This window comes from Emys orbicularis, chromosome 5 (genome assembly GCF_028017835.1).
Source record: "Emys orbicularis isolate rEmyOrb1 chromosome 5, rEmyOrb1.hap1, whole genome shotgun sequence".
NCBI classification, from domain to species: domain Eukaryota; kingdom Metazoa; phylum Chordata; order Testudines; family Emydidae; genus Emys; species Emys orbicularis.
In genome coordinates, this window is record NC_088687.1 from 126,580,337 (window position 1) to 126,825,203 (window position 244,867).

General features: G+C 42.6%; 1 protein-coding gene across 2 annotated transcripts; it reads left to right on the top strand.

The window, feature by feature from the left end:
* The first annotated feature begins 4,676 nt into the window (after positions 1-4,676).
* On the top strand, positions 4,677-124,752 carry ZFYVE28 (zinc finger FYVE-type containing 28). Of its 2 annotated transcripts, none has more exons than XM_065405217.1 (13): positions 4,677-4,734; positions 33,486-33,623; positions 36,949-37,151; positions 38,470-38,559; positions 40,053-40,142; positions 47,198-47,299; positions 63,616-64,977; positions 82,987-83,091; positions 99,466-99,605; positions 100,322-100,438; positions 102,516-102,620; positions 122,694-122,797; positions 124,621-124,752. In XM_065405217.1, the coding sequence occupies exons 2-13, from the start codon at positions 33,516-33,518 to the stop codon at positions 124,750-124,752; spliced, it is 2,658 nt and encodes an 885-aa protein (XP_065261289.1). In that variant the 5' UTR covers positions 4,677-4,734; positions 33,486-33,515. The 2 variants fall into 2 exon arrangements, with proteins under 2 accessions (XP_065261289.1, XP_065261288.1); XM_065405216.1 differs by having other exon boundaries at positions 4,702-4,734; positions 99,451-99,605.
* The last annotated feature ends 120,115 nt before the right edge of the window (positions 124,753-244,867 follow it).

Consider the following 244,867-nt stretch of genomic DNA (forward strand, 5'->3'; position numbering starts at 1 on the left):
GTACAGGGCAAGTGATGATAAAACCCCTTCCTGGTCTGGGCTGAACCCCAGAGTGTCGCAGCGCATGCATAAGGGAGCAGAGCAAAGGTTATACATGCAACCTTTAAACTGGCGCTTCCTGATGTGAATGCTTTCTGCCTCTGTCCTTTCCAAGATCTGATTGAATGAGTCATCCATATGAACCTTCCAAGATTATTCTATATGTAGAGTCAAAAATTCCTGTCCTTTGTGAAAGTGTTCAAACTTTAGAAAACAAACACATCAAACACATTGGGCAGGTACTAGACATGATGGAGAATTTTAGAAAGGTGAACATTTGGCAAACAATTTTTAAAAGTCCTATGGATTATTCCAGTTGTATACTACTTGCCCTTACCCACTCAACACAGATTTTTTTAAGGATAATCTGGTTTGATTTTGGATAGCACGTTGACATATCACGGTAATATAACTGTTGTATTTGAAAGAAATTTGACCTTGCCTCATTTATTTGAATATCCCAAACATTTCAAAATTACACATTTTGCTTCCTTTGGAATGGTTCTTAAAAAGGCATGGTCAGATTTTTAATTTTTGGCTTTTGCCCTCCTTTGGTCTGCATAATATTTTGTTAAAAGTTTGAAATAAGATTGCTTTTCATACCTTTTGTCCTTTTCCCCCTCCGGCAAACAAGTATCCATTACATACCCTACACATAAGCATATGCTTGGACCCCCACACTGCCCACATGTGCAGATGTTTGCAAACTGTTCAGTATTTGAGAAGGATGAATACCTAAGCTTCATGTTAAGTGAGTGCAGTTTTGACTTGAACAGTGCTCCTTGTGCAGGGATTTCTCCATGTTTATGAGCTTACAAGATCAGAGTCTTAGTAACTTCTTTCAGGATAGTATGGGGAATTGACTTACCACTTTTCTTCTTTACTGAGCTATGTAAGTATAATTTTCTTCTCAGCTTCAGAATTGCAGTTTTATAAATAAATACATATTTCAGATTAAAAGGCTATTCCTCTCTCAACCTGATACTCTTCACACTCCTCTGTACAGGGCCATCCACATTGTTACTGCTATCTAAGTAACAAGGATGATGATTTAAGTATCATAAGGTTATGAATTCTAAACGTCTTTTTTAAAATCGAAAGAAATAACATCTTAAAGTTTGGGGCTTAAGAAATGTGTCACTCATTTAAGTCTTATTAATCTTCTTGGTATGTATCAAGTTGTTCTAAGTCTCCTTTGATTCAAAATGTAGTCTGAAAGAATAAACTCCATTTTAATACTGTCCAAAATCAACATTTTACCAAAAATCATTTAACAATCGGTCTCACATTAAATCTTACCTCTTTGGCATGCAAATGCTTCTAAACCAGATTTCTCATTTGGCATCAAAAGGGTTGATTTAAACATTTGCAATACTATTTCATACCAATCCAGGAAAAAGTAATAAGTAAATTCAGACTGAATCATTTGAACCATATTTTGCATAGTTTGAAAAAGAAAATTAGCACTAAGACTTTGATACTATCTTTCTCTTTACTGCTGCTAATCAAGTATAAATTGAATTCAGAAAGTTGTGGTTATTCACTTCACATGACCCCTGCTGGGAGATTTAGAGTTTCATGCAGCTTCATCTTGCTACAGACCACATATGATTGACATAATTAATCAAAGATTATACCACTAATCGGCAACAGAACACAACACAGCAGAGAGAACTCAATTAAAGCTCCTTATCCTCCAATTTGAAAGATCAGTCATGTGAGAGCTCAAAACTCAGCTTCCTATTTTTGCTTAAGACCATAATTATTTAACTTCTATATTTGCTTCTGCAGGGTAGTTTAGCTAAATTCATTTAAAAATCATGCCTTCCTTGGTGTATCTGGATTTAACACTTTGATTCCTGCATCTGATTATTTTCAAAGAAATATCAAAATCTGTTTAAAACTAATATTCAACAGGCTGAAGTTGAAGCTTCAGGACAAAGACGTGTCTCACTAAAACTTGGCCTCTGGGACTTAGGGCTGGTCTACACTGGGGGGGGGATCGATCCAAGATACGCAACTGAAGTCGAAGTATCTTGGATCGAATTACCTGGGGTCCAGACGGCGCGGGATCGACGGCCGCGACTCCCCCGTCGACTGCGCTACCGCCGCTCGCTCTGGTGGAGTTCCAGAGTCGACGGTGAGTGCGTTCGGGGATCGATATATTGCGTCTTAACGAGACGCGATATATCGATCCTGGATAAATCGATTGCTACCCGCCGATACGGCGGGTAGTGAAGACGTACCCTTAACTACCAGTCCTTATAGGACTGAAAAAGGAAAACTGTGGTGACCTTAGAAACTAAGGGTCAAATTCACCCTTACAAAGCAATCAGGCTTTGTGCTGGGAACGGTGTGGCATTTCAGCTGCTTTTCTACCCTGGGTTTGGGGGCAGCTGCCCATCCATGGAGTTTTGGGACCACGGAATCTGCCCTTCAGTACCTGGCATTTTTTACTAAAACTGCCAGCAAGAGGGTGAGCAATAATAATTCTTACAGAATGCACCCAGAATTTTACCAGAAAGACAGGTCCCTGGCCTGTGGAGTTTACAGTCGGAGTAGATGGGATATGGCAGAGAGAAGTAGTGGGTAGAGGACAAGAGGAAAGTGTAACAAAAATAAGGATGAATTTGCTTTGGAGGTTCTGCTTGTCCTTTTTTGCAGGGAGGCAGTACTGTGGGGTGAACGAGAGAGAAGGGAACAGTAACAAAGAGATTGTGGGGATGGAAGAGAGGAACAGGGAGATAGATGGAAGATGAAGGAATGGAAAGGGTGAGAGCATGAAGGAGAAAACAATGGAGAGGAGCTTGTTGTGGAGGTTGGCAGTAGGAGTGGTTTGGTACCTGGAGATAGGTGGAAGAAAGTTTTGATCAGGCAGCCAGCTGGCAACAGTAGAGCATCCAGAGTTTTAGTGGCAAAAGTCTGATGGTTTGAGGAGCCTGGTGTGGGTTACAGGTCTGTGGGTGGTGGTGGAATGTGGACCCCAAGGCGCTGGAGTTCTGTTGTTGAGATCTGGGCTGCGGTTTGGAAACTTATTGAGCAAATATAGTGATTTTTAGCAAAACAAGTTGTAGCAGGCAGCAACTTAATTAGACATATTTTCCCCTCTGACCGAACTCATTGTGCTTTAAGTTTAAATTCTATATCTCTTAATTATTTCCCTAAGCTTCATTCTCCTCCCTAATACAAGCATAGGGAAAACTACTGTAAATGTTTGACAACTTATACTTGGTTACCGTATTTCAGATCTTCAGTAGTAGGTGACAACAAAGGGACTAAAAGGAGGAGAATAAATCCAGAAATGCTCTAAATTGGTAAAGTTTATAGGTATTTTTCTATTTATCTCACAGTAACTGTGTGACTTTCTGCTGAAAAGCGGAAAAAATATTTTCTCCAAACGTTTAAGGTACAGTATGTTCTTGTTCAGCTCCCTTACAAAAGGCTGCATTGACTTGTTTCAAGCTTCACATTGTTTGAAATCTTACTTTAAAAGGCTTTTCAGCTCATAATGATACAAGAGACAGCTTTAAACTCATTAAGCTTATGCACAAATGAGTTGCTTAAGGACACGGGTCAGTGGGCCAGTTATCAGGATAGCTTTTTGTTATTGCCCCTTTAGATTAGTGATTGAGAAGCATTAAGACAAATAATATTGACTAAAGTGATTTTAGCATAGTTTACAGAGCTAAAGTCACTACATCTTAACTTGGTAGGCCATCATGAGTGCAATAAACAACTACAGTAGTGTTACTTGTTTGTCTTATCAAATATAGTGGATGCACGTTGATCTTTGCTAAAGGATATTTATGTTAAATAATTCTTGTGGGTTATATAGCTGTAAACATTTTTGTATGTTGTGCTGTGAGGACTTCAGCATTTTGTTTTTTTTTATAGGATGTGCATTTTGCTAATATTAAAATTGGGAAATTAATAAGGTCTTTTTAAAAGGATAATAATAAAATGCTCATAGGGGTGTGTGCATGTGTGACCCCAGCACAGTTATAGCATAGGAAATGTGGGCTGTAGACTCATGGAAACATTGAAGAGGGGAAAGTCAGAAGAGTCAGTTGCATAATTCTTTATTAGAAGGTTAGGATTGCTTCACTAACTTCTGTCCTTTTTGTCTTGGAAAACAATTTTTGCTTGTTTTGACTACAGCTGAAATGTGTCATATTTTGATTTGGTTTAACAAACAAAACTTGTGATTCAGCTGTTTACTATGCCAAAATAACTATGTGCCAGTATCACTGAGCATGCCAATACTACTCTGGAGATAGTGCTTGTTGTAATAAGTCTCTTTGTCATGCAATAATAATTAGGTTTTTTTTTAATTATCTGTGCTGGAGGGTCAAAATTTAAAAACTACCCATAATTATATATCTAACAAGAACCACCCACCCCCATCAGACGCTGACAGCTTTTGGTCAGGTTCTGGTCTAAAACAGTTCATAAACTAGTTTCCCTTTAAATGTAAATAATTAACCAAAGGGTCTTTCCTGTAAAGACAAATAAGGGATAGTTAAGTGTAATATTGTATGTATCTCTTCATTGCAGAGGACTGACCCGCAGCTCCTTGCCCAGTTCTACTATGCAGATGAAGAACTAAATCAAGTAGCAGCTGAACTGGACTGTTTGGATGGAAGAAAAGACCCACAAAGATGCACATTGCTAGTCAACCAGTTCCGCTCTTGTCAGGTAACCAGAATGGCACAGTCTCAGATATGTTTTATCTTGTTTTGTTTACACGGATTTATTGCCTAGTTTTATTGCCTAGTTTTCGGAATTTTAACTAAATCCTTAAGAAACATGCCTTTGATAAATGGAATTCCTACTTAAACTAAAGTTGTTTCACATTTGCTCTCAAAGAATTGTGCATAAACAAAATCTACAAACAGCTGTTCATGAATTAAAGATTTGTAAATAAGTATACAATAAAGTTTAGATACTTTTCGCATATGAAATATTGTATACCATGGTCAGAGTTTACCAGTGGTTACCAAAATTTGGAATTTGAGATATTGCAGGATTTCAGACACTACCATATAGTAACTTCTTTTCTAAATGTTGAAGTTTTTAATGGTATTCACTGTTTAAAATTACCTAAACTTCAAATTACATGACAGGAGTAGCTTCCCATCAGTCACTTATGTAGATGGGGGGAAATGATTGGCTTTTCAATTAGATCTTAAGTTTTGGAGAAAATATGATCTGTTTAATGCAAAGAGCCTTGAAGATAAGAAGGGACAACTAAGGTTTCCTTACTTCTACTGCACAAAGCAAGGCATTTCAGCTGTAAGTAGTATTCAGAACCAGAGTCTTTCTATGGGTTTACTAACATATCTGCTTTGTATATAACATCTGTTTTTATTTAAAAAGTGAATCAGGATATTACTTACTGAAACTATGGTCTTTTTTTGTAAGTGAGATCCTGTGGCAAAAAGCTGAGAGACCGCAAAGATCAATTAGATTAGGTGTCTCAAACTCCCGGCCGGCGGGCCATCTGCAGCCCGTGAACCACCCCAATGTGGCCTGCGGGGCTCCAGCAGTTTTGGGGTTGAGTCTCTCCCTTGGCCCCACCTGCTGCTCCCGGGCGCTCCTCCTCCAGGGGCCCCGGCAGTGCAGCGAAGCTGAGCGGTGTCTGCCTGCTCACTCCAATGGCTGCCAGCCCATCCCTGCGGCCCTGGGGCAGGGCGGGGTTGTGCCTCCATTCGCTGCCCTTGCCCCAAGCACCCCTGCAGCCAATGGGATGCTGCAGGGGCGGTTCCTGGGGGCAACAGCTCATGGAGGTCTCCCGGCCCGCCCCGCCTTGGAGCCCCAGGTAAGCGCCGACCCCCCCAACCTCCTCCCAGAGCCTGCATCCCAACCCCCTCCCCACATACCCCCTCGCGCCCCCAAACTCTCTCCCAGAGCCTGCAACCCCTTCCCCCACACACCCTCCTGCCCCCAAACTCCCTCCCAGAGCCTGTACCCCTCCTGCACTCCTACCCCCTGCCCCAGCCCAGAGCCTGCACCCAGCACCCAAACTCCCTCCCAGAGCCTGCACCCCAATCCCCTATCCCAGACCACCTCCCCCACCCAAACTCCCTCCCAGAGCCTTAGGCAGGTGGAGGGTGGAGTTTTTGGGAGGGTGAAGTTTTGGGGGGCAGGTTCTGGGCGGCATGAGTGATATTATTGGCCCACTGGGAGGATTGGCACTGGCCCTAAGGTAAATTGAGTTTGAGACCCCTGAATTAGATCATTGTAGTAGGGTCCTTGGTGGGGTGGGTGGCCTGGTTGTTAGCATCCGCTAAGCTAGGGTTACCATATATAACAAATAAAAAAAGAGGACCCGCCATGGGGCCCTGGCCCCGCCCATTTCCCACCCCCTTCCCCGCCCCAACTCCGCCCCTTCCCCGCCCCAACCCCACCCTAACTCCGCCCCCTCCTCCCTCCCACTCCCAGCCACGCGAAAAGGGCTGCCCAAGCGCTACCGGCTTCACGGTTTGCCGGGCAGCCCCCAGACCCTGCGCCCCCGGCCGGCGCTTCCCCAGCGCAGCGGAGCCCGGGAGGGGAAGCGCCCAGCCGGGGGCGCAGGGTCTGGAGGCTGCCCGGCATACCGTGAAGCCGGTAGCGCTCGGGCTTCGGGCAGCCCCCATGCCTCCGGACCCTGCGCCCCCGGCCGGGCACTTCCCCTCCCGGGCTCCGGCGGCGCAGGGTCCGGAGGCATGGGGGCTGCCCGAAGCCCGTAGCGCTCGGCTCTTAAACAGAGCCGAAGAGTCAGGGGAGGAGCAGAGCCGCCTCGGCCGGAGGCTCTGCTCCTCCCCTGACTCTTCGGCTCTGTTTAAGAGCCGAGCTGCCCGAGCGCTACCGGCTTCGGGCAGCCCCCATGCCTCCGGACCCTGCGCCGCCGGAGCCCGGGAGGGGAAGTGCCCGGCCGGCGGCTGGGGTCCGGAGGCAAGGGGGCTGCCTGAAGCCCATAGCGCTCGGGCGGCTCAGCTCTTAAACAGAGCCGAAGAGTCAGGGGAGGAGCTGAGCAGCTGCGGGAGGGGAAGTGCCCGGCCGGCATTTTTCCCAGACATGTTCGGCTGTTTGGCAATTCCCCCCAGACGGGGGTTTGATTGCCGAAAAGCCGGACATGTCCGGGAAAAACCGGACGTATGGTAACCCTAGCTAAGCTGGGGGAGGATAGTGGTAGGGGAGCCCGGGCCTGTCCACTCCAATAAGTTCCGACCCAGGGCCCTAGCAGAGTCAGCAGCATTGAACCCTAGGGTGGTTGTGGATCCTCTGTTACACCCTCACTGGGTTGCTTCATGCCATTACTCTGTCCACTTCTGGTCTCAGATAAGAAGAAAGAAAAAAAATTAAAAGGAAACCAAATCATCAGTCCCAGACCAACCCAGTCCCAGAGTTCTCCATGCTCAGTGGCAAGAACTTCCCTTTCTAAGCATACACTTTTTGGCAAGGTCAAGTGAGGTGAATGAAAGTCCTCAGTGGAATGTGAGAACAAATAGAATGGATAGGAATAAAACTTCATTTACACCTCTGCCAAATTAAAAAGAAGAGGAATGCTAAAGAGAATGTATTGACTAGCTTTTTTGCTGGAATTGCTTACTGTTCCTACGATCAATAAGACCACTAAGACTTGCAAAAAAGAGTTGCTAACTTGGTGAAAAATACCATCCATTAATCAGGTTAAAATGACATTGAAGAGCAATGTACCATCAGGATACCAAGCACACATATTAAGTGAGCTGAATCTAGGGACATAGGGAAAAAAGAGTAATGTACTGTGTGCTCTCCTTTCTGGCATCTCTTTAAAAGAAGGCCTGCAAAAGTTTTTGAGAGAATGTTTCCATAGAAGCAGCTCATGTTCAAATTACCATAATTACCTCAGGAGGGATTTCACCAAAGTTTTATATTTATCACCTTAGTTTGCTTTTGCAGTTTCTCAAAGTTTGCTATTATGCTATCAGCAGTGAACAGTGGTGGATTGTGGAGTATGGCTGCAGGGAGACACCAAGTCTAGTATAAGGCAATATTGCAGGGTGGCTGTAGACTTCATTATTCTTATTTTTAAAAGAAACCTTTAAATGTGCACAACATTGAAAAAGGACAACTAACTTTAAGGCAGGCCCAATTCCTGAAGAGTGGAAGTAGTCACCAAATCAGTGCATTACCACAGTAGAGCAGTAAGTCAAAAGAGCAATTCTTAGGACCCGATCACACACAAAAAAGTTGCCATCCCTACTAATTAGATGCATGTAGTCAAGGATGCCACATTTTGTCTTAACTTATCTTTACAGTTGTTACATTTAACAGAAGTGACAGTCACCTAGTCATACAGGAAATGTCATACTGGGGTAGAACCCTGGTCAGTTCCGTTGACTATATCCTCTAATGACATCCCATGCTGTGACACTAATACTTTCCTGGTGACTTTTATGCTTAGGTTCAGTTGTCAAACAAAATTGCTGCTACCAGAGCAGTCGATCATAAGAGCAGAAAGACTTGAAAATGCTTACACTTTCTATGCATGGCTTGATGCAAGATGCCAGAATCTTTGCAGAAATTGCCACTTTAATGATGTGCTACAGGAAAGATCACACCGTAGTTCAATGGCATATGAAATAATTATATTTCTTAATTAGAACTATTTTAAACTTATTTTTATAGCCTCCAAAGTGTTCTAGGTGTTTTACAAAAACAGGTCTCTTCTTGAAGAGCCTTCTGTCTAAAAAGACAAAGTTGCAAGAGAAAGATTTATGCTTCTTTTTAATGGTTTATAAGAAATTAGAGGACTGTTGCTTGAGGAACTGTGGAAAGATTTTTTTTTTTTTTGAGCAGGTACTTGGGAATAAGGATGGGAGGACTTTCCAGCATCTGAGAAGACATGAAGGTGCTTGTGAAAGAAAGGGGAACCAAGGTCCAATTTCTGTATCAAAAATATTTTACTGCAAGTATATATGTATGAAAATATCTCAGCATAAACTTAGCATTTATAGCAAGGAAGTGTGTGATTTTTATTAATGATACTGAACATTTTAAAAACATACTATTTTAATTTCCTCAGGAGATACTTTTCAACAGGACCTTGGAAACAGCAGAGCTTAGTTTACCAGATTCCCAGGCTTTGTATGATGCGCTTTTCTGTTAATGTCTAGTACCTGAATTTCCATCATTTCTGCTTTCCGTAGCCCACTACCGGGTTATCCCCACAATCTCATTTAGAAAAGTTGACTGAGACATGATTTCAGCATGCGCTTGATTTGCCTTTTTTTTTGTACTTTGTTTCTAGCACTGGTATCCTTTGTCTTTTTAGCTAGTCTCAGAATTAATTAATGAGATTGATCTCTCCTCCTTGTTCTTGGGCTGTTTGTCTTTAACAAATTAGATTGACAGTGCCTGCTTAATTAGCAAGTGTCATTCTTAAACTTAATACCATCTTTTCTTAAATAGAAAGAAAATATCATTTCTGACTGATGGCAGATTCATAATAGACCAACAGATTTTACTAACCTTTATTCTTTTGAGGAAAAGACTGTATTTTATTTTAGAAGATCCTTCAGAGGTTTAAACTTAATAAAGATCTTTGTCTAGACTTCTCAGTTTTGGATCTAAGGTTTTTAAAAGAGCTCCTAGTTATTGGAAGTGTGGTGATAGTTATTTATACGGCTACAACAACTTTAGTGTGCATAATGCTTTATAGACAAACAATACAGGTCCTGTCCTGAGGAACTAAACATTTTAGATTAGACATATGTATTTTATATAACTAATATCTTCCATCTTCCCCACCCAAAGGAGGATTTCTAGTCTTGGATGAGGCATACTGATGGAATGAAGGAGTTACAATGGCACACTCATGATGTTAGATATTCGTGTGGATCAATAGAAAATTTCAGGGCTGTCAACATAGTTTATGATTTTATTCGGGTTTTTTTTAAACAAAATGTTTAATTTTTTTTAAAAAGCTGTATTTTATTCAAAAGCTATTTGAGTAATGATCAAATGTTTTTAAAGTAAAATTAAGTTTTTAAAACTTTTAAAGCTGCTATATCTTGGATTCCAAACACTGAAAGTTGCTTAGATACCATGGTGCTGAGATAGAGTAAGGTGACAATTTTTAAAGCTTCAATTTTCATTTACTTATTAATGCAGTATAACAATTTGCTTCAATTATAGTGACTTACTGTAAAAATGACATTCTTGTTTTTGCTTTGGTATTTGCATATCAATGGTATTACATTATTATAGCGCACACACCTGTTAATATCATATCTTGCATTTGCTGTTTATAATCTATATCTAACAAAGCCATAACACATCTTTGTGCTACTCTATTTTATACTTCACGATAAACCCTAAACTGTTTTATGTCGATAGAGGTGATTGGGAGTCGTCATATACACTCCCTTAGATTATGAGGTACACAGGCCAAGATGGTGGTGGTAGTAGTAGCTCTTATGTAGCACTTTTCATCAGTAGAGCTCAGAACACTTTACAAAGGAGGTTGATATCATTATCCCCATTTTACAGATGAGGAAACTGAGGCACAGAGAGGTGAAGTGACTTGTCAAAAGTCACCAGCAGGCCAGTAGCAGAACCAGTCTTTGAACTCAAGTCATCTGAGTTCCAGTCTAGTGGTAATACATTAATTTATAAAACTAGAACGGTGGCAATGCCTGTTAAGTATATTCTGTTAGCTAAACAAGATACATTTAACTGAAACTTGCAAATTTTGAATCTTAATATATATAACATTTAGCCCACTTTAGACATTTTTTTCTGCAATACCTCATGGAGTAATTTGTAAAAAGCAACAGAGGGTCTTGTGGCACCTTTAAGACTAACAGATGTATTGGAGCATAAGCTTTTGTGGGTGAATGCCCACTTCTTCAGATGCAAGACAGTAATTGTATTTCTCAAGTAATTTGTGAGTAATTTGTATTTCTCAAGTAGATATACAATTTTATAAATTTTTATCTCACTCAGAAACTTCTAGACATGATAGAACCTATTTTGGGCTGGAGTTTCATATTTTACAGCACTGTGACCTTGCCTACAGAATACACATTTTTGACTAATCATCTGCATTAATGATTTCCCCCTACATGGACTGGCTTTGGCCCCAATTAGTTTAAGTTCTGTACACTATATTCTTACTTGAGTTAATAAGATTTAAAAATTATAATTCCTGAGCCACTTTATTGGAATTGATGATGTCTTAGCAAAGAAGTTCAGTGATGATACTTGACCAGGCCAAGTTTAAAAGCAACTTTTTTCTTGTTAATGGAGATGCAGTTTCAGTCTTCTAATACTGTGTAGAAATGCTTTATATTAAGAGGTTTCTGAATGGTAGCACTTGCTTCTTGTTTTAATATGATGAGAATAATTTCTCTGCATGATATAGCGAGTTCTCAGAACAATGTATGAGTCAGTTCCAAGCATGGTTTAATGAAAATTATTCCCAGCACTTCAGGTCACAAGTTTCTCAGCAATGTGGTAATTTGACCCACTAAAGCAGGGGTGGGCAAACTATGTCCCGTGGGCCACATCCGGCCCACCAGCCATTTTAATCCAGTCCTCGATTGCCCCAACCCCTTGCCCCAGCCCTGATCCCCCTCCCGGCCTCTGAACCCCTTGGTCCCAGCCCGGAGCACCCTCCTACACCCCAAACCCCTCATCTCCAGCCCCACCACAGAGCCTGCACCCCTAGCTGGAGCCCTCACCCCCACCCTCCCAATGCCCTGCCCCAGCCCGGAGCTCCCTCCCCCCTGAACTCCTCATTTCTGGCCCCACCCTGGAGCCTGCACTCCCAGCCAGAGCCCTCACCCCCTCCTGTACCCCAACCCCAATTTCGTGATCTTTCATGGCCTGCCATACAATTTCCATACCCACATGTGGCCCTCGGATCAAAAAGTTTGCCCACCCCTGCACAAAAGTAAATTAGGAAGGGATCTGTTCTCATCAAGGTGTAACTTCACTGTCCTTTATTACATAATTGTAGTCAGTCCTTGTATGGCATATTGGGGACCCATGTAAAGTATAGCGTGACACTGGACACTATGAAGTGATGTCATGTGATTTTAGTAAGCGATAATTTATTTATTATCTACCAACAGTAAACACTGTGCAATATAAGACAAAAAATGAGACAACTCATGCCTTGAAGAGCTTACAGAGTAAAACACAGAAACATTTACTGTCAATGGATTTTGGCTCCTAAGTGCCCAAATCCTTTTGAAAATGAGATTTAGGCTTCTGAATCAGTTAGACATTGCAACACTGAGTGCAGCAACACTGAAATACCTTTAAAATTCTGGGCTTTAGCTACCAGAGTTGTGATTTTGAGAAAAATACCAAATATCATGAGTTGAGTACCCTGTGAATCTCTGCAGGGCCCATTGGGGGGTGAGAGGGAGAATATGCACCTGCATCCTGCCCAATTTCTGTCTGTCTGCCAAATACACTCTCCTAGAACATAACAGTCATACTGGGTCAGACCAAAGGTCCAACTATCCCAGTATCCTGTCTTCCAACAGTCGCCAATGCCAGATGCCCCAGCGGGAATGAACAGAACAGGTAATCATCAAGTGATCCGTCCTATGTAGCCCATTCCCAGCTTCTGGCAAACAGAAGCTAGGGAATCCCACTCAAAGGGTTTTCCATATTTGCTCACCCTATGTCCTCAAGATGTATTTAGGATTTAGGAAACGTCTACCCCCAGGTTAGGGATCCTACTCCTACTTGGGATCTCAGCCTGGTAGTTAGGTACCTCCATGGGACCTCTCTTTGAACCTTTAGCAACCTGCTTCTTGCTTCACTTATCTACGAAGTCAGCTTTTCTAGTAGCTATCACGTCAGATCACAGGGTTGGGGAGATGAGGGTCTTGATGGTAGACCCACTATTTACGGTATTTTTCAAGGCAAGCTCACTTTATGGCCACATCCTATACTTGTATCTAAAGTGCTGTCAGATTTGTATTTTAAGCAGCCCATTCATCTACCAGTATTTTTCCCCAAATCATATAAATCTCAGCACAAGACCTCCTTTCATACCTTAGATGTAAGACAGGCATTGGACTTTTATCTAGATAGGGCCAAGCAATTTTGGAAGTCACCTAGATTGTTTGTCCCCATTGAAGAAATGTCCAAGGGTCTGTAATCTCTACAGAGAGAGATTTTTGAGGTGTATCATTGCTTGATACAATGTAGCTGGTGCTCTGCCTCCCGAAGTTTAATAGCACTCTCAGCCAGATCACAGGGAACTTCCACTGCTTTACTCAAGAACATTCCAGTGTCTGAGACCTGCAGAGTTGCTTCATGGGCTTCAGTGCATACTTTTTCTAAACACTATGCCTTGGTCCATTTGTCACATTGGATGCAGCACTTGGTTCTGCTGTACTGTCTTCAGTCTTGGACTCAATTCCAAAGCTCCCTCCTGCTGATGGAGATACTGCTCGGGAATCCCCTGAAATGGAACGCCCATAGGGACACTCCTTGAAGAAGAGGTTACTCACCTTGTGCAGTAACTGTGGTTCTTTGAGATGTGTGTTCCTATGGGTGCTCCACTACCTACCCTTCTTCCCCTCTGCTTTGGACTGTTTGTTGGATGTTTGGATAGAGAAGTAAATGAGGGCAGTTTGCCTGCACTGTTCTGAATCCCTTCGGTGTGTGGCACGAGGTTGTATAACGCACATGTATGGGCCAAATGGACACTGCTAGCATAGGCACTGACTCCGTGGGTGCTCTGGGGCTGGAGCACCCACAGGGAAAAATTGGTGGGTGCTCTGCACCCACTGGCAGCTCCCAGCTCACCTCGGCCTCCTCCCCTGAGTGCGCCGCCGCATCCTGCTTCTCCCCCCTTCCTCCCTCCCAGCTGTTTCGCGTGGCAAGTGCTGGGAGGGAGGGGGGAGGAGGAGGAATGTGGCTCACTCGGGGAAGAGGCGGGGCAGGGATTTGGGAAGGGGTCTAATAGGGGCAGGGGCAGAGGTGGGGGCGGGGTGCGAGCACCAACTGGCACCAATGAAAGTTGGCGCCTGTGATTGCTGGTGGAAAATCTCCAGTCAAGGGTTCGAGAGGCACACGTGTACTGGAAGTGGAGCACCCATAGGGGGCACATCTCAAAAAAATAAAGTTATTGCACAAGGTAAATAACTTTTTCTTATATTTTGGGTAATGTGCGTCAGATTATTGCCTGGATTTGTGGAGCATGAGCAAATGAGATAAAGGCAGACCAATTTAAAAAAGAAATCCACTAGAACAGTCATCTCTGAGCTGCTCTTCCTAATGTATTAAAGACCCTGTCCAAAGGTGTCACCTCCTGTCTTTCAAGTTTATATGGGAACATGCACAAAATAAGAGCACTTTGATTAAAATATTAACATTTACACTGAATTTAATCTGTATTTCATTCATGCGTATTGGACAGTGTTTAAAAAAAGTCATTACTGAGCGTCCTTTTGAGATACATGTGCATGTGAAGAGCTGTGAAAACACGAATAGTACAATGATATTGTCAGAATGGATCGGCAGTGAATTATGGGGGAAATGCTGAATATACTCATTACTTAACATTTTTGATAAAGGTGCTCTGGGAACAAGTATTGTAGTCATTGTGAACATCAAGGCAATTTAAAGGAGCTGTGATATTTCCATGTTTGATTGCATCTGTCCACTGAAGATCATTTGCACACAGAATTATGCACACAGACATCTTTTAACACAAGACAAATTAGCCTAACACTATAAGAAGGTCCCAGCTGGCATCTGAAACATAACTATTGGTTAAAAGTTGACTAGATTATATTCTATATTTCATTTTCATTAGACTGTATAAAGGTTAGACATTGTGAATTTTGAACCAAGAGTATTTTTAGCTAATATAAATGGCTTAATCTTCCTAGGCTGCTTACTTTGTAACCCTTTAGAAATTATACTAGTTATGTCAGCGGAGGTCAGTGAAGGAGGTAGTAGGGCGTATAATAGATGTCAAGAGTAATTACTGAGAAATGACATAGAAATTGGCTTAAAATAATATAAATTTTTGCCTTAGTGATCCTAGATGTTGGGAACTGACGGGAGTAGCAGACATATAGATACACATTTTCCAGGGAACGAGAAGAAATAGTGATGAAAAGCAAGATTCCTTTAGCCCATTCAATCACGTTAGAAAATATGAAGGTTGGTTATAACTGTGGCAGGATCCATTCCAATGTTCCGAATTCTGCTATCCTTTAGCAGGTAGACTTGAAAACTAATGGCAAACAACAGATGGAACTGATGGGCTGAAGAGATGCTCTCATAAAACCCATATATAAGAAGTGACTTGATGAAACTATGACAGGGAGAGTTGGAAAAATTACTGAAATGGATGTGGGAGGAACACGGTAAGCCTTTTAAAAATAAAATGATCTGCTAAATATTTATAGGGAGAATGCATAAAAAGAGGAGGAAGCACTGAGGATTGTTCTAATCCAGAAAAGAATAAGGTAATCAGACTGAAGAGAAAAGCACCATTATTTTGAAAGGCTAAGATGTGATGCCAAGACTAGAGCAAGGAGTAGCCTTGAATTATGGAATATGTGTAGTGGAGGATGGAATATCCTTTTGTGCTGTGGGGACCTACCTTTGACAGTGGACAGGAGGACATTTCCTTATGAGTAATATATTTTGCTCTCTCAAAATATTTTGTGTTAAAGTAGATTATAAATCCTGTTCTATTGCAATTACTGCTAGTGATGATTGCTTATATAACTATCACACAGGAAAACCCCAAAAGTGTGTGACTCTAATGTAAATGAACACTGCTTGTGCGTTGTTGCTTTGATATTTTTTAATTACATATAAAACCAATAGTAAAGGGGTATAAAATTCCTTTTAAAAATAAAATGCACAAACTTTTTCATGTAAATCTTGTAGCAGATTGAAGCACTATGGATTTCAGCAGCCAAATGAAAATCAGCAACTGAAATCTAAATGTGAAAATTCTCATACTGTATAGTCTGACTGCAGGCTTACCATTAGCTGGGTCCCTTTATCATGGACTGAATGACTAAAGTTAGGTTAGGTTATAGAATTTAATTTTAATTGTTTACCCCATTTCCCACAACCATATCTGTTCCCACGAAAATAAGAGCTAGAAACAAGTATTGTCAGAGCATTTGTCAGCCAATTTTAAATTGCTATTGTTAAAACTGTTTCTGAAGTTTCATATAATCCATGAAAAAAATCACAATCATGGGGCTGGGGATTGGATTGACATTTTAAACAAAACTGGCTTATGCATACATAACTTACCAGTTTTCTATGGAGCTCTTCTCTATTTTTCTGAGATATGATTAATGTGACACTTATTAGTCCACAGTGAACAATGTAGAACTAGTTAATATGAAATATTCCTTTTACTTATTATCTAAGAGCAGAGCCTTTAGCACATCTGGACACAGGGCCGGCTCTGGCTTTTTTGCCGCCCCAGGCAAAAAAGCCTCCGGCCGCCCCCCCCCCCCACGGGGGGGGGGGGGGGGGGCGGAGCCCGGCGGGGGGGCGGCAAGCCCCGGCGGGGGCTCCGCTCTCCCGCCGGGGGGAGGGCGGCCGGAGCCCCGGGGCGAGGGTGGCGAGCCCCGGCGGGGGCTCCGCTCTCCCCCCAGCGGCCGGAGGGGAGGGCGGCCGGAGCCCTGGGAGGAGGGCAGCGAGCCCCGGCGGGGGCTCGGCTCTCCCCCCCCCCCCCCGGCGGCCAGAGCGCCGGGGGCAGGGCGGCGAGCCCCGGCGGGGGCTCGGCTCTCCCCCCGGCGGCCGGGGGGAGGGCGCCGGAGGGGAGGGCGGCCGGAGCCCTGGGAGGAGGGCGGCGAGCCCCGGCGGGGGCTCGGCTCTCCCCCCCCCGCGGCCAAAGCGCCGGGGGCAGGGCGGCAAGCCCGGCTGTGGCCCTGCTCTCCCCGGCGGCCCGAGCGCCGCGCCGCCCCCCTCCAGGTGCCGCCCCAAGCACCAGCTTGGTTGCCTGGTGCCTGGAGCCGGCCCTGTCTGGACATTATGTCCCTCTGAATCAAAAGGAATTAATTAGCCATTCTGTTCACTGGAACATCCTTTTTGATTCTACAAAGGAAGCAGGGCCGGCTCTAGGTTTTTTGCCGCCCCAAGCAAAAAAAATTTTGGCTGCCCCCCACCCCAGCCCTGGGCTCCTCCCTCCCGCACCCCTGTGCCACCCCAGCCCTGGGCTGTCCCCCACACCTGCACCCTCTCCCTCCCGCACCCCTCTGCCACCCCAGCCCTGGGCTCTCCCCCACACCTGCACCCTCCCCCACCCGCACCCCCTACTGCCCCAACCCTGGGATCTCCCCCCCCCCCCCGCACCTCCTGTGTTTCAGTTACGACAGACAACACCATGGCGATGTTTTATATCCACAAACGGGGGTGCACGCTCCTCTCTGCTCTGCCAGGAAGCCCTCACGCTGTGGGACTTATGTGTAGAGCATTCGATACACCTGCAGGCTTCATACCTCCCCGGGGTGCAGAACGAGTTGGCGGACTACCTCAGCAGGTTGTTCCAAGGCCATGAGTGGTCCCTACATCCGGACGTCGCCATCTTCCAACGGTGGGACTTTCCCCCAGGTAGACCTCTTTGCCAGGCGATTCAACAGGAAGTGTCAGCAGTTCTGCCGGGGTCAGCAACATGTCCGTGCTAAAATTTTTGAGGTCCGTAGTAATTTTTCAAAAATTGAATGACTGAATGACATAACCCCCACCGCAATGTCTGTCACTAAGTACGGTAATTTTGTCAAGTGTCCGTCACGCAACATGGTGGTGCTAACCCCTGAGTTCTGCTCCTTCCGGAACCATAGTCCGGGCTCCATAGTGGATGCGCTCCTATTACCATGGGGAAATCATCTCCTATACGTGTTCCCGCCCATCCCTCTCATTCACAAGGTGCTCCTCATGGTACAGAGGGAAGAAGCTTCGGTGATATTGATAGCTCCAGCCTGGCCCTGCCAACACTGGTACACATCCCTCCTCGAGTTGTCCGTGGAAGCCCTGGTCACCTTGCCACTCTTCCCAGACTTAGTAATTCAGGATCACGGTCACCTCCAGCACCCAAACCTCGAGTCATTGCACCTCACGGCATGGAAGCAACATGGCTGAACCCAATGGAGCTTACCTGCTCAGACCAGGTTAGAGAAGTTGTCGTTGGCTGTAAAAAATCCTCCACTAGGGCTACCTGCCTGGCCAAGTGGAAGAGATTTTCAATCTGAATGGTGCAGCGTCATTCTTTCCTGACGCTCGCCGCTATACCACTTATATTGGACTACCTCCTCCATCTCAAACAGCAGGGCCAGTCCATGTCGTCAATAAGGGTTCACCTGGCTGCCATTTGAGCGTTCCATCCAGGTGCAGAGGGACGGTAGGTCTTTGCTAACCTTTGCCTTTGGTTAGTTGCTTTCTCAAAGGTCTTGACAGGCTATATCCACACATCAGGCAGCCGATCCCACCTTGGGACCTTAACTTGTTCCTTTCCAAACTGATGGGTCCGCCCTTTGAACCACTGGCGATGTGCTCCCTGCTCGCTCTCTCTCATAAAAGGTGGCATTTCTGGTTGTGATAACCTCGGCCAGGAGGGTGTCTGAGCTCAAGGACCTAACATCAGAGCCTCCTTACATTGTGTTCTATAAGGACAAGGTTCAGCTCAGGCCTCACCCGTCTTTCCTCCCGAAGGTTGTCTCCCAATTTCACAGCAACTAGGACATTTTTCTCCTAGTGTTGTATCCTAAACTGCACTCGAGTGGCAGGGAGCAGAGGCTTCCCTCACTGGATGTCTGCAGAGCGCTAGCCTTTTACATCGAGAGAACAAAGCTGTTCTAAAAATCCATCCAACTATTCGTGGCATTGGCGGACAGAATGAAAGGTCTTCCGGTCTCTTCTCAGCGGATTTCGACATGGATCACGTACTGCATACGTGAGTGTTATAACGTGGCAGGGATGGCTGCCCCTCCGATTACTGCGCACTGCACCAGGCCTCCTCAACGGTGTTCCTGGTACAGATTCCTACCCAGGAAATTTGCAGAGCGGCGACGTGATCCTCCATACACACTTTCACCACGCACTATGCAATTACCCAGCAGGCCAGAGATGATGCAGCCTTTGGTAGAGTGGTGCTCTAATCAGTGGACAACTCAGACTCCACCTCCTGAACTTGGGCTTGGGAGTCACCTGATTGGAATTGACATGAACAACCACTCGAAGAAGAAAAAATGGTTACTCACCTTCTCGTAACTGTTGTTCTTCGAGATGTGGTGTTCATGTCCATTCCAATACCCTACCCCTCTGTCGGAGTAGCCGGCAAAAGGGAACTGAGTGGGAGTTGGGTCAGCAGAGCCCTATATTGGGTGCCATGAAGGCGCGACTCCAGGGGGCCCCCAGGCCGACCCTATGGATACTGCTAAGGGGGGAAATCTTCTGGCGTGCATGTGGCGGGCGCACACCTGATTGAAATGGACATGAACAACACATCTCGAAGAACAACAGTTACTAGAAGGTGAGTAACCGTTTTCTCTAAGTCACTGTTGCAATCCCTCTGGTCCTGGGTGGGTCTCCAGCACAAAGTAGATTAGACACAAGGCTGCTCTTATACCCGCCAGAATAGACCCTTTCACCTGCTGGAATCAAGTGAAGTGCACTGTGCCGCACTCCCCCACATGGCCCCTACGCTAAGGGTGAAGGGAGCACGTGGTGTGAAGCTGGCTTTTCTAGCTCACCCCCATCCCAGAATTCCTTTACTCCTGGAGAATCTTCAGTGCTCTTTTAGAGCAGCTTTAAGATCCCTTTTCCCCACTCCGACAGCACAGAGACCTTAAATGGGCCAAGCATGAGGCCCATTATGTGCATTTTATAAGACACATCAATGGTGTAATTCAAAGACAATGTCACTTATCCAGTGCTTAATTTGTAATGAAAGAGATGCCAGGGCCCAAGCAATTAGGTGCTGGGGCTCAAATTTTTTTACATTCAAAACTGCTGCAGCATGCCCAGAGGTGCTGAGGCTATGAACTGCAAAGCCTAGAGGTGCCAGGACTCAGCCCTGGCACAAATTAAGAACTGTGCTTATCCCAGCTATGGCCATGACACTGTGTGTAGAATGGAATAGTGACGAAACAAGGGTACTTAGTCTAATACTGGTAAACTTTGTTTATGCAAGACAAATGCACTATACCTGATCTTTATAGAAAAAAGACTCAGATAGGCATGCCCTGCTTCCAGGAAACAAAACATATTTGTCTTCTTAATGTATCTGTCAGATAATAATAGGTTTCAAGAGTTCCATCTATATATATACTAAGTGATAGAGCTATACCTTAGTAACAGAATAAGGTTTGGGACAGGCGGTTTCTAATGAAAACCCAGTTTTTCTATGAAATCTATATATAACCCTAGGGAGAGAATGAAGGGACCCATTTCAGTAAAGACACTCCTATTTTCCAGGAGAAGTTAATGTTGGTTAATGTCTTTCTCAGTCTAGGTGAGTGAATATAAATCTTTTCTATAGTACAAGAACAAGACACTGTCAACCAGCTGAGGTCCAGAAATGTACTTGTCCTTAGAGAAAGGATAATCCCATACAGCATTGCTACAGAATGTCTCTTAAAGAAAAAAAGTATTCTCCCAAACGACGTTAATGCAAGAGTTGCATCCTAGGAGAGAGCTACAATCTCCCTTTAATTTTTTTTTTTTTTTTTTTTTTTTTAGGCCATAGTTTGCCCACCCCTACTATAGGAGGTAGGGGGAAAGTGAAATTGATATTCCATGATTAGGTCTTAATTTCTCTATCTCTTAGAGAAAGATGAGAACAGGATGATTACCTATATTATATGACTCAAATGCAATGCATATGAAAGTTGGAACTATGATTAAATCTAACATAATGAAACCGGAATTAGAGTCTAGAGGGCAGTACATGTTCCTCCAACTACAGCAAGATGTGTCTCATCTTGCTCCGGCAACCAGTTCAATTGAAGTGATGCTCTAAGATAAATAAAATTTTTATTTGAAAATGACATTTCCCAACCCCCACTCTTAAGTGACATCTTTGACTTGGCACACCCAACTCTGGCAATTGATTAAATGCATTAATTATACAAATCTCAAAGAGCTTTGAATATGCACACTGTTAGAGATTATTACTTCTATTATCAAAAAGCAGTCATTTCTGTCATCTATAGCACCCATAATATCAAGCCCACAATTCTACACACCAGTTGAGGAACAGTGATCCTCTACATTTCAACTAAACACAGATCAACTGCAGCAGTCAGTGTTATGAAATCTCATTTAAATTGGTGGGTGTGGCAACCATCCTTCATTCAGGATAAATGTAAGTTGTAGTTAAACTACATTTTGGGCTATGATAGCTGAAATAATAGACGCCACCACCCAAAATAAAGGCCACATGCAAGGCTAGTCATAAACTGAACTATGTGGGCAATGGGGTTTTGTTGGAAATTGTTTGTTGGAAATATGTATGTGTGAGAGAAGAAGCAGCAGCCAGAGCAGGGCCGGCTCTAGGCACCAGGCACCCAAGCACATGCTTGGGGCGGCACCTGGTAAGGGGCGGCGGGGGGGGGGCGCTCCGGCGGCGCGGCGCTCGGCGGGGGGGCGGGCTCCAGCGGCGGGCGCGGCGCTGGGGGGGTGTCTCGGCGGGGGGCGGGCTCCGGCGGCGCGGCGCTCGGCGGGGGGCGCGGCGCTTGGGGGGGGGGGTGTTCCGGCGGCGCTCGGTGGGGGCGCGGCGCTCGGGGGGGGGGGTGTGTGTTCCGGCGGCGCTCGGCGGGGGGGCGGCACGGGGCGCGCCGCTCGGGGGGGGGGGTCTGGTGGCGCTCGGCAGGGGGGCGGGCTCCGGCGGCGCTCGGCGGGGGGGCTCGGGGGCGGCGCTTTTTTTTGCTGCTTGGGGTAGCAAAAAAGTTAGAGCCGGCCCTGAGCCAGAGAACAGGCAGAGAGAAACAACCACAAAGCCGAGAGCAAGAGAAGGATCGGAAATCTGATCCCAATAGAAAGTGAAAAGAGGGGAGAGACACTGCTGGCTAAAAAAAACCCTGGAACTATGAACAAAGAAAATGCCTTCTGTTTGATTCCAATGGTGTTCTAGGAAACCCAACTTTGTATATGTTCTATGTAAATAAACAGGATTTCATTAAAGAAATACCTGGCTCTATCATCAATTTCTCCTCCTACTGGAAAAAGCCCACAAGACTGGCTAACTGCCTGGGCCAAAAGGGGTAATGGAATTAACATTTACTATGAATTTAGGTCTTATGTATTTGCTGTGTGTTTTGGTAGTGCCCAAATTATGCAAGGCACCTTCCAGAGAGAAGTAAGACACAATCCCAACTTACAGGAGTTTTCAGTCTAACATAAGCCATTCAGACAGACAATAAGACAGAAATTAGTATGTGATAAATATTGGGCTAGGAGGACTGTATCATTCAGGTGGCTTCCTTTTAGGTAGCACAGCAGAAGTGGGTCTTTAGGTGGCACTTAAATGTGGAGAGAGTTAGAGAGCCTTGTGGATGGCCTTAATAAGGACATAGTGCATCTAAGGGGTGACGTGAAGAAAGCGCAGTTTAATGCAGGAAATTGACAAATGGACAGATTGAGCCTGAAATGTTGGTGTAACCATACGTTCTAGACAGAGTACAAGTTAGTTGAACTTAACTACCCTCCATCTTCTAACCTTCAGAAGGCAAATGCAACACCTCATCTCACCAAATTTATGGTTCATCCAAGCCATGTAAATAGTGACTGTTATCTCCATGCTCCATGCTGTTACACTCTTGAGTGTTTGCCAAGACTTATATTACCCTTTTTTTGCCAATATTTTACATTGCAAGCTAACTTGCTGTCCATTATAGGCCTCAGACTACTTGCCTTTCTCTCCCATCCAAAAAGTTCAAGTTTGTCACCTTCAGGATGCATTTGACCCCAACTCATGGAGGGAATGAGAAACCTGAGGTGGTTTCCAAGAGTGTCTGGAAACTGCTGTCCATTGCACTGGGAGAAAGACACTAGATGATCTTAAATGGAACCAGTCTCATCTTAGCATGCAAATGAATAAAAAGATAACAAATAAAACCCTGAAGCTCTACTGTAGAGACATGGATCAAGTGAAAGATTTACTACTTTAATTCCAACTAATTGATTTTCGTTGCTTAAATGAGAGTGAAACCACAACACCACCATGTGTCTGCACCCATTCACTTATTGCTTACAAAGCAGAATGCTGTAATTAACTAAATTGAATGTTTCTTGCAGCTCTATTAAAGAAAAGACTAATTTGCTTACAATGCATTGGATAGTCTGTCTAAATCAGTTGGCCTTCTTCCAGTTTCAGGGTGGCTGAGATTTGAGATCATTGTGAAGCAAGTGTTCCAAATTTCCTAATTTGGTTATTCTGATTCCGGCATCATAAGGTTACACAACCCAGAAGAGACAAGAAAAGAAATCAGCTAGAAAAATGCTTCATACATAGTGTATCTGTGATAGGCTTCCAATGACTCATGCTTATTTAAAATAACTATAAAAACAGTACTAAATCAAAATATTGTTTGAATAATTTCTAATGGAGGAAGCTACATAAAGGTCAGGAAACTGCATACCACAGTAAATAATATGTCATAATATATTTGCCACATAGAATTCTTCCTTCAGGAGAGAGCCACATGAAATGGTAAAATCAGCATCCGATACCCTGCACCAATGAGACTGGAAGGGTGATACACAAGTGTTTCAGAGGATGCTCTCCCTTTTCAGTTGGCTTTTTTACAGAATGACTCTGTGATGGGAGGCCAGGCTTGTCAGTGGTATTGCCTAGTGGTTAGTTTCCCCCCTCTCAATTTCCCCCTCTCTGTCTGTGGTGCCTCCCATTGGCAACTTTCCCCGCTATTTGGTGGGTTGCAACTCAGCTCTCCAGCCATGTCACCACTTTAGCTCAGCCCCCCTTTCAGGAGAGCAGTGTCCAGTGAACTGTAGAGGGCCCCATGTCCTTAAGACAGGGAAGGACCCTGAGTTTATCTCCTGGGCCCTGTAAGGGGCTTATACTTGCCACGAGGCTTTCAGCATCTTTACAGTCTTTTCACTCCTGGGAGGGGTAGAAATTAGGTTTTTGTCCCTATATGGCAAGGGTCTATGGTAGGGAGCCCAGGCCCTCTCCCACTCCCTTGGGCTCTGACCTAGGGCCCTATGAGAAGCAAGAAATGTCAGGCATCAGGGTGTGCCTCAAGACTGTCTCCCTAGGCTGCTTCCTGCCATTTGCCCCTCTCCACAGTCTCAAAGTCCAACTTAAGATAGTAAAGTGTAAAAAAAAAAAAAAAAAAAAAGCCGGGGGAGGGGTAACTGAACCTTCAGCTTGGCTGGGATCAGCTGGTAGTCCCTTCCTCCTCTAATCGAGGCCCAGAACTGCTTCTTAATCCTTTCAGGTCTAGTATGGGGTTTATACACCCTATCACAGGCTCACTAACACTTATACCAAATACAAGTGCTATAGTACATGATAGCACCTGGTAAAAGGAAAGTGTAAAGAGCTTGCCTGGTTCTGGCTCAGTCCAGAATCTGAAACTTTCTATTAATGTATGAATTTGTTTCCTGTGTCAGAGAGCGGGTTGAAATTCACTACGTGTTAATTTTGTTGATTTATCTTCAATGAGAAACTATGTTAGTTTTAATTGTCTAAATTACTGATGCAGCACAAATAACAAATCACCGGATCTTATGTCAATTCGGGTGGTGAGGCCAATAGATTTGTACTATGACAGAAGCTAGGGGTGTGCAAAGAGAGAGAAGTGTTTCAATAATTATCTCATGCTCTTAGGGTAGCAGCTTCTAGAGATGCTATATACAGAAATGTCTGACAGTGGGGAAAAAATGTAAATTCAACCTATGTTTGTTGTTTGCAGCCTAAGCTGCTGATCATTTTCTAAAAATGTTTATATTAGTTATTGGAATAATTTAATACCTTTAAAAATAATGACATTTGAGTTAAGATAAATGTATTGAATGTACTCAGTCTACAGATGCTTGTAATAATTAACTGTTGAAATTAGTTAGGTTTCTATACAATCAAGATAAAATCTAGCACTTTGTAAATGCAATGAAAATGGGAAGACCAACAAAACCCAGTGGTGGGTCCAGTATGTCACTCTCACGTCACATAAAACTTCCTTTGACATCAATGGGAATCTTGCTTAAGAAAAGACTGCCAAATAAGAACAGAATTAGGGCTGTTGATTACTCACAGTTAACTCACGCGATTAACTAAAAAAAAATCATGATTAAAAAAATTAATTGCGATTAATCACATGTATTAAATATTTTTGGATGTTTTTCTACATTTTCAAATATATTGATTTCAATTACAACACAGAATGCAAGATGTACACTCCTCACTTTATATTATTATTTTTTATTACAAATATTTGCATTGTAAAAATGATAAAAGAAATAGTATTTTTCAATTCACCTCATACAAGTACTGTAGTGTAATCTCTTTATCGTGAAAGGTTTCAGAGTAGCAGCCGTGTTAGTCTGTATATCACTTGATTATAACTACAAAAGTTTTTTTTCTCCTGCTGATAATTGCTCATCTTAATTAATTAGCCTCTTAGAGTTGGTAGGGCAACTCCCAGCTTTTCATGTTCTCTGTATGTGTATATATATCTCCTTACTATATGTTCCATTCTATCCATCCGATGAAGTGGGCTGTAGCCCATGAAAGTTTATGCTCAAATAAATTCGTTAGTCTCTAAGGTGCCACAAGTACTCCTGTTCTTTTATCGTGAAAGTATAACTTACAAATGTAGATTTTGTTGTTGTTGTATAACTACACTCAAAAACAAAACAATACAAAACTTTAGCGCCTTCATGTCCACTCGGTCCTACTTCTCGTTTAGCCAATCGCTAAGACAAACAAGTTTGTTTACATTTATGGGAGATAATGCTGCCCACTTCTTATTTACGTCACCAGAAAGTGAGAACCGGCATTTGCATGGCCTGTTTTGTAGCTGGCATTGCAAGATATTGCAAGGTATTTTTATGCCCCTTCATGCTTCGGCCACCATTCCAGAGGACATGCTTCCATGCTGATATCGCTCGTTTAAAAAAAAAATGCGTTAATTAAATTTGTGACTGAACTCCTTGGGGGAGAATTGTATGTCTCCGTCTCTATTTTGCCCGGATTCTGCCATATCTATCCCAAAATCTGTCATCTATCTGCCGCCCCGACCAGGAAAACCAAGAGGTCTGCTGCTTGCCAGGAGCTAGGATTCACAATGTGATGGAGACTCCGCCGAGACTCATCATGCCCTCAGATCGCTACCCCTTCCTGATTCTCCACGTGGGCACCAATGATACTGCCAAGAATGACCTTGAGCGGATCATTGTAGACTATGTGGCTCTGGGAAGAAGGATAAAGGAGTTTGAGACGCAAGTGGTGTTCTCGTCTATCCTCCCTGTGTAAGGAAAAGGCCTGGGTAGAGACTGTTGAATCGTGGAAGTCAACGAATGGCTACGCAGGTGGTGTTGGAGAGAAGGCTTTGTATTCTTTGACCATGGGATGGTGTTCCAAGAAGGAGGAGTGCTAGGCACAGACGGGCTCCACCTAACGAAGAGAGGGAAGAGCATGTTCGCAAGCAGGCTGGCTAACCTAGTGAGGAGGGCTTTAAACTAGGTTCATCGGGGGAAGGAGACCAAAGCCCTGAGGTAAGTGGGGAAATGGGATACCGGGAGGAAGCACAAGCAGGAGAGCGCAAGAGGGGAGGACTCCTGTCTCATACTGAGGAAGTGGGAAGATCAGTGAGTTATCTTAAGTGCCTATACACAAATGCAAGAAGTCTGGGAAACAAGCAGGGAGAACTGGAAGTCCTGGCACAGTCAAGGAACTATGATGTGATTGGAATAACAGACTTGGTGGGATAACTCACATGACTGGAGTACTGTCATGGATGGATATAAACTGTTCAGGAAGGACAGGCAGGGCAGAAAAGGTCGGGGAGTTGCATTGTATGTAAGAGAGCAGTATGACTGCTCAGAGCTCTGGTATAAAACTGCAGAAAAACCTGAGAGTCTCTGGATTAAGTTTAGAAGTGTGAGCAACAAGGGTGATGTCGTGGTGGGAGTCTGCTATAGACCACCAGACCAGGGGGATGAGATGGACGAGGCTTTCTTCCGGCAACTAACAAGTTACTAGATCACAGACCCTGGTTCTCATGGGAGACTTCAATCACCCTGATATCTGCTGGGAGAGCAATACAGCGGTGCACAGACAATCCAGGAAGTTTTTGGAAAGTGTAGGGGACAATTTCCTGGTGCAAGTGCTGGAGGAATCAACTAGGGGCAGAGCTCTTATTGACCTGCTGCTTACAAACCGGGAAGAATTAGTAGGGGAAGCAAAAGTGGATGGGAACCTGGGAGACAGTGACCATGAGATGGTCGAGTTCAGGATCCTGACACAAGGAAGAAAGGAGAGCAGCAGAATACAGACCCTGGACTTCAGAAAAGCAGACTTTGACTCCCTCAGGGAACTGATGGGCAGGATCCCCTGGGAGAATAATATGAGGGGGAAAGGAGTCCAGGAGAGCTAGCTGTATTTTAAAGAATCCTTATTGAGGTTGCAGGAACAAACCATCCCGATGTATAGAAAGAATAGTAAATATGGCAGGCAACCAGCTTGGCTTAACAGTGAAATCCTTGCTGATCTTAAACACAAAAAAGAAGCTTACAAGCAGTGGAAGATTGGACAAATGACCAGGGAGGAGTATAAAAATATTGCTCAGGCATGCAGGAGTGAAATCAGGAAGGCCAAATCACAGTTGGAGTTGCAGCTAGCAAGGGATGTTAAGAGTAACCAGAAGGGTTTCTTCAGGTATGTTAGCAACAAGAAGAAAGTCAAGGAAAGTGTGGGCCCCTTACTGAATGAGGGAGGCAATCTAGTGACAGAGGATGTGGAAAAAGCTAATGTACTCAATGCTTTTTTTGCCTCTGTCTTCACGAACAAGGTCAGCTCCCAGACTACTTCACTGGGCAGCACAGCATGGGGAGGAGGTGACCAGCCCTCTGTGGAGAAAGATGTAGTTCAGGACTATTTAGAAAAGCTGGATGAGCACAAGTCCATGGGGCCGGTTGCACTGCATCCGAGGGGGCTAAAGGAGTTGGCGGATGTGATTGCAGATCCATTGGCCATTATCTTTGAAAACTCATGGCGATCCGGGGAGGTCCCAGATGACTGGAAAAAGGCTAATGTAGTGCCAATCTTTAAAAAAGGGAAGGAGGAGGATCCGGGGAACTACAGGCCAATCAGCCTCACCTCAGTCCCTGGAAAAATCATGGAGCAGGTCCTCAAGGAATCAGTTCTGAAGCACTTGGAGAGGAAAGTGATCAGGAACAGTCAACATGGATTCACCAAGGGCAAGTCATGCCTGACTAACCTAATTGCCTTCTATGATGAGATAACTGGCTCTGTGGACGAGGGGAAAGCACTGGATGTGTTATTCCTTGACTTTAGCAAAGCTTTTGATACAGTCTCCCACAGTATTCTTGCCAGCAAGTTAAAGTAGTATGGGCTGGATGAATGGACTATAAGGTGGATAGAAAGCTGGCTATATCATCGGGCTCAATGGATAGTGATCAATGGCTCCATGTCTAGTTGGCAGCCGGTATCAAGCGGAGTGCCCCAAGGGTCGGTCCTGGGGCCGGTTTTGTTCAATATTTTCATTAATGATCTGGAGGATGGCGTGGACTGCACCCTCAGCAAGTTTGCAGATGACACTAAACTGGGAGGAATGGTAGATACGCTGGAGGGTAGGGATAGGATACAGAGGGACCTAGACAAATTAGAGGATTGGGCCAAAAGAAATCTGATGACGTTCAACAAGGACAAGTGCAGAGTCCTGCACTTAGGACGGAAGAATCCCATGCACTGCTACAGACTAGGGACCGAGTGGCTAGGCAGCAGTTCTGCAGAAAAGGACCTAGGGTTACAGTGGACGAGAAGCTGGATATGAGTCGACAGTGTGCCCTTGTTGCCAAGAAGGCTAACGGCATTTGGGGCTGTATAAGTAGGGGCTTTGCCAGCAGATCGAGGGACGTGATCATTCCCCTCGATTCGACATTGGTGAGGCCTCATCTGGAGTACTGTCCAGTTTTGGGCCCCACACTACAAGAAGGATGTGGGAAAAATTGGAAAGAGTCCAGTGGAGGGCAACAAAAATGATTAGGTGGCTGGAGCACATGACTTATGAGGAGAGGCTGAGGGAACTGGGATTGTTTAGTCTGCAGAAGCGAAGAATGAGGGGGGATTTGATAGCTGCTTTCAACTACCTGAAAGGGGGTTCCAAAGAGGATGGATCTAGACTGTTCTCAGTGGTACCAGATGACAGAACAAGGAATAATGGTCTCAAGTTGCAGTGGGGGAGGTTTAGTTTGGATATTAGGAAAAACTTTTTCACTAGGAGGGTGGTAAAGCACTGGAATGGGTTACCTAGGGAGGTGGTGGAATCTCCTTCCTTAGAAGTTTTTAAAGTCAGGCTTGACAAAGCCCTGGCTGGGATGATTTAGTTGGGGATTGGTCCTGCTTTGAGCAGGGGGTTGGACTAGATGACCTCCTGAGGTCCCTTCCAACCCTGAAATTCTATGATTCATATATTTCATGTTATAGTAGTCTCTGATGGTGACTCAGCACATGTTCATTTTAAGAACACTTTCGCTGCAGATTTGACAAAATGCACAGAATGTACCAATGTGACATTTCTAAAGATAGCTACAGCACTCGACCCAAGGTTTAAGAGTCTGAAGTGACTTCCAAACTCTGAGAGGGATGAGGTGTGGAACATGCTTTCAGAAGTGTTAAAAGACCAACACTCAGATGTGGAAACCACAGAAGCCAAACCACCAAAAAGGAAAATCAACCTTCTGCTGGTGGCATCTGACTCAGATGATGAAAATGAACATTGTCAGTCCATTCTGCTTTGGATTGTTATCAAGCAAAACCCGTCATTAGCATGGACGCATGTCCTCTGGAATAGTGGTTGAAGCTTGAAGGAACATATGAATCTTTAGCGCATCTGGCATGTAAATATTTTGCTATGCCAGCTACAATAGTGCCATGAGAACACCTGTTCTCACTTTCAGATGACATTGTGAACAAGAAACAGGCAGCATTATCTTCTGCAAAAGTAAACAAACTTGTTTGTCTGAGCGATTGGCTGAACAAGAAATAGGACTGAGTGGACTTGTAGACTCTAAAGTTTTACATGGTTTTATTTTTGAATGCAGGTTTTTTTGTACATAATTCTACATTTGTAAGTTCAACTTTCATAATAAAGAGACTGTATTACACCAGTGATTCTTAACCTTTACTGCAGCCTGCAGCCCTTTGGTTCTCAAAATATGTTCTCGCACCCCTTAAACCTAAAAAATATGTTCTCGCACCTCTTAAACCTAGATATGTTTTTGTATATTACAGTAATAGTTAAAAATGTATACTGTTAATAAATACATAGGTTTGATGAAACAAAGTAGTTGTACTTATGTGCCTGTGCTTAAGTTGTGTTTTCGATGATTTACCTTCTAAAAAAATCTGGCATGTCTCGCACCCCCAGAAAGGGAATCTCGCACCCCCAGGGGGGGGGTGCACCCCAGGTTTAGAACTATTGTATTAGACAATAGAAAAATGCAATTTCTTCTGTTTTTTTACAGTGGAAATATTTGTAATAAAATAAATATAAAGTGAGCACTGTACACTTGTATTCTGTGTTATAATTGAAATCAATATGTTTGAAAATGTAGAAAACATCTAAAAAATTTAAATAAATGGTATTCTATTATTAACAGTGTGATTAATTGCAATTAATTAATTGCTTGATAGCCCTAAAGAGAAACTTTCTTTAACTTGCTGTAAAATAAAAATAAAATTCTATTGGAAAACTTGGACATGCTTTAAAGCACAGTATATATTATCATTGTATAGTGAAAGTGAATGGAAAATTATGACATTAGTACACATTGAAGTTAGTGAGAAAATAAATTTAAAGTAGAATATCATTGCCTGTCCTAAATTAGCATAGTATTATACAAACTTTTATGTTACCAAATTTGAAATTTTGTAATTCATTTCTGTCTGAGCCCCCTGCTATAATAATTCTCTGTATTGCCTGCAGCTTTTACAGAATTCAGTTATTAAGATTACATTTTCCCACCCTCTCTCTCCAGTGTTAAAAGATCTTCAGAGGCTTATATTAATTCTTTGATACCAGAAGTCAGGAGTTTTTAACCTGATGTGCTAACTCAAATTGCACCGGTGATAATACGGGAGCTTCAGGCAATTCACCTCATCCCAAAGTGCAATAGTGCATTGATTTTAAGTCTCTAGTTTGCTTCATGACTTTGTACCTTTTAATATTCCTGGGTATATAATGTGCTCAGACATTCTACTCTCTGTGATTTTGGGTGAGGACAACGTTCAGGAGTTTCTCTTCTTATTATGGCTACTTGCAAAATATTTTGCTGCACTAATTAGATCCCCTGAGTCAATAGTGGTTTATGAATCATAGTTCAAAAGCAAGTTTTTTGAGTTAGTTTTTGATCATTCGGAGTATTTGATTTACTGCCCCACTCTCCTAGAACATACAACTGAATATTACTCTATCACATATATGTTTCAAATGTAGTGATGTACATCTTTGTTAGTATGCAGCAAGACATCCTTGCTTCATTTACAATGGCCTCATATGTTTTTAATCATTGTGGGGTATTTGAAATTTAAAATATCTGCAGTATCTCAGATACCAGTGCGTGCGTAGTAAGTGTTGGTAAATGTTGACTCTTTAAATGGAGACTGCTGTATCTATTGGTTATGTGCTGAGGTGACAATGCTCCATGCAGGGCCGGCTCTAGGCACCAGCAAACCAAGCACGTGCTTGGGGCGGCACAATTGCAGGGACGGCATTCCGGGGGCGGCAGTTGTGCTCTCGGAGGGGGGGGGGTTGTTTTGTTTTTGTTTTGTTTTTGCTTGGGGTGGCAAAAAACCTAGAGTCGGCCCTGGCTCCATGGTAACAACAATTATAGCAGCCTGCATTAGAATTGTAGGAAATGTGAATCTGCGTTTGAGTCAGGGAGATGTTCATCCCCAAGGGAGGGTACAGAGGAGAGTTTTCTTTAAACATCTTGTTTGCTTTTTCTTTTGTAAAAAAAAAAAAAAAAACATAAAGAAAAGCAAAAGAGAAACAAATTGTAGACTTAAAAGCATTCTGCCTTCTAAACATATTTCTCTAAGTGACAGATTCTATTTATTTGTTTGAAAAACATTTTAGGTATGAAGAAAAGGACTACATTAAATAGAGAAGATACGAGACACAAACAAAACATCTTTAATAAGGGCACTCTTGGCCTTTTTCATTCCAAATCTACCTTTTTTACATTGAAACAGTTCCATACAACACTCCCGAAGGCTTTGTAAACTGTTTTCAGATAAATGAATACAGAATATGGGCCAGATTATTTACTGCATATCAGGGAGCTAGTTATGGCTCCCCGATTCTCTTGCCTCAGCCCACGTTAGAGCAGCCTCTAGCCTTCTCTAACATGCACTGGCTGCCTACGGTCCTCAAGGGGACTGCAAGGGAGGGAGGAATAGCAGCCAGGTACTCCAGCTCTGTGCCTTCTGGACACTTGGGAGTGCAAACCACCTGCTTTAGACTGCCAGAGCAATCCCCTCTCATTCCCTTCCAAGAAAGCCCAGCTCTTATATTCTGATTACCTTTAGAGTACTCTGAGAGGCATATTTTAGGAGAATTGAAGCATATATTGTTAGGGGTGATGGTCAAAGTTAAAAGTGGGGAATCTGATTTATTTGTGCTTCCTGTTATTTAGTGGAATTATATATAATGGGGTTGCTGTTTCTTTTTTGATTTAGAAATACAATAAGAATTTGTCAGAGGTGCCTAGAGCATTTATTTAGGGGTGTCTTGTGGTTTTATAAATCTAAAGTGTAAATAAATGAATACATCTAGGATCTAGTGAATTTTTTTTAAGAACGATACGTTTCCCGTAGTCCCCCTGCCAATTTTTGTGGCTTTACAATCAGATTTTTCTTTTAATTTGTTCTCTCCTTTTTTATTTGTAAAAGACCCCACATAAACAAAAGGAAGCTCACTTTACAAACTGACTTGTTACATGGGGACGCAGTGCAACTGACTATATACAAAGTGCTGCTAAATGCCTGCAGTAAGCAACCTGAAAAAATAGTGGATGTGTTCTCTCTCTCCCTCCAATCCATTTTATTCATGTTAACATGTAAAATGTCAAATATGTGATTTTTAGGTAATGTCCTCTTAGTTCTATAAATGTTGGAGAAAATATCATGGGACTTGTTTGGTTTCAGTTACTTTCTTAAAAATATATCTTATGACTGCATGCATCCTATCCATCCGTTTTCGTTCCAGGATAATGTTTTAAACATCGTAAATCAAATCATGGATGAATGCATTCCACATGAACGGGCCAACCGGGACTTCTGTGTTAAATTTCCAGAAGAAATACGCCATGACAACCTTGCAGGGCAGCTTTGGTTTGGAGCAGAGGTAGGTCACTGTTGTTTCTGTTATTTTGTTTTAAAGGAAGATTGGCTTATTGCATGCTGCTTGTAAAGTATATTTGAGGACTTGTATTTGAAATGTGTGGGCATAATTTCTCACAAAAAAGCATATAAACTTGTAGATCAGTATTCAAACATTTACTTTGAAAATTAATCTAATCAGTTGTTAATGTATAGTCTAAAAGTATTGTTTTATTGTGGGTTTGATATCTGTTGTGCTTGTGAAATATTTATTTTAATAACTGTTAATATCAATTTGTCTTAATTTAAATAATGCATAGATACCCTTAATGTATTAGTATTTGATACATATTTCCTGTATATTGGGTCAATTTATATTGGGAGTTGTATTTGCCATGAAGGACTATCCCATGTAGGGTGTGGAAATTCTACAGATATCCACAGGTTTTCATGTCAGAGTAGTATCCTTTATCATGAGCCAAATTTATCTCATTCCTGGAACTAAAAGTATTCTTTTAGGGCTTTCTATTCTATCTCCTTCATTTGGATTGTATTAATGGCACTAATGATTGAATTATTAGAGATGCATACAAAATAAAAGAGCACCTAGCCAAGATTCTAAACGCCCTTGCCATGAATTTTGAACAAAAATTAGATTGCCTGCAGAACAATAAACTCCCTTCTCTGACTCATCTGCTTTCTCTCAAAGGCCCACCTCTACAGAAGCCTGCGTACATAGGTGTCTTGCAGTATGCTCTGACATTTAATAGGCTTGGGCTATTCTGGACTGTAGGAAAGTCTCAGGGTCCAGTGCTCAGAGTCAATAGATATATATCAATGTACATGTCCATTACTGATGTCGGGGATGTGGAGCATGTGTAGACAAACTATCCACCCCTGAAGGCTCCCTCATGGCAGTACCCAGCATTGCAACACTTCTGCCTCCTCTCTGGGCCTTTTGCAAAACCAACTACAGTTTCTTGACATTATCCTAATGAATCCCACAATCCCACTGTAAATTACCACTATAATTACAGCCAGAAACTATTGCTGGGTTTTTTGCATCTGGGGTAGAAAATGCTTGAGAAAGCACTGAAATAGACAATACATTTGGAGAGAAAAGGAGTTGAACCACATTCTAAATGTTTTTCTTTGCATGTGTTACATAACTGATTGGTATTTTTGGCCCTCCTGAATCAGGCTTTCACTGGCTCTGTGCTGAACGGAGTTGCTGGTTTCAGAAAGTGTTCTATACCATGATAAGGTTCTGATGATTCACTTAATTGTAAACAGAACTAGGATCCATGATCTTCCATAAATGTACATAGTACAGGAGACTGAATGTATTTGTATAAACCACAGTGAGATTAGCATGTACATTGTATTCTTGTCAGCATCCTCATTTTGAATCTTATTCAAACTGAGAATTGTAGCCATCAACATCTCAGACTTGACTTGACTCTGCTTTACTGTAATTATTGCTTTGGACTACCTAGAGAACAAGAACAAGAGATCTTGGGAGTGCCCTTGTATCACAAATCAGTACATCAAACTGCTGAGCAAAGTCTAGGATTACAGGTCCTCCTACAGAGCTGGAAAAATGCCTTCCATCTGCTGCTATTTGGCAGTCAAGAAAGAGACCCAAGAACAGGGATTGAAAAAAGAGAGAAAAATAAAAGCCTCAAGAATAAAATACCCTTTGTTTTTTTAATTTTCAAAATATATTTCTATTAAATGCAGCAAGTATGATTTACTTCAACCAGGACCGGCTCCAGGGTTTTTGCTGCCCCAAGTGGCGGGGGGGGGGGGGGGGAGAAACGTGATCGCACTTGCGATCGGCGGCACTCCAGTGGCAGCTCCACCGCGCCGCTTTCTTCTTCGGCGGGAATTCGGCGGCAGGTGCTTCCCTCTGAGAGGGACCAGCCTCCGAATTGCCGCCGAACAGCCCGATGTGCCGTCTCTTCCCCTTGGCCGCCCCAAGCACCTGCTTGCTGGGCTGATGCCTGGAGCCGGCCCGGACTTCAACATACATAGTTTTCCAAATCAAGGGACCTGTCCAGCCATGGAAAATATTCTATATCTTCTGTTATATTATATAGTAAGGCTTTTGCAATCAAAAAAACGAACAGAATGTTGGGAATCATTAAGAAAGAGATAGATAATAAGACAGAAAATGTCATATTGCCTCTATATAAATCCTTGGTACGCCCACATCTTGAATACTGTGTGCAGATGTGGTTGCCCCATGTCAAAAAAGATATATTGGAATTGGAAAAGGTTCAGAAAAGGGCAACAAAAATAACTAGGGGGATGGAATGGCTGCCTTATGAGGAGAGATTAATAAGACTTGGACTTTTCAGCTTGTAAAAGAGAGGACTGGGGGGGGGGGGGATATGATAGAGGTCTATAAAATCATGACTGGTGTGGTGAAAGTAAATAAGGAAGTGTTATTTACTCCTTCTCATAACACAAGAACTAGGGGCCACCAAATGAAATTAATAGGCAGCAGGTTTAAAACAAACAAAAGGAAGTGTTTCTTCACCCAATGCACAGTCAATCTGTGGAACTCCTTTCCGGAGGATGTTGTGAAGGCCAAGACTATAACAGGGTTCAAAAAAGAACTAGATAAGTTCATGGAGGATAGGTCCATCAATGGCTATTAGCCAGGATGGACAGGGATAGTGTCCCTAGTCTCTGTTTGTCAGAAGCTGGGAATGGATGACGGGATGGATCGCTTGGTGATTACCTGTTCTGTTCATTCCCTCTGGGGCATCTGGCATTGGCCACTGTCGGTAGACAGTATACTGGGCTAGATGGACCTTAGGTCTGACCCAGTATGGCTGTTCTTATGTTCTTAAGGCTTCTTAAAAGATACAAAGTATGCCTATAAGATCTCTGTGAGCTGGTGAGCATGCACTGGCCAGTGTATGAAATAAAAGTCCCAACAGTAGCAGAAATTCAGTTCCTTTCTCCAGGGATGGGCTTATTTTTTAAACCAAACAGTCCAACGCAAATCAAAACCAGAACATTAGCTCTTGTTGCCTGGCCCCTTCTGAAGCCTTTTCCTCTTAAGGCTTCTGCCCCTGCCCACATGGACAACCCCCTTGTAGGTCCTTCCCCTTGATCCTGGGTCTCTTGCAGGAGCCTTCCTGCTACCTTTAGTTCTCCCAAACTGAGCTGGCCTTTTATCTGAGGACCACAAGACCTGTAGGGACCTGGCCTCAAACCATCACTTGAGAGTCACAGGTGAGGCTAAGACCACTTCCCTTGTAGGGCTATCCTGCGCTATAACATTTTCTTGGATAAAGTACAACTTTTTAATCCATTTTTTAAAAATGTTATTTCTACAGTGCTTGGCTGCTGGTTCCATTATTATGAATCGTGAAATTGAGAGCATGGCTATGAGACCATTGGCCAAGGATCTGACCCGCAGCCTGGAGGAAGTTAGGAACATTATTCGCGACCAGGCCTTAAGGGATTTGAATCTTTACACAGAAAAAATGAAAGAGTCGCTTAAACATTTTGATGTCCTTTTTGCTGAATTTGAGTTAAGGTAACAGATTCAAAAATATATGTATCCTGAACATTGTCTATTACAGCTACACTTTCTTGTAGAAGAATCTTTCTTTTTCTCCCTTGTCACAGATTTTGAATTTCTTTAGCAGTTTATACCTATTTTTATAACACTGTCACATCCTTTCCCCTTCTATTCAGGTTTAAAAAAATCAATAGCCACTTAGCAATCAGAATTTGCAATCTTCAAGTACAGTGTAATCTCTACATTAGCATACTGGTATGATATTTGGGAGAGATTTTCAAAGGCACAAATGGAAGCTGTAAATCTTCCCTATTAATAATGTTGTCAGGAGAAAGACAAATAAGAGGGCACATGATAAACGTGTATACAATAATGAATAGAGAGAGCAGAGCAGTAGCTTCTGTTCTCCCTGTCTCATAACTCAAGAGAGAGGAGATATTTGATTAAATTAAAAGGTGGCAAATTCAAGACAGACAAAAGGAAATACTTTTCACACAAGGCACAGCTAAACACTGGAATCCATTGACAAAAACAAAGCAAGAATCAAAAAGGGATTGGAGATTTACATCCAAAACAAGAATATCCAGTATAATAGTGAATGCTGACATAAATTTAGGAAGAGATATTAAACCTCATGTTTCAGAGTTAAAGTCAATCTCTAGCTTTATCAGAGACAGGATACTGGACTAGATGGACCATGAGTCTGATCCAGTGTGCAGTTCCTATGTCCAGTAGAGGACCAGTGACTTGTGCACAAATATTGCGTGCAAGTACTGCTTATCGGCACATAAACACTTATTTTTCAGTAATTGTACATAATTTCACACATACTCTAGACTTTATTGTGCCAACGTTAGAGCCCCTTAAATTCCACAGCCTGTTGATCAGCTATGCTTTGTTAATGTAATTTCATTTGGAATAGCATTAGATAAAATTCTTAATTTTATTCAATTACTGTGCTTTCAGAAAATGCAGAGTAAACTATTCTTCAATCTAGAGAAAGCAAAAAAAAATTGGATGAAGATTTTATTGTTGAATATTTGTAATAGTACTTATGAAATTACTGCAGAAGTCTATGCTTCAGTAATAAATAAAGCAATTGAAATTCTTTTCATTTCCACTAAAATTGTAAAGTTCTCTTAATGAAAATTGTCAAAATTTATTGAAAACCATCAGAGTTCATTATTAAGATAATTTGACCTGCATTTCTTTTCCATTACGTTATATCTGATTGTGAAGGGGTTGAGAAAAGTAATTAAAATATACTCCTTTTTAAAATCTTTGAAGGGATTGAAAAGTAATTAAAATATACCTCTTTTTAAAATCTTTGTAGTTATGTATCAGCCATGGTACCTGTAAAGTCTCCAAAAGAGTATTATGTACAGCAAGAGGTAATCGTGCTTTTTTGTGAAACAGTAGAGAGGTAAGCACTTTTCAGAAATATGAATTACACTTTCCTTTGCTGTATTTACCTGTGATCTGGCATATTATGCAAATTTCATACCTGTAATCTTTAGGAAGCAACATTTCATTTTCCTGGTGATTGTTCAAGTAAAAAATCAAAAAACATTAGCTATTTGCAGAAATGTTTTGGCCTAACATCAAAAAAATCACTGTATTATAGTTGGAGTGCATGATATATACAGTTAAGGCTGACTAAGCATTTCCATTCTAGAGGCCATTTTATCTTGTACCTTTTGAGTTGAATTTTCTGGATCAGAGGCATATAGGGTTTTTTTGTTTGATTCTGGGGTTTGGTGTGATGTGGTAGGGAAAGGAGATTTGTGCAAAAAATGTTTAGGGTATTTTTTTATTTTGTTTTGAGAATGAGGGCACATACTTCTCCCATTATTAGAAAAAAATCTTGTGACTTTTATTTGGACAGCTCTAAAGACTCAGTGGTGTGGAGTACAAAGTTGAAATTTGTCAAAACATAGTCCTGGGGGAGGAGAGTGTCCATGAAAACTGGTTTTGTTTTTGACTGCATTGGGAAGTCTTAAATTGTACTTTTTTTTTTTTTTTAATGACAATAGATTCAGCCTCCCAGTATTCTAAAACCAAGAGGTGTACTTTGTGCATGTATATACATGGGGTTATGGATTATACCAAAACAATTTTGTGAATCCTGTGTCATTCAATAACAATGATTTTACCTCCCTCAATGTGGTATTTTAATATGCATGCAAACACACTTGCACTTCTGGCATTCTTTTGCTGTGTAGTCAAATTGTCTCGATCAAAGAAAAATGGAGACAATGGCTGCCTGGTGGAAACATGGGCTTGGGAGAAGGAAAGGATGAGAGACATGGGAATTCTGAGCAGGGACTTACTCAGAGGTCTGTTTGAATGTGGCTATGTTTCGCCCCTGGGGTGGTCTTCCACATCTTCTTTCTTTGGTGGTGGTGGGGGCAGGTCACAAGGAACCAGGTGTATCCTGTGTCCCCTAGTCCACAAGGGGACAGCATCTCCTCAGGTATGGCTCATCACCAACAACTCCTCAGGAATGGCTTGTCCATCCTTCTACAGCTAAGGCTCAACAGAGAGACTGAGATGGACTCTCTCCAACACTGCCTTTGACAGTAAATCATGGCACCACATCTGTCACCAGGGGAAGTTCATTAAATATATACAGGGCTTCTTCCTACTCTTTGCAAATTTTGCACCTGGGAGTTGGGAGTGCAGATCACTGAGCCATTTGGTTTCTGTTAGGTGGAGTGGGATTGATAATAGTCAAAAGAGACAGAGTTAATGTAGAGTGAGCTTTAAATATGAATTTTCTTCCTCTGTTTGCCTGGTTTATATCACAACGTTAATTTTTTCATAGTTTTTCCTGTTTAATTATTCAAATTTATTTATGAACAGCTAATAAGCTGAGAACATTCTGAAAAATGATTTACAAGTATTTTAATTACCTAGAGCTTTAAAGCTTGGATACCTCACTCAAGATATGATTGATGACTATGAACCAGCATTAATGTTTACCATCCCAAGATTAGCCATTGTGTGGTAAGTATTTATAACCTTTACATTGATTTGATCTATGAATAATATTTTATTGAAAGTTTTGGTAAAGTCACATAGCAAAGTGTTTATTTGTTCACACCTGCTTGCAGCTGATTTTTATGAGCACATTCTTTCAAAGAAAGAACAAAAAAAGGCAGTAAGATCACAAAGGAATTAACAAGGAGTGGCATTAATAAAGCAACAAGTGCCAAAAGGAGAAAAGTCAGAGCAGCTAATTATGCAGACTAGGAACTGAGAGCAGCTGGTCAGACATCCCCCAGAAGGAAATGCAGAAGTGAAGGGGTTTAGAACATCACATCTTCCAAACCAGACTAGGTACTGTAAACTCATCTTTTATAAATAAATTCTTTAGATGCAAATATTTTACCTCACTGCATAAGTAACAGCTTTATCATATGGATCCATGAAAAACTGATTTTCAGTAGTAATCATTTAGTTTCCTTAGTGATACATACTAGAACCAAAGGGACCTGCCATGGAATCTATCATAGTACAGTGTAACAAAAAGTGAGTGAGGTACAGACCTGTTTCTAGAATGTGTTTACTGTATGCAACTGGATGGAATCAGAAAAATGGCATGTTACCTCTTGGCCCTTAATTTTTCTGCTCAGACTGCTGGGTGGAGCAAGCTTTTCCACTTAAATCAGTTTACCACAGTAGCACATATGAAATAAACAAGATGAATGCTCCCTAATGGATATTCTTTATTTAATAAGACAGCAATTTCTCTGGAGTAAAGGAAGCAAGGCTACAATTACTGCATTTTAATAAAGGTTATGTTTTTTTAAAGTTTGCATCGGGGTATTAATATAACTAGAATAGTTAGAAAATTAGAAACCTCACACCCTGCATGTGTAAATTTCTCCTCTGGAAATCACTCTGGCTCATTGCTCCTGTTAAGCAGAGTAATGTGCCTATAAATGTCACAACTAACTAAATAAATAAATTAATCTTAGCATCAAAAGTCAGCAAGACTATAAGAAAGTGACTGCTCATCATATAAAACACCATTCAGAGTCTGCAGTAGCAGGAGGAAAACTCATACAAAAAAAAATAAATCTAGTCTGGCTGGAAAACCAAAGACTCTCTGAGAAATGGCCTTTGCCAATCCCAGATTAAAAATCAGTCTGGCTGCTCCCAGAACAGACAGTGAGATGAAAACAGGCATCACCACCAGCTGATATTCCTGGAAAAATTGTATCAGCCAGATACAAAGTTTCCTTGAATACTGGTAGGCCTAAAGTCTGGACTGTAGAGAGAGAAGTCTTAAAATCTAAGGAAGATGCATCTACAAGGTGCCATGCTTGTTAGCATACTGTATTTCTTTAGTGAATAAAAATCTTGTTCTTTCTAGCAACTGTTGCTAGTTAGGGTGAGATGCAGTTGGATATCTGGACTGGCAGAGAGATCAAAATCTCTGGGGATCAATTCACCCAGCTATGCAGCATTGTGTAGGGTAGGTGATGTAGCATGAAATGCAGCTACTATACAATAAATTCTTCCGCTGAATGCCTGTAAACTTAGGGCTTGTCTATGCAGCCTGACAAAGGATGCCAGAGAGGTGTGATTTGTAAAGCACACTAATGGGCTGCACTCTAACTGCCCTATGTAGACCCTGCTAGTATGCTCTAAAAGATACCCAAAAGGCATGTTAACATAGTCCTGAACGAGGTATATTTTAGAGTGCACCAGCAGGATCTATACAGAGGAGTTAAAGCCCCGCATGTTAGAGTGCTTTACAAATCACAACCCTCTAGTGCGCTTTGCTAGTGTCATGTAGACAAGTTCTTAGGGTAGAATGACCATTTTTGCACACATGGAGGATTGGGGAGACCAGCCAATTAAGCGAATTGCATTTTCAGTACTTTAGTTTAATCTTCACTCTGGATCCTGAGGTTTCATTATTGGTTAGAGTCTTACACAAATTTTAAAATGTTGGTATGTTTTTACTATTAAATTATTTAACTTGAAAATACTCTTGTACTGGATTATTTTAGTCATAAACCATTTTGAACCCTTAATCCTCTGTTTGATAACAAAGCATTAGTTTAAGATATACTTATCAGGATCACTTTCTGTTAAGCTTGCTTACCTGGCATTGATATGCCGTACATATTATACAGTATATGTTGCATAATGTCATACCAGATGTCTGTGAACTTGTAACCTAAGAGCTGGTTCGCAATGTTAAGATATAGATTTTTGTTTCTTTAAATAGTTTTGTTTTCATTTCCTTTTCTTTTTCATTAGCCACTAAGCTTCCTTTCAAAAATAATCAGTGAGATAAGAACAAGTAACAGAATTAACCTATAGCAGGGAAAATTTTGGTTAAAATAGAGAAAAATTAGCTACAAGAACAGCTGAGCAATAGAACAAGTTACCTGTAAAGGTTGTAGAATTACCATCATTGGAGATTTGAAGCATAGATTAGCTAGTGCTCTGTCAATGCTGGTTTGGGAATAATTAGGTCAACTTGGCCATAATATAGGAGTGTGGGAGAAAAGCAATGGACTAAATCAGGGATTCTCAAACTTCATTGCACTGCGACCCCCTTCTGACAATAAAAATTACTACATGACCCCAGGACGGGGGACCGAAGCCTGAGCCTACCCAAGCCCCACTGACCTCGGGGTGGGTGGGGGAGGTTGAAGCCCAAGGGCTTCAGCCCCAGGCAGGGGACCTATAACTTGAGTTCCAGTGTGCAGGGCTGAAACCCTCAGGCTTCAGCCTTGGGTGGTGGGGCTCGGGCTTCGGCTTAGGCCCTGGGCCCCAGCAAGTCTAAGCCAGCCCTGGCGAACCCATTAAAATGGGATCATGACCCACCGTTTGAGAACTGCTAGACTAAATCATTTATTAAAGGACCCTTAGAATTCTACTAGTTATAACAATGAGAGAGAGAGAACTGGAGACATTGGTTCCACCATACTGAATATTACATTATCACTTGGTCCATTTAAAAATATTCAGGATTCTCCAGTTCTCTGCAGTCCAGTTTCTCTCACAATTCTGATTACATACTACTAGACAAGTTTACATGTAATGCTTTTTTCCCTGCCATTTCAAGGAGGGTAGGGATGGGTGCATAGGTGTGTCTGTCTTTCTCTCTGTCTATATCTGTTTATATTTGTTGTTGGTTGTCAGTGCAGTAAAACTCTCAAAGGTTTGTCTTCCCATCAATGCACTAGGATTTAAAGGTGTAACTTCCTCACTTAAAGCACCCATGGCACCTTCTCTAGCCTGCTGTAAACTTTATCCTAAAATGTTATTACACGTGGTTCCTCTAAATCCCCTCAAAAGTTCCTATTTTTCCCTGCCACAAGGTGGGGTAGCATGTGAAGTCCCATACCATCTGGTGCCAGAGGAGTGCCTATTGACTATAACTTGGATAACTACTCTTCTTCAGACTCATCGATAATGAACCACTTTTCCAGACATTCTACTACATGGTGTTCATGTTTTAGAACAGTGGTTCTTAACCTGGGGTGCACGCACTCCCGTGGGGTGCGAGATGCCCTTTCTGGAGGTGCAAGACATGCCAGATTTTTTTATAAGGTAAATCATCGAAAACAGAAATTAAGCACAGGCACATAAGTACAATTACTTTGTTTCATCAAACCTATGTATTTATTAACATTATACATTTTTTAACAATTACTGCGTTAAATTTTAACTGCAAAATTAAAATAAATATATAATTCTATCTCTTTCATTCTATAGTTATGATATATCTAGGTTTAAAGAACTGACCGATTTTTGATAAGGGGTGTGAGAACATATTTTTGAGAACCAAAGGGGTGCAGGCTGCAGTAAAGGTTAAGAACCACTGTTTTAGAAGATGAACAATAATTGCTGCCATTCAGTTTGTAAAGACATATGGGACTATCCTTATGCTGAATGGCATGAACTTGCGTGGCAGTTCTAATATTTATCTTTTTACTTATAAATGTCTGTCCATTTTAAGTCCTCTAGGAACATGTACAGTAGTAATAAACTAACTGAAAAATAACATACTGACCAATGCCAATCAACACAAACTGCATTTAATGCTGGATGACTCAGAGGAATGTTTTTAAATTATTTAATAAGAGATAGCAATATTCTGTTAATGATCCTAATAATCGACAATTTAAAAAAACGTACTGAGGAACTTGTCGAGGAACAAACCCATTCGAGGGGAGCAGACTAAATGAATTCAGCTTATTCCACCTCAGTCTACTAGAATTAAAGGCTATGAAAAATGAAATGTGTATCTCATTCCAGTATTTAAAGGCATGTGAGTAATAATAAAGTGAGACAGTCCAAAGGCCTCATGTTAGTAGAATTGGGCCAAATATCTCATCTTTGTTTCACAATATTTTCTCTCTTAAATTGTGAAAACTTTTACAAAACTTCTGGAAAGTATTTTCAAGCAGAAGTGTCTTTGTATGTTTACTGAGATATTGCAAAAATGTGCCTGATAACTTGATCCTATAAGGTGCAGAGCACTTTGGCCCTGATCCAGCAAATCACTGAAGCAGCCCCACTGAACAGGGCCAGAGTACTCAACTCTTTGCAGGACTGAGCTCTGAGGGTGCGTCTACACTGCAGGATTCTTTCGGTGGCATGTGTGTACACGGATGGCATGCTGGAGCCATTCTCCACTGAAAAGGCCCCACTGTGGAAGCCATTCTCCATTGCAGGAAAAGACTCTGGTACCAGGGAAATGCTCCAGCAGTAGAGGACAGTGGGGAAAGGCTGCCAGCTTCCTGCTGCTGGAGCTCTCCTCTGCCACAGGGAAAGAAAGACTCCAGTGATGGGGAAAGGCTCTGGCGAGGGTGGAGCAGCAGGGAAAAGTTTGAGCCTTTCCCCTGCTGCCTACCCCCTGTCAGAGCCTTTCCTTGTCGGGTGGCAGTGGAGAGAAACTGAAGCCTTTCCCCACTATCAGTGACTTTCACTGACATGTGTAGCCACACAACGCAGTATGCTTTTTTTCACCGAAAGTGGTGTGTAGTGCAGAAGTAGCCTGAGAGTGGCTCTGTCCAAAAAAAAAAGTATTTCACCTGAAATGAGTTTCACAAAAGCATACGAGCAAAACAATATAAAATGGTTCACCCTTTCCCAAGTGGCAAAAATTCATATTTGATTGCTTTCAGAATGAAACATTCCCATGAAGTTTTGTCTTGTTGATTATATCACCAATGGGTTGCATGAAATCTAAGATCTCCCTCTCATCTAATTTCTATAGTTCTTCACTCCCTGAAGAAATTCAGACAGAACCATATCTGAAAGGTGCTAATTTTGTAACATAATTACTGGCCCAAGGAACATGGGTTTGCAGCAGTTAAAAATTTAGCCTGAGCAGACTCTAGTTTCTATCCAGAGAAAAGGTAATGCTTATTTTTCTAGACAAGACTTTAGTACCTGAGTCAGCAGCAATTAATTCATTGATGGCAGTCTGTCTCCTGAAATAAAGAAACTAAAGAATTAAAATTGGGTCTGCGGTAACTGGAGAATTGAGGTCTTCAGCCAGAAAGGATTTGTGAAAGGTGACTTTCAAATAGAATGAAAAAAATCCATTATATTAAGAGTTATGTGTTGTTTGCCCCCAATAAACAAGCTTGGCTTTTGGCATATTGACATAAGAACTCAGATGGCTAGTTCCAGTGCTGAGGAGAGGATACAGAATGGACCTTGCTGGTAACATGACAGTAAAAAAAAGATTCTCACTAATACATGGAGGCCCAAACTAAAGTTGCAGAGTGACAGACCGATCCTTTTTTTTAAGGAAAACTTTTGGGCATGTTTTAAATAAATTATTTCATTATTTTGTACCATCTTTGGTTGTAAACACAAGAAACATAGCAACATTTTCTCAGAAAGCAAAGAAATAGCACTCAAGTGATTCCCCCATATATTGATTTTGTGCTCCAGTGGGATTTCATAGTATTGGTGATGATATCAGCCTATGATACATGCTGGAGTGTTTCAGAAGATCTTGAGCTGGCCATTCATGGCAGAACTGGATGGTAATGAACCAAAAATGGGGCAAAAAGTGAGTTTGTTGTTGTTATTGTGCTGAATGCCTCTATTAGTCTGTCTGAGAGATTCAGACCCCCTCGGAATTAATCAGCACCATTCTGAAGCTTAGGTGTCTTTTAAGAAGGCTGCCTTCAAAGTAATGAATATTTGCAAACTAAGTATATCAACACTGCAAAAAACAAACAAAACAAAAACCCTGTGGCAGCAAGTCTCAGAGCTCAGGTGGACTGAGTTGAGCTCACACTGTGGGGCTAAATATAGTGAAGATGTTCCCGTTCAGGGCTCTGAGACCCGCCCCCAATACTACAAACCCTTATGCATGTGAGTAGTTTCACTGAAATCAATGAGACTACTCATGCTTAAAGTGATGCACATAAGTGTTTGCAGGATCAGGACTAAAGCTTCCTTTCTTTGGAAGCTTTCCTACAAGCAGTTAATTTCATTTGTAGCCTGGTAGTATGGAAATGTTACATCCTATAAAGCATCATGTTTCTTTCCTAGCACAGATGTTTTTTCTACCATTCTGTATTTTAATTTGACTGAGAGAGGGAATGTTCAAGCACTGGCATTCAAAAGGGCCAAACCACCTGTCTAGAACCTATTTAGAATAGAAAGAAGAAGAAAGCTGGAATGTATCTTGGGACAGTAGAGTCCAAAATATTCTGATAATTCACTTATTTAGATATTAATTTCTTCTATACACTCATTTTCAGTTTTTCCAAGTCAGTTAAATAAATGAAGTAAACAATGGATTCTTTCTGTAATATGGTTTCATTGCTTTTCCCCCACATATAAAGGAACCAAATTCTTTGTAGTTTTTAAATATCTGTAACTTCTTACAAATAAAAGAAAAATAAGGTATCTGAGAGAGAACAAATAATTACATAAAATTGTGCATAATTATGCAACCAGCATCTTGAATATAATTTCAAATATTTGTTTATTGATGGTTTTCTGATTCTATACTCTGTCCAAGTGTCATAAAAAAGATTTATTTTGTGTGTGTGTCTTAAATACAGTGGGCTTGTAGTTTATTCTGAAGGACCATTGAACTTGGACCGCAAGCCAGAAGATATGTCTGAGCTTTTCAGACCCTTCCATACTTTGCTAAGGAAAATAAGGCAAGTAATAAAAGATTTCTGTTTCTTGAAATTACATCTTTCCTAGGGTGAAAAATGAGAGGACTAAAAATTACACACGAAAAGGAAAATGTTTCAAAAACTATTTCTGTGCTTTCTCTGTTACAATAATTTACCTCTTTTTTTCCTGTGTACCTTTTGTATACCCAGCAGTCAGTTGAGCTGATTTTCTTTACTCTGGTATTTTCTAACTTCTTTCAGTTCTATTTTACCCCTTTTTTAATCATTTTATTATGTTTGTTTTTCTTTATTTTTGATAGTTATGATAGGTGGTGGATGGCTGCAATATTGAAGCTAGACATTTATAGTTTTCGTTAACTGTTATGTTTCTGTTTAATTACATTTATTTTACATTTTTTGTTTAACTCAGTATGATATGATGCAATACACAGGTAGTGATTTATTAGATTAGTTCCATCTGTAATTTCTATTAGATTAGTGGTTATCAGACTTTTCCATATTGTGGACCACTTCTTAAATAATAGATCATTTCCTGCACACCTCCTTTCCCAACCTCCAAATCCCAATATCTCTTGGAAACTATAGTGTTTGGTTTAATTAAAAGTAATGACAGGATAACATCAGGGAGAAGGAATAGAGCTAACTTCACTTTAATGAGATGGTTGGTTACCTCCCTCCATTTTTGTCTAAACAGTTTTTCTGGGTGTAGGAGCTTAGGGTCAGATTTTTAAAGGTATTTTTGGCACCTGGTGGGATTTTCAAAAGCACCTTGGTGCCTAAAACTCCTTGTTTTCAATAGGTGTTAGGCAATTAGATGCTTTTGAAAATCCCATTAAATACCCTTAAAAATCTGGCCCTTACGGGCTAAATTTTCAAGTGACTCTATTTTGGGTGCCTCAGTTTTGGTGCCCAATTTGAGACTTTTTTAAAGGGGCCTGATATTCAGAGTTGCTGTGCTCCCACCTCAAAAAATCAGGACCCTTTAAAGTGTCTCGGCTTAAATACTCAGGCTCTTAATCACTAGAAACTTCTTAAAATGTAAGCCTCTGTTTTAATAGTACTGAATGTCCTCACACTGCACGCGGGTTCCACTGCTCTAAATTTTTCTAGATCATTTTGCAATATGGTTCTGTTCCCCTATGTGTTTGCCATCCATTGAATTTTATGTTTAGCCAAAATTTGATCACAACTGAGGTTACAATACATCACAAACACAGAGAAATGAAGCTACACAAAGGGACTGTGCAGAGTGCTGAAAGATGTTTGGTTTTGTGTTTATTTTTATCAAAAAAGCTTCTAGAAATCCTAAGAGAATCCAGGACTAGGCTACAACTAGCAGAAAATAGCCCTGCTTAACGATGAACAGATGCTTCCCTGTTATGGAAGCCGCTCCACCTAGTTCATGGACCGCAGTTTGAGAATCTCTCTAATAGGTCATCTATTCCTTTATCCTGCATATGCAGGATTGTTCAATACAGAATGGGCCAGATTGTAAACCAGTGTGAAGTGGCTAAGCTTCATTGACTTCACCTGAGCTATCCTGATTTGCACAAGCTAAGAATCTAGACATGTATTTTTAGTGTTTTGTCTAATCTAGTTTTAAATGTCCTAAGCGATGGAGCTTGCACCATTTCCCTGGTATGTGTTCCATAGCCTGGATCTATTCAATGTGAGAGAGACTAGGTAATATCTCCTCCTCCAATTTACCTCCTCCTGCTTGTTTACAGCTTTGAAAACCTTTCATTTTGTTACTGCTTTTCCCTGAACACCCTCTAGCTTGTCTAGATTTTTCTTTAACATGCATTATTATGACAAGGAAGAAAAAATATGTTGGACTAGGTTTTTCTGTAGCCAGAAGCAGTATGTGATTGTAAATTGCAATACTGACACTAAAATCAATCAGGTTATTATAGGTTATCTTGAACTGTACGGACATTGATCTGTATAAATAAAATTACAATTTTAATCTTTTCTTAATCTGTGAGACTTAATTACCATAAGTACTCGTCCACTTTTCTCTCTGTTTACAGTTAATGATACTTTATTAGTTTGAGAGATTTAGATGGGAGAAATATTCAAACACACAAATTGATTTCTAACACCCATGGAAAGTCAATGGGAGTTAAGCACATAACTCCCATATGTGTCTTATGCAAAATCTCCCCTGATATCTCTGTCTAGAAGACATATACTATAGATATGCAAGTACATGCACAATATTGATCTTTTGGGTAGTTATCCTGTATCTCACTGCTGAAATGGATACACATTACTATTACTACTTTGTAGTGATATTGATTTAAGAAAGCTGGGCATAAAGAAACAAATTATTGAGATGCAGAATTGATAAGGTGAAAATCTTTACCTAGAATAAAATCCTGAAAATACATTCTTTTGAATTTAGTGCTTACTATGATGAGAAATCCCACTGAATTTTGAAGTCCAATTAAAGTTGCATTAAAACAAAAAGTTCTATTTACTTCCAGTACACAACCATAACAAAAATTCCTAATCTAAGTTGCTCACATCCCCTTAGATTAATATGGAGATAATGTTTAAAATCTATTTTACTTGTCACTATTTGTATATTTTGTCTACTATTCACATTTTACAATATAGACAATAAAATCAGTTAAATCAGTTTTTGCTTTTGCTTAGTCCATTTCGTTTTCAACTTTTCAAATCTTAATTGTTGGGTTGCAGTCATATCAGGATAATGTATACTTGTTCAATAACAACTATTTCTAATGCAATCTTTTTTAAAAATGGAAAACCTTTAGCTCAATCTTTAGTTTTGAAAAAGTCAGTTCTAACAAAATCTGAGCTTTGCGTCAAATTGGAGATTACAATATACTCCTTCTTAGGAAAGAGTCCAGATTTAAATGATCTGGAGTCAGTTTGCAAAATATTTTCAGTGAAGCAATATTTATTAGTGAATACAAAGAAAATCAAAGCAAATCATACATAAACTATGTGAAATTATGTATAAACTTTGATGTGGTTAACAGTCTAGCTAGATAAGTCCAATCGGGCAATTATTGCCCCATCAGCAACGTCCCTGATGAGCTCTACCATCACCACTGTTCGTTTAAAACAATGACAGAGCCATCTCCACAGGGTTCAGGATTTGCAGGGTCCTCAGCACTTTGGTAGTAGGAAGGGAAGGTGCTCCATCTCCTCCCCCTTCCCTATGAGTAACTGCCTTGGGGTTGTTTCATGGGCTTTCTTTGCCTTGTGACTGGTGAATTTAAACTCACTGGGTTGCAATTACTGGACGGGGGGAGGTTTGGGGGGGACATATAAAGGAGATCAAGGGGGGAGGTCGGATGGGACACTTGTATTTCCATCCAGCAGTTAGACGTTAACTCACCCTCCAGCTACACTTTGGCTTTGTCACCAGTGAATGAGGGCAATAAAATGAGCTTCGGTGTGTTCTACTATTAAAATGCTCACATGCTGTATTGCAATACCATGCTTACTGTAAGACTATAAAAAACAACATATTGCAGCACATTATTGAATCCTATCAAATTTCAGTATAAAGTTCAATATTCTTTACCGATCAGCCAATTAGGTATTCATTCTTAATATAAAACAAAACACAAGACTTCTTGAAATGCTTACGGTATGATTATAACACATCTGTCATGTTGAGGATCATTAAAGGAAATAACAGACACTGGGTTTACACTGCTCCCATTAGCTATTGTGAAATTACAGTATAGCTATTGGATTAGTAAAGTGTCTATTGGCTAGATAAATCCATTATATTCTCCTGGGTGTCCTATTGCTGTGTTGCCTGATTTTCAAAGGTGCAAAGCATCTTTGGAATCAGTGGGAATTGTAGATATCGAGTATCTCTGAAAATTAGGCTAGCAGTATTATCCTACTCTGCGTGCTATTTGCAAAAAGAATTGTACTTTTTTCAAGTTCTGGTGCTCTAGGCCAGGAAACAAAATGTTTTAAATTTTTAATTGAGACACATACAAGATGCATATATTATAATTATATTAATATTAACTTGGATACATACAGTTACTCTGCAGAAAAGTAGAGATATAATACACACACTGTCATTACTGAATAATTTCAGCCAGATCTAAAATTCTGCAGATAACTTTCTTTAATCTTTTATCAAAGCTCTGTGTCCACCTAGGGCTTGATCCTGAGTCCATTGAAATCAACAACAAGGCTCCCGTTGACTTCAGTGGTTCAGGATCAAGCCACTAATAATCATATCAGTACATCATAAATACTATAACACCTCTGAATCCATTTCATACCATTTACTGTGAATGAAAATGTAATACATTGTATTCCCATCTCAGAATGTTGGGGTGATTTCTGCCATATGCAGCCTAGTTGTGCAGAGTGGAGAGGGTAAGGGTGCATATCAGGTCTGTTTCTGGAGGGTGGGGTTTAGGGTGAGATCAGTTAATTGGAAGCTTAGTACTATATAGTACTAAGCAATCTGCACTCACACCCACGTCTTGCTCCTATGGGAACAGCTACACACAGGGAGGATTGACCCTCAGAGAGTCAATCAAAATTAGCATTGCTTCCCTTCTTGAAGGGATGGTAACTTTAAACTCTGGACAGGTCTCCATAGAAGCCAACAGATGTATGAAATCAATTCATCTCCTAGCTGCCTTGTCCTCATCCTCTCTTCAGCTGACTCTGCCCTTCTTGTGGGCTGGGCAGCCAGCCAGCTCCAGACCACTGAGGGAGCAAGTTCTTCAGCCTGGGTTCTGCCAGCTGTGCGAAATGCTCTGTTGTTTTTGCAATAGGTAGAGTAACTACAGCTCATAACCACCACAGTACACAGAATCTTGCTTATTTTTTGCTTGTCTGCAGTATACAGTAGAAGACAAATTCTTTATTTTTCCAAATATAATTTGCCCTCATGTAATAATGTGTCTATTAGAATGAAGGCAGATGAACCCCCAAAGTGACTTTTATAGCCAATCTTTTTTCAAGTCCATCATAAAAAGGAAATATAGTGAAATTGTCAGAGTTGGCCTTCAGGTGCTCTACTTACTCATTTCTTGTGAATGATAAAACAAGCCAAAAGAGAGAGAGAGAGATCCAACCTTATTTTTTTCATAGTGATATCAGACTTGGCATACTGGATCAGACCTGAGGCCCATCTAGTCCAGTATACTGCCAGACGCTGGCCAGTACCAGAAGCTTCAGAGGAAGACATAAGAACTGTGCAGTAGGCGGATGTAGGATAATCATCCCCCTGTAGTAGGTCTCGTCCTGATCTCTAATTGTTAGTAATTTAGCTTAAGCCCTGAATCATGAGGTTTAATACCCCCTCCCCTCCAGAAGTTGTTTATAATTATAAACAACTCTGGACATTCTTGATACATATGCAATTCCTTTTGGAATCTTGTTAAGTTATTGGCTTCAGTGATTTCATGTGGCAGTGGATCCCAAAGCCTAAATAAATATTGTGTGGAAAAAGTATTTCCATTACTCAATTGCCTGTACCTTATAAGAAAAAGAAGCTTCATTTAGTCTCTGAAAAGTATCTCTGAAATCCTGGTAATTTTTCATCAACAGAGCAAAGGAAAAACAGAAATAACCGAATAGTTCCCTTTCACAGTGAAAGCAATTTCAGTTTATAATAAAACTTTTGTTGATATGTTTAGAATTGGTGACACAGAACAATTTGTTTAACAGGTTTACTTTTGGTTTAAGACATGAATTGTTTCCATTCTAATTATTGAAGTAATGGCAACTGAAGATTACCCAATTTTATCTGACAGGTTTTGTATAACAACTCTTTTATCTTCTTAGTGAGGATAATTACTGCTCTATAGTGTAAAGAATTTTCCTAAGAAACAATATCCAACGATTGTTAGTTAACTGCGAATTTTAAATTTAATGCAAAAAATACACCACCTTTTCGCTAAAATTCCATTAAGAACCTCTTGACTTGCATGCAAAAAGTTTATAATTTATATTTAGACACCGTATTATTCAGGTGTATAGGTATATGTTGGTGTGTTTGTTCATATGTATGTATGTATGTATATGTGTGTATGTAGAATTTAAAAAATAGATATTAATTATTTTTATTATAGTAGAACTTAGAGGCCAGGGCCCCATTGTGCTAGGTATTGTACAGATATCTAACAAAGAGGCCATGCCTGCCCCAAAACTTTAAAATTTAACTGTAAGGCTATCAACAGGTAGATAAAACAAACAAATGGGGGAACACAGAGAATCAATGAAATTATACATAGAAAACAGTGAGTCTAATAATTTAAAGTGCTTTAATTGATATAATTTTGGAACTAAAGTGATCATACTTTATAAGTCAATATTTAACAGACTGTGGTATCTGAGATAGTGCAGACTGGGCCTAATTCAAACTGACTGAATTCAATGGGTGTCTTTCAGTTGACTTCAGTTGCTTTGGCTCATGCCCTGTTTCTTTATACCTGGAATAAGAAATAACTGGAATATCTCAGATTCTGTAGTGTGACCACTGTTGGTAAATGCAGAGTTCTTTATAGCGACAATGTAGATATGCATGTGATTTTAAAGTAGCTTTGACAACATCAGGTAAGTTTCCAGCGGGACATAGTTGAGATACAGTAACTCCTCGCTTAACATTGTAGATATGTTCCTGAAAAATGCAACTTTAAGCGAAACGATGTTAAGCGAATCCAATTTCCCCATAAGAATTGATGTAAATGGGGGGGGTTAGGTTCCAGGGAATTTTTTTTTCACCAGACAAAAAACTATATATTATATAGATATACACACAGTATACGTTTTAAACAAACAATTTAATACTGTTCACAGCTGATTGATGATTGTGAAGCTTGGTTGAGGTGGTGAAGTTAGAGGGTGGAAGAGGGAGGGATATTTCCCAGGGAATGCCTTGCTGCTAAATGATGAACTAGCACTCAGCTGAGCCCTCAAGGATTAACACATTGTTGTTAAGGTAGCCTCTCATCAAGGCAGCACAAACAGGAGGGAGCGGAGACAGCATAGCAGACAGAGACAGACACACACCTTGTGTGTGGGAGAGAGCGAGAGATGCACATTTGCCCCTTTAAATAAACTGACGCACTCTTAAGTGCATTGTCTTTTTAAGTGAATCAGGAAGTTGAGACAGCAGCTGCTGCCCCAAGCTCTCTCTGTCTCTCTCTGTCCGTGTCCCCTCCCTGCTCTATATGGAGAAGAGGTAAGCGAGGTACAGGAGCAGGAGGGAGGGGGACACCCTGACATTAGTTCCCGTTTTCCCCACCTGCACAGCAAGCAGGAGTCTCTGGGAGCAGCTCCAAGGCAGGGGGCAGGAGCAGCACATGGCAGTGGGGGGGAGGGACAGCTGAACTGCTGATTGATAGCCTGCTGGACGGCTGCAGCACAGGGAACTTAGGGGAGCGGGGGGCTGCCTGTCCACCCTGGTTCCAAGCCCCCACCAGCTAGCTGCAACGTGCTGCTCTTCCTGCAAGCAGTGGACAAAGCAGGCAGCTGCTAAACGACGTTAGAAGGGAGCATTGCACAACTTTAAACGAGCATGTTCCCTAATTGATCAGTAACGAAACAACGTTAACCGGGATGACTTTAAGTGAGGAGTTACTGTACTCAGCTGATGTAAATAACCCCATTGAAGTCAATAGAGCTGCATCAGTTTACATCAGTAGAGAATTTGACTTGGTAAGAGCAAAATATGATCATGAGAACAAAGTAGATTCTTAGTCCGTGGAAAAATTTGGATAGTTGTTAAGTAGAGAGAGCCCTGAACAAAAACTCACCTCAGGACACTGCCAAACTGGGGGCTGAGGTTCAAATCCAGATCAAAACATTGTACGTGAGGACTATAAATTAATTAATAACTATAATAAGTGGCTAGAGGGTGGAACCTTTTTGAACTCTGCTACTACAGTACTTGCCTGGGACAACAGTTAAATCATATTTAACTTTTTTTACTAGAGTTTTTAGAGAATGATCTTTTATTTTAATATATTAATGTATTGTGTAAAGATTCAAATCCCTTGAGGCCCAGTTGCAATTAATGTTTCTAACTTCCTCTGGGTCAGATTCTTATTTATATGATGTAGACCAGAATCTAACCACTTCACTTTGTATGTGTGCATGTGTTTGCTCTATAAATACAATTATACCCTGATCCTGCTTCATTGACTTCAGTGAGATTCTTTATGAACGCAATCCTATGGAGCTCATAGCAAGATTGGGGATTCAGATTGTAAGCTTTGTGGCAAGATCATATCTTTAAAAAGGGGAACAAACAGCACTTAGGCTGATTGGTCTATAATTCCCCAACTTCAATACCTAGAAAGATACTAGTACATATTATTAAAAAGTCATTTTGTAAGCACCTGGAGGATAATAGGGTTATAAGGAATAGCCAGCATGGATTTGTCAAGACCAAAGCATGCCAAACCAACATAATTTCCTTCTTTAACAGGGTTACTGCCCTAGTAGATATGAGGGAAGCAGTAGATATGATATATTTTGATTGTAGTAAGGCTTTTGATATAGTCCCACATGACATTCACATAAGCAAAGTAGGGAAATTTGGTCTAGATGAAATTATTATAAGATGGGTAAAAACTGGCTGAAAGACCATAGTCAAAGAGTAGTTAGTAGTTCGCTGTCAGACTGGGAGAGTATATCTACTGGGGTCCCGCAAGGGTCAGTCCTGTGGTGGGACTTTAAGACAGTCCTTACCATATTTTAAGACTGTTATCAAGAAGATAGTGATCTGTTGTTCTCCATGTCCACTGAAGGTACGATGAGAAGTAATGGGCTTAATCTGCAGAAAGGGAGATATAGATTAGAGATTAGTTAAAATTTTAGAGACTAGCAAATTTATTTGAGCATAAGCTTTCGTGGCCTACAGCCCACTTCATCGGATGCATAGACTGGAACATATAGTGAGGAGAGATATATACATATAGAGAACATGAAAAGGTGGAAGTTTCCCTATCAACTCTAAGAGGCTAATTAATTAAGATGAGCTATTGTCAGCAGGAGAAAAAAACTTTTGTAGTGATAATCAAGATAGCCCATTTAAGACAGTTTGACAAGAAGGTGTTAGGATACTTAACATGGGGAAATAGATTCTATTTGTTTCTACTATATGTTCTACTACATGTTCCATTCCATTCTAGATTCTATTTCCCCTATTTCCCTTGGGGTGCTCGTGCTCCAACCCTGCGGACATCAGCTCTTGCCACCTCGTATTCGGTGGTGGAGTGCTGCGCACCAGTTTGGAGTCGATCCCGTCACACACCAAACTGGTGGATACGCAGTTACATGCTGCCATGCTTATCATCTCCGGCACCCGCGTCCGACTGCACTCCCATGGCTCCCAGTTCTGAGCAATATTGCTCCTCCTCCTATCAGATGAGAGGTTGCCACTGGCAAGTTACTGGAGACAGTATGCGCCAACTCAAGCCTGCTGCTGCACAATGACCTTTTTAAACCACCAACTGCATGTTTGCCATCACTTTCCCCATTATGGTCTCATCCGCCACGCTAGGATGTTAGGGCACAAACACTCTGGCGAGAGGAATGGATATCTGTTATAATCCCCAACCAGTCCCTCGTCACCGACCCCACAATTTGCCCGCCTGGTTTTGACCTGCCCCGTCGTCAAAGGTCCCTGTTGAACAGGTTCCAGACTGGGCAAGGTCTCTGTGCAGCCAACCAGTATAGCTGGGGCCTTCGTGACAGCCCTTTGTGCAGCTGCGGCACAGCACAGGCGATGACGCACACTGTTGAATGCCTGCTGAGTAGGTTCAGCAGTGGCCTAGAAGAACTGCATCACGCCACTGAAGCTGCCATCGCTTGGCTAGACGACTATGCACACGCTAAATAAATATATCTTTGGAATAACCTGTGAGCACACTGTCACAGATCCTAGTGAGAGCCCCTTCCTGGCCATCCACTAGGATTGTGAGGGAAATCCACGCCTCTGCTCTGGATCACTGGTGTGTTTGAAGCTCCTGGAGTACAGTCATGGCACCAACCTCAAGGTCCCCAGGCACACTCGCAGTGCACAGACCTTCTATCTGGCACCCTCCGTCCCTGAGTGTAGGAATCTCCTGTCCTGCTGCCTAGTCCCTCTGAGCTCAGTGCTGAACCTTCATACTCGCCAGTATTTAAACACTGCACTATCCCAGAACTCCGCCCCAAAGATGTGAAGCTTTGGTTTAGAGTTTAACTCTCTCAAGGGCCTGCAGGAGTTGTGATGCAGTCTACACACACACACTTTGTACCATCTAATGTCTTGGTGCTCCTTATATTTAATCATCTAAAGCATAGGGGAGTACAGATCATACAAAACAATAAAACATCCTGAACACAATAACCCTCACTAACTCCCCTTCCCTTGGGAGTCCTTGGGGGACCATGTGTTCAGGTAGGGGGGCAGGGTCCTCTGTTCCCTGGCCTAGACTGCCCCTGCAGCAGTTTTCCTCCTCTTACTCTGGTGCAAAATGGCTCTACCCCTCTCCCCAGTTCTCCCTATAAGTCCATTTATGGATGACTCCTGCTGGGGTCATCTGCTTTTGTTCTGCCTTTTAGTATTTTTCCATTACTCCCAAACCTCTCTCCCTTCAGACAAGAGGAGGAAGTCTCCCAAGTAGAGCATACCCATTGTCCCGAATTGTCTGTCTTTGAGTAGTGCAGATCACTCACCACTATCTCTGGCCTGGTGGAAAGATCATAAAACTGTAGGTCTGGAAGGGACCTCAAGAAGTCTTCTAATCCAGTCCCCTGCACTCAAGGTAGGACTGGACTAAGTACAGTATTATCTAGACCATCCCTGACAGGTGTTTGTCTAACCTGCTCTTAAAAATCTCCACTGACAGAGATCCACAACCTCCCTACGCAATTTATTCCAGTCCTTAACCACCCTGACAGGAAGTTTTTCCTAATGTAAAACCTAAACTGCCATTGCTGCAATTTAAGCCCATTGCTTCTTCTCCTATCCTCAGAGTTTGAGAAAAAATTTTCTCCCTCCTCCCTGTAGCGACCTTTTATGTACTTGAAAACTTTTATCTTGTCCCCCCTCGGTCTTTTCTTCTCCAGACTAAACAAATCTTGTTTTTTCAATCTTCCCTCATAGGTCATGTTTTCTAGACCTTTCATCATTTTTGTAGCTCCTCTCTGGATTTTGTCCAATTTGTCCACATCTTTCCTTTCAGAACGGAGTAGAGCGGAAGAATTACTTCTCGTGTCTTGCTTACAACACTCCTGCTAATACATCCCAGAATGATGATTGCTTTTTTTTCAACAGTTGTTACACTGTTGACTCATATTTAGTTTGTGATCCACAATGACCCCCAGATCCCTTTCCACAGTCCTCCTTCCTAGGCAGTCATTTCCCGTTCTGTATGTGTGCAATTGATTGTTCCTTCCTAAGTGGAGTACTTTGCATTTGTCCTTATTGAATTTCATCCTGTTTACTCAGACCATTTCTCCAGTTTGTCCAGATCATTTTAAATTTTAATCGTGTCCTCCAAAGCACTTTCAACCCCTCCCAGTTTGGTATTGTCTGTAAACTTAATAAGTGTACTCTCTATGCCATTATCTAAATCATTGATGAAGATATTGAACAGATCCGGACCCAGAATTTATCCCTGCATGACCCCACTCAATATGCCCTTGCAGCTTAACTGTGAACCACTGATAACTACTCTCTGGAAACGGTTTTCCAACCAGTTATGTACCCACCTTATTAGTAGCTCCATCTAGGCTATATTTCCCTAGTTTGTTTGAGAAGTGTAACAGGGTCGACGACTCACCTATGCGGTGCCTCCTGCTGGTTGTCCTGGGAATTAGCTCGTCTAGCACTCGGAGCGCCTCTTGGTGGCCAGTGTCTCGCCTGCCTCAGGCCCCGTGTCCGTCCTGGACCCCGGTGCCCCTTACCCTGGGGTTCTGCCCCCCGGCAGTCCCCACGCTCTGGGTCTCCCCTCCCAGGGGAACACCCACCCCTCTACACCCACCTTGCCTCAGGGGCTACTGCCAGTCATCATCTAGCCCCCTCTCACTGGGGCAAACTGCAGTCTGTAATAGCCACTCATTATTGGCAAGGGGGTCAGACCGACTGCCTCTGCCTATTCCTGAGCTGCACCTCCCAGCCCCAATACCTGTGTAGGCCTTTATCAAGGCCTCAACCTGGGGAGTTGCCAAGCTGGAGCTCCCCGGCTCCTCTTGCCCTTCCACAACACTGCTCTACTTCAGGTACCCTATTCCCAGGCAGCTAGGCCCTTCTCCCTCCAAGGCTGGAGAGAGACTGACCCAGCTCCTCCCTGAGCCCTTGTAACAGGGCCAGGTGTGGCCTGATTGGGGGTTGGCCCCAGTTGTGGCTGCTTCCCCAATCAGCCTAGCCTTTTTCCACCGGAGCGGGGTAACTGCCCCGCTGCAAGAAGGTCATGTGAGACCGTATCAAAAGCCTTACTAAAGTCAAGATATACTACATCTCCCACTTCCCCCCCAGTCACAAGGCTTGTTACCGTCAAAGAAAGCAATTAGGTTGGTTTGACATGATTTGTTCTTGACAAATCCATGCTATTACTTATCACTTTATTATTTTCTAGGTGTCTGCAAATTGATTGCTTAATTATTTGCTCTATTATCTTTCTGGGTACTGAAGTTAAGCTGACTGGTCTGTAATTCCCCAGGTTGCCCTTATTCACCTTTTTATAGATTGGAACTATGTTTGCCCTCTGCTGCTGCTTGATTGTGTACTTCCGGTTCCAAATGAGGTGTGTGGTTCACTGGTCAGTTCGTAAGTCTGGTGTTCATAACTCTGAGGTTCTACTATAATTTTTAACTTGTCCTTTCCCTATTTTAGCCTCTGATCCTATGTCATTTTCACTGGTATTCATAGTCAGATGTCAACAACCCTGCTAATTCATGGTGGATAGAAACACACACACACGCTTTCCATGATGCAGTAATTTCATCATACAATTTCATAAAATCATTCACAATTCAGAAGTGGTACAGACAGAACCCCCAATTCATCACTGACACTAACGCCATATGCATCAATCTTTGTATAATATTTAGCTATCAGACGGACTTGTAAACTTACAGATTTTTGAAATTTTATAATACATCGTGGTAACAAGACTGATTTTCAACTACGGAGGATAATTAGCCCTAGAGCGATTGCATGGTACCTTGTCTAACAAATTTACAACTGAACAAATTGCCAAACAAACATTAAACTTCAAGATTCACATGGAATGATTTATGCAGAACAAGAATAAGCATTATGGAATAAAAACAAATCTGCCAGAGAAAATGGGGAAGTGGGTGTAAGGTGGAGGACACAATCCACATAGTGTGATTATGGCTATAAAAGTGAATACAAAAATGGCACCTGGTGACTGCACGTGGCTGTATCCAAGTGTTTATTCTGAGTCATAGCTGCTTAGGTTTACTGATTTTAAAAAATCTGTATTTTATTACTGTTAACACTGTACAGTCAGCAGAGCTGCGGAAGAGCATATGCTGTCTTTTATTCTGCCTCAATTATTATCATCTAAGCTGTCAGCTACATTTTGATTCTACAGTTTTTGTTGTGTGATATCTCGTGATGTATGAGTCAGATATAACATGACTTATTTTCAGATAATATGTTGATGTTGCAGTGGTGGCAGTCCTAAAAATCTTGTTTAACCTTTAATGTAGTAAATTTGATATGGAAGTCATTGATTAAAAATAAATATGGATCCAGGAGATGTTTATTTTTTGCCTTCAGTGACTTTTTGGACTACAATCACTCTCTTTATGGAGTTTTGATATGTGGATTGTCACAACCCCAGGTTTCCTACAACCCAGGGCACCCTACCCTCCCTTGTTAAAAGGACTAGGTTTGTGGAGCAGTCCCTCCCTTCAAAGGCCATTGTAGAAATTCCAATTCACCACAGCTTCAATACCGACTGAATTACAGAACTTGTAATATATTGTTTACAATTAACTCTGGTACTGATCACCTGGCAGTGCCCTCTGTCCTTTTCAAGCCCCATTTCAGTTTCTTTTTCATAAGCCACAGAGTCAGATGTTCTTCCAATGTGGTATCACTGCCACCTTCTCATAAGCCTGGATCTTTATCATTCCTGATGGACCAGTCTGTGGAATCTGGAGAGACCTTTCTTGGCAATTTTACCCAGCCCAGACAAAATGGCCTCCACCTGGCAAGTCGCCTTTCCACGGTGGTCCTCCCGCTGCTCCAATCAACCCAATAGGCCCTCACAGAGTCCCGAAGTTTCAAGCCACTATCTTACTTCCACCCACATATTTTACGTCCCACATACCTCATACTTAAAATAAGATAAATGCAACATACACTGTTGTCTACATGGATATAATGCACATAATCGTAATAGCACTTTGCACTTACATAATACCTGCCATCCAATGATCTCTAAGCATATTAGGAGTGGCTCACTCCCTTTCCTGTGCTCTAGCCACAAGATTGTGCTGCCCCGAAAAATCACATGTACACATTTATACCACAAGGAAATCTTTTGTTTTTTTCAAGGCTAATGCAACGGGCATTTTGTATTAAAGTATCAATCCCAAAGATGACTTCTTTTTTTAAGATGGTGTTTCCATTTCAGCATCAGGATATTATTAGTAAGAATGTAAATCAGGTTTTAAGATGTGAAGTTGAGAGCTGTTATCTTGTAATTAAAGTACAAAATTGTCAAGGTAATGTTAAGTCTTTGAGCATCCAAAAAGGCTATGAGCTCCACAGTGCTTTCAGGGCTTAATACAAAGTCAAGTGAAGTCAATGGAAAGATTCCCATTTACTTCAGTGGACTTTGAATCAAGCCTGATGGTGGATCAGTTAGATCACGCTAGCCTTGTTTCCTTAAAGGTCTGCTATCCTGTACTCCCAAATGGGGTATTTGACCCCTGAAAGTAATTATCACTTAGTAGTAGAAAGAAGGAAAAAATCGAGGGTCTGATGAGTAATATATTGAAAAGGAAATTGCCCTATTGACAGATTATCAGTTTGTCATTGCTGTCCTGCCAAGTATCAGACAAGGATAGTGTATGATTCCATTCCAGTTATGCCTCAGGATTCTTCAAATGACACAGCTTTGTGTTTACAAAATAAGTGTGGCTCTTAACTTTTCTTCATTTATCATTTGGATATGGAAAATGTTAAATGTAAGTAAAAACATGATTTATAAGTGGATATGGAAGTAACTCTGCAATGGTGTCCCAATATTGGGTGACAGATCTGAAGAAGACCTCTGTGTAAGATTGAAAGCTTGTCTCTTTCACCAGCAGAAGCTGGTTCAATAGGAGATATTTCTAAGTAAAATATATTAACTTATTCACTTTGTCTTCCTAAGTTTAGTCATATCTGCAACTGCTCTTTTTTCAGCTCAGTTCATCAGAATGTTGTATATTTTTTCTAAGGAAGCTTTTCCTTTAATGTAGATTAATAATGTGCTCAGTAACAATATTATTTGCAGAACTAAAAAGAGTAATGTCAGTAAATATTTTTCACCTCATGAACTCTTAAATATTATTTCAGCTGATTAAACAATGTCAAGGAATAAATGAAAGTATCACAATGCAAAGAAACACTAAGAGGAGGTGGAAAGAAAAGATGGGAAACTCCAATCTTTTGTCCTCTGTCAATTTCTCCACTATTAACTATTTATGCATTAGTAATGGGAACCAGAAGGAAAATGCTCATAGTAACCTACCTAGAAATATATTATTGTATAAAGTCTAAGAACAGATTAGGTCTTCTTCAAAACAGGTTTTGTAATTTAAACTATATTCTCAATTACAGTCTGAGATTTCCAATAAGTCAGCACTGCAAAGGGGACATTGATTAATGTTTTTAATACGTTCTTTGTATCTGCCCACGTAATAGCTTGGGAAATTTTAACTATACTCTTGAGTGCAATAACCTTCACTGACTAGTTCTCAGGAAGGTGTCAGTGTCCTAACCAAATTACAGTATGTGTGGTTTTAATTCAAGCTAGTAATATATTTAAAATGTGAAACATTATTTTTGAACCCCGGATGACTAAATGTTTGTTTTTACAAAAAGAGACAATATTTTATTCTCTGTTTCCCAGCATAGTCCTGGGTTCAAGTGTAGGAGAACACACATACTCTGAATTAGAATTTACAATGCACTTAGAATTCTCCAGCTCCAAGTGCTAGCTAATACTTTTCTGTGTCTATTTCCAAATTCTGCATGTGGATTTCTTTCCAGACAGAGAAAGCGACTCATAAGATCTGTAATGCAGTCACCCTTTATGAGTACAAACTGCAACATAATGTCTCCATTTTTCGCTTTGTAGGGATCTGCTTCAGACCTTAACTGATGATGAGCTGCACACACTGGAACGTAACCTCTGCATATCCCAGGATGTGGATTTTCCTGTCAGAACAGATCCTGAAGTGCCCACTGTCAGTACAACTGCCTTAGCTGCAACTTTGCCTGCTGAGGAGCTTTCAGCAAAAGCTGAAAACACAGAGGCTGAGCTAGCCTGCTCTATGCAGTATGATGAACAGGAATTGGAACAGCTGAATAGGATGGTCCACAGGGTTGGAGATGAGATGTCTTCCCTGCTTTCCCCACCAAGTGTCTGCCAGTCTCCAGCACATAGACCTGGCATAAGAAATGGCTCCAGCACAGAGACCTCACCTAACAGGCAACATCTTGACAACTTAATTGACGAAGATGAGAGAGTGTTTTTTATGGATGATCTGGATGGAGCAGGAGAAGCTCTTGCTGGGTTGGATTCAGCCAATGACACATTTGCATGGGTGAATAACCCTTGCCACAATTCAAAGCAGAGTGTGCAGCACAGGGACCCTCTAGTGTATGACAATGGTCATCAAACAGAAGAGACTTTACTTTTAAGAGAGGCAGAAAGCGATTTAAGCAATAATAACAATATTGAAGATGGCAAACAGATGACTTGTATCTCAATTCAAAATTCGTGCAGTTGTTTAGAAGGTCCTGATTCACAGTTATACCTCAATGGCTGGGATACATATGCTGATGCAGAGACAGCAGAAATGATAGCCCATAGGACGGGTGGAATGAAGATATCTGCTACTGTAATATTTAATCCCAAATCTCCCTCTACTTCAGAATCCCCAGTAACAACACCAGAAGTTGCTATCAGTTGTGTTCCTGGGTCTTCTGATTCTTTAGCTGATGAAGAGGAGAGTGAATCCCATAAACTCAGCATAGCTGCCACAAATTGTCTAATTAATTCCTGTGTGTGTTGTGGCAGCTGTGAAGACAGTAGGGAGGATAATATTGACCGTTTAAAGACCAGACATTCCCCAGGAAAAGTTATAAATGCTTCTTACAGTTTAGTAAAATCTAAAGAAAAGGACCATATAGATAAACTGGATAGTGCAGTCTCTGCACAGGAGGCATTAAAAACTGAAACGTCTCCTGCTTTGCTAGCAGAAAGAGATTCTGGCAGAGAAGAACAGAAACTGTCTAACTCCTCTAAGTGCCTGGCACATTCCTCAGGTTCACAGCTGGGAGCAGAAAATGGATCACAAGTAGAGGTGGAAATCTCAAATCAGCAAAAGAAATGGGAGAAAAGAAGGCAGCCAAGTCAAAAGCAATCAGAGAACAATGAAGAAAGTAGTAGTGAAAGAATAGCAAAGGATGACATTAAATCAAGATCTAGTTCAAGGTAAGAACATCTTGCAATGATTTTATTGTCTCAGGACTTGCATACAAAATACCTAATTGTAACATAGTGATTTATACTATGCTTTCCTTAGCAATGAGGGCGCACATAATGTTAGCTCATTTTTAAAATAATAAAATGTTAAAGGACAAGGAATTGTTGACTATAAAGGAAACATTTTTTTACTACTTTTAAAAATACTTTTTACTGTACTATCAGATTTATTTTTTGTGCCAACTATGGAAGGCATTTTCAGCAACTGTTTGAAACTCTTTTTAATCTCAGGTCTTTATATTGTCCCCTGAGCTATGAAATAAATTCATTAAATAGCATCTGAGCTGTTTAGCTTAACAAAGAATTGTCCTGTAAGAATGCAATCTATTTTAATTTTATTTAAAGTTTAACATAATTCTGTTTTGTGATATGTTTGAAATTACATTTAACACAGTGGTTCTCAAACTTTTGTAGTGGTGACCCTTTCACACAGCAAGCCTCGGAGGGTGACCCCCCTCATAAATTAAAAACACTTTAAAAATATTTAACACTATTATAAATGCTGGAGGTGAAGCGGGGTTTTGTGTGGAGGCTGACAGCTCGCGACCGTCCACGTAATAATCTCGCGACCCCTGAGGGGTCACGACCCCCAGTTTGAGAACCCCTGATTCAAGATGATACATTATTATACACAGTGTATGATCCTTTCTACATTGTTACATAACATAGTAGCACTACTATGGCAAAACTGGTTGTAATAACTTGTATGATGGGTCGAAATACAGATTTTGATATTTTAGTCTCATCTTTTGATATTTAACTTACTAATAGAGCTGGTCAAAAAATACAAAGTAGTTTCTCAAAAAATTCAAATTTGTTTTCATTTAAAAGTGAACAAAACAGAACCCTTTTTATTTTTTCAATATTTTTTGTTCTTTCAAAATGTTATTAAGAAGATTATCAAAACCTTTAGAAATGGCTATTTACAATTTTTGTTTGCTGAAAACCAGGTGTTTTGGTAAATTATATTTGTTTGCCCAAACACTCAGTTTTTGATAAATAAAAAAATAAACTGTTTTCAGTTAGTTTTTTTTAACTCCAAAAGTCATGAATATTTTATGTGGAAAATGGAAAAAATGTTAAATGTCACCAGTTTCCTTCCCCCCCCTCCCCTCGGAAAAGATATTTTGTTTCTGCGGGGGCGGGAGATGAGGGGAGACCCTTTTTCAACAAAAAGAGTCTCTTTTGAAAAGTTCTAACCAATTACTTTTTAATCATTACGGCATTTGACATCTATAGCTTTTTTTCATCTTCAGAGCATTTAAGAACACTAGCTAATTAATCCCCAAGGTAAGCAAACGTTATTATCGTCATTTTGCAAATGGTAATGGGAAACCAAAGTGGAGCAGTTAAATGATTTAGTTAAGGCTACTTAGTGAATACATATCACTAAGATTGGAACTCGGCATCTTCCAGATCCCAGTCCAGTTCTCAGACCAATAAAGAACACAGCTCATTCCATCAATGACAATTTTATGTATAAAACTTGTACAAGGAAATGAGAATTTCCTGTATATTTTTTATTATAGGGAGGGACCTTGCAGACTCCCAACACTTGTGCAGGCTTGCAGACACCAGTCTGGAACTGTTGGGTTAGTTGTTCACATAATGTGAGTGCAAGGCAGAAGTGCTACTTTCAATTGTACTAAGAATTCCGAGTCCGTCTTGCTGCTGATTTCTAAAATTCTCGCTGTGACTCACTCAGAAGAGGTTGCAGGAGTACATTTCTATGCTATTGTGTCTGGAAAGAGATATTTGCTAGAGTAAATCAAAACACAGCTCAGTGGTGCAGAATGAGGTTCAAAGTGCACAATGAGCTACTAGTTATTGGGAATGTTTCCTAGCATGACATTTTATTCTAACTTGCACTGTAGTAGAAGCTTTCAGAAGCTCTTGAAGAAAAGGAATCTGAATCTTCCAAACCTGAAGGACATGAATAATTGTATTAGCTATATGCATCTTTACTAATGTGCCCTCCTACACAGTCTAGGATTAGCACCTGTGTTTTCATGAAGCTGATGGCAGTAGTACTGTCCCATGTTAAAGCACTGCAGTCATGCAGAACATTGGTGAATGCATAGTGTGGAGAAGTGCAAACATAAGTTCAACAGACACTAGAAGTTAACCCCATATCATTTTAGGGGAGTAAAATGTCCTCCACGCATCCTGTCTTTTTTTTTAATTCTGAGTTCTGGCTTCAGATGCCCCTTTGTTCTAACGTAACTATAACTATTACTATTTTCTAATGGTTCTCCTGTTTTAATGTCCCTTTCTATTTCTGAGTGCTCTGGAAGCTTCATCTAATGAAGATTTACAGACTGTAAACTCTTGGGACAGGGACTGTCTTTTTGTTGTGTACAGTGCCTAGGGTAACACAGTGGTGTTCCGATCCCTGACTGGGACCTCTAGGCACTACCTCACAGTACAAAAGTTACGGAAATAAAAGTATTAAATAAGAATGATACCCATAGAAATACCAATATTAAACGTAATAATACTAATAGTGAAAACAGAAAAAATGGAACTTAGTGTCCTCTGTGCCAAAATATTTTGATATAATATAATAGGTGCTGTCACCTGCTATTCATGCAATGTGAGCAACTAACCCAACAGTTCCAGTCAAGTATCTCTGATACAAATAAACATAATTAACTGGTAAATAGTCTTATTGTTCTAATTGCTAGCACTGTTTCTGTGGCCTGTACTATCAGAGCCAGACTTGGGAAATGTAATCACTACATGTGTCCATATTTTGTTGCTTTCTGACACTTGTAAATCACTTTTCTACATTTTAAAACATTTACTGTGCATTTCAGCTACTTCAAACTAGCAGTGTGTGCTGCTGTACATACATGCTAATAATCCCTCTTACAAACAAATCACATTCCTTGCTTGTAATATCCTTTCCAGATAGAGTTTAACATTATCCATTTTATTATTTTGAAATGTGTATGCTTTTTAGGCTTGTAAATATTTTCTTGGATTTTATGACCACTTTTAGAACCATGCAACAGAAATATTCAGTGAATTTCATGGTAGGAAATGACTCATGGCCTGAATCCTTTTTACAAACTCACTAATTTTATCCTTTTGGATAGTCAAATGAAGGAATACAATCCTTGGGAATATAATCTTGTTTAAAAATATTTGATATCACCTTTAATTCTAGTGTCTAGACAGTACTGCTGCACACTGCTGAAATACCTGTTACAAAGCCACAAATGAAGAATTTGACTACTTTTTGGGTGAGATGTGCATAAAAGATATTAAGTGGCATCTGGACATTTCTGCAAAAAAAAACAAAATACTGTATCTGCAAGGAGCATTGATTGAAGTCATATGCTAATAGAGAAGGAATGAGAAAAAACATGATACTTTACACAGGTCTACACTTTGTGCAGGCATATGAAGAAGAGCAACAACTGTCAAAGGTCCATGGCAAACCAGAGAGTACACAGAGCAAATGCTATCCAGGACTAGCTTACTAACATTAATTGATTAAATTTAGCTATCTCAACCTTTTGATTATAAGACCATAAGAAAGTGTACTTACTCATTGCATACCATTGTTATTGATAGCAAACAACTACTCCATCTTCACATATGCACACACTTTTGTTAGGAGTAGACATAGTTTAGGAATACCCAAACATATGAGATTCTCATTCATTTAGATTACCACATAAATAGTCCAATAGTTGGTTCAGTAAGATATTACCTCACCCACCTTATATCTCTAATATCCTGGGACTAACACGGCTACACCACTGCATACATAAATACTCACAGATATATAAATATCTACCATTGGGTTTGGTTCTTGGCTATGTGCGTCATTTGTCGTGCCAGTTGAGGTACAAGAAGGAACAGCATCAGTCTCCTCTTACTCTTTGTTCCCCGGGTAACTAATCACTGATATTTAATGGTTCTTTTAAAAGAGGAATGTCATCTTGGACCTCTCTATAACTGCTTCCTCCGATGTGCTTGTGAATGTTACCTTAACAGTGAGCGAAGTGTTTAAGACACTGGATTATTTTCAGAATGATAAATTTTTTAGCTAGAACAGTAAGCAGTGTAATAAGCATGGGAGAACCACAGCAAATGTTAATTCATCAGATTGACAAGTATATTTACTTCTCAGTCATTGAAAATCAACTAAAAGAAAAGAGAAGTTTCTATGCCCTGGCTCAATCAAACAGCTATCAGATGTGCACATAAATGAATGGTAGCATGAGCATCTTCATTTAGTGAGGTCTATGGTAATAGTAAAGAATATAACATCATTTATATATATGCTTTCTCTGATCCAACCAGGATTATTGTATTTAGCGTGTCCAGGTAACATAGGACCTTACCACACACATTTATTTTGCAAATACCCAGCTAAGCCAGCTGCTCTGAACTTCTTGATCCAGCAGAGTTGATTGGTAAGTCATCATTCAATCACATTTGATATACCATTAAAAATTCTTCTGTTGTACATAATCAGATTTGTCTTTTTGACATGTGTCTACTTTGTTTTTTGTAGGTAACAGCAGATAGTCCTTAACTTCCAGTCTGACATATATTTCTCTCTTTTTCCCTATTTCCCTGTAAGTATGTTGAAGAAATGAAACATGCACAACATTAAATGATTCACAGGCAGCAGCATTAGTATTATGCAGATATAACTGTAGTGCTTGTAAAGATCTGGTGAACCTGTGATTTGATGCAAAGAAAGCAAATATGAAGTACAAGCTGTTGTGTCACACAAAGTAGAAACCCCTGAAGGAAGAAATAGCAGAATAGCTACAGAATACAGAATAGCAGATCAACAGTAAGTCAAAAGACTAGAATAGAATTATGCAACAAAGAAATGTGTTAGGGAAAGAAAGGCATGAGAGTCACTGAAGAAGGAGTGTTTAGATCTGTATTTCATGTTTTTCAAACTGTGAATAAGTTAGAATAAGTAAAATGCTGAGTCTGACTATCACATTACTCTCCCCTTTATGAAGAGGTATACATGGTGGAAGACATTCTTTAGTTTTGGAGTTTGAAGAATCATTGAAAAGCTGGATTATTCTTCCACATGTCAAATAAGGCTTTGGTAATTTGTTCCATTTTCTTATGCATTGCTAGCTTTTTTGCATTTCATATGCCTGGCTTCACTGTGCCATTCTGTTATCTTTTTATTGACTTTGCAACCAGGGCCAGCTCTGGCTTTTTGGCTGCCCCAAGCAAAAAAAAACAACAAAAAAAACGGGGCGGCCAGAACAGCAAAGCAAAAAAAAAAAAAAAAAACCTGTGGCACGGCCGGAGCGCGAGTGCAGGGGGACCGGCTAGCGGGGGGGGGGAGGGGAAGGGAGCGGGCGGGAGAGAGAGAGAGAAGGGGGGCGGCCAGGGCTACAGCGGGGTGCTGCCACGCGGCCCCTCCCGCCCTGCTGCCTGCCGGGTGGGCTCCGCTCCGGTCGGCGGGGAGGGAAGGGGGAGGACTGCCCTGCCGGACTTGCTGCAGGGCGCTCCCGTCCTCCGCGCCGCCGCCCCCTACAGGACGGCCGGAGCAGAACCACAAAAAAAAAAAAGCGTCCGTGCCGCCCTAGGATTGGGCGGAATGCCGCCTCATTCAATCTGCCGCCCCAAGCACCAGCTTGCTCAGCTGGTGCCTGGAGCCGGCCCTGTTGGCAACATCTAAATTAGAATTCTTAAGTATTTTCTCTCTACTTTTTCTTCCAGGTTGATTCTGTCTAACTTAAAATACAGAATTTTCACCAGAATCCCTTAATTTTATTAATTTATTGCAAGTATTTAGAGTGTGTGCGCTAATAAGACTTCTCATGTATAGCTGTTTTTCATAGTATACATAAGAACTGAACTGTGCTTAGTTGTGAGAAAAACGTTGCTATTATTTCCTCTCACTTTCTATGAGCTGTAATAGTGTATCTTTCATTAGCTGTTGTAGTTGGATGTTCATGCTGTTCAAATTTGGTTAGCAGAAGTTTAATGAGCAGAGAGATTTTTCCCAAGTAGAAAGGATGATGCATCTGGGCAAATTGCCTGTGCAAAGCATATTTCTGTGCTGTCCCTAATTACTGACTGCAACCCTACATTAAGATTCTTAATTTAACCTTCCCCAGCCTGGCACTCAAGTTGTTCCACTTCTTGTTGCTGTAATTTCTTAGCCTTACAACTGTGCAGTTATGAATTTTTAAAGCTCCATTCCCCAATATATTGTTCAGAACTCTTCATAAAAAGATGAACAGCTGTTTCACCTACAATGCTAGCTTTCTAGTTTGGTATTTTTATTCTTACATGTAATACGTTACAACATTTAGTCATATGTAAACTGTGAAGTAAATGGAGGTTTTCAGTAAAACAGCCTTAGTCTTGTATTTAATTGTTGGCTCTTGACAAAAATGTGAATATGCTATAGTCATTTGTACCTGTATAAATGAATAGAAATCAAGGATTCTGATAAATTTGGTTTTAAAATATAACTTCTACTGGCTGTTGGATTTAAGGAAATTGTGCCTTGTGTTCATATGATAGCAAGATGCCTTTCCCATGAGTGAAATGCAGCTGGGTGTTGATAAACTGTGTATTTAAATGAAAACTTGTCTCTATAATCAGTTTGTAATTATTCTAATCCTTAACCCAGCCATCTAAGAGTAGGGAAACTGTCTCCTGTCAATACAGTTATTAGGGAAAGAGTGGTTGATTGGGAAAATAACAGCAACTGTCCACATGGGTGAGCTTTTCTTTAGTGATTCCCTAGCCTTCTGTTGAACACCCCATTGAAATTTCTCTGTTCCTCTTAGAATCATTTGTTTGTATTATAGAATCCTGCATCTATATGGTAGGTCAAGTTCAGACTTTGGGCTTGTCTCCACTTACCGGGGATCGACACACAGTGATCGATCCATCAGGGGTCGATTTAGCGGATCTCATGAAGACCCACTAAATTGACCACCGATTGCTCTCCTGTTGACTCTGGTACTCCACCGGAATGAGAGGCATAAGATAAGTTGACAGGAGACCCAGCTCAGTGTAGACACCGCAATAAGTTGACCTAAGGTACGTCAACTCTACTACGTTATTCACGGAGCTGGAGTTGCGTAACTTAGGTCGATGTAGCCCCGTAGTGTAGACCTGCCCTTTGCATAAGTAAGTACAACCAAGACTGAATTTGGCCCTGAGTCTTTTCTGCAAGATGTTTCACAGCACTAGGTTCAAATTAGATATTACAATGTTTGACTTTACACGTTGAACATCATGATTCTGCACCGTAACTAAGAATGTTACTTCAGTTATCATCCAGCCTTGGGATGAAATGAAAATGTCAGTGTATTGTACCAGCAAGCCATTTATCAGCAAAAGCATCCTCTACTAAATCTCAATTTTCACTATAATAAAAAAATCTGGTTAAAAAAACCTAAGCTTTAAAAGCCATTCATCTAATTAAGTTTAATATAGTTGACACAAGAGATTTAAAAGTTAGCTTGTTGGTGATGTACACTTAGAATGTAAAAGTAGCTGACATTTCATAGATAATCTATGAATGAAATTAATAATATTTTATGAAATAATAAGAAATTATTAAATGAAACCTAAGATACTGGATGCACATCCCAGGGAATGGAGTGGAAACTGGCCAAAAATTGTTAAAACTAATGAAAACAAGCATCAAACACACAATTGTTTTGTTGCAGAAAATAGCCAGACCCTCAAAAATTGTTCACAGGTTCAAAACTGCATCTGAACCAATACTGGTTGACATGTCTACTTGTATCACATCATAGGAAAGCACTAATAAGGGTGACATCACCATTGTCCGACCTTTGGGCTGTATCTATTTAATATTACTTTGGGATGTATCTATTTATTTATTACTTTGTCTCACTGATAATTACTGTTCACTTGCTGGAAAATCACAGACACAGCACATAGTAAGCAATCCTTATTAGCCAGAATCAAGTATTCGGGTTTTTGTTTTTTTAAGATTGCCTTTTGGGTCACAAACGTGTTGCCAAAAGACAGATATGTCCTGGCTGACTAAATTGGATTCTTTTTTTTTAAAATGAAAAACATTCTAATAAAAGAGGTAGGAGGAACAGGATAGGATAGAAAATTAATACACTTCAACGGAATAAAATAAATTTTAGATGTACATCCCAGGAGTTGTTGAGGACACAGCTATGGAAGATGTGGTATCATTGGGCTCCTTCTCCTTGTTTAGTCTGGTCAGAACAATTTTCAGGATGTGGAAAACAGAATCGTGATGGTAAATCTATCAATCTAAGATACCTATATGGGCCCCATCACCATAGTATCTGAGTGCTTCACAGTCTTTTCATGTGTTCATCCTTGTGCCTCCCCTGTCATGTAGGGAAGTACTTTTATCCCCATTTTGCAGATGGGGAACTGAAGCACAAAGTATTGTCCTGGGTGGTCACACAGGAAGTCTGCTAGAGCAGGGAACTGAACTCTGGTTTCACAAGTCCTAGGCTAGTGTCCTAACCACTGGATGAGATTTGATCTCAGGTCCAAGGTGGCAACCGACATGAGAGTTATAATAGCTAATGTTCCCTGTATGTATAGGCTCACTGCCTTGCATTTTTATTATCCCCATGCATAAGCTAGTTCTCAAGTGCTCTCCAGAAATGTAATGCCCAAGGAGAGGTGGAAATTGTGTTCCATCAAAACAAATATCTACTGGTCCCATATAGACATATTTCCTTCCATCTTAACTTTGTGTTGCTAAAACAATTCTGTAACCTTATTAGAAACTTTGAAAACCCTCATTGGTTCTTTCATTTTAAATGCACTGGTCATTTTGGCTCTGATCCATAATTTCATAAACAATTTTATCTAACGTGTTCATAGGTTGAGATGAAGTTTTATCCACCTTTCACCCACTATTTTGGGTTTAGCAAGGAGTCCCACAAACCTATCAAGGCCCAAATTGGTGTGGCATGTCTTTTCATTACCAAGAAAAAAATGCAGTTTAAAAAAAAGCACAATTCATATAAGGCGTGGATGGGTGATGGGAAGGATTAATGTTTTGTGTTTCCAATACTGATTACGCTAACACCTATTGTGAAATATGCCTGTCCATGCATGCATCATCAGCATATAACTCTGCTAATGAACACATGCAGCTAGCGAGCACTGGTTGACTACAGGAAACATGAGGCAGGAAATGCAGGTCAATTGACCTCAGGATCCCACAGTATCCCTGGAACTCCTGCATAGGTCTCTAAGGGTGCGCTAATGAGAACAGAAGAGAACTGTATAAAGGGGAATCTTGATTTCATGCACATTAAGTGGGTTTTATCAAACATAAGGTTACAGTGTTAATATAACAGAAATTGCAGTGAGCAAACGAAGTGTCCAAAAAAGTGAATAAAGATGTTTTCTCTATCAGTTAGTTATTGTAACATCAGGAAATTGTTTGTAAAGGCACCCATAATTATTGCAGTTCCGTTGCACTGGGCCCTGTACAAACACAGTTTCTTGTCATGAAGAGCTTACAATCTAAATAATCAATCAAAAAGAAATACTACAATTTCTGGTAGACATTTTCACTTTATATTGGTACAGAGAAGCGAGACACTTTTAAAAATGTGTATATGTTATTTTTAAGTTAAGCCCGCCTTTGATATATTACACTCTCTTTAACTTTAATGGAACCTTTCATACAATGTATATCCTCAAACACTTTACAGAAATAAAAAATGAGATAACAGACAATATCTGAGTTTAAGTATGGAAAACAGTAGAGGGAAGGCATTGTCTAATGTTTATAGTCATAAAAAGAGTAACAAAAATTAGTATATAAAGAAGGGAGATAGGAGATAGGGAGATACTAAAGTTAGTGGATCAGGTTTGAACTGAGATGGAGCATTAGTAAGGCAGGAAGACAGAAGGGCTGTTCCAGATGGCAGGAGCTGGAAAGGGAAAGATATTCCTGTACTGACTAGTTTCTGAGGAGGAGGGTGTAAGATGAGGAGAGGAAATGGAGAGGAGAGTAGTAAAAGATGATACAAAGTAGGCTGAAACAAATCCATGGAGATCATTTTTTTAAAAGGGGCAGGGATCAAATCCTCAGCTGGTATAAATTGGTATCACTCCATTTATATCAATGGATCTAGATGATTCAAAGATTCACAGGTTGTATAACCAGAAAGAACCACTGTGATCAGCTAGTCTGGCTGGATGGTAATTCTCAGCTTCTGAATGAGAAACAAATGGAGATGTTTGTGGCTGGCAGTGATCAGGCAGTGCTTCTTGATATTTATGAGAAGACCATGAGGCTGCAACTTTCTCTTCAGATACAGGAGTCTTGAAAAGCTAGGATTTGGGGAAGTCCTAGGAGAGGGAGTTGCTATAATTAAGATGTGAGAGGATGACAGCATGGATGAGAAGTTAAGATGAACATGTCAACAATACAACTTCAAGTCCAGCAGAGAAGTCATTACTGGTGTCAAAAGGTATGTAAATGAGGTGAAGAACTGTTTTGCCTGCCTTTAGAATTTTATGATCAGGCCATTCGTGAAACAATTCCATATGGAAGTGCAGATCGAGAAATGCATTTAACAGGTAAGTGTAATGCTGTTTTTATTTGTTGTTTTCCTCAGGGTTAATCCATTCCTTTCACCATCCAAGGGAATGGAAAAGATAAAGGAGGAAATACCAGTCCCTTCAACAAAGAAAGAAAAGATGAGGGATGGGAAAACAAGGTTAAAGAGACAGGGCGGGGATACGTAAGAGGACACTGTTAAAAATTTAATTTAAGTATTTTATGTATTTTTGTTAATGTGAAAAAATGCGTTTAATCTGTTGTTGAATGCTTTATGGCTTGTATGACTTCCCAACATTTATTTATTTATTTCATTCTCGGTGCTCTGTGTGGTTTTTGTACTTTTGGAGTGATTTTATGTTCATATGACTGCATGTAAAGAAATACCTTACCAGTATATTGGTTATTATGTGAAATGTGAACTGTATTGTATGTAGGACTGAGACCACAAGTCTTCTTTTTGGGGGACCATGTGTAGAGAGCTTTTCAGATGTTGATTCTTCATCTGTTGTATAATTATAGAAAATGAAGTTGTTTGAAGTGTTCATATGTAAATCAGGTAAAAAAATAAATGCTTTCCAATAATCATGTGGGATGATGTGTTTTATGTATCTAGACTATCACCCCAAAACTTTGGGTGCCAGGCCCTAGAATCACCTACCTATCACCCCCCTTAATCTCTCTTCCTAAGGTATGGGTCTCCAGGATAACTAAGGAAACACTTGGAGAACATGGATATGGCCTTCTAATAAATGGTAGACACAGACAGTATTCTTTCCCCCAAAAAGTATCCTTTTGTTAATGTAACTAATAATCCCTAATCTAAAAACCTAACTAAAATACAAATCTCTTATTGCAAGTTAAAGAATATTCAAAACGCAATTGCATACAGTTCAAATTATTCTAAATGGTTGAGCTCTGTTACAGATATCTGGTCTTCAGTGGATCGCTGACATGGGTTCTTAAATTGTACTTTACGTTTTACAGAGGTAAAATTACCACACACACACACACACACACACACACACACACACACACACACACACACACACACACACACACACACACACACACACACACTCGCTCTCTAATACTATACTATGATTAAAAACTTGCAGGCTTCCTCTGTCCTGTCGGCTTGCTGTAGCTGCCTCTCTCGATCAGCTCTCTTGCCAGTTCGTCCACTCTCCACCTCTCACCTGCTTAACTTCTTTCCTTGCTTTCCCAACTCCTTGTTCACTCCTCTCTCAACCATTTTAACCATCTGCCTTTTATACTGTTCTGTCAGCTATCAGATCTTTACTGCACACGCTCACTGTCTTATCAGGTCGTTTCTGCTCATGCTCCCTGCCAAACATTATCAGCTTGAACGCATGCCAACGTTACCTTATTCTGGGACGCATGTTCCAAATACTCACTGCCGTTGTTTACCCCAGAGCTCTGACTTGCCGACCTTATCATGTGACCTGTAGCTTCTAATGGTGGAGTGACTTTTGTTTATTCAGGGATACAAAATGGAGTCTGAGGAATTTCTCTGGTATGAAGATGGTCTGACATAAATGTACATTACACATTGACAGATTAGTCAGCCAAGAGTTTGCACCTGTTTAGCCATATAGCAGATAATTGTTAAGTCTGAGACAGATACGGTACCCAAAAGTCTCAGAAATTTTTTATTTGTATAGATACGGAAGAATAAAAGCAAGACTAACTCTGTCTAACCTATGAAGTCTATTGTTGAATTTAAGTAGCTTAAATTCTAAAGCACACTGCAGAAGCATATGCATTAATTAGAATTACTAGCAGGCATAGATTTAAATGATGGAAGAGACCCCAGGGGCCAAATTTTGGCAGTCATTGGCCGTTGGCACCTGACAGAAAAACCTTTGACAAGCAACGGGAGTGTGGAGCGGAATTCAGACCCTTTTTTTCTGATTCCTCTTAAACCAGTGATTTTCAACCTGTGGTCCACAGACCCATGGGGGTCTGCAGACTAATGTCTGAGGGTAAGTCTACACTACCAAGCTACATCGGCGCACCAGGTGAAGACACACTATGCCAATGGGAGAGCGCTCTCCCGTCAGCATAATTACTCCACCTTCACGAGAGGCAGAAGCTATGTCGGTGGAGAGCATCTCCCACCAGCATAGTGTGATGTGGACACTGTTTTAAGTCAATGTAACTTATGTCGCTCAGGGCACTGTCGTTTTCATATCCCTAAGCGACGTAAGTCATATTGACTTCAGCGGTAGTGTAGACCAGCTATAAGATTTTCAAAGGTGTCTGCACCTCATTTGAAATTTTTTAGGGGACTGCAAATGAAAAAAGGTTGACAACCACTGTCTTAAAGCCATGGACAGTCAGTCCTGCAAATCCCCAGTAGCCGGAGTCTTAGAATGTTTTATAAAGTCTATAGGCTTTATGCCTGCATATGCCCCTGGACTCAGTAATGGTCCGTACTACAGCCACATTTATGGATTATTTCTGCCTTTGCTAAAAAGATAGGATCATTTCTATCTCTGGATACTTTGTGTGCTGGGTCTGCTGCTGGCCAGAAAACAGAATCACCTTAGAGTCTAAGTTACATGGGTACAAAATGCCATGATTTTATGCAAGGAAAGCATTGTAAATAGGAGGGGGAAATTATACTTGTAAAATACCTACATTTATTGCACCATACTAATATATACATTGTTCAGACAATCTAAGAGACTGTCCTCTCTATTCTAACACACTTGTCTCTTCTTTCTCCCATCACCACAGAGAGGATAAGTGCAACTTTTAAGTAAAAATACACCACTCTGCACTGGACTTTGGTCAAGGTGTAGCTCACGACACATTTGAACTTGGATTTCAAATATGGGCAAAAAGGTGTCCCATATTTTCACCCAATAAAAGAAAACTGGTGAAGTAATATTGTCTTCAGCGCATAGAAATCTGTCGGGGTGGGTGCGGGGGTGGGAGGAGGATCTGAGAAATAATCATAGCATAGTGTGGTCATTCTGGTGCTTTTCATGCTACAAGGGCCACTACTTTCATATCTGCTAATATTACTGTATAATCTCAGGTGATGGGTCAGCTCGTTTACTTTGACTCCACATACCAGAAGTGAGGGACATTTAAGTGGCCAGCAGAAGATCACTAAAAGCTAGCAATTGCTTCATGCAAAATGTGTCTTGATTGTGAGCTACCGTTTTTTAGTTGTTTTGTGTTTTTAATGATTTCCCAGTAATACTTTGAGATTAATCACCAGGCTTGTTTACCACTCATTTCTAGATATATAACTTGCAAACAATTTATGTTCACTCTTTATAGTCTTGTTTTCCAACTTGTAACACACACACGAAACAAAAGAACATAACACTAATAACTGATTCAGTGTGCCAACTCTAGCAATTTTTATCATGAGTCTCATGATATTTGTTGTTTTTTCATAAAGCTTTAGCTCATTGAGTCCTGTGATTACACAAGACTTTCAACTTGCTTTTTTAAAAAAAGATAGTTTCTAGCCCCTTTAGTAGTGGAGAAAAGTTGGAAAACATGAATCCTAAGGGCTCAAAACCCAGAAGGCAAATATGAATAATAGGGCTGTCAAATTATTAAAAAAATTAATTGTGATTATTTGCATGATTAAAAAAATTAATCTTAATTGTGCAATTAATCACGCTGTTAAAACAATAACAGAATACCATTTCCTTAAATATTTTTGGATGCTTTCTACATTTTCAAATATATTGATTTCAATTACAACACAGGATACAAAGTGTAAAGTGCTCACTTTATATTTATTTTTGATTACAAATATTTGCACTGTAAAAAACAAAAGAAATATTTTTGAATTCACCTAATAAAAGTACTGTAGTGCAAGCTCTTTATTGTGAAAGTTGAACTTACAAATGTAGAACTATTTACAAAAAAAAAAAAACTGCATTCAAAAATAAAATAATGTAAAACTTTAGAGCCTTCAAGTCCACTCACTCCTACTTCAGCCAATCTCTCAGACAAACAAGTTTGGTTACAATTTGCAGGAGATAATTCTGCCTGCTTCTTGTTTACAATGTCACCTGAAAGTGAGAACAGGCGTTTGCATGGCACTGTTATAGGCAGCGTCGCAAGATATTTCCATGCCAGATGCACTAAATATTCATATGTTCCTTCATGCTTCAACCATCATTCCAGAAGACATGCATCCATGCTGATAACAGGTTCTGCTTGATAACCATCCAAAGCAGCGCGGATCGACGCATGTTCATTTTCATCATCTGAGTCAGAAGCCACCAGCAGAAGGTTAATTTTCTTTTTTGGTGGTTCAGGTTCTGAAGTTTCCGCATTGGAGTGTTGCTCTTTTAAGACTTCTGAAAGCATGCTCCACACCTCGTCCCCCTAAGATTTAGGAAGGCACTTCAGATTCTTAAAACCTTGGGTCAAGTGTTGTAGCTATCTTTAGAAATCTCTCATTGGTACCTTCTTTGCGTTTCACAAATGTGCTGTGAAAGTATTCTTAAAACAAACGTGCTGGGTCATCATCTGAGACTGCTATAACATGAAATATATGGCAGAATGAGGGTAAAACAGATCAGGAGACATACAATTCTCCCCCAAGGGGTTCAGTCACAAATTTAATTAACGCATTATTTTTTTAACGAGCATCATCAGCATGGCAGCATGTCCTCTGGAATGGTGGCCAAAGTAGGAAGGGGCATACGAAGGTTTAGCATATCTGGCAGGTAAATACCTTGCAGTGACGGCTACAAAAGTGCCATGCAAATGCCTGTTCTCACTTTCTGGTGACATTGTGAATAAGAAGCAGGCAGCAGTATCTCCCGTAAATGTAAACAAACTTGTTTGTCTTAGCAATTGGCTGAACAAGAAGTAGGACTGAGGGGTTTGTAGGCTCTAAAGTTTGACATTGTTTTGTTTTAGAGTGCAGTTATGTAACAAAAAAAATCTACGTTTGTAAGTTACACTTTCACGATAAAGTACTACAGTACTTGTATGAGGTGAACTGAAAAATTCTATTTCTTTAATCATTTTTACAGTGGAAATATTTGTAATCAAAATAGTAATATTAAGTGAGCACTGTACACTTTGTATTCTGTGTTGTAATAGAAATTAATATATTTGAAAATATAGAAAAACATCCAAAAATATTTAATAAATTCCAATTGGTATTCTATTGTTTAACAGTGCGATTAATCCTGATTAACTTTTGAGTTAATCGTGTGTTAACTGCGATTAGTTGACAGCCCTAATAAATAATCTAGAATGCATTGTTTTTTTAAAATCTCCTGGCTCTTTAGTCAGTTTTAAGATTTTTGAGGTCTGACTCCTGATGTTTACAATGTGTGAAATACTAAATTTAGCAAAAATCGATACAATATTTCTGTATTGCAGGGAACTGAGAAATAATCACTGGGTTTCTTCATGCAGGATTTAACAGAAAAGTAAATAAGGAAAGCAGGACTTGGTCCCTTCTTAAAGAAAGTATTACCAGCTGGAGGAAGTTTCAGGGGCAAAATGGAAACAGAAAAATTATAAAAGAAGCAACTGCTAATAGTTTTCTGTATTCTATAATAGTGTTACTGCTACTGAAGATATTTGAGTTTGAGCAGTAGCTTTCATCTTGACAAGGCAGTTTCTCCTGCGTGATCATACTGTGGACTCATAATCTTGTATTTTTTTTACATCATTTTGCTGTCATAGAACTGGTTATGATGCCATATATTAGCAGTATGACCACATTTCAGGATTAGGAAGGTGAAGATGAGCTGTGAGAGCAAATCTTTGTTTAAATGCAAATGTCTCTTCAGAGTGAGCAGAATTGGCAAGGGAAATTACTTAAAACAAATGAAAGGTAAATGGATTTTTGTTGAAGTCTGATAAATTATTTTCCCAGTGTGCCCGTCCTTCTTTCAACTAAAATATAATATACTCGGGGATTTATTTTTAAATTGGTAATCAGAAATAAGGAACATGAAGGGGTACATTTTGAAAGCGATGTGTGGGAGGTATGCAAACAAATCTTATTGTTTCTTAATGGGATTAGATCATGTACCTTTTATATACTGCTTTGAAAAATTCCCCTTAAGTGTTCTTCTGGACACTTGCCTGCAAAACTAGCTGTGTTTTAAATATGACAGGAGTAGAGAATCTGGATTACAACTGGCTTGAATGCATGCCCCATACATACATGCCAGTCAAAATGCATGAGAATTTCACTTATTGTCAGGTAGAGGGGGAAAAAAACAATTAATTCAAATTAACCAATTACATTTCTTCAAACTAAATATATTTCTGAGACAGACATATCTCTCTCTACTTTGGATGTCGAAAGATTTTCATTGTCAGAACCCTTTAGTTCAAAGGGCTTTAAAGAATTTTTTTGTAATGTCTAGAACCAATACTACTGTGATACATTTGCTCAGGAGTACATTTTTCTTTATCTACTGTAAATTAATTTCCTTCAGTACGTGGAACTTCCAATAGCAGAGCGACAATTTGTCACTGAGATATAGACACTGTTCTGCTGCACCTTATTAATTTGCAAATGAGTACTACCTGAAATTATTTTTAATTCTAATTTTGAAATTGGCTACAATTCAAATACAGTGTCCCTTTAAAGATCATATAATATTTACAAGCTGTTTCATTGTCGAGTGTATTCCGTTACTTTAAATAGTTCATGTTTTGCTCATTAGCCAGTAGATTTATAAAGTAGCCATGGTTTGTCATGTGGCCATTCTTTCAAGCTTTGCATAGGAACATCAATCAGGTTTTAGATTAAATTTTGAGCTACATGGCAGTTTTGAGGGCCAGGCAGTCCTGTGCTGACTGAGCGAATAATGGATTTGTTAAATCATATAGTATAACAACAGGACAGGAAGCGAGAAGCAACTCTTCATTTATCACATTGACTTTCCCTTCCCATTCTCCTCCTTCCTTCCAACAGCTTGGAAACTGTTAGCTGAAACTTGTCTTGGCATTTTAAAAGTTCTTTGGGCTTAATTTTTTGGTTATATTGGTATGCAACATACAATGGTTTTCGGGATGCCTAGTCATGGAGCATCTTCATTCTAAAATGTAGGCCAATATTTACAACATGTAGACACATTTGCACTCACGCTTTAAAATAACTTTTGTTTTTTCCCCAGTTTTCTTAACTGCATATTATAAATTAAATTGATGATTTTCACAGAGAGCATGCCCATTGGTCCTGCCAGTTGAGCTGCGCTTTTTGTACTAATCTAAAATATGTTCAAATATATACCTGGGCTCCCAGAGAGTAAATGAGTGTTACTGTCGCTGTACTTTTCTTTTTTTTGTATGATCATTTGCGATCCATTGCTCTATTCTCATTTTTGTTCTTTTCAGCTGTTCGTTTTGTTTCCATATGCTTTTTTCAGTTCTCAGGATGGCTTACGTGATTCCCCCCTCAGCTCCATCTCCAGCAGTGACTATGACAGTGTTTCTGTCACTACATGTAGTCTCTCCAGCATATACGCTCTGAGGTAATAATAATCTCACTTCACAGTCACATTTGACTAATTGTATTGAGTGATGGTTGATGAAAAATTTTCATTGAATTAACACTAAAGTGACAGCAGCACTTCAGATAATTCTTTCTTTCAGCACACAGGCACGTTTATTTGTGAAGCTCATTTTGTATGCTAATAAAGTCATTGTGAGAGACTTACTGTTTGTGGAGCATTGTCATGAGGTACACAACAATGAATTGTACAACATTTGGGATCATCATCTGATCTCATTTTTGATTATGTTCAAAGAGGTACTTTTTAGGTACATTCCTAAAGAGGTACTTAAGATAACTAGCTTTTAAAATACATTTTAGACAGAGAGTTTTATACATCTGATACAATAGGACTTCATTGCAGAAAGAGATTATTATTGAAAAACAGTGAATGACTATACATTACTAGGTCTTGTCTCTCCAGATGGCATGGTTCTGCCATCTGTTTTCTGCTTCCCTGGGATCTAATAGTAGTAAAATCAGAGGAATGTCACAACTAAGAATAGTTTCTTTAGTTTTGCTATTATTTTGTGGCCCAAAAATATGTTAAGAATGCTGGCCTGTGTTCTCATCAGCTAAGCGTATGTGAGGGAGACGAATCTTTGTAATTGATTTTGCTAAGAGAATTAGTAAGGATTATGAGTAAGGCTAACAGCTCTCCTGTGTACAGTACTATAAAATCCCTCCTGGCCAGAGACTCCAAAATCCTTTTACCTGTAAAGGGTTAAGAAGCTTGGGTAACCTGGCTGACACCTGACCCAAAGGACCAATAAGGGGACAAGATACTTTCAAATCTTGTGGGGGGGAAAGGCTTTTGTTTGTGCTCTTTGTGTTTGGTTGTGGTTCGCTCTTGGGACTGAGAGGGACCAGACATCAATCCAGGTTCTCCACATCTTTCTAAACAAGTCTCTCCTATTTCAAACTTGTAAGTAAATAGCCAGGCAAGGCGTCTTAGTTTTACTTTGTTTTCTCAACTTGTAAATGTACCTTTTACTAGAGTGTTTATCTTTGTTTGCTGTACTTTGAACCTGAGACTAGAGGGGAGTCCTCTGAGCTCTTTAAGTTTGATTACCCTGTAAAGTTATTTTCCATACTGATTTTACAGAGATGATTTTTACCTTTTTCTTTAATTAAAAGCCTTCTTTTTAAGAACCTGATTGATTTTTCCTTGTTTTAGATCCAAGGGGGTTGGATCTGTATTCACCAGGAGTTGGTGGGAGAAAGGAGGGGGATGGTTAATTTCTTCTTGTCTTAAGATCCAAGGGGTTTGGATCTGTATTCACCAGGGAATTGGTGAAAGGTTTCTCAAGGCTTCCCAGGGAAGGGAATTAGCTTTGGGAATGGTGGCAGCAGACCAGATCTAAGCTGGTAGTTAAGCTTAGAAGTCTTCATGCAGGCCCCCACAGTTGTACCCTAAAGTTCAAAGTGGGGATACAGCCTTGACAGGCTATATTTTAGTCACAGGTATTTTTAGTATGTCATGCACAAGTCTCAGGCAGTAAACAAAAATTCATGGCCCGTGACCTCTCCATGACTTGTATTATATACCCCTGACTAAATCTTGTGGGGATATGGCCCAGGGAGTGCCGCAGGTGCTCGTGTGGGAGGTGCCGTGGGTGCTCGGGGCTGGGAGGGTTGCCATGGGTCCTTGAGGGGGGGGCGGTCTGGGACCCCTGCTGGTGCTGGGGGGGTGCAGGCAGCGGTGGGGGGTGCAGGCAGCGGTGGGCGTCCCGGGACCACTGCTGGGGTGGGGGTGTGTGGCTGGTAAGCTCCCTGCCTGGCTCCCTGGAAGCGGCAACATGTCCCTCCCTCAGCCCCAGGGCCGGCACCAGCCGAGCAAGCTGGTGCTTGGGGTGGCAGCTTGTAGGAGGCAGCATTCCGCCCAATCCTAGGGCGGCATGGCCGCTTTTTTGTTGTTGTTGTTCCGCTCCGGCCTCCCTGCAGCCTGTGTCCTTCCCTCCCAGCCGACCGGAGCAGCGCGGAGCCCTCCTGGCAGGGGGCACGGCAGGAGAGGCCGCGTGGCAGCGCCCCGCTGAAGCACTGGCCGCCCCCCTTCTCTCTCTCCCCCCGCTAGCTGGGGCACATCTGCAGGGCAGGGAGTCCCCCTGCCCCCTGGCCGCGCCGCAGGTTTTTTTTTTTTTTTTTTTTTTGGCTTCGCTGTTCTGGCCATTTTTGCTTGGGGCGGCCAGAAAGCCAGAGCCGGCCCTGCTCAGCCGCTAGCTCCACGCACTGGACCCGCTCCAAGAGCCGGCTCCGCTGCTGCCATTTGGCCAGAGCTGCAGGGGCGATGCCTGTGGGCGGCGGTAGCGCATGGAACTAGGAGCTGAGGAGGGAGGGACATGTTGCCGGTTTCCGGGGACCCCCCCCCCCCAAGGTAAGTGCCGCCCAGAGTCCTCACACCATCCCACGCCCCAATCCCCGGCCCTGATCCCCCTCCCATACCCAAACTCCTGCTGCTGCTGGAAGAGGGGGGGAGGGAGCAGTGGCCCACAACTACCCCAGCAGCGGCCGGTGTGGCTGGCCAAGGGGTTGCTCGAACTGCTCAGGCGGCCCCCAGGCCAGCCGCACTGACCGCTGCAGAAGTCATGGAGGTCCCAGAAAGTCAGAGAATCCATGACCTCCATAACAAACTCGCAGCCTTAATTATGAGGGAATACATTTTAGGGCAACAAAAAGTTATTAAAACAGAAATAAAGGTTCTTTTGCTTTTTCAGTATTTTCATAGAAATGACGTTGCCTCTTTTAACAGTACATTCGGAGAGATACTGAAATTTTAGTCAAGATGTTTCTGGTGTTTCTAGATCTGTGATAATTCTCTGCTTTTCTTCTTTTGTTCTTCTTCTTTGCCTCTTTATCTTTCAGCTGTTTATATGTATTCAATGCTTCTTGACCTTAGTGTAGGATCAGGAATTCAAGAATTTATGAGAAGTTTGGGGAAGCAGGAATGGGGGAAAAGATGGTCTTTCTCTAAAAATATCAGAAGAAAAGTACCATATCAAAATAATAATTTGTTTGAGTGCCTCCATCATAAGATTGCAGTTAGAGTGAATTCTGTACTTCCAAATGCCAAATAATAGCATTCTAGGGAGACATCTAGTTTTCCTGATGGGTTATGCTATTCCTGCTCTCTATCTTCCCACCTTTTCTGTTTGCATGTTGCACTAATTTTTATCAGCAATCATAAAAAAAGTTGTTTTCCTCTTATCTTATTGAATTTTTGGTCTTGTAAGTTGATCCCACACATGTCTGTCTGAAATGTCAATTGCACAAAACCTTTCTTGAGTGTTTTTAATCTTTGATTTTTTTCTAGGTAAACACATTACTCCTAAATTATTCTAAGCATCCTATCCTTCTTTTGCCTTAGTTTTCATTTTTTAGGGCTTGTATACATGGGGATACTCAGGAAAATTAATCCAAGTTAACTAAAAGGTGTGAATTAAAAGTATCATAGAATCATAGAATATCAGGGTTGGAAGGGACCTCAAGAGGTCATCTAGTCCAACCCCCTGCTCAAAGCAGGACCAATTCCCAACTAAATCATCCCAGCCAGGGCTTTGTCAAGCCAGGCCTTAAAAACCTCCAAGGAAGGAGACTCCACCACCTCCCTAGGTAACGCATTCCAGTGCTTCACCACCCTCCTAGTGAAATAGTGTTTCCTAATATCCAACCTGGACCTCCCCCACTGCAACTTGAGACCATTGCTCCTTGTTCTGTCATCTGCCACCACTGAGAACAGCCGAGCTCCATCCTCTTTGGAACCCCCCTTCAGGTAGTTGAAGGCTGCTATCAAATCCCCCCTCATTCTTCTCTTCTGGAGACTAAACAATCCCAGTTCCCTCAGCCTCTCCTCATAAGTCATGTGCTCCAGACCCCTAATCATTTTTGTTGCCCTCCGCTGGACTCTTTCCAATTTTTCCACATCCTTCTTGTAGTGTGGGGCCCAAAATTGGACACAGTATTCCAGATGAGGCCTCACCAATGTCGAATAAAGGGGAACGATCACGTTCCTCGATCTGCTGGCAATGCCCCTACTTATACAGCCCAAAATGCCGTTAGCCTTCTTGGCAACAAGAGCACACTGTTGACTCATATCCAGCTTCTCGTCCACTGTGACCCCTAGGTCCTTTTCTGCAGAACTGCTACCTAGCCATTCGGTCCCTAGTCTGTAGCAGTGCATGGGATTCTTCCGTCCTAAGTGCAGGACTCTGCACTTATCCTTGTTGAACCTCATCAGGTTTTTTTTGGCCCAATCCTCTAATTTGTCTAGGTCCCTCTGTATCCGATCCCTACCCTCTAGTGTATCTACCATGCCTCCTAGTTTAGTGTCATCTGCAAACTTGCTGAGAGTGCAGTCCACACCATCCTCCAGATCATTAATAAAGATATTAAACAAAACCGGCCCCAGGACCGACCCTTGGGGCACTCCGCTTGAAACCGGCTGCCAACTAGACATGGAGCCATTGATCACTACCCATTGAGCCCGACGATCTAGCCAGCTTTCTATCCACCTTACAGTCCATTCATCCAGCCCATATTTCTTTAACTTGGCGGCAAGAATACTGTGGGAGACTGTATCAAAAGCTTTGCTAAAGTCAAGGAATAACACATCCACTGCTTTCCCCTCATCCACAGAGCCAGTTATCTCATCATAGAAGGCAATTAGGTTAGTCAGGCACGACTTCCCTTTGGTGAATCCATGCTGACTGTTCCTGATCACTTTCCTCTCCTCTAAGTGTTTCATAATTGATTCCTTGAGGACCTGTTCCATGATTTTTCCAGGGACTGAGGTGAGGCTGACTGGCCTGTAGGTCCCCGGATCCTCCTTCTTCCCTTTTTTAAAGATGGGCACTACATTAGCCTTTTTCCAGTCATCCGGGACCTCCCCCGATCGCCATGAGTTTTCAAAAATAATGGCTAATGGCTCTGCAATCTCATCCGCCAACTCCTTTAGCACCCTCGGATGCAGCGCATCTGGCCCCATGGACTTGTGCACGTCCAGTTTTTCTAAATAGTCCCGAACCACTTCTTTCTCCACATAGGGCTGGTCACCTTCTCCCCATATTGTGCTGCCCAGTGCAGCAGTCTGGGAGCTGACCTTGTTCGTGAAGACAGAGGCAAAAAAAGCATTGAGTACATTAGCTTTTTCCACATCCTCGGTCACTAGGTTGCCTCCCTCATTCAGTAAGGGGCCCACACTTTCCTTGACTTTCTTCTTGTTGCTAACATACCTGAAGAAACCTTTCTTGTTACTCTTAACATCTCTTGCTAGCTGCAACTCCAAGTGTGATTTGGCCTTCCTGATTTCATTCCTGCATGCCTGAGCAATAGTTTTATACTCCTCCCTGGTCATTTGTCCAATCTTCCACTTCTTGTAAGCTTCTTTTTTGCGTTTAAGATCAGCAAGGATTTCACTGTTTAGCCAAGCTGGTCGCCTGCCATATTTACTATTCTTTCTACACATTGGGATGGTTTGTTCCTGCAACCGCAATAAGGATTCTTTAAAATACAGCCAGCTCTCCTGGACCCCTTTGCCCTTCATGTTATTCTCCCAGGGGATCCTGCCCATCTGTTCCCTGAGGGAGTCAAAGTCTGCTTTTCTGAAGTCCAGGGTCCGTATTCTGCTGCTCTCCTTTCTTCCTTGTGTCAGGATCCTGAACTCGACCATCTCATGGTCACTGCCTCCCAGGTTCCCATCCACTTTTGCTTCCCCTACTAATTCTTCCCTGTTTGTGAGCAGCAGGTCAAGAAAAGCTCTGCCCCTAGTTGGTTCCTCCAGCACTTGCACCAGGAAATTGTCCCCTACACTTTCCAAAAACTTCCTGGATTGTCTGTGCACCGCTGTATTGCTCTCCCAGCAGATATCAGGGTGATTAAAGTCTCCCATGAGAACCAGGGCCTGTGATCTAGCAACTTCTGCTAGTTGCCAGAAGAAAGCCTCATCCACCTCATCCCCCTGGTCTGGTGGTCTATAGCAGACTCCAACCACGACATCACCCTTGTTGCTCACACTTCTCAACTTTATCCAGAGACTCTCAGGTTTTTCTGCAGTTTCATACCGGAGCTCTGAGCAGTCATACTCCTCTCTTACATACAACGCAACTCCCCCACCTTTTCTGCCCTGCCTGTCCTTCCTGAACAGTTTATATCCATCCATGACAGTACTCCAGTCATGTGAGTTATCCCACCAAGTCTCTGTTATTCCAATGGCATCATAGTTCCCTGATTGTGCCAGGACTTCCAGTTCTCCCTGCTTGTTTCCCAGGCTTCTTGCATTTGTGTATAGGCACTTAAGATAACTCATCGATCGTCCCTCTTTCTCAGCATGAGACAGGAGTCCTCCCCTCTTGCGCTCTCCTGCTTGTGCTTCCTCCCAGGATCCCATTTCCCCACTTACCTCAGGGGAGTAAATTAATTAAACTGCATTAAACCCCTGAGTGGACTCTCTCATTCAGAATTAAAGTGGCCTTAATTCAGGTTAGTTTAATTCAAAGTGCATAGCACAAGGGACAGACATACCAGTCCAGTACATTTTCCAGAATATATACAAATGTTACCCAAGGAATTTGGGTTTATAGTAAAGTGAATTAAACTAAACTGAATTGAGGCCACTTTAATTCTGAACGAAAGCATCTATACAGGGGTTTAATTCAGTTTAACTAATCCACTTTAAATGTACACCTTTAGTTAATACAGATTAATTTTTCTGAGTGTCCCCATATAGACAAGACTTTAGTTTTTTGGTGAGGGGAATTAAATGTAAAGTGGTCTTATTGTATCTGTCCTTTCTATTTCTTTGATTAACGTGTTTATCTTTGCCTGGTAAAACCATTCTTTGTGTCTTTCTATTTTTGAAGTATTCCCACTTACCAATATTCTTTGAATAAAGAACATTTTATCTGCCGAATGTGGTTGCCCTCTGCTAAACACGCTGTGTAACACTGGAATAAGTCCACTCCAGGCACAGTGATTGCTGAAAGGACAATACAGGATACCTCAAGTGTTCACCAGAGATTACAGGAGCCTTGAGGACAAGTAATTCTCTATCAGCTAGAGCAGCTTATCTCTTGCACCATATTTGCCTGCCCTTGTAAATTAATATTTTGTGTGCCACTGTACTAATATTTCTTGTAGTTAAGATAACTTGTGTCTACAGCTTTTTCACTTCTTTGTGTTCTGTGTTGTTTCTTCTGAAAATTAAGTCAGATTTATAAGGCTTGCACTGTTGTGTGCGAGTCCACAACATATCACTGAGAATCATTGCTAAATCCCTGGATGCTATTTTAAAAATTAAACATTTCCCTGCTCTCTATCTGATCAATGTTACCAGGAGTCAAGGCTTCATATTGAAACCCCCCATTCAGCAAAGTTCTTAAGCACATGCTTAACTTTAACCATGTCACTATCCTGATTAAAAGCATTGAGAATACTTGTGTGCCTTAAATTAAACTATGTGCTTAAGTGCTTTCCTGGATTGGAGCCCTAGTTTCCTAGATCCTTTTAAATACATGTACAGTATTTCTTTCCAGCACCTGAGAACTTTCCTGTTTGTCATAAGCTTTTCACTCTCTCTAAAAGTGTTTCCCTTACCACCTTAACCATCATCTAAGGAGTGCCATCTCGCCCTGGTATCTTACCTTTTTTTCATCAATATCTTTCTCCAGAATTTTATCATGTTTTAATGTAATCTCAAGCTCCTTGGGCATCATTTTTATATATTCTGGAACATGTGCTGGACAGGTAACTCTGTCCCTTATAAGCAATCATACAAGGCATTTACTAATGCTTTTTGCAGTGTTTTCAGTCATTAAACTCTATCTGCTGTCTTGTAAAGGTCCCCAACTTGAAAAATCTCCTTTCTTAACTTCTGCAATGTTTGTTTCATTCTCTCAACTAGCTTTTTACAGTCTCTTACCTTTGTTCTGTTACATTATTTCACTCTTTCTGAGTTGTACCCCTCATGCATCTTTGTTATTTTTTGGCACTTTTATTGAGTCTTTTTTCCTTCTTTACTCTTAAATGTGTTTGTGGCCTAAATTTTTATCTTTTTGCTGTTTTCTCTAATAACCTGCAATAAGAATGTAAATAGGAATCAAAATACATTATTTACTATTGTGGAAGGGAATGAATATCACCTGTTAGCACAACCCTGGGTTTAGCAGGCCAATGCTCAAACCACTGAGCTATCTCCCTCCCTCCCTCCTCCCCGTTACTAAATAATTAATGTAAAATGATGAAACCAGCCAAATACCTAGAAAAGGTAAAATTGTATATTTTCAATAGTTTGAGTAAATTCCTGACTGTCAATGTGGATGCATGTGCTGAACAAACATGTATTTGAGGGAATGTGGAACTAGGAGGCACAAGGTCATCCTTGGTCAGTATAGGAAGAGGGAGAGGTGAGATGATGTTTGTCTTGTTCATGAAAGGAAGGTGAATAGGTGGAGGATTCATGATTGGCAAGGTGGCTCATATGAAGTGGGTGGATGGCTATTCTGTTAATATGTAAACTGTGGGATGATATAGTGGGAGTAGTGGCTTCTACTGGAAATGCAGGAGGCTATAATATGTGGAGATTAAAGATGTTTCGGGCATATCCATGGGTGATCAGGGACATGGGGATGGATCAGTTACTTAATTAAGCTCAACTGAATTTCCTCACTTTCAAATGTTTAATTTTTTAACTATATTGTTCCAATCAGGTGTGTGTGTGTGTGTGTTTGTTTGTTTAAGGTATATGTATTGGCAGTACAACCTTAACTCTATCTTAATGTAGGCTTTTGTTTGGGAATACCACATTTTGGTCACTGGGTAACTGTAGATTATTTTTTTCACCTTTCCCTGCTCTCATTTCTGAAAAGACTGTTTAGAATTTATAAAGGCTGCTGCTAACTACTCTGCATGTAAAGCTTTAGATTCTAGGGTCAGGAAAGTAAAGATCTCAACTAGTGTAGCTGAGGGAGGAGGAAGGGATTTGTGTGTAAAGAGAAAATCAGAATATGCAACAGTTCTGTTTTTCATCCTAAATTGTTAACATTCCTGCCGGAAGGTGTTTGATTATAGATTGTCTGTGCATGTTTTAAGCTCTGTGAGGCTGGGTATTTGGTATGGAACTCTTATTCACAAGCTGTTGGTTTAATAGTTATATATAATACATAATAGTAAAATACAGTAGTTCCCAAACTTTTTACTAAGGTGACCCACCAACTGCATATTTGGTCTTGTTTGGAAACCCACCATTGCATATATGCACCCTCCCCCGCAGCACAGCAACCCTAATCCTGACCCGGTACAGAGGGTAGTTCTCGGGGTGTGGGTGAGGGTTGGGTTTGGAGAGTGAGCCCACCCCCCACTCACCCCACAGCAGTGGCTCCAGTCAACCCTGATAGGCAAAACCTGCGTGGCACTGTGACCCTGTGCACCAGGCTGTAACACCCAGAGCAGGGAGCCAGTCCCACGAGCAGGATGAGTGCAAGGTGGGCTTGCTTTCTAAATCCCTTCATCCCTCCCCAAGGGCCAGGAGAAGGGTATGTTTGCTTAGGGCCCTGTGACCCATCTAGAACCTTTTCTCAGCCCACTGTTTGGGAAGAACTGCTATAATACACTGTATTATATAATGGTTTCTACTTTATTACCATATCTTCTGACCACTCCCTGTGGAGTGGTACAGACAAAAGAGTTCAGAGTTCATCAGCTCTGCCAGCTTTTGCTTATGATCTTAGACCACAAGACATTTGTGACTGTAACAGATGTTTCTGGTTTTTCACCAGCAGGAATCTCTTGATGTGTTTCATGACTCCCCTGGGTTTTAATGCCGGTTTTCACAAACTTGTAGTGGAGCCCCAGGAGAGACAAATAAAACCTCCAAAGGGCTCTGCGTTTTCTAATCTACTGTATGTCACCTAGAAAATTCCACAATTTGTTTGCAGGCAGGTTAAATTTTTCGCATGTCTAACGTGTCTTCAGTGCCCTGAGTGAGTGAGATAGAATTGTTGCCAAAGGAGATGCTGAGATGTGTTATATGAGCTTATAACTATTTTAGCAAAGTTATAACATGAGGGTAAAACTTCAGCTTGTAGGATTTTTGTTCTTTTATTTTTTAATGTTAGATTTCCTATTGAAGAGATACGGGGCTTAAAATGCCCAGTATGGTAGAAATAGAATATACAAGAATCTTAAACAAGGGCAAAGGTTTGGGTTTTTTTTGTTTTTTTTTTTTTGTTTTTTTTACAAACCCAGCACTAAGGCAATGAGCATTTATTCATGGCTACAACAAAAGCAATAGAAAACAGGAACTTGGGTGCCAACCCTGGGTTCCCCTCCCAGCATGATCTCTTCAAGGGGACCAGTACCCCAGGAATTGCCTGTGAGCTCTGCAGAAAAAAATCCCCTCTCAGTCAGATCAGTCCCAGGAAAACTTCTCATTGAACTTCTCCTTTATCTTCTTCGCGGGCATGCATCTGTTCATTACATCATAGGTGTGTGTGCATCCTGGTGCCAGAGAGTTTGCCCTAGAAGTACTAGTAGGGGTGGCCCAGCCCACTTCCCCACTCCTTGTCCTTTGAAGCGGGGGTATAAAGGGCAGAACTGCCCCACGTTCAGCTCCTTCTCACTGCCCGTGGTTGGAGCATTTGTATTTCCTGCGTACAGTAAACTTATCTACTCATCTATACCTAGTGGTACTCTTTTTCACCGTTTGACACTAAAAAAATCTTAATTTTGTTTATTTTTTATTTTATTCCAAATTGTAATTCTTAGTCATTTTTTTCCAGTCACGAGGGCCTCACCTTTGATTTTTTCAGTTCACCCTTTAATAATTTAGTAATTTAGAACATAAGAATGGCTATACTGGGTCAGACTGATGGTCCGTATAGCCCAGGATCCCTCTCTTCGAACAGTGGCCAGCGCCAGATGCTTCAGAGGGAATGAAAAGAACAGGGCAATTATTGAGTGATCCATCCCCCGTCAACCACTCCCAGCTTCTGGCAGTGAATTTGACTCTATTTATCATTTTTAAGATATAAAAACATTGTTGAGTGCCAATTGGCATTTCCTGTGCTATTAATAGCACATAAATTATTAGATTCAAGAAAATGATTTTTATAGTGCAAATTGCTTTTTTTCAAAAAAACTTAAAATAGCATGTTTGGGGATTTTAAGATTATACATAATTAAATTGCTACAATAATTGCAACCTTTGCAGAGTTCTTGGCAATGGGAAGACGTCATGTAAAATCACTAATTAAGTTTAAAAGAGAGAGAATTTCTTCCCACTCTCAGAACTGCATGAAAAATGGAGAGATGGCTTCTTTTTGTAATTAAAAATTTAGGGCACTTTTAAATACATTAATCAGCTTTTTGCGGTGTTGACTCCTATGACTAGATACATTAGGGCTCTGGGAAACTTTGCAACTGACTTCAGCAGGTTGTTGTTTTCTGTTTATTTAATTTTTTTAGGAGAACTGATTTTTGGGAGTAGGGGGATGTGAAAACTTTATGCTAATGAATTTCTCTAGCCCCTATAGTTCCTTCAAGTGGGAAAAAGTATTCTACATTTCTGCATCTCAGTCTCTATTTCTGTCTGTCTCACACAGTTATGACTGGATAGCTTCTTTTGGAGTCAACTATTATATTACTATTTATTATGCTGGCCCATGTAGCTCCATGTGTTAATATGACATGCAATCTTCTCCTTAAGAGTGCATTGTCTCCTTAGTGCTCTCCGATCCTTCCAGTATGAGAGTGAGGGTTCAAAATCCAAATCAAAACCCGTACATTCACATCCCCAACAGACTCCTGGGCTGATACTCTCAACACAGTACTATACACTATTACCTCTTCCTCCCCCCCCCCCCCCCCCAGATGCTTTCAATAATTGGATTTTTAAATTCTTCACGTTAAGGATTGTTTTATTGCAGTTTAGATTTATTCCATTCTGCAGTATCTTTTCCCAAAGTGACTGTATATTTCTGAGAGCCTTGGGTGCATATTTGACCGAGTGAGAAATTGTTGGAAGATAGTGTTGTCACAATGGAAACAGAAAACTCTGAAAGTAAATTCAGATGGTTTGTTTTACATTCCCAGCTAATTTTTTTCCAAATAGCCAATATCTTTATTTTGCCAATTTTTTCATATTTTCATTTGAATTTCAGAAAAATTTTGAACAAAATACTAAATATGGTACCCAGCAAGTCTCTATTGACATAAAAACTCTGGTAGAAACCAACACTGATATCTTGTAATTTTTTAGAACGTTATTTCTTCACCCATTGTCTTTCTATAGGTCAGGAATTGTCATTTAAATATTTGTACAATGCCTCACACATTGGCGCCCTGACCTGGTTGAGGCCATTAGGTGCTAATGCAATATAAACGTTATATGAGAATAATAACTTATAGAAGAGACGTTATATAAAAAGACAATGGGTGGGATTTCCAGAAAGCACCAAATGAATTTCAATGGGACTTGTAATCCTATATTACGTAGGCACTTTTGAAAATCCCATTCAAAGTCAAAAATATAATGGACCCTTATGACAAAAAAATTAGTTTAGGTATAAAAAGAAAATTATTAGAAGAGACAAACTTAGATCTCTAAGGTGGGAGAAAAGAATGCACGATAGAATATATAATTTGACAAATGGTATGTAGGTGTGTAATTAGGACTGTGTCATAATGCATATGCATGAGGGAGCCAAATATATACAACCTTAAATTCAGAATTTCCTGATATTTCAGTTTTTAACCGTGGAACTTCAGGGATTGTTAACATAGGGCCAGTGCCTCAGCTAATGTAAATTGGCATAACTCCATGGAAGTGAAAGGAGCTACATTGATTTATACCAGCTGAAAATCTGACCCGAAGTCTTTTTCTGTGGAATATTGATCAGAACTAAAGAACTGACTGATATCACTTTCCAATTTCCAGTATGACATACAGCAATGTTAATATTATTCCTTGAAGCTGAAGATGTATGTAATTATGGAAAACATTTTTTCAAATTTTTCTACAGTGTGCTTTATCTCATTTCAGCGTCTCTGAAATGTTACTTTGTGTGTGTGTGTGTGAATTCAGACAGAATAACTTAACTGCAACATGTATCATCTCTTGGTTTTGCAGTGAGACAAATTTCTGCTTCAAAATAAGCTAAACTTCACATCAAAATAGTACCTTTTTAAGGAACAAATTTTTGAAAGCTAAAGTAATTTTGAATTTACAACAAAAGTGGAAATTTTCACATTTCAGATTTTGCTGTGAAATGTCACATTGCTTCTTAGGACCAATACTCATACAGCTTCATAGCGTTTCCCAGAACAACCAATAGAAGTGTCCAGATTACAAGTAATTTAAGACTATTCATATGGTAAGAATAATCACTACTACTTCTCAGCATATGCACAACATGCCTCAGGTGGCACATGACCAGAATTCATCCCTGACTTTGGTCTGCTGGTTGGACCATTAGCTTGCCTGGCCCCGGCCGGTTACTAACAGGGAGTGCGACGTGAATGCCAATCCATGCCTCCCAGAATAATCACTCAGTTCTATATAATATTTTTCTGGATGATATTTGTATTATTGCTGTGGAGCCTCCAAGGCCTTAGCCTTATTGATTTTATGTCTAAGAGCAACCTGTCTTGCTGGAATTAAAGCCCATTTGATTTAGATTTATTAAACTAACACTGACAATGTGCTGAAATCTCTACATGAAATGTAGAGTCATAATTAAAGACCTTGCCTGAAACCAGAACATCAGAGAGGAACTTTCTTACTTTTCAGAACTGAGGAAGTTATTGAACTATACATAGCAGGATATCAACTGCCCCCTGCTGTGAATAATCAACTGCTTCTCTTAATCTCCTTTTAAGAGACCTAATTGTTCTTGTGTAATATAAATGTAAAGCTTCTATAACTCTGCTGAAATCCAGCATCGCAATGGGAGGTTGTGTTTAGCTGGTTATCCACCATCATCCCCAAATCTTTTCCCCAGGATAGAATACCCCGGCCTGTAAATATGGCCTACATTCTTTGTTCCTAGACGCGTATGTGTTAAAATACATATTGTTTGCTTGCACCCAGTTTACCAAGCAATCCAGATCACTCTGTATCAGTGATTTGTCCTCTTCATTTACCACTCCACCAATTTTTATGTCGTCTGCAAACTTTGTCAGTAATGATTTTGTTTTCTTCTAGGTCATTGATAAAACATTAAATAGCATAGGGCAAAGAACTTATTTCTGTAGGGACCCCATGGGAAACGCACTTGCTCAATGATTGTCCATTTATAATTACTTTTGGAGACCTATCAGTCAACCAGCTTGTAATCCATTTAGTGTGTGCCATGTGAATTTTATATTGTTCTAATTTTTTTAATCAAAATAGATTCAGGGTTTGTGTGATATACATTTAACAAGAGAAACTCATTGTCCTTTCTGTTTTTCTCTTGATATTTATTAAATTATTTTCTTTTGAAAATTTATTAACAGAGGTACTAGGTTTCCCCTCAACTGAGACTCTGAATAAATGAGGAAATACCTCTCTAATTACTTCAGAACATAGTATTTATTTGCTATCAGTACAAATAACAACCTCTTGTTCAGTGCAGGCACTTGTAAGCATCCCAAGATTTGTTAAGGTGAAATTAAGTTTGAACATAAAAACTTCTTACAAAACCATTGTAATTACAAACGTTAAACAGGAAGGTTAAGGTTAAGATTAAACTTGCAAGAAACCCAAATATTTGAAAGTATGGAAAATCACAGTTAAAGTACCTAAACTACCTTAATTCTGCATTCTCAGTGATCCCAACCACCCATCTTTTCATCTGTGTTCCTTTTATAGTTAACCAGTAAGGTGTGTCATTTTCAGATCAAAGACTTTTAGTACGGCTTTCAGAATTTCACAGCCTAATGTCTACGGTATTACATTTTTGAGCACTCACTGTGCTTGTACAGCTCATAAGGGGAATATCAAAACTGTACCCCACAAATAATTGGTTTGAAATCATCTCAATAAACACATTAGCTCTTTATCTGACACTTAAATAAGTGGTTTGGGGCCATACAGTAGTGGGGACTGATCCTGCAAGATGCTGAACATATCAGTCAGTAGCTTATTGGATTGGCCCCTAATATGAAGTAGGAAATAATTGCCTTCAGCATGCTATTTAATAACTTGTAAAGTGAACTTTTTTTTTCAATGCCATGTGTATAATGGGAAAAAAGGCTGGAATTAGCAAAACTACTGTGTGATTATGAGTAAAGCATTCTAGATTTTCCTAGTCACTGATGAGAAGAATCTCTTTGGTATGGATGGGGAAATTAGTCTGAGTTTCTAACTTTCTCAGGGGAATAGAGTAGAGGGATGCATATTTCCTTTGCCTTGACTAGATGAGTTCAATTTTAATTGCAGCTCACTCTATTCAAAAGTTTTGATCAAAGGGGAAACAAGGGTTGGAGAGTCTAACTCTGGAGACCACCACCTTTTAAAATAGTTTTTTAAATAGCGTGTTTGATTAACTTCAGTTTTGGTGGAGAAAATAACCTATTTCCACTGGGAAGCCTCCCTGAGGATTGGTTTACATTTTGAGCTCTGTCTCCATAACAAGAAAAGACTAGGGAGTAACTTTTTTTTTAAATGAAGGTTTAAGTCTCCTAAGGTAATTTGGTGGGCTATTATAAGCTCATTGGCGCTGATGAGCCATTCTGAGATAACAATTTAACATCTCAATAACTTCTAAAATTAGGGTGTAATGGACTAATCTACATCCTGTGTGCTAGACTTTACTAAAGAAACTATGATTGATTGCTTTCCCTGTTCCCCGCCTGAAAAGTGGTAATTTAAACCTGGAATGATTTTTGGATTCTGGTGAACCTCTCTGTTTTAGGGTCTCAATTCAGGAGCCCCTATTCCAAATAACTTGAAAATTGATAGAAAAATTCTAACTTGGCCCCAGATCTAACCTTCCCATTTTGAGGCTAATATTCTTCTATGGATTTTAGGGGGGAGGTAGTGCCTAGAACTGGGCTTACACTGGAAACGGAACTGAATTGTGGATTGGTTACTGCCACTTCATAGTAACAAAGGAGAGTCCAATAAAATACTGGCAAATGGCTTTCTGGTTAAATGTTCTTTCATAAATATGCCATAGAATGAAAATCTGCCCTCATAGTAATTAAATAGGCTTGGTCCAGAAGGGTCAACCAGAATTTACAGCTATTTGTTCTGTTTTATGGTAAGAGCATTGTTTGAGCAGGAAATCCTTTAATAGGCCAGTAGTTCTCTGAAAGACAAAGTGATGATTTAAGTTACCTTTCTTCCTTACATTTTTGTCCCCTACAGCAGTTTAATGACCAGCTCCTGTTCATCTGATGACATTGATCAGGAGGAAATCCAGCTTGCCTTGCAGGCAGCTAAAATTGCTACCAGAGAAAAGATCAGATCCCGATTTCACGGCAGCAATGACCTTATTCACCGACTCTTTGTCTGCATCTCCGGTATGAGAGCTCCCTTTGTTACGAATGTGAATTTTATTCATCTTTCTCTCTTTGTGTCTCTGTTATGAAATGAGGGTGTGCACGAAAATATAGGATGTAACACTGACTAGATACGATGTGGACGCAGGATTGTAATTTAGGGCCTTACCCTGCAAACAGCTCTTGCAAGGGCAGGTGTCTGCCTGTACAGAGCAGCTTGCAGGACTGGTGTTTGGGGACTTCTGAAACCTGCAGTTAAGGAGGAGTTTGGTTATGCAGGTGATTCATCCTCACAGAGTTCCCTCTTCCCAGTGCTGTCCCAAGACTCCAATGGAAGAAATTCCTGAAGGGAATGAAGGCATCTGGAAGTAGTAGTCTTTGTATCATAACTTTTATCTTGTAACTTATCATAACTTTTTCTAGCTCTGTAACAATGTAATTCGTATTTAAAGAATCTCAGAATGTTATTATGACAAAAGCACACTACAGATATTGCATATCAGATTACAAGTACTATAGGGACAAAAAAGTCTTGACTGTTATTGCAGTTTAATCTAATTTCTTTTAAAAAATAAATTTTTCAGCTATGATCTTAATTTTATAACCAATATGAACTATAAGTGTTCCCTGTTCTTTTTAAACATGAAATTATTAACGGCAGCATTGTACATATTTAGAGGATGATTTTTTTCTGAGGTGTTCAAATAATGGCTTTGCTTATTTCCACCGCCTGCTAGGTGTGGCTGACCAGCTGCAGACAAACTATGCCAGTGATTTGCGAAGCATCTTAAAGACCTTATTTGAAGTGATGGCAACCAAACCCGAAACAGAGGACAAGGAAAAGCAAAAGAAAGGTGAACATAATAAAGTACATTTTCTCTATTGCACCTTTCAGTTGTGCATAAGTCTTTAAAATATTTGGCAGGAGATTTGTCTTTTGTTCCTGTGAAATAACTCTCAGCTCTTCTACAGAGCTATTATACAGTCATTTAACCGCTCTACTCTGCTCTGGTTAGGCCTCAGCTGGAGTATTGTGTCCAGTTCTGGGCACCACATTTCAAGAAAGATGTGGAGAAATGGGAAAGGGTCCAGAGAAGAGCAACAAGAATGATTAAAGGTCTTGAGAACATGACCTATGAAGGAAGGCTGAAAGAATTGGGTTTGTTTAGTTTGGATAAAAGAAGACTGAGAGGGGACATGATAGCAGTTTTCAGGTATCGAAAAGGGTGTCATAAGGAGGAGGGAGAAAACTTGTTCACCTTAGCCTCTAAGGATAGAACAAGAAGCAATGGGCTTAAACTGCAGCAAGGGAGGTCTAGGTTGGACATTAGGAAAAAGTTCCTAACTGTCAGGGTGGTTAAATACTGGAATAAATTGCCTAGGGAGGTTGTGGAATCTCCATCTCTGGAGATATTTAAGAGTAGGTTAGATAAATGTCTATCAGGGATGGTCTAGACAGTATTTGGTCCTGCCATGTGGGCAGGGGACTGGACTCGATGACCTCTCGAGGTCCCTTCCAGTCCTAAAATCTATGAATCTATAAAACCCTTGGTAAAATGAGATCATATAAATGGTACGTAAATGGGTTGTATTCAGTGGAACTATACATACATGTTAGTATGTCTTGCAGCAAAAGTCAAAAGACATCGTCTCTAGGGTGCTTCTGCCCATTTGCTTACTAATACAAGGAAAGGAATGGTATTTCTTTTCTGTGTGGTTGTAATAAGATATGTACAGGGCTTGCACTTGATTGCCCCTGGTGTTTTATGACTTTTTGTTTCTCCATGTCCTATGTGAAATAATGCATCTTCTAGTCATATAGGCTGGCAAAGCAGTGCAGATATTTTAACTTAAAAATTAAGATAATGATGTGTAAAAACTGTCTCAAGCTGTCAAATGATGAAACAATGTGTAAAAAAAAAAAAAGAATTCTGGCCTCACTTGTAAAAATGGCATGTAAATCAAGGAATTCCAAGTAGATCTGCAAAGTGGGAAAATACCCAGTTATGAAATACTATTGAATTAAGCAGACAAAAGTGGTCAGAACTGGAGCAGGAGCCAGCAAGAGATTCAGATGTTATCAGGCTTTCCTCAGTTACCACTTTGATTCTTTCTTATCTAGGGAATGAACAAAGTCTGCTGAATGTTTGCCTTTTTTTTTTTTAAATAATAATTACCCAATTAAGGCAATTTTTTCTTCCCTTTTAAAATAGCCAAGTTGTCCCAATAAGATATGCTTAAATAAGTCCCTTGTTACAGATTGTTAACTAGACCTATTGAGTGTCTGAAACCAGGCAGGGCTCTTGGGTTTTCCCTTTGATTTCTCTCTCATTATCAGAGAGTCTCCAATTTTCCCTTCTCCTTATTTTGTTCAAAAAAATGTTTTTAAGGACTTCTTATTGAGGGGCTTACCTCTAAATCCACACGTCATGAATTAAAGATATTTCTGATAAGTGTAGTTTACCAAGACCAGATTGATTTTTTTGGGGGGTGATCAACACCCCACAGATAACATAGTTATTCAGTTAGGTATGTCTGTATTGTATCTGTGGGTGTGAATGGTAGCTCCAGTAGACATTCTCATGCTAGCTGTACTCTAGATAGCTCACCAAAAATAGCTGTGAAGATGCAGAGCTGCAGGCTTCAGCGTGGGCTGCGTAAGCTCGTCTGACCACCCCTGGGTACATACTTGCTTGTGCAGCTGGTGCTGACGCCCACACCATGACATCCTCACTTCTGTATTTAGGGAGCTAGCATGGATAGGTTTACATGAGCTACAAATCACACAGCCTGCTGCAACGTTAGATGTACCCTGTGTGTGGCTGGGACCTCCCAATATCTTTGTTGCGGTGTTGGTAGAAGACGACAAAAGAGATATGCTATCACAATCTCATATATGATGTTACGTTCATTTTGTTTCATGTTGTTCAGTTAATCAGGGTTTAAGGAATGCAGCACTGGAAGATTGTGCTTTATGCCAGGAAACCATATCGTCTTCAGAACTTGCAGCGAAGGCCAGAGATGGGGACTTTGAAGGTATTTTAACATTTCTGAGAATTAAAATAAGGGCTGTTGGGGGGTAAAGTGGGAAACTGAGTCACAAGTTCACCCAATCTAGGCTTTATCAATTTTCACCTTTATTTATACTATTTCAGACAGAAATATTGTCACTTATAGTGTCTGAACATACGTTTATGCCAGACAAATGATAACAGAAAAGAGGAAATTGGTAAAGGGCCCAAGTTACCATATTCTGGAGCACCAGGAAGGCCTTACACCTTCCATGATGGTTGCCACCTCCTTTGATCTCTTGGTCTGATCCTTCAGTCTGTTCCTTTGGTTTCTGATCCGGTGTTTCTCTGAATGGGGTCTTGTTGACTTGGGATCATTTATGCATTACCACATTGCAGATTACTTAACCTTTTTCCAGTCATCTTGGTAATCACAATCGGCTACTGCAATCACATTAACCCTTTGCGTTTTAGGTAACTTAAACCTTACCTAAAATTACATATGTGCAAGCTTTGATTACCCAACTTCTGCATTTATTTATTTTTTTGTTTATGCAGTTTCTATGTCACGTTGTTTTGTGTCATCCTGCCTCTGGGTTTTCCCAGTAAAAGACTTATTGTTGTTACAGGTTTGTGTGTTTTTACCTTAAAACTTTCAAATTCAATATGTGTATATCATCCTATCCTACCCCTTAATCTATTCAAGAGTAATTATGGAAAACACAATGACCCTTTTCTGTCAACATTTCTTATCATCTTTAAATATGGGTTTTCAAAGATCTTTTTCACTCAAAGTCCAGTTTTGCTTGTGCATCATTATAAAAACCCCACTTCATTAGAATTTTTCCTGTGAATGCATTTTGAGGACTGTCTCAACTTTAGGGTCTTGATATTTAGTTGCTTTTAATGGTACCCCAACAACCCTGACTTAGGTACTAAAGTTGTTGATTAGGACTAAAAGAAAACGGATTAAAAGTGTGGCTCTTCTATGAAAAGTGACTAAAAATGGCATCATGGGATTCCAGGGGGTCATGACTCCAGTTGGAATATGCTCAGCTTACCATCTATATCCTTTTTTTTTTATAACTGACAGCCCTGCAAAACTCCACCTGAGATTTGAAAATCATATATGTACAGTATGTATATCTGTGTCAGTATAGAGATATACTGTATATAGTGAATACATAATTATATGGTATGTAAGCTTATATGGCATGTGTGTCAGTTTACTGCATTACTAATAAGAGAAAACCCACAAATTGATTTATATAGGTCATTCCAAATTAACACCATACCTCACCATTATGCATTTTTATAAAATCCACATAATTTTTCAGAGGTGTTCTAGAAATGTCTGAGAATTTTTTTAAAAATGTTATTGATACTCTTTTTGTATCCCTCATTATATAAAGACAGTATAAGCCTTAGCATCAGAAATCAAGCTGTACTTCTTAGGAGGGAGAGAAATTATAAATAATGTATCTTAGATCATTTTTAGAGGTTTCTAAAATAACTTGTATTTTGAAGTCATAAGAACATAAGAACGGCCAGATCAAAGGTCCATCTAGCCCAGTATCCTGTCTACCGACTGTGGCCAATGCCAGGTGCCCCAGAGGGAGTGAACCTAACAGGTAATGATCAAGTGATCTCTCTCCTGCCATCCATCTCCACCCTCTGACAAACAGAGGCTAGGGACACCATTCCTTACCCATCGTGGCTAATAGCCATTAATGGACTTAACCTCCATGAATTTATCCAGTTCCCTTTTAAATGCTGTTATAGTCCTAGCCTTCACAACCTCCTCAGGCAAGGAGTTCCACAGGTTGACTGTGCGCTGTGTGAAGAAGAACTTCCTTTTATTTGTTTTACACCTGCTGCCTATTAATTTCATTTGGTGACCCCTAGTTCTTGAATTATGGGAATAAGTAAATAACTTTTCCTTATCTACTTTCTCCACATCACTCATAATTTTATATACCTCTGTCATATCCCACCTTAGTCTCCTCTTTTCCAAGCTGAAAAGTCCTAGCCTCTTTAATCTCTCCTCATATGGGACCCTTTCCAAACCCCTAATCATTTTAGTTGCCCTTCTCTGAAACTTTTCTAGTGCCAGTATATCTTTTTTGAGATGAGACCACATCTGTACGCAGTATTCAAGATGTGGGTGTACCATCGATTTATATAAGGGCAATAATATATTCTCCGTCTTATTCTCTATCCCCTTTTTAATGAGTCCTAACATCCTGTTTGCTTTTTTGACTGCCTCTACACTGCGTGGACATCTTCAGAGAACTATCCACGATGACTCCAAGATCTTTTTCCTGATTTGTTGTAGCTAAATTAGCCCCCATAATATTGTATGTATAGTTGGGGTTATTTTTTCCAATGTGCATTACTTTACATTTATCCACATTAAATTTCATTTGCCATTTTGTTGCCCAATCGCTTAGTTTTGTGAGATCTTTTTGAAGTTCTTCACAGTCTGCTTTGGTCTTAACTATCTTGAGCAGTTTAGTATCATCTGCAAACTTTGCCACCTCACTGTTTACCCCTTTCTCCAGATCATTTATGAATAAGTTGAATAGGACTGGCCCTGGGACTGACCCTTGGGGAACACCACTAGTTACCCCTCTCCATTCTGAGAATTTACCATTTATTCCTACCCTTTGTTCCCTGTCTTTTAACCAGTTCTCAATCCATGAAAGGACCTTCCCTTTTATCCCATGACAACCTAATTTACATAAGAGCTTTTGGTGAGTGACCTTGTCAAAGGCTTTCTGGAAATCTAAGTACACTATGTCCACCGGATCCCCCTTGTCCACATGTTTGTTGACCCCTTCAAAGAACTCTAATAGATTAGTAAGACACGATTTCCCTTTACAGAAACCATGTTGACTTTTGCCCAACAATTTATGTTCTTCTATGTGTCTGACAATTTTATTCTTTACTATTGTTTCGACTAATTTGCCCATTACTGACGTTAGACTTCCCGGTCTGTAATTGCTGGGATCACCTCTAGAGCCCTTTTTAAATATTGGCGTTACATTTGCTATCTTCCAGTCGTTGGGTACGGAAGCTGATTTAAAGGACAGGTTACAAACCCTAGTTAATAGTTCTGCAATTTCACACTTGAGTTCTTTCAGAACTCTTGGGTGAATGCCATCTGGTCCAGGTGACTTGTTAATGTTAAGTTTATCAATTAATTCCAAAACCTCCTCTAGTGACACTTCAATCTGTGACAGTTCCTCAGATTTGTCACCTACAAAAGCCAGCTCAGGTTTGGGAATCTCCCTAACATCCTCAGCCGTGAAGACTGAAGCAAAGAATTCATTTAGTTTCTCCGCAATGACTTTATCATCTTTAAGCGCTCCTTTTCTATCTCGATCATCGAGGGGCCCCACTGGTTGTTTAGCAGGCTTCCTGCTTCTGATGTACTTAAAAAACATTTTGTTATTACCTTTTGAGTTTTTGGCTAGCCGTTCTTCAAACTCTTTGGCTTTTCTTATTACATTTTTACACTTGATTTGGCAATGTTTATGCTCCTTTCTATTTACCTCGCTAGGATTTGACTTCCACTTTTTAAAGGAAGTCTTTTTATCTCTCACTGCTTCTTTTACATGGTTGTTAAGCCACGGTGGCTCTTTTTTAGTTCTTTTATTGTGTTTCTTAATTTGGGGTATACATTTAAGTTGGGCCTCTATTATGGTGTCTTTAAAAAGTGCCCATGCAGCTTGCAGGGATTTCACTTTAGTCACTGTACCTTTTAATTTCTGTTTAACCCCCTCATTTTTGCATAGTTCCCCTTTTTGAAATTAAATGCCACAGTGTTGGGCTGTTGAGATGTTCTTCCCACCACAGGGATGTTAAATGTTATTATATTATGGTCACTATTTCCAAGCGGTCCTGTTATAGTTACCTCTTGGACCAGCTCCTGCCCTCCACTCAGGACTAAATCTAGAGTTGCCTCTCCCCTTGTGGGTTCCTGTACCAGCTGCTCCAAGAAGCAGTCATTTAAAGTATCGAGAAATTTTGTCTCTGCATTTCATCCTGAGGTGACATGTTCCCAGTCAATATGGGGATAATTGAAATCCCCCACTATTATTGAGTTTTTAATTTTGATATCCTCTCTAATTTCCCTTAGCATTTCATCATCACTATCACTGTCCTGGTCAGGTGGTCGATAATAGATCCCTAATGTTATATTCTTATTAGAACATGGAATTACTATCCATAGAGATTCTATGGAACATGTGGATTCACTTAAGATTTTTACTTCATTTGATTCTACATTTTCTTTCACATATAGTGCCACTCCTCCCTCCCCCCCTCCCCCCCCCCCCCCCCCGCCACACGACCTGTTCTGTCCTTCCGATATATTTTGTACACCGGAATGATTGTGTCCCATTGATTGTCCTCAGTCCACCAGGTTTCTGTGATACCTATTATATCAATATCCTCCTTTATCACGAGGCACTCTAGTTCACCCATCTTATTATTTAGACTTCTAGCATTTGTGTACAAGCACTTTAAAAACTTGTCACTGTTTATTTATCTGCCCTTTTCTGATGTGTCCAATTCTTTATGTGAATGTTTCTTATCTGATCTGGCCCTTACATTATTCTCTTCCATCCTCTGTTCCCGACTAGAACCTAGAGAATCTCTATCAATAGACTCTCTTCTAAGAGAAGTCTCTGTCCCATCCACATGCTCCTCTGCAGCAGTCGGCTTTCCCCCATCTCCTAGTTTAAAAACTGCTCTACAACCTTTTTAATGTTTAGTGCCAGCAGTCTGGTTCCACTTCGGTTTAGGTGGAGCCCATCCTTCCAGTATAGGCTCCCCCATCCCAAAAGTTTCCCCAATCCTAATGAATTTAAACCCCTCCTCTCTACACCATCGTCTCATCCACACATTGAGACTCTGAAGCTCTGCCTGCCTACCTGGCCCTGCGCGTGGAACTGGGAGCATTTCTGAGAATGCCACCACAGAGGTCCTGGATTTCAGTCTCTTCCCTAGCAGCCTAAATTTGGCCTCCAGGACATCTCTCCTACCCTTCCCTATGTCATTGGTACCTACATGTACCACGACCACCGGCTCCTACCCAGCACTACACATAAGTCTATCCAGATGCCTCGAGAGATCCGCAACCTTCGCACCAGGCAGGCAAGTCACCATACGGTTCTCCTGGTCATCACAAACCCAGCTATCTATGTTTCTAATAATCGAATCTCCCATTACTAACACCTGCCTTTTCCTAGTGACTGGAGTTCCCTGCCCCGGAGAGGTAACCTCAGTGCGAGAGGATACCCTAACACTATCTGGAAGGAGGGTCCCAACTACGGGAAGGTTTCCCTCTGCTCCCGTTGACTGCTCTGCTTCCCTGGGCTTTTCATCCTCCTCAACAGTGCTGGGGTTGTCTGACCAGAGGTGGGACAATTCTACAGTGTCCTGGAAAGCCTCATCAACATACTTCTCTGCCTCCCTTAGCTCCTCCAGTTCCGCCACCCTGGCCTCCAAAGCCCATACGCGGTCTCTGAGGGCCAGGAGCTCCTTGCACCGAATGCACACATACGCCACCCGCCCACAGGGCAGGTAATCATACATGCTGCACTCAGCGCAATAAACTGGATAGCCCCCACTCTGCTGCTGGGCTTCTGCCTGCATGGTCTCCTAGTTAATGAAAGGGTGTTGTTTAAATCAGGAAGTTTTGACTGTAGTTTAGTTTATAGTTTTAAAGAAAACAGCACGGGGTCCTTGCCCCCTTCCAAACTCCCTTGCGAAACTGCCTGTTAGCAGCCCCTGGTCACAAAGCTCCCTGGTCACTTGCACACTGCTTTATAAAGCCCTGGCCTGCTTGATAGCCCCGCCCACTGACTAAGGCTCAACCAATTAACAGAGGCTTCCTTTGAAGCTCACAGCTTCCAACTGCCAGCCACAGCACATGGTCCTTCAACCAACCAACCAAACAAACAAACAGGCGAACAAACAGAAGCTCAGCACACAGCGAGTAAACCCCAAACACAAACAAACACACACTACAGACAGTCTGATCTTTTAGGGCTAAATGCAAGTGCTGCATCCCACTGGGAGTCTGGCAACCTCTTATTCTCAGTGATATTCAACTGATAGGAAGTTCTCAGTTTTCAAAAGTGTCATCTAGTGATTTTTGGTCCCCAACTTCAGACGCCTTGAAAGGTCAACGCCCTTAGAAAACCAAGCTCTTTTAAGATCTCTCAAGTTGAACTAAAACTGAAGCTTCCACTTCTGAAAATGTAGGCCCCTATTTCTATGCTGTTAGAAATGGGAGTTAATCACAAAATTCAGATCAGGATTCAAGCATCCAAGAAGTTCCTATCTCCAATTTTGGTTTAGGTATATAGATGCAGGTATGGAACCAACCACATAGTTTGAGTCTGCATCTGAACTTCCTTAAAATTCAGTGGTGGCTGAATCTGAATTTGATTGGTTCTGAGGTGTATATGCTTAGCTTTACATGGAACACCACATATAGAAGAACACATTTTTAAATATTCTATACCAGTGGTTCCCAAACTTCTTCCGCCACTTGTGCAGGGAAAGCCCCTGGCAGGCCGGGCCCGTTTGTGTACCTGCCGCCTCCGCAGGTTTGGCCGATCGCGGCTCCCAGTGGCTGCGGTTCGCTGCTCCAGTCTATCCTGTGATATGGATGATAGAAATATGCTAGAGACTAGAATGATATCACTAATCTCCTCCTCATTTGTGCTTTAATCAGGATTTGAACAACTAGCATTTTAGGAGTCTGATCCAGCTTCCAGAGGAGTTAATGTAAAAATAACACTGATGTGTGATAGGGCCAGATCCTTTGCTAGTGTAAATCAGTGCAGCTCCATTGACTTCGTTGACTGCATCTGCCTCAGTCACTCTGTCTGAGTCGCTACAGATTTTCCCAGTTCATCTAAAGCAATGGGACTATATCACAAAATAGGAAGTGAAGGAAAGTATATCTTTTGCCACTGCTGGAAAAAGAGGAAATTAAATTGTATGGACAAAATGAGTGGGAAAGCCATTGAGTCTCATTTAACTAAATATGGGCTTGTTGGGGTCTAAAATTCATCCTTTCTAGTCAAGAATAAAGAAAAAATGGTTTAAGCAAAGAAAATAAACTTCATTTTTCTCACCATTTTAGATGGACTTGTCCGGGTTCTACAGTGATGGGGGCCATATAAGTAGACGGCCATTGGTAAAGTAGAGCTCTAGGCAAGTGTAACCCACACACCTCCTGGGTGTCGTGTTCTGTCCCATCTAGTAGCACTGAGACCACTTAGAGAGACATATATTGAGGGGAGATATATACACATACAGAGAGCATGAAAAGGTGGGAGTTGTCTTACCAACTCTGAGAGGCCAATTAAGTAAGAGGAAAAAAAACTTTTGAAGTGATAATCAAGATAGCCCAGTACAGACAGTTTGATAAGAAGTGTGAGAATACTTACATGGGGAGATAGATTCAATGTTTGTAATGGCTCAGCCATTCCCAGTCTCTATTTAAGCCTAAGTTGATTGCCACCCGCAGATCTGTCATTGAATGACCAGACAGGTTAAAGTGTTCACCTACTGGTTTTTGAATGTTATGATTCCTGATGTCAGATTTGTGTCCATTAATTCTTTTGCGTAGAGACTGTCCGGTTTGGCCAATGCCCCTCTGCCATGTACAATGACAGACCTGCGGGTGGCAATTTTGCAACAAAAAAGCTTCAAAAACAGACTCCAACGAGAAACTGCTGAGCTTGAATTGATATGCAAATTAGATACAATCAATTTAGGCTTAAATAAAGACTGGGAATGGCTGAGCCATTACAAACATTGAATCTATCTCCCCATGTAAGTACTCTCACACTTCTTATCAAACTGTCTGTACTGGGCTATCTTGATTATCACTTCAAAAGTTTTTTTCCTCTTACTTAATTGGCCTCTCAGAGTTGGTAAGACAACTCCCACCTTTTCATGCTCTCTGTATGTGTATATATATATCCTCAATATATGTTCCATTCTATGCATCCGAAGAAGTGAGCTGTAACCCACGAAAGCTTATGCTCAAATAAATTTGTTAGCCTCTAAGGTGCCACAAGTACTCCTGTTCTTTTTGCGGATACAGACTAACACGGCTGCTACTCTGAAACCTGTCACTTAGAGAGAGAGAGACATTAATGAGTCTGCTCTACAGCTTTACCTAAGGGCTATATGGCTTTTAGCTCGTGCAGGAGAGGCTCATGCATTTAGTTCCAGAGGTCCCAGGTTTGATCCTGCCCGCTGACGACCGGGGTCTGTCGGTGGTACACAAGCCCATCAAGAGTTAGATAAAGAAAGGTAGTTCCCAAAGTCAAAGCTCAACACTTTCTGATAATCAGTAATTTTTGGGAGGGACTTGCTCCTAATTTGTTCACATACTGGACTTTCCCCAGTGTTATCTTTGGTAATGAGACTGCTTATGCCAAGACAGTCATTCTAGCCTTGCATTCTCTGGCTTCCAGAATGACACACACAAAACAACCAGACTGAAAACATTGGTCCTGCCAGCCTTAAACTGGGACATTTAAGTGGCACCACAAAAGTTCCCCACTGCCCAGATTATGGGAAGAGCAGTGCCAGCATTAGTTCAGGGTGTAAAGATTGAAGAATTTTTTGACTGTTCAGGAGTAGAGGCATAGGGGCAAGTAACGGACTACTGGTAAAAAGTTTCAGGACTTTCAAATACTCTCTAGGCTTAGAAAGTCTTAGCTCAATTTGCATGTGGAGTTAAAACTGCCTGGCTTCTACACAAGAACTGTACACACAACCCCCCGCCCCAAGAAATTCAGGCCCACATCTCTACAGAAACAGGAGGTTATGCAAGTCAGTGAGGTGCTCAAAGTTGTCATTGTTGACATGAATTATGCAGATTTTCTTCTCATATATGCCAGATGTTATCGAATTGTTAAATGTTTCTGCTCTTCCACAAACATCCAACAGATGGCACCACAAACTGCAGTATAGTGTAGAGTCTAGACTCTCACATGTCTGCCTCCTCCCATGAATTCATCCTGAAGGCCATTGTTGGGATTGCACCAGTCAATGATACTCTTGTGTGTGTAGCATTTCTACACTTCCAATCGCTTCTCTTTTTTTTTTTAATTCATGTTTCCACATAAAGTGAACAAACTTACAGAAAATGAGCATATCTATAACCCCTGACTCTGGCTCTCACCAAAGAGCACAAATACCTTTCACACTGAAAAAGTTCACCAGACTACCTAACAGGGAAGAAATCTCCAAATATTTCTAATTAATTCCCATATACAATCACAGACAGTACTCCCTTGCAAATGGTGCCCAAATATACAAGATTACTTTCAATCAGTAAAGATGAATAAATAGATCTAAAATTCCACTAGTGGCTCTAGTCCCTGATGATGATAATGAACCGCTCTCAATTTTATCAGATTTCTCATTCTGATTCTGTTTAAAATCCACCAGCTGGTATGGATCATAAAACAAATATGAATTTTTATTACGAACCACCTGACATTGGTAAGGGTAGGTGACTTAGAAACCTAGTGACTTTGTGAAGGTGAAATGCAATAAACTCTGGATTATTTCGTGTCCCACTACAAAAATCTTTGCAAACGCACAGCTAAGATTGAGATATATTTGTCTTCTAGAAAAAAGTATCCTAGCACATTAGGAAAATGTTATACAGCATTAAGAAAACTTATACATGAGATTAAAGGTAGCGAAAATCTCAGTTTCAGTTTTAGCATGAACCTTAACTCTGCATAGACAATCACTAGCCTCGCGAATGAACTTGCACAGAAAATGATAAGACAAAAACACCATATCATCCGTGAGTGAACACTTTTCATAAAGCACTCAATGCATATTTGACCTCTCAGTTCTTGTCCTCAAACGAAACCTGCACATCACCTTCAAAAGACGGGGAACTTAAATTCATTACTCTGCTAGACACTAAAACAGGGGGATTCAACAGAGACACTGGTTTTATGACTCATTACAACAATTTGTAACACTCCTCACTGCCTGCTAACCCTTAATTGCCCACTTCATTTTATAGCATTTGTGAGCCCCTTACGCTTAACAATCTGTCCCAATTTGTATTTAGCTCAGACACTGGTTACCATCCCCAGACCTGAAGAAAAGCTCTGTGAAGCTTGGAAGCTTGTACCTGCCACCACCAGAAGTTGGTCCAATAAAAGATACTACCTCACATACCTTGCCATACTCTTCACTAGAATTTTTTATAACAAGCTCTTTTAGTGCTTGTCTGTACTAGGAATTTTTTAATCTGTAATTCCCAATAAATGCAGGTCTCCTGACAGCATCACTGGAAGCTGTAGTGTAAGTACTTGAGACTGGCTTGGGTATTGTTAGTACTGTGATGTCTAACCTTAGGCAACTTACCAAGTTTTGTCTGTACTACTGTTTCCGCTGGTGCTACCACCGCTGGAGCCTTACCCATTGGGAATTATGGATCTGAACAATTCTCGGGTAGGCAAGGTCCTGGAGATATGGTCAGACAAAGAGAAAGTTAGATTCATCTCTGTCGTAAAAATAAGCATGAGATTTCAAACCAAAAGACTTTCTGGAGGAAAGATGGATGTGTCATGCAGCTATTTGTGCTGTTTAAAGATAGATTTGTCATAGCCCTTCAGATACAACTTCTATTCCAGACATAACATGGTTGCTGTGAATTTCCAGGGTAATCATGTGAAAGCATCTGTTTGTACTGTGTAACAGTACACTAATTTTTCCCTTCTGATCCCACTCCCGTTCCTATAACACCACCTTGCTCACCATCACCTAGTCATAACTCCAGGCTTAGTGTAGGTGTCATGAATGCCAGCATAAATAGCTGTTTGTGCCATGTGTTTGCATCTGTTTGTGACACATAACATAATTTCTCCTCTCTCCCCCTATTTTGCCTAGTCATAACTCCATGCTGCTCTCTAACATGCAGAGTTAACCATATCCAGTATCCCTCAGCCCAGGTCTTAAACCCTAATTCCCATAGCCATGGGAAGCCGCACACTAGAGTATTTGCGGAATATAGTATCTAATAATTGTTAAACCAGAATTCGTTGTCAGCCTGATGTGAACAACCAATGTTCCTGTTGTTCTGTAAATGACTATAGCTGCTCTGGTCTTTAGAATGATGACCAACAGCATTTTGTAAATGAAATCAGTTAAATTGTTGCAAAACTCTTCCTTAGTCAGCAGCTCTACCTGAGTCATGAGACAGTGCTCCACACATTACCTGTTAAGACTCCCAGTTTCCCTGGGAGAATCCTGATTTCAGGTACCTCCTCGTGGCTTCCAGAGTGGCTGCTTGAATCTCTGGTTTTCCAGGTAGTAAGCTGAACTACCCAGCATAAAGGGCCTGAAATCTTCCCTCTGACAAGATCAAGAACTTCCTCCACAAAGCTGCTGCTCAGCAGTACAGAGAGCCCAACAGCAGGGGGAGCAGCACACTGCCATCCACAGCAGGAGGAAGACAGGAAACCCTCTGCAGCAGGTTGGGAAGAGAGCTGCATTCTAGATCCCAGCACCAAGATATACTCCTTGGAGGGTGGGGGGAAGAGAGGACGAGTAACCCCCTCGCCTCTCCAGAACTTAGGGGGAAAGTTTCTACTGCTTCTGGGGAGCCAGAGAAAGGGAGGAGACAAGACCGAGGAAACTTGAGGGGGAAAAGGGGGAAGCCAGACAAAGAGAGAGAGGGAGAGAGGTGGTGAACTCAAGGGGGGGATTGCTGGATCTGGTCCTGGGGTTTATGCAAATGAGGCAACATGTAATCATCAAATATAAAAATTAGTGCAGATTCTCTGGGGAGAGGATGAGAGAATAAACAACGTGATTGATGTTTAGTCACGTTGTTTAATGCACTGCGGCAGACGTTTTCAACCTATTTTCATTTGCGGACTCCTACAAAATTTCGAATGGAGGTGCAGACCCCTTTGGAAATCTTAGACATAGTCTGCAGACCCCAGGAGTCCATGCACCACAGGTCGAAAACCACTGTTCTATGGTACAAAAACCTTTCACGGACCCCTTAGACACAGATCTGCAGATCCCAGCAGTCCCCAGCTTGAAAACCACTCCACTACAGGAAAAAGCAACAGAGGGTCCTGTGGCACCTTTAAGACTAACAGAAGTATTGGAGCATAAGCTTTCGTGGGTAAAAACCTCACTTCTTCAGATGCAAGAAGAAGTGAGGTTTTTACCCATGAAAGCTTATGCTCCAATACTTCTGTTAGTCTTAAAGGTGCCACAGGACCCTCTGTTGCTTTTTACAGATTCAGACTAACACGGCTACCCCTCTGATACTTGACTCCACTACAGGAAGTTGCTCAGATACTACAGTGATGAGCGCTGCACAAAAGCCTACATAGAGTAGAATGGTGTATTTCATTATTTGTATAAAGCCTCCACATTTCCGGACTCGCAGCTTTTAATAGGTCTGGTTTCATGTTATGCAACAATAACTTGGTCTGACTTAAGTCCAGGGAACCTGCAAGGAGAATCACATCTTATCCAGTTGGAGTCTTCATCTTTTGTATCCCTATTTTATAGGTCTGATCTGTATTGTCTGCTTGTTATTTAGATTGTAGGTTTTTTGGGGCTTTTTCTGTTTGTACAGAAACTTAGTCCTGCAGTTGCTATGAAGCTCTGCTGCCGTGTGGCACCACAATAACACAACTTTCCCACGGTTTCTAAATACCAACATATTGATTGAGTTTTTTGCTCTGCAAAAAGATTAGAACTTTACTGTGCCCCAGAAATGCATTGAGAGAAAGTTCCTTAGACAGATAGAAATCAGAATTTCAATATCAATGTGATTCCAGATTTTGAAGCACGGGGCAAGAGAAAGATGGTTTCAATCCAAACATGTGCTACCAAAATAATAGTCTGTACTGACTGAACTCTTTGAGGGTGTGTCTACAATGCAAGAGAGGTGTGATTGTAGTATGGGTAGGCAAACCTGTGCTAGCTTTAATCTAGCTAACACGGGTAACAGTAGCAGTGTAGACGTGGTGACATAGTCTTCAGAACAGGCTAGTAACCAGACTACAAGACCTCCAGGGACTCCGGATACATATGCGGATTGCTAGCCCATGCTGAAGCCCATGCCATCATGTCTACATTACTGTTGTTATCTACGCTAGCAAGATTAAGGCTAGCATGGGTATGCCTACTCATGCTACAATCACACCTTCACTTACTGTGTAAAGGGAAGGAATATCTGGGTCTAATTGCCTTGGATGACTTTTCAGGCTCCAAAGATTGGAGGGATTATATAAAAATTGCGCAAGAGAACTTCTCTTAGAGAAGTTGTGTTATGGACAAAAGGGCCGATTTTAAGGTAGGAGTTGAAGGGAGGGGAAAAGGTGATGGTACTTTCCAAACTTGGCAAGCATTACTGATGTCCCCAGAGTTCTCTAGTTGTCATCCCTACAGCACAAGTATTTACCATGTTCAGTAATTCTGCTTCCACAAGGAGAGTGAGAGCAAGATGATCTGGCTTTTGTGCACTTGTGAGGGTAATGCACTGTGACGTTTGCAGTGGCATACGTTTCATATGCCACGGTAGAAACAGAACTTTTAAAGTTAGTTTGGGATAGGGTGACCAGACAGCAAATGTGAAAAATCGGGATGGGGGTGGGAGGTATAGGAACCTATATAAGAAAAAGACCCAAAAATCAGGACTGTCCCTATAAAATCAGGACATCTGGTCACCCTAGTTTCAGGGCTGGTGCTTCCACTCGGCGACCCTAGGCGGTTGCCTAGGGCGGCAGGATTTGGGGGGCAGCATTTTGCCGCCCTCGGCGGAAATTCGGCGGCGGGGGGTCCTTCTGCTCCGGGTCTTCGGCGGAAATTCGGTGGCGGGTCCTTCACTCACTCCGGGACCCACCGCCGAAGTGCCCCGAAGACGCGGAGCAGAAGGACCCCCCGCCGCCGAATGCTCAGAGGAGGAGCGCTGCTGCCTAGGGCAGCAAAAACCCTGGCGCCGCTCCTGCCTAGTTTGGGAGAAGATAACGAGGGTTATATATGGGTTGCTCGCTCTCTCGCTCTCTCTCTTCTCAGTTGTGCTTGGTGAAATCTGACACACACAGGTCCAGCAGAGAGTTTCAGTAGGAGCTCTGTGTTAATGGTTGTCTCTGAATATCCAGACCAGTACACAAGGTTCAATGTGGACCTCCTTTTCTGGACAGTTCAGCCACAGTGTGTGTCTTGCCATGTGCTTAGTACTTAGTGCTAAAGAGATACCCTGGTAATTGTACTGGGACGAAATCCACTAGAGCTAGCCTTGTTGGAGCCCTAACAATCTCCCAATTTTCCTCACTTTAAAGCCCCTCTCTCCCAGTTTCCTGCATCACAGCCCACTCTTCCCAGCTGAGTGGACTCAGCCTTTCTGGAACAGGTCGGCGTTATTCCTTGGCCAGAGCAGTCATTGCTGTGATACGAGGCACTTCTTCCCTCCAGGGACTAGATGTTTTGTTTCCGCAACATTCTCATAAGTGAGAGACCAGGACGGGAAACTGAACCCAGCCTCCTGTTTGTCAGAACACAGGATGAGCATAAGTCCCTTTGACAAGCTAGAGGCAGGCTGCCCTTAAGTAAACTGGCATTTGTCCTCAGACTTTGAGTCTTTGTTATGTAGCTTTTCTATGCATACAGGGGCCGATCTGTTCACTTTCTCCAACAGCTGGGCCTGAAGCAGAACACAACATCCAAATCCCCAAAGTCAGGGGGAGTCTGGAGCCAGGTCCAAACGGAGTAACGCAGGAACCTCTCTACTAGTGCTGTGTGCCAGGGAGATGTAATCCTTGTTTTAACACCATAAAAAGCTGCGCAGCAGATTTGCTGCATATAGAAATGAATTGGACACCACATGCCTTTTTGTTCCAGTGTCTCCAGCTCCTGCGGCTTTATCACAAAACGTGTAGTATTTGATGTTTTTTCTTAAACATCCAGATCCTGGATTCATGTAAGGTTCCTATCTCTCATTCACAGTCTATTTTCCCTCATGCTGTGTTAACAAGTTTGATTCTTTTTTTAACTCTTTCTCCTCTATCTCTAAAATCACTTTTCTTATTCATTTTCAGTATTTTATTCTTTCTTCTGCTTTTTTCTTAACACTTTATTTAATGTTCTCTCCCTCTTATTTTAGCCTCCTCCCCCTCCGCCGATGCTTATTTCTCCCCCCCCCCCCTTGATGTCACTGCTGTGGCTTCTCTGCCTGTCATCTATTATCCTGCAGATTTTCTTTGGCTCCTGTGCACAATAGAGCAATGGGCCCAGTTGGCCCTGAGAGCAAGGTTCTCTCTCTATTCTGTTTGCAGATCTCTAAAGCACTGGTAGACAGTGCCTCGGAGATTAAGGATATTGTACGTTTCAATTTCCTGCTGCATGCAGAGCTAATGGAGCAGTGCAGCTCAGGAGAAGAAGCATAAAACAAAAGCCTGTTGGTGCTGGTGCATCGTTCACCCTGCTTCCAGCAGTGTCTTCAGAGTAATGCTTGGAATTTAATTTAAAAAGCTTGCTGTACTTCCCATCATATTATATTTTTATCCTCTCATGAGACCTCTCTTAAACAATCTTTCAAAAATCTCTTCTAGAGAGCTCAATGTTTAGTACATACAATAACTCCCAAAAGCCAGCTCCCAAGGCTGTGTGAGACAGGGGCTGAAGATCCTTGGAGAAGGATCCTGTTGTAAATTGTATTGTCCTTGGTGCCTGCCTGGTTTAAAATATGGCTAAATCGTTAAAGGCTCAATGCAAAGTGTTGAGCACTTTGTCTGCAATCCAGCAAAGCACTTAAGCACATGCTTACCTTTAAGAAAGCGCCTACTGGTCTCAAAGTTAAGCCTATGCTTTTGCCCCTCATAGGAAGATTTTTCAGCCACAAATTCATCTACAGGAATGAACACAGGATTGGAAACCATGAGTCTCAAATTTTAATCTGGTTCCACCACTGTGGTTCTGAGCAAATAATTTATCTCTTGTTCATTTTTAATATCTGCAAACTGACTGATTTACAAACCTTACAGGGAAAATGTGACTGAGGATTAATTAGTTATGTTTGCACAGCATTTGAAATGTTCTATATGCGCGAAGCGTTATTTCAGGGATATGCTGCAGTGCACCTGGTATTGGATTGATGCATGTGGGGTGGGAAGTAAAAGTCAGAATCAATAGGGCAGAGTGCTAAACTCACGGCTGCACTTGAGCTGTTTTAGCATTTGCTGGGTCACTGGTTAGGAAAGGGAGTACCCTTTAGGCTAGCTCACAATATACTGTACTGTGATAAGAAGAATGATGAGTAAGCCAACGATAAGATTCATAAAGTCACTTTGGGGGAAGAATTACTATATTTAATTTTGAAAAGTAATATATAGAGTGATAATATATGTACACTCCTCCTATATCTTGAGTACCAGTGAGGCATATAATTTTCCAAGTAATATTGTCATTATACATGTCAAGGAGGACACAAAGGTAAACACCACCTAATTTGCAGTGAAGTTAATCTGGCAGTAAAATTCTTGTGTAGCATAAACTCTGGGTTATAGGATATTGGTATGCTTATGAAATCAGGGCATATTTATTCCAGTACTTCTTTATTGGAGGTATTTATTCCATTTATTCTCTTTTAGGAACTTGCTTTTTGGCAATTTAGTAACTTTTTTTCTTTCCCAAGTTTTTTAGGCCTACTACTTAAATGATTCTACCTTCACACTTGCATTTTATATTTAGATATTCCCCCTAAAAGCATGGCCTTCGTCCAATCAATCCTCCACATTTTGAATAATTAAAAATGAAACATTCCTTTCTCTACTATTTTAGTTCCCAAAATATACCTAGTTGTGCATTTCAAAGTATGGGAACTCAGAAAAGTAGAAAGCCTTTTGAATTTTGAAGCTGTGCTCATAGTTTTTTCTTATTTTGTTAACCTGCTTTTTAAAATATTTTATTTGTTGAATTGTGCGTACGGTTTATTTTAACAACAAGGAGTCGGGTCGCACCTTAAAGCCTAACAGATTTATTTGGGCATAAGCTTTCGTGGGTAAAAACCTCACTTCTTTGGATGCATAGAGTGAAAGTTACAGGTGCAGGCATTATATACTGACACATGGAGAGCAGGGAGTTACTTCGCAAGTGGAGAACCAGTGTTGACAGGGCCAATTCAATCAGGGTGGATGTAGTCCACTCCCAATAATAGATGAGGAGGTGTCAATTCCAGGAGAGGAAAAGCTGCTTCTGTAATGAGCCAGCCACTCCCAGTCCCTATTCAAGCCCAGATTAATGGTGTTGAATTTGCAAATGAATTTTAGTTCTGCTGTTTCTCTTTGAAGTCTGTTTCTGAAGTTTTTTTGTTCAATGATAGTGACTTTTAAATCTGTAATAGAATGACCAGGGAGATTGAAGTGTTCACTTACTGGCTTATGTATGTTACCATTCCTGATGTCCGATTTGTGTCCATTTATTCTTTTGCGGAGGGACTGTCTTGTTTGGCCAATGTACATGGCAGAGGGGCATTACTGGCACATGATGGCATATATAACATTAGTGGATGTGCAGGTGAATGAGCCCTTGATGGTGTGGCTGATGTGGTTGGGTCCTCTGATGGTGTCGCCAGAGTAGATATGGGGACAGAGTAGGCAACGAGGTTTGCTACAGGGATTGGTTCCTGGGTTGGTGTTTCTGTGGTGTGGTGTGTAGTTGCTGGTGAGTATTTGCTTCAGGTTGGGGGGTTGTCTGTAAGCGAGGACTGGCCTGCCTCCCAAGGTCTGTGAGAGTGAGGGATCATTTTCCAGGATAGGTTGTAGATCGTGGATAATGCGCTGGAGAGGTTTTAGCTGGGGGCTGTATGTGATGGCCAGTGGTGTTCTGTTATTGTCCTTGTTGGGCCTGTTCTGTAGTAGGTGATTTCTGGGTACCCGTCTTGCTCTGTCAATCTGTTTCCTCACTTCCCCAGGTGGGTATTGTAGTTTTACGAATGCTTGATAAAGAACTTGTAGGTGTTTGTCTCTGTCTGAGGGGTTGGAGCAAATTCAGTTGTATCTTAGGGCTTGGCTGTAGACAATGGATCGTGTGATGTGTCTTGGATGGAAGCTGGAGGCATGTAGGTATGTATAGTTTATTTTAACAATCATTGCTTTAATTTTGTAAATTTTACATGAAATTAAAATAATATTTCACAGAAGATTACGTTGGGATTTGACATTTTCATTCATTTAATTAAGTCTCCCGCCATTGTTCTTCCTTGCTGACCCTACCTGCAACTCACTTGCCATTTGACCTGTGTATGAAATGTATCATATGTTTATCTCTGTTTGATACTGTGTTCCTTGAGGAAGGGACCTTGTCTCTTTTCTGCTGATAAAGCAGCAGACATATGCCCTGCACACTCTAATAACTGAGAGAATCTAGACTCTGGGAATTTGTGTAAATATTTCCAGGAGTTTACCTTTCATTATGTCCAGAGATTCCATCCTGGGCAGCACTTAACTTGCCCTTGATTAGATTTTTATTAACTTAATTAAGCAATGGGCCACATCACTTTGACCCCCATAATTTCAGGCTCTCCAGGGTTATGTCAGCTTGCCACTAGCAGAAGCAGCTGAGCAGAAGTGAGCCTAATATGTTCTGCTTTTCAAGGGGCAGCTCACTTCACTGCTTTGCTTTTGTGGAAGATTACGGAAGTCACTGAAAGAAAAACAAGGGCCATATTGTTAAGGAATACTTTAAAATTCTTTCTCTGTTAACATTGGTTGTACCCTTAATGGTGCTCACTGTTTGAGCTGAGGTATTTGGGTTAGGGATCAAAGCTGTTACCTTTAGCATAGACGGTGGGTATAATAGGCCAGCCGCCAGGGGAAGCTAAGCCTCCCCTGGCGCAGCCGCCGCTGCCAGATACTGGGTTGCGGGTTTTGGCGGGTTGCACGGTGGGGAAGTTTTTGCTTATTAATATGTGCCATGCAGGTTCCGGGGGTGGCTGAGGAGGTGGTGTTTGCTACTCAGCTTCCCTGGACTCCAGAGAGATTACTGATGAACCCGGGAAGCTGAGTAGCAAATACTGCCTACTCAACCACCCCGGAACCTGCATGGCTCATATATAAATCTCAGGTTATTCAGGAAGAGCTACTTTTGCTTTCCCCGGGCGGCTTGGGGTCTCGGGAGGGGAGGTGTGGTGTGACTGGGGGATCGCCCAGGACTCCTCCCACAGTGTGGGGGCAGAAAGGGGGCTTGGGGTTCCGGCCGGCCCAGGGTTCCTCTGGCAGTGGGGAGGGGGAAGGGGCTCAGAGCTCCAGTCGGGGGGGGGGGAGAAAGCGGGGCTGTGGGCAGAAGGGTGGGGCTGGGGGGCTAGCTTCCACAAAGGGGAGTCCACCTGCCTCCCAAGATCTTTAGAAAGGTAAAGACTCTATTTAAACTCAATGTTTCGATTGACTGGAGCTTCTGATACTGTGGTCTTTGTGCAGGCAAACTTCCACTAAGAGCAATGAGTGTGTTTCTGAGGGCTTAAGCAAGGAAAGAAGGATCAGGCCCTTAGTTGATTATCTGGAGAGATATGGGGTGTGAGGGTGTGTGGGGGGGTTAACCAAATTGAGGAGAAAGTGGGTTGCCTTGTCTGTAATGAAGTCTGACGGGCGAGTGAATACAAAGCTGTACTCTAGGCTTCTTCTGTTACATTGCCAAAAAAATACTTATGGTTCCATCCCTGTATTTAACATTCCTGCCTTTTACGCTTTCCCTATCATGTTCAGTTTCACAGGATACTCTTTATTTCCTATGTTAAAGGGCTGTGCAGTGGTTCCATATTCTGTTAAATGACTACCCTGCTCTACCCCAGAGGTGGCTGTATTTTAGTGGAGGGAGAAATGATCCCTCTATTAGCCTTTTCTCAGCCTAAATGGATGTTTGCAAAGCACTTTGAGATACTAGTCAGAAAGCTGCTATTGTTATATACATTTAATATCTTATTCCTCCTGTTCCCTGAAGGCCCCCAAGTAGCACTTGGTTATTTTTGTTCTAGTATGATATATGCTCCGTGTTGTTGTGTTTTTGATAGATCCTCCTGATTGGGTACCAGATGAAGTCTGCAGCTACTGCACTGCGTGCAAAGCTCCTTTCACAGTAATTCGCAGGAAACACCATTGTAGGAGCTGTGGGAAGGTAATGACTCAGTAAAAACAACTGATATGCTGTCTGCTGAAAAGAAGAGCAAATTCATGCAAACCACAGGAATTCACACTGCAGAGGCAACCATGCACTCTGCATCATAAAAAACTTGAGCCCAAGATTTTTTTAAGGGACTTGTGATTTTGGTTGCCTACATTTGTGGATGCCCAATTTGACACATTAAAAGGGCATGATTTTCCGAAAGTCAGGAGCACTCATTCTTTCAAAATCAGGCCCTTTTAAGGTGTCTCAGGTTGGGCACTCAGACTCAATACTAGCTTTTTAAAATCCTGCCTTGAAGCTTTAACAATTTCCAGCAGCCTGCAGTGTGGGAATGGCAAATGTTCCAGCTTTGAGCACTCTGTGTCACTGTGTCCTTGCTTTTGCATGTGTTTACGTGGCATACACATTGTGTACAAAGTGTATGAGCTGCTCAGCAAGTGAGTGGAGAGTGTGTGGGGGAAGGTTAAGCTCTAGTCACACTGAGGTCCTGTGAACTGAACAGTAATGAGTCTCCAGTCCCTTCTGCACTTTCTCTCTTACTTGTAAGTGCACAGGATAAAAAAGAGATGCGATATAGAATGGGTGTTTCCAAGGAGACATGCGATTAGTCCTTTCTTACAATGTTACACTTCAGTTGCAATTTTAATAATGCTTCAAGAGTCCAATCCACCCGAGTCTCACTTATGGAAGGAGTCTCTTTGACTTTGATAGCACTGTTCATGTGAGTAAGGAATACACACATAAGAGATGCTATGCAGGGTCAAGATGCAGTTTATTGTAGTCACGGCCTGATGAGGGCTTTTAGCTAAAATACACTAGAAGGTGTTTGCCATAGAGTTGCCATCTCAGACCGCTTCTTCATTGCATGGAGTGGCCCTGCAAGCTCCCCACCCTCAGTTTCCCCTTCTCAGGAGTCTTCAAGAATACATGTAGGTTAATAACACCCATGTCATTGTCCATATTAATAAACTATCCATCTGAAATCCCACAATGGACTTCAAAGATCCTGGCTCCAGCACCTTCTGTGATGCTTGGCTCTTGATCAGTCTCAATCGTCCTTCAGACTGGAAGACTCTCGGGTGTACCCCCGGCGCCCTCCACTAGAGTTCAAAAGCAGGAATAACACAAACCGTGTCCACCCACCTGGGCTTCATAAAAGTCTCACATCCCTCCTGGGTCTTTTCTGGCTCCCTCCCCCATTACGGGATAGTGGCCTCAGGGGTGCACCCCTGGGCCTTCCTCTTGCTCCAAAGTCTGCTCCTCACACTACCCAGGCCTCTTGGCTTCTGTCCTGTCTCCCTCTTCCCGGAGAGCGCCTGCAGAGCTTTCAGTTCTCCACTGCTTTTCGCTCAGGCAATGAGAGCTCTGTGTCTGCTCTCTCTGTCCCCTTTCCGGCTGACTCTCAGTTCAGGCCTGACTCCCCCAGACTCCCTCCCCCAGGAGGACCCAGGTACCTTCTCTTAAGCCCAACTGGGGGGTCAGCTGACTAGTCACAGGTGCACTGGCCTCTTCCCTCTTAAAGGGCCTATGACAGTGTTAAGTATCAGAGGGGTAGCCATGTTAGTCTGGATCTGTAAAAAGCAACCGAGAGTCCTGTGGCACCTTTAAGACTAACAGATGTATTGGAGCCTAAGCTTTCGTGGGTGAATACCCACTTCGTCAGACGCATGACAGTGTTGTTTCCCAGTTCCAACACCTCACAGAGGAGGGTCATGCACACAATTTTCTGTCCCTTCTTCTTTAAGAAAACAGCTTTAGTCATGTCAAATGCAAAACAAATGTAAAGTGGAATCAATCTCTCTTGTATTTTTCAGATCTTCTGCTCTCGTTGTTCCTCCCACTCTGCTCCATTACCTCGCTATGGTCAGATGAAGCCTGTCCGGGTTTGCACTCACTGCTACATGTTCCATGTCACTCCTTTCTACAGTGACAAGGCTGGTATCTGACATCATAAACTAGTGATGTACCTATTGGAGTCTTATATGGACTGATATTACATTTGATCTAAGCCAAGAATTAACTTGAAAGAAGGACCTTGTGTGGGCACGTAGGCTTTGACATCCATTACTATAAATTTTGTACAGGCAGTTTTTATTGCATTTTATTAAGCTGCTAAAGGGAAGCATGAAGCGTCTGTAGCTGTTAAGCTACAGTACAGTCTTCCATAAATTTCTAACGTTAATGTTACAATGCCATATGCAGAATAAAATGCACTGCGTGGAAAGAAATAGGGCTCAGAGAAATGAACAAACGCTGCTGCTTATTTTACATATTAAGAACAGAGTAGGTGGTTGACTCTAACTTACTCTCACAGCAAATCATTTCCAAAGCTAGGACACTTCTGCATTCACTAGTGTTCTGGGATGTTCCTGACTGTGAAGGTCAGCTCTTTTCTGCCGATTGCTATTTAGCTTTTCCATTACTTGATATAAGCTACCTAAGCTAACATTAATTGAGGCAAAACATTTCAAACTTACATTCAGTATTCATGTAGGCAAAATTCTCTTTGAACCAAATAGGAAGAACTGAAGTTTCCAGAGCAGTACATTTCTATTGCCTTTCATTTATTCATCACAGCAATAACTCAGTGTCTTCTAAAAATTAATTCTTACATATTTTAATTTAATTCTATATAATTTGTGATGTTTGAAGTTGTTTACATGCAGCATAGTTCAAACCAATTCCTGGTAATAAAAATATAACATGTGAGAGACTTTGGTTTGCAATATCAGTAATAAAATACTAACTAAAAAACAGCTCCAGAGGAAATAGTCAACAAATTAATGAATTACTGTTAAAAAAACAACAACATATTTTTGGAAAAGTTAAGCACTATAAGTGTCACATGTTACAGAACTTATCCCATGCTGTGTTTTTTAAATTTTTAAAATGATTTTCTAAAGGCAAACATTAAACAATACTGTATATTTTTATTCAAAAGGTCTGAAATATTGGCCTAGCATCTGAAGTTTCTTGTCGTCCATAGTTGGCTGAGTAATTTTATAAAATATTTCATACTCTTACTTTTAGATCACCCTGCTACCACCTCAGAAGACATTTACATTTATTTTAAACACCATGGCTAGATTTTGGTTCTCCTTGGATTGGAAAAAAAATTCACATAGATTCATGCAATGATCTTGCACAAAGAGCTGTGTGAGTACTAGATTTTCAAAGGTGTTTGGACATGCTTTGAGTTAGCCACATGAAAAGAACAATGCAGCATGCTGTGGTTAGGGAGGAAATTCTAGCAAGAGCTTTTTGCGGTATCCTGTTTGGTGACTTGCAGTATTACACAGTGTTTCAAGACGACGGAGAGAAGATAAAAAAGTTGTTTGCGCTATTTTGCTCAAGAAGGGTCCTCATTTAAAATGATAAAGCAAAAACTGGTCAGTGTTTGTGTTTGTGTGTGTGTGTGTGTGTGTGTGTGTGTGTGTGTGTGTGTGTGTGTGTGTACATTCCCTTTGCTTTGTGATTTTTTTTATCCAATGCAAATGAGCCATATAAGGGTATACAGCTTGTTGAAATTGCTGCCATATAAATCAGATTAAACAGCTTCACTAGTTTATGTGAAATGCACAAGCCTTATGAAGCTAGCTGTGGGTAAATTCAGCTGTGGTATGTTCTCCTCACTTTATTTATATGTATGTTTTTTGCAAAGTCTCTTTCACATAATCCTCAAATTGGAGTGTCACCATTCACCAGAGTTTAGCTGGCTCAGGGTGGGTAGCTTAGATGTGAGGTGGGTCGTATGGTACAAGCAGTGATACTGATTCAGGCTTAAATCTCAGGCTTCACATTGCAATGATTATTGCAGTTTTATTTTTCGAGAAACAACAAATCTAATGCTTCTTTTATAGGATGAAAAAAATAAAATGCAACAAACTTCAATTGTGAAATAAATATGCACAAAAGTTGCTTCTGTGAAAAAAATCTCATTTAATGGACTGAATATTATTTATTCAAGCTTGTTTTTATTTTGTAAATGCTGTAATTCAGAATCATTTCCATAAATATGATATTTAAGGATCTCAGACACTATAGTTTCTTATGTAAATACAAACTCCTATTTCTCTTACTGAAAAGCACAATGACTATATCAATACTAAAATGCATTTGCCTCAAGGAAGACTTTCGTCTTGTAATCTCTTCAGATAATTAAAATGTCAAGACTTTCTACTTCCATGTGCTGGATTGCTGTTTCATTTATTGGAAGGTTTACACACAATGACAGTTGACATCCTGTCAAAGAAATCAGTCTCAATCCATTCACACTGTACCCAGTTTATAGGTTTCACAGGAGAAACAAAAGGTTTACACTTTTAGGGAGAAATTTTCCTCTGTGCAGAGGGAAAGCGAAAGGCCTATTTAACATTCAGGGTTTAAATGAGGCATAGGCCCTTGAGCTGGTGTTCTACAGAGGGGTGAATTTCATCCTTTGAGAATGTGTTGTACGTTATGTTCTTATATGCAATGACTGCTTCACAAATTGGATATACTGGGTCAGCCTGTGTCAGATTAAAGAAGAATCCATTCTGTGAATGACTAAAATCTTCAGTAAGAATAATCTTCCTTGGATTTACCTGAAGTGTTCTTTATACATATGCCTGATACAGTGAACAGCACAACATGTCAGTTATGAAAGTTGTGGGAGTGCAATACATCCTGTGAAACAGGTTTAAAAATCATCTGAAAAACTATCTTTGGATGGCCCTTTTACTCGATAAAAGCATGTTGTGGCCATGTAAACCACAGCTCCTCAGGACTATAATAGTAGTAAAAATTGAACGGAGATGCTAACAGTAACAACTGGGCAAGGTCACAGTTTCAGTGGGGTTAGTGTACAGAATATTTAGGGCCAAATAATGTTCCTACTGACTTTAGTGGAAGTTATATATAACTGAGGGCAGAATTCGGTCCTAAAAGAGCATGTCCGTGGCATGCACAATGGTTCACAGTATGTCTAGGGCAGGAAACAAGGCAGTCTTGAGTTTTTTCCCACAACCATGATTCTATTCCTTCTTGTTTGCCAGCTCCTTTCGAAGGGGTCACGGGAGAGACTGGAAGTGAACAAAAGCAACATTACCTTTGATGGCCGTATTTCACGTGGTCATGGACCTCTCCTAACAAGCATAATACATCTGTAACAAGGCTGGTTTCTGAGGAAGCCAAAGAAAAATTATAAAATAATCGTCTCTCCATGTTTATATTAATGAGTCATTGCTTCCTGATCGCTCTCATACAGTTGGTAAAGTGTGATGGGGTTTCAAGGGCTCCTTCTTGTCATGAAAGAAACAGGAATAAAAACTATACTTTGACTTCCGAGAGCTTCTGTTAGCCAAGAACCTCAAAACACTTTAAAAACATTAAGCAGGCCTCACTACAGCCCCATGAAGAGGCGGAGATCAAATGGATGGGCAAAGAAGATGACTTTGTCTGCATGTTGTCTAAATAGAAGGGGGGCAGAGAGAGAGAGAGAAGAATATTGTAGGAGAATATAACAATGGCCTGAGTGGGAGATTTTGCTGGGGGGAAGAGTCAAATACAATTCCACCACGATCTTTCCTTTGAGCTGGAGGGAAACAGCAGCACTCTCAGTATCTTGTCCCCAGCTGAACTCGCTGTCAGATTAAACAAACTGGAAGATGCTGCGTCTGCATCCTCGGTTACCTTGGCAATCCTCTGATATCTCTTCACCACGTGCCAGGGCTGCAGCTCTCCATTCCATTGCAGGCAGAGAGACTTTTATGCTTTCTGCTGCATTAAAATTATTGCTTAAACATCTTTATTTGTAATTACAAAGGGTTATGCTCCAGGGTCAGATATGTATTTGAAGATAGGAATGAATGCTGTACCTTGCTGGTAATGTTTTGCTGAAATATGTTGTGTATGATGAGCAATCTCCTCCCTGGGGAATTCTTTGAGCACTGAGTCTTCCAGTCTCTTCCATTTTCACTCATTTATTTGCCCTTCCCACCATACACTTCTCTCAGTTTCTTCTGCATAGAAACTGGGCAGAATAGGATGCAACCTCCACTGGAGCTCATTAATACTACAGTTCATACAACTAGAGGCAATGTTACAAAGTGATTCAAGGAGCTTCCTTTCCTATTGCTTCTGTTCGGTGCACCTGCCAAGCCCAGAGGTACTGGATGATTTTGAATCTTCCCATGCATGTTAGTGCATGATGCAAATTCTAGACCATCCGTCTGGCCTGCTAGCATTGTCACCACTTAAAAAAAACCCATATACCAACAATTGCCACACCAAGGTGTCTAAAATGCAGCACTATTTCCTTATTCTTAGAACAAGAGAGAAGGCAAGGCCAGTATCTCAGATCCCGTGTGTTAACTGTTACTAAATACTTTATCACTGAGAACATTCTATTTTACATTAACTATTATTAACACTGTGATAGGAGTTTCTCTTGCCTTTTAAAAAGGATACAAAAGATAAGAGGTTTGTTGTTTGGCTGTTTTTAACCACAGGTCTGTTCTCATCAGGGCTAAAATGTGAAGATAATATTACCTTTAATAATCAGTATTATCGGAATCTGCACGCAGTTGCTTCTGTACAGGAAGCAGCCTATTCTCCGATAAGTAGGTCTGAACAATTTCAGCCATTAATTTCACCACTTGTTTTTATGAACCATGAGGGATCTGGGTCCAAAGCACAAGCTTCCTCACTGACTTCAGAACCTAAGTGAGTAAAAATAACCGACATTCTGTCAGAGGACACCTCTAGTCACGGATCTGTCTCCACAATGGCAGCCAACCCATTGTGGATCTGATCAGGTTGATTGCAAAATACATGGAAAAGTCCTCGCAGTATGAAAGGTCTCACTGTTTCCAAGTGGAGGTCACCAGGACTCATCTGTCAGCCACTTTAAACAATTCTGCAAGAGATGGCAATTATTGTTCATATATCCCCATGGATACCAGAGACACAGTTTTAGTAGACAGACTCTGCCCTTTACAGCTTACACTGTCAAGGCCTATGCCTGAAAGCTGTTGAGTGGCTGCCATTTAATGGAAGTGGAAGACATTCAATATGCTGCTGGAGAAGGTACTCAGCATGTTACAGGATTGGAGTTAGAGAAGGAACAGTGAGAAATGTCTGACAAAAATGGGGAATATGGACTGATGAGCTGCACTATAACATGGAAAGAGTCTGTGCACATTTTGGCAACTCAGTATTAGGCCTGGATGTGCTGACACAATTTTTTGAGGGCCTAAAGTCAGGGAAGAGGGTGTGAGTGATGTTCACTATTGCATGGCCAGACGCAGCAACCTTGAATAGCTGGGCCAAAAAAGTTCTAGTGTGTATGGGAAAGGCAGACAAGACCAGGCTTCTTGTTCAACTTTCTGTTAATCACCCCAATCCCAGAAAGTGAAGTCCACACAACAGTAACACTGCTGACAAGCATTCATAGAGGATTTTAACACTTGAGTGTAGGTTAAACCTAACTGTTATTCCAGAAAGTGTTATTTGTCTAGTCGCATAATAATACATGGTTCTTTACAGGACAATAAAAGACATGGTCATTGCTCCAAAGGGCTTATACTTAAGTTCAAGGAAACACAACACAAATAACACGTGTCCTAGGGAAAGACTAGAAAAGGATGGAAGACATGAACAGGCAGAGGAAAGGAAGTACTGTCCTGAGGGCTATGATTATTAGACTGTGGGTAAAGTTTTCAAAAGCACCTAAGTCTCATTTTCAGAAGAGACTTAGGAGTCAGTTGGATTTGAGCACTTTTAGGAACCTAAGTCCTTTTGACTTTCAATGAGACTTAGATTCCTGAGTCTCATTTGAAAAGGAACTTGAGTCTTGTAAGTCACTTGTGTGCATTTGAAATTTTTACACTGTACATTTGGAGCAGGGACCATGGGCCAGCCACATACTCAGCTGGTTATCTTAAAGCAGCCCCACTGAAGTCAATAGCTTCCAATGAAGTTCTTTAAAGTCAAATGAGCTGTTCTGATTCACACCACCTGAGGATTTACCCCATTATGTCTTTTCTTGTGTTGTCGTCTGAAGCAAACTATTGGGCACTCAAATAATCAGTTTGCCTGTAGAGGGCATATAGTGCATGAAGGTTGTTCAGGAGGGCTGGCCAGAGAAAATGAATTACGTTTTTACATTTTTTTCAAGATTTTGACATTTGTTTTTCTTCCTCATCGGAGCAAAACCAAGATCTTGTAAATGTTGTCATGAAAAAAACAGAGAGAGCACCCCATTCCTGAACTGCCAATAGGTGAGTGCCCTAACCACTAGGCTATTTGGGTGGGGGTTGGTTTGTGTGTGCCTGTCTGTCTGTCTGTTTTCTCCTCTTGCCCCGCCTCCCCGAAATTCCATCCTGGCCCTGAGACTGATAACGTTCCCACTAAAAGTTTTCATGTAGATGAATTGGCATTTTCCGATCATCCGCCCTTCCCCAATTGTTACAAAATTCTATTGGTAAGCAAGTTTCTTGTTAGTTATCCTGGAAGAGCCTTTTTGAAATACATAAATAATTTAAATCACTTTCTTTGGCTCATCTGTGAAAAACTAACGGGTAGTATGAGGATATGCAAAGTTTTCTTCACTTGTACAAGTTCATAAATACATTTAAAAGAAAACAGCTTTGGGATTTCTCTAGTCTCACAACTTTGGTAGATGAAAGAGGAAAAAATAGAGAAACTAAACAGTTCAAATGTCCACACTGTCAATCACTGAAATGTTTGATTTCATCTTGGGATTTTTGGTTCTTGTAGCTGCTGCAAAGAATAACATTGATTTCTGATCTTCTCAGGAAATGCTCTTTTTATCAGGGAACAGAAATGAAAAGTTTCAGTTCAGGTTTATAAACCATGTCTTTTTAAGAGTAAAAGCCTTATATAATTTTAAATATTAGTGCATAGTGTTTCTAGAGAGAGCCTGCTGCATTCACCATACAAACCATTCAAACAAGGAAATTTACGTAATTTTTTCCAAGTATTTGATATCACTTGGGAAACCCACTACATAGCCAGTCTTCTGAACTATTTCACAGCTCCTTACTCCAGGGGTATTTGAAGTCACGTTCTTCAAACAAAGCTGGCATCTAGTCTTAAAGCCAGGTCCTCCACTCCAGCAACATTGGACAAGCTAGCTGCATCAGTGTTACTACAAGATTGCTTTCTTGCTCATGATTGTTCACTGCATTCTCAAAAGCCACCATATTTTCTCAAACTTTGATCAGCATTGAGCTTCAGCTCTTTAAAAAAAAAAAAAATACAGGAGACACAATAGACTCAGGCCAGGTCTACACTACCGCGGTAGTTCGACAGCTGGCAATCGAAGTTCCGGGTTCGATTTATCGCGTCTGGTCTGGACGCGATAAATCGATCCCGGAAGCGCTCGCCGTCGACGGGGAGCCTGCCTGCCGCGTGTGGACCGCGTCTGAACCGCAGTAAGTTCGAACTAAGGTATGTCGACTTCAGCTACGTTATTCACGTAGCTGAAGTTGCGTACCTTAGTTCGAATTTGGGGGTTAGTGTAGACCAGGCCTTAGAATGTCTAAATGTGGATATGCCCCCTCATTTCTTCCTCTGACCATCTCTAAAACAACTTATCTATTTGGGCTGAAGGGAAGGCCATTGCAAATAGCGCCTGTCTGAAAACTTTAGGTTGTATAAGTTTTACCTCTTAGATCCCTGTTTATATTCAGAGACTCTGCTCCCACATGAAGTGTTTGTCTTACACTGGAATGCTAGTTTGAGGAAATACAAAGGAAGGAAACAGGCTTCAGAGTGAGATCCTAAGTCTGAGGGAAAAAAGGAAACAGGGAGGATATAGTGTGTGGACTGAGCAGTGTGGGTGGCCACTTAGGGTATGAGTGTGGACTGAGCAGTCAAGCCTGGGGAGAAGGCTTGAGTTGAGCTTTTTCCATCTTATTATTGTCTTTGTTAATAAAGTCAAATCCCAGGAAAGGGTTGAGTTTGGATCATTTGTTCTATGTGGACTGTGTTTTAGAGCAGATTAGGAAAGACACCTGCTCAGATAGACCAAGGTATGTTGATCATGTACTTCTTCTCAGCAATATTAACAAAAACACAAGTCCTAAGGAGTTTTTTCTTCCTTTGCCTATCTGCTCAGTTTTGTTGCAACGAGAAATAGAAAAATTGAAAACTTTCTATTTTAAAAAATCTTAATTGATATTCGAGAGACAGGGTGAGTCAGTTAATATCTTTTATTGGACCAACTTCCATTGGTGAGAGAGACCAGCTTTCAAGCTTACATAGAGCTCTTCCTCAGGTCAGTTTTAATTGATCTTGTCAAAAATAACTCAAATAGCCACAATATGATAATATACAACAAATACAGAATATTAAACAATGTTTGAAATAACTGGAAAAATCATTAACCCTCAATCAATTCTGAATACACTTGCTCCTACTGTAAATATCTCAGAGAGCAGGGTATCTGAGTGACAGTACAGAGTAATAAAATGGTGATTGTCTGGCATTTGAGACACAAGGTGGGTGAGGTAATGTCTTTTATTGGACCAACTTTTGTTGGTGAGAGAGACAAGCTTTTGAGCTACACAGAGCTCTTCTTCAGGTCAGCAGAAGTTGGTCCAATAAAAGATATCCCCTTATACACCTTGGCTCTTTAATATCCTGGGACCAACGCAGCTACCACACCACTGCATCAATGGAAGATTGTGTGGCATGTCATTCCTGGAAGTTTTCAAGTGCTCTCTCAAGGCATGGCTGATGCCAAAATGTGCTATTTACCACTGGAAACCAGTACTTGCCAAATCACGTCTTCATAGCTACCCTGTATACTGCGGGATTCAGCATCTGATGGTTCCTTACTCTGTGACCTCATTTACTTTCCTTGTAGTTTCATGTGGAATGTTTCAAAAATTGTTCAAGCTCCTGACATAAAGTTCACGATACAGCCTCATGGAGAAAAAAGTGATGAACTGGCGTATTGCTAAAGTAAAAGTTCTCAAGAATAGGACTTTCTTGCCAAGAATATTGTATTATGTTTTAAAGATATTTTTTAAAGAGCATATGGTGTTCCCAGGAGTTAAGCATTGTTTTGTTTTATCGCCAGGTTCTACTTGCTTTTTTGGGGCTTTGTATTTGCTAGAATAGTGCACTGAGGGATAAAGATGAAAAGAAAACTGCCTCGCTAGAGTTTTATACTGCATTCCTCCTTATGTTGTCTTAGTGTCTTTTGTGAGCACCCATTTTGATCAGACTTGCACTGTAAAAGTTTGTTAGAATTGATTTTTTGTATTTTCCTTTGCATTTGTAGTTTTAACAGATAGCATAAAAACAGCTAACTTCTGCTGGGGAGTAAGCAGACAGATAGAGAAACAAAGGGATGCTAGAAGAACACTCACAAGACATAGTGTGGGTGGGAAAGCATCCTCCCCACACTTATGTGCACCTAACAGTGTGAGAAATGATATGCACATCTGCCACAGTGGGCTATACACGTGGACCCAGGGCTTCAGGAGAAAAATATGGCTGACTCAAGTTTTTTATATATATATATTGCTTTAAATGGGCTAATTTTACAAAGCTGAAAACAATTAGGAGCCAAATCAGCTGGGAGAAAAAATTTAAACAGAAAAATGTGAATGATAAGTGGGAAGTGTTTAAGAACATTTTACTAGATGCCCAAAAAGCCACACTCAAGAAAGAAGGCTATTCTGGTTAAAAATCAGCCTGGCTTACAGGGGAAGTATAATAATCAATAAAAAGCAATATATAACAAATGGAAAAAAGCAGGAAGTAGATAGTAATAGATATAAATTAGAAGCTAGAAAATGTAGAACATTGATAAGGGAAGCAAAAGGACACAAGGAAACATGTATGGCCAGCTGAGTTAAGGACAATAAGGGGGTTTTAATATATATTAGGAACAATAGGAATCCTAATAATGGTATTGTTTCATTGCTAGATAGAAATGGTAGAACTGTCAATAATAATGCAGAAAAGGCAGAAGTGTTCAATAAATATCTGTTCTATATTTAGAATAAGTTTATCTGTAATAGGGTAGGCTAACTTGCACGTGACCTCTTGTGGCCTCAGGGTGGCCCCGCAGGCAGACTGCCTCAGTATCCCCCTTCAAGGGGCTCCTTAAATAACTTGCAGACCTTTTTGTTCATTCATACCCCTTCTCAGGTTCAGATTTATTTAAATTAACAAACATTCAAAATAAAGTTCTTAAACCTATCTGCTTCTTTTTCTGGTCACTCCCATGCCTTTCCTGCCTCTGCCTCACTCCCCAAGTCCCAGGTTTCTCCACTGGAGTCTACTCACTCCCAGCAGTCTCTGTATTCCACTCTGGTCTCCCTGAACATCCCTCTTCTCCACCCCATTCCCAGGCTTCCTGCTTTCCTTTATAAGAGAATCAGATGGTCCCTGTTCAAGTCTGAACTTAGTAACTGGGTTTGGCTGGCCCGCCCCAGGCCTCTAGCCCTCAAGGGGCAAGCCACCCTGTTACCATATCATGTGATGATGAAACATTTTCCATTCCAAAAGTAACTAAGGAGGATGTAATACAGCAGCTACTAAAATGTTAGATATTTTTTTAAATCAGCAGGTGCAGAGAACGTGCATACAAGACTTTTAAAAGAGCTGTACAAGGAGCTCTCTGACTGATTAAAGTTGATTTTCACCAAGTCTTAGAACACGGACAAAGTCACAGAGGACTGGAAGAAAGTTGTCATGAATTCAGAGTCTGGGCTATGGCTTGGCCTGTAAACCGTCCCCTGGGAGTAACCCCTTTCGTATGCTGGACCCCAAGGATCCACACTGTTATACAAGGGCAGGCCTGTGGTTCCAGCAACGCTGCTTCTCTCCATGGCTTTGTGTAGCAAGTACAACTGAAGTCATACTCTTGAGAGAGACTTTACCTTCTTAGGGAGCAGTGCATTTCAGTAAGTATTTGCAGTGACACTGGGCAGCCTTTTCAGAGCAAGATAACATTTATATCACCTGCAATACAGCATCTGGGAGTGTTTAAGTTAGAATGCGACAGATAGTCTAGCGTTCAGATTGGTGGAAGCCCAAGATCCATATTCTGCTCAGATTCCAGTTCTCTCTCTTTGTCCCTCTTCTCAAAGTCTTGCAGCCAACTCTGACTCATTCATAGATTTTTAAGGCCAGAGGGGACCATTATGATCATCCAATCTGACTTCCTGCATAATACAGGCCATATATTTCACCCAGTGATTCCTTCATCAAGCATTACAGTTTGAAAGTGCTATGCACACAGTCTTACAGGAACTAATTGCCCCCAATATAGGTAAATTATCTCCATGCTATAGCTGAGGAAATGGGGAGAGAGAGGTTAAATGACTTGCTGAAGGTTACACAATTGTTGACACACACAGGCTTGAAAGTCAGGAATTGCTAGCTCCCAGCACCTAGCCCTGTATCTTAGGGCACAAGGTATTTCTGACATCTGAAAAGATTAAATTCTTAGTGGACTGAGAGTCTTGGAGCTGCCATAGCTAAGCCCTGGCTGGGATGATTTAGTTGGGGATTGGTCCTGCTTTGAACAGAGGGTTGGACTAGATGACCTCCTGAGGTCCCTTCCAACCCTGATATTCTATGATTCTATAGTCCCCAGACTACAATATTTTTATCTGCTTTGGGCCGCCCTTTGAAGGTTAGCCTGGTGTCTTTTCTAGTTATCCCTGTTTGTCACCCATCAGACTGTCTTCCTTCCAGGTCAGGAAGAATATTGCTCTAGGCCACGCTGCCTTCAGCCTCCGATGTGCGCTAAAGACCTGTCTAGAAGGAGGGACATGTTGCAATAATTGGGTCTTGACGGGCCTACTCCAAAGGTGAGCCTATACGAAAAGATTGAGTTACTCAAATGTTTTAAAAAAATGGGAAGTGTATTCCATTGATCCCGATGTCTGTTATTTAGCTTGATTTGAAAACTGTCCATGCTAAATATGTTTTCCTGTTACAGCCAGGCCTTATCATAAAAATGGTATGCCCTTCCAATTGGTTTGTTACAACTTTCAAATCCAGCTGGACACCATAGACATAGGCCTCAATTTGCAAGTGTCCACTAATTTGAGCGTCTCAATTTCAGGCTATCCAGCATCAGACAGCAGGAGCCCAGTTTTCAGAGGTGCTGGGCAATAAGTTGATTTCCGTGGGAGCTGTGGGTGCTCAGCATGTCAGAAATGTAGATGTCTGTCAAGCATGAGAGTCAGGAATTGAGACACCCAAAAATTAATGAGCAGTGTTGAAAATGTAGGCCCGAGTGGTCTGGGCCAAGGGGGTAGGAGGATCACCAATGGTGTCATTTCAGGGGATATCTGGATATTTGTTGCTTCCTAGTAATTACAGCCCAGAAGAAAATAGGTCTGCTTCTCTGCATACAGTACAGTGAGGTGAATGAGAAGGATTTGCCTGGATCATGAATTGTGTGTGATCCATTATCATATAAGATACAGCAGGGAGCGGTTCATTTGTTTTGCTTACTCAGTAACTAGCTGGTTAATTACAGTCAGTAAGAGGTGCCTCATTGTCTTCCTGCTAATAGTATACATATTTCTACTACAGCTTGTGTATTGTTGTTGTAACAGTCGAGTTTTGGGCAGGCTGTATTCCACAGAGTCTCTCAGTCCTCCTCGCTTTAGTTTTCGGTGCTTTTTCTGATCTGTGTGTTTTCCCCTTATTTCAGTAACTTTTCCACTAAAACAACGGGGCTGTTTTAAAGCTCCTTAGTGTGGCGTGGTTTTTATCTCCAGAGCTATTCGCTCAGTCTGTCTGGGGCTCCCAGAATGCCTGACCCATCTACACTTGGATGACTCTGTGCCTGCCATTCTGGGCTATTTTTTCCTAGCCATAACATAAGGTGCCGCCGTGGGTGTTGGATGTTTCATACTATGATCAGTGGCCTCACGGTTGAAGACTCATGGATTTTTCACTCTCTGCTGCTCCACTGGCTGATGTGGTCATTCAACTACCAATTTTCTCTAGCTCTCAAAGGCTTTTTCCATGATGATTACCCCACGGCCTCCTCCAGTTACTATGGTCTGATTGGTTGAGCCTTCAGGCCTGTCATGGTTTGAGACACTCCACATGCCACATGTCTGCCACAGTCTGGCTGCAACTAGCTGCAGGAAAATAGGAAGGCAGCCAGAAGCGGGGAGAGAATAAATACAGCATTCCAGCCCTTACACTGGGGCTCAAGATTTCTGGGCTTCTGAAGACACAGGTGAGACTGCAGCCCCAAAAGCCTTCTCAGATGTTCAGCCCTTCGTGTCTATGGTGTTAACTAGAAGGGGACAAATACACTCACACCACAAAAGTATTTGTGCACTGAGGCACAAAACCTCCCCACTTGGCAATAGTGTAATTATTCAAAACATCAGCCCCCAATGCTGATTTTGCTGATGAGGGGTGACTGATCCCTTCAGAGGGTGTAGGAGTGGTGAATTGTAGGGGTAGCTGTCATGCTAGGTTTAGCTTTTTTGCACTGGCCGCTGAAATCCAAGGGTGTATGCAGTGATGAGCTGCCAAAATCTTAACAACCAGTTCCCTATAAAAAGTTCTGATTTAAGGGATGTGCCACAGTATGTATTTTTTTGTACCAATAGGGTTACCATATGTCTGTATTTTCCCGGGAGGAATTTTAAAAAATTTAAAAATTCCTCCCGGACGGCGATTTATGAACCAAAAAGCCTGACATGTCCGGGAAAATACGGATGTATGTTAACCCTACCTAAAGTTCTTTTTTTAAAAGATGGGCCTGAACTAGAAATGAGCTCCGTTTCACATGTGTGGGTCCCCGCCACTCCCTGGGGGTGTGCTAGGGTGACCAGATGTCCTGATTTTATAGGGACAGTCCCGATTTTGGGGTCTTCTTCTTATATAGGCTCCTATTACCCCCCACCCCCGTCCCGATTTTTCACACTTGCTGTCTGGTCACCCTAGGGTGTGCATATGTGTGGGTCCCAACTGCCCCCCTCATTAAAGCAGGTGTGCAGGGTTGCTGCCCTGGGAACTGCAGGGCACCAGTGGACGTGGGGCCAGCTGCAGACAGGGGCATGGGGCAGGGCTAGCTGGACGCAGGGGGTGCGGAGGGTACGGGGTTGGCTGGAGGCAAGGGGATGCGGGGTTGGCTGGAGGCAGGGCAGGGGCTGACTGGAGGTAGGGGCTGGCTGCAAGCAGGGCAGGGGGGTGCGGGGCTGGCTGGAGACAGGGGAGTGTGGGGCTGGCTGGCTTCAGGCAGGGGGGTGCAGCAGGGGTTGGCTGGAGGCAGGGCAGGGGGTGCGGGGCTGGTGCAGGCAGGGCAGGGAGTGCGGGGCTGGTGCAGGCAGGGTAGGGGGTGCGGTGCTCTGGCTCGGCTTTTTTTTTTTTTTTTTGCTTCGGTGGTGCTCCGGGTTCATGTAATCTGGTCACCCTAGGGCAGGGCAGGGGGTGCGGCCGGGGCTGGTTGCGGGCAGGGGGTGCGGGGCTGGCTGGAGACGGGCTGGCTGCGGGCAGGGTGGGGGTACTCACGGGGAGAGCGTCTCGGAGCAGCCCGAGCAGCAGGACGCAGCCCAGGCCCAGCAGAGCAGCCAGGGACCCACCAGGCAGCAACAGGAGCCCCAGGGCCAGGGGTCGGGGGAGCAGCAGCAGCAACAGGGCTCGTGCCCAGGGCCAGGTGGCGGCCTACACGGCTCCCGCAGCGCAGCACCCCCAGCGGCCGGAGGAGGAATTACATCACTTCCCGGCCGGAGCCCATCAAAGCCGCAGCGCCCCCTCCTCGCAGGAAAGTGGGTTAACAATTGGTTCTAAAACTGCTTCAAAATTTAACAACCGGTTCATGTGAACCGGTGCAAACCGGCTCCAGCTCACCACTGGGTATATGTTGTGAGGAGGCTGAGTAGAGGGCAGCAGAGGAAAAGCTCAGATCTTTCCATTTCTGGCTGACAGGTGAGCTACCACTCTCCACCCCAGGGGTGGCTGCACATCAGTGATGCTGGGTGTACTGTATATATACAGGCCTGATCAACAAACACCTGCTGCCAGCATAGTGCTTACCACTGCAAGTAACCCCAGGGAGACTATTTACAGCAGTAAGTACTAGGGCTCCAATCCTGCAAGCTGAGCCACGGGTTGGGGGCTCTGCTCCTGCACAGAGCTCTGTTGGCTTTACCGGGGCTCCACTTGGGACTAAGGTTACGTCTACACTGGAATGAAAGACCTGCGGCTGACCTGGTTCAGCTGACTCGGGTTCGCAGGGCTTGGACTGTGGGGCTAAAAAGTGCTGTGTAGATGTTTGGGCTTGAGCTGGAGCCCAGGGTCAGGGTCCCTCCCCCCTTGTGGGGGGCTTAGAGCTCATGCTCCAGCTCGAACCCAAACATGTGCGTAGCAATTTCACAGCCCCGCAGCCCCAGCCCCACGAGCCTGAGGCAGCTGCCTCGGGCCAGCCATGGGTGTTTAACTGCAGCGTAAACATACCCTAAGTGGCCACCCACAAGGATCAGCCTGTAGGATCAGGGCGTCTCTTCAGTAGTAGGGGTTTGCAGGAGTAGCCAGACTGCTGCCTCATCCTACTGCCTTTAATGGGATCTGTACCAGGTTATCTGTCCACAAGTGCAGAACGGGTTCGTAAAGCACTTGTATTCCTTCGGGTTTTCAGAATGGTCGAGGTTGCAAAATGATTGCAGATATTCTACAATAGAAATAAGGATGTGCTACTATTAAGTGGACAGAGTCCACTCGACGTACGAGCCGCCCTGTGCTGGACTTGCCTTATATACTTGCCCGACTTATGTTCTCAGTATCCCCTCGCACCATAATATTGGACCCTTTGGATATTTCAAAGCTGTGCTACCATTGTCCCAGTGCAACAATCCAAAAGAAGAAAAATGTCACCTTTGAAACTATGCTAAATGTATTCCCCAGCTCTCTTTTCCCTGAATCGTGAAATCCCTGCTGTGCTAGACAGGATGGCCTCACGCCGTCACTTTGGGGCCTGAGGGCAGCTCTCTTCTCAATTTATGCACCAGTCCCTTGTGCCTTACCCTATTCCTGACACCCTCCTGACCCTGATAATTGGCACCCTGCCTTCCCTGGGCACAGACAACTATGGTTCCATGTGTAATGCTAGAGGCAGTGTGGGTAGGGGAAGATGTTTTCCCATCCTGAGAGGACTTTGGAAGGGAGTTTGTTTGGGAAACATCACTCTGCACAGCCCCCTACTTCAGCTGCTACAGTTGGTTGTATACAGTGTAATCCTGCTCTTGCTGTGTACTGCAGGACAAGGCAAAGAGATTCAGATGCTCTCACTGCTACCCCTGGGGGCACTCTGAGGCTCTTCCTGCCCTCCCCAGCCTCAGCTCTCCCAGCTTGTCGAGTTCTTTGTTTGATATTTAGCTATTCTACACTAAAATGGCTCAGACCATGTTTCAGGGCTAGGTGCAAGGCCCCCATGACAGCAGATAAGTGTGGAGCCCTAATATGGCCGCCTGGTTACTCTTAAATTTGTGCTAGAAGCCTTGGGATTGCAGTGCTTGGCATGAGAACTCTGCCATCTCTGAGGCTGCCAGTCCACAGTGACGCTACTGTATTCCCCACTCTGCTTGGCTTCCATGCAGTCTTGTGTTACTGCTCACACGAGAGTTTTGATAACATTTTAAATGCTGAGTGAATTGCATGGGGACTCAGAGAAGCATCACAGAGCTGCAAAGCTGTCTATTAGAGAGACTACTCGCATGGTAGGGTGACCAGATAGTAAGTGTGAAAAATCAGGACGGGTGGGGGGTAACTGGCACCTATATAAGAAAAAGCCCCAAATATTGGGACTGTCCCTATAAAATCAGGACATCTGGTCACCCTATCGCATGGTCAGGGTTGGAGTAGCAGCTATGATTTCATATTCTGAATTCACTAGGAGAAAATACAGCAGAAACACTTATTATATCAGCACTTGCCAACCACCTTCAAGCCCTGCCTGTTCCAGGGCATGTCGCCTTTCTCTATGGTTTGTGAAGCCTGCGTGTTGAAATGGCTGGTGCTTCCCTATAAATAGCATTTGTGGGTTTTAAAAACCTATCACCAAAGGTGCTTTCAGTTCCAGTTGAGAGAGCTACAAGTCTGGTCTGACACCTTGTGGCAAGATCAAGGGACTGCCTGAACTCCTGGGACAGACTGTTGGACTCACATTTGAAAGACTTTGAGAGCGTTGTGTTTTTACAATGTTATGTTTGTTTCCTCTTTTAATGTGCTTGGTATGGAACAAATGGTGAGTCAAAAACAGCAGGCAACAAACAAACTGTTCAGGAGCTGCTTGAGAGCGAGTAGCATCAAAGGCCATTGAAACCAAGCTAGCACTGGCACAGTGAATGCCTTGAATGCGATGTAGGCATGTTAGCACATTGCAGAATCCAATAATCCCTTAACATGAGACCCACTCAGTTGTGAATCAAAATATAATGGACGTAAACCTAGTTTAGTTGCCTGATCAGTAAAGACATTTAGGTGAAAAGTTTCTACAGAGAATTTCATTTCATTAGATTTATGTAGGGCTATCAAGCGATTAAAAAAATTAATCGTGATTAATTGCACAATTAAAAAAATTAATCATGTGATTAATTGCGCTGTTAATAATAGAAAACTATGTATTAAAATATTTTTGGATCTTTTCTACATTTTCAAATATTTTTATTTCAATTACAACACAGAATACAAAGTGGACAGTGCTCACTTTATATTTATTTTTATTACAAATATTTGCATTGTAAAAAACAATAGAAATAGTATTTTTAAATTCACCTAATATAAATACTGTAGTGCAAGCTCTTTATCGTGAAAGTTGAACTTACAAATGTAGAATTATGTACAAAAAATAACTGCATTCAAAAATAAAACAGTGTAAAACATTAGAGCCTACAAGTCCACTCAGTCCTACTTCGTGTACAGCCAATAGCTCAGATAAACAAGTTTGTTTACATTTGCAGGACATGATGCTGCCCACTTCTTGTTTACAATGTGAGCTGAAAGTGAGAACGGGTGTCCGTATGGCCTGTTATAGCCAGCGTCACAAGATATTTATGTGCCAGATGTGCTAAACATTCATATGTCCCTTCATGCTTCAACCACCATTCCAGAGAACATGCGTCCATGCTGATGACGGGTTCTGCTAGATAACAATCCAAAGCAGTGTGGACCAACGCATGTTCATTTTCATCATCTGAGTCAGATGCCACCAGCAGAAGGTTGATTTTCCTTTTTGTGGTTCGGGTTCTGTAGTTTCCGCATCAGTGTGTTGCACTTTTAAGACTTCTGAAAGCATGCTCCACACCTCGTCCCTTTCAGATTTTGGAAGGCACTTCAGACGCTTAAACCTTGGGTCGAGTGCTGTAGGTTTCTTTAGAAATTTCACATTGGTACCTTCTTTGCATTTTGTCAAATCTGCAGTGAAAGTGTTCTTAAAATGAACATGTGCTGGGTCATCATCTGAGACTGCTATAACATGAAATATATGGCAGAATGTGGGTAAAACAGCAGGAAACATATGATTCTCCCCCAAGGAGTTCAGTCACAAATTTAATTAATGCATTATTTTTTTAACGAGCGTTGTCAGCATGGAAGCATGTCCTCTGAAGGGGCATATGAATGTTTATCATATTTGGCATGTAAATACCTTGCAATGCCGGCTACAAAAGTGCCATGCGAATGCCTGGTCTCACATTCAGATGACATTGTAAACAAGAAGCGGACAGGATTATCTCTCGTAAATGTAAACAAACTTATTTATCTTAGCGATTGGCTGAAAAAGACGTAGGACTGAGTGGACTTGTAGGCTCTAAAGTTTTACATTGTTTTGTTTTTGAATGCAGTTATGTAACAAAAATATCTACATTTGTCAGTTGCATTTTCATGATAAAGAGATTGCACTACATTACTTGCATAAGGTGAATTGAAAAATACTATTTCTTTTATCATTTTTACAGTGCAAATATTTGTAATAAAAAATAATATAAAGTGAGCACTGTCCACTTTGTATACTGTGTTTTAATTGAAATAAATATATTTGAAAATGTAGGAAAACATCCAAAAATATTTAATACATTTCAATTGGTATTCTATTGTTTAACAGTACAATGAAAACTGTGATTAATCACGATTAATTTTTTTAATCGTGATTAATTTTTTTTGAGTTAATTGCGTAAGTTAACTGCGATGAATTGACAGCCCTAGATTTATTCCTATTTGAGAATCCGCTGGCTTGCAGTTGAACAGACAGTAACATTTTCAAAAGTGCCTAGCTGACTTAAGATCCTGAATCCTACTGGAAGCGAAGTTACCTAGGTGTTTTTGTAAATTTTACCCACACTTATTTTTATTATGTGAAATGTTGTGTCTTATGCAAGGTAGTGGATTGGTGCCCCCAGATCATGAGGGCCAATTTATCCACAGGACCAGTAGACCTCAGATGCTGCCCAGCCAATATGCCTCAATCCATAACTGGAGAGACCCACTGTCAGTTAGTTTATTCCTCATGACCTTTGAATCTTTGGCTTCCTGAAGACTGACGACAAAAGTTGCAATGAGCATGTATGCCATTGAGCAGCATCAGAGGGTAGCTGTCAGTTACTACTGATCTGGTTCTACATGTATCTTTCTATAAAATTCTGAATCAGATACATACAGGAGCAAATTAAATACAAATCTCTTTAGAGGAAGTGGAGGGAGGGAGCAGGCCTGTGGACTTCCCAGAAATGTCACTCCAAGGAGGTTACATATAACTAGGGGGATGTTGCATAGAACATCCCCATTTGGGGTTGAAAAAGGTTTTCCCTCAGAGTTTCAGACTTCTCTTGACCTTAGAGCATTGAGGACAAACTATAAGGAAGAGGTCCGCTCTGCACTGCTTAGACATTCATTTAGGGAGGATGGCTTAACAATGATAGTCTCTGTAGTTGCCTGGTGGATCACAGGAAGGTAAAAACCCCACATAGGTCACCTGGACATCTGTTAAAAACAGTGAGGTGGACTGCTGGGGTTGAGTGAAATCCCTTCACTGTTCAGCATCAGACCCCCTCTTCTCTGTGTCCTGAGCAGGTTGCAAACAGCCCACAGACCTGCAGCTTTCCCAATGCCCAATAAGGGCCCAATTCTGCAGCCACTGAGACCTGGAAGTAACCAATGAGAGTTTCATATGTGGAGCAGCTGCAAAACTGGACCATAAATCAATAAAACACAAATAGAAGCCATTCAACTGATAGTAACTCGTGGTAAATTCGATTGAAATAGGGGATTCTGATTATGGCTGAAATAAGGTCTTCCTGGGGAGTCTGTTTGAAATGGAAATTTGCCCACTCACAAGGATGCGTGGTTTTACGGGACATTTTCTTGTGCTCCCTCAGTTGTTTGTGATATCCACCTGTTGTCTCTCATCTCAGGCTTAGATCGTAAGTGCTTCAGGTCAGAGACTGACTTTGTTTGGGGTGTAGCACAGTGTAGCCTTGGGGTCTCCAACTGCTACCACAATACAAATAATACTTAATTTTCTATTGCAACAACAGAAAGAAATTCTTCACCTCTAGCAAGGTGAGTGTGACCGTGTAGAAAGCCCTGCCTGTTTACCAAGAAGCAGGGAACCAGCTCCAGCTGTACAAAGTGGAGGCTTCAGGCAGACCTGGGGAAGGAAAGACCCAGTCAGGCGCTCAGAAGGAATGGAAATCTACAAGATAAAAAATAAATCGCAACATTTCAAGTTTGGAGTGAATTTGGCAAGCTGGTCAGAGAAACTGGGAGGTGTGATGAAGCAGAGAAACTGTCTGCCAGCACAACAGGGGTTAAGGTGAGCCTTTGGGCCCAGCTAGCCCCACCCCATTATGCCTACAGCCAATACCAAGCCTGGAGGGGAGAGAAAAGGAGAGAGCTGGGACAGTTCAGAGCTGACTGGCGAAGAGGCAGGTGCTAGCTACCACCCTACCACCCTAGGAAGGATCACTAACCTGCCAGCCAAAGCAGCCACCAGGGAGCACATTCTGTCTCCCAGCCAAGGGAGACTGTGAAGGAGACCTAGGAGCCTCCAGCAACTGAGGTAACTGGGTGACTGCAGCCCAGAGACATTGTGGGGTTTGGTTTCACCAAACTCCCGGCTGCCCCGCCCAAAGGAACTTGGACCTGCAGCAGGGCACTGCCCAAGATCCATGAGAGGGCTCCATGGGAGACAAGCCACACCAGCGAACTGGACTATAGGGGCCACATGCCAAACTGAAGGGACGCTGGTAAGAAGTAGCCCAGGGCAATGGATTTAGATTCCTCCACTGGCTGAAAGACTGAGGCACCTTGAGCAGGGAAACAAGGACCGGAAGTCAGGCACGCCAACCAAGAGGCCAGGCCGCAAGGCCTTCCAAGCACCCTGTTACAGAAAGGTAGATTTTTTTCATCCATTGACAGAGTCCTGTGGCACCTTATAGACTAACAGACGTATTAGAGCATAAGCTTTTGTGGGTGAATACCCACTTCGTCAGACGCATCCATTGAAAATTCATCCATTGAAATTTCAAAGAAAATTCAGGTGCGATCCACAGTTGTTCTCTCTTCTAGCTATAAGGGAGAACTGGCATTTTATTCAAGAGATCCTCCAATCAGATCTGTACAGGCAAATCCCTCACTGGAATGCAGTTCAGCTTAGGCACCTGTGTGGATCGCATTGCAGGACTGGGGTTCACAGCCCCAATCCCATGCTGAGCTTCTTCAAAGTCAGTGGGGGTCCATGTGGACACAGTGCTCAGTGCAGGATTGAGGCCTTATTCTGGTTACTGCTGATCCATGTTGGCTTTTTAATGGCAATCGCTGTACTGCAGTTGGCATAGATGCACCATTGGGAAAAAAAACACAACCACTGTATGTTCTCCACCATGTGCACATCACAAACTCCACAAGGCACAACATGTGGGACTGAGAAGCCAACCATGAGTACTGGCTGAGCAGCTGAAATTGAAAGGTGGAAGCAAGGTGCTTGGCCAGTTTTCTTCTCCCACATATCAGTGATACACCATTAACTTGAATTAAGTTTTCCCTGTAGCTTCACAAACTTATAGCACTCTTTTCTTTTAGAGGATAATTCTCCTTGCCAAGAAGGTTTTAATAACTCACCATGAAATTTACAGCATTTAAATTTATACCACACATGGGAAGTGAAGCCTGTAACAGTTTAATTTAACACTGAGTTATCCGTTCCACACTGTGCAGACATACAGTTCACATTAAAAATGGAATCCGCTAGGTGGCGGCAGTCATCGGCCAGAATAAGAAGTCCTGCCATGATGTTGATGACCTCTCTAATCATATGGAAAGCTGGGCTAGCCATCTATGTTTCTTCAATGTGCCAATCGTCTAATAAGCTGGTGCTAAAAATGGCTTCTAGCACTTGCTTCTCCCACTCTCTGCTTCACCAGAAGGTAGTATGGGACACCATCTAAAACACAGCTGGGAGCTAGGTATCCCTGAGAGGGAGCTGGACTGAGTATAATGCTGGTGACCTGTTCCATCTGTCACATGTGCCTCTGCAGAAAAATCCTCTCCCACAGCCCAGTCACATGCCTCTCACTGTCCTCCTTCCATCCAACATGGGCAGACAAATTTCAATGGTGAGTATGTAATGCTCTTTCTTAGGAAATCAGATTGCTAAGGGACCTCTGAGAACCTTGATGCCACCCCAAGGAAAGGTGCTGGGAGAATATTGTCACTAAGTTAATGCCGTGGCTGTCGGGGAATCATAGATCTATGCAACAACATGGCACTGGACTTCTGGAGATGTCCAAATAATGTACTGAAGATACCAAAGGACTTGAAGGCTAATGGTCTCTAAGGCTGATTGAAGTTTTCCCCTGCAGGGGCCTGGGGAAAAGAGTCCTAAACCAATGCTACAGGCAGGAGTCTCTGTCACTTGTTAGTTATTTGCCATGTTGTAGTCGCGTTAATCCCAGGATATGGAAGAGACAGGGTGGCTGATGTCGTTTATTGAACCAACTTCTGTTGGTGAAAGAGACAAGGTTTTGAATGACACAGAGCTCTTCTTCAGGTCTGGGAAAGGTAGTCAGTGTGTCACAGCTAAATACAAGGTGGAACAAATTTTTAAGCATAAGGAATGCATGTTGCAAAGAGACCATTCAAGATGAAGTGGGCAAATAACTTTATAGTCATAGGGCAAAGGGGGCGTAGTGGGTTACAGAGCGCTGTAATAAGTCATAAATCCAATATCTTTAAGAATATGGTTTTTAGTGTCTAGCAAAGTTACGAATTTAAGCTCCCAGGCTCATCTTCTGAAGGTGTTGTGCAGATTTTCTTTGAGGACAAGGACTGAGAGACCAGCTATGGACTGATTATTCTGCATAAAGTTGGTTGGTTGGTTAGTTAGTTGGGCAAGTACCTCAAACTCTGATCTTCAGATGGACATCATGTTAATTGAATAAAATGATTTCCTGAAGGTTGCTTTATTTTGTCTGCATGGCCTCAGTGGGATGTCCATGCCACTCAGGAAGGATGGAAGCTGAGCTGTGTCATAGAACTCATACACTGTGTTGTCTTTCCTTGGCAAAACTAATACAGTTTGTTATCCTATGAAGTGGTCTATTCATGTGGAGGAAGCTGATACTGCTGGAACTGGGGAATGAAACTGCATCTAAGAAGACTCCCAGAGCTTCCATCATCTTGACCACCAGTGGCCCCCTTCCAGCAGCTTGATCATTTAGTTGGTGCTTCTGGAACACTGGCTCCTCTTATAGTAACAACAGGGAATTGATGGTAAACAGCCCCCTCCTGGACCCCCCACCCAACTGTAAGCATGCTTTTTGGTTGTGTATCTCACTATATTAATTCCCGGCTGTTGCAGTGGCATTGGTGCACTTTGTTCCCTCCTACTCTTTGCCTGTGGCACACACAAGTTATTCTCCTGAGGGCTGTAATACTTTGGTCTGTTTCTGATTGGTGTTTGGTGGCCTGTGATATGCAAAGGGGTAGGGATGGGGTGTCAGGCTGGATGATCTGATGGTCCATTTTGTCCTTAAACTCTACAACACTCTTAAGTTGGTGCTGCACTGCTCTGAAAATAAGTTCTGTGTGCCTTGCATCTAGGACACACGAATAACCCTCTAACGTTTAAAGGGTCATCATCAGACCTGTACGTACTTTGCACTCACCTGAACAGCTCCTCTGAAAACATGCAGGCCAATCTACTTCATATGCATACACTTGTACATGCACGTATCTAGGTTGGGGAACAAATCTTTGGTCCCAATGCTCCCAGAATAAGGGGCAGCACTGCATCACATCCAATACTACAAAAGGATATAAAGAAAGGATTCAGCTGGTGTACAGTGTAATTTCACCTCTGAAGAGTCTAGTTCAAATTCTACTTTGGGTCACAGGAGTTTAGTGATGCAAATACATTACAAGGGAGCGGGATAACAATGTGGCTTTGATCAAAGGTAAGTTCTCTTTATCAGTTAAGGTATTACTAACTGAGATCTATGCCAATGTCAATCTATGCCAATGTCATACAAAATGTTTAGGATTAAGAGGACAAGCATCTCCTTATACCATAAATATGAGAGGATCAGAGATGGGATCTCCCCTGGGAGAATAACATGAAGGGCAAAGGGGTCCAGGAGAGCTGGCTGTATTTTAAAGAATCCTTATTGCGGTTGCAGGAACAAACCATCCCGATGTGTAGAAAGAATAGTAAATATGGCAGGCGACCAGCTTGGCTAAACAGTGAAATCCTTGCTGATCTTAAACGCAAAAAAGAAGCTTACAAGAAGTGGAACATTGGACAAATGACCAGGGAGGAGTATAAAAATATTGCTCAGGCATGCAGGAGTGAAATCAGGAAGGCCAAATCACACTTGGAGTTGCAGCTAGCAAGAGATGTTAAGAGTAACAAGAAAGGTTTCTTCAGGTATGTTAGCAACAAGAAGAAAGTCAAGGAAAGTGTGGGCCCCTTACTGAATGAGGGAGGCAACCTAGTGACCGAAGATGTGGAAAAAGCTAATGTACTCAATGATTTTTTTGCCTCTGTCTTCACGAACAAGGTCAGCTCCCAGACTACTGCACTGAGCAGCACAGTATGGGGAGAAGGTGACCAGCCCTCTCTGGAGAAAGAAGTGGTTCGGGACTATTTAGAAAAACTGGACGTACAAGTCCATGGGGCCAGATGCGCTGCATCCGAGGGTGCTAAAGGAGTTGGCGGATGAGATTGCAGAGCCATTAGCCATTATCTTTGAAAACTCATGGCGATCGGGGGAGGTCCCGGATGACTGGAAAAAGGCTAATGTAGTGCCCATCTTTTAAAAAGGGAAGAAGGAGGATCTGGGGAACTACAGGCCAGTCAGCCTCATCTCGGTCCCTGGAAAAATCATGGAGCAGGTCCTCAAGGAATCAATTATGAAACACTTAGAGGAGAGGAAAGTGATCAGGAACAGTCAGCATGGATTCACCAAGGGCAAGTCATGCCTGACTAACCTAATTGCCTTCTATGATGTGATAACTGGCTCTGTGGATGAGGGGAAAGCAGTGGATGTGTTATTCCTTGACTTTAGCAAAGCTTTTGATACGGTCTCCCACAGTATTCTTGCCAGCAAGTTAAAGTAGTATGGGCTGGATGAATGGACTATAGGTGGATAGAAAGCTGGCTAGATCATCAGGCTCAACAGGTAGTGATCAATGGCTCCATGTCTAGTTGGCAGCCGGTATCAAGCGGAGTGCCCCAAGGGTCGGTCCTGGGGCCGGTTTTATTCAATATCTTCATTAATGATCTGGAGGATGGCGTGGACTGTACCCTCAGCAAGTTTGCAGATGACACTAAACTGGGAGGAGTGGTAGATATGCTGAAGGGTAGGGATAGCATACAAAGGGACCTAGACAAATTAGAGGATTGGGCCAAAAGAAATCTGATGAGGTTCAACAAGGACAAGTGCAGAGTCCTGCACTTAGGACGGAAGAATCCCATGCACTCCTACAGACTAGGGACCGAATGGCTGGGTAGCAGTTCTGCAGAAAAGGACCTAGGGGTTACAGTGGACGAGAAGCTGGATATGAGTCAACAGTGTGCTCTTGTTGCCAAGAAGGCTAACGGCATTTTGGGCTGTATAAGTAGGGGCATTGCCAGCAGATCGAGGAACGTGATCGTTCCCCTTTATTCGACATTGGTGAGGCCTCATCTGGAATACTGTGTCCAGTTTTGGGCCCCACACTACAAGAAGGATGTGGAAAAATTGGAAAGAGTCCAGCGGAGGGCAACAAAAATGATTAGGGGTCTGGAGCACATGACTTATGAGGAGAGGCTGAGGGAACTGGGATTGTTTAGTCTCCAGAAGAGAAGAATGAGGGGGGATTTGATAGCTGCTTTCAACTACCTGAGGGGGGGTTCCAAAGAGGATGGAGCTCGGCTGTTCTCAGTGGTGGCGGAAGACAGAACAAGGAGCAATGGTCTCAAGTTGCAGTGGGGGAGGTCTAGGTTGGATATTAGGAAAAACTTTTTCACTAGGAGGGTGGTGAAGCACTGGAATGGGTTACCTAGGGAGGTGGTGGAGTCTCCTTCTTTGGAGGTTTTTAAGGCCCGGCTTGACAAAGCCCTGGCTGGGATGATTTAGTTGGGAATTGGTCCTGCTTTGAGCAGGGGGTTGGACTAGATGACCTCCTGAGGTCCCTTCCAACCCTGATATTCTATGATTCTATGATACTATGGCAAGGCTATAGTAGTTTGGGATTTAGGGTCACAGTTGAAGTAATCTGAGGAATTCACATTGTGTCCAGATTCTTAAAGGTATTTAGGTGCCTAACTCCCATTGATTTTAACAGAAGTTAAGTCCCTAAATATCTGTGAGTACTTGGGGCATTGTGTCTAGTTAAGATGAATACTGTCAGCACCACACTTATACCAGCACCAAACAGCCATATGACTTCTTAAAAACAGTTCACAGGGTAGCACTAATCAAGAGCAGTCCTGGTCATTCTGCTAACATAATGAGACTGTTCAGCTGTCAACTCCAGAATTTAAGCTTTGCATGTTGGAAATAGCTGGGTTTTATGATTTTTGTCAAGATGGCCAGATGGATCATCTGAATCCAATCTACATCTTTGATGGCTGATTTATAAAATAAAGCTGAGAGGGCATGTGACTGACCATGCTGTTTCCAACCATTTTAACTTGAAGAACCAAGAGAAATTGCACAACATTGTCTGTGTTCAATGCACTATAGGCCGTGTATACAGTCTGTCTGCTGCACTTTATGCTCCCTATATTGTGGATAATCCTGTGGGGAGGGAGGTGGGTGTGGAAAGCTCTACCTTACATGAGGCGTTGTCTTTTTCTTGGACTTGTGCATTTACACAAGATCCTTGCATAACTTGTTTTGGTAGGATTCTTTTTTGCAGGAAATATGTGGTTTAAAGGCCAAATGCTCTTTATACATGTTAGATGTGACCTAGGGAAGCAGAGAATTCATTTAATTTCAAGTTCACTGCCTGATGATTTCCCAACATGGCTGTTAGTGCTGGAGCTGCAGTCTGAAACTTTTGGTGTGAATTTAAAATTAAAAAGTGACCCTCCTGCAATTTGCCGGGTTATGCAGAGCTTCCTGAATTAATGCCCTTGGGCTGAGCTTTTCAAAGTGACTAATGCTGTTGAATGCCTCCGTTTCTGTATGTCCAGCTTCAGATGTCTTAAAATGGCCCCACTCTTCAGAGAGTGCTGAGCACTCACCCTCTGAAAAATCAGACGCCTTTGAGATGTCTCAAGTTGGGAGGCAAAAAAACAACCCTGAGGTTTGATAATAAAAATCAGAATTAAGCCCCCAATTGGTGAACACTCATGAATATGCTTAACTTTAAGCACTTGACTAGTTCTGTTGACTTCATTGGGTCTGCTCGTGATTAAAGTTAAGCATGTGCACAAGTGTTGGCGTGATCATGGTCTGGATTACTGACTAAGCTTTCAAAGTCCTACCCCATTTGGACCAGTCCAGTATAAAATCTGGGACGGGATTTTTTTTTTTTTTTTTTTTTTAAGGATATTTTCTGCAGTTGGTCCAAAGCCTTGGCTGGGAATCTGAATGAGCTCTCCCCTCACATATTACAATTCAACCCCAACACACATGTACCATCCATTCCTGGTAGAGCAACTCCTTTCCACTGTGACTAAAGAAAGGTTCTGCCGCACCATCTTCCTTATTTCCTGCTCCCTCCAACATACTTTACTCCCCAATCTTTGTTCAGTCGTGTGCCTCCCTGGCTCCAAGCCTCCTTTGCAGCATCATTCTGAGGAGAGGACGGGGTAGCCAGTTGCACAGAGAAGCTTGTGGTGGATCCTTCACCAGAGCTTGATATATAGTTGGATCTTCCTTCGAGCTCAGTTTTTCTTCACTCCCTTCATTTGGGAAGCCATCTTCTTTTGAAATCAGAGGGGGAAATCAAACTCATGGGAAGTCTTAGTAGCTAGAGAATGCCTTCTGAGACAGATCTCGCCTCCTCTCACTCTTCCCTCCTGAAGAGGGCACAAGTTTTTAATTGATGCTTCATAGGCTGATTAAGGTCTTGGGTGTCCTAGTGTCTTTAACCAATAACAGGTGCACAAATTCCTTGATAGACTGCAGTACAGCAGAGCTCTACCCAACAGCATAGCCCTTTGAACCTTGCAAAGCAAGTATGAGCATTTCCTACTGTCTGAGGAGAAGAAACTGGACAGAATTTCAGATTTCTAAACAAGGCTGTAACTGCTTACTCATTGGCCAGTCCCCAGAAACAAATTTTCTCAGCGGCTAATGAGAGAGTTGGGGGATGGATAGTGCAGTATTTCATTCCACACCGGCTGAGCTCCTGAAGTAGAAGATGTTTTCAACTTCTGCTCTGTGTCCATGTCTTGAACTGCGGTGGAAGCTGAGAAAACTTAGGTCTCCATGTTAGACTACATGAAGCAGTTACATTGAATTAAATAAAATAAATGTTAATCACAATGCCCCTTACTTCAACTGACACCCTCCTTTTAAGGACTTTTTCTGGTACAGCTTACAGCACGCTTGCACCCCTTTAGACTGAGAGGTAAAACATAACTAAGTTAAAGTTACTTATAACTTAAAATAACACAATATGATGAGAGGGCAGGAAGAAGATGGAAATTATATCTACCTAGCTTCTCTACATCCACTTAGACTTGCCTCTGACATCGGCCTTATGAACATTCTGTATCACAGGAGAGTTCCCCCATTAAACATTTTTCATCCGTGTTGCCTCTCCCACCTTGTATCTCTAATGGCCCTGACTAAGTAGATCAGGCCTAACACTAGAAGCCCAACAAAGGTCTTGAATTTGCTCTTGGAGGACCCACAGCTTCTTAGTCCTCAAACACACAACTTTCTGTTTATGGAGAAAGAAATGAAGCCTACAACTAGATCCTGATATGGGGAATCCCACTCTCTCTCATTACTCCATCCTAGAGATTCAACATTCTGCATGTCCTCACGGTCATTTGGGCTCACATGCCATGCCACTGAAGGAAGTTTTAACAGGAGATTTGCCTATGCAGGGACTGCAGCAAAGAGTTGGATATGGGCACTAACATAGTAGTGTGATGATACCAGCATAACAGCGTGATAGCAAACACCATGATGGATATGAACATGCTGCCCTGATCAAATCAAAGTGTTATGCCATAGCATTCATGGTACATACCATGACCTGGGGTAGCCCTCACTGGAAATGTCAAGGTCAGGGCAGGTTGCAAAAAGGAGACCAGATACTCCCAAGATTAGTGGGTAACACTGAAGTTAAATTCCCCAACCAGTCACAAACTGTGCTTCTGATCCCCACACTGGTTATCAAGAAGAAAAGAAAAACAAAATCACACAGCCCCCTTATTGCATTCCAGTTCTCTGGCTCTCAATCAGCATCTAGGACCAGTACAGTGAGAAGTTATTTTAAAACTCTGCTCACTATACAAAATGTTCTTCTGAACCCCAAAGGGCCAGCCACATTGCCAGGTCAATATTAGGTTGGATCTTACCCAAAATACCACGCTGCCAGCCAATTCTTTAGTGTCTAAAACTAAAGGTTTATTATAAAGAGAAAAAAAAACAAGAAGAGAGCTGTTAAATGGTAAAGCACTCAGATACATACAGAGACTTCAAAGTCCATATATCAGGTTCTTAGCAGTATTGGTGAGTTCTCTGGCTTGAAAGTCCCTCTGGAACATATCCACAGCTTGGATGGGTCATTCAGTCCTTTGTTTAGAGCTTCAGTTTGTAGAAAAGTTACTCCAGAGGAAAGAAGCAGGATTGAAGACAAAATGGAGATGATTCAGCTGCCTTTTATATTCTTTTTCCTTGCAGCTTGTATTTCCTTTGTTCCAAACACAAGTTGCCCAGCACATGACATGGAAAAACCTTAGTTCTGTCCATAGGCATGCCCCTACATGCCTTGCTGAGTCATAAGATGTCTTCATTGGTTCCTTTCAATGGATTCATTGTACAGTTGATGGCCCTTGATGGGCCATCAAGCAGGCCTAGTGTTGATGCCAGTCTGTATGGGGGTGTCACCCAGAAACACAGCACAAGTTTAGAAATACAGACATAAAATACAGGTCTATAACTTATAATACAAAGGTGATACAAACATATAAACAAGATCATACTTGGCAAATTATAACATTTTCACAGATACCTCATATGTCGTATCTGGTCAGATTCCTTGCAATTTTATAACATTGGTATCAACAATATCATAAAGTGTCTCCCATATTCCATACAGCGTCACACATCCATAGCTTTTGCCCATAGTACATGCCTTGTCAAGTTTAGTCAGCCTGCCTTATGGTTCCCGTAAGAATAAAATTCTAGTTTCTGGTGAAGTAAGATCAGATTTTGCAGCTGGCATGCTCAAATTTTCTTTGCTTTAAAGTCTTTCCCTAAGGGTTTTGCCACATATAAATGAAATGATAATTACAATATTTTAATCCAATTATCTGCCTTCAAGATCTAGCAGGTGCAAACTGGAGATGGATCAAACTTATTCTCACTATGAATTATGCTTGGAGCCACCTTAAAGCAGCCATCTAGCTTGGCATGTACATGCTGCGCAACTTGTGTTACTGGGGAAGTGAAGCAAGTTCCTAAATTATGAATAGCACATCAATTATTGCTGAAATGCATCACCCAGACTTCACCCATTAAACGCTTCAAACTGTGAGAAAGCAGCAAGGGAAAAGCCTTGCCTGCAGCCTGGGCAAGCGGGGGAGCATTCTCATTTACATGGGTTTAAATCATAGAATCATAGAATATTAGGGTTGGAAGAGACCTCAGGAGGTCATCTAGTCCAATCCCCTGCTCAAAGCAGGACCAGCCCCAACTAAATCATCCCAGCCAGGGCTTTGTCAAGCTAGGCTTTAAAAACCTCTAAGGGTAGAGATTCCACCACCTCCCTAGGTAACCCATTCCAGTGCTTCACCACCCTCCTAGTGAAATAGTGTTTCCTAATATCCAACCTAGACCTCCTCCACTGCAACTTGAGACCATTGCTTCCTGTTCTGTCATCTGCCACCACTGAGAACAGCCTAGCTCCATCCTCTTTGGAACCCCCCTTCTCTTCTGCAAACTAAATAACCCCAGTTCCCTCAGCCTCTCCTCGCAAGTCATGTGCCCCCCTTAATCATTTTCATTGCCCTCTGCTGGACTCTCTCCAATTGGTCCTTCTCTAGTGTGGGGACCAAAACTGGACACAATACTCCAGGTGCAGTTATGAGGCACAGTTCCTGGCTTCGAACCACGGGCCTGTTCCAGGAGATGCAGTCCTCCATCCAGGACCTCCCGTCTGATGGGAACGGACTCTTTGCAGAGCAGATGGATGCGAGGCTGCATGGGCTGAAGGACACTTGAGCCACCCTCCGCTCGCTGGGTCTGCATACGCCGCAGTCGGCAAGGAAGCAGTTCTGGCCGCCCCCACCTCCAAGGCCTTGGCTGCCTCAGCAGGGCTCTGCAAAAAGGGATAGAGACACGAGTTTTAGTTGTCTCTGCCTTTCCACCTCCCACTCCCTGGCCAAACATCTCGGGGTCCAGAAGTGCCCATTTTGAGGGTGCACTCGTGAGCAACACCCCAGTCAGTTTCATGGATCCACCCCCCTCACACTCCTCTTCCCTGTCCCTCTTCAGGGACCCTTCTCTCTAGCAACTCCTCGTTCAAGAGATCGAGAACCTCCTGCAGCTGGGGGCAATGGAGGAGGTCCCTCAAGAAATGAGGGGGAAAGGTTTCTACTCCAATTATTTCCTAATCCTGAAAGCAAAAGGTGGCCTAAGACCCATTCTGGACCTGCAGCACCTCGACAAATCTCTCAAGAAGTTGATGGTTTTGCATGGTCTCTTTGGCCTCCATCATTCCCTCCCTGGATCCGGGAGACTGGTACACCGCCCTCGACTTGAAGGACGCTTATTTTTATATCTCCATCTTTCAAGGACACAGACGGTTCCTCCACTTTATGGTGGGCCAGTGCCATTTCCAATTCACGGCACTGCCCTTTGGATTCTTGATGGACCCATGGGTGTTCACAAAATATATAGTGCCAGTGGCCGCTTACCTGAGGCATCAGAGTGTCCAGATATACCCGTATCTCAACCATTGGCTCATCAAGTGCCATCTCAGGATCAGGGAAGTCTTAATCACTTCACTACTTACACTTTTGCGCATCCTTATCTGGTTTAACAGCTATAGACCCATCTCTTTAATCAATACTGATATAAAAATTCTTTCAAAAATATTGTCTAAGACTTGAAAAAGTAATGATTGATGTAGTTCACCCCAAACAAGTGGGATTTATTTAAAAACAAGCATGGTTCAGATAACACACCATTGATTAATGTTATGGCAGTGCACCAACATTCTAGAAATTTCCATGCAATCATTTCACTGGATGCAGACAAAGCCTTTGACAGAGTGAACTCACAATGTCTCTTTCTGACCCTTGATAAATCCTTTGTTTCATGGCTAAGGCTGTTATATGCCAATCTCAACTCTTGCATTCTAACAAATAGCACAATATTCCTCCCCACCCCCCGCCTTTAATCTGTTTTGAGGAACTACACAGTGATGCTGCCTCTCCCTCCTCCTGTTCATTTAGCAATAGAACCACTTGCAATACTAATTAGGGAACGCCAAGGTATTCAAGGGATCAAGTCAGGGTCTCAGGAGACAAAAAACCCTTCCATATGCAGATGACATCCTCTCATTTATTAAAAATTCAGATCAATCTACTCCAAATATCCTACAAACATTAGATAACTCTGGCAAATTCTCTGGGATAAGTCGGAAGCAATGAAGATCTCATTGGATCTAGAGGGAAGTGACTCTCCTATAGGGACATTTAGATTGCAACAGACAAACCTCAGATATCTTGGCATCCTGCTCCCTAAGGAAATTAGAGACATAGTCAAAGTTAAACTAGCCACATTAATCATGCCATTAGCAAACAATTTCTGCCTTTGGGGACCAATAAACAATCACAATGAATGTTTATTTCATCCTTTTTATTTTAACTTCCCTTCTTAGCCATGTTCCTTCCTTTTATTTTACCAAAAGCCATATGAAATGACAGAACTCAGCTGTCACCCTAGTGGCAATGGAGCTCATTTCACAAATCCCATGAGAGGAAATATCCTGCAAAAGGGATACATTTTCCATGCATCAACCTGAAACTTTAATGCCCTCTTTTCAAATGACTGCAGCTCCTGGGAGATAGATAAACTTCCAGGGTACTGAAGGGTTAAACAACAACAACAAAAGTCATCTGAGTGAAAAGATCTGTACTGTACGTTCACCCATTTTTATACTAAATGATAACATGTCGAATGCCAGGAAGCCCTTTTCAGGCAGTACGTTTCCTGTCTTGGCCCAGTTTTGAACAAAGAGAATAATTATATAAGAAACAATTTATTTTGTTAGTAACATTTTGAAGTCCCCTTGGAGGTTCCTGGACAGATCAGTTTGTTGAATAAAAGCTCCCCCACATCCCTGCAGCCTTTTGATGCTGCAGTGAAGACACAATCCTAGACTTGCAGTGGGGCTGAGTGAATACATTGCCAAAAGAAAGTTTCCTTCACTACTCATCTGAGTTTTAAGACAATTCATATGGCCCATATTCACACCCCTTTTTGTTTCTTTATCATAATGCTTAGTATGACCAAGTTTTATGAATAATGATGTTAAGGGGGGGGGAAAGTTTTAATCTCTCACTCTTCAGTACCCATGGAAAGGGAATTTAAAATCCACTATCCTGAAGCATGAGTACCAGAAACCTGATGGCAAAAGATCCAGCCAAGGAACAGAAACCCATTTGCTAATAATTGACATGGGTTGAATTGTTCCTAGCAAGGCACAAAGTAAAAAAAATTCACAAAATATGTGTCTGAATATTTTCAAACAACCAATAAACTGGAGAAAAAATGGGTTGTTTTTTTGTTCATCCACAGTCTGAACAGAAAGAGGCTGTAGACACACATCCTTACCTCTAGGGCACCCCTCTGTGCCCTTACACAGCATTGCAGGGACCTTTGCTTCCCACTCACCCTCTGGTCACCATTTGCTCGGCCTCAAGGATAAGTCCCAGCCAGTCCATTTTCTGGGCTCCCTTCCTGGGAGTTCTGTGACTCAGCCCTCCGGCCAAGTCGCATGCAGTTCAGTCCCCTTCCAGAGCCAACTCCAAGTCCAAAAATCAAATATTCTAAACTAATAGTCCTTCTGCCCCTGTTGGGCTCTACCATAATCCTCTTTCTTCTCCAGCAGGATTCCCCTACTGCCTCCCTTCCCAAGGGATTCCATCTGCTTTCCTTAGGTGACCTCCCTACTGCAAAGCTTCTCCTACAACTCCTAGGTCTTCTGTCCCTCCTAGGCTTCTCTGTTATACTCTTCCTCTCTTAGGCCCTAGCTCTGGAGTCCTCCCCCGCAGGCGCCTCCTCTGCTCCTGGTGGGTGTTCCTGTCTGCCCACACACCAAGAACTCCTCTTTTACCTCCCACCGGGATCTCCTGACCTCTGTTGCATTCTCAGCTCTATTGAAGGCCTAGCTCCACCACCTCTGCCGACCAGGAGGCAATTAATCAATCACCTCCAGGTATGGCACATGACTAACTGGAGTCCGTTTCTAATGAAGCTCCATTACACCTAGCCGGGGTCACTAATTAGTTCTTAGTTTGCCAGCTCCTGAGAGAGGCTGAGGGATAGCTGCTAACTCAGGAGCGAGGCTGAGCTCAGTTTGCCTCAACAGCCCAGACAGCCCATTACAGAGGCAAAATTCTCCAAATAATGGTTTTCTGCAAACTAGAACACAGCAAACCATCTCAGCAGCTCACTAGGTGAGTGATTGTGATGCCGTGAACACAGGGCTATGACTTCACTGCAGGATTAAGAAGGAACAGCCAGAATGGAGAGAGAAAGCATTTGTTTAACTACAAACCTCTATGCTTAGCACAAATGGACGGAACACTTTGTAAAATGCTGGATAAATCCATTCTATAATTGGGACACATTTTAGAGCGTTGCACAGAACAACTGACCATCAAAAATAGATGTGTGTTAAAGGAAGCAGTTAAATGGAATATTTTGGTGAACAAGTATCTACTGAATAGCTTTGTGCTGTATTTCTATTCTACTTTCCACTGTTAAGATAACAGAAGAAGGCTGGGACAAGGTGGGCGAGCTAATGTCGTTTATTGGACCAACTTCTGTCGGTGAGAGAGATAAGCTTTTAAGCTTACACAGAGCTCTTCTTCAGGGCTGGGAAACGTATTTAGGCCATGTCTATACTACAAAATTTCGACCTAATTTACATTGGCATATAGCCATCACAATAATTACATCACTTGTGTGTGTCTACGCTTTGCTCCTTGTGTCAGCGGTGCGTGTCCTCACCAGGAGCACTTGTATCGATTGTACTGTCAGTGTGGGGCTTTGTGGGATGGCTCTTGAAAGCCGGTGACAGTCAATGTAAGCAACGCAGTGTCCACACTGACCCGGCATCAACCTAATTACATCAACCTTGACTACTCACAGCTCGTGGAGGTGGAGTTATTAAGTCGGCATAGCAGGGCAGTTACATTGGCAGGAGCAAAATTTAAGTGTAGACACTTCCATAGTTAGGTCAACGTAAGCTGCCTTGTGTCAATCTAACTCTGTAGTGTAGACCAGATCTTAGAGTGGCACAGCTAAATACAAGGTGGAACAGATTGTTTAGCATACGCATTTAACACACATTTTTTGAAGGGGCTATTCAAGATGAGGTGGCCCTGTAGCACCTCTCCAGTCATAGGGAGGACTGGAGAGGGGAGATAAGGCAGCTGGGGAGGTTGTTAGTGGGTTATAGAGGAAGGTTGCTCATTGACACCTTGCTCAGGATTGAGGTCAGTCTGGTTTGACCTTGTCAATGAATGACAACAGTTTTAGTAAAAGTTCACTGGTTTAATACATGGGGCCAATTCTGCCCAGACTTACAGCTTATGTGACACCTCATTGACTTCGGGGGGGGGGGGGGTGTGCAAAGGGTGCAAGTCTGGGGAAGAATTTTGGCTTAGGGGGTGTCAAGGCTGTATCCCTACTTTGAACTTTAGGGTACACATGTAGGGGCCTGCATGAAAACTGCTAAGCTTATCTACCAGCTTAGCTCTGGTCCCGCTGCCACCATTCTCGATGGATTCCCTCCCTGGGAAGCCTTGAGAAACCTTTCACCAATTCCCTGGTGAATACAGATCCAAACTGCTTGGATCTTAAACAAGGAGAGATTGACCCTTCCCCCCTCCTTCCTTTCACCAACTCCTGGTGAATACAGATCCAAACCCCCTTTGGATCTTAAAACAAGGAGAAATCAATCAGGTTCTTAAAAAGAAGGCTTTTAATTAAAGCAAAAGGTAAAAATCATCTCTGCAAAATCAGTATGGAAAATAACTTTACAGGGTAATCAAACTTAAAGAGCTCAGAGGAATCCCCTCTGTTTTAGGTTCAAAGTATAGCAAACAAGATAAGCACTTTGGTAAAAGGTACATTTACAAGTTGAGAAAACAAAGTAAATCTAAGACGCCTTGCCTGGCTTTTACTTACAATTTTGAAATAAGAGAGACTTGTTTAGAAAGATGGGGAGAACCTGGATTGATGTCTGGTCCCTCTCAGTCCCAAGAGCGAACAACCCCTTAAACAAAGGACACACACAAAAGCCTTTCCCCCCCCAAGATTTGAAAGTATCTTGTCCCCTTATTGGTCCTCTGGGTCAGGTGTCAGCCAGGTTACCCGAGCTTCTTAACCCTTTACAGGTAAAAGGATTTTAGAGTCTCTGACCAGGAGGGACTTTAGTACTGTACACAGTATGGCTGTCACCCTTCCCTTTATAGTTATGACAGGGGGTCTTGGATTTTGAGATAATAATTGCAGCCACATAGATTTAATTGAAGGTGTTAATAGAGTAAATCACCACGCTCCATATGTTCAACGCACAGCCGTATGACTTTGCTTAAGTTCCACAAGCCACTAATACAAAAAGTGAGAATGAAAACATTTAGTCTTTCTATCAGCTGGTAGTTTGGGGTTTCTAGGTTTGTGGTTTAGGATCTGTTCTTGTTTATCATGAATAATCATCTGTAGAGCGGAAGCTGAACCAAAGCAACCCAAGCTTTAGGGGTAATTTCAGAATCCAAACTTGGATCCAGTTCCAAATGTTGGAAATGGTCCCTCCCATTATAATGGGCCAAACTGAAATGCTAGCTCCAAAGTCCCATGATTTTTGAGGTGTTCAGGATGCCAGTATTGAATTTTGAAGCTTGAACTCACACCAATGATGTAGTGCAAAGACCAAAAGTAAAATTTGGTCTATTTCATTAACTAAGGTACAATGTGCTGTGCATGAAAGATGCATTTGGAAATTATAGCAGGAAAATACTCCTACCAGTTAATTAAAATGCACTTCCATTAGATTCTATTAGGTTTTGGAAAGAAAAATCTTGCTTCAAAGAGCATAAAACAGAATAGCCGGTCCTGCTCCCTATAAACATTTTAATGGAGTTGGGTTCACCACAGTGGTGCCTAAAGACAAACTCTCTTAATAACCTTAATTAGAAAAATGAAACTCTATCATGCAGACTGCAGCAAAATACGAACCTTGTGTAAGGAGGCTGTTGGCCCCTTACTGAAACTTAGTGCGTTTTTTGGTTGGCCCTCTTCCAATACCAGGAGAAAGGGGAAGGGCCGAAAAGGAGTCAGCATTCTGGGACTGACCGGGACCCTGTGATAAATGAAGGTGGTGGTGGTGGGGAGTAGCTCCCTTTTATGGACACCCAACCAGCCAGTTAGCTATAAAATCCCTCTTGATAGCAGTTCTCTACTTGCTTTACCTGTAAAGGGTTAAATGTCTGACTGCATGCATAGGTAAAAGGAAGTGAGTGGGCACCTGGACAAAAGAGCCAATGGGAAGGCTAGAACTTTTTAAAATTGAAACAAGACTCCCCTTTTGCCAGTCTGTGATTGTTCTCCCGGAGAACGGGGACAGGGCTGGAACTATGTTGTAAGAGCTTGCGGCAGGTATGAAAAATCATTAAATCATACCTAGAAACTACTCATTTAAACCCCAAATATGTAAGTAGATCAGGAAATGTCTAGGAAGACAGGATTAGGTTTATCTCTTTTATTTCTTTATGGCTTGTGGACTCCTCTGTGCTAAGCCCAAATGCTTTTGTTTTGCTTGTAACCATTAAGCTGGACCTCAAGAAAACCATTCTTGATGCTTAATTATTATATTTGCTCTTTTTAAATCTAGCACTAGCTTAAGTCCTGGAGGTATTTTCTTTCTTTTTGTTTTTAATAAAATTTACCTTTTTAAAGAACAGGATTAGGATTTTTGTGTCCTAAGAGGTTTGTGCATATGTTGTTTAATTAGCTGGTGGCAACAGCTGATTTCCTTTGTTTTCTTTCTCAGCTCTTCCACAGACCAGACCAGACAAAAAAACTGATCAAGACTTGTTTATACCAAGTGCTTGCAAGGTGGCCAAGGACTTTTGATGGGAACTGGGTGCACTTAAGGTAGATTCACAAGGGGGATGTAGGCACCTAATTGCTACTTTAGGAGGCACTGGTATTCACAAACCTATGACTCAGGTGCTTCCTAACCCTGTAGGCATCTAAATGTCCTAGGAACCTAAGTTACCAGCAGCAAAGCCCCATAGGGACCTACATTTCTGTTGTTTGGCATGCACAAAGCTACCAAAACCCTGACACCGTCAAGCTGCTTGGTGTCTAAAAGAAGGGGGTCCTCAAACTAGGTGTTTTCCTGCCTGTCTCCCCAGCGGGACCTGATCCAGCAGGGTGTTAGCATGGCACTCACCAACATGGTTCAAGTCCCTGCTCTGAATCAGGCCGGGGAAGTTTCCCACATCCTGGATGAGTGTTCTAACCATTGGGCTACTGGGGTGAGGCACCACCACCATATTTCCTGAGAAAGGGCCACACCTCTCTCTTTGGCATTCCTTATTGGCTAGGTTAGGTGGTTCCCCACGTGGTGGGCTGGCTTCTGTGCATCATTTTAAGGCACCTAACTGTCCTCATGCATTGTACAGGGAGACTGGGCACCTACCACAAGGCTGTGGCTAGGCTTCAGGGTGCCTAAAAGTTAGGGGTTGCAATTCAGAGTTGCCACTCCTACATCCCTCTTGTGAATCTAGCTCTTAGCACCTTCGAGGATCGGACCTTGAAAAATTGTAAACCATCCGCAATCCAGGAGTAACTCTGAAATGTTGGACGTTCCCATTGCATGCAGCAACATTTCCTTTCCAAATAGAGTCAGAATCTCTGTGTTTGAGGGATCCACTTAGCTGACTGTTCCTTAGTGATTTATGGCATTCCATTAACTCTTAAAATGTTTTGGTTTTCTTCCAGAAATGAAATTATGCAGGCCGAGTCTCCAGAACTGGAGAGCACCCTTTAAGACATTGAAGAGGAAATGCAAACAACTGAGGAATTAGAGTCTGAAATCTGGTTAGTGTTAACATGGTAATCCCTTTTGTTCATAGCTTTGTCATTAATTGTGCATTGTGGTGGAGATGAAACGCATCGATTTATTACTAAATCAAAACAGAGATTATGAGCCTTCCTGTAGGAAGGGTTAACCACTGCGGCAGATTCATCCAGCTCAGTAGAGTGATGAGTTCATGAAAATATGAAGTGGGAAATGCAGCCAATGTTACCACATTGAATGCTGTAAACAGTGGCTCAAAGGCACGATTCCTTTGATATTCAAGAACTTTGTGTTTGACCCTTTGGAGTTGGAAAGGGCTCTAAACCATAGATGAGAAAATAGTGGCTTTGACTGACACCTAGACCAGGTGGCTGGGGATGGGAAGTGACTGAATGACAGTCCCGGGCACATTACCATAACAAAGGCCAGAATGTGCTATCTGAGAAGTTTTTAAAAAAAGAGCAGTTGGAGCACTTTGAGAGAAGCAAAGGGGAAGACACTGCAGTTGAGACTCTGAACACAGAGCTGTTTTGCTGGAGTTCTACAGTTGCTATGCTATTTTTTTGAGATATAGGCCGGGTGCTGCGTTTCCCATTTAATATCCCTGTTCAGCAAGGAATCAGTGCAAGTCCAAAATGTCCTGACCTGTTAGTAGCTGTGACACATCCATAGTAAAGGATTGGCTCCAGGTCAAACTCACTGGGTAAACCAGAGTTCAGCAACTATGCTTTCTGCACTCTGTCCCTCCCCTCAAAAAAAAAAAAAAAAAAAAAAAAAAAAATTCCTAAGGCATTTGTAATAAACACTTATCTATCTCTAATGACACCCTGTATTTTAAAATGTCTTGAGGAATGGCTTGGATATCTACATCTAAGGGTACGTCTACACTTACCTCCGGGTCCGACGGCAGGCAATCGATCTTCTGGGATCGATTTATCGCGACTTGTCTAGACGCGATAAATCGATCCCGGAAGTGCTCGCCGACGACGCATTGAAGCTTAGCTCCTACAATAGTAAGTCCAACAGTTATACTTTTTAATATTATATTTTTACATTACAGAGTTAAAACTCAAGAAATGCTAAGCCTAATGTCTACACATTGCTCCAAAATCAAATGCTATGAAAATTTTAGGAAGTTAACAAATTCTGCTATTATATTTAATAAATCCTTCTTTTAAAAAAAAAACCCACAAACATTTGTTTCCTAGATTTACTTGCAGTAAATCATTCAGCCACTAGATGTCTCTATTTGTTTGTTTGGAGTACCAGACAAAGTGTGGAGCCAGGTAAAAATGGAAGACAAAGCTGGGACTCAAGTCATGTGGAAGCCTATTTGTTTGATTGTAATAGTCTTTAATAAATGCCACCTGTTTATGAGAGATTGTGATTCCATATTAAATGACACTCATTTAGCATGGCTTAGAAAATTTTGGCTTGCAAAAAAACCCACCTTCCTCAAAATGGAGAGGTGTCAGACTGCTGTTACAGGGCCTCAGGATTTCAAAGGCCGGGCATGAATTCAAAGGGCGATAGTCTCTTTTAACAGCTGTCTGTCATAATGCAAGGATCGCTCCCCCCATGCTCGAATACTGCACAGGAGATGCCTCTACTGCACAGCAGTTGATGTGAGAATTATTAAGAGATATTGGCAAGAAACTGGACAGGAATTTGGAAGCTGTAACAGCTTTGGCTGCATGCGCATTTTGGGAGACCAAGGAGGTAACCTGGATGACCCAATAGATCAGAATCAGGAAGACTCTCTTATTGAAAGCAAAATAATTGCTTACCCATGGATTACTATAGATTCAAAGAGGGGGTGAAAGGAACAAATGTAGGGCCAGATTCTCAGCTGGTGTAGAGCAGCATATCTCCACAGAAGTCAAGGCAAAAAATGGCTGCCAAAGCCATAGCTAAATGCTGCAGAATAGTTTATTGTGGTGAAAGACGCTTCCAGGATAACAGCAAGGAAATGGCAACAAACATCAGAATTTTGCAGAAGTATTATTGCATAATGGGTGGAGTTATGTGACAAATTCATTCTGAATCCAGCCAGGATGACAGAATCCATTGCACACCTGAGTAGGATGATGAGACAAACTCTATATGTACTTCTATGGCCCCCATTCCAACAGTATCTGAGCACCTCACAGTCTTTTAGCATGTTTATTCTCACAACACCCTGGTGAGGTAGAGAAGTATTTTTTAACCCCCTTTTGCAGATGGAGAACTGAGCCACAGAAGGACTAAATGACTCATCCAAGGTCACACAGGAAGTCTAGGGTAGAGTAGGAAACTGAACACATGTCTCCTGAGTCATAGGCTAGCACCTTAACCACGGGCCAGCCTTCTCTGTGCTCTGTTAAAGCAGCAGCACTGAGCAAGTCTGTCTTCAGTTGTGTTGCACAGATTGCAGATTTTGGCTCATTCTCTTCTGCTTGGATTTAACACCTGACAGTCACACACTGTAAAAGACCTGATCCTGCCCCAGTCAAGAGCAAGAAAAGAAATGTAGAGGCCTCAGGTTTACATCCTACAAAGCTGAGGTTTGGGGTCAGTGGAAAGCAGTCTTTTTCTTTTATTTGGATTCAGCCAATGATCATCATATAATCTGGAAGTGATGTCTCCTTGGCAAGCTTGTGTAGGAACCTGGCATTAAACTCTGAAGGGCACGTTGTCTGAATTAACTCTGGGGTAACTCTGATACAACACTAGCACTTAGGTATTTTCCGTTACTGCTCTTAATTTACCACAGGGTACACTGTGACCTTTTAACCAAATATCTGTCTATACTTGGGTTACTTCCTTCTCTGTCCAGAACACCCACAGCAGAGGAGAATCATAAATTCATAGCGCATTGAAACCTACCTCCTACAATCAGGAATAAATTTATTTATGCAAAATGTTTTTTCTAATATACCTCTGCAAAATGAAATGTTTAAACATGCTGAATTTCTAAAAATGAAAAATAATTTAAGGAAAAGTAGATGGAAGACACAGTACAAATAAGTCATGCAAGTAAACCACAAGGCAAAGGAATTGAATTAGGGAATTCTAATCTAATTTGCCACAGTTTTCAAAAGTGACTAATGATCTTTGGTACTTTTAATTTTTGGGTTCCTGACTTGAGACCCTTTTAAAAGGTCCTGCTGTTCAGGGAGTAGGTGCTTAGCATTTTCTGAAAAGCAGTCTCAAGTTGAGCACCCAAAAGAGGTCATAGGGCAGTACTTTCTGAGTACAGGTATTTCATCCAACAAAAGTCATACACCAGCATCTAAATGGCACGACTTCTCAAACAGATGATTGGGCTGACTTCTTCGCACTAATCAGTGCATGTTCTGTTAAACTCAGCAAGTGCCAACAACATGAACTAATTCAATTTACAAAAGAACCAGCCTAAGCAAATCTTCAAACACATCTGGATTATTCCAGCCTAATGCAAATGATTTTGGGTAAAGTAACAATATTCATTAGAGCATCACAATTTACTCTCTTATTTTGCAGAGATTTCTTTGCACTGGCATAACAAGGAGCTCTTGCTAAACATGGTATTTAATTTGCCAGCTATGATATTTACAGCTTGGTGGGGGCTTTTTGTCTGTGCTGGAAAAAGCACTTGAAGTAAAGTATTCATGCTGCCCTTGAGGATGCTAGAGCTTCCAGGAAGAGATAATTAGGGCCTTGTCTACATGAGACAGTTGTACCAGTATAAATGTAGTTTTTTGAGCAGAAGCTGCCTTACAGCCACACATACATTGCCTTTTTTCAGTTTATCTGATAATTAAGCTGCTTTGGAAGTGACTTTCCTCTATTTTGATAGGAGTTAAATCTGTAAAATGTGGGTGCACACCCATGCCTGCATAACTATATTGCTATAGTTATTCCTCTCACTGCTATCACATAGTGAATTGGTTCACACCAAGACTTGCCTGTCTAGGAACCTCTGTGTACTCCACTGCTCTGGGGTCATCTGGACTGGATGTCCTACCTCACAGACTATGGAAAGGCAGACAAGTAGGACAGAGGACTTACCTTAATTAGATTGTACACAGTAGGGTTGGACAGACCCTACTTGGACCATCTAGTGCAACCTCCAGTATTAAGTGCAGGACTGTTCCCTTACGGAGTTACCTTTTATCTATTCTTCAGTACCTCTGTCTAGTGATGCCTCAGCAGCTTCCCTAGGCGAGCTAATAAAAGTTCCCTTTGTCATCTCATGTTACATACCCTTAATCTCTTTGTCATCTTTCACTATGCCTGATATATAATGAAGTGTCCTGGGAAATCAAATACCTGGTGTAGGTTTGGGGCAATCACATACTATGGGCATGCAGAGGCTGTAGGACTTTGATGCTTTGAAGTGCAATCTCACCCTTTCCCCTGCATCTTCTAATGTCCTGATAAAGGATTTAACACTTGTTTGTTTGATTGTCTTTTCCAAAAAGAAAAAGGAGGAAATGATGCAAGGGAAAGGGCACAGCTTCTTTTTTCTTCTGTGCTGCCCAACTCTGCTGCTCACCTGTCTTCTTACCTCTTCTTTCTCCCTCTCTCATTTTGTCCTTCAGTATTCTCTTCTCTCGCATCTTCAGCTCTTCTGTTTGGTAGGGCAGAAGGTCTCCAACTTTCCCTGCAAAGGTTTCATTAAAAACAAACAAAACAAAAAAGCAAAACAAAACACAACTGAAGATTCTGTATTCTGTTACTGAGGTTTAGAAAGATAATTGGACAGCCTCATCTCCATTCTGCGGATGTAAACCCAGAATAACTCTTCCTGAGCTCAGAATCTAGGTCAGTGTATTATTAAGTGGAGGAAAAACTATAAGTACATTTAAACCAAACTATCTGGGAGGAGTTCCTTTACTACCCGGTAGGACTATGCAGGGATGAGGTATGGGAGGGATTCTAAAAAATCTAGGACAGTGGCATTTGAGTGTATCATGGGCTGCTGCAATCTCGCAACACTACTGGAAAACAATCTAAGCAAATTATTCCAAGAGCAGTACTTCTGGAATCTCAACCCCTCGGTGCAGGTGAAATGGAACTAAGTCCCATGATGGTGACTACATGTAGATGGCATAGAGAGACAGATGGTAATACTAAAGTGATAGGGGACAGAAGCTAATGGCTTCTGTTCTCAAGGGAGAGAACAGACTTCCAATATTAAAGGCACAATTACAAATTAGCCAAATGCAAAGAAAAGATAGGAAGACTAGTAAGAAGCCAACATGGCCCCATCAGCTCTTAAATGAGCTGAAAATCAGAAAGAAACCCTACAAAAAGTGGAAACATGGACAAATTGCTAAGGAGAAGCACAAAAGAATAGCACAAGCATGTAGGGAAAAGATCAGAAATGCTAAGGCACAAAATGAGTTACACCTACCAAGGGATATAAAAGGCAATAAGGAGAGGTTCTACAAATACCTTCTTGATGAAAAATACCTTCAGCCTTCTTGATGAAATGTTTAATGCCTACTTTGCTTCAGTCTTCACTAAAAAGGTAAATTGTGACCAGATGCTTAACATAATCAATATTCAGAACAAGGGTGAAGGAACGCAAGCCAAAATAGGGAAAGAACAGGTTAAAGAATATTTAGATAAATTCAATGTATTCAAGTTGGCAGAGCCTGATGAAATTCAAGAACTAGCTGAAGAAATCTTGGAACCATTAGCAATTATCTTTGAGAAATCATGGAGGATGATGAGGTCCCAGAGGACTGGAGAAGGGTAAACATAGTACCTACCTGTAAAAAGGGATACAAAGAGGAACTGGGCAATTATAGGCCAGTAAACCTAATTTCAATACCTGGAAAGATACTGGAAGAAATTATTATTCTCTATGTACTTATAAGTAGATTGTTTAATAGAGTTATAAGTAATAGCCAAAATGGATTTGTCAAGAACAAATCATGACTAACCAACCTAGTTTCCTTCTTTGACAGAGTTACTGCCCTAGCGGATGAGGGGAAAGCTGGAGATGTGATATATATTTATTTTAGTACAGCTTTTCACACAACTCCACATGCTATTCTCATAAGCAAACTAGGGAAATGTGATCTAGATGAAACTAGTATCACTTGGGTGCAAAACTGATTGAAAGATGATTACTCAAAGAATAGTTATCAATGGTTTGCTATGAAACTGGGAGGGATTTATCTCATGAGGTCACTCAAGGCCAGGGTCCTGTCCTGGGTCCTGTACTATTCAATATTTTCATTAATAACTTGAATAATGGAGTGGAGAGTATGCTTATAAAATTTACGTATGACTTCAAGCTGGGAGGAGTTACTAGTACTTTGGAGGACAGGATTAGAATTCAAAACAACCCTGACAAGTTGAGAGAATTGGTCTGAAATCAACAAGATGAAATTCAATAAAGACTGTTGCAAAGAACTACACTTAGGATGGAAAAAATCAGATAAACAACTACAATAGGTGACTAGGTGGTACTGCTGAAAATGATCCAGGGGTTACAGTGGATTACAAATTAATGTAATGCAGTTGTGAAAAAGTTTAATATCATTCTGAGGTGTATTAACAAACGTGTCATATGTAAGACAAGGGTGGTAATTATCCCGCTGTACTCTACATTGGTGAGGCCTCAGCAGGAGTACTGTGTCTGGGCATTACACTGTAAGATGGATGTGGATAAACTGGAGAGATTCCAGAGGAGAGCAAGAAAAATGATATGAGGTTTAGAAAATTTGATCTCTGAGGAAAGGGTAAAAAAACTGGGTCCGTTTAGTCTTGTATGCTAGGTTCTTTTGCGCAATAGAAACATATGGAAGTCCATGTAGTACTAATGCGTGTTGAAAATACTGTCCGTATGTTTTTCCTCATAGTTCTAGAGACCCTGTGAGTCATCACTGTCTGGAGGAATGAGCACAAAATTGGGAGCTGAGAAGTCCTAGATCCATCACCTCACATCTCTGCTTCACTTTCCCCATTGGTAGAATGAGCGATACGAATGATTAAGTGACAGGGCTGTTGTGAAGGTGAGTTAGTTAATGTTTGAACATTCCTTTGAACATGCAAAGTGCTACGTATGTGCAAGTATTATTACTGGGTGAAGTGTTCTAGTAATACCATCAAAATACCTCATGCTTGGGTTAATCTGTCTTTGTTGACAGGGTGCCATTTGCTTTGCAATGCATGACATTTAGGAGAGGAAATACATTGATTTGGATATTTCATATATATGATCTATATATTCCTAGGTAAAAACGATGTTAAGACAAAGTTAAGGTTGAGAGTACATACCAGTAATTTAGGGTAAATTGTCTCCCAGGGGTGTTTGGACTCTCCAAAATTCAAGTGTATTAATGTGACTGTTCTCAGGGTTACCTAGTTACCCCCATCCTCCAGTGAAAGGGAGAGTTGCTTGTGTTTCACTGGGTGTCAGCTCCCTAACATCACCAGGATGTCAGGCATCCAAACACTTGCCTCTGGGCTATTCCAGCCCTAATGTTCCCTTGCAGGTTAGCAATAGTCTTTGAGCCCCTTTTTAGCATTCCCCTGCAGTGTCCAGCCCCTTATCCACTGAACACTCACAAAAATACCAGGTCTGCTGTCCCCAAAGGAACGGCATACACACCAGCTTGTATGATTCAACACAGGATCAGCACCTACCTTAATATCACAACACTGAGATATAATTATAGTGAAAACAATGGTAAGTGTATTATCAAAATACAAAATTCAAAAGCCAGGGAATAAGGATAAAGGAAACAAGAGGGTTACATATAAATAGGGCAACCATATTTCCCTATGCTGAATACGGGACATCTGGTAAAATTACTCGTATTCAAGCAAGTTCAACAGCAATCAATCAGAACTATGCAGTACAAATGTTCAAATTAACATCAAGTTGATTGAGCCCCTGTTAAAAAGAAATACTGTGTAGTTAGATTCTTTTTATTTACCTTATCTTTAAGGCTTTAGGGTTCACATGGGGAGGGGTGGCGCATGCGCGCGCACACACACACACACACACACACACACACACGGGGAGAGGTGACACACACACATTCCTGTACACCTCTCTCACACTGGGGGGGTTACTGACTGACCAAACCTCTCTGCCCAGCGCTCTCCGCCCTCCATGCCTGACTGGGCCCCTGAGATGGACCTGCCTCTCCTGCTACCTGGAGCTGCATCTTCTCAAGGCAACACGTGGGGGGACATGCAGGGTCACATGCCCTCCCCCCAGATTTCTGCCATGGTTCACACCACACTGTGGCAACGAACAGCCTTTTGGCACTGTGCGGGAGGGAAGGGATGGGGGCTGCTTCCAGCCGCAGAGCAGGATGGCAGGGGAAGGGATGATCTGGCCCCTGTCTTTGCCGAGCTCATCTCGTCTTCCCCCTCCCCTTTCCATGTGGCTGGAAGCAGCCTGTCCCTTCCTGCCCGCACAGTGTCAAAAGGCAGCTAACAACTCCAGGCTGCTGCTGGCCACTGACATAACCCAGCCACCTCCTGTCCCCCAGTGCAGGAAGGAAGGGGTTAAGCCCTAACCTGACTGCGGGGCTTCAGCGAACCGGCCAGAGAGATGGCTCAGCAGGGGAGGGTGCCGAGGGGACAGAGCCGCCCCGCACTCCCTGGGGGCAGGACCCAGGAAGGAGGAGGGAGGGTGAAGAGGGTGCTAAGCCCCTGCCCTGGGGGCTGCAGTGGAGTCTGCAGGTTCAAGGCATGAACAGGCTGGAAATCATTCCCCCCCACACACCACTCCAGAGCTTAACAGGGGCGGAGAAGCTTCCCCGTGCCAGCGCTGTCCAGGGCTTTGGCACATGCAGGACTCGGCTCCTCCTGGCCAGCGCCCTGCGTCAGAGGGTCTTGGGCTTTCCCAGGGTGCCGGCCCAGAGGCAGTGGGGGAAGGAAAGAGCCTGCCGCCCAGGCTGTTGGTGAGCTGAACGCTCTGACCAAGGCTGTTTCTTCACACAGCGCTGGGAGTGGGACGCGTCCTGCCGGGGCAGATATGAAGGAGCACTGGGGTTGGTGGGGGTGAAGGGGCAAAGCAGGGAGAGGACAGCAAGAGGGGGAGCACATAAAGGGCTAATGGGTGGGCAGCAGAAGCAACACATAACCGGCCGCCGCCTGGGGCCTGCCCACACTCACCAGCCACCACAACTCGCAGCGCACAGTTAGCACCAGCCAGAAATGGGACGGTGGGTGGGGCCCTGCTGACTGAGAGCTGGCATGCAGCAGGGGCTGTGCTGATGGACTAGCAGGGAGAGTGGCTGGCCCTGCATGCTGCATCTTCGCCCCCCACCAGCCTTGCACACGCACCCCCATTGTTGACCACTGGACCCCCCACACACACACTCACTGCTGCTGGGAAGGCATCTGATGAGCAGGGATCTGTCCAGCAGCAGGACTGCCAGTACTGATGCTCGGGGAGACTGAAAATATGGGACAATTTCCCCATTTTTAAGAAAAAGTCGGTACACCTGCAGGAGGGCTTAAATACGGGACTGTGCCTTTAAAAACGAGATGTCTGGTAGCCCTACATATAAAATAAAATCACAGCATGCTTTCTAGAGACTACCCAACGTGACAAGCTAACCTATCTAAAGAAGTTTATCTCACCCCAAATGTCCTGTGCAGCGTTTCAAACAAGACGGTTTAGGTGCAGGATGATGGGGTGACTTCTCTGTTGCCCAAATATAGTCCAGCAAACTTTTGAAGTGTATCTCAAAATAAGGTTCTCCTCTTCCCGTTGCATGTTCTTTCTTGATGACTTCATATCTCTCTATTGACTTCATCTGTAAATGTGCCAACGTTGTGTCATCTTACAATGCTTAATTTACATGCCGACAGAGAGAGAGACAAATCAACATCTCTTGTTTGACAGGAAACCCGTTTCTCCATCTCTGCTGTGATACAGACTCTAAGGCCTGGTCTACACTAGTAAATTAGATCAGTATAACTATGTCGCTCAGGCATGTGAAAAATCCACACCCAAAGTAATGTAGTTAAACTGACCTAACCCCTAGTGTAGACAGTGCAAGGCACTGGGAAAATTCTCCTATCGACCTAGGTACTGCCTCTCAAGGGAGGGGATGACCTATGCTGACGGGCAAAAACCCCTCACAGCAAGATAGGCAGTCTCTTCACTGAAGCGCTACAACTTGAGTCTAGACAGGCCCTAAGAACATATTTTCAGTATATACACATAACTCCTTACATAGTATGTGTACGCACATTTCACAATGATATTAACAACCAGTGTGACCATGGCTTTCATTTAAGACCTCACATGGCATGCTTTGGTGAACCAGAATGTACATTCCAGAATCAGAATGTTCTTACAACCTCTTTGCCGGGACTGAGGGGCTTATGGATCATAGTCAAACCCAAGAAATTCAGAGGTAAGATTAAATTTAAAAAGAAATCCAAATGTGTTATTGTATAGAAATGCATAGTTAGGACAACCACTAACTCTGACTTGTCACAGATGCTTTAAGGTTCCCATATAGTTAAAACAAACTGAAATCTTGTGTGTAGGCTACATTTGAATGAATATATATATATATGTATATATATTCATTCAAATGTGTGTATATATATATATATATATATGAGAGATTTCATAAGTGAAAGTTTCTTCTTCACCAGAAACCTTAACACTGCCCTGTAGCAACACCATGAGCAGGTAAAATGTAACATGCTTTTAAAAACCAATAAATCTAATCAGGGTCCACAAACACTGAAAAACCCTTAATCTTCATCTGGTTTTTGCATGCTATTTCCCCTAAATTACAGATATTTACTCTCAGCCTTAACTTCATCTTAATAGTCTTTTTGTCTTGAAATATCCTTGGGATTTTTAAATTAAAAATCTCAAACATAAACATTAAACAGGCTCAGGGAGAATGTTACTATGGGATATTTCTAATGATTTGAAGAGCTGAAGTATCACTCTTAAACCATTTTTTAAAATTTAACTTTCATAACCAGATTCACCAGTATGCTCTTCCCCGCTCCCCGTTCCAGAACAGCACAAAGCAGCCAGCGCATAGGGACCAGTTAAACTGGGTTTATAGCTACTTTGTTTTCTCAGATCAGTGCAAATCACACCACAGCTTTCCCCTCTATTTCCTGCTCTTCAAATTCCACGTGCCTCCTGCAACCCCTCCATTCCACTGTGTTTTTACTTCCCAAGTTCCCCTTCCTTCTCCATCTCCCTACATTCCCTTGCATGGGCACACATGCACCCTAGTTTCCCCCCTCCCTCCTTGAGCTGCCAGATGAGTAGATCTGGGGCAATGGGGAGCTTTTGAAAAGATATTTAGGGTTAATGGTTATCTTTCCTAACTGAAAGTTTGTCACAAAACTTTGTTCCCTTTCAAAATGGCCACATTGTTCTCAGTGGGATTGAAACCACATCTTCCTTCTGGGAAGCCTATGCTGTGAGGAAGCGGAGACACTGATTCCCATTGGGAACAATGAGAAAAAGGAAGACTGTTCTCAAAATGGCCACCAACTGAGGGCAGCTGTGACTTCAGTCCTTTTCAGAGCAAAGGGAAATGGCAGCCATCTTGGAAGAGGGCAGTTCTTTGTGGAATTTGCTATAGTAGATCACTGTATCCTTCAACGTCTAGTAAAATGTTTCAGTTATAGAATCATAGGATCATAGGACTGGAAGGGACCTTGAAAGGTCATCTACTCCAGTCCCCTGCACTCATGGCAGGACAAACTATTATCTAGACCATCCCCGACAGGTATTTGTCTAACCTGATCTTTAAAATCACCACTGATGGAGGTTCCACAACCTCCCTAGGCAATTTATTCCAATGCTTAACCACCCTGACAGTTAGGAAGTTTTCCCCAATGTCCAACTTAAACTGCCTTGCTGCAATTTAAGCCCATTGTTTCTTGACCTATCCTCAAAGGTTAAGGAGAACAATTTTTCTCCTGCCTCCTTGTAACAACCTTTTATGCTCTTGAAAACTGTTATCATGTCCCCCCTCAGTCTTCTCTTCTCTGGACTAAACAAACCCAATTTTTTCAATCTTCCCTCATCCTAATGTAACCCACACACCTCCTGGGTGTGGTGCTGGGTCCCCCTCTAGTGGCACCAAGACCACTTAGAGATTGAGTCTGCTGCAGCCTTAGTTAAGCCTCATGTGGCTTTTAGTTCATGCAGTAGAGGCTCATGGATTTAGCTCCACAAGTTCCAGGTTTGATCCCGCCTGCTGATGACCGGGGTCTGTCGGTGTTGCACTAAGTCATGTTTTGTAGACCTTTAATAATTTTTGTTGCTCTTCTGTGGACTTTCTCCAATTTGTCCACATCTTTCCTGAAATGTGGCGCCCAGAATTGGACACAATACTCCAGTTGAGGCCTAATCAGTGCGGAGTAGAGAGGAAGAATTACTTCTCATGTCTTGCTTACAACACTCCTGCTAATGCATCCCAGAATTATGTTTGCTTTTTTTACAACAGTGTTACGCTGTTGACTCATATTTAGCTTGTGATCTACTATGAACCCCATATCCCTTTCCACAGTATTCCTTCCTAGGCAGTCATTTCCCATTTTGCATGTGTGCAACTGATTGTTCCTTCCTAAGTGGAATACTTTGCATTTGTCCTAATTGAATTTCATCCTATTTACTTCAGGCCATTTCTCCAGTTTGTCCAGATCATTTTGAATTTTAATTCTGTCTTCCAAAGCACTTGCACCCCCTCCCTTCTAGGTATCATCTGCAAATTTTATAAGTGTACTCTCTCTATGCCATCATCTAAATAATTGATGAAGATATTGAACAGAACCCCTTCCAACTTGAAGGAAGAATAATATGGGAAAATAATCATTAATTCTTCCTTCCCATAGAATGAGGCCTATGCACAAGATATCAGTGATTTAAAACTATGTCAGAAGTTTGACGATTCTATGTTATTCTGTTAGTGAGATTATTAGGGTCACAAAAAAAGTCACACTGAATGCCAAACTTTTTAATGGATTCCTTTTAAATTTATTTTAATTCCTAAATTAGTTAACAGATTTACTTGTAAGTTTTCAGAAGGATGCGCTCAACTTTTCTTAAATAACAAAGAGATTGAATACCTATTGTAAGTGGTAAAATCAACTCAACCTTAACTATGGACTTGCTACTGATGCCTCCATAATACATACATACATACATACATACACACACACACACACTCACTCCAAAATCCCAGGTTATACTGATTTTTATAACAAACTTTAATCCAATTAATTCTTTGTAGACCGGATTCCCTTACTACTACTACTACTATATATATATATATAGGTGTATGTGTATATAATATATGTGTATATGCTGTACACACACCTCTTTTTCTTAAAGCAAATCAAAGCACTGTTTGCTCACTGCATATCTTTACATAGCAACTGCTTTATTAGTTGACACTTTTATGCTTCTTTTGAGCTCAGCAATCAAATGCATCTGTTCATTAGCTGCACAGAAAATTGTGCTTTTATGACGAAGGTGTGTTGTAATTGGCTGGGGTGGGGGTCTGTTTGGATTGGTTCAAAATAGCTTTCTTTTTTAATAGATCTTGATTGCCTGATGATCTTATGGTTTAATTGCTGTTTAACTTCAGATCTATTTTTAATGTGTATATAGTAGTAATTATGAAGAAAACACCCCATTCAGAACTTAAATAAATATCTGTTTTTATTTTAAACTTTAAATCTTCATCTATATATAGCAAGATCTTTAACATGCAAAGAGTTTACTGGGTATTTTTTAAAAAAATGTAACCCCTGAAACAACAAAAATGGCCCTATGGGCAGCAGAGCAGGTGTTCTGCAAAGCAGAAAAACACATTCTGTACAAATTACTGTCAACAGATTTTTTTTTAAATTTCCATAGGCCCCAAGTCTGTGGGTTAAAACTAACTGGTTTAAATTCACAATGTTTGTACTTCTTTTACAGTTCAGGCCTATTGAAGCTTAGGAAATAGTTGGGGGGATTGCTGAAAACATGTAAAATGCTCTGGCTAGCTACTGAAGAGCTGAGCTATCTCTCCAAATAGCCTGAGCAAAATTTCTGACTGAAAACTAAAATAGTCCAGCAGAAACTATGGGCCTGATTCCCATTTCACAAGAGTTTGACACCAATGTAAAGCCCCAGTTCAGTAAGGCATTGAATCACATGAATAACTTTAAGAAGGTGAGTAGTCCCAATAAATTAAATTATGGTACCTCCTTATGCCTGTGCTACACTAGCCTGACTGATGCTAAGGATGATGCAGAAGAGACTGGAGAGGCTCCTCAAAACTACTCCAAGGGGCATGGAGTTCATGCATATAATCTCCAATCCCCCCACTAAGTAACAGTCCATGGATACTAGTTCCCACTCCGCGTCCACAGAAGATAAAGCAGTTATACTTACTTCGGTGGGAGTTCTGCAGGTGCAGTGGCTGTAGCATCATCAGACCCCTCAGAAGCAGCATGATTCTGTGTAAACAGAAAGACTGATCACCTCAGTCCTACAAAAATACCTGCCCGAAGGGCCTGGGGGGAGGAAAATTCCATACAGGTCCCCTCATGGAGCATCTGTCCCAAAAATTCTGGAGGGAACTGGAATTTGTCTCCCTATCTTCTCCACCCCTCTCCCATTGAATGAGCCATTATTCCACCCTCAACCCAGCAGATCCAGGGGATCTGCAGGAGGATCAGTACTATCTATGTGAAGGCCTATGCCTCTGCATTGTCTCTGGCACCTCTAGTATGCTTCTCTCTCACTTCCTTCTATCGTTTGCTACCCTTCTCTGGTGCTGGTAGGGAATGATGCCTACCTCTGCAGGATCCCAAGAAAGAGGGGAGATAGCCCTATGGAGATGGCTGACATGATACACACATGTGGCAGTGGAGATCCACGTGCAGATCTCCTGTGCACACATTTCCTTGACACATTCTGGGTTGTAGTTATCAAGCCCAAACTCCAGCAAACAGATCATTGGATGCCGAGGATTCAGCCATTAGATAACCAGGATGTACCAGAAGTTCTGTTGCCAAAAATATTTCGGAAATTAAACATTACACAATGTGACGTTACTCGGTGATTTAACAACAAAACTGGTAGGAGCAGTAAAGAATCAATGTTAGTTAACCAAGAGTCAGAAACATTTTGTTATCAACGCTGACATAAACATGGACAGAACTGCTCTCCTGAGAACCAGCTCTTGGTGTAGATGACTGAGCACTAGAAAATATAATCTACATCTAGGAAATAACTGCTGTGTCATGTTGAAAATCTTGCCTTATATTCACCTTAGTGTCTTGGTCTTTCTAGTCAGTTGATTCTAGATTGCGGATATCTTGTGTCATGTGTGTGTGTGCTCATGTGCCCAATGAGCCCAAAACCAACACCCCAATCCTGCCATTATGGAATTTTAGGGAAGTTCAGAACCATATGTGAATCTTACAGCCTGACCCATTTCTGGTAGAAATACCAAAACTGGTACTGTAGATAGAAGTTTGAGTTAATAAAAATATGCTATTAAGCAATACCACACCTGTCCCATGCTCTGAGTGCTCCTGACAAACTTTAAAAAATGCAGGTCATAAAATCAACAGACTCCAGTAATTACCTGCAGGTAACAATATTTATCTATATAAATAGATATGTAATAAGCCCCACTAACAAAATCGCCACCAAAGATTCTTTTCACTGGCACTGCACTTTTCAGTATCCCAGGTGCCTGAAATTTTACATTGTGCCTTCAAGTATTTCACTGGGAACCCAAAACTGAGTGCTACAGCTTGCATCACAATCAGCTTTCTTGGAATTCTAAGAACATTTAAGAGTTTTCCCAGTCTCTTCCCTCGTGACTCTATTGAGATTTAGGCCTGGTCTACACTAGGAGGTTATGTCGAATTTAGCAGCGTTAAATCGAATTAACCCTGCACCCGTCCACACAACGAAGCTATTTAGTTCGACATACAGGTCTCTTTAAATCGATTTCTGTACTCCTCCCCGACGAGGGGAGTAGCGCTAAATTCGACATGGCCATGTCGAATTTGGGTAGGTGTGGATGGAATTCGACGCTAATTGCTCCAGGAGCTATCCCACAGTGCACCACTCTGTTGACGCTCTGGACAGCAGTCCGAGCTCGGATGCTCTGACCAGCCACACAGGAAATGCCCCGGGAAAATTTGAATTCCTTTTCCTGTCTGGCCAGTTAGAATCTCACTTCCTGTTTGGACATCGTGGCGAGCTCAGCAGCACTGGCAACGATGCAGAGCTCTCCAGCAGAGGTGACCATGCAATCGCAGAATAGAAAGAGGGCCCCAGCATGGACTGATCGGGAAGTCTTCGATCTGATCGCTGTGTGGGGTGATGAGTCCGTGCTTTCGGAGCTGCGATCGAAAAAACGGAATGCGAAGATCTCCAAAGCCATGACGGAGAGAGGATACAGCCATGATGCAACGCAGTGCCGCGTGAAAATCAAGGACCTGAGACAAGACTACCAGAAGACCAAAGTGGCAAACGGACGCTCCGGATCCCAGCCCCAGACATGCCATTTCTACGAGGCACTGCATTCCATTCTAGGTGCGGCCGCCACCACTACCCCACCACTGACCGTGGACTCTGACGATGGGGTATTGTCGACGGCCGCTTCCTCGGAGATGTTCGCGGACGGGGAAGATGAGGAAGGAGATGAGGAGGACGAGGCAGTTGACAGCGCTTACAACGCTGATTTCCCCGACAGCCAAGATCTCTTCTTCACCCTCACCGAGATCCCCTACCAATCCTCCCAAGGCGTTAACCATGACCCTGAATCAGGGGAAGGATCAGTCGGTAAGTGTTTTAAACATGTAAACATTTATTTTGAACAGAACAGGAATGGAATATTAACAATGGGTTTTTCATGATTACTTTGCCCTAGGCACTTAACTTTTTAGTCCTTGCCAGTGCAACTACTGCAAAAGTATCTCAAAATGTCCGGTTTTTCATGATTAGTTTGCCCTAGGCGCTCTACTTTTTAGTCCTTGCCAGTGCAGCTACTGGAAAATTAGGTCAATATGTCCGGGGATAGAGCTGAAATCCTCCTGGGACATCTCCACGAAGCTCTCCTGGAGGTAATTTGAAAGCCTTTGCATGAGGTTCCTGGGGAGAGCGGCCTTATTGCGTCCTCCATGGTAGGAAACTTTTCCGCGCCAGGCTAGCAGCAAATACTCTGGGATCAGTGCCTCGCACAGCATGGCCGCATACGGCCCTGGTTTTTGCTGGCATTCACGCAGCATGCGGTCTTTCTCAGTGTCCGAAATCCTCATCAGAGTGATATCACTCATGGTGACCTGCTTTAAATTAGGGGAATGTTAGTATTGGGACTGATTGCCTGTTCCTTTACATAACTGTAACCGGCGGCTTACAGCCACGTGGTGGAGGCGGGACGGGGCAGCATACAGGGATCTTTCCCGGGGACAGCCGCGAGGGGGGTGGGACAGGGGCAGAGTTCATGCTGGCCGGATTGCTGGCAGCAGGAACTGGCCAACGCTAGGGGCATTGCTTTGAACGTGAAAGGAGGGCACTGCTATAAATTAAGCTTTCAGCAGCCAAAAGTCTACGGCTTACCATGTCCACCTGCTACCCGAATTCCGCTGTCCTGCCCCGCTTGTGTGATCTGTACTCCAAGACCCCAGGCACTGAATGGGAAGGCCGAAAATTTGACCTTGTCCTGAGTGCGCATGTGATAGGTGCTGTGCATGGTCTTGTTCACAGAGAGAGACTATGTTCATTGTTCACAAAAATGTATCTTTGTGAGGAATTCACTCCCTTTTTCCCATCCCACAGCTGCGAATGTCTCCCGACCTACCCTGGCATCCCCCTCCCAGAGGCTGGCGCAGATTAGGCGCCGAAAGAGAAGGACACGGGACGAGATGTTCTCCGAACTTATGGGCTGCTCCCGAGCCGAGGCGGCACAGCAGACCCAGTGGAGGGAGAACATGTCGCAATACCAGCGATCACACAGCGAACGGGAGGACAGGTGGCGGCAGGAAGACCACCAGGCGACTCAAACGCTGCTTGGACTAATGAGGGAGCAAACGGACACGCTCCGGCGCCTTGTAGATGTTCTGCAGGACCGGAGGCAGGAGAACAGAGCCCCGGTGCAGTCTATCTCTAACCGCCCTCCCCCGCCACAAAGTCCCATCCCCCCCTCACCCAAAGTCCCAAGAAGGAGGGGCGGCAGGGGCCGTGAAAACAGTCACTCCACCCCTGCAGACTGCTCAAGTACCAGACGGCTCTCATTCCCAAAGTTTTGATAAGTCCTTTCCTTCACTCCAAAAGCACCTCACCCAAGCCCCCGTCCCAGTGTCATCCCCTACCTGTGTAGTTGTTAATAAAAAATAAGTTTCTTTTAATTACTGTTTCCGTCAGGTTCTTTTAGAGGAGAGTGTGTTTGAAGGGGGGAAAGGGGGTTGGGAATTGGAGAGGACAGTCACCTTTACCAGGGTACAGACACGGGGGCAGGTTCAGCAGCAGGTCACACACACATTGCAGTCACTAGGCACCCTGGTCAGTCTGGGAGGTGGTTTTCATGTTCTGTGTGTGGGGGCTATGTGAGTTTGTGGTGGGGGAGGGCGGTTACAGATCTTATGCAGCGGTCCTTAGCCTGGATGACAGAGCCACGCAGCAGGGGATCTGTAACCGTCCTCCCCCGCCACAAAGTCACATAGCCCCCACACACAGAGTCCCGAAAAGGAGGGGTGGCAGGCTCCATTGAAACAACCAGTCCACCACTGCGGACCGCTCTAGGAGCAGGAGCCTGTCATTCCTCGAGTTTAGAAGCGTCCTTTCCATCACTACACCCGCTCCCCACCACAGTCTGCGTCCTAGTTTCAACCCTTTACCACGAAACCCTTAATAAAGAAAACGGTGTTAATGAAAAAATTTCCATTTATTTTATTTTTAAAGGTGTGTTGGAAGGGGGGAAACGGGGTGAAGGGGGTATGTAACTGGAGAGGATAGTCAACATTAACTGGGTAAAGAAACGGGGGCAGGTTCAGCTTCTCTTTAAACAAACTTAATAGTCACAGGTTTCCCTGATCACTGTGGAACCTAGCTTTCAAAGCCTCCCGGATGCACAGCGCGTCCCGCTGGGCTCTTCTAATCACCCGGCTGTCTGGCTGGGTGTAATCAGCAGCCAGGTGATGTGCTTCAACCTCCCACTCCGCCATAAACGTCTTCCCCTTGCTCTCTCAGAGATTGTGGAGCACACATCAAGCTGCAGTAACAATGGGGATATTGGTTTCGCTGAGATCAGAGCAAGTCAGTAAGCTTCTCCATCTCCCCTTGAGAACGTCCAAAAGCACACTCCACCACCATTCTGCACTTGCTCAGCCGGTAGTTGAAGAGTTCTTTTTCACTGTCCAGGGCACCTGTATAGGGCTTCATGAGCCAGGGCATTAGCGGGCAGGCTGGGTCCCCGAGGATCACTATAGGCATCTCCACATCCCCAACAGTTATTTTGTGGTCCGGGAAGTAAATACCTTCCTGCAGCCGTCTAAACAGACCAGAGTTCCTGAAAACACGAGCGTCATGAACCTTGCCCGGCCATCCGACGTTGATGTTGGTAAAACGTCCCCTATGGTCCACCAGTGCTTGCAGCACCATTGAAAAGTAGCCCTTTCTGTTAATGTACTGGCTGGCCTGGTGCTCCGGTCCCAGGATAGGGATGTGAGTTCCATCTCTAGCCCCACCGCAGTTTGGGAATCCCATTGCGGCGAAGCCATCTATGATGACCTGCACGTTTCCCAGGGTCACTACCTTTGAGAGCAGTAGCTCAACGATTGTGTTGGCTACTTGCATCACAGCAACCCCCACGGTAGATTTGCCCACGCCAAAGTGGTTCGCGACTGACCGGTAGCTGTCTGGCATTGCAAGCTTCCAGAGGGCTATGGCCACTCGCTTCTGGACAGTCAGGGCTGCTCGCATCCGGGTGTCCTTGTGCTTCAGGGCAGGGGACAGCAACTCACAAAGTTCAAGGAAAGTTCCCTTACGCATGCGAAAGTTTCGCAGCCACTGTGATTCATCCCAGACCTGCAGCACTATGCGGTCCCACCAGTCCGTGCTTGTTTCCCGGGCCCAGAATCGCTGTTCCACAGCATCAACATGACCCATTGCCACCATGATATCCACGGCGCGGGGTCCCGTGCTTTGCGAGAGGTCTGTGCCACTCTCAGACTTAATGTCCTCACCGCGCTGCCGTAGCCTCCTCGCCCGATTTCTCAGCATCTGCCTCTGAAAAAGGTGGATGATAAGGTGCAAGGTGTTGACAACGGCCATAACTGCAGCAATGGTCGCAGCGGGCTCCATGCTCGCAGTGCTGTGGCGTCCGCGCTGTCACTTACCAGAAAAGTGCGCGAACTGATTTCCCGCCGGCGCTTTCAGGGAGTGACGGTTGAATGACGACAGTTACCCAAAACCACCCTCGACACATTTTTTTCCCCAGCAGGCATTGGGGGCTCGACCCAGAATTCCAATGGGCAGCGGGGACTGCGGGAACTGTGGGATAGCTGCCCACAGTGCACCGCTTCCAATGTTGACGCTTGCCCCGTTAGTGTGGACTCACAAAGTCGAATTACTGTTCTTAGTGTGGATACACACGTTCGACTTTGTAATATCGTTTCCACTAATTCGATTTAAGTAAAATCGAACTACTCTCGTAGTGTAGACATACCCTTAGTCACAGATATTTTGTGCCCTGTATTCTTGAAGTTAGTAGAGGCTATTTGTGGGTGATGCTGAATCTTTCCTCTGTATATTTCACGCTTCAGACTCACTGTGGCCTTTTCCTTTGTGTTAGATACAGTGACCATAAGAACATAAGAACATAAGAAAGGCCGTACTGGGTCAGACCAAAGGTCCATCTAGCCCAGTATCTGTCTACCGACAGTGGCCAATGCCAGGTGCCCCAGAGGGAGTGAACCTAACAGGCAATGATCAAGTGATCTCTCTCCTGCCATCCATCTCCATCCTCTGACGAACAGAGGCTAGGGACACCATTCTTACCCATCCTGGCTAATAGCCATTTATGGACTTAGCCACCATGAATTTATCCAGTCCCCTTTTAAACATTGTTATAGTCCTAGCCTTCACAACCTCCTCAGGTAAGGAGTTCCACAAGTTGACTGTGCGCTGCGTGAAGAAGAACTTCCTTTTATTTGTTTTAAACCTGCTGCCTATTAATTTCTTTTGGTGACCCCTAGTTCTTGTATTATGGGAATAAGTAAATAACTTTTCCTTATCCACTTTCTCAACATCACTCATGATTTTATATACCTCTATCATGTCCCCCCTTAGTCTTCTCTTTTCCAAACTGAAGAGTCCTAGCCTCTTTAATCTTTCCTCATATGGGACCCTCTCTAAACCCTTAATCATTTTAGTTGCTCTTTTCTGAACCTTTTCTAGTGCTAGAATATCTTTTTTGAGGTGAGGAGACCACATCTGTACACAGTATTCGAGATGTGGGCGAACCATGGATTTATATAAGGGCAATAATATATTCTCAGTCTTATTCTCTATCCCCTTTTTAATGATTCCTAACATCCTGTTTGCTTTTTTGACCGCCTCTGCACACTGCGTGGACATCTTTAGAGAACTATCCACGATGATGCCAAGATCTTTTTCCTGACTCGTTGTAGCTAAATTAGCCCCCATCATGTTGTATGTATAGTTGGGGTTATTTTTTCCAATGTGCATTACTTTACATTTATCCACATTAAATTTCATTTGCCATTTTGTTGCCCAATCACTTAGTTTTGTGAGATCTTTTTGAAGTTCTTCACAATCTGCTTTGGTCTTAACTATCTTGAGTAGTTTAGTATCATCTGCAAACTTTGCCACCTCACTGTTTACCCCTTTCTCCAGATCATTTATGAATAAATTGAATAGGATAGGGTCCTAGGACTGACCCTTGGGGAACACCACTAGTTACCCCTCTCCATTCTGAGAATTTACCATTAATTCCTACCCTTTGTTCCCTGTCCTTTAACCAGTTCTCAATCCATGAAAGGACCTTCCCTTTTATCCCATGACAGCTTAATTTACGTAAGAGCCTTTGGTGAGGGACCTTGTCAAAGGCTTTCTGGAAATCTAAGTACACTATGTCCACCGGATCCCCCTTGTCCACATGTTTGTTGACCCCTTCAAAGAACTCTAATAGATTAGTAAGACACGATTTCCCTTTACAGAAACCATGTTGACTATTGCTCAAGAGTTTATGTTTTTCTATGTGTCTGACAATTTTGTTCTTTACTATTGTTTCAACTAATTTGCCCGGTACCGACGTTAGACTTACTGGTCTGTAATTGCCGGGATCACCCCTAGAGCCCTTTTTAAATATTGGCGTTACATTAGCTAACTTCCAGTCATTGGGTACCGAAGCCGATTTAAAGGACAGGTTACAAACCTTAGTTAATAGTTCCGCAACTTCACATTTGAGTTCTTTCAGAACTCTTGGGTGAATGCCATCTGGTCCCGGTGACTTGTTAATGTTGAGTTTATCAATTAATTCCAAAACCTCCTCTAGTGATACTTCAATCTGTGACAGTTCCTCAGATTTGTCACCTACAAAAGCCAGCTCAGGTTTGGGAATCTCCCTAACATCCTCAGCCGTGAAGACTGAAGCAAAGAATCCATTTAGTTTCTCCGCAATGACTTTATCATCTTTAAGCGCTCCTTTTGTATTTTCATCGTCAAGGGGCCCCACTGGTTGTTTAGCAGGCTTCCTGCTTCTGATGTACTTAAAAAACATTTTGTTATTACCTTTGGAGTTTTTGGCTAGCCGTTCTTCAAACTCCTCTTTGGCTTTTCTTATTACACTCTTGCACTTAAGTTGGCAGTGTTTGTGCTCCTTTCTATTTGCCTCACTAGGATTTGACTTCCACTTTTTAAAGGAAGTCTTTTTATCTCTCACTGCTTCTTTTACATGGTTGTTAAGCCACGGTGGCTCTTTTTTAGTTCTTTTACTGTTTTTCTTAATTTGGGGTATACATTGAAGTTGAGCCTCTATTATGGTGTCTTTAAAAAGGGCCCACGCAACTTGCAGGGATTTCACTTTAGTCACTGAACCTTTTAACTTTTGTCTAACTAACCCCCTCATTTTTGTATAGTTCCCCCTTTTGAAATTAAAGGCCACAGTGTTGGGCAGTTGAGGTGTTCTTCCCACCACAGGGATGTTGAATGCTATTGTATTATGGTCACTATTTCCAAGCGGTCCCGCTATAGTTACCTCTTGGACCAGCTCCTGCGCTCCACTCAGGATTAAATCTAGAGTCGCCTCTCCCCTTGTGGGTTCCCGTACTAGCTGCTCCATGAAGCAGTCATTTAAAGTATCGAGAAATTTTATCTCTGCATTTCGTCCTGAAGTGAAATGTTCCCAGTCAATATGGGGATAATTGAAATCCCCCACTATTATTGGGTTCTTAATTTTGATAGCCTCTCTAATTTCCCTTAGCATTTCATCATTACTATTACTGTCCTGGTCAGGTGGTCGATAATAGATCCCTAATGTTATATTTTTACTAGAGCATGAAATTTCTATCCATAGAGACTCTATGGAACCTGTGGATTCGCTTAAGATTTTTACTTCATTTGAATCTACACTTTCTTTAACATATAGTGCCACTCCTCCCCCTGCACGGCCTGTTCTGTCCTTCCGATATATTTTGTACCCCGGAATGATTGTGTCCCATTGATTGCTCTCAGTCCACCAGGTTTCGGTGATGCCTATTATATCTATATCCTCCTTTATCACAAGGCACTCTAGTTCACCCATCTTATTATTTAGACTTCTGGCATTTGTGTACAAGCACTTTAAAAACTTGTCCCTGTTTATTAGCCTGTCTTTTTCTGATGTGCCAGATTCTTTTTTATGTGGCTGTTTATCATCTGATCCGGCCCTTACATTATACTTTTCAGTCCTCTGCTCCTGACTATAACCTGGAGATTCTCTATCATCAGACTCTCCCCTAAGGGAAGTCTGTGTCCGATCCACACGCTCCTCTGCAGCAGTCGGCTTTCCCCCATCTCCTAGTTTAAAAACTGCTCTACAACCTTTTTAATGTTTAGTGCCAGCAGTCTGGTTCCACTTTGGTTTAGGTGGAGCCCATCTCTCCTGTATAGGCTCCTCCCATCCCAGAAGTTTCCCCAGTTCCTAATGAACGTGAACCCCTCCTCTCTACACCATCGTCTCATCCACGCATTGAGACTCTGAAGCTCTGCCTGCCTACCTGGCCCTGCGCGTGGAACTGGGAGCATTTCTGAAAATGCCACCATAGAGGTCCTGGATTTCAGTCTCTTCCCTAGCAGCCTAAATTTGGCTTCCAGGACATCTCTCCTACCCTTCCCTATGTCATTGGTACCTACATGTACCACGACCACCGGCTCCTCCCCAGCACTACACATAAGTCTATCTAGATGCCTCGAGAGATCCGCAACCTTCGCACCAGGCAGGCAAGTCACCATACGGTTCTCCCGGTCATCACAGACCCAGCTATCTACATTTCTAATAATCGAATCTCCCATTACTAACACCTGCCTTTTCCTAGAAACTGGAGTTCCCTCCCCCGGAGAGGCAACCTCAGTGCGAGAGGCAACCCCAGAACCATCTGGAAGGAGGGTCCCAACTACGGGAAAGTTTCCCTCTGCTCCCATTGACTGCTCTACTTCCCTGGGCCCTTTTTCCTCCTTAACAGCACAGGTGCTGTCTAAGCGGAGGTGGGACAATTCTACAGTGTCCCGGAAAGCCTCATCAACATACCTCTCTGCCTCTCTCAGCTCCTCCAGTTCCGCCACCCTGGCCTCCAAAGTCCGTACATGGTCTCTGAGGGCCAGGAGCTCCTTGCACCGACTGCACACATACGCCACCCGCCCACAGGGCAGGTAATCATACATGCAACAGTCGGTGCAATAAACTGGATAGCCCCCACTCTGCTGCTGGGCTTCTGCCTGCATTGTATCCTAGTTAGTGAAAGGGTGGTTTACAGAAGGAAGTTTTGGAATGTGGTTTGGTTTATAGGTTTTAGGGGGGGGCCACGGGGATGGGGTTACGGCTGGCGAGGGACTCCCACTCCCTTTCTAAACTCCCTTGCGAAACTCCCTGTTAGCAGCCCCTGGTCGCTTGTGCGCGGCTTTATAAAGCCCTGGCCTGAGTGAATGCCCCGCCCACTGAGTAAGGCTCAGCCAATTACCAGAGGCTTCGAGCTTTCAAACCTGCCTCCAACTGCCAGCCAGAGCACACGGTCCCTCAAACAACCAAACAAACAAACACAAGCTCAGCACACAGCAAGTAACCCCCAAACACAAACAAACACACACTACAGACAGTCACTTACCCCACAGATGCTGTATTAGCTCCTCCTTCACCTGGAGAACTCCCTTGCGAAACTCCCTGTTAGCAGCCCCTGTTCGCAAAGCCCATGATCTTTCAATGTACAATATCATTTGACATTAACATGAATTCAGCAGTTATAATCTGAAGAGTTTGAAACATAACATCTAATAACTCTATGATACCAAATGAATCCCCTTTAGCCTGAGGTCTGTAATATGCAGTGACATTTATCTCAGCTCTCTAGCTCTGTTGTGTTTTGGCTGACTCTTTTTAAAAAACCTTTTAAGATGATCTGTATCTTCATCTGCAAATTATTTTCACTGTGAAATAACAGAGTGCCTCTGGAAACAGCTGCACTCTGAAGTCAATTAATCTTATAAACCATCACCTCCTACATCCCAACTGGAACTCCGCTGTGTTTCTCAGTGATTAAATAACACCAAGAACTAAAACACAAAGTCTTTACTTCTTGCTGAGTAGCACTAAGAACTAAAAGCTCTCTTTCCTCAAGTTCAAACTTGGGCTAAGAAAACTGTGAAATAAACTTTGCTAAATATTAATTTGGCATGAAGAACTTTGAATGACTTGTTGCCTTAGTTCAAGGATTAAGATGTGAACATTGTAATGGTGCAATTGAATTATTCATGAAGGAAAAATCCAACATCTCTCCCCACTATCCTGGTTCTGGACACCCTTTTAGACCCTATTTTTATTTACTAATTTATGTTTAACTTTTATAATTTAATTTTTAAAAAGTTAAATTTTGTAAAAGCTTTGAAACACCTGAAGGGTTAACTAATAAAGTTAATATGCCAGGAGATGTTGGCTGCCACCCAAAGAGTGTCTGTTAGCTTTGCCATTTTGAATGAAAAATTTAGATTAATTTTTAGTGGAATTTTTTAAAAAGCCTCTCTCTCTCTCTCTCTCTCATATATATATATATATATATATATATATATATATATATATATATATATATATATATATATATATATATATATATATATATATATATATATATATATATATATAAAAGCTAATTTTATATATATATATATATATATATATATATATATATATATATATATATATATATATATATATAAAATTAGCTTTTTAAAAAATTCCTATATATATAGGTATTCTTAAAAATTTTGTGGGGGGTTGCTGTCTTGTAATCAGTTTATTACAAGAGCCAAAATAAATGTTTTAAACTTCCTTGACTAAGCTTTGTTAGTCAAGTTTCTAAATTTTTAATGGTTTTACATTTTTGAAGGGTCTTTTTTGTAAATTGTAAGTTATGAGTAGATGATATAGTTAAGTGTGTTACATTTTTAAACTGCAACTTTTATTTTTAAATTTAAGCTTTGAATACTTTATATTATAGGCAAGATAATATTTTGGCTTGGGCTTTGATATGGCTATATTTTAGCAAAGTTTTGTTGTTTTTATTTATTATTTTAATAAGTTTATTATTACATTTAACTTTTTGATAAGCAGTTTTACTTGCTGTTTTATTTTTAAATTTAGTTTTGTTTGTTTGTTTATTTATGCTTAGGTTACATTTTTTATTAACAGACATTATGTTGTCTCTGACTTTTTAGGAATCTTTTCCATTTAGTCTGTTTCCTCCTCTACAACTCTGATTTGCTATGTAGAAAGGTTGTTTTTTTTAGAGATTTTAATTACATTTTTATAGTTAATTTAAATGAGATTGTGTTTGTACTTGTAGCAGCTAGCACAATGGATTACTTATAGACACATTTATTGGGAAGGGCCAATTTCCTTCAGAATGGTTGTCAAGGCTTCTCAGGGGGAAAACCATGGTGGTGGTAGTTGTCACTACCTGGCCTTTCCTTTGCATAATTTGTTAGATTACTAAGGCTTTTACCAGGCATGACCGCACTAAGTTATATTGCCATAACTGGGTTGTATTATTAAACCAAGCATTTTAAAATATTTTTAACACTATTACTTTTACTACTTCTGACTCTTTAGCTTTTTCGAGCTCTGCAGTGTTAATTTGTGCAAAAGCTCATTTTAACTGCATATTTTTTTAAAAAATGCTTTACTTCAGTTTTATTGTTTAAGACAACACTTCCCAAGACTTCACTAGCTAGTAAATTCTGTAACTTTGTTATTTTATTTTTCAGAGTAACACATTTCTCAGTGGACTTTTTCTCAGCAGCGCTAAGCTTATCTTTCGTTTTTTGCACTTATTTTTTAACTTAGTACACTTTGACTGAAAAGCTATACTCACTAAATACAATCCTTGAAGGATGGCTGCTTTTCACTTTGGATTTATGCAAATAGGTAACAGACGTGTTCTTGCTGACTTTTTAGGAATCTTTTCCATTTAGCCTGCTTCCTCCTCTACAACTCTGATTTGTTTTTTATGCTTTTTGCATTCATTCCTCCAGGTGGCACATTTCGTCTGTAAACTTTTAGCCACCAGAAATAATCTGCTACTTTGATTTGGGCTTTTTTTGCATTAGGATAGAAGAAACTAGATACTATTGGTTTCAGGGCTGCCGGCGGGTCCAATTTTTGAAAATTTCAGTGCATTCAACAGACCTTTGCTGTGCTCTGCCAATAATTTATTTATTTATGGCATTTAACGGACCTCTGCAGTGCTCTGCCAAGTAGTCTTTTTTTTTTTAAAATCTAATACCCACTCTCGGGAGTTCCTTTTTCATGCTGTCCCAGTTTCCCTCTAATACTTCTCTGGGGAGTCCATACAGTCCGCCCTTAGGTTTAACTCACTTCTCCAAGATGCTACTAACTTCTTCATATTTAGACCCTTAATCCCTTCCAATGCCATTTCCCTTAATGCCAGGTTACAACTCTCACACTAAGGGGCGTATACATTACCTGCTCCAGAGGAGAGGATCCAAGTCACAGCACCACTACGTTGGGGTTCCCCCGAGACCTCTTCCACTTGGTTCCCAAAGAACTCAGTTCAACTCCAGTCTTGTCACTTAGAATCATAGAATCATAGAATATCAGGGTTGGAAGGGACCTTAGGAGGTCATCTAGTCCAACCCCCTGCTCAAAGCAGGACCAATCCCCTTAGGACTTGGGTTCCTTTATTTGGCATACAGCAAAGCTATGCTGAATTAATCAGGGGGTGTGTATCAGGTGTATCACGCATCCAAAGTTACACAGCAAACCTCTTCCTTTATATACATTACATGGCATTCACTATACATTGCGCTACATGTTTTGGGACTGGCTTGGTTACTTTGTAGGAACCAGTACAGCACACACTGTCAATGCACGACTTACTCTTTTCCTCATCTTATGTTCGAGGCTTATCTTATCCATTGTTATCTTGTCCATTGTAAATGGTTCCATCAGTGTTCCCCCTTATCTTAGCTAGTACAGACATTCTGTTTCCATTTACCTCCCTAAGCCTGTCTGCCAAGAAATGATGCCTCACACCCATGTCCAATTGTTCATGTCAAGCCAGGTCTACATTTGTGGCCATTACTAACCCACTGCAAATTAAGTTAGTCTGTTGGCTTATTTTCTTTCTGCACAGGGCTCTAAAGCATTCTTCTTAAGCACCTTTAATATAAAAAAGTAAAGCTGTTTACATTGTTCACAAATTCATTGGGAGCAAGTAGGTTTGGGAGCATGAGATTCCACCTACCTACCCACCACCATTATAAGGGTCTGTGAGACAATACTAATAGCAGCACCGTTCATTCGCAACTAGCGGTAGGTTGGCCAGCTTTCATCAGCTTTGTGTGAAGAAAGCAACAGTCGTACTGATCCCCTCCAGTGACCTCACCCCAAAGGTCCTTCATGGAAAACATCTAAGATGCTGGCCCAAGCACTTCTCCCCCTTTCTTCCTTTGTTTTGTCCATTCCCCCCACCCCACACACTAGACTAGTCCTCCCCAGTTCCATGGTGTCTGGTTGAATTATCTGTACAATCCTCAATGCAGGGAACTTGCATAACCTATGCCTATAAGGGGTCATGCACACCTACGGCTCTCTATAAAAATACTTAATTATCCTTAAAGGGATATGGCAGTATCTTAGGTGAATTTCTTTGTTTGCCCTCGCTCCAGTTTCCTCGGATACGTCTCTCCCTTGTGTACATGCATCCAGGCTTGTTTAACAGGAGACACAATTTGAATGCCCTGACTGGGGGTAGGGGCGGGGGAGAAGGAGCAAACACTGTGACCAGCTCTTGCAGGTGGCACCAACTTCAGGATGGTATTTTGGAACCTTCTCAGGCTGGACCAACAGCAGGAATAGACAGGGCTATCCTTATACCCACCCTACCCTTTCTATAAAACATCTGGTACCAGCTTCCTTCATTTCAGTCTGGTTTGCTGGCTTCCAAATGACAGCCAGTTCATTCACTTACTGTCTACGACTGCCATTGGCTGTAGCCCAATAGATGACTATATCCCTGTACGCTACTGGACATGGCATTCTGATACTCAGGAGTTCAGTGATGAAGGCAGTATAAACCCCTCGAGAGTTGAAGTAGAGCAGAGCTGAAGTTGGATGGCTCCCAAATGCTAAATAAAAGGGTGGTTCCTCTGTGGGGGCACGTCCATAGCTGTTATGGGCCAGTACTAGTTTGGGACGACAGTATTTGTATTCTCTCTCCTGTTCATTCTGTACAGTGTGCAACAAGTCATGCAGTTCCGCATCTGCAGCCCCAGCACTCAGACCTTTAAATAGGGAAGTTTAGCTAATTTATCAAAATATAGCTAATTGCTTGGACTAAGATAGAAAGGTACAAATGCCATGTACTAGCTATATTCAGGGCTGTGCAAGCTGAGAACAACTATGTAAACAGAACAGATAAATTATCCCCTAAATTATGAATGTGCTCAGAAGTAGAGTTACAGCCAACCTTTGCATTGGATGTGAACAGCTGCATGCACCATAGCCTCCAACTTTCCACAGAAACTTGGATCCAGCCATAGATTATCTTTGTTTTGTAAATTTTTTTAATTATGCTATAACATTGTACTGTACGTGAGGATACTAGCAAGCCAAAAACCCCTGGAAGTCCAGTTTTAAAGGAGGTTTTTCGATATGGTATTTTAAAAGAAGCATAACTGCTTTTGAATTAATATGTACAGCTTGCAATACATTCAAGACTTTCCATGCAATTGCATGCACTGTTTTAAATAAACAAACTCCCACTGAGCTTGCTGCTCCACTGGGATTTGTCAGAGCTTCCCAGGCCTGTGTAAATTGTAAAGCAGATACATGTTCCTGTGGAGAGGAGTGGTGGTGTGTTTTTTCCCCCCAGAAACCGTCCATTTGTGCACGTACACTGTCTGTTGCTAAAAAAATAAAATGAAGAGTTGTACAAACTCTCACAAGTCCGGGGTTTATGGTGCAAAGTGCAGCACACTTAATCCAAACAGGAACTGATCTCGTGCTGTTGTGTGTGAATATGTTACCTTCTAAGTGCCATGACTTTGCCACTTTGGCCAATTGGATTCTATTCCAGTTGAGGAAAACTGCTTATGGGATGTGGTTTCTGTGAGTGACTCATCTGCTCTTCAGTTGCTCTCTCATTAGTGTTGATCAGGTGCAAAAGAGACAAAGTCCAACAGGCAGCCTTGGAAAAGCTGGCTGGATCAATTAGAAATGGTTTTCACATGGTAGGTATTTTGGGTTGTGTATAGAATAGGATGACCAGATGTCCCGTTTTTAAAGGGACAATCCCATTTTTTGGAACTTTTTCTTATATAGGTGCCTATTACCCCCCCCCCCCACCTCCTGTCCCGTTTTTTCACAGTTGCTATCTGGCCACCCTATGTATAGAGCCTTTTCTCTTAGCAACCCTGTGGCAGCAGGAACATGTAGCATGCATGGGATAGTCTTGACTTCTCTTGTGTGGCACAACGATAAATCTAAATGTATTCATCACCGGCAGTAAGCACTCTGCATTAGGGACTGTCTTTGTCGTTTATGTGTACGGCCCCTAATGCAATGGGGCCTTGATTCATGGATGGGGTTCTTTGGCATGACTGTAATAAAAAAATTAATAATAATAATAATAATGAATAAATAACCTTCCTCCTCAACTGGTTAACCAGTAATGTGATGAAGCCAGGAGGAAACAGTTTCTTTTCTTTGATACTTAACCGCAGCCTGATCAGAGGCATGGCTGTCTTCCTAATTTCCTTTTAAAGCATTTATCCACAGTGCTACCAGAATTATCACTGGCCCAACTGCTTTGCCCTTTCTAACCTCTGCCCCATTCCTCTGCTTCTCTCACAGCTGTCTGCGTTCTTACGTGCTGCTCGAATGCATGAAAGACCCCCACCATCTCACTTCTTTGTGTGATTTATTTTGTATGAAGATCTTAGCACTCGTGACACGTGCTAGATTGATGGGATCAGAAAACACCATCCTCTGTGTTGCCACAGATTGGGTATTGCTGTTGTGTAATTATTTGCGTAGTGTCCAAAAAGACACTAGGTGATTTACAAACAGATTTTTAAAAAGACCCCGTCCTTGCTTCAAAGACTTGTCAAGCTCAATATTAGATGTGGCACGGTGAGTGAAAGCAACAAACAACGGAGAGGGAAATGGGAAAGCAAGGACTAGGGTTACAAGAATAAGGCCATGTGGTTATTTTAGGTTACTAATGTGTTTGTCTTAGTGGTTTGGGGATATGGGATTTTTTTTCTGCAATGCAATCTCCCTGCACTGCCCCATCACTGCATCACAGCCTTGTTGTACAGGGTAAGAGTGTAGGCCTGCTCCATCCTATGCTCTTCAGTCCAGGCTGCCAAGCCATCTCGTTTGGACTCTGATGGTGAAGCCTATATGCTTCTGGTGGATGTTGGTCAAGTCACGAATTCTATGGCTTTCTTGTTATTTTTATAAAGAGAAATATCTCTGACTCATGCCATGTTGCATAATAGCAAATGGCCAAGCAGGTGGGTGGTGAACGTGAAGCTGAACAATTGTACCAATTTTATTGGGAGTCTTAAACAAATGGAATATATTTGCACAAGATCAGCAAGCTGTGAATCAGCCCATGGCTTCTAACAATAAAGAAATCCTCCTATGCCAGCGCTTCGCTATTCTTCTCTTTGAGTTAGAATTGTTGGCCCTTCCATCCCTGATGAGTGTGTTATTTTTAGAATACCTTTAGTATCACTTCAATAGCTCAGTTCTCTGATCCTGCAGGCTTTGCTTTTGTGTCTGACTCCATATGCAAATTTCAGCCTTTCCCATCTGTTAGTGAGTACAGTATTGTCACTGAAACATTTGAGTTATGAATTTATATATAGTGAAACCTGTCTCTAATGACCAACAGAAATATGTTTGCAAAGGAGGTAGTCTTCTAATAAAGAGAGATGAGAGCTATTAGGTGAAATAATTTTGAGTGATAGTCTGGCATAGTGGCTAAGGCATGGGAGTCGGCTAGTCTGAATTCTAGTCCGGGCTCTGTCAGTGACCTTGTGACACTTCACTTTTCTGTGCATGTTTTTTCCTCTCACTCCTGGTCAGTTTAGACAGTAAGCTTTTTGGCACAAAACTACACGTCTACCCCGATATAACGCTGTCCTCGGGAGCCAAAAAATCTTACCGCGTTATAGGTGAAACCGCATTATATCGAACTTGCTTTGATCCGCCGGAGTGCACAGCCCCATCCCCCCGGAGCACTGCTTTTCCGCGTTATATCCGAATTCGTGTTATATCGGGTCACGTTATATCGGGGTAGAGGTGTATTTCTTACTGTGTGTTTGCCCGACGCAGTGGGGCCCTGATCGTGGTAAACTCCTCTAGGTTTTACTGGAATACAAATAATATTTAGGGATACTTTAGGGTGGTTTCTTAAGACAAATGGTGCCTAATAGTGTATTTTTGTACTGGGTTCACTATATGTACAAGCTCTTCAAACACATGGTTAAAGTGTATGCCGTTTGCTTATACTTCCCCTGCCATCTCTCTGGGCTAAAGTCTTAGGCTCTTTGGCCTGGTCTACACTACGACTTTAATTCGGATTTAGCTGCCTTAATTCGAATTAACGCTTGACCCGTCCACACAACGAAGCCATTTAATTCGAATTAAAGAGCCCTTTAATTCGATTTCTGTACTCCACCCCGACGAGCGGAGTAGCGCCAAAATCGAATTTGTCAATTCGAATTAGCGTTAGTGTGGCCGCAATTCGATGTTATTGGCCTCCAGGAGCTATCCCACAGTGCACCATTGTGACCGCTCTGGCCAGCAATCTGAACTCGCATGCACTGGCCAGGTGGACAGGAAAAGACCCGGGAACATTTGAATTTCATTTCCTGTTTGCACAGCGTGGAGAGCACAGGTGACCACAGAGAGCTCATCAGCACAGGTAACCATGCAGGCTGATAATCGAAAAAGAGCACCAGCATGGACCGTACAGGAGGTACTGGATTTGATCTCTATATGGGGAGAGGATTCAGTGCTAGCTGAACTGCGTTCGAAAAGACGAAATGCCAAAACTTATGAAAAAATTTCCAAGGGCATGATGGAGAGAGGCCACAATAGGGACACAGATCAGTGCCGCGTGAAAGTCAAGGAGCTCAGACAAGCCTATCAAAAAGCAAAGGAGGCAAACGGTCGCTCCGGGTCAGAGCCGCGGACATGCCGCTTCTACGCTGAGCTAAATGCATTTCTAGGGGGGGCCGCCACCACTACCCCACCTCTGACTGTGGATTCCGAGCTGGGGATAATCTCATCAGGTACACCTGATGATTCCGTGGAAGGGGAAGAGGAGGAGGAGGAGGAGGACGAGCTGGCAGAGAGCACCCAGCTCTCCGTTCTCCCCAACAGCCAGGAACTGTTTCTCACCCTGACTGAAGTACCCTCCCAAGCCTCCCAAGCCAGCACCCAAGACCATGACCCCATGGAAGGGACCTCAGGTGAGTTTACCTTTTAAAATAGAAAACATGGTTTAAAAGCAAGCATTTTTAATGATTAATTTGCCCTGAGCACTTGGGATGCATTCGCAGCCAGTACAGCTACTGGAAAAGTCTGTTAACATGTCTGGGGATGGAGCGGAAATCCTCCAGGGACATCTCCATGAAGCTCTCCTGGAGGTACTCCAAAAGCCTTGCCACAAGGTTTCTGGGCAGTGCAGCCTTATTCCGTCCTCCATGGTAGGACACTTGACCACGCCATGCTAGTAGCAAGTAATCTGGTATCATTGCCTGACACAGCCTGGCAGCGTATGGTCCCGGTGTTTGCTGGCATTCAAGCAACATCCGTTCTTTATCTTGCTGTGTAATCCTCAGGAGAGTGATATCGCTTAGGGTAACCTGGTTGAAATAAGGGAATTTAATTAAGGGGACTGAGGTGGCCGTTCCTACTGGGCTGTTTGCCTGTGGCTGAAAAGAAATCCTTCCCTGCATTTAGCCAAGTGCAAGGGGGGGGGGAGGATTGGCCCAGAGCTTTTCGCGTTTTGCTAGCAGGGATCTTCCCTGATACCAGCCATGCGGTGGGGGGAGGGAGAAAGCAATCATCCCAGAGAATTCATGGCGGGTGGGGGGGGGGGTGGTGTTAGTTTGGTTCCTGCAGGGATCTTCCCTGATACCAGCCACGCGGTGGGGGGAGGGAGAAAGCAATCATCCCAGAGAATTCATGGCGGGTGGGGGGGGGGTGGTGTTAGTTTGGTTCCTGCAGGGATCTTCCCTGATACCAGCCACGCGGTGGGGGGAGGGAGAAAGCAATCATCCCAGAGAATTGGATGGGGGGGGGGGGTGTTAACCTTCAGCAGCAGAAAACAAGCTAACAGGAAAACTGCAGCACAACGGGCTTTGCTTGGTATGTGGGAAAGCAGGGCGCAGAAGCCTAAAGACAGTGGCTTACCATGGCAGCATGCAAGGTGAATTCTGTTGCCCCGACCTGCGTCTGTGATCTCTAGCAGCAAAGCCACAGGCACTCAATATTAAGAGGCAAAATGCGACCTTGCACAGAAATCACATGTGCTATGTAATGTGAATAGTATACACCGTGAAAGAGTATAAGCATTGTTCTGAAAAATGTATCTTTTAAAAAAATTCTCTCCTTTTTTCACTCCCTCCAGCAGGTGCAAATGTTTCAAGCCTCCCTCCTCCTTCCCGAAGGCTATCCCAGATAAGGCGTCGTAAAAAAAAGACGAGAGAAGAGATGTTTTCCGAAATCATGCAATCCACCAGGAATGAAAGAGCTCATCTGAATGAGTGGAAGGAGACGGTTTGCAAGTATAGGAAAGAAGCCAGTGACCGTGAGGACAGGAGGGACCAACGTGAGGACATGAGGGACCAACGTGAGGACATGAGGGACCAACGTGAGGACAGAAGGGACCAACGTGAGGAGAGGAGAGACGCTCGAGATGAGAGGTGGCGGCAGGAAGATCAGAGGAGTCGGGAAGCAACGCTGGGGCTGCTGCGTGAGCAAACAGACATGCTCCGGCGTCTGGTGGAGCTTCAGGAACGGCTGCTGGAGAACAGAGTGCCGCTACAGCCCCTGTATAACCCCCCTACCTCCTCACCATGTTCCATAGCCTCCACACCCAGACGTGTAAGAACACGGGGGGGAAGGCTCCGTACACCCTCCCATTCCACCCCAGTGGACAGCCCAAGCAAAAGGCTGCCATTTTTTTAACCTTTTTTTACTGGGCTTTTCCTTCCCGCAGATCCTCCTCCCAAACCCCACTCAGGTTCTGTGCCGCTACAGCCCCTGTATAACCCCCCTACCTCCTCACCATGTTCCATAGCCTCCACACCCAGACGTGTAAGAACACGGGGGGGAAGGCTCCGTACACCCTCCCATTCCACCCCAGTGGACAGCCCAAGCAAAAGGCTGCCATTTTCTTAACCTTTTTTTACTGGGCTTTTCCTTCCCGCTGATCCTCCTCCCAAACCCCACTCAGGTTCTCTCCCTCTTTTTATAATCAATTAATAAAGAATAAATGATTTTTAAACAATGGTGACTTTATTTCCTTTGAAAGCAAGCTGGGGGAAGGGGGAGGGTGGGTTCCTTACAGAGAATGAGTCAATAAAGGGAGCGGGTTTTCAGGAAGGATAAACAAACATAAATTTCACACTGTAGCCTGGCCAGTCATGAAACTGGTTTTCAAAGCTTCCCTAATGCGCAGCGCTTCATCGTGTGCTCTTCTAATCGCCCTGGTGTCTGGCTGCGAGTAATCAGCAGCCAGGCGATTTGCCTCAGCCTCCCACCCTGCCATAAAGGTCTCCCCCTTGCTCTCACAGAGATTGTGAAGCACACAGCAAGCAGTAATAACAATGGGGATATTGGTTTGGCTGAGGTCTGAGCGAGTCAATAAGGATCGCCAGCGACCTTTTAAACGGCCAAATGCACATTCTACCACCATTCTGCACTTGCTCAGCCTGTAGTTGAACAACTCCTGACTCCTGTCCAGGCTGCCTGTGTATGGCTTCATGAGCCATGGCATTAAGGGGTAGGCTGGGTCCCCAAGAATAACAATTGGCATTTCAACATCCCCCACGGTTATTTTCTGGTCCGGAAAGTAAGTCCCTTGCTGCAGCCGTTTAAACAGATTGGTGTTCCTGAAGACGCGAGCGTCATGAACCCTTCCCGGCCAGCCCACATGGATGTTGGTGAAACGTCCCTTGTGATCCACAAGTGCTTGCAGCACCATTGAGAAGTACCCCTTGCGGTTTATGTACTGGGTACCCTGGTGCTCCGGTGCCAAGATAGGAATATGGGTTCCATCTATTGCCCCACCACAGTTAGGGAATCCCATTGCAGCAAAGCCATCCACTATGACCTGCACATTTCCCAGAGTCACTACCTTTCGTAGCAGCACCTCCGTGATTGCTTTGGCTACTTGCATCACAGCAGCCCCCACAGTAGATTTGCCCACTCCAAATTGATTCCCGACTGACCGGTAGCTGTCTGGCGTTGCAAGCTTCCACAGGGCTATCGCCACTCGCTTCTCAACTGTGAGGGCTGCTCTCATCTTGGTATTCTGGCGCTTCAGGGCAGGGGAAAGCAAGTCACAAAGTTCCATGAAAGTGCCCTTACGCATGCGAAAGTTTCTCAGCCACTGGGAATCGTCCCACACCTGCAACACTATGCGGTCCCACCAGTCTGTGCTTGTTTCCCGGGCCCAGAATCGGCGTTCAAAGCCTATAACCTGGCCCATTAACATCATAATCTCCAAAGCACCGGGGCCCGCGGTCTCAGAGAATTCTGTGTCCGTGTCCATGTCCTCATCACGCTGGTCGCTGCGCTGCAATCGCCGCCTCCTCCTCCTCCTCGCCTCTTTTTTCTGGTCCTGTGTAAGCATAAACTCCACGAGAAAGCGCGAGGTGTTTATAATGTTCGAGACTGCGTTCTGGAGCACAACGGGATCCATGCTTGATGCAGAATGGAGTCTGCAGAGTTCACTCAGGAAAAAAGGCGCGAAATGGTTGTCTGCCGTTGCTTTCAGGGAGGGAGGGGGAGGCTGTACCCAGAACTACCTGCGACAATGTTTTTTGCCCCATCATGCACTGGGGTCTCAACCCAGAATTCCAAGGGGGGTGGAGACTGCGGGAACTATGGGATAGCTATGTAAAAGCTACCCACAATGCAACGCTCTGGAAATCGATGATACTATGGTAGCTTGGACGCAAACCACCGAATTAATGGTGCCTAGTGTGGCCGAATACATTCGAATTTATAAAATCGGTTTCCTAAATTCGAATTATATAAATTCGAATTAATCCTGTAGTGTAGACATACCCTTAGTTTATATGTAGTGAAAACTCCCACTGAGAGTTTGACTGAGTAAGAGCATCAGGATTTGGCCCCCATGAGAGCTCCAAATTAGGTGACACTGGCTCCCCTACTGGTCTAATTTAAAAATCCTTCACTTCAGGCTCTATCCGCTGGTACCAAGTGAGGTGAGATGTCACTGATTAGATTAAAGCAAAACCCTTTAGCAATGCATATAGCAAGCCTAACTAATCATGTAATCTTATTATTGCAGCTGTCCTTCTCCCTATTTACCCTCTATAGTAAGTCCACAGAATAACATCAGGATGATCCTGCCCATCACACAAGCCAAAGTGGAGGGGCGAGAGGCCTGGCTGAGCTGGGGCTGGCTGGATGAAGGATGAGAGACCCCCTAATTCTGAGGTCGCTGCCTTTCCTCTTTATCCAGAGTGATGCTTCTCCTAGGGTGACCAGACGTCCCGATAAAATCAGGACCGTCCCCATTTTTAGGCGTTTGTCCCGTGTCCCGACCGATCTCTGGTCAGGATGCAATTTGTTCCGATATTTCGCTCCGCCGGCAGTTTTTGTTAGTTTGTTTGTTTTTCTCCACCGGAGGGTGTGTCAGCTTTGATTTGTTTAGGCCCAGCTGGGGGAGAAGCTGGGTCTTCTTAAGAGGAGAAGGAAGTGAAAGCTACAGGAGAGGTGCAAAAGGGGGCCCTACAACAGAGAAACCACAGGGAAAGGAGGTAGGGAATTCCCTCTCTCTGAGGAGGGCAGACTGAAGGAGGTCAGAGATATGGAATTAATCCCTGTTGTAGGCCCTGAAAAGAGGCAAGGTGCGAGAAGAAGCCCTGAGGGAATTGGGATTATAAAGCCCCAGATTCTTCCTGACCCCTTCCTTTCCCAGAAGGCTTTGCCAAAAAGAGACTGTCAGCTAGACCAGAAAGTCCAGTTGAAAGGGGACCCATGCAGTGTCCTGTCAGCACAAGCCAGGCTTGTCACCGGTGATGGCCCATCCCAACTTCTCCGCCTCCTGGGCTCTCTCCGGCCCCTGGTTCCAGGGACAGACACCCTCCCCCCTGCTGCCCCAATGTGCCCCAATTGGGCAGGCAGGCTCCGCATCAGCTCCTCCCACCCCGGCTCTGCAGGCAGCAGGTAAGTCCAGAGGGAGGGGGGAGTAAGCGACGGGGGGGGGACACCTGTAATGTTCGGTTTTGAACAAATGGAAAGTTGGCAACCCTATTACTGTAGAACAAGCTTGTATTGTACCATGTCTGAGTCCAAGGGAGCAACTTGTGGGGGAAATGAGAAGGGCGACAGGCGACCCGGCCACCCCCCTTATGCCCTGACTAGAGCTGGGTGACATAATAGTGCAATCCCTTCCCTACTGAAATGACAGAAGGACAGTTGAGCCAAATTTGAGTGGTGCTCTGACCCCCTTCACCAGGTTACAATGCCACTCACTCAAATTTGGCCCAGCTGCCTCTCCCTCATGAAAGAGTGGTGGCTGGGCCAAATTTGAGTGGGGGTGTGACCTCATGCACCTGCTTGGTCCTGCCACCTTTCTGGTCCTTCCCGCACCCCTGGGCACCAGGTATCATAGCCCCTGGAGAGCGATGGAGCAGGGGTCAACAGGAACTTCCAGCCCCAAGGAGGATGGGAGGACTGGACCTGTGCTTTCTGGGGAAGTGGAGATGCAGAAGGAGGATGGGATCTGGAGCTCCCAGAACAGCCTAGCTCCACGATGTTCTTCAGTTTGACCATCTCTCTGGGTATGAGCTCAGGGTTGGAAGCTGGGTGAGGTGTGGGGAGACCAAGGGGTTGGCTGCAGGGGGCAGAGCTCAGAGCTTGGGCGCAGGGCAATGTGGGAAAAAGAGAGTGGGGCTGGGTTGGGGCAGCAGGAGGGTAATGTGTGGGAGGGAGTGGGAGATCATGGGGATGGGGGCAAAGGGAGTGAGAGAGCTCAGGACTGCATATGGGTCGTGGGGGAGAATATGGGGCTGGGTCGTGGGGGACAGTGTGGGGGAGAGATTTGGGGTTGGGTGCAGGGAAACAGAGGAAGAGCTCTGGGCCCCTCCTTACAAAAATTCTGCTTGCGCCTCTGCCTGAGCCAACCCTTCATATGAGAAGACAGAGCTTCTCAAGAGCCAATTTCTGGTCTCTTCCTCTCCCAGAAGCTGGCCCACCCCAGTCTGTTAGCACTGAGGGAAAAGGGAACTCCCTTTCTCCTCCTTCATAGTCTATTCACTTCAGCTTCACTCAGGGGTGCAAGTAGGGTGGTACCCTCCAGTAGGCAGTATAGGCAAGAAATTTTTAGCGGGTATGGGGTATCAGAAAGACTTGGGGCTAGCCCCCCCTCCAGGGGGAGGGGCTGCACTCTACTCCTTAAAGGAGCAGAACACAGCTAGGGAGGTCATTTATTCTTTATATGGCTTTAACAGCACAATACATATGCTAAGAAGCTTAAACAAAAGGGTTTGTTTAAGTTTGTTAGCATATGTATTGTGCTGTTACATTGGTCAGGAGTCCTCAAGAGAGGAGGGGTGTGGGGGATGGAAGGTGTTTAAACAGTGTTTTTTATTCTGTTTCTCCCCATTGGTCTGAATTATCCATGACATCCATACTGCATCACATCAAGTCCAAATCATTAGAGGAATGCCTCTTTTGCATTGACCAGAGGATATTTGGATTCTGATGTCAGCCCAGTTCTGCAGCCTGGATGGAATCAGGTGTTGTCCCCAGTGTACCTAGAATTCTTCTTTGCAGACAAACTAGTCTAACATGCATTTTGTTAACTGGCACTGGAGCAGCAAAACAAAGAAAACAAATGCCTCATTTTCCAGCTTTGTGGGTGAGAGTACTATCAATGAAGCTTATAATGCTGGACACTGACAGCCTTAAACCAGCCAGCTGCCTCAAGAATATGCCAAGAACTTTGCTGAAAATATGTTCCTCATCTTAGTAACAGAGCTAAGACCTATCACATATCTGCCCACCTTTATTCGAATGACGCTGCTTCTGATCTGACAGCTCGGGCATTGTCAGTTTCAGCCAGAACAATTTACAAACTTGGAACCTAATCCTGTAAACCCTTAATCATTTGATCAATCCCATTGAAGACAATGGGACTATTTGCATGACTATGGACCACTTTTGTGGACTGTAAGAGTTTCAGGAATCTTTTCCTATAAAGGAAGTTGAATCCCCCATTGAAATGCAATTTTTGGGTACAGTACCATAAAGCAGTTTAGGATACAGTTCTACTTAAAATTTGTCTTTTAATAAGTCATACATTTGCTGAAATGGCTCCTCACTCAACTCCCATATTCCATATAAACAGATTGAATACTACATATTTTGGGGAAAAGTGAATAGTTTAGCATGTTGAGTTTTGTATATACAAGGAGGGGTGTTAGAGGAGACGGGGAGAGTGTGGGGGCCCCAGGCTGGGTGCAGGGTGCTGAGGAGTCACATGGGGAGATCACGTGCCTCCCCTTGTGTCCCTCCCATGAGTACAGTACCTGCAAGAAATGGTTTCTACTTGCACCACTGGCTTCACTCCACACCTGTCCCCCTTGCCCTCGTCTCTTTTCTTTCCATTTAGTTCTTTCCCTCCTAAATGTGAACCCATTAAAAAAAATTGTGGAACTAACAGGACGTTTGCCGCCATCACATTGTTTGCTCTGCTTGTGTGTTCTACCCTTTCCTCCATCCTGTGTCTGTCTGATCTATTTAGACAATGTTATCTCATTGTTTCCTTGTACTCCCCCCATCTGTCTGCATCCATCTGTTGTCTCTTGTCTGATCCTTAGATAAGATCTTTGCGGCTGGGACTACCTAGCATAATAGGGTCCTAAGCCATAATGACGGGGGCTCTTAGGTGCTACAAAAATGCAAATAAATAATAAGCACCTGTCTCTTTTTAAAATGGGACTTTAGGCTGTTTTGAAAATTTTACCTTTCATCAAGTCTTTGAACAAAAAGTGGTGGGGGAGAAGTTGTCAGGTTGCCAAAAATGGGTTTATCTCAAACGCAACAAATTTCACAGACTGACTTTTTCTAATTTTCACAACTTCTTTTTTATAGAAACAGCTGTGGAAAGTTTTCATTTATCGAAACGTGCCCTTTGGTATCTCTGAGGTGCATTGTCTCTGATTACATTGATACCCACCACTTGTGGATTTTAACTGGGAACACAGGCGCAGGTGAATAACCCATTTCTCACCAAAGCTTTGGGGAAGAAAAAAGTGCAAGAGTCACCTTCCCTCTTTCAAAAAATCTGAGGCAAGTTCTAAACTAAAAAGTTTAGCTGGTATAGTAAAGTTTGTTAGGGGTGAGATTATATTGGTGACATTTCTGTCCTTGCAAAAGTCCTAGTATAGACACAGTTATACCAGCATAAGAGTGCTTTTTTTCCAGTGTAGCTTATTTCAATTGCTGAACAGGTATGAACTATACTTGCAAAAGCATTTTTTGCTGCTATGAGCTGCATCTACACAAGGAAGGTTTTGCCAGTATAGCAATACCAACAAAACTTCTGAAGACTAGGCCTGAGCTCTGTTGCATGTTTATAGGTAAATGATTTTTTTAAAAATAGCAATTATAAAAATAACAGCCAGTTCTTCAGGGTCAATACAACTCAAAGGGAAGTTTCTATTAGTAAAACATTCCATGCCCAAACCAGATACTGCAGTCACATAAACAACTCAATCTTGTATTCTTGGCTCACCAAAAATTCTTATTTATGTCCCGGAAGGAATAATGCAGGAATGTGTCCCCTTTTTCAGATGGATTTGAATTTTCAGTTGTTAAGTTAAACACTAGAGGGAGTCTTGATATGCCCATGAATAGATGTCTAATGAAATGACAAAAGGAAAAAAAACCTCATTCAGCATTTCAAACACAGGTTCCAAATGAAGGGCATTCCCCAGTCCCTCAATCTTCACAGGCGTCGCCAGATTTTCTAGAGTTCAACTCCCATTTAGGCACCTAAATAATGGCCAGACTTTCAAGAGTTCTAACTTCTGCACCCAGTGAGCTGAGCTCTTTTGAAAAGCTGCTCACTTAATTTGGTGCCTAAATGGGTGCTGCTTACAACTGAAAAAATGGCCCCAATTGTGATTGTTGAAGTCTTTCTTTTTTTTTTAAACATCTGGCTCTGTTTCATGGAGATCATACTTAATACCTGGACTGGCATGTAGAAAAATGCCAGAAGAATGAGGCCCTCCTTTGTTTGGTTGGTTTGTTTTAAAGGGATCTTTTTGTCCATGCACAAATGCTTATGCAGTCCCTCCAAGTGCTAACACCTGAATGTGCTGGTGAAAGAACTTACTGAGATTTGGGCAAGTGGATTTTGTGTATGTCAACTTAATCCATGCACAGCGAGGTGAGAAAATATCCCCATCCTTGGAAAACGTAGTCATTTGTGAGACCTCATAGCTTCCGAATACTGTAAATTGTTCAACAGGGTATTTTTGTCTGTTTCTTTGAATGATGCACTCCCACAGGCTCTCTAATACAGTTACAGGGTGTGCAGCTAATGTGTTTAGAAGCTTTGTTACAATCATTCTGTGTTATCTCTTTTACAGTGGGTAGGTAGGTGCAGGGCCGCCGAGAGCGGGTTCGGGCCCCGGTGAAAAAAAAATGTCGGGCCCCTCAGCAAGGGCCGGGGGGGGGGGGGGGGCAGGGAAGCCGGGCCCCCTTCCAGACCGCCAGGCCCTGGTAATTTGTACCAGCTTTCCCCCCCTCTTGTCGGCGCTGGGTAGGTGACCCTTCAATTCACCTAACTCAACTGCATGGTATTCTTAATTAATGTTTCAAACTATTTTGAATGATTTCAAAATAAGATAAAGGGTATGTGTAATTAGAAACATAATCTCTTTGGAAGGGAGATCGAAGTCTATTATGGATTGAAGTATCAAACCAATTTGCATGCTGAAATACCATTGTTTAATTGGTCATATACTGTGTATGTTTCTTAATATTTTATACTAAAGTGTCAGCTCGCGTGTCAGTACTTTACTTATTTAATTAAATTGTTGGGAATAGGACTCCAGTCCTGGCTAACTATTACTGAACTTAGAGGTCTGTGTGAACTGAGTTGGTGCACACAGATCTTTTGCGTGTGTGTGTGGGGGGGGGGAGGGTGTCAGACTCTCAGCTCTGGATAATGAAATCTTCATATCCACAATACAGATCTAACAGGAAGAAACAATGGAAGCTTCCCCATGCTGTTCCATGCTCTAGCGTAGACCTGGAGGGATTACCGAGGTCTGAGAATTAGTTCTGTTCCCATGCCAATGGTGGCAATCAGACTCTTAGAGCAAGACTCTTTCCTGGCCCTGCAAATATGCACAAGGTGGGGAGAAGGCACCAGGCGCTACTTGAGTACCCATTGCAGGGACTGGGGACAATGAAGCCCTTGCCTGCCATGAACCCAAGGATTTTGCTGGCACGAGCCTCTCCAGAATGGGTGTGACCCGACCACTCCCCGCCCCACACACACTGACACCACCTAACAGTGTTGCAGGGCTCAGAGGACAGTGCCCTCTTCAAAATGACACAATGGCCACAATGCCTCCTGGAGCTTCTGCTGAGGTAGTGCAGCTGGGTAACATACTCCAATGCAGGGCAACGACATCAAGGTCCAATAAAACCTTTCTTGGTATTTTAAACATAATTAACTTCTGTTTGTAAATATCACTAGATCAGATAAAGGAGCTTGCCAGAATCCATGCTTTGCACCCTCTACACCATGGGCCTTGTTATAACAACAGATGGACTGCAGTGGGCTTGAGGGATTAATGGGTGCCTATGAAATTCCTTTTTCTATATTTAAAATGAACTTCTGGAGGAAAAAATGTTTGTGCATCCTATCTTTATTTGATTTGTTATGGTGCACGAACAGGTGGGGATTTTTTGTTCCCCCATTTTATCCTGCTACTCTTAAAGTTTAGATGGCACTGGGGTTCTTTATTCTTCATTAGAAGAGCCAGATTTTAACTGGAGGGTGCCTTAGCTGGTGGATTTCTAGACAGCCAGTGGGATTGTGGCATTGCAAGAAACTGAAACTACAGCATTTGAAAGGAGAGAGGATTATTTGTGTGTTCTATTTTGTTTACTTTTATTAATGGCTACTTAACTCAAATGTCTTACCCCCACTTGGGAGAGAAACTTTTTTTGGCCTGTCCATACTAGGAAAATAGATCATATCTTAAAATGTGTGAGCTAACCTATATTAATGCATCTTAAATACTAGTGTAGGTAGGGCTTAACACCTTTCAAAAACATCATGGCTGCTCCTGATCAGCCTACGTCAGGGGCCAGCCTGCAGCAGAGGCAGTCTCTTGGCTACCCAGTGATAGAAGCTGAGTCAGAGATAAGGTGCATGCCCAAGGGAAATGGTCACAACTGTTGCATCAAGCACAGATTTAAAAATCCAACCTTCACCACCACCATCTCTTGATCTCCAGGAGCAACCAGCAATGTAGGATGACTCCTAGATACTCACTCTGAGGGCAGCACTCCACTGAAAAGTTACATCAGCATAGCTACATCCCTCAGGGGTGTGACCAATTGACCCAGTCCTTGGCGTAGACAGCTCTCGGTCAATGAAAGAATTCTTCCATCAACCCAGTTGCCGCCTCTCAGGAAGGGGGATTAACTACAGTGATAGGAGAACCACTTTCTGTTACTGTAGTAAGTGTTTACACTTAAAATGCTGCCGCTGCAGTGCAGCAGTTGTGCTGCTGTACCATTGTAAGTGTAGACACAGCCTTACTCAAGATACAGAGGTTCAGGCCAGCTTGCACTGAGTGCTAGTTCCTTAAGTGCAGGCAGGGCTGTCCCTACCCATACGCAAAGTACGCAGCTGTGTAGGGCACCAGGAAATTTGGGGCACCCAATTTCCTGGTGCCCTATGCAGCTGTGTGCTGCTCCAGCCCCTGCTCCGCCTCTTCCACATGGCCTCTGCCCCTGCTCAGCCCTGCCCCCACTCCACCCCTTCCCCAAAACCCTCACCCTTCCTCTTCCCGCCCCTGCTTCGCCCCAGCCCCGCCCCCACTCCAGCCAGCCCTTCCTCTGAGGACTGCCGCAGGGGTCGGGCTCCCTGCACTCACCGGTGGCGGTAAGTAGAGTGAACCACCCCCAGCCTGCTTCACTCCCCTGGCTCCCAGCCGCGCCACCGATGAGTGATGGGGGGGCGGTTCCCCCCTCCCCTCGAGCCAAGGGAGCAGAGGAGGCGGGGGCTGGGCCACTCCACTTCCCACAGGAAGTGGTCAGCTCCCAGCCCCCACAGAGGCCTGGGGCCCCACACAGCCTCCCAGCGAGGGGGGTGGGGGGGTGGGCTGCGTAGGGCACCAAAATGGCTAGGGACGGCCCTGGGTGCAGGCTGGATTATTGCATGCTAAAAGGTTTCTGGAAGGTGCCCTTATCTCTAGGAAGTGCTGCCCTCCAAAACTAGTGCACTCTGGCATCTCTTTAGGCTTTCACTATCCAAGAGAGGAAAGGGTCCATTTCGTATGTAGGGGGCTTGGAATTTTTGAATGGAGTAGCTTCATTAGCTAATTGTAGTACACTCATATAAATTATGTGAACCAACTAATAGAGAGGGAAAAGCCCCCCCCCATTTTCCAAGTGTGGGTTACACTTCCAGAAGGGTGGAGAGACTTCCCCAGTTTAGCTTGGTCTCTTCTGCAAGAGAAGACAAAAGCTCTTTTCAGCGAGTGACGTTAATTTGCACTGGAGTGTTTTGAAGCAGTGACTGTAGAATGCTTTTCAGAAGGACTGATGGGCTGGTAGTATAATAAATGACAACATGCGGGAGAGGAGACTGGCAGGATAAAAACATTTTTACATAGCTGAGTCTCATGAGTCATTATCCTGGCACTGAAGTCGGTGTTGAGGTCTCATTATTTTGGCGATTTCTCTCTCTCTTGCGGCCCACTGGGACCACATTTCATTTAATGTTGAGTAAAAAGTCAAACAATGAGGCCGTCTGTTTTTGTGAATCTGTAACACAAACATAGATTTTTGTAAAGATGAATGTGGTCTCGCACACCACAGGTTTTGTTAGCACCTGAAGCTGTCTCTGGTTACAGCAGGTCACGTGATGAGATGTAACAAGACATAATCCCAAATCAAGTAACATGAGGAAAGGGTTATTTTTTCTGTTACATGAGGAAGCTGGCAGAGTGCTCATGCGTTCTGAATATCCGACAACAACCCACTGGCACTGTGAGGTGACAGATCCATGTTTAAAGAATGTCTTTATTCCAGCCCAGCTGAAAAAATAGTTTTTGGTTTACAGCCCAAGTTTAATAATTACCTTTTATTTCTGTCTCCTCATTAACTAAAACAAGTCACACGCTACAGTCAATGTATTATCTTTATAATAAACACATGCTTTCAATTAAGTGTATTAAAATAATGTCATTATTAATTATGGGAGGAGTAAGGAATGTAGAGGGTCACCCTCAGATATGAAGGATTTTATCCGGTCCAGAGAGATTCCATATCTTTACAATGGGGGAATTCTGTTAGAGCAGGAAGCATCTTCAAACCAGTGGATTTTTTTTTAAAGATGCCCAGTGTTGCTGGACATATATGATGCACGCTACATCATGTATGTATACATCTGATATATGATACATGGAGGAGGTGGGTAAAACAGTAGTCTGAAATTTGAGATCCGGTTTCAATTCTCTATGCCACCATCTACCTCCTGTGTGACCTGGCGCATGGGCCTCAGTTCCTCATCTGTAAAATGGGGATAAAAGAACTTCTCTACTCCCAGGGGGATTGGAGGCATCCAGATACTATGGTAATGGTAGCTATCTGGGGGAGGGATAGCTCAGTGGTTTGAGCATCGGCCTGCTAAACCTAGGGTTGTGAGTTCAATCCTTGAGGGAGCCATTTAGAGATTTGGGGCAAAAAATCTGTCTGGGGATTGGTCCTGCTTTGAGCAGGGGGTTGGACTAGATGACTTCTTGAGGTCCCTTCTAACCCTGATATTCTATGATTCTAAGACTTAAGATAGACAAACCAATTCTTGAGCACCCCTTTGATAAAATGGTGTCTCTGAGGTGAGTCTAAGTCATTTGACAGGCTGGAGTTCCATTTTTAATCATGGCCCATGAGTTGGGGTATAAATGTAGGACTCTCTGCCAGCCTTAATCCAGCACCAATCACTCACTCATGTCAATGAGAAAAATCTGTGACACTTCCCAGGGATACCCAGGGCTGTGAGGCACCTCGCTACCACCTGCCCTTAGCAAGAGGAAGTCTTGCCAGGGCCAGCTTCCCAACTCCTCTAGGCCTATCTCTCTTGCTACAGGTAAGCGATAAGCACACTCCAACCCCCGAGGCCTCCGACTGTTTCCTGGATTGCCCAGACAAAGTATTGAAAACAAAGGGTTACATATTAAAATAAATTATAACACACATTCTAGAACCTAGACTTATTTAACTAGATACCTTTCTGTTGTATAGAGCAGAGCTCACCCAAAAGCCTTCCAGCATCTTTACAGCCAGAGTTGGCTGTGATCTTTCATTCATGAGACAACTCATGCTGTCAGTTTGCCGCTTAGGTGAAAAGATGCAGGAGGGTGTATCCCTGCACCCCCAGTTATACACCCACAATCCATTATCCTTACTCATAAATAAGGTGCCCCCTGCTGGTGGGTTTTTTTCCTGTATACTTCTGTCAAGGCTGTATCCCCACTTTGAACTTTAGGGTACAAATGTAGGGGCCTGCATGAAAACTTCTAAGCTTATCTACCAGCTTAGCTCTGGTCCGCTGCCACCATCTTAAGAATTCCCTCCCTGGGAAGCCTTGAGAAACCTTTCACCAATTCCCTGGTGAATACAGATCCAAACTACTTGGATCTTAAACAAGGAGAAATTGACCCTTCCCCCCTCCTTCCTTTCACCAACTCCTGGTGAATACAGATCCAAACCCCCTTTGGATCTTAAAACAAGGAGAAATCAATCAGGTTCTTAAAAAGAAGGCTTTTAATTAAAGCAAAAGGTAAAAATCATCTCTGCAAAATCAGTATGGAAAATAACTTTACAGGGTAATCAAACTTAAAGAGCTCAGAGGAATCCCCTCTGTCTTAGGTTCAAAGTATAGCAAACAAGATAAGCACTCTGGTAAAAGGTACATTTACAAGCTGAGAAAACAAAGTAAATCTAAGACGCCTTGCCTGGCTTTTACTTACAATTTTGAAATAAGAGAAACTTGTTTAGAAAGATGGGGAGAACCTGGATTGATGTCTGGTCCCTCTCAGTCCCAAGAGCGAACAACCCCTTAAACAAAGGACACACACAAAAGCCTTTCCCCCCCCAAGATTTGAAAGTATCTTGTCCCCTTATTGGTCCTTGGGGTCAGGTGTCAGCCAGGTTACCCGAGCTTCTTAACCCTTTACAGGTAAAAGGATTTGGAGTCTCTGGCTAGGAGGGATTCCATAGCACTGTACACAGGAGAGCTGTCACCCTTCCCTTTATAGTTATGACACGCCCCCCAAATCACAGATAGTGTTGGACGTTCGGTTCCACACTGGCTGTGATTTCTTCCTGGAGCTTTAGGAGAAAACAGAGTTAATAAAACACATGTACCTTTAGACATACTACTGATTATATAAAAACTAACAATATGTTTTATTTCAAGAACAATTGTTAACCAGTTAACTCTGGGAAACTTTCCCGGGAGAGTGCATCAGCCACTTTGTTAGAAGCTCCCGAAATGTGTTGTATTTCAAAATCAAAATCTTGGAGAGCTAAACTCCACCGAAGAAGTTTTTTGTTATTTCCCTTGGCGGTATGAAGCCACTGTAGCGCAGCATGGTCTGTTTGTAGTTGGAACCGCCGTCCCCAAACATATGGGCGTAGCTTTTCCAGCGCGTACACAATGGCGTAGCATTCCTTTTCGCTGATTGACCAGTGGCTTTCCCTCTCAGACAGTTTCTTGCTGAGAAACACGACAGGATGGAATTCTTGATCCGGTCCTTCCTGCATTAAAACTGCTCCCACGCCTCGCTCGGACGCATCTGTGGTTACTAGGAACGGTTCGTCAAAGTCTGGGGCCCTTAGCACAGGGTCAGACATGAGTGTTGCCTTAAGCTGGTTAAAGGCCTTTTGACACTTATCAGTCCACTGAACTGCATTTGGCTGTTTCTTTCTGGTTAGGTCTGTCAGCGGGGCGGCGATTTGGCTGTAGTGTGGTACAAATCGCCTATAATATCCGGCCAAGCCTAAGAAGGATTGGACCTGTTTCTTTGACTTTGGAACCGGCCACTTTTGGATAGCATCCACTTTGGCCTGTAGGGGATTTATAGTTCCTTGACCCACCTGGTGCCCCAGGTATGTCACTCTGTTTTGGCCTATTTGACACTTTTTAGCCTTAACAGTTAGTCCTGCCTGCCGGATGCGCTCGAAGACTTTTTTCAGGTGCTCCAGGTGTTCTGTCCATGAATCAGAAAAAATGGCCACATCATCGAGATAGGCAACGGCAGATTCTCCCAATCCCGCTAAGAGACCATCTACAAGTCTTTGGAAGGTGGCGGGTGCATTTCGCAACCCGAAAGGGAGTACATTGAATTCATACACCCCTGCCTGGGTGACGAAGGCGGACCTTTCCTTAGCGGGTTCATCTAGTGGTACTTGCCAGTACCCCTTGGTTAAGTCTGAAGTGGGCATGTCCCAATTTCTCCAATAGCTCATCTGTGCGTGGCATTGGATAGTTGTCAGGACGAGTTACAGCATTTAGCTTACGGTAGTCCACGCAAAAGCGTATTTCCCCATCTGGTTTGGGAACTAGAACCACTGGAGATGCCCATGCACTGGTAGAGGGGCGGATTATACCCATCTGTAGCATGTCCTGGATCTCCCTTTGTATAGCCGCTTGGGCATGAGGTGACTCCCGGTAGGGTGGGGTTCTAATTGGGTGAGCATTACCTGTGTCAATGGAGTGGTATGCCCGTTCGGTCCGTCCTGGAGTGGCTGAGAAAATCGGTGCAAAGCTTGTGCACAGCTCCTTTATCTGCTGTCGCTGCAGACGTCCCAGGGTCGTGGAGAGGTTCACCTCTTCCACGCCACCATTCCTTTTTCCTTCATAGTAGACACCTGCAGGCCACTCCGCGTCATCAGTTTCCTGGGCTGTAAACTGGCAAACGTTTAATTCTCTAGAATAAAAGGGCTTAAGAGAATTAACATGGTATACCTTAGGCTTTATGTTGGAGGTGGGGGAGGCTATGAGATAGTTAACAGCTCCTAGGCGCTCCTGGACCGTGAATGGTCCTTCCCACGACGCTTCCATTTTATGGGCCTGGAGCGCCTTTAAGACCATGACTTGGTCTCCTACTTTGAAGGACCGTTCTCTGGAATGTTTATCATACCAGGCCTTTTGCTCTTCCTGAGCATCCTTTAGGTTTTCTTTAGCAAGGGCTAAAGAGTGTCGGAGGGTGTTTTGTAGGTTGCTTACAAAGTCTAGAATGTTAGTTCCTGGAGAAGGCGTAAACCCCTCCCATTGCTGCTTCACCAACTGTAATGGCCCCTTAACCTCGCGGCCATACACAAGTTCAAATGGTGAAAACCCTAAACTGGGATGTGGTACAGCCCTGTAGGCAAAAAGCAACTGCTGCAACACTAGGTCCCAATCATTGGAGTGTTCATTTACGAATTTACGTATCATGGCCCCCAAAGTTCCATTAAACCTCTCCACCAGACCATTGGTTTGATGGTGATGAGGGGTGGCAACCAAGTGATTCACCCCATGAGCTTTCCACAGGTTTTTCATGTTCCCTGCCAGGAAATTAGTTCCCGAATCTGTAAGTATGTCGGAGGGCCACCCTACCCTGGCAAAAATGTCTGCTAATGCCTGGCACACACTTTTAGCCTTGGTGTTGCTTAAGGGTACAGCTTCCGGCCATCGGGTAGCAAAATCCATGAAAGTCAGTACGTACTGCTTTCCTCTGGGTGTCTTCTTTGGGAAAGGACCCAGAATATCCACAGCTACTCGCTGAAATGGGACCTCAATTATGGGTAGTGGCTGGAGAGGGGCTTTAACCTGGTCTTGGGGCTTTCCCACTCGTTGGCACACCTCACAAGACCGGACATAATTAGCAACGTCCTTGCCCATTCCCTCCCAGTGGAAGGACTTCCCCAACCGGTCTTTGGTTCTGTTCACCCCAGAATGGCCACTGGGATGATCATGGGCTAAGCTCAAGAGTTTTACCTGATACTTAGTGGGAACTACCAGCTGTCTTTGAGGATGCCAGTCTTCCTGGTGCCCACCAGAAAGAGTCTCCTTGTATAAAAGTCCTTTTTCTACAACAAACCGGGATCGGTTAGAAGAGCTGAGAGGCGGTGGGGTGCTCCGTGCCGCCGCCCAAGCTTTCTGAAGGCTGTCATCTGCTTCCTGCTCGGCCTGGAACTGTTCCCTTGATGCTGGAGACATCCGTTCCTCCTTGGACTGTGGACTGGGGCTTGGTCCCTCTGGAAGCGATGTAGGGGCTGGGGTTTTTTCCATTGACTGTGAACCGCTGCCCGCTGGTGCACTATGTGGTATCTCAGGCTCTGGCTGAGCCTCTTGGGTAGGGTTATCTGCTGCTTCCGCCAGTTTAGGCTCGCTGGTGCCCTCTGGCATTGGAGTTGTAGACGGGGTTGCAAGCGCTGGACTCAGTGCTGGCAATGGTTCTGGTGCTGGTTGCGTTGCCAGTTCCGGTTCTGGGACTGGCTTTGGCTGGGTCTCTGGGATTGGATCCACTACGGCTGTTGCAGTCGTTGGCAGGGGATCCGGTTCCACCACCTGTGTTTGGGTCTCCGGTAACACAGACGGGGTCCTGGTGGACGGCTCAGGAACAGGGATGGGGGTGAAAGCTTGCTTAGCCTGGCTGCGGGTGACTATTCCCACCCTCTTGGCTAGCTTCACATGGTTAGCCAAGTCTTCCCCCAGTAGCATGGGAATGGGATAATTGTCATAGACTGCAAAAGTCCACATTCCTGACCAGCCCTTGTACTGGACATGCAACTTGGCTGTAGGCAAGGTTACAGACTGTGACACGAAGGGTTGAATTGTCACTGTAGCCTCCGGGTTGATGAGTTTGGGGTCCACTAGGGATTGGTGGATAGTTGACACTTGTGCCCCAGTGTCCCTCCAAGCGATAACCTTCTTTCCGCCCACTCTCAAGGTTTCCCTTCGCTCCGAGGGTATGAGAGAGGCATCTGGGTCTGGGTTTCTTTGGTGTGATTGGGGTGTAATGAACTGTAATCGGTTGGGGTTCTTGGGGCAGTGAGCCTTTATATGCCCCAGTTCATTACATTTAAAACATCGCCCTGCTAAGGTATCACCGGGGCGATGTTGGTTGGTGGAGACTGGTGTGGTGGGGTGAGAAGGCGTCTGGGGTTTCCCTTGGGATGTGGGTGGGGCCTTGGGTTGTCCCCGGTGATAAGGTTTTGTTTCAGCTTGCCCCTTCTGATATTCGCTCCAACTGCTACTAGCTTTTTTCTTTTCTGTCACCTCCACCCATTTGGCTCCAATCTCCCCCGCCTCGGTTACAGTTTTGGGCTTCCCATCTAGGATGTACCTTTCTATTTCCTCAGGAACACCCTCTAAAAACTGCTCCATTTGCAATAGGAAGGGCAACTCTTCCGTAGATTTAACATTTGCTCCTGATATCCAGGCATCCCAATTTTTCCCAATGTGGTAGGCATGTCGGGTAAATGACACATCAGGTTTCCACCTTAGGGCTCTGAACCGCCGACGGGCATGCTCAGGTGTTAGCCCCATTCTGATTCTGGCCTTGTTTTTAAAAAGTTCATAACTGTTCATGAGTTCCTTAGGCATTTCAGCCGCCACCTCTGCTAAGGGTCCACTGAGCTGCGGCCTCAGCTCTACCATGTACTGGGTTGGAGGGATGTCGTATCCAAGGCAGGCCCTTTCAAAATTTTCTAAGAAGGCCTCAGTATCATCGCCTGCCTTGTAGGTGGGGAATTTCCTGGGATGGGAAGTGGTACCTGGAGAGGAGTTGTTAGGATGGTCTGATGCACCCTGCCTAGTCCTTGCTGCTTCCAGTTCCATCTCTTTTTCTTTCAGCTCCATCTCTCTTTTATGGGCCTCCTGTTTGGCTTTTTCTTCTCTTTCATGGGCCTCCTGTTTGGCTTTCTCTTCTCTTTCATGGGCCTCCTGTTCAAGTTTTTTAATTTGAAGTAGTCTCTGATGTTTTTTCTCATTTTCTTCTGCTTCTAGTCTGGCCAGTTCTAGTTTGCTAGCTGCTTCACTGGTAGTCATTTTCCTGGTTTTCTTGTGCTGGGTCTCACCCTCTGCAGTTGACTGAAACTGGGATGTATTTAGCTCAGGCTCCTGCTGAGTGCTGCTGAGTAAACAGAGAGTTTCTAACTAGCTACTTCCGAGGATGTAAAAAAGAAAAAAAACACAATTCAGCTTGTAAATTATCTTTACCAGTTGTTTGCTCATTAATTGAACCCTTCTCTTAACAAAGGACCTTGTTAAAAAAACTTAACACCTCTGCCTTCAGGCAAGGAGAGATAAGATATGCATCTACCTTCAGCTCTGCTCTCCAAGCAGCTAGAAGGAAAAAAAAAATCTCTTACTGGCTTTTGGGTTTAAAACGATCCCACCGCTGTGCCACCATGTCAAGGCTGTATCCCCACTTTGAACTTTAGGGTACAAATGTAGGGGCCTGCATGAAAACTTCTAAGCTTATCTACCAGCTTAGCTCTGGTCCGCTGCCACCATCTTAAGAATTCCCTCCCTGGGAAGCCTTGAGAAACCTTTCACCAATTCCCTGGTGAATACAGATCCAAACTACTTGGATCTTAAACAAGGAGAAATTGACCCTTCCCCCCTCCTTCCTTTCACCAACTCCTGGTGAATACAGATCCAAACCCCCTTTGGATCTTAAAACAAGGAGAAATCAATCAGGTTCTTAAAAAGAAGGCTTTTAATTAAAGCAAAAGGTAAAAATCATCTCTGCAAAATCAGTATGGAAAATAACTTTACAGGGTAATCAAACTTAAAGAGCTCAGAGGAATCCCCTCTGTCTTAGGTTCAAAGTATAGCAAACAAGATAAGCACTCTGGTAAAAGGTACATTTACAAGCTGAGAAAACAAAGTAAATCTAAGACGCCTTGCCTGGCTTTTACTTACAATTTTGAAATAAGAGAAACTTGTTTAGAAAGATGGGGAGAACCTGGATTGATGTCTGGTCCCTCTCAGTCCCAAGAGCGAACAACCCCTTAAACAAAGGACACACACAAAAGCCTTTCCCCCCCCAAGATTTGAAAGTATCTTGTCCCCTTATTGGTCCTTGGGGTCAGGTGTCAGCCAGGTTACCCGAGCTTCTTAACCCTTTACAGGTAAAAGGATTTGGAGTCTCTGGCTAGGAGGGATTCCATAGCACTGTACACAGGAGAGCTGTCACCCTTCCCTTTATAGTTATGACAACTTCTTTCTTGGTGATTTCACAATCTCAAGATTAGCATTTGGCTCAGTCTGCAAAAGGGATACAATACACAATATCCACAGGACCAGACAAAGAGAGAGAAGCATCTATTACCGCCTATCTGGTAACCTGTCTTAACTCCCAGACTTTAAGTGCATAATTTTCCATATAGATCAGTAGTTTTTCTACTGGGAGGCCACAGAGTATGTCTAAGGGGTCTGCCAAAGGTGGTCGTTACCGTACAACAATGGTTTTCAACCTATGGTCCATGGACCCCTAGGGGTCTGCAGACTATGTCTAAAGATTTACAAAGGGTCCACACTACCATTTTTAGGGGTCTGCAAATGACAAATGTTGAAAACCACCGGTATAGAGACATAACTCTTGAAATACTATCTGTACATACATTTTGCAAAGATTGATGATCAGTGGGCTACTAGCTTTTGTTAGAGACCTCAAATGCCATCATTTGGTGAACTAATATGTATATACTTGACTCAAGGAATCCCTATGCACCCCTTGTGCTCTCTGCCACTTAGCATCAAGAGGTGCCTGGGTCAGAACCTCCCATTAAGATCAAGAGTAGAATATTGCCATTATGTAGTCGTTAAATTACAGGTTGTTGTCATTATTTAAGTGCCTTATTGCCATGTTCAGTATCACACAGTGGTGGAATATGCCCACCCTTAGGACCAGAACTAGATTAAGGCAAACTTCGGCACCACAATTGTCTAAATGTGTGTAAAACTGACATGGTGAAATCACACACACAGGCCACACTACAAGAATGGTAAAACTGACATGGTGAAATCACACACACAGGCCACACTACAAGAATGGACACTGGGCTGTTACTCCTGCCTAGCACTCAATTAGCACTTGAATTACCAAGCTGGTTTAACTACTGTTAATCAAAGAACTCAATAGCTTTGAAGCTGCTTTCCCATGTTTGCAAATAGGGAAGCAGATTCTTTCAGTCCCACTCTGTGTTATTAGTGTCAAGATGGCAGCTTCCTATTTGACAATTCATTTTTATTGTATTTAATACACTTAATGATTTAATTTAATTTGCAATTAGGTGTAGAGAACAGAATGCAATTTATATTCCAAATATTCTCCTTTAACATGCTCAGATGATGATGATTAGAGATGTAAAGATACTGCAAATGAGTATTCATGAGCATTTGTTCAAATAGAAACCACAGATCCACATTGATACAAATAAGAGATTATGATTGCTGTTTTGTCAATATTTTTGTCAACAAAAGCTTGTTCCCAAGAAGGCTTTTCAAAAAGGGAAAGTGCTGCAAATATATGTGAAACTATGTAATCACACAGGAAAACCCATGCAAATATATTTGTGCCTGAAATGTCAGGTGGTCATTTGTGAATGGTCTGAGAGCAATCCAGTCAGGAAGTGGAAATAATATCAGGTGATTTAGCTGACAACCACTCAAGATCAACAGTATATTACAAATAGAAAACACATGACCAAAAGTCAAAGCAAGTAGTTCACAACCAGCCATAGACTGAAATATATTCTTAAGAAACAATTAATTGCATGATTTCAAAAAATGAAAAAAATGAATAAAAACCAAAGTCTGTGGGTAATTCACAATCCTGAACTTGGGCTGAATTCAGTTCTGGTGGACAGACTGACAGCCTGAATTCCTGAATGGGAAGAGGAGTAGGAGTGTAATCAGATTGCTGTGGGTCTCAGTTTGAGATAATCTTCTTTGGTTGGTTCAAAATGATTCTTATTCCACTGTATGTGGAATGGCCCAGGGCTGGAACTCTGCTGAAAGAAATGAAAAGCTTTCATAAAATTATGTCATGTGCCGAGTGTGCCAGGCCATCATGCAATAATAGCTAAAACATTCTGTAATTAAAACAAATAGCTAGTTATGGTGTCTGAATATGATCAAAGCCCTTTTGTCCGCCCTGACACTTGGCTCATGTGAAAGATTTCTGCTTACATGGAAAATACTGTTGTGGTTTTTCTCTTGGTTTTAAGTGGCAAGAAACATACATCTCAGATTATCCCCAAACTGAAAGAAAACAGTAACGGGGAGCTGAGAACCAAAATGTACACGATGTAAAACGTCTACTGTTTCTGGGAGACAAAACCTCTGATCGCCCATAGGAATGACTTCTGAGTAGAGGTAGAGCTGCTGTGGTGGAATCAGGTCATTTTTCAGATGAGATAGGAATAAAGCTTCTGGAGTCATTCCCAAATGTGTATCGCTGCCTTCTTAAAATAAGAACTGCTTTTGCTTAACAAATATTTAAAAGTCAGAATTGCGACAGCCCAAGAGACTCTCATTAAGGGTCTTTTTTATTACATGGACTGGAAAAGGCTTGTGATGTTTTTATAGATAAAAGTTCCTTCTCACATGTATAATGTATACTACTATCTCTTCTATGTCCTCACCTTATATCTTGGCAGTAAAACAAAAGGGTGGAGTAATTAAACATATTCCCCTTCTGCTCCCTCCCTTCCCTAAAAGTTGTCTATATATCTCTGAAGAAAATTTCATTTCCTTGGGCAGGATTCTGAGAGGATAACGCAAAATGAATTAAAAATACAGGTGATCAGTTTGGCTGCAAAATGCTTTGAATGGTGAAGGAAGTGACTTGGAGTTGGATAATATTGGGTAGAGACAGATTTTCCTTCCCATAATTATGGCGTTTTGAAGTCTTTTTTTGCATTCTAGCCTTTTGAAATGTGCTTCACCTACAATTGCACTTCGTAGTTATTGCGACAGGACAATAGGTTAGTTTCTAGTAGAAAACAGAACCGCAGTGCGCACACATTTCCCCCAATGGATTTTCTGAACCTCAATGTTCTTGCACCTTCTAAACCACTATTTTCCTTTTATACCCTTTGCCATCAAAGCCTTCACTGTGGATGTAGGACATGCTCCCACTCAATTAAAAATCAGATTTCCCAAGAAAAAATGAAGCACCATAAGCAGAAAAGTTTCCAACAGTACAAAAAACATAAAGAAAAGGTTGATTAGAAAGATGCATGAAAATGAGTTGAAGTGCAAGGAACAAGATGGAGAAAGAGTGAGGGTCTGGCGGAGGAGACTATTGGAAGTAATCTCAACACTGAGTGTTTAGGTCCTGGAAGAGGCAAAACTGAAAACTGGTCAATCCTGGGTAAGGTCACTTAAAGCTGATGCAATTGTTTTCATGAAAGTTCACATTCAAATGTAGCAATTGTATATGTGGCCAAAGTATCTGCATGCATATTCCTGATGAGTTGGGCCACAAGGCTGAATCCATTTTAAATGTAAAATGCAGTGGAACAGTGATTGAAATGGCATCGGGATATTGCCAAGCCACTAATTGATGTAAGAGTTGCAAGGATTAGTCTCCTAGGTAGCAAGAAAGGTATTGATGGTTATCTGTTTTTACACAAGAACGCAACACAGCTGATATAGAGGATCAGACCATAGTTTTTCTACCTCATCTGGTATCTGGCCTCTAGCAGTTGCCAGTATCTTGTACTTCAGGAGAAGGCAAAAACAAAACAAAAAACAAACAAACAAAAAAAACCCTGTAATATAGTAGGCCAATTTGTGAAATGGGGAAAATCCTTCTTGACTGCTAGTTTGTTACCCTGTCTAATGAGATGACTGTACCCATCTTTTGAATAAGAACTGGGTCAGACCAAAGGTCCATCCAGCCCAGTATCCTGTCTTCCAACAGTGGTCAATGCCAGGTGCCCCAGAGGGAATGAATAGAACAAGTAATCATCAAGTGATCCATCTCCTATACTATATGTACTTTATCTTGCATCACCTAAGTCTGAGCACAGCCCCACTCGGAGTTTTGCAAGCTGCACTTATGTATCCAGCCTTTTCTGTAAGTGTAGCTTAGTTTCTCCAGCCACCTAGTTAACCTATGTCCTCCTTGTCTGTACCCTATAAAATCATTGTGTTGAGGGTGGCTCACAAGGTATTATCTTGATACATATAGGGAATATTTTTTATAATAATAAATAATAATTAATGGAGATATCCCATCTCCTAGAACTGGAAGGGACCTTGAAAGGTCATTGAGTCCAGCCCCCTGCCTTCACTAGCTGGACCAAGTACTGATTTTGCCCCAGATCCCCAAGTGGCCCCCTCAAGGATTGAACTCACAACCCTGGGTTTAGCAGGCCAATGCTCAAACCACTGAGCTATTCCTCCCCCCCCCCCCCATTTTTTGTCTTGATCGGAACTATACATAGTGTGCCCAGATACTACGGTTATGAGCACCAATATAAATGTCTGTAATAAATAAAAATAGTTGCAAATGTTAAACCGCTTCTGAGGCCTATAACACCCCTGCTCCCCCACCCCCATTTATATCAACCTACGGAACAGATGCAAAAGGAAGCAGTAATCCTGCCACCCTTGCCCTCTTATGCCAACATTTCTAAGGCACTTCTCCAACTTCTGGCAAATAATCTTCTATCCAGACAATTGTGAATATGTTTCATGTGGTCAGAGAGAGGCAGGCCAGAAATTGAGCCTGTTAAGCTAAAGACAGCCAATCAGCAATTATCTGCATATAAATATAGTTTATGCTTTTCCACTTGAAAGAAAATCCCTTATCAGCTCTGTCTCAGATGAAAACACCCAGGGGACACTGCGAACACAGGAGTAGACCTTGCCAAATGCCCTTGCTGAGAGGAACCAAGAGCCTTCATTGGCCACTGACTCCATATATGTGCTGCCCTTTGAAGGAGAATTTTTAACACATTGTGAAAAATAAGTTTCCAGAAAGCACTTTTCTAGGAGAACATAGAGCATGACTGACTTAGAGAGAATATGGTCTATTTCTAGGGCAGAGACTGGGGTCATGGTGCAAATACAGGGAAGTGGATGTGAGGTCATTCATAAAATGGAATAGTCTTATTGGGCTAAATGTCGCCCCCCCCCCCCCTTGTTTGATAGCTCCAGATCCTGCTTTTGCTGAAGTCAATGGAAATTTTGCCACTGACTTCAAAAAGAGCAGTATTGGGCCTTTAAAACCATCAAATACAAAAAAGGCTTTTCCTCCTCATCTGAACCCTCAAATCAAATTAGTGGCTGCAGCTTCCTTTTTTCCTTCTCCCATTCTTCATTTCCTTATTTTTCTTTTCAAAATGTATTAGGCCAAATTCATTCCCAGTGTAACACAATTCAAGTCGACGCAGGCACATCAGGGATGAATCTGGTCTGTTTTATTAAAAGAAATTGAAAATTCACAGTATAGCAATGCACAGTCATAGACAAATAGAAAACATGATTTTATGTAGAATTATAAAGTAGAAAGAAGCATCAGTTTAAACACTGTATTTCAAAATATAGTGAATCCATCTATCAGCATAAATGGAAGCCCCATAATTATATAATATAATATAATTAATATATGCAGGTAGCACTCCAACAAACCAAATTCCCCACTTTCCTTTTAAATCGCCCCTAATAATATTGGCTTCTCTACGAGCCCTCCTAGGGAGAGATGCCCTGCAGCATGCTTTGAAAGACCAAAAGGTAGACAGTTTTACCCCAGGAGCACATTAATTACTATGGAAACAATGATGTAATTGATCTAGAGAGAGCTTAGTGACAACCACAAGTGAAAGATAAAGATGTTGCATAGCGTGGTTTGAAATTTATGCCACAGTTTGAATGCAGCATGATCTGGTGGACTGGACATGAGTCTGAAAGGCAGGTACTCGTCTGTGCTGCTCCTGCCCCTAGGCCACCAGGCCAGACTGTGCTTACCTTACCCAAAGTGCTTTGAGAGCTATGGATGAAAAGCACAATAAAGAGCTAAGAATTGCTCCTCATACAAGTGGTCCCCTTGACTTACTTGCATGAGAGGGACCAGCAGGTGCACTCCCAGGCTTGGCCAATCACTAAATCTTTCTGGGATGGATTCACACATGCACATGGTTAATACTGAGGCCTAGGCCCCATGCACCCAAAACTCCCCACTGGGTGGAGAGCTGGAACAGCTCCAGTGTCTCATCCAGTGAGGAATGCACACAAAAAAGCAGGTGGTAACCTAGTGCTATGCTGAACCAGCACTTCCCCCTTGATCGTCTCTGATGGTTGGGCTGCTAAAGAGTGTTCAGCAGGATGCTGCTTGCCCTTCCCCAGGGTGAATTGCCCCCAGAATGCCGTGGGTCTCATTAGCATAGCGAGCTGCCTGTTGCACATCCCTGTACCATTCAGGGTGAATCCGGCCCTCTGTCTAAGTGAGAACAATACTTGCACCAGTCATTTCAAAATCTATTGCGTAAAACCATGACTACTTATCACTGATCATTCAGATTCATTTCCAGTAGTCTGACGATGTAGAAGAAACGTATTCTTATACTTGCTTTTGGATGAAATAAAACACCTTTTTCCTTGACCCCTTAGGGTCACTTAAAGAGCCTTCATTTTTTTTCACACGTGCAGGAGTATTAGCTATGGTGGCAAATTTCCAGCTCGATTAATAATATTTAGCCTTCCTATATTGCCCTTGCGGTTTCCATTGCATAAAGTGCAGAGCTGCTGTGTGGTAGTTACATAGGTGCCATGTTTTACCCCAGAGGTGGCTGCATTTCAGTGTTGGGAGACATGATCTTCTGAATAGTTTGCATACCAATTAAAAAGTATAGTGTGTTGCGATACTTGGGAGGAAAGGTTCTATTTAACTATAAGCTGTTATATTGTTCTTATTCCTCTTCTTATAGTTTTTTAGTGCCAAATAGATCTAGAAACATGAAAAATGCAATCAGTACAGGACCCAGCCTGAAAAGGAACTGATTTCACATGGCATCTTTATGAAGTGTTTCTTTGGCATCCAATTCATAGATGAAAAAGTGGAGCCAAAAGTATTTTTCAGAAGGGGGATTCTTTAGCCTTTTCAGATTTCATTCAGTTGTTCCAATGAAATAAATACATCCGCCTTACACAATTGAAAGAGGTATTTACTGCCTGTGGTTTAACAACTGTACTAAGTCAAAGGAACCAGTCAACTAGAGCCTTATAGTTCTTGTCTGAAGTGAAGATGGGAGAAAAGAATGAGACTACAATGTGGTATTTATAATAAAGATGAAATGAGTGGAACTCAATGGCGCCAGCAGCCCTCGAGCTCCTGCTGTTTGGGCTAATGCATTTTGCATTAGCGAGTCTGGGTATCTGGCATCCAGTAAGGTACTGAAATGCTTTTACAAAATAGTGACATTCTTAGAGCAGCAACGTTCCTTCCAAACACCAGCAATACACTTTCAATTGGTAAAATTCAGACATGCGGCACCTAAAGCTGGGTGAAGAGCCAGGGCCGGCTCTACCATTTTTGCTGCCCCAAGCAAAAAAAAAGCTGGTGCCTGGAGCCGGCCCTGTGAATAGCGAAGGGAGTAGAGGCACAAATGTTTCAGCCATTTTCCACTCGCCATGTTCAGACCTCTTTTGTATTTGCTTTCTTCCCAGATTCACTCCTGTACCCCTGGGAACAGCTGCCCCAGAAGGGAGATTTACTGTGTCGTCAGTGACTGTCGGTGCTGCTGCTGCCATTCCCTGGATGTCCCATTAGGAAAGGGCAGCTATACAATGTGGTTGGGGTGGTATGAGACCAGTGCCTCTCCCAACTGGTCTAGCTTTGCCCCACCTCTCCTGGCTGGTCTTACTCATTTTGTGGGCAGAACCACTGGTTCGTCCCCTTGTGGTGGAGTTGCTACCAGAGGCAGCCCACAGTCTGGGTTCTGCAAGTGGATCACGATGAGTGAACTTGGCCCAGTATGTCTGCATTGTAACAATACCTGGCTTCTTTCTTATTGTGGAGAGTTCTCTGAAAACAGCCACTCAATGTGCAGCGCAGTCAAAAAAGTGAACAGAATGTTGGGAATCATTAAGAAAGGGATAGATAATAAGACAAAAAAATCATACTGCCTCTATATAAATCCATGGTACACCCACATCTTGATTACTGCATGCAGATGTGGTTGCCCCATTTCAAAATAGATATATTGGAATTGGAAAAGGTTCAGAAAAGGGCAACAAAAATGATTAAGGGCATGGAACGACTTCCGTATGAGGAGAGATTAATAAGACTGGGACTTTTCAGCTTGGAAAAGAGACAACTCGGGGGGGATATGATAGAGGTCTATAAAATCATGACTGGTATGGAGAAAGTAAATAAGAAGTGTTATTTACTCCTCATAACACAAGAACTAGGGGTCACCAATGAAATTAATAGGCAGGAGGTTTAAAACAAACAAAAGGAAGTATTTTTTCACACAACGCACAGTCAACCTGTGGAACTCTTTGCCAGAGGATGTTGTGAAGACCAAGACTACAACAGGGTTCAAAAAAGAACTAGATAAATTCATGGAAGATCAGTCCATCAATGGCTATTAGCCAGAATGGGCAGAGATGGAGTCCCTAGTTTCTGTTTGACAGAAGCTGGGAATGGGCAACAGGGAATGGATCACTTGATGATTACCTGTTCTCTTCATTCCCTCTGGGGTACCTTCAATTAGCCACTGTCGGAAGATAGGATACTGGGCTAGATGGACCTTTGGTCTGACCCAGTATGGCCGTTCTTATGTTATTAAAAGAAACTCAATCTCTGTATCCTTTACTATTCCAGCATTCGAGTAGCTAGTGTTCTAGTTGCCTTGGAAGCGACCTGAAATTCTCAAAGGAAGAAATGTACTTGCCAACAAACAGAAGTCACCAGAGGGATTTATTTATCACTCTTTCCCCCATCAGGAGGCTGAGATGTGTGTCTTTATTTCTTCATGAAAGCAACTGCGAGGTTCCACCCTCCTGCATCTGTGGAGAGCAGATCCATTACAAAGGTGACAAAAAAAGATTAGCAGAACAAAATCTGCAGTGGGTGAAGGCCCCTGGGTTTAGCTGTCACCAGAAACAGTATAACAAACGTTACCATGTCTTTTACCTGCCATGTGGATAGAAAAAGGGAAATCAATACCACAGCTTTTCTTTTCATTTTTGACAGCTACTAAGAAAAACTCATGGCCCTAAGACACAAGTGAGCTCAGAAACTGACTGTATTTCAATGATTCTCAAATTGGTGGCACCTGGAAATATCTTTCTTTGTTGAATTTCTTTCGTGTACATTCCAGGCATGATCAAACTTTCTGATGCCACCAAAATTGGAAGGGTAGCAAATACAGCATAATGCAACCAAACCACAAGTCACCAAAAGAAAATAGAAGCCTGCTTCTGCAGTTTTACTCTGGTTTAACTCCATAGTTTTCAATAGATTTATTCTTAATTCACTCCAATGAAAGTGGGAAGAGATGCTGCATGAAAAATTTCTACCCCTCTGGAAGTACCCTTATCACTGCACAGAACTGAATGGAAATAGAGACACATCATTCTGAAGAGGAAAATCATGAAGATACTGAAAAAATTGCTAAAAAGTGTGGGAGCAAGGCAATAAGGAGTGATGTGGAGACCGAGAAAGGAGCAAATCCTGTGGTTGGCCTGGTGCTTAGGCCAGCCCTAGCCCTGAGGAAAAAGCCAACTCCAGTTCTAGAAGAGCAATGTGGTTCAGTGGTCTGATTAGGTGCTGTAAGCCCTTGAGTTCCACTCCCATTCTCACACTGACTATTGTGTTCTTGGACTTCTGGCCAGATTTTCAGAAGCGTCCAGCATCCAGCAGTTTCCACTGATCTCAATAGGAGCTGCTGGGTGCTTAACTCTTTTAAAAGTCTGGCCCTAATGTGTCTCAGTTTGCCCTTCTGTAAACTGGGGACAATTTACCTGGCTCACGGGGTATAGAGAGGATTAATTAGTTAACATTTCCACGCTACTTGGAAGCTGCTAAGTATTATTTTGTGTAGGTCACTAAAGTGCACGCCATGCTTTCATTGCCTTTAATTTCTGTGAGTCCACAGCTAACTTTAGCAGGTGGGCCACCAGGAGTTCTATGTGACTAAAAATAAATGTAAATCTAACGTGTGCTGCCTCCTCCCTTGGGAACAGCTGCTTAGAATCTTTTACCCTCTTTCATAGGGATAGAGTAAAATAAAATGTGCATGCTGATTTCACCCAGACGAGAGGGTGAGGTTTTTTTTTTTTTTTTTTTAAGCACTGTGTTTTAAAGGAGCAGTGATGGGACATGTCTTAAAAATTAAATAAACAGGCATGGATGTGAGTGACAGAACTAAAAATATAGAACACTTGACTAGTGAATGATGGAAAATCAGCAGTGGACACCGATAGCACAGCCTGAATTATTATCACAACCACTTTGATCGTGGCTTTTTAGCAGCAGAAACTTTCCATTACCTGGATGCAATGGGTTTCTCAGATCTAGGCATCTGGACTTGAATGACCTCTTTACCACATGTCTTCAGCAAGAAAAATAGTACCATAGCTGAAGCCTGAACCATGGAGGTAAATAGGGAGTGATGCTCCTTAGCTATGACAAATTGAGATGGCTCCAAACTTGGAATATTGAGCCAAACGATGCATCTCCATAATGAACAGAACCACACAAGTATCAAACTCTCAGATTTAGGAAGTTTGAAATCCTGATCCCAATCCAAACTTTCCCAAAGTTTGGGCTGTTTGTACTTACCTATTATTGGGATTGGTTTGGGACATGAACCTGGATCTGGATTTGGGGTATGGATTGAGGAGTTTTTCTTTGGGCTTATTGCTAGTCAGAAGAAGAGAGTTCCTGTGGCTTGCCAAATAGTCTTGCGCTGTGATTTTTCTCCATTCAGTCACCTCTGTGTCAGGTCTCCAGTGGATCCTAGAAGCGGGATGGAAGTCAGAGCTTTCCACCAGGCTTTTTGAGGTATTTAACACAACAGGCTTTCCCAGCTTCCAGGAGACTGTACAGCTGGACTCATGCTGCAGGTTCAAAGTTTATTTCCCACCACAGAGATGGTGTGAGCTTTTAAGGAAAACAGCTAAAAGTTTTACAGCTTGTTTTTTAAAACGACAACATGAATACACGGGGGTTGCAGATGTTGTAATTCAGGGCAGAATTTTCCGCTTTGTGTGCAGACAGGCCAAGTACTTGAAACATGGAATAGAATTGGAGGGGAATGCTAAATAAAGTAGTAGTGTCTCCGAGCCCAGTCCTGCCTGTGCTCTGTCCATGGAGCTCTCCGTGACGTCTGTGGGAGGGCCAGAGTGTGGGCTGTTTGCAGTAGCAGGCCCTCCATGGAGGATTCTCTTACACCCCAAGCAGATTTTCAGAATGCTCTCCCAGTATGTGCTCTCTCTAGCAATATCATTATCGTCACCTCTCCTTTTCTTTTTTCTTTGTGCATCTGTTGACAGCCATTGACACTGGATGGAAAGGTGGCATGCTGAGCCAATGGGGGAGTACGAATTGTGACAGATAACATTGATTTATAGCCACTCAATTCCATCGTACAGGAAAGTGAACACTGTGCCACAACACAGACGTGTGCTTGCTTTCCTTGTTGTTTTACAGAACTGGAGCACCTCAGGGACCGGTATATCTCTGTCCACCCCAGTGCACAGCAAATTCCACCACTCCTTTATTTAGAATGATTTTGACAACATACGTAAAAGGTTTTTATACACCCAGAGGACATCAACAGCGAAATTATCTGGGACACAAGCTGAGGCAGATTGGTTGAGAGGGCAGACCAATGGATTGGGACTCAAGAAATCAGACTGCTCGCCCTGGCTCTGCCACTGACTTCCTTTTTTGATCCTGGGCAGTTCCTTTCCCCTCTTGGTGCCTGGATTGCCCCAGGTTATAAGAAGGGTACTAATGCTAGCCTGCCCGCCCACCTTTGCACAACACTTGGCAATCTCTGGATGAAATGTGGTGGTATTATTCATTGCCCTTTCATTCTGCAGAATGGTGATTTATTTCTTCGGTAAAAAACCCAACCCTGAATCCCATTGGCCCATCATTCACTGGGTGATACAAGTGCTAAAGCAGGGCAGTTATAAACCCTTATTTTCAAAATGGTGCAGCGTACGCTTTCTCCTCCCCCTCCCCGTAGGCCAGCTGCCAGTGCTGAGGGGCAGAAGCAGCACTGCACAACAGTGCCCCCTAAGGAGTGGAGGAGAGGCAGTAGAACAGAACCGTGCACTTTGCTCAGGAGGCTCAACTGCTGAGAGCCTGGCAATGGAGTCACCTGCTGCCCAAGCTCAGGCACAGAAGGGGAATCTGTACAATGCGGCTCCCCTGTGGGAATTTGGGAGCCACCTGGAAAAACATTCAGAATCTAGGGATGCATGAAAAATTGTAACTGTGGAGAGTTCTTCTTGGCTCAGTTCCTGCACATGGTAGGGAGGTTCCTGTGCACTTGGGGTGACATTTGCCTCCATTGCAGAGAGCCCACTCAAGGCCTATGCACCATTTAAGTCCCACTAAAGCCCACAAAATGGAGCTGCAGTGGATCTTACGTGGTGCCTGGGTCTTCCGCACAGGGGTGAGTCTCACCATTTGTAATGAATGTGTGCACAAGGGAGTCCTGCTCTGAGACCCCTTAGGCTCACCTAAGGTGCATTGTGATAATGTCTAGCCAAACAATCTAATTGATGGCATTTATGGATTCTATGTCTCAGTTTTTGTAAGCTAGCAGATCTTCCAAGTCCTGACCCATACAGCTTGTGTAGCAGGAACTCTGCCTTTTTGTGTGTAGGGATTGCAGCATGAGGTCATTAAATACTGTCTCATGATGCACAAACACCAGGGGGTAGAGCGAAGATTGCACAGACAACCTTAATTTTGTTGTTTGCTTACTTTTGAGTGTAAACTTTGTAACATCAATGGTCATTGTGAAATCTGTTTTCATTGCACAATGCTTAGTTCACACGGTCACAAATAAGATGCACTCAGGATATTTTACATAAAACCAGGAAAACACTTTAATTTTAGGGTATGAGAATGGCATGAGACTTAGTAAAGCTAATTTTCCATTAACTTTACTTCAGATTTCCTTTTTTTTTCATTTATTTACTGACAAAAGCTCAAATCAGAAGCAGCCTCTAGATTTCAGTAACGGTCTCCGTTTACCCAATTTTATTGCAGGGCTAAGTCTAAACAGGGCTCGAGGGATGCTCACAATTGAGAGAGCCAGTGCTAAGCTCAAAGAACAGCCTAATACTCTCCTTTGCTTTCATTACAACTGTTTCTTCCTTCCTTTGCCTGGAAACATATCCAATGATCCCTTAAACAGACCAGTGCTCCTTGGTTCATTGCCCCTTCTTCCTATGCCCCTGAATATTCATTACACTTTGTGTGAAATAATTTAAATAATTGAAATGGATCCAAATGAAAGTTGCAAATTAAATGATATTCCAAGTGCCATGTAATAAACGGAGCAGAAAGACTACAATTGCTGTTAAACAAGCGTTTCTGTTGCATTGTACTCCTGCATCATATGGATTCATTGAGCATCTATAATCAGGCTGAGTGTCAGTGCCAAAAGTTTTAATTATACAGAATCTTAGCTAGAGTATTGCAAGTGCTTATAGATCTGCCATTAGAAAACTGTTATGGGCATGATTCACTTATTATTATTTCTATTGTTTGTTTGTTTTATTAAATGGTACTGATTATCCTGCAAGGGAGATCAATGGAAAAACCTGTCGGGAATTAGCCAAATCACAGGTTAAAGAGAATGCTTTACCTGTTATAATTTTAAAAAGCAGACTCAGAGAACAGACATCATTGAAGAGAATGCCCAAACGTAGGTCAAACCTTCTAATAGTATCCCCTGGCTTTGAACACCTCCGCTGTTGAATGCTTACCATAAGAAGTGCCAAACACCCTCCTCTCCCATTGAGTTTTGCCTGGAGTTGTGAGCACTCAGCACTTAAGGAAGATCAAGATGCTTATTCAGCTGTCTGCGTGTAGATTTAGGTAACTAATTGTAGACTCTCAGGGTGGGATTTCCCAAAGGACCTAAGTGTCTTGGGAGCACAAGTTCCATTGACTTAAGTGCTTTTGAAAATCCCATCCTCAAGTTTGAAATTTTTGGCCTGAGACGCTGAGAAGTTTAGACTGGGATTTTGATAGGACGTAAGTGTCCTTAGGCTCCTTTGAAAATTCCCATCTAAGATTCTAACTATGTAGGATCAGGGCCTAAATGACTTGTCCAAAGTCACACAGCAGGACAGGAACTGAACCTGTGAGTCCTGACTCCTATTCATGGGCGGGTATAATAGGCCAAGGGAGGCTAAACCTCCCCAAACCCAGGATGTGGCCCCGCCCATGCTCCGCCCCAAGGCCCCGCCCTTACTCTGCCTCTCCCCTGAAGCTGGCGGGGGCTCAGCTCTGGGCTGCCTCGGGCCAGCTGGTGGCCCAGGGCGGCTCAGGCCAGCCTGGAGCAGCTTGGGCCGCAGTGGGGGTCTTGGGACTACTCTGGCAAGCGAGGGGAGGGCGTGATGGGGCCTTGGGCGGGGTAGGGGACTAGCCTTCCTGAACGGGGTCTTCACCCACCACCCACGCTCCTATTCCCCAACATGGGGCCACATTGTAAATGTGGGTTTACAGAACAAAACACCACTGCAATTGATATAAAGTCGGTGCTTTCAATACTCACCTACTAGCACAGCCTACTTATTCAGGATAAAGTGGAGGTGTTTATATGGTAAACTCTCATTATCAAATTGGAAAAAAAATGGCTCTCAAACTGTCATTATTGAAAAACTTTTTTAAATTCAGCTTTAGCTATGCCATTGCAATGCCCTGCCTAGCACAGCTAGTGTCATAATGTGCTGCAGGACATTTCTATCTCCCATCCTCTCGCAGGAAGGGGGCAGCAGGAAGGGTAGCTGCATGCCACTCCACATCCAAAGCGCTTATCTAGTCTTAGAAATCTAGCCTTAGAAAGCCTCTTTGCAGCAAGGATCATGTTTTCCTCCATGCTTTGTCTAGCACCAAGTAAACTGATAGTGCTCAATAAATAATCCTCAGACTCTGCTAGGCAGGAAGCAGTCCCTGACATATTCTTACTACAGCTACTTTTAAAATGCCAGTGTAACTTGTTGCTTGTTTGTTTTGCCAGTGAGAGAGAACTGGCAGCACTGAGCCACGTACACTGACTGAGAAGAAGCTTCCAATTATTTCTCTACCCATCCCAGGCATCATCTGGAAAGGTGTGGCCTCCAAGAACCGACAACATTGGAAATCTCTTCTGGGCAGCATCCACCAGTGTCCAGCGGAGGTGTCCTTCTGGGAAAGGCCTTTTGGTTCCCTGTGGATTGGCTGGTTTTTGCAGGTAGGTTGCTGAGGTTTTAGCTCAGCTGCCACTGTTGAGTATTTTTCTCCCTGAGAATTGTGTTAGCGATAGCACAGTAAATAATGATTTTAGTTACTTCATGTTAAGATGCCTAAAGGCCTTCAGGCATGGTCACCTAAAAATGGAAATGTATTATTTTATTGTCCCAATGGGCAAGTGTATCCTTGCTGTCTTAATATATACCATTCTCATTTCATCTCCCAAAATGGCCTTTATAATGGTCTCCACCTATGCTGCTAATAGCATAGAATATCTTTGTATATTTTAAGACTTTGTTATATTTTCTTTATTAATACAATACAGAGTTACATTTTTAACCAGTTTCCCCCCCCCCCTTGGAATTTCCTCTGAACTGAAGAAACATAAACTGAATGCTGGCATTCACTGATTTCCATACCCTACACCTTAAATGCTCTTGGATGAAAGATGTGCTTAATATTAAGACCTCAAATACATATATAATGTTTCAGGATAGATAAAACCATACTGAGGAATGTGTAGTGAACTGGTCATCAAAGGTGCAAGATTGGAAATTCTGGAGAATTAAGTCCTGTTTATTGGCAGAACGGATGTTGCATAGAGAGTGGACCCAAAACTGCAATTCTTACTCCTTTGAGTAATCCTAATTCACGCAGGAGTCAATTTTGTCACCTTCACTCACACTGAGTGGTGCTTTACCATATGAGCAGTTGCACTGACATCAGCAGAACTACTTGTGTAATAAGTTATCATTCAGCATGACTAAGGATGACAGAATCCGGCCCACAGGGAGTACCACTGGAGTCAATGGAGTGACCACCTGAGTAAGTCTTACTGACTGGAGTCATGTTTAGGATCACGCCGCGTGGCAAAGCAAGCTTCCTTACACTGTCCTCACCAAAGTGCCTCAGCCCTGACCTGGTGGCTTCACCACTAGGAGTGAGAGGGGGCAGCCAAGGCTCCATTTAGTTATTGGCCTCTCTGCTAAGTACAAGTAAAAATAGGAAAATTCTGAAGAAGCCCAATGAATTACTGATATATTGGAGTGTCACTCTCAAAAAATAAACTCTAGAAGGTTAGCACTCCCCCTGCCCCCACAGACACACATACTAAAAATCTTTCATATTAGTCTAACATTGCGATTTATTTATAGCTCTTACAATAATCTAGAACAAGCATGATGACTTCAGTCTATATGACATTTTACAATAACTAAGATGACCTGTAATGATTCCAACTTTGCTATGTACACCTCTACCCCGATATAACACGACCCGATATAACATGAATTCAGATATAACACGGTAAAGCAGCGCTCCGGGGGGGCAGGGCTGCGCGCTCCGGGGGGGCAGGGCTGCGCACTCCGGCAGATCAAAGCAAGTTCGATATAACGTGGTTTCACCTATAACACAGTAAGATTTTTTGGCTCCCGAGGACAGCGTTATATCGGGGTACATGTGTATGTGCCAGATGAGCAGAATGCAATGCTTCAATGTAACATCATTCAGTACATTGGTTACTGATCATCCAAGTTGCAATAGTAGATTTTTAAAAAATATATACAACCAGGAGGGCCTTGGTCACCATCCTGGAAGCAGAAGAGCAGGACAGGAACAGGAAGTATAAGAGGAGGGCCCTGTAGCTGAGTTGGCTGGAGCCACCAAGGGAGATAGATGTTTCCAACCCCCTGCTGGAACCGGAGCCCGCAGAAGATTTCTGCTGTTCCAAGGACTCACTTGAGCTACCAGAACTGCTAGATACACCTGACACTAAGGAGCTGCTGGCAGTGTACCCCAGGAAGATGGAAGGAAACTCCAGAATTCAGGTACACCCCGAGGGGAGGGGAGGAAGTAGCCCGGGGGAAGCCGACCACTGTCCGGCTATGTTGCTGAGAGACTCTAGGTCAGCGTGTTGCGGCTGGATCCCTGCTGACCCAGTGGCGGACCACTCTGCTACTGTTAGGGCCATAGGCTGGAACCTGGTGGAGTCAGGTGGGCCTGGGTCCCCCTGCCACCCCACCCCTGGCGTGGTAGCCTCCCACCTTAGGCCAGGAGGCCTATGTTGGTCTACTGTCCGCTGAGCTAGGATGCTAGATGGGTGCTCTGTCCTGTCTGAGGCCTAGACTGTTTGGTGCTCTACCCTGCCTGAGGGCTGATGCCTTAGACTGCTAAGTGCCCAGCCATGCCTGAGGGCCTGGGCCCCTGAACTATTTACTGTTCCATCCTGCCTGAGGGTTGGAGCCCTACAGCTGCTAACTTCCCCTTTTTTAGACTGCTTTTCCAGGGGCATGACCGCAAAGAGGCATGGCCTTCCTTGGAGATAGACAGCGTGGGAGGGCCACACACGCCTACACGCTTATAACAACATACTTAGTATTTATATAGCACTCTCTTGCTATAGCTCTCAAATCACTTTGCAAAATGCATCAGCATTGATATTCCATTTTACAGATTGGGAAACAAAAATACACAGAGGTTATGTGATTTGGCCATGTTCCACACCAAACCATTGGAAGATCTGGGAACAGAACTCATGCCTTCTAACTTCTCTGTCTGTCCAGTGGATGGATATTTGAAATTACAGTTTGGTTCAATGAGCCAAGCTCATCTCTGGTGTAACACCTCAGTAGAGTTGCATCAGGAACAAAAATGGCCTGATATCTATTGCATTACATGTCTGTTTTCCCCTTATTAAGAAATATTATTGTTTTTTAATTCAAAGGAAATAAATATCTTTGCTGATTAAAGCAAGAGGGGGGAGAACTGTAGAGGCAGCACATTCATCTTCTGATCTGTGGTGTGGGAGGGAGATGTGAGGTGTGGGATTGGAGTTGGTAGAAGGAGAGCACTTTGGGTACTGTGGAAGTGAGGTTGATTAGAGATTGGGCCTGGATCAGATCAGAACACCCTGAACTTGGAGGGTGTTTGAAATTCAAACCAAAATTTGTATTTGACAAATGGCCCCTTTGTGGCTGTGTGTGTGTGTATGAGAAAGAGAGAGACTGCTAATCCAGGAGACCCTTGTGGATTGGCTGGGCACAGGGCTCCCTTGGTAAGAGGCACAGGGACAGATCCTTAGCTGGTATACGTTGATGTAGCTCTGTTAAAGACAATAGTTCTATGCCAGTTTACACCAGCTGGGGATCTATCCTGCTGTGTTTTAGTAGGTCAAGTACAGTTCTGGCAGTGAGGGCACCTAGGTTCTAATGTTGGTTCTGACGGGGACATGCTATGTGACTTTGGACATGTCGTTTAACCTCAGTTTCTCCATCTTTAAAATAGGGGCAATAACGTTAACCTAGAGTACCTGCAGGTTTGCTCATTGGCTCAAAATGTAACAGCTCTCTTTCCTGTACAGCAACACAGGGCCACTGAGGGTACAGCCACATTGGGATAAAAGACCCACAGCATGGCCGTGGCTGGCCCCAATCATGTAACTCGAGCTCACAGGGCTGAGGCTACTAGGCTAAAAATTGCAGTGGAGACATTTAGGCTTGAGCTGGAGTGCGGGCTCTGAGGATCTCAGAGCCCACGCTCAGGCCTGAGCCCAAACACTGCAATTTTTAGCCCCACAGCCTGAGCTCCACCAAGCCCAAGTCAGCTGACCCAGGCTCTGAGACTTAGTGCTGTGGGTTTTTTATCGCAGTGTAGACATACCCTGAGAGAACATCATGCCAGTGCTCTGCTCCCAGCACTGGCTCCCCTGGAACAAAAAATCAAAGCCAGGGTTTGGTCCTAGCATACAAAGCTTTCAACAGCTCTGGCCCACTTAAACCAATGAAAGTCCCATCTTCTGTGTGGCCCTGGCAGCCCACAAATGTTCCAGTGGAACTGTTAGCTAAATGGGTGAGACTTGTGAGTGTGATTGACAGGGGTTTCTTGGCAGCTTGCCCAAGGCTATGGAACTCACTTCCAGAACACATGAGAATGACCACGAATCTTGCTGTCTTCACTGTCTGTACGGTTCCATTGTTAAAGCTGATTGTGGTGTCCAGGATGTTGATGCTGGTGTGGGAGTGTTCAAAATCTAGAGCGAGTTTGATGGATGGTCGTTGAAGTTGTGGTAGAAATCTGAGGGAGTTTAGGTCATCTGTCCACAGGAAGAAAATATCATTGACGACTTTCAGGTATATCAATTTCAGGTATATTACTCCCCATTGGAGGGGGTAAGAATTGTAAGAGTATACTTACATTCTGTAGCCACACAGATATGCCTGTAAATGTATTATAGATTTATTTTTTGAGGAACAAAACCTGCTAATATATTAAATGTGGCTGTTGTCAGAAAAATTACTGTGTAAAAATGACAATGCAAGGTGCCACCTCTATTTTTTTCTCTCGCTGTGAGTTTACAAGCCAAAAGATGGTTGTCCAGATGGCCAGTGCTGAAAACTCCCTGTAAGATCTGCAAATCAAGCTGTGTTCTCTTTGCCTCTTAATTCCTCATCAGTAATAAATATTCTGCAGTCTGATGTTAGTTGATGATGTACGAGACACAATAGAATCAAGCTTGCTTTTCCATACCTATACTAACTTTTCAGTGCTGACAGTAATAAAAAAAATGTTTTTCCAGTAAATACAGAAGATATGACTCACAGCTACACAGGATGCAGATATAATGGGTAAGAAAATGGTTTTACGCTTTCTGACTACAATGGCACTTTAAATCTTTTTATTACAGGTTGATCAAAACCCCCACACTCACCTCCCTTTTCTATTAAAATGGAACATTCCACTTGCTAGTGCTGAACTGGATTCACCTCACCTCTGGGGTTTTTTATTTGTGCCCAGCCTGGCTAAGAATTGTTGGAATCTTTTATTTCACTAAGACATGTCCCTGATTGCAACAGTTGTGTAACTGTAAAAGCAACTTATAACAACTGCTTGCTAGAAAATGTGCTTACTCCCCTACAGGATGCTCTTTGTTGCAATCAGGGGCATGCCTTAACGAAATTAAGAAACAAGAAGGCCTGATCTCAGATGTGACCGATTAAGAGATAAGTAATTGCTTCTAATTCCTCAGCTTGCTCAAACAGTAGTTATTACAGAAACACACACGCACGATGGATCTGATTCTCAGTTACTGTAAGTCCCCTTTACATTGCTCTGGAAACGTAAAGGAGCATTACATTATACTTTTAGAGGGGCCTTTAAGTGGGTGTAAGTATGATTTAAGTCCCTTTTCAATGCTAGAGTAGTCTAAGGGGAAGGGAGGCATAGAGTAACAGAGGATCAGGCCCAGTCTGCCATAACACATATTCCTGTAATAACAACAAGGAGTCCTTGTGGCACCTTAGAGACTAACAAATTTATTTGGGCATAAGCTTTTGTGGGCTAGAACCCACTTCATCAGATGCATCTTCAAGGCATCTGATGAAGTGGGTTCTAGCCCACAAAAGCTTATGTCCAAATAAATTTGTTAGTCTCTGAGGTGCCACAAGGACTCCTCGTTGTTTTTGCTGATGCAGACTAACACAGCTACCACTCTGATTCCTGTAATAGTGTGACTTAGTAGACAGAGCACTGGTGGGGGCTTAGGAAACCTGGGTTCTAGTCCTGGCTCTGCTACTGGCCTGCTGTGTGAACTTGGGCAAGTCTCTGTGCCTCAGTTCCCCATCTGTAAAATGGGGATAATGATACTGGCCTCTGGTGTAAAGTGCTTTCAGGTCTACTGCTGAAAAGCACTAAATAAGAGGTAGGTATTATTACTAGTAACAGTCCTAAGCCTTCTCTAAGACAACAATGAGTGAAAACAGGGTTCTGGAACTCAGTTAAATATTTTAAGTACTAAAATGTTCAGGTTTAATTTTCAAGTGTAAAATTATCAAAAGCATTTTACAGACATTAACTATTTTATTCCCCCATCAGCCCTGTGAGGGAGGTAAATGTTGTCATTCCTATTATAGAGAGGGGGAACACACAGACTAGAGAAGTGCACATGACTTGAGCAGGCTAAGCATCAAGTCAGTGGAAGAGCAGCCCAAGTTCATGCAGTAAGCTAGCCTCACTGTCAGATGCACAGCCCATTGAAGGCAGTGGAAAGGGTCCCACTGACCCCAATGTGTGTTGGCTCAGGCACATAGGACTAGATCCTGAAAATGAACATTAATGGGAGTTTTTCCATTGACTTGAATAAGAGCACTATAATGAGGATTAGAACTCGGATCTTGACTCCAAATCCTGGGCCTGTCTGACTCACCAACAATGTCCCCACTTCACCCCGCAAGCCACAGAGGCCTATGTTTTTGAAAGTTAATTTGGGGTTGCCAAACCTGAGACGCCTTGGGCCTGGTTTTTTGAGGCAGTGAACTCACTGGGAGCTGTGGGTGCTCAGCACCTCTGAAAATCAGACCAAGCATCTCAGATTTGGCACTTAGAATCAATGGCCATTGCTGAAATTGTTGGCTTCCTTAATCTCTCTGTGTCTTGGTTTCCCCATCTGTAAAACTAAGGTAACGACTTGTACCATAAGTGAAATATGAAATTAAACAGAGTTTAAGACATCCATGGCCACATACAGGGAGAAAACTGTCCTCCTATCCCTGTGTGGAGACCCCTCTTCCTACGTGGAAAGAGAACTGTATTGCTTCATTAGAGAATTAAGCCTCACAACACCTTAAACCAAAAAACCCAGAGGGACTGCCCCAAAGTCAGAGTGAGGCTCAGGTGCTGACATAGGGAAATACCAGGAAAAGAAAAAAACAAAAATAGATAAATAACAAATAGCTACAATGCGACAAATCCTGAAACGTGGGCAAGGACTGAGTATAAAAGGATGCAGATGGTGAATTGTTAATGGAAGAGTTCCAGAGTTAAAGACCTCGCCTTTAGGGTCCTTCAAAGGTTATAACTCAGGATTGTCAATAGTACCAACCATACTATCTCAAATGCTATATCAGGACATAAGGCAACCGAAGTCCCCTTGAGAAGAATGAGGCTATTCTTTAAGGCTATGTTATTTAAGACTTTAAATACTACTAAGAAGACTATGAATCATACTCAATAGAAAAGAGGCAGCCAGGGCACGTGTTGGAGTGTGGCTATCACCAGCTCTTGTGGGCATAAACTCAACTTTCTGCTTCTAAGTAAAAAGTTGTTTAAACCATACCATGAAATGATAGCTACCCTTTATCACTATAGACCAGCTGCTTGCTAAGCGCTTGTCTATTCCTGCTGCCAGTGGATTCCTGCTGCCATAGAAGTTGAAAATGGAAAAGAGCTATGTAGGGACCAAACTTTAGGCACATGTTTATTTTTCAGTACATGCCTAAGTCTTTAAAGTCATTGTGTCTAATTCTCCTCTCACTTATATCCATTTTACACCTGTGCATCTCCATTGACTTCAGTGGCACAACTACTGATTCTCACTGGTGTAGGTAAGGGAAGAATCAGACCTATAACATTTGTATCATTGTCATGCACCTTACAAAAATATATATGTGGTTAAAGGATTTATCAGCATTCATGTGGGATGACCTGACCATTCATGGCTGCATCAATCACGAGTAAGGTGTCCATATCAAAATCATGCTGATTAAATCTTTATTCCATACAACATCAACATGACTACATGCACACACACACTCGTAACTTGCTTAAGCAAACTCATATATTCTACATTTCCTGGGACTGTGTGTGTAAAAATATTTTAGGAGTCACCCTTATACGCTGAATGCAGTTGACACAGGTAGTTTAGCCCTGAATGGAATCAGCTGTTTTTATCATCATGCTAGCTCCTATTTCATAACCCTGACCTACACTAGTACTTACCCATGTAAGTAGTCCAGTTGACTTCAATAGGTCTACTCCTCCCTAAGTACTACTCAGCAAGTTTAAGATGTGGAATAGTGGGCACTGGGGAGGAAGAACACAAACATTAAAAAGTGCTCAATTATCTTAAAACAACTAACTTCCACAATTAACTCTTGCACATGCCCAGCAGCAGGAGGTGAGATATTATATTTATCCTGATTGTTCTTTACTCCGAAATGTAAGTACATCATAAACTACTTACAAAGAGTCAGACTATCTAGCTTTTTCTCATTATTATTAGTATTCTGTATTATCATAGTGCCTAGCAGTCCTAGCTATGAACAAGCAGCAGCGTGCTAATAGCTGGGAAAGAGGCTGGCAAAGAGGCTCTGAGCCTTCCTAGCTGTTGCCTGGAGTGTATCTCTGTTGCTGCAGATCAGAACATAGGATTGCCATCGCATAAGGGATGCATGACTGGGACTGTCCATTCTTTTCATTACATGTGCTATACATATGTTGGGGGTAAAGGGAGTTTTGCCTCTTGTAACATAGTATGGATAATACAGGTCTGTGCATGTGTATTTCCAGATGCAATGCAGAGCCTTAAACACAAAGTAGCTTCAACTAGGGCCTAATCCTGCTCCCTATTAAGTCAATGGCAAAATTCTCAGCTTCAGTGGAGAAGGACTTGGTTCATAGCAAAGAGCCATTCCTAGCCAGCAGGCAACCTGATTTTGTGACAGCCCCATGATCTCAACTGCAGCAGTATTTGGACAGGTCAGGCAGTAAGTGGAAAGTCTTGGAGCAATTCTATGTTCCCATGAGTCCATGGGCCAAATTCTCTGCTGCATGGCGCCTGGTGGAGTTATTTACACCTGTTCAAAGCAGGTGTAAAATGCTACCAAATCAGAGTTATAGGGCTGCCTCTCATGTTGTGTCACCACTTACACCTGAATAGAATGGCTGTCAAATGCGATCTTTCCGTTTCAGTAGCATTTTACAGCTATTTTGCATTGGTGTATCTGGTGACACCACAGTAAAGATTTGGGCCTAGTGTCTCTGGACTTTTAGCATAAATGAATCCTGGAAAGAGATGAGGTTTAACACCTCAATTTATATGACTGGCTTTGTTCCTTTTAGATAAAAATAGGCAGCCTACAATTTATTTGGCATCTCTTTTTGCTGCACTGATGAGCCTCTTTTGCCATGGGGTAAACAAGATGGATCAGATTCTGCAACCCTTACTTATGCTGAATAGCTCTTCCTCATTCATATAGTTCCACTGAAGTCAAGGAGACTACTCATGTAAGTGCTATTCAACAGATGCAGAATTTGGCCTTATTTGACTAAAGAAGTGACCAAGTCAGATCATGGCCTGATTTTTGTTAATATGTCCTGCTCTTGGTTAAAGTGAAAGAATCACCAGTTTTCAAGCAACAGCAGCTGTGCAGCCACCACCAGCATTCTGGACTAAAAGCACAAACTAAACTGTCTTAGTTCAAATAGTATGGACATCAGAAGGGAGGCTCTGAGCACCTTCATAACCAGTCTAGATTGGTATGTAAGGTTGCTCCTGTGCACAGCATATCCAGATAAGAAAAGGCAACTGGATATGCTAG

Bases quoted from the DNA above. Each gene is read 5' to 3' on its own strand.
- ZFYVE28 (XM_065405216.1), top strand. From the start codon at position 33,516: ATGGATGAATGCATTCCACATGAACGGGCCAACCGGGACTTCTGTGTT. The intron at 47,300-63,615 runs GCAAGTAATAAA...TTCGCTTTGTAG, and splicing joins ACTTTGCTAAGGAAAATAAG to GGATCTGCTTCAGACCTTAA. The intron at 99,606-100,321 runs GTATGAGAGCTC...ACCGCCTGCTAG, and splicing joins ACTCTTTGTCTGCATCTCCG to GTGTGGCTGACCAGCTGCAG.